At 46.6% G+C, this 288,358-nt stretch overlaps 5 protein-coding genes and 2 long non-coding RNA genes across 9 annotated transcripts; 4 read left to right on the top strand and 3 right to left on the bottom strand.

Annotated features, from left to right (window-relative positions):
• Positions 1 to 46,655: 46,655 nt before the first annotated feature.
• Positions 46,656 to 61,373, bottom strand: LOC144134820 (uncharacterized). The gene is made up of 4 exons (XR_013315265.1): positions 61,276 to 61,373; positions 58,719 to 58,907; positions 49,916 to 50,149; positions 46,656 to 47,100 (listed from the first exon to the last, which is right to left on the bottom strand). It is a non-coding gene; the product is annotated as an uncharacterized LOC144134820 (long non-coding RNA).
• LOC144134819 (uncharacterized) lies at positions 54,258 to 55,995 on the top strand. The gene is made up of 3 exons (XR_013315264.1): positions 54,258 to 54,547; positions 55,310 to 55,403; positions 55,936 to 55,995. It is a non-coding gene; the product is annotated as an uncharacterized LOC144134819 (long non-coding RNA).
• Positions 61,374 to 118,716: 57,343 nt separating the features above from the next.
• LOC144134817 (uncharacterized) lies at positions 118,717 to 146,955 on the top strand. 2 transcript variants are annotated; one of them, XM_077667651.1, is made up of 5 exons: positions 118,717 to 118,790; positions 123,825 to 123,886; positions 130,827 to 130,934; positions 136,330 to 136,356; positions 146,872 to 146,955. In XM_077667651.1, the coding sequence occupies exons 1-5, from the start codon at positions 118,745 to 118,747 to the stop codon at positions 146,953 to 146,955; spliced, it is 327 nt and encodes a 108-aa protein (XP_077523777.1). In that variant the 5' UTR covers positions 118,717 to 118,744. The 2 variants fall into 2 exon arrangements, with proteins under 2 accessions (XP_077523777.1, XP_077523776.1); XM_077667650.1 differs by lacking the exon at positions 118,717 to 118,790 and adding an exon at positions 120,563 to 120,727.
• Positions 146,956 to 153,904: 6,949 nt separating this feature from the next.
• On the bottom strand, positions 153,905 to 162,440 carry LOC144134816 (nucleoredoxin-like protein 2). 2 transcript variants are annotated; one of them, XM_077667648.1, is made up of 4 exons: positions 162,283 to 162,440; positions 161,394 to 161,562; positions 156,240 to 156,343; positions 153,905 to 154,066 (listed from the first exon to the last, which is right to left on the bottom strand). In XM_077667648.1, the coding sequence occupies exons 1-4, from the start codon at positions 162,402 to 162,404 to the stop codon at positions 153,922 to 153,924; spliced, it is 540 nt and encodes a 179-aa protein (XP_077523774.1). In that variant the 5' UTR covers positions 162,405 to 162,440; the 3' UTR covers positions 153,905 to 153,921. The 2 variants fall into 2 exon arrangements, with proteins under 2 accessions (XP_077523774.1, XP_077523775.1); XM_077667649.1 differs by having other exon boundaries at positions 161,315 to 161,562; positions 162,283 to 162,367.
• A 21,080-nt stretch (positions 162,441 to 183,520) lies between these two features.
• LOC144133968 (uncharacterized) lies at positions 183,521 to 228,672 on the top strand. The gene is made up of 7 exons (XM_077667008.1): positions 183,521 to 183,533; positions 187,557 to 187,657; positions 189,990 to 190,295; positions 194,290 to 194,515; positions 202,995 to 203,148; positions 217,307 to 217,422; positions 228,372 to 228,672. The coding sequence occupies exons 4-7, from the start codon at positions 194,301 to 194,303 to the stop codon at positions 228,670 to 228,672; spliced, it is 786 nt and encodes a 261-aa protein (XP_077523134.1). The 5' UTR covers positions 183,521 to 183,533; positions 187,557 to 187,657; positions 189,990 to 190,295; positions 194,290 to 194,300.
• A 4,128-nt stretch (positions 228,673 to 232,800) lies between these two features.
• On the top strand, positions 232,801 to 253,497 carry LOC144134815 (uncharacterized). Its single transcript, XM_077667647.1, has 4 exons — positions 232,801 to 232,941; positions 233,058 to 233,237; positions 251,837 to 251,959; positions 253,267 to 253,497. The coding sequence occupies exons 1-4, from the start codon at positions 232,825 to 232,827 to the stop codon at positions 253,477 to 253,479; spliced, it is 633 nt and encodes a 210-aa protein (XP_077523773.1). The 5' UTR covers positions 232,801 to 232,824; the 3' UTR covers positions 253,480 to 253,497.
• An 18,144-nt stretch (positions 253,498 to 271,641) lies between these two features.
• Positions 271,642 to 288,066, bottom strand: LOC144132552 (mialostatin-like). The gene is made up of 4 exons (XM_077665042.1): positions 287,902 to 288,066; positions 282,001 to 282,230; positions 275,826 to 275,930; positions 271,642 to 271,833 (listed from the first exon to the last, which is right to left on the bottom strand). The coding sequence occupies exons 2-4, from the start codon at positions 282,208 to 282,210 to the stop codon at positions 271,750 to 271,752; spliced, it is 399 nt and encodes a 132-aa protein (XP_077521168.1). The 5' UTR covers positions 282,211 to 282,230; positions 287,902 to 288,066; the 3' UTR covers positions 271,642 to 271,749.
• Positions 288,067 to 288,358: the final 292 nt, after the last annotated feature.

Below are 288,358 nucleotides of genomic sequence, written 5' to 3'. Positions count from 1 at the left end.
TTTTTCTTTTTCTTTTTCTCTGTCATTTTTTTTACCCCCCTCTCTCTTCCCTTTTTCGCAGAGGATACATTTTGGTACTCGTTCCTTCTTCGATAGTAGATATGTAATCAATTTTCCCCCTTTTTCATTTTTCTTTTTCTGTCAAGAAGCCCGGGCCAGAGCCGCCCTAGTGTCATGTGCGCATGCGATGTATGTATTCACATCTGTTACGGAAAATAAAGCCAGTTGTTAGTAGCGCTCATCCTTGTGTCTCCCACCCGTGCTCGTCTCTTTTGCGCTACATCTTGTTTCAAGAATATTAACCCCCTCGATGCCTTTCTAGAATGCCTGAAATCATACCTGGACCATAGTACACCAATATAATATTTCTGCCTCAGCACACGCGTTTTCTTATCTACTGTTTCATTTTTCCTTTATGTATTTTGTGTCGATGTCGTCGTTGTGAGATGTTCCTCGCTTTGAATGTGTATTTATTACATTTCCTCTCCTGTAATATCCTGAGAAAGGCAGACAGTATGAATGAATGAATGAATGAATGAATGAATGAATGAATGAATGAATGAATGAATGAATGAATGATGAAACTGATGACACATGCTTTCGTTATCATAGCACGTAAGCGGACTGTTGTCTTCTGTAAATTATCTATTGCTGAAAAACTACTTCCAATTTCCACTGAAGAAAGCATTGATTGACACAAGAGAAATGAGCACCTAGCACAGTGCGGGTAACATGTCCACCGCTTGTGATTCAAAAGCCTGCACCCTCTAGCAAAACACTGCACCCTTGAGAACACCATTTAGTGTGCCGGTGGTGCAGAAATTCACAGCACATATTTTCCTTCCTGTGACAGCCAGCGAAAAGCAAACCAGGAATTTTCAAGTTAGCTGCCGCTTCTATACATGGTTTTTATTGCGAAAGCACTTCTATTCGCGCTCCCCGGGTATCAGCGGTGTGTGCCTGTGTGAATCCTCTGGGTGGCAAGTGTGACAGGCTAACTGGGTCAGTGGACACCTCAATCTCGCGGTGAGTAGAGGGTGGTGGTGGTGGAAAATTGGTTTTTGGGGAAAGGATATAACGGCGCAGTATCTGTCTCGCATATCGGCTGACACCTGAACCGCGCCGTAAGGGAAGGGATAAAGGATTGAGTGAAAGAAGAAATGAAGAAAGAGGTGCCGTAGTGGAGGGCTCCGGAATAATTTCGACCACCTGGGGATATTTAACCTGCCCTGACATCGCACAGCACAGGGGCGGTGGTAGTGGTTGTTTATTAAAATAATAGTAAAAACGAAGGAAAAGATTTATGCTAGCCCCGGCATCTGCCATCGATACTGAAGCACCTGAGCTGGGGCAGCGGAAATAAAGGCAGGCAGAATGAAGAAATGAAATGAAAGAGGTGAGGGGAGGTAATACACTAAATAGTAAAACAAAAAAATGTGTCCAGGATGTGCGCGTGATTAGTTTATGATGGAGCAATAAAAAAAGGCTGTGGCTTAGCTCGGCTATGCCAGGATATAAGTAGCGAAAGCAAGTGCGAAACTCCACGGTTGGCATTGTTCACATATTGCACAACGTATGAAGCACAGGCATAAACATCCAGTATGACCTGTAGTAATAATATTAATTGGTTTTTGTGGAAAGAAAATGGCGCAGTACCTGTCTCATATATCATTGGACACCTGAACCGCGCCGTATGGGAAGGGATAAGAGAGGGAGTGAAAAAAGAAAGGAAGAATTAGGTGCCGTAGTGGAGGGCTCCGGAATAATTTCGACCACCTGGGGATCTTTAACGTGCACTGACATCGCACAGCACACGGGCGCATTAGCGTTTTTCCTCCATAAAAACGCAGCCGCCGCAGTCGGGTTCGAACCCGGGAACTCCGGATCAGTAGTCGAGCGCCCTAACCACTGAGCCACCGCGGCGGGTGACATTGACCTGTAGGTCAATGTTTGATTTCAGCACCGAGGCTATCCAAGGGTTGAAGGGGTGCGCGTCACTCTTACGTCTATTCTCTAGGCTAACGGCACGTTTTTCTTCGGTTTCTTGGGCCCGCCGATGAAGTCTCTTGGTCGTATTCCATCGTTCATCACGGGCCGTCTTCCGCGAAGCAGGACTCAGGTCTCTCCTCCTACTGCTCTCGCTGCTGCTAGCGGTCGAGTCACCGGACGTTAAACTTGCCTGTCTCGCTGCGGCATATTCACGGCGCCGTTTAGCCAGTCGTTCGGCGCGCTATTCGCCTGTTTCCTGGGCGATTCGTTTCCTCTTCATCTCGTTCCGCTGTCGATTCCAGGTCTCCTCCAGCTTATCAAAATTGTCGCCGTCCATTCGCCTCGACTGTGGCTGCGGCGCCCGCCAGCTCTCCTTTTCAATCTTGTGACTTCTTATCACGCATGCGACGCAGCTGTCGAAGCGAGCGGAGGCGAGCGCATCAACGAGGAACGCGGTTTCACGCCCTACCAAACGGTGGTGGCTGTGAGCGGCTTGGTGTGACGTCATGCCAGATGGCGCGGCGAAGCGCACGTTGTGACGTCACGTGCCTCGATGGAGTATACCGCCACGGCGAAATCGCGAGTTTGCGGCCAATAAACCTTTCGCTTTAAAAACACACGCGCACCGCACTATGTTCACTACAACTGGAGTAGAGCGTCCAGTTGTTAATCGTCCAAGGCAGAACTCGCGGAACGCTCGGTCACTGTGTGTAAATACCTGGCCGAAAACAGACGGGACGTCAAGCCCGTCTCACCAAGGTTGGCTCGCGGGTGCGCGCACTACCCTGCGGCAACTTATGTTGAAAACTGGTTTTCAGTAAATGAATGGCACCCGCCGCGGTGGCTCAGTGGTTAGGGCGCTCGACTACTGATCCGGAGTTCCCGGGTTCGAACCCGACCGCGGCAGCTGCGTTTTTATGGAGGAAAAACGCTAAAGCGCCCGTGTGCTGTGCGATGTCAGTGCACGTTAAAGATCCCCAGGTGGTCGAAATTATTCCGGAGCCCTCCACTACGGCACACCTCCTTCTTCCTTTCTTCTTTAACTCCCTCCCATATCCATTCCCTAACGGCGCGGTTCAGGTGTCCAACGATATATGAGACAGATACTGCGCCATTTCCTTTCCCCAAAAAACCAATTATTATTATTATTATTAAATGAATGGTACCCGCGGCGGTGGCTCAGTGGTTAGGGCGCTCGGCTATTGATCCGTAGTTCCCTGGTTCGAACCCGACCGCGGCGGCTGCGTTTTTACAGCGAATGCTTTATTGGTCGTGAACTCCCGATTTCGCCGTGGGGGTACTCCATCGAGGCACGTGACGTCACAGCACGCGCCTCGCCGCGCCATCTAGCATGACGTCACACTGCACCGCTCGCCGCCGTTTGGTAGGACGTGACACCGCGTTCCTCGTCGTTGCACTCGACTCCGCTCGCCTCGACAGCTGCGTCGCATGCGTGATAAGAAGTCACAAGATTGAAAAGGAGAACTGGCGTGCGCTGCAACCACAGTTGAGGCGACAGTACAGACGGCGACAATTTTGAGAAGATAGAGGGGGCCTGGAATCGACAGCGGAACGAGATGAAGAGGAAACGAATCGCCTAGGAAACAGTCGAACAGCGCGCCGAACGACTGGCTAAACACCGCCGCGAGCCAGGCATGCTTAACATCCGGTGTCTCGACCGCTAGCAACAGTTACAGCAGCTGGAGGAGAGACCGGAGTCCTGCTTCACTGAAGTCGGCACGTGATGAACGATGGAATGCGACCAAGAGACTGCAGCGCCGGGCCCAAGAAACCAAAGAAAAACGTGCCGTTAGCCTTAGCGCTGAAATCAAACATGGACCTACAGGTCATACTGGACGTTTATGCCTGTGCTTCAAACGTTGTGGAATATGTGAACAAGGCCATCCGGGGAGTTTCACACTTGCTTTCGCTACATATATCCTGGCATAGTGGAGCTAAGCCCCTGCCATTGCTTATGGGGGCAAAACGCTAAGGCTCCCGTGTGCTGTTTGATATCAGAGCACGTTAAAGATCCCCAGGTGGTCTAAATTGTTCCGGAGCCCTCCATTACGGCACCTTTTTCTTCCTTTCTTCTTTCACTCCCTCCTTTGTGCGTTCCCTTACGGCGCGGTCCAGGCGTCCAACGATATATGAGACAGATACTGCGCCATTTCCTTCCCCCAAAACCAGTTATTATTAGTAGTAAATGAATGGCGCAGTAAATGTTTCCCATATCTCTTGACACAACGTCTTGATGGAAAAGATGTAGTGGGTTTGAAAGAGCGAATAGACAATGAACCTCTCCATATAGGAGAGAACCCTGCACAGATTTAGACCGCCTGAGATACTGACATACACTGACTTTGCCCATTACACAGACGTCTTTAATATCGCCACCATCGAAGCGTGGCTGCAGCGGCCGGGATTGTCACGCCCTCGGGCTCAGCAGCCGAATGCAATAATAACTGACACTAGGCGGCTAGCGTATAGCTTACTCCTTGGCTGGGCGTGAGCCGTCGACGGAGCCGCCACCCGCCAAAGCTCGGATAAAGGATGGACGCCATGCTCGCAAGATCAACGTTTGACGGAAACGCCGCCGCGGGGAGAGCTTTACGCTAAGTTGTTTCTGCTAAGCAGTGCGGTAGCCTGTTGTGCAATCTGCCTCCATCGAAAAGCGCACACCATAGCCCGGATTCGATCCACGACCTCGTAGCCAATGTTCGCAACGCATTCACTAGGTCCACTTCTTATACGGTGCGAACCGGCGAGCCTTCGTAGCGTCTTGTCTGCGTGCTCGTCTGGCAATCTGAAAGACACTGGTTTGATATCCCATATCTTCCAAATTACTTTCCTTTGGAGATTCTCGTCTTTTGTGTTACAGCGCCAACAACGGCCCAGAACGCCGACAACTGCTTTCCTGCGACGCGAGCTCCTTAAAGCTATCGTGTTAAAATTTGGACGCAACAGTTCGTCGTACAGTGCTCCGGGTGGTGGCATATGATTTCTTGCTGCACACTGGACACGTCTCTTAGTCAATTTGCAAGTAACCTCGCGACAGGGATTACAACTGATGACATGTATAGCTTTAAATGATATGCCGTTCCCAGACTTTTTCACAATTGTGACGCAACCGTTCGCCGTACAGCAACCCGGGCCGGTGTTATATGACTTTTTATCGTATCTCACATAAAGCTCCTAGACAAATTAGAGGCTAGCTTTCGAAATTGATTCCAACTTGATTCTTCCTACCTCTTCTCTCGTGAACAGTTTGTAAACCTCGAAGGTTATCAATCGTCTTCTTCCCCGGCGGCTTCAGGTGTTCCAAAGCGAAGTGTCTTGGGCCACCTCGTGGGACTGGGGATGGCGAACACTTTCAGGGAGCTTCGGGAGGCCCAGCTCACCAACCAATACACTCGTCTCACAAAGACAGGGTCGGATCGCCGCCTTCTAGCCCGACTTCACATCCAGTACACCCAATTCACAAAGGAGAGATGCCGCCTTCCCGTACACTGGAGACGCGCCCTCCACGTGCGGCCTCTCCCCACCAACATGTCCAAAGGGGACCATAATGGCAGGCGCCAGGCGCGGGCGGAAGCCTTGGACCGCCAATTTGGGAATAAACCAGGAGTCTTCTACGTGGACGCCTCCGGCCCGGACCCCAAGGCATGGTACACGGCCGCGGTCGTCCACGAGGGCAAAACAGTAGACGCCCTTACTTTCAAGGCCCAGTCAGCAATTCACGCAGAAGAGGTCGCCATCGCCCTGGCAGCCTCCGACTCCTCCTCCAAATACATAATCACCGACTCGCGAGGGGCTTGTCGAAACGTCGAGCAAGGGTGGGCTACTCCCCTGGCTTATCGCATCTATCAAAATTGTAGCCGAGACTCCGATCCTGCGCACCGATCTATTATTTGGGCTCCAGGTCACCAAGGCCTCCACGGAAACGAAGCAGCCGACGCCGCCGCCCGCGCGCTCTCTCTCCGGGCGTTTCCCTCGGGACCCGACGATGACCAGGACTCCGATTTCAATCCGGTTTACACTTTTAAGGAAATATGCGATTACTACAACTCCACCCACCAAACTCTTCCCACTCCTTGCAAAGGGCTGGGGAAGGCCAACGAGCGGGTACTCCTGCGCCTGCTCACTAACACGATGCTGTGCCCGGCAACTCTAAAGCATTTCAATCCTCAATTCGACGGGTGGTGCTCACACTGTGGGGAGGTGTCGGACACCTACCACATGGTGTGGGCCAGCCAGCAGAACCCATCCCTTCCCCCTATCCCAAACCCCACCCGAGAGGACTGGGAGGCGACCCTGTCCGGCTGCTGTACCCTCCAGGCCCAAAGGGCCTTAACGCAGCGTGCCCGGGCTGCGGCAACCGCCAATGGGGTTCCTGACTAGGCATCCCCACCTAGTGGTTGTAAGGGCGTGACCCTTCAGGTCACGGACCCCAACACCTCTCTCTATAATTAATAAATGTCTTTACCACCACCCCAGGTGTTACACAGGGAAGTGTCATGAGCCCCCCCCCCTTTTTTTTTCTTCTTTTAATAAATGACCTCCCAAAAGCTATCACAGTTTCAATCAGACGGTTCGATGATGATTGTGAAAGCATGAAAGGAATGTAGTTTTTTCTTTGGCTGACAAGAGCCTAAATTTTTTCTCATCTTCCACCCTTGTGATAAGATAGTCGAGCATAAGTTCTCTTACATGTGACCCCCTGACTCCATTGCCTGCGTTAAGTTCCAGTACTTGTCTGAGAGGTCATCTTTTATATTACAGATGCAAGTTTCCGTTCTCGTGAAGCAGTACGGTCCCGGACAAGGGTGAGGACCGGTTTGTGTCGTCTCCATGTATAACCAAGTATTTCGTCGGTATCAAGTACCTGTTTGTGAGAAGAGAAGCATAAAAATTTTAAGAAATGTCCGAGAAAGTAAAATTGTAACGCACTTCGCTCAAAACTGTAAAAAGTAAGCGCATTCCTCTCAGCATCTTTAATTTCTAACACTTAAATTCCTTGATATGATGTCAACGTTCCAGATGCAAACAACGAGATGGTGAATTTCGCAGTGGAACCTCTGTATCGTATGGCTTGAGATGGTGGATGTAAAAATCATCTTCGATTTCAGAGTGCTTGGCTTTCCACAAAAAAGTGGCAAATATCACTGGCGGTTTAATACGCACCACTGTAACGACATAACCCTCTTTTCTTGCAATATATGTCTGAATAACCGCTAAAACATCAAGATAGAATTAGAATTTGACCAACCTTGCCTCTTTTGAACAGCGGCAGCATTTGCATAAGACAGCCTCGTGAACTTGGTCACTGACTGCGTTTCTCATATCCGTGCATAAAACGCTTTGGCTTTGGTTGAGCGGCGCGGATACTGTTGGCTGCTAAGCGCATGATGTTCCACAGAAAATTCGTCTTACAGACAAATTCATCTCGTAAGGGCATGTAAGGTACGTAGGTACCTTCGTGAGCAGGGACGAAAAAAAAGGCTTTTAAAAGGTATAGTGTAATCAAGAGCACAGTCGTCATCAAGAGGGGTTTACGTGACTGGAACAGGAATTGCCCAGAGTACAACGCATTAACCCAAGAGCAACATCTTATTTATTGATGTCTTGCAGCGCAACTCCGATCGCTGGTGAATGAGCGGCGAAGAAGCACGGTAGATTTCAGGCACAAGAACGGCAATACTGTAAAGCTTAAATAAATAATTGGTTCTTGGGGAAAGGAAATGGCGCAGTATCTTTCTCATATATCTTTGGAGACCTAAACCGCGTTGTAAGGGAAGGGATAAAGGAGGGAGTGAGAGAAAGGAAGAATAGGTGCCGTAGTGGAGGGCTCCGGAATAATTTCGACCACCTGGGTATCTTTAACGTGCACTCACATCGCACAGCACACGGGCGCCTTAGCGTTTTTTCTCCATAAAAACGCAGCAGCCGAGGTCGGGCTTGAACCCGGGAACTCCGGATCAGTAGTCGAGCGCCCTAACCACTAAGCCACCGCGCGGGGTGTGTAAACCTTGCGTGACTTGAAATCTATGGAGAGCTTGAGAGTGCACTCTGCACATATAGACATTTTAGACCGCAGGGTAAGCCGCTGAAAATCATGGCGCTGTTCTGAATCTCGTGACACGTTTGTCCGTTACCCTTGGAACTCAGCCGTACGCACACACCGAGCTACGAAAGATACCTGCAGCTGGATTGCTGCGAGTCAAAGGCCGGCGATTTGACGAACTGAAAATGACTTGTGGGCTTCACCTGCTAAGATCACACAGTTTCGCCAACACTTTTTTCGCTAACAAATTTAGTCTACTGCGGCAGTTTCATACCGGGATCCTTACAAAAAAAGTCGTTTAAGTGCGTCCGCAGGCGCCTGAATAGCAGACAAGCTATGCAGGAACGCAGAGCATGTGTATCTGAGATGAAGCATGCGCTATGTAGAGAGGAGGAGTGATGAATGGTTTCGTTCAGGACGTTGTACTTTGGATGGGAGAGCATGTCATACCGTGAGGGCCTTGAGAGTCTCTCAGAGCGAAAGCGACGAATACTAGCTTCAAAAGTCATCTCTTGAAATGTTACGTTGTGTTCCGCGTCCGCGCAGCGTGCTCTGGCGCTGACTTCGTCTTCGACTGCCCCGAGTTCTGGGCAGCGGCAAGAGCGAGGTGCGGTACAAGTCCTTTCATGCTAAGGCCTCGATGCTGATATTCACACCACTGCAGACAAGCTTACCGAAATATCGGTACGAGTCTAAGGGTAACTTAATTAGTTTATTTTTTTGAGCCATTCGCTCGTTGCAGAGTTTCGTGAAAATGATGCATAAAGCTAGAACAAAAAGATGCCAGTTACTAAAATTCCCATTCTATGTCAAACAGAAGCGTCAGCGTTTTAGCCTAATCCAGTTCCGAAGAAATCCTCATTGAATTATCGAGTACGAGAGATGCCGCTTGAAAGAAGCTACTAATGCCCCGATGAACTGCACGGTTGAGATATATATTCATAAACCCGGATACGTACGCGGTCCTCTAAAATTTCGCCTCCATCGAAATTCAATCGCCGGGATCTAACCCAGGTCTTTCGGGTCAGCAGCTCGGCGCACTGAACCACCGAATTGGCCAAACGGAAATGTATGTTCACATTCTCAGTTCTGATTGTCTACCACGAAGTCGCGACGTATTTTCTGCTCCTTCGTTTCCTCTCCTTCATTAGGATCGACAGCAGCGCAGTAGCCGAAGGGCAGGGTAGAAATGTAACAAGCATGATAAACAGCCAAGCGAGGGCAAGGGCTACATCTGTCGTTACTCAGACCACTCTCGCAGCGGGCATGCGGAGCGATATATGAGCTCCGCGGTGCGGTTCCGCTGCCGCTCCTGCGACCGGAGCCGTGGTCTCTCCCCTTTAATGTAAAAGAAGCTTTCGGTAGCGTGAAGCAAGTTAACTGATTAGGCGTTGTTACGCTCTGGACCGTTACAACAGGGTTGCTCAAACCGCACTTTCCGTTACGCTTCTGTGAGATGGTAAACAGGGTAAACAACGGACATTGTGCAATGACGTCGCGCAGCCATCACACTAACCTAGATGCCTTTCACTGAGGACCTTTTTCGGAGCTTTTTCTCCACGTTGATTATGCAAGAAATTTAAAAGCGTTGAGAAAATTAGGTATAGCATTAAAAAAGAGCGTCTATAGACTGACTCTGTTCTCTTAGGAAGGCACAAGCAAAGGGCACCACGTATGCGTTCGAGAAAAGGAGGTCAATAGAGGTTGGCGCTCTTTACTTTCTCAGGCAGCTGAGTAGAGTGCGTTGAAGTGTAAATAAAGGCAAATTTATTCGTGCGATTTTAACTCGAAAGTGTTATGCGGCTCATGTGGCAAAAAGGCGTCGTCGTCGTCAGCGCCGTCTTCAACCTGGCGTCCTTGAACGTGAGCGAAAAATCGACACAAAAGCTTCGAGGTCAGTAAGCCTCCTTGGAACAAACCGTGCTTGAGATTCGCGCCAAGACTGCAAGCCAGAAAACGAAGCGACGAGACTACCTTGATCCACCTGCAACATGTGCAAGCGGAAAACTAGACACTGCAGTGTCTGGAGGTGATGCTGCAGTACAGCCCTAGTCCCAAAATCCTCGCTTAGCCCTCCGCGCCCACAAAAATTTGCTCGCTATTCATGTCGATGGAGTCCCTGTGAGAGCCCTGATCGATACGGGCGCGCACGTGTCCGTGATGAGTTCAATCCTCCGACGCCGCCTCAGAAAAGTACTGACCCCTGCACCCACAGCCGTTCACCGCGTTGCCGACGGCGGAACGCCTCCTGTGGCTGGACTATGCACAGCCCTTGTGACCATTTCCGGCCACCATACATCCGTCCTATTCTCTCTTCTGAACCAGTGCCCTCATGACGTCATTCTTGGCGTTGACTTCCTGTCTGAGCATTCAGCCCTCATCAACTGCGCCACCAGTGTTGTCGAGCTTGACCTTCCCCATTCTGCTGAGTCACCGTCCCCAGCTGTACCTCCCCTTTGTGCTGTCGACTTTGTCCGTCTAACGCCTAAAGCCGCCACTTACGTTTCTTTCTCATCTGTTCCTCGTGTCCCTGATAGTCCCTACGTAGTCCGGACATTGACGTTGCCCTCTCGCGAAGTATTGCGCTTGCGCACTCTGTACAATGCTGGCCAACCGAGCGTACCTTCCGGTTCTGAACTTTGGCTCGTCTATCCAACCTTTCCCGCAAGGCATCTCACTCGCCACGCTCTGCCCGGCTGCCGAATGTGTCATATCAGTGGTGGACACCTGCTTACCTTCCACTCATCACAGCCTGTTGCCAGCGGCCACATAAACCGAGAAACCAACGGACGACTACGCCGACATGATCTCTTTGACCTACCGCCAATGCAAGCTCACGATCTTAGGTGCCTTTTATCATCTTTTCGCGACATCTTCGACTTTGATGCCCGTGTTTTGGCTCGTACCTCTGTAGGGACGCATCGCATAAACACTGGTGATGCCGCTCCTATCCACAGACGCCCGTACCGCGTCTCCAGCGCTGAACGCACCGTCATCAATCAAGAGGTGGACAAGATGCTCGCAAAAGACATCATCGAGCCCTCGTGAAGCCCTTGGGCTTCACCAGTTGTCCTGGTAAAAAAGAAGGACGACAGCTGGCACTTCTGCGTTGATTACCGGCACCTAAACCGCATCACAAAAAAGGACGTATATCCTCCCCCGAGGATCGATGATGCATTAGAGTGCCTCCACGGCGCCAAATATTTCTCTTCAATTGATCTTCGATCGGGGTACTGGCAAATTGCCGTTGATGAAAAGGACCGCGAAAAGACCGCCTTCGTGACGCCTGATCGCTTATACCAATTTCAAGTCATGCCATTCGGACTCTGTAACGCGCCGGCTACCTTTGAACGAATAATGGACTCCCTTCTTCGCGGCATTAAGTGGCCGACCTGCCTCTGCTACCTTGACGATGTTGTGGTTTTCTCGCCTACTTTTACCCCGCACCTCCACCAAATATGTTGCGGGAAAGAAAATATTTACAGCTATGTACACCAGCGAAGGAACAGCTACGAGCGGCACTCAGAACACAGTCAGAGCTTCATTGTCCATTTTCGCTCTCAGCGCAACACGAACGGGATACAAGACGAAGGACTAGCACAAACAGGCGCTGACTATCAGGACCTTTATTATTCCTTGCCACATTGTGAACTCATGGAAGCTATGAAGATGTGCATAACACAGGACAATGATGAAAGTGCTTTTATCGATAGAAGCGGTGTCTCGGTTGACCGTTTTTTTCAGAAATCTTGTCATTTTATCTATCTGCGCACAGTGGTTGATTGGGAGGGAAAGGCTTTTGTACAAGCGTCGGGGATTTGCATAGGCTTCAGGGTGGCACATGTGTTAGCCGACATCTTTTTAAGTAGGGTTGATAGGGAAATTGAAAAGGCATAGGATGGGGTAGTTGTCAGAATTTTTCGGTATGTCGACGATTACTTGGTGCTCACCCAGAGCAGGCAGTTTGCATAGAAGCCTGGTCGACGTTCTGAGGACTTTTAAGGAATGCGGACGTGGGCTGGAGTTTACAACTGAGGTTCCCAGCAACAAAGAACTGCAGTTTTTTAATTTGTCACTGTGTGGTGGGGGGGGGGGGGACACTTGTGTTGGTGGTATCGCCCGAGGACTGCCAAATCATTGCTAAACTTCCGGTCTGGCCATTCTAAGCTCATAAAGGAGGGCATTGCCGTATCTTGCCTGCAATCAGCTCTCAGGAAATCTTGGCATGAATGGACGCGAGAGAGCATTTTGGCCCAAACAGGAAGGTTACGTGTGAACGGGTACCCAGATCAACTCATTTCCAGGGCAGCGGAGAACCTTCTTAGGCAGCTCAAGAATGGGGCTCAGCCGAAAGAAGCCAAAAAGAAGAAAAAGCTGGCTGTGGTCCCGAATGCACACTGCTTGTCACATGTGCTGAAAAAAGTTGCGGGCAGATACGACGTTGATGTCGTCTTTTCTGCACCTAGAAAACTTAGCGCAAAGTGCAAACAGGTCAATCAGAGGCACTACGGCAAGAGCAAGAGGAATGCTTGTCAGGTGCGTCATGTGTCGCCATCTATACCTTCTGAGGTAGGGGTGGTATACCTGTCCCTTCTCCTGCGGTGCCATGTACATTGGCCAGACTGGCAGGTGCGTTAACAAACGCTTGATGGAGCATGAAAACACCAGGAAAAATGACCCCCTGTCTCACACAGGCTCCCACAGCAGGCAATGCCAATGCAGGCATGAATAGGATAATGCAGAAAGGAGAACTAAAGGGGACCCCCTTTCCAGTGCAAAAAGTGCCAATGTGTTCCCGATTACAAGAACACGTGCATCCTGTTCCGACATAACAATAAATTAACACGCGAGGTAATGGAAGCGTTTTATATTCACCACAACGGCACAAAATGTATCAGCAGCCATTCCTTAATGTTATCCGAGAGGGAATTGAGCTAACTGACCTCCCACGTGCCTTCCAGATAACGTTTGTTGATTGATAAGTAGTTCACTGTTTGTATTTATACGCTTTTCGTTCTTCAATAAAAAACCAGTTGATAGTCAGCGCCTGTTTGTGTAGTCCCTCATCTTGTGTTCCGTTCTTGTTGCGCTGAGAGCGAAAATGAACACTTACCAACTCGCCCAAATTTCCGCCTTGCTGAACAGAACTTCGTTGTCGCCTTCGTCTTCGTCCACCCGTTCACTCGCTCAGTCTCGTCGTCGTCTTCCCGCTTCAATATTTTTGCCTCTCGGCAACAGTAACTCGGAAGTTAAGTGGCTTAGTTCTCGTCAAGGACAACTATCAAGCAAGTGGACATCGAGCTTCGGTGTCACAACAGGCGATAGAATGCTCAATGCTCTTTTTTAGCAAGATAAAGATAAGATAGAAAGGTAAACAACATGGTTTATATAAGTAGCTGATAAAGCCGGCGATGGCAAATATTGGTAGGATGACTAAAACACCATAATTGGGGACCCATACCGGGCAGTAACATTCGGAATATGGGGCGCCCATGATGAACATATCGTTGGAGCAGTCAACGAGAAAGAGGTTTTTTTAATGTTGCTGGGACTTCTCAACCGAGACTGCTCTGCGTCGAAACTTCGCTGCGCCGACTTCCCTTCACGTGAACCTTTTGCTTGGGGCTGAAGCTTCGCCTTGCTGCGCGGTTGTGTGCCGGTGCTCTTGGGGCTGCTATAGGGATTCCCAGCTGTATAAGTTGTAAGCCATGGGAAATAAGTACAATTGACTAATGAGCCCTTGGAGCGCACAAAATGCGATCATTAACGACTCACACTCAATGCTACCAACGTCGTCAGAACAAAGCAGGATCATCCCCTAGAATCCTATTCGGAAACAAAAGAAGTGTTTCTGCCGTCACAACAGATTTGTCGTAATATTTTTGCCATGTAGTTGGTGTAACAGGAAAAACTTTTGTCGCTACGACCGGATTTTGTTTAATATTCTGCCGTCCTTCCCAGAGAAAAATACTGCAGTAGGCCAGAAAAACACTACAATGCTAAAGAAAAACCTGTCGTTACGACAAAATCATTAATCACTTTCTCGTATTTTGGGCACAATTCAGTCGTTATTTTTTCTTAGTCCTCAGAGCGCGCACCATTAGACGACAAAAGACTTGCCTCACAAAAACCAGCGGCGTCACAACTTAGCGGGGCAACCCCTTTACGGTTCTACAAAAAAGAAAAATTAAAACCAGCATGAAGAGTTAGAGTGGAATATCTGTACTATACTGAACATTTTGAGACGAAACTGGAGAGAAAAAAAAACATGCAGGTGTCTGCACACAAGTATTCAGTTCGAAGAAAAGCCAGTCGGTAGAACGCCAATGTAGTCGACAGACTCACCGCTTAAAAATAGGTGCATCTGTGTAGGGGATGGCAGTGCAGTTTGGAATATCCCCGACCGTCGAAGACTTCGAAGCTGCTGCCGCTCTGGTTGTTTCTTCGCTTACCGCACCAACAGAACAACTGCAATAGGAAGAAGATAACGGGAAGCCAGGGCGTCGTTCAAGGCGAGCCAAGTGTACGATGCATTAGTGCTATGCATTGTACCCACTTAAGCTTTTCCAGTGCTGCTGATGGAGTTGGCGTGAAATGCGTTTACAGATAACAAGAGCCTGGATCCCATCGGTGAGTTCAAACTGACAGACTAGAGTATGGCGGACTCGGTGCAACGTATTCAGTGGTTTTTTAGGAAAGTAGCTGGCACAGTAACTGTCTCGCATCTCGGGAGACAGCTCAACTGCGCCGTAATGAAAGGCTTGAAGAAGGGAGTGAAAGAATAAATAGAAGAAAGAGGTGCCGTAGTCGAGGGCTCCGGAATAATTGTGGCCACCTGAGAATCTTCTGCGTGTACTGATATCACACAGCACATCATCGCCTATTTGCGCTTCGCCTCCGTCGAAACGCGACCGTCGCACCATGATTCGAACCCGGGTACTCCCGCTCAGTAGTCGAGCTCGCTGACCGCTGAACCACTGAGATGGGGAAGTACATTGTTTCTCCTCTCATTAAGGTGCACGTATTCCAGACCTCTTGAATGATGCACGAATTGGTGCTCTACCCCCAACACAAGCTCATTGCAGTGTTCACCCAACCTATGTTGACCTTGAAAGAAAGGAACATTTTAAGAATCCTGCGGAGAGGAAGACGAGTACGAAAGAAGACAGCAAAACAAATGAAGTGCTCAGCCAACCGCGAGATTGACGCCTTTCCACGCACATTAGAACGGACGCTGAAGCAGCCAGCAGAGCAAAGAGCCACCACTTCCCCACCGATCATGCGCTGCGAGTGTCCTCCGCTCCACAAACCAGAGAAGACCTCATCATCTATGTTCTCGGAAGCAGCTAGGACGAGGGTGAGCCTGGCTCCGTCAGAAAGCTTCCATGTGAAGCAGGGCCCCGGCAAGCCGCGAGACATCACATGGACCAGGACCCGTCTAGGCCTCGCTCTATCGGAGGCCATCAAAGGACACGTCGCCTCGCTGCCAGTCATGAAGCCTTGGCGGGGAGCTGCTTCAGTGCGATCGGTATCACATCCCATTTTAATACTGTTAAAAACGACTCTTTCCAAACCAGCTGGAGGAAGACCTGCGAGCATGTCCCGGGACGCCATGCTCCGGGCCCTACGTACGTCACCGACATCGATGAACCGTAAGCTCCTCACCTACACCGTTCATGGAGGACAACTGAGGAAGATACTTTTTGCCCGGGATCTTGCGTGCCGGCCGCTTGCCAGTCTCAAAGGACTCGACCTACATCTCCGGTTGTTCCGAAAGTACCTGTCGGCACGGTCGCCAACGGAGCCGTGGTCGCTGTTCAAGCACCTGACGCAGTCCACTCGCAGGGGGTTGCCATCGAGATGCTTGTTCCAGGTGATCTGGATGCGACGCATGGCCTCGGGGATCGCCTTCTCCTTGTCATGCCTAAAGGAGCACCCTGCCATCAGGAGACCCTAGCAAGGTACCCCACGACGGGACATCCAAGTCAGCGCCCTGAAAAATCTAAGGACGAAGACATAGAAGGCGCTGATTCTGACATTTACCACGCTTTCGTCTACCCTGCGTACGACATGACTGCAGCCGTTGCATCTGTAACAGTCGACAGGGGTGCCTTCAGAAGGCTTCTAATGGGGCGTGCTGGTGCCTGCGTCACTCGAAGCCCATTTGCGTCTGGCAGATGGGGCACCAACGACAGGAGATGTTGATGCCACGCCCATGACTTTAGAGTAGTTATGTTAATGCCACGCCCATGTCTCCCAGAAGGATGTGTTGATGCCACGCCCATGGCTTCGGCATGGGCGTTGATGTCACGCTGGCGAAATTGGCAAGGAGATGTTGATGCCACGCCTATGCCAATGGCGTGGTTATGGTGATGCCATGCCCATGTCCTCCGGGAACATGTGTTGATACCACAACCATGTTTTTGGTAGTGAAAGTTTGGTGCCACGCCAATATCTTTGGTGTGTAAATGTTCGTGCCACGCCGATGCCTGCCGCGCGGACATTGTGATGTTCCGCACATCTCTTCGGCGTGGAGATTTTGAGGCCACGCCCGTGACCCGTGACTTTGGCGTCAAATCCGCAAAGTGCTTTCGATAATAAGCTCAAAGCATTTAACTTCTTTTCGGAAGTATTTATGAAAACTAAAAGATTGCAAAAGAAAGTAGAAAGCAAATAAGTTGGTTCTACTTTGGGAAAAGCCGTCGTTCATTGTTTAGACGCGTAGTCAAGCACAGGATGAAAGAAAATGAGGAATGGGGCAAGCAGGCGTCATTGCAGTCAGTGCTGCAGCTTCAATGCACGCGTGCAGCCACTGCTGCGATGGGCTAAATGTTTGCGTACTGCTGAAAAGGAGCTGCATGCAGGCGGTGCCGTTTGAAGCGATTGGTAATCAAGAAAGGAAAGACAAACTCTCTTAGACTGGACGCCCCGACCGCGCCGTGAGAGTAAGGATAACACACGGAGTAAACGGCGGTGGAGACTCCGTAATGGGGTATTCTAGATTAATAAAGGATATTGTTTGGCGAGTTGGTCCTGCATACAATAAAATTTAAAGTAACCAGGAAGGAGATTGCGAGACCAAAGAAGAAGTAGAGAACATCGTCTCTTTTCATCCTTGTCGAGACCCTGTTGCGGTAAAAAACTTGTAAATGTGGCTCTAGAATTTTTTATGTTGTTCTGCGTTATTTTAGGTTGCTATGTAGCAGCGGCGCATCAAAAATATGTGATCCCAGCATCCAACCTACCCAAACGAATGTTCAACTTTGTCCCCTTTGATAAATAATCATAACAGTGATCATTATGAACGTAAATTACAGCGGCATGCGGCTTCATCCAACGAGTGCATAATAACAGTTTAGACCAACTGCGCTCGTTTTACGTGTGTTGACACCTCACAAAACACGAGCGTGTCCTGCAATATTTGCTGAGCTTTACGACCACATCGTAAGACAAAGCACGACATGGACACCTGATGGCATTAGTATTTTTTTTCGAGGTGCGCTCATGAACTGCAACAAAAAGAAAGAAACACTGAAATGCTTTTTCCCGAACGGACAAAATTTTTGAGCCCTTGCAATCGAAGGCAAGCTCAAGTCCTTGCACGCATTTTGTTATGATATCGTAACTGCACAACGCGAGGTGAAACTCAATGAAGAACCTATGTTGTAAGGGTATGCTAATGACGCGGTTCTTCGCGCATAAGTTATGTCGATTTTACAACATGCATGCTTTGCGTTTTTAATCTTGCCGCGTACTGCAAGAAATGCTTGAATATACGCAGTGTTGACGGCAGTCCGACCGTGAGGAAGGCACTTAAAGGCTTTCAAATAGAGCTCTTTATTGGGCTGTCTGGCCTCCACAAAGTAGTGAACAAATTTGCGGTTATATCTGCAGGGCACCTATCCATAAAGAAATGTCGAGAAGCAATGTTGTTTGCCACACGTTTATTTCGGATGCAGAGCTCAGTGATTTCTTTTCCTTGTCGAGATCATCATCATCATAATGCCCATGTCCTTTAAGCGAGAAACATGCAACAAGTAATGTACTTTGGCCCCTTTATTTTCTAGACAAAAAAAGGTCGAGATATGCGCTACGAAAATCTCCTTCCCTGGACCCCTATAATGTCCTCATCAAGAGTTGCTCATAAATTCGCACTTCAGTATTTTACCCCGAATACATGATTCACAGCTAACTGCTTGAATGGCAAATGTTTTATCCGCTATAGGCCGCGCGACACTGGTTAACTGTTGAGACGGTGTCTCGTCTTGGCATGCGTCGTATTTGGAACCAGAGTTCGAACTTTGCGGGGTTAGTGACACTAACGGGAGGCTGATGGGCACAGAATGTGATTCTATGCGCAGACGTATGACGTTAACCTTAAGGTGCTTGGGACAAGTGATGCACTATATATAAAAGGTCACTTTGAGTCAAATGACATATGTGTTCACGCCAAGAGAGAACACTGTCGAGGAATGATGTCATATATATAGCACGCTTTCGTCTCGGAAAAACTTCTTTCACCGGGTTTGAAAGACGAATCTCCAAGCATTTCTTGCAGTACGCGGCTAGATTAAAAACGCAAAGCTTGCATGTTGTAAAATTGACATAACTTATGCCCGAAGAAAACGCGTCATTAGAATACTCTTACAGCATAGGTTCTTTATTGAGTTTCACCTCGCGTTGTGCAGTTACGATATACTATTACGTTCAGCTTATTATAAACCATTCCATATGGTTACTTGACACTATGGAAAACACGCGCTGATGCAGACGGACCCCGTAGGATGTCATTTGAAGCATGTGATGCGTGAGGGATGGGTCCATGTGCGGAGATTGTTTTTTTATTAATTTTTATTCTCATTTCAGTTACATCTACAATGCACAAACCTGAGCGGATCCACAGCCAAAGGCTAGTAACGGATCCAAACACATGAATATGAAAGAGTGAGGCGGAAGATAATTTAGTGTATGGGGGTTTAAAGTCCCAAAGCGTCTAAGGCTATGAGAGACGCCGGAGTGAAGGGCTCCGGAAATTTCGACCACCTGGGGTTCTTTAACATGAACTGACATCGCACAATACACGGGCCTCTAGAATTTCGCCTTCATCGAAATTCGACCGCCGCGGCCGGGATCAAACCCGCGTCTTTCGGGCCAGCAGCCGAGCGCCATAACCACTCAGCCACCGCGGCGGCTGAGACGGAAGAGTGCGCGCACGAACACGAGACCACACACTAAAAATGGAAAACAAATGATTGCATGTCTCATCCAACTGTATTATAAAACTAAACCAATCACTTGTTCCCAGCAGCATTGTATAATTAACACTTCTATGCAGGCAAACAGATACATGAATATAAAAGTAATATGCATGTTCACGCACCACCAACAAAATACACTGTATAATCCACATTGCGCACACGTTAACCAATACGGTTAAAGCGCATAACCTATGAATAAATGCCCTTTACTTATTGTTTGCATAATAAGAGCATGATTAAAATAAATGCAGCGCCAGAAAATATTTTTTCAATGTTACTGTATCAGAAATATAGAAAGCAGGAAGAATGCCAAGGGGAAGATCACTAAGCTACCCTAGGCTGAGCGCAGCCGATGAAAACTTCCCTCAGTATTGAAAGCAGGAAGAATGCCAAGGGGAAGATCACTAAGCTACCCTAGGCTGAGCGCAGCCGATGAAAACTTCCCTCAGTAGGCCGCAAGCTCACATCAGTTGTTCGTGGGCCGAAAAGAAGCCGCATTCAAAATAGGGTAAAACAACACAAAAAGATATGCGGCACCCTTACAATTAAACTTTACTACAAATTGCAGCTACATATTAGCCCCTTTAGCGCTGCAGACTTGCAGGCAGAGCGAAAATCCGCAACTATGAATACTTTCAAGGGAATGTTTGGCACTGAGATCACTGCAGAAAAACAGCATCGAACGGAATTGTTTGCGATAGCACCAAAAAAGTGATAAATCCTACTGACACTTGAAATAATGATATAAGGAATTTGTTACTGCGCACCAGTGAGCATTCTGTGTCCTTTTTATTAGATCACGATCAGGAACGTCTATGCTAGCGACATCCATAATGCAATCGATGAAGGCAAAGACACCATAGAATTATTGATGTTTATTTTATATTTTTTTGAATCGTGCTCAATTTTTTGTCTCCTCTCCCCATGTCTGGTGTTTTACTGCACCTGAAGCGGAAATGGTCTGGTTCTATATTGTTTGTTTTTAGCAATAACTTTTCTCAACACGGTTATATATATATATATATATATATATATATATATATATATATATATATATATATATATATATATATATATATATATATATATATATATATATATATATATATATATATATATATATATATTCTCCAATTACTTGAACTTTTCGTTCAACACAACAACTAACACATTCTGGAACACGTCAGCTCAGCGTCACTCTATTAAATGCAAGGGGTGCAAGCCTTGTGAAGCCCTTGTTAGGCTTTTTGCTTGCCCCATCAACACCAAAGCTGTTAGTGGATGTAACTTGCGGAAAATAAAATTTCATTTTGACTTTCTAGCGTGGAGTACTGTTTCGGCACGAAAAAAAATTTTCACGAGCAAGACAAGAAGGCAACATTTAACGTCACAGAGAGTGTCTACCAAACCACTACCGAACCGAACGTGGGCAAGTGAAGCTAAGAAAAACAAAAAAAAATATCGAGCATTAGTTTGCGAACTTAACGAGAGGAAGAAAAAAGCTAACATAACCGCTTGAATTTACGAGCAACAGGAACTGCATCAACATGTCTGTATCTTTCTCCGGAAGCCTACGCGCCTTCTGGGCTCTCACGCCTAGCGCACAGACAACATCACGCAGATTCAAAACGTGTGCTATGTGCAAGAAGAAATGAAGCGCATGCAGGCGCGGGCAAATGTTTTATCCGCTATAGGCCGCGCGACACTGGTTAACTGTTGAGACGGTGTCTCGTCTTGGCATGCGTCGAATTTGGAACCAGAGTTCGAACTTTGCGGGGTTAGTGACACTAACGGGAGGCTGATGGGCACAGAATGTGATTCTATGCGCAGACGTATGACGTTAACCTTAAGGTGCTTGGGACAAGTGATGCACTATATATAAAAGGTCACTTTGAGTCAAATGACATATGTGTTCACGCCAAGAGAGAACACTGTCGAGGAATGATGTCATATATATAGCACGCTTTCGTCTCGGAAAAACTTCTTTCACCGGGTTTGAAAGACGAATCTCCAAGCATTTCTTGCAGTACGCGGCTAGATTAAAAACGCAAAGCTTGCATGTTGTAAAATTGACATAACTTATGCCCGAAGAAAACGCGTCATTACAATACTCTTACAGCATAGGTTCTTTATTGAGTTTCACCTCGCGTTGTGCAGTTACGATATACTATTACGTTCAGCTTATTATAAACCATTCCATATGGTTACTTGACACTATGGAAAACACGCGCTGATGCAGACGGACCCCGTAGATTGTCATTTGAAGCATGTGGTGCGTGAGGGATGGGTCCATGTGCGGAGATTGTTTTTTTATTAATTTTTATTCTCATTTCAGTTACATCTACAATGCACAAACCTGAGCGGATCCACAGCCAAAGGCTAGTAACGGATCCAAACACATGAATATGAAAGAGTGAGGCGGAAGATAATTTAGTGTATGGGGGTTTAAAGTCCCAAAGCGTCTAAGGCTATGAGAGACGCCGGAGTGAAGAGCTCCGGAAATTTCGACCACCTGGGGTTCTTTAACGTGAACTGACATCGCACAATACACGGGCCTCTAGAATTTCGCCTTCATCGAAATTCGACCGCCGCGGCCGGGATCAAACCCGCGTCTTTCGGGCCAGCAGCCGAGCGCCATAACCACTCAGCCACCGCGGCGGCTGAGGCGGAAGAGTGCGCGCACGAACACGAGACCACACACTAAAAATGGAAAACAAATGATTACATGTCTCATCCAACTGTATTATAAAACTAAACCAATCACTTGTTCCCAGCAGCATTGTATAATTAAAACTTCTATGCAGGCAAACAGATACATGAATATAAAAGTAATATGCATGTTCACGCACCACCAACAAAATACACTGTATAATCCACATTGCGCACACGTTAACCAATACGGTTAAAGCGCATAACCTATGAATAAATGCCCTTTACTTATTGTTTGCATAATAAGAGCATGGTTAAAATAAATGCAGCGCCAGAAAATATTTTTTCAATGTTACTGTATCAGAAATATAGAAAGCAGGAAGAATGCCAAGGGGAAGATCACTAAGCTACCCTAGGCTGAGCGCAGCCGATGAAAACTTCCCTCAGTATTGAAAGCAGGAAGAATGCCAAGGGGAAGATCACTAAGCTACCCTAGGCTGAGCGCAGCCGATGAAAACTTCCCTCAGTAGGCCGCAAGCTCACATCAGTTGTTCGTGGGCCGAAAAGAAGCCGCATTCAAAATAGGGTAAAACAACACAAAAAGATATGCGGCACCCTTACAATTAAACTTTACTACAAATTGCAGCTACATATTAGCCCCTTTAGCGCTGCAGACTTGCAGGCAGAGAGAAAATCCGCAACTATGAATACTTTCAAGGGAATGTTTGGCACTGAGATCACTGCAGAAAAACAGCATCGAACGGAATTGTTTGCGATAGCACCAAAAAAGTGATAAATCCTACTGACACTTGAAATAATGATATAAGGAATTAACAAACTGCGCACCAGTGAGCATTCTGTGTCCTTTTTATTAGATCACGATCAGGAACGTCTATGCTAGCGACATCCATAATGCAATCGATGAAGGCAAAGACACCATAGAATTATTGATGTTTATTTTATATTTTTTTGAATCGTGCTCAATTTTTTGTCTCTTCTCCCCATGTCTGGTGTTTTACTGCACCTGAAGCGGAAATGGTCTGGTTCTATATTGTTTGTTTTTAGCAATAACTTTTCTCAACACGGTTATATATATATATATATATATATATATATATATATATATATATATATATATATATATATATATATATATATATATATATATATATATATATATATATATATATATATATTCTCCAATTACTTGAACTTTTCGTTCAACACAACAACTAACACATTCTGGAACACGTCAGCTCAGCGTCACTCTATTAAATGCAAGGGGTGCAAGCCTTGTGAAGCCCTTGTTAGGCTTTTTGCTTGCCCCATCAACACCAAAGCTGTTAGTGGATGTAACTTGCGGAAAATAAAATTTCATTTTGACTTTCTAGCGTGGAGTACTGTTTCGGCACGAAAAAAAATTTTCACGAGCAAGACAAGAAGGCAACATTTAACGTCACAGAGAGTGTCTACCAAACCACTACCGAACCGAACGTGGGCAAGTGAAGCTAAGAAAAACAAAAAAAATATCGAGCATTAGTTTGCGAACTTAACGAGAGGAAGAAAAAAGCTAACATAACCGCTTGAATTTACGAGCAACAGGAACTGCATCAACATGTCTGTATCTTTCTCCGGAAGCCTACGCGCCTTCTGGGCTCTCACGCCTAGCGCACAGACAACATCACGCAGATTCAAAACGTGTGCTATGTGCAAGAAGAAATGAAGCGCATGCAGGCGCGGGTGCCTAAAAAACTTGTTTATTTGCGCGATTTTATTTATTCATTCATTTACATATAGAAAAAAATTATATCAATGATTGTAACATTACTTTGTCAAGCTTTCTCGCCGAGAAAACTTCGCTAAAAACCCAAACTACTTAAGTAGGGTGCCGAAAATCTTGTACATAACATTTTACCGGCTATATTCGTCTCTCTAGGCTGGTCATGGAGTAATCACTTCCGATGTAAAAAAAAGACCTAAAGTAAGGAGACATCGTGAGTAACATCTGACGTCACAAAAGTGGAAGCACCCCGAAAACAATAAAAAAGCTAGGCAGCGCTATCTGACGGCGCCTTCCTGGTTCGAGGTATGTGCAGACACAAAGTGCAACCTACGACTATAAGCGACAGTTACTCTTCCAGAGCTGCGACTGCCGCGAGAATTTCGGCCTGTGGGGAAAATACGTCCTGCTATTATGCTCTGTTTACAAGATGATACGCAGAGCGAATATTTATCGCCACAGAGGTCGGCCACGAATTGCTCCGTCAGAAACCCTAGCAAAGCAGGCGTACAAAGCTGTTCCATGTTAATGACTTTCAGTATTTATGCATGCTGATAAAACGGCTCGTCCGTGCCGTAGACAAAGCATAAGTGAAAAGTGGTGTATGCGGATGAATTCAGGAAAACGCGGAACCGAACAGAATTGCGCCTATCCACACGACGTATCTCGGTAGCACAGTGCGTATCTCGCTAACGGGCGCGATCCGTCAGATAGCGCTGCTGCAACAGTTTCTATGCTCTCTCCGTATTTCTTCACGCCTATAGCCGCTGCTTGCCCAGAGCGTGCATACTGCTTTCAACCGACCGGGGCTTCGAAATGCTGTCCACACTCGTCCGAAATTACTCCGGTACCATAGAAGGAAATAGCAGGCCTTAACTCTACTGTAGATTTTTATTTATCTCTGTCAGTCATGAGGGTCATGCAACTAACGCTATTCTTATCTGCCTTTTATGAGTGTCTGTAGACCTGCGTCATCGTTGCTAGTCGTTCTAGAGGAGATGTGGTGAAAGCGCACATGTATGGCGCCTCGGATCCTTGAAGCTACAAATTCCCATCCCAGAGTGTGCCCTGATATGAGGGTGCCGGCGGATGCGCTCCCCACTCCCGTACGTCTGGACCTAAAGGAACAGCAATGACGCCTATTTTCTGTCCGAGCTGTGTGGGCTCGACGCAGTACACACCGTCTCAGGGAAATAGAAAGTGAATCTCCTCCACTGGATGTGAAGGAGGAGGAACAACTTTACTTAACAAAAAAACAAAACATCCTCAAAGGTGGGCTTTCACGCAGAGCTCTGTCCACTCGTCACGTTTGGCCAGTTGGTTGAGCAGCCTCCCACGAGGAGAGAGATGGGTAGGGTATGGGGAATACTTCCGTATTTTGCAGGCACTCCAGCAGGTAGTGCATGAGGGTGGCCGTGGCCGCCACTTACGTCGAGCAAAGTGTGAGAGTCAAGGCAGGGTGGTAGAAATGAAGGAGGCAACGTGAAACGCAGCACTTTGTCTGCAGTTGCCGCCGGACCGCGCTGTATTTAGAATCTAATGTGCGACGAGATCAAAGGGGTGCGAAGCTGCTGTTTTTGTATTGAGTGGTTATCTGGTGGCATGTGAGTAGAGCCCGTGAGGTTTCCTGCGTGGATTTGCGGACTCGATCTTCAGGGGCCCGGAGAGATAGTTCTCGACATAGAGCATGAACGCGTCGATTACCGGAGATCGAGACATGCCCAGAAACCGACGTGAGGGTTATCTTTTGGGTAAGCCTGTGATCCTAATGGCAGAATGCGTCTTGGCGGTTGGTGTGATAATGTTTTGCTGATAGTTACACTACGCAGCTTGACAGTCGGTGCAGATTTCAGTGACGTCTTGATATTGTGTAACGTGTATGAGCCCCAAAGCGACCGCCGCGCCCTCAGCCTCCGAAGGGTTGTTGGTTGGCGTTGAGGGTAGCTGCAGCCCTCAAAGCGCCATCCTCGCAGGCAGTGACAGTGGTATAAGAGCTTGGGAGGGTGGTTTGGTTTGGTTTATGGGGATTTAACATCAAAAGCGACTGACGCTAAGAGGGACACCGTAGTAAGGGGCTCGGGAAATTTTGACCACCTGGGATTCCATAACGTGCACACATCGCATCTCTACAAGGGCCTCTAGAATTTCGCCTCCATGGAAATTCGGCAGACGGGGCCGGGATCGAAACCGCGTCTTGAGGGTCAGCAACCGAGCGCGCTAACCACAGAGCCACCGCGGCGGCGGCCTGGTAGGGTGTGCTGAGCCCCGCCCAAGTAGAGGATGTCAGATATGCCTGTGTAGTGTATGGTGTAATATGAAGCTCAGGCAGGGTTTTTGTCGCTGTGTAGCTCGGTGTTCATATTTCTGGGTAGAGGTTTGATGCGCATTTGGTTCTAGATGTTACTTGGAATGATTTGATAAGTAGATGCAGGCGAGCATGTGGTGGTGGCGAGGTGCAGAAGCCGTAGGAGGTGTTGGCCGGTTTCTGTGCGAGGTAGTCGGAGCATCTAGTTGCTTCGTTGGGCCTCGAGTGACTCCGAGATCGTGTTTCATGTGCGCGTTGCGAGTAAGACATTTGGGGTAACGGATTGTTGTAGGCGGAGAGCTGAGGTGGTCGATTTTCTCATGAGCACTTCAGCTTTGTCTTGGTCCGTTTTGAGGAGCAAGTGATAAGGAAGGTGATATGTCAAGCAGCTGATGATGATGGCGTCTCTCATATCAAGGGTTTTTCTCTCCGACAGGCTGTGGTTGGGTGTGATCACTCTGCGGATATGACCCGCAATTTGTTTGGTTTGCTTGTCAAGAAGTTGTTGAGTGAAGACTGCATCTAAAGTGCCTTGTATATAGATTGCAAGAACGTCGTGAGTGTTATGACATACCTGTTGCCTGTACTCACGTTATCGGCATGAGACGCCTTACTGCCTCAAATCGATCCAGATGATCACGCTTGCTTCAATTCCATCGCGTGGATACAACCTTACCGGCGATTTGACTCGTCGTGAGGAGGAAAGGTTGCGGAAACTCTGGGTGGGTGCTGCGCACACTGCTTTTCTGACCTGCCCCTTCTGCCCCTATACCGCTGCAGAGGCTACATTAGTTCACTTTTTGCTAGGTTGCCTCGAAAGCCAGGGTTCGCACCCTAACCGACCAACAGACCCAACAACTTGGACCCATGGGCCCCAGCATCGGGCCTTGCTACCACCTATACGCTACACAGGCCTGCATGTGCCCATATGACACTCCTTATGCACGGGGGAAAATTTGTGCAGTAAAAAGATTGTATTCAAAGCCGCAGTAGGAATGAAGCTTAATAGGGTAGAAAGTTGAGCCAGTTGATGTAGCGACATATTTAAATAAACTTTGCGCCGAATAACACAGGACGGGAGGGAGAAACACGCACGCACACAGTGCAAACTTGCAACTGTATTTTCAGAAATGATACACCGCTTCAAGAAGCAGAAAGGGCGCGAACGTTTTGGATTCAAAGACGCAGTAGGAAAGCCAGCTGTCTTCAAAAAGAATCACCCATCGCCAATCTCGGCATGCTTTCCCACATAATTATCACCCTTCATAATCGCCACCCAAGTACTCTCCTCTCCATCTTCATCCTCCGGAAAATTTTTGCCGTGCGTGGGAAGTCTCGCCTTAGAGAAGCTATCACAGTGGTCATTTGCAGTGAACCAACTCCTGTCGCAGTTGCTGCGGTGTTGCCTTTCTCTACAGCTAGTTGCACACTGCAGATCAGACGTGGGCAAATTTCATAGCCAGACTTTTATGCGCTCCACCTTCTCGGCGCAGTACACTAAAAAAAATGGCGATGGTTTAGTTCTGGTTGAACCTGTAGTTACGCGATAGCTACTCTGGCCGAGTGGAACTCGCTCAGTTGAATTGCAAAGTCAGTCTCTCGCTCCCCGTTTAGCTGGACGTTCATTCTTCATCTTCGTCCCACATGACACGGCGCATGCTCACAACTGTGGCAGCTCGGTATCGCCGGCGCGCCTCGCCGCCGGCAGCAGCAGCTGCTCTGAACCACGTGCTGGTCACGTGACCAGCCACGTGCTCAGCCACGGCGCCACGTCACCGGCAGCTGCTCTGCACCATGTGACCAACCACGTGACAGCGTGGTGGTGCAGCCACGGCGTGGCGGCGCGGGCACCGCCTCGGCGCCCCCACGTTGAAGGCTTGAAATGCTACCGTAATGTAGATAACGCTACAAAAAGAATGTTTTTAAATCGAATGCACGAGATACACATATTTTATTGTCAAACTGTACGCCAATGCTGGAAACAAAAAAAAAATCTAAAATGCGGGGTTTAAAATCATGAAGCGGCTCATGACCTTTGAGGGGGTGCTGTAGAGGACTGCTGCCGATTGATGTATACCACCTGGGGCTTTTTTCTGTATTTCGCCACCACCAACGTACGGCGCGTGGCTCGGATCGAACCCGCGTAGTGAAGGGCTCCGGAAATTTCGACCACCTGGCGTTCTTTAACGTGGAATTTCATCCTTATCAAGGTCTTCTAGAATTTCGCCTCCATCCTGATTTGAACTCCACGGAAATTCATTTGTAGGTGGCGATTTCTGCACAGCTTGGAGACAAAAACAAAATAGATTCCTTGCATATATCGACGCCAAATATTATGGCGCCCTTCTTAGCAAGTCGACACAAGTGCAATAAACAAATTTAATGTGATCTTGCTCGAGGATATTCTGTTAAAACCCTCAAAGATTAGTGCAGTCTATGAAAGGCCTAAGCTTTGCAAAGTAAGATTAGTGGTTAATTTCTTCCTTTGGTATTTGTCCTAAACTGGCGATCAGAAAATATAGATACGTAACGCATTAATAAAGTGCGCATAAAGCCTATAGCACACATTGTGGACGTATCGAATAACCGATAATATACTATCCTTTAGATCCCAGAATCTTAATTCCACATTACCTGGTTCTAATTCTGACTGCTTGCTTCGAAGTCTTCAGATCGCAGGGTTTTACTACCGTCATTATTGTTTACAACGTTTCCTACTTGCCTGGAACTGAGGGTGATTATTCCTGATTATGTTAGGGCGTACGTGGCTAACCTGGCACATATAAACAGCAAGCCGCCTTGTTCGCCTAAATGACTTCACATAGTCATTCTTCAGTGTTCCTGAGCGTTTCGTGTTCATTCTGCCGACTTCACTTATTTATTATTGGAAGAGGATGTTCACTAATTTTTTATTGAATATGATGTTTACCTTTAGTCTTTTTGTCTGTCCGTGTTCTGTTGCTGCCGGTTTTTGTGTACGGCGTTGCCCCCCTGTGTCAAGCCAGTCCCAGGCTTTTTGGGTGCACCCCTAACGTCCCTGATGTTGAAATAAAGGTATTTGTAATAAAAAATTATGTATGCCGGTAAAAGATCAAGCTTTGCGCTAGCATCATTTCTATGATATTCCTAAAGCATCATTTCACATACTAATTATAAAATTGATATGCGAAGATGAAAGGTGAAGTCATATGTACTAGCAGCATTTCTATGATTTTAGTTTTTCTTACACTGTACTTTGGAGCGCCGAGCCAAGGGCTGATAACGTATCACATCGGAGCAGTTCACTTTGGGGAAAATTTTTTAAGGTCAAATTGACAGAGAAGACAGTGACAAGCAAAAACAACAGATATAATAAAGCAATCTGGGACACGTGTCCGGTTGTGGTAGTACCTGATACAGGCAACAGCAGGGAGTATAAAAACAGTAACGAGGCGGATGCAATTGCCTGCCTTTTCATGTACATCCTGTGTTGTGTCTTTGATGACCGACGGTTGAAAGTGCAGGCTGCGATGGTGCAGCCCTTACCTGTTTTTAGTGCGGAAGAAGTTGATTCGGTGCTAAACGCCGCAGAACGAAACGAACCGCCCGCTTTACCCATGGTCTTCTCTTGCGACAAATGCGGCTACCGTTGTGATACGCGAAATCTTTTGGAAGTGCACTGGCGGAGACAGCATCCCGAGAGGCTAAGGTACCCGTGCCGCTACTTCGACTACTCTAGTAATCAAAGGTAAGCACGAGGTTTGACCGTGCTATACGCTTTCCAGTTGTGTTTAATATCGGTCGACAGCTGTGGTTGCGTTAGACCGAAGCGAACAACAAGCAATTCTTGGCCCCTATAGATCAAACATAAACTGCCGTCAGGACGCTGAACACGAACGCTCGAGCTCGTGTCTTTCACTGAATTTAGCGTTACAATGGCCGTCGGCTGCTGCGTCGGCGCAGCGCAGACTGGAAGCATGGCACGAGCTGTCTCCAACAGCCGCAAAACACATCGTGCAGCATATATTCGGAATCAGCGCCCAGCTCTCTGGAGATGTAAAATCAGGGCAGGACGCGCAATCGAGCGTCCCTGTTAAGCGTGCTGAAGGCGGTACATATAAATAAACACCCAAAACGACGCATTTTCAATCATTTCGTTTCTCTAATGTTCGTCAAAGTACAATAACTATGTATTCTGGTCATTCAACTGGCAAACCTGCAGTTAGAACAAGATCCATTTCACCTCTCATGTATGCCGTCTTCCTTCAGAAGGAAGAATTGACAGCCGCGGCGTTGACATTTCAAAGTTGAAGTAGCACCGATTCGGGTTTTGCTGAAGTCGGCGTGATGTAAACGGTATACATTCGGTTAAGGACACTCATTGAGTAGCGTGAACAGGCAAAGCCAGGGATGAACCTAAAAGCGCGGCGCCCAGTGGCGAACCTATGTGAAGCAGCGGCCTAAGGTCCATCGGCGACACAGATGGGGACCACCAACTTCGTTGAGCATGGAAATGAATAGGAGAATTCTGCGACGAGAGTGCCAATACTCGTTTGCTGTGGATACGAAGTCCTGTGTTTGACAAAGAACGTATAATCGTGGCCTATCTCGGTGGTGTAACACAACACATGTATGAAGAGCACAATATGTCTGCCTAATTTTGTCCCTCTTGTCTCAGATCTCGTGTAAACAATATAAAATGCTTCTATATGCTGGCTCAACGCAATATGTGCGATTGGTTGGTGAATGGCCGCTTGTGTTTGTTTATATTACTGAATGGTTATTTCACTCTTACACCGGCATTAAGGCTGTGATGCTTAGCGTGCCACCCTCCCTCCTGTTTTCCTCTATTCTCATGCAGATACCATATCACCACACACGAACGGATCCACACGGGCGAGCGCCCCTTCGTGTGCAAGGTGTGCAAAAGAACCTACTCACGCCTGGATCATTTCACCCGACACCTGCTTCTCCACACGGGGCAGAAGCCGTACGAGTGCCTCGACTGCGGACGGTGCTTCGCCGATGCTTCGAGCTGGACGCGTCACCGCAAATACCTGCGAACTCCTTGCGACACGTGTCCGCCATTTCTTTGTCTCCTCTGCCCGCAGGAGTTTTTGCACGTAAAGGACCTCGATGCGCACTTCTTGATGCACCGCGAGGAAGGACTCCAGGCCAGCTATCATGCAGCAGCGCAAGTGGTTCCCGATGCATATCCAGGGCCAGACGTACGAGAGTGGGGAGCGCATCCGCCGGCACCCTCTTCTCAGAGCGCACTCTGGGATGGGAATTCGTAGCTTCAAGGATCTGAGACGCCGTACATGTGCGCTTTCACCACGTTTCCTTTGGAACGACTAGCAAGGATGACGCAGGTCTACGGGCACTCACGAAAGAGGTTGATAAGAACAGCGTTAGTTGCATGGCCCTCATGACTGACAGAGATAAATAAAACCTGCAGTAGAGTGAAGGCTTGCTATTTCTTTCTATGGTACGGGAGTAATTCCGGACAAGTGTGGACAGCATTTCGAATCCCCGGTCGGTTGAAAGCAGTATGCAAGCTCTAGGCGAAGAGCGGCTGTATGCGTGAGGAAATACGGAGAGGCCATAGAAATTGTTGCAGAAGCGCAATCATCGCGCATCGCACCTGTTTGTGTGATAAGCTGAGTGTTAACGAGATACGTCGTCGAGATACGCCCATTTGTGTTGGGCGCGGTGTTTTCGAGAATTGAGCCGCTCGCACCGCTTTTCAGTTATGCGATGTCTTCGGCACGGGCGAGCCATTTTATCTGAATGCATAAATACTGCCAGTTATTAGCATGGCACAACATTGCACGCTTGTTGAACCACAGTCTCTGTGGGAGCAATCCGTGCCCTGCATATGTGGCGAAAATTATTCGCGCTGTGTATCATTTTTCAAGCAGAGCTCAACGGCAGGACGTATTTACTGCACAGGCCGAAATTATCGCAGGAGTCACAGCTGTAACAAGGAATCTGGCGCATATGCTCGAAGCTTTCACTTCGTACCTTGAACGAGGGATGCACCGTCATATTGCGCTGCCAAGCAGTTTTGCCATTGTTTTCGTGGCAACTCCAGTTTTGCTACGCCAGATATTACACAAGTTGACGGCGAACGAACATGCCAGCGTTGTTCGTTTCTTAACTTTGGAAATGCATATTTTATGACCAGGCTAGACAGACCCATAGAGGCGCTAATATAAAATATAAATGGTTTCCGGCCGCCTACTGGGGCAGTTGTTATTTTGAAGGAAAGTTTGCGTGGTGCGAAAGCTTGGAAAAGTATTGTTGCTCAAGAGTATATATAATTATTTATACATGTAAATACACACAAAAAGGGACGAATAAAGAAGTGTTTAGACACGCATGACTGCATGCGCCTCATTTCTTCTTGGCGTTGGTACAAGTTTTTAATCAGCGTGATGGCGTATAAGCTCTGCAGCCCAGAGCCGACAAGGCCCGTAGACGTCCGGAGAGGACAGAGAGACACGGAGGTCTAGTAGACAGAGAAACGCTAATTTTAATTCGGTATAAGTAGCCAGATCAGCACAAGCAAAAAGAGCAGAAGGGACTTCAATTATCATGTCTTCCTTCTATCCTGAAAAAAGCACTTCGTATTACGAAAAAGCACCGGTAGTCTGGTTCACGTACTCCGTTCCTTTCTCGGTCCCTTTCTCTTTTCACAAATGTAATTCACTACTTACATTTGTGAGCGGTTACGGATAATTAAAGGATATACATTTTCTTAAACTCCGCATCTTCATGACTTATAAAACAATGCCTTACGCATCGCTCTTGAGCAGACACTTCTACGACCTCCGGAGTGAAACATCTTTATCGGGTGCGTTGTGTTCAGTGGTGAGCGAGGGATTTACTGCCAATGCGGAAAATAAATCCAGCGGCCGAAAGGCTCCGGTGACGTGACAGTGTAGGTAAAATAAAGCGTTGGCAGTGTAGGCGAACTGGCCACGGAGAACGTCCTGAATGTGCAGCACGTACTCCGGCGCATGGCTCGCACAAAGGGGTCGCTTGACGTTGACATCTGGAGCACCATGCACTCTTCCTGGTTGCACTGGTAGAAGGGCTTGTACTCGGTGCGCCCCGAGGACCGCTCCAGGGCTTTACGAGACACCTTCGAGTACAGGTGTGCCACACCGCGCAACTCTCTTCCTTCGGCGCAGAAGCGAAGCACACTGAGCTGGAACAATGCGTGTGTCCCTTGCTTGTTCTGGGGCATAGACTCAAGGTTTCAGGACCTTGGCCTTAACTTACGCTAGGACAGCCGTAAAGGCGCTGCTTGAAGTGAGCGTCTGACTGTGGTCAATGAACTGTTTTTATAGACCTGAGGACCAGAAGAGAACAATCAGAACTTTATTTATCTATTCCTTTTTCGCCGCTTTCACGCCTTTAATTCCCACGTGAAGGGGTACCAACAGCAGGCTGCCTGGTTAACTTCAGTGCATTTCCTTTATCCTATATTTCTCTGTTTTTCTCTCTCTCTGAGCATGAACGCCACACTACTGCTGCAGAAAGTTTGAAGACGAACCCATTTATTTTCCACAAGCTCAGGAAACACCAGGTGTTTGCCATCACCTAATCGTTTCGAATGCAAAACCTGTGGTACAGGTTGAAGCAGCTGCGGCATCCTAGAGGCTTGTTCTGTCATATAGTGAAATGCTGCGATATAAGGATGTTGAAAAATGCGCTCCCAATCTCACTGCTCTGAGAAATATTTATTGCTGTCGCTAACGAAAGAAGAGGAGCTCGACTGCGATAATAAAGCGCAATTTTTCTATAATGCTACAACATCACGGACAGCTGCATCACATTTTCTGAAATCCTGAGTGTTCGCCATGCCCGCGGTGGTAAGTGCCATCAGCGTGAGACGAAAAGACGAATAGAAAAGCGCTGCCGTCAAAACAAGAGCCGGAGAATATTACCTGCAGGACAGTAAGTACAAGCAGCATCTATCAACTCTTCCACGCACCTCTTCGCGCCATCGAAATGACAATTTAATGAAAAACAGTTGAGTCGATTTCATCAAGTAAACAGGATTCACATCCATTTCCTGTCCGTGTTGTGTGAGTGCGACGAAGTACACACACTCTCAGTGAAACGGAAACGAGTCCCATTCACTGAAAGTGAAGAAGGAGGAAGAGAGTTTTGTAAGAAAAAAACAAAACTCCTTCAAAGTTGGGCTCCTCCTTGCTCATAGTAAACGGGCCTGGCCTCCACGCAGAGCTCTCTCCACTAGCAATATTTAGCCTGTTGGTTGAGCAGCTCGCAGAGCGGTCTCCCATGAAGAGAGGGATTGGTAGGGTATGAAATAAACTGCCGTGGTTCGGAGGCATTCCCTCAGGTACTGCATTATGGAGGCCCTGGCCTCCCCATATGTTGAGAAAAACGGGGCGGGGGGGGGGAGGTGAAAGTAGCGTGGTAGCAATGAAAGAGGTATGGCAAAATGTAGCAGTTTGTCCGCAGTTGATGCCAGACCACACTTTTTTGAATTCGAATCTTGCCTGTGGTGAGGTGGAGGGAGGGTGAAGCGGCCGTTTTACAATGAGTATATTTTCGGCGGTATGTGAGGAGAGCACGCGAAGTTTCCTGCGTGGGTTTGGGTGTGCGATCTTCAGGGGCCCGGAAGCATATATAGTTCACGACAGCGCATAACCCTCTGGTTAGCTGGGTCGAGGTATGCCCAGCAACGCAAGTGAGGTTTTCTCTTAGGTATGCCTGGGTCCTAATGGCAGAATGTGTCAGCCGGTTGGAGTAATAATGCGTTGTAGACAGTGACGGTACGCAGCTTAGGAGTCGGTGCAGATTTCAGTGACGTCGGAATCTTGTTCAGCCTCTAGAATTTCGCTTCCATCGAAATTCGAGCGCCGTGGGCGGGATTGAACCTGCGACTTTCGGGTCTGCAGCCGTGCGCCATAAGCACTGAGCCACCGTGGCGGCTGCATGCCAGGGTTTGCTCGCAGACGATGTGGGATCTGCTTGTGTAGTGTTCGTCGTAATTTTAATTTCAGGCCTGGCGTCCGCCCCTGTGTAGCTCAGAGTTCATACTTCTGGGTGGATGTTTGATGCGCAATTTGCCCTACAGGTCAGTTGGGATGTTCTGATAATTGGGTGCAGAGGACCATGTGGTGGTAGCCAGTGGCAGATGCCGTAGGAGGTGCTGGCAGGTTTGTGTACATATTATTTGAAATACGTGGTTGCTTCGTTGCGCCTCGAGTAACTCCGAGGTTGTGTTGACGGTCCCCGTTTTGAGTAAGCCATTTGGGGTAACGGATTGTGGTAGGCGGAGATCTGGAGTGGTCGCTTTCCTATTATGCACTTGAGCTTTGTGTTGTTGCGTTTTGGTGAGCGAGTGATAAGGATGGTGATAAGTCAGGCGCCTGGTGACGAGATCGTCGGTCTTATTAAGGAGTTCCCTCTCTGACAAGCCGTGTTTTCGTGTGGCAAGTCTGCGGATAAGGGCCGCGATTTTATTTCGTTTGCTTGTCTACGACTTGCAGAATGAAAGTTACCTCTAAAGTGTCTTGTACATAGAGTCTAAAGACTTTGAGTGTATTTACCAGTGGTATGACTTGCCCGTTGCCTGTAATACAGTTATCTGCATGAGACGCTTTACTGCCTTAAGTTGAAATCGAGGCAGTGAAGCATCCACGCGTGCTCCACGCGTGCTTCTATTCCATCGCGTGGTTACAACCTTCCCGGCGATTTAACTCGTAGTGAGGAGGAGGCGTTGCGGATAATCCGGGTCAGCGCCTCCTAGACCTCGCAGACTCCTCCTCTGACCGGCTCCTTCTGGGTCGCTATCACTACAGCGGCGACGTTAGATCACTTGTTGCTAACTCGCCCCGGCCTTCGAGCGGCACGCACGTGACACCGCGACAGCCACGTTGCCACCCGAATCGAGCACCAGACACGCGAATCTACACCCATAATCGCCAACACCTAGCCTTGTTAGCATTTATAGGCGACACATGCCTGCATATGCACATATGACTCTGCTTATGCAGAACTGCACATTTGCGCAATAAAAAAATCGTAATCATAGTCGCATAGGAAAGCCAGCTGTCCTCAAAAAGCCTCACTCATCGGCACTCTCGGCCTGCTTTCCCATATTATCTCCACCTTCCATAATCGCTACCCTACTATCCACCTCACAACGTTCATCCTCCGGAAGAATTGCGTCGTGCATGGGAAGCCTCGCCTCAGAGTAGAACTATCACAGTGGTCATGTAGGGTAAATCCAACTGCCGCTGCACTTGCTCTGCGCTTATTTTTCTCCTCAGCCTGCCGCACACTGCAGGTAAGACAAGGACAAATTTCAAAGCCAGACTTTTATGCGCTCGGAGATTCTCTGCTCGGTGCACTCAAAATAAAAACAGGATGTTTTAATATTACCAAAACGAGAGACGCACATTTGATGGTAAAAATGTACGCCAATGCAGGATATTAATCAAAACGGTCTATAAAATAAGAGACATGATATTTGGCAAAGGGGGAGGGGAGGGGGTGCTGTAGTGAACGCCATCGGATAGATATATACCACCTGGGGTTCTTTTCTGTATTTCGCCTCCACTTTCAAACGGCCACGTGGCAGGGATCGTAGTGAAGGGCTCCGGAAATTTCGACCACATTGTGTTCTTTAACCAGCACTGACATCGCGAAGTACACAGACATACAGAATTTCGCCTCCGTCCAAATTTGACCGCCGGAGAAATTCATTTGTTGGCGATTCCGGTTCAATTTCGAGATAAAAACAAAATACATTCCTTGGATATCGACGTCATATATTATGGCGCACTTTTTAGCAAGCCGACAGAAGGGTGTTTAAACAAACTTATAGTGATGTTGCATGAGGTTATTCTATTAAAACTATAAAAAATTCTGTCGAATCTTTTACAGATCTAAGCTTTGGAATATAAGTGGATAATTTTTTACTTCGGTGTGTGTCCGAAAGCTGTGATGAGAAAATTATAGATAGTTCATGCATTTATAAACTGCGCATTTATACTATGGCGTGCTTTGGGTATCTGTCGATCAACATATAATATCCTATATACTATCCGACATTATTCCAGAGGTATGTGGGGTCTAACAAGTATTTGTACTGGCGCTTCTTTTATTTTTGCTATTTATTAATGACACAACAAACAAAAACGAAGCACAAATGAAACTCTTTGCAGACGATTGCGTCCTTTATCAGGAAGTTAAACATCTCTCTGAACTAGATAAAACTTAGTAGCGGTTTCACTTAAGTATTGAATGGCGCCACGATAGGCGCATGATCATTAACAATGAAATGGCTGTTTCTATGTCTGTCAAAAAAAAAAAAATCCGCTTAAGTAAACTGATGGTTCTGATAGGATTCCGCTACGAAAATTTACGGACTACCGATACTGTTTTTCTTCAAGCGTGCCTCGAATGACTCACCCCCCGGAATAAAGCTTCTGGCATACGTTTCGCTTATACGCTTGATATTAGAATACGGTAACATATCATGGTTCTCTACTACAGGTTCCAGCGTAGCCGTGCTCGAAATTGTGCAGCGAAAAGCCATGCGTTTTTCCTATAACAGGTAGAGACGCACAGATTCACCTACTGAACTTTAGGATCGCGCAAGGCTGACCTTTTATCTATCCGACCGAAACTGCACCGCTTGAAATTCCTGCAGTTACTCCTGCACAATTCATTTAAGATTAACTCCGAAGACTTCATAAATATAAACCGCTCCAAAAGCACCCGCCAGAAGTACTCTCTCACACTTTAAGAACTTTTTTGTTGCAATAACACTTTTTAATTTTTGTTTTTTTTTTTTCCGCGAGAAGTGCCACAATAGAATGCACTTGACGCTTCAGTTGTAATGCAAGCGATAGTCTTCAATTTTTTTGAGCTTGCCGAGCTGAGTATATTGCCTTAATACTAAGTTTTGTTAAAATGTTGGTAATGTATACTTCTCATTGTATAACTGTTGACCTCGAATTTGACTGTTCTTCTCTTTGCATCAACTAGACTGATGCTTTTCATTGTATCATTGCATACCGTTATATAACGGTTTTATCTAGAAGTTGTGTTTTTTAAGGGCACCCACCATTGTAGAAACCCCGGCTGGGATTGACAGTATATCGAAATAAAATAATGAATACTATCGTTTAGGTCCCCAAGCCTCACTTCTAAATCATCAGCTTGTAAATCTGCCTGCTTCCAGCTTGAAACGTTACCTGCTTGCTTGGAAGCTGAGGGCAAGTATTCCTGAGAGTTTTTAGGCCCCTTATGTTGATATTCTGGCACATCAAAACAGCCAGTCGTCTTGTTCGCTGAAATCACTTCACATAGTCATTATAAAATTGATAAGCTCAGGTAAAAGATCAAGCATTGTGCTAGTAGCATTTCTCTGATTTTCTTAAACTGTACCTAGGAGCGCCGAGCCGTGAGAGGATACCGAACACAAAAACAGTTCATGCGGGGAAAGAAATTTGGAACTCATTGACAAACATAACAGTGACAAACAGGACACTACAGATATGGCAGGAAATCTCGAATATGTGCTGTTCTTTTTGTTCTTGCACACGTGCCCAGTTGTGGTAGTACCTGATAAGAGAAACAGCATAAACTATAAAAACAGAAACGAGTCGGCAAACATTGCCAGCTTTTCGCGTACATCCTGTACCTTCGATCATTGTCGGTTAAGAGTGCAGGCTGCGATGGAGCAGCCCTTACCTGTTTTTACTGTCGAAGATGTTTCTTTCTTCGGTACTGAAGATGGAAACAGATTGCCCGCTTCAACCAAGGTTTTCACCTGCGTCAAATGCGCCTACCAGTCACCTACGCAAGATCTCTTGAAACTGCACCAGAAGAGCAAGCATCCCCACAGGCGAAGGTACCAGTGCTCTAATTGCAATTACTCCAGCTATTACAGGTAAGCGCGAAGTTCGACCACGCTACACTGTGTGCGCTTACTTTTCATATCGGTCGCCAGTAGTAGTAGCGTTAGGCCGAAGCGAGCTTGACACATTGTTTGGCAGCATGCTGTGAAAAGAAAATTAGTGGGTGTAACATTAATAGACCAGACGCGGGCGGAGTGGGTGAGGGAACAGAAGCCGGTTAATGACATCCTGGTCGAAATCAAGAGCAAGAAATGGGCTTGGGCAGGGCATGTAATGCGAAGGCAAGTTAACCGCTGGTCCTTAAGGGTAACGGAGTGGATGCCAACAGAAGGCAAGCGTAAAGGAGGCGGCAGAAAGTAAGGTGGGCGGATGAGGTTAAGAAAGTTGCGGGTATATGATGGCCGCAGCAGGCAAAAGACTAGGGTAATTGGAGACACACGGGATAGGCCTTTGTCCTGCAGTGAGCGAAGTCGGGCTGATGCTGATGATGCTGGTCCAACAGATACACATAAATACACCCACAAAAGAAAAATTTTCAATCTGTTCGTTTCTTTAAAGATGGAGAGTGTGCTCGCGGTGTATTCTGATGACTCAATTGGCAGTTGCGAAGTTACTACCGGATGCACGTCGTTGCCTTTCATGGCGAAACTGTCATGCTAGTGGTCTTCCTTCAGACGAAAGAATTGATAGCCGAGGCATTTATATGGCATTGACTTAGGAGCACGGAGGCAAGTTTTGCTCGCACAGGCGTGATGTGCATAGTACAGCTCGTTACGGAGACTCATCGAGCAGCATGGACAGGCAATGCCAGGGATGAGCCTAAAATCCCTGTACCCAGAGGCAGATCTGATCGAGCAACGGCGTAAGGTCTAGCTGCGACACAGATGGGTACCACCACTGTCTTTGCGCATAGACGTCAATTGGCGAATTTGGCGGCGAGAGCGCAAATGCTCTCGTTTTCTGTCGGTACAAAGTCTCGTTTCTGACAAAGTACAGGCGCCCAAATTTTTAACCGGCGTGCTGGAGCGGCAACGGATGGATGGATGGATGGATGGATGGATGGACGGATGGACGGATGGATGGATACAGCTGAACCCTTCAAAACGGGTGGTGGCTTAAGCCACCTAGCCATGCCTTATGAAATTTTACTCTTCTCTTGATTTTAGCCACCAAACAGATAACCTTCGCTTGGTTATTTCTACCCGGTTAAAATCTACTTTCCCTTCGCTGTCCTTAAACCCCAATGCCTTGGATAAATCAGCCCCGCTGCTTTCCACAGTAGGGTGAAGCCCTTTAAAGAAAAGCATCATGTGCTCAGCCGTTTCCTCCTCCTCTCCGCACGCAACGCAAAACGTGTCTATTTCGTGGTACCTGACTCAATATGTCTTAGTCCGCAAAACTCCCGCCCTGGCCTATAACAACAAAGATCTCCCCCTACAATTATCATAGATATTTTCTTTGGCAATTTCCTGTTTAAGAATCCTGCATGTTCCCGTGCGTCAGCGCCGTATGAGGGGGCGAGGCTGGAAACAGTCTAATGCTAAGCGCATGCGGACAAAGCCCGCTAAACTGGGCCCGTCGTCTGCTAGGTTGTTCCTTCTTAAGGACGTCATCCCCCATTATCGCACTTGAGACGAATAGGCAGCGTTAGTAGGCGAATGGTTTTGCTTGCATTTTAAATTTCGAAGATGAGCTTCGTGGCAACCTAGGAAGGAATAAATAAATAAAGATAGACGGAACACGATCAATCACGCGAAAAACAGAACATGGTTCGTTCGTTTGTTCCCTGCTGACATGAACGCTTTTTTCATGTCTGGAAAAAAGAAAGGACAGTTGTCAACACACTGCAATCTTTATGCTTCCGAGTAAAGGTGAAGCCATAGAGAAAAAAATTGGGAAGCTATAAGACCGCTGTGGGGAAACTAAAGTGATGCTGCTCTGCACGACGTGTTCACGGCAGTTTGCGACAGTTATCAAAATGCTCCCCGTATACCTCAAGGGGAAATACAAACAAAATGTGATGTCATCGCAAAGAGAAGCTGCTAAAAACTCGGCCTGTCTCGCGCATTATTTGTGAGGATCTTAAGAAATATTCTGTGTTAGCCTTAAAAATATTGCAGCATTTTGCCTGCATCTCAGTGGAACCTCAAATATTGAGGTCGTAAACCATTTTACTCTGCGCTTCATTCTTGTTGAAATGCTAAGAGACAAAAACAATGGTATGACCAATAATGGGCGCACACAGGTCGTTCAGTAGCGGTTGAAGTCACCGTCATTCCCGACCACGGCAGACATGCGTCGTGGCAGGGAGTCGTAGAGCGCCGGCACAAGCTCGCTGTCGGCCTTCAGCTCTTCACACAGTCTGCTGCTGGCCTCCCACAAGTCATCCGGAGTAGATTTATGGAGGCCCATTTTTAACATGTTGGCTTTTAAAATGCCCCAAAAATTTTCAATATTCATATCTGCGCACTTGGGCGGACAATTTAGCGTAATCACTCCAAGGTTTTCGAGGTGCCAGGTCACTGCGCGCGCCGTGTGGATCGGTGAAAGATCATGCTGTAGCAGGAAATCTCCATCTCTGTAGCGTCTATCCAGCACGTGAGGAAACGCTGGTAGTCAGTGATGGCAATATATGTTGTGCAGCACAGCCGACCATCAGTGCGGTGATGAGGCCAGAGGCCATCCTTCGTGATGACCCCCCACACGTTCCCAGATGTTCGGCCACTTGCCTTGACGTCGTGGAAGTAACTTTCATTTCATTTCATTTATTTACCTTAAAGGCCCCTTTCGGGGTATTACATAAGGGGTGGGGTAATCAAAAATTGGTACATTTTTTCACGATGACATATGAAGTTCAATATTGGCGTTGAAGAGTGACGGGCAGGTGATAGCAGCAGCGGAGTGGGAGAGGCCGTTCCAGTCTGACGCGGCTCGTGGAAAGAAAGAGGTGGAGAAGGTTACAGTACGGGCACGTGGACGAGTAACTTGAAGGGGGTGACCAGTGCGATGTGATATGCGCGGCGGAGGTGCGCAGATGTATGGTTCATGGCCGAGTGAGCTGTAATAAAATTTATGAAAAAGAGATAGGGTTGCGACGCGACGACGGCAAGAAAGACTTCGTAAGTTGGACAGTGATTTCAGGGATGTCACACTGACTTCGTATGAATATTGGGAGTGAATGAAACGGGTGGCGCGATTTTGCACGGCTTCAAGTGCATCGATTAGATATGCTTGATGGGGGCTCCAAATGGGGGTTGCGTATTCTAGTTTTAGTCTTACCAATGATGTGTAAGCGAGTAATTTGACCTCTTTTGTTGGGTGACGTAAATGGCGCTTCAGATAGCCAAGGGTTCTGTTTGCAGATGAAATAACATTAGTAACATGTTCCCGCCAAGTTAGATCATGACACACAGTGATACCTAAGTATTTGTATGAATGAACGTGCTCTATTGGATTGTTAGAAATTCTATAGGAAAAGGACAACGGATTAAGTCTGCGGTGAAACGAAATAAGCTTGCATTTGTTAGGGTTAAGTGTCATTAGCCAATCATCGCACCATTTTTCAATGCGGTTAAGATCATCCTGAAGGGCTTTTTGGTCGGAAGTGTTAGTTATTGAGTGGTAGATAACGCAGTCGTCGGCGAATAAACGAATATTGCATGATAGGCGTTCTGGCAAGTCATTTATGTATATTAAGAAGAAAAGAGGACCTAGGACCGAGCCCTGAGGTACGCCTGAGGTTACGGGGGCAGAAGGGGATGACTGGTTGTTAACAGCAACTGACTGAAAGCGACACGTTAGAAATGCTTCAATCCATTTTAAGATGTTAGGATGCAAGTTCAGCTGCGAAAGTTTTAGCATCAAACGTAGGTGGGAAACCTTGTCGAAGGCTTTAGCAAAGTCTAAAAAAATTGCGGCAGTCTGGATATTTAAGTCGAGGTTCGCATGCAGATCGTGAAGAAAGAGTGCTAATTGTGTGTTACAGGAATAGTTTTTGCGAAATCCATGTTGTGCTGGATGAAAGAAGTTGTTACCATCCAGGAACTGCATGATTTCTGAGTAGATGATATGCTCCATGATTTTACACGGTACACTTGTGAGCGAGATAGGACGGTAATTTAATGGTGAATTTTTGTTACCGGATTTGTAGACTGGAACGACCTTTCCCTTCTTCCAATCATCAGGTATGGTGCCTGTGGAAAGTGACTGAGCAAACAGTAACAATAAACATTCGGCAGAAATGCACTTTGTGTATTTTAAAAGGGTATCATACCTTAAAAAACGCAGTCTTTAATGCGAATTAATGACTGTGGGTAGCAAAATAGTAATATCGTGTATATAAAACAAGCCACGAGACAAAAGACAAAATTTATTGATTTACCTTTTTGCTACTGGCCGGTACACTTTTTGTTTCTGGTCCCAATGAGTGCAGAATGTGCTCTGATCTGTAAACGCAACGTTTCGCCAATCGTCGGCGGTCCATTGGAGATGGTCTTGAGCAAAGGCTAGCTTTTTTGCCCTGGCACTGTCGGCAAGTAGGGGCTTCTGCGCAGCTGTCCTGTTTCTGATTCCTGCTTCGCTTAGCCTTTGCCTAATTAATTCCTCTGACACATGAAGGCCGAGGGCGGCCTTTATTTCCCCCGCTGTGATGAACGGGTTGTCGTTGGCGCAGGCAACAATCTGCAAGTCTCCTTCTTCGCTTCTTTTCTGGTGAGACAGCGAGGAGCATCTCCAAGCCGTTCTTCGTCCCGGTAGGCACGTATTATTTTGCCCACAGAAGCTGGAGCCATTCCACTTCTTTAGCAATTTATATCAGCGATTCTCGCCTATTCACATTCCTATATTTCGAACTCTCTTCGTTTGAGGTATACGAGGTGGCATTTGAGCAGCTCCCAGTAGAAGCTCCCGCGAGTAGGACCTGTAAACCAGCTTCACTGTAGTCTCACAGCTGTCTTACAGCTTCGCCGCCGCGCTGAAGCCTAACTAACGCAGTGTGTTGACAACTTCCCCCCCTTTTTTTTTCTAGACGTGAAAAAAGCATTTACGTCAGCAGGTAGCAAAGGAACGAACCATGTTCTTTGGTTTTTCGCGTGATTGGTCGTGTTCTGTCTATCTTTATATTTTATTTCTTTGCTTCGTTGCTACGACGCTGATCTTCGAAATTTAAAATGCGAGCAAAACCATTCGCCTACTCACGCTGCCTATTCGTCTCAAGTGCGATAATGTGGGGTGACGTCCTCAAAAAAGGAACAGCCTAGCAGACGATGGGCCTAGCTAAGTGCGCTTTGTCCGCATGGGCTTAGCCTGAGACTGTTTCCAGCCTCGCCCCGTCATACGGCACTGACGCACGGAAAGGTCGCCGCTCCCGCACGCCAGTTAAAGATTTGGGCGCTTGTACGTATGCTTGTGGTGTAGTTTGGTGCAATCCAACAACCAATATATGTATGTAGAGCACAATCCGCCTGCCTTGTTCTGTGTTCTAATGCAAATAAAAAGATGTGGGATTTAATCGCTCATGAAAGCTTCCTAAAGCTGATTCATCGCACTGGATGCCATAACTGCATGACGGCCGCATGTATCTTTTTATGTCGCAATGGTTATTTAACTCTTCCTCCTCATAGCTAGCATTAAGGCTGCCTTGCTTAACACGCCACCTCGTCCATATGTTTTATCTTTTCTAACACAGATCCAATGTCATCAGACACGAGCGGATCCACACGGGCGAGCGCCCCTTCGTGTGCAGTGTGTGCCAAAAGAGGTTCTCACGGTTTTATCATCTCTCCCAACACCTACCGGTCCACACGGGGGAGAAGCCGTACAAGTGCCTTGACTGCGGACGGTCCTACACCCAAAGTTCCAGCTTGTCGCGTCACCGCAATTGCCGGCGAGCTCCTGCCGCCACTTGTCCGCCACTTCAGTGTCTCGTCTGCCTACTTATGTTTTCGCACGTGAACGACCTCGAGGCGCACTTCATGACGCACCGCGAGGAAGGACCCCAGGCCAGCTTCCATGCCACTGCGCAAGTGGTTCCCGATGCATGGCCAATCCCACACGTACGAGAGTGGGGAATGAATCAGCCGCCACCTTCTCAGGGCGCACTCTGGGATGGGCATTCGTAGCTTCAAGGATCTGAGGCGCCTTGCATGTGTGCTTTTACCATATTTCCTCTGGAACGTCTAGCAAGGATGACGGAGGTCTACGGGCACTCACGAAAAAGGCAGATAAGAATTGCATTAGTTGCATGGCCCTCCTGACCAAGATAAATAAAAATCTACAGTAGAATGAAGGCTGCTATTTCCTTCTATGGTACGGGAGTAATTCCGGACGAGTGTGGACAGCACTTCGAAGCACCGGTCGGGTAAGGGCAATATCCGAAACAGCACACGCAATTGGCCTGAAGTTGCAATCATTTTGGCACAGGCCGGCCCAACAAAGAAGCAGGATTGAACCACCCTGTTGCAATATTACGCCAATTCCCTGTGCTGCTTTGGATGCATTCCGTAGATAAGCATCGGCAATAGACGTGAGGAAATACGGAGGGGCTACGGAAACCGTTGCAGAAGCCCTATCTGAGGGACCGCGCCTGTTAGCGAGATAGGCGCAGTGTTACCGAGATACGTCGTCGAGATACGAGCATTTCTGTTGTGCGCGGCGTTTTCCAGAATTTATCCGCGTACACGGCTTTTCATTTATGCGGTGGCAGGCTTTCTGGTTGGGCGCGTTAGCACGCATGAGCCTTTTTACTAGTATGCATTAAGGTTGCAAATCCTTAGCATGGCACAACTTTGTACGCTCGCTTTGCAATGGTTTCCGAGGGATCAATCTGTGGCCTGTCTCTGTGGCGAAAAATATGCGCGCTGTGTTTCATCTTGCAAACAGAGCTAAACAGTGGGACGTATTTACTGCACGGCGCGAAATTTTTTCGCGAGTCACGGCTCTGAACTGAATCAGTCTCTTATACTCGTATACCCCTCATTTCGTGACTTCACATACCTCGATCTAGGAACATAGCGTCCGATAGTGCTGCCAGGCAGTTTTGCTGTTCTTTTCGTGGTTCTTCCACTTTGGCTACGTCAGATGTTACGCATGCATGACTGCGAACAATCTTATGCCTCGTAGGATGTTTTTTAAACATCTGAAATGCATATTTCATGACCAGGCTAGAGAGATCCATAGAGTGGTTAAAAAATTATATGCATGGTTTCCGGTGGCCTACTTGGGTAGCTGCATTTTTAAGGAAAGTTGTCTTAGTGCGATAGCTAGGAAGAGTATTGTTACTCAAGCATATATACATATAATCATTTATAATTGTAAATTGACGCAAAAATAAGGACGAATAAAGAAGTTTTCAGACACCCATGGCTACATACGCCTAATTTCTTCTTGCTGGTTGTAAAAGTTGTGAATCGGCGTGATGGCGGCTTAGCTCTGCAGATTGGAACCCACAAGGCTTGTAAGACAGACGCACTCGGAGGTGTAGTACACAGACAAGCGCTCAATATAACTCGGCAGGACGCGCCAACTATATAAAGTGGCCGGGGAAGAACAAGCAAAAAGAGCTGAAGAATCTTCGATGGTACTTTCGGGACGTCCATAAAAAAGAACTCGAGCTCCATGTTGCGAAAAGCCCCCGTGGTATGGTTCACGTAAACGGTTCCTTTCTCGATCCTTTTTATTTTCACAAATATCATTCACTACTTACTTTTGTGTGCGGTTACGGATAATTACAGTATATTGCTTTTCTTGACAAGAGTCAACATCCTCACGACTTGTAAAATAATGCCTTGCATTTTGCTCTGAAACAGACACTTGTACAGCTACCAGAGTAAAACGTCTTTATCGGGTGCTTTGTGCTCTGAGCTGAGGCACGCTATTTACGTTCAATGGGGAAATAAATTCGGCGGCCAAACGGCTCCGGTGTCGTTTAAGCTCAGCGTTGGCAGCGTAGTCGAACCGGTCACTTAGAACATCCTGAATATGCAGCACGTCCTCCAGCGCATGACTCGCACTCAGGCGTTGCTAGTCGTCGACATCTGGAGCAGCAGCATGCACACTTTCTGATTGCGTTTGTAGCAGGGCTTGTACTCGGTGCGCCCCGGGAACTGCTCCAGGGCCTTGCGGGACATCAGCGAGTACAGGTGCCACAACGAGCAACTCTGTTCCTTCTGCGCCGAAGCGAAGCACACAGGAGTTGGAACAATGCGTGAGATAATCTGGCGACCGCAGCATTTGTTTTCCACAAGCTCTTTGGAAATCAAGTAACATGCCATCAGCTAATGCTCTCGAGTGCAAAACCTCGTGTACAGTTTAACTCGGCTGCGGCCTCTATGAGGCTTGGTGCTGCCATCTAGTGATGTTCTGCAACATAAGAATGCCGAAAAATGCGCTCACAATCTCACCGTTCAGAGAATTATTTGCTGTCCTCGCTAACGAAAGAAGAGGAGCTCGACTGCGATATGGAAGTGGAAATTTTCCATAAAAAAAGCAGCACTGCCAGCTGCAGCCCCTTTTCAGACATCCTGACGGCTCACCACGCACGTGGTGTGTGTACAATCAGCGTGAGGGCAAAACGCTAACAGAAAAACATTGCCTTCAGAACAAGAAGAAAAAAATATTTGCTGCTCGCGGCAAAGTACCAGCAACACCTATATTAACTCTTCCACGGATCTCTTCGCACAATAAAAAAGGCAGTTTAATGCAACAGAGTCAAAACTCGATTTAATCAACTGAAGAGCAGCCGCGTTCGTTTAATCGAGAAATTCGTAAAATCAAGAAAAACATTTTTTCGTCCTATGGAAGTTAACATCATAATGTAGCGGCACATAAAAGCTATCGCGGCGCCCTGTTTGCCGTTAACCCGCGCCTGCGCGTATGGATGGATGGGTGGATAAGGCTGATCCCTTTAAATGGGGCCGTGGTTCAAGCCACCTAGCCATGACTTGTGAAATTTTACTCTTGTCTTGATTTTAGCCACCAATCAGATAACCTTCGCTTGGTTACTTCTACCCGCTTAAAATCTACGTTCCCTTCACTGTCCTTAAACCCCAATGCTTTGGATAAATCAGGCCCACTGCTTTCCACTCTAGGGTGAAGCACTTTACAGAAAAGTATCAAGTGTTCAGCCGTTTCCTCCTCCATTCCGCACGCAACGCACAACGTGTCTATCTCGTGGTACCTGACTCTATATGTCTTAGTAAAACTCCCGCCCTGGCCTCAAACAACAAAGAGCTTCCCGTACAATTATCATAGATATTTTCTTTGGCAATTTCCTGCTTAAAGGTTCTGCATGGTCGCAGTGCCGATTTCGTCAGCATCCCCGTTTTCCACAGGGTATGAAATGTGATGAAAGCGCCATCTGGAAAACGTTTTCGAAACCAAAGGTGAGAAGCGTTGCCGACTGCTGAGTCCGTTGTTCTGCGCAGCGGTGGAGGTTAAAGCCCTCTCGAAACAAAAAGAGGACCTTGGCTTGGGCTCGTAGATGTTGCTGCTGGCACGCTGCCAGCAGACTTCCATACATCATGGGCGAAATAAGGAAGAAATCACCTCTTTATTTATCCATTTCTTCTCGAAAAAACTTCGTTAAATCGGGTTTATAGTCGTTTGTTTATTTCGTGTTCATTAGAACATTTATCCATGTGGGTACTTTCCAGGGATTCACATTTTGTTCGTTACATCAATAACGTCCTAAAAGAGGGTTTCGTTAAATCGAGGTGTAACTGTATTAGCCTTCCTTATGTGGAATCTTTTTGTTTTGATGCTCCCATCTCAACTGTTTTCTTTCTCGTTTTCAACGATGCTGTTATTACATAGCGTCCTAATTGGTTAAAGGGACACCCAAACCGAAGTGAACTTTGCTTGTTTAGATAAATTGCGGTGTTCTAATGACACTGGGGCAAACTGCACTGAAAATGGAGATCGTATAAGCTAAGAAAGATGAACAACATAAATACATGCATCGGTATAGCGACGACTTTACCCGCAAGGAAAAGAGGTGGCTTTTGTGAGCATTCGAGTCCCGCTTAATAGCTTTGCGTCAACCGTATAGGGTACGCTTTTTTTAATTTCTACTCGCAACCGATTAGGGTGACACCTTGCCGCGGGTTCTTAGCCGCCCTTACCCCGATAACGAAAGTTGGGGAATCTGGCCGAGCCTTCTCAATGGGCGTGCCTAAGTGACTTCTACCGAATGGACTGCGGCGTATTTCAGTCCCAACCTGTTTTCTTTCTTTTTCCTGGCGTGTCGGCGTTTATTTGTGTATTTATTTTATTTATTTACAGCATACCCTGCAGCGCCTAAACATTAAGCCAGGAGAGTGGACACAAATAATGAAAACAATGCAAAGAAACAGTCAAAGAGTCAATATATAAAAGATGAAAGAGACATTAGCAATTTTAGAACCTGTTATACAATCCGCAAGAACAACGCAGTGCATGGAATATGCAAATATTTACAAATTATGGAGAAGTTGAGCGAAGTGGACACCGTCAGCTGTGACAACCTCTTCTGGTAAAGTGTTCCATTCAAATATCGTTTTTGCGAAGAAAGAGAATTTCATGTATTTTGTGTGACATTTATTTATCTGATTTTACAGCCTTGATCCCTCCTGCTTGAGAGGTAGTGAGGGCGGGGGGGCTAGATATATTTAAATTTGTCGATACGAGTTATTACAGATTGCATGAATTGGATGCAGCCGGTTTTCCTTCCGCCTTCTGACAAGATCTCGAGGTTCGATTCCAATGCTAGACTTCATTCGTGTGACACTATAGCTTCCCGAGATTACTGTTTTACTATGACTTTATAGGAGAGAAAAGTAGAATCATTCATATACGGTGATATCTTCGGGGTTAATGCAGCTCGCTTAAACAGTATTGCGGGGCAGTGAGTAGCAATGGAATACCGATCAATCATGCGCTTTTTCTAGTAATCATAGTTTCGCAGCCGCTTTAAGACAGGAAGTGCATGTATATGAAGCGGCGTACTGGCACAGGTAGGTGAGGAATCCGACCAGGGCGTCGATGGACACCATCCTCCGGACTGCCAGCGCCACCGTGTCGTCCAGGAAGAGCGCCCTGGTGGTCTCGGGCAGGACGGAATTGTTGTGCAGCAGCTGACTCGTCAACAGCGCAATGTTTTCCGTGTCGTACTGGACGCGGAAGTAGGAGTCCGTGCCCATGTTCAGCAGCAGCCATAACGATGTCAGGTCTGGAGGCAGCCTGCAAAACGCGAACGTCGGAAGATTTGCTGCGCCATTGGTTCGTTTCCCCTGCTCTGCGAGTTGTAGCAGTGATCGATGCGCGTGTAGTCGGCCACAACACGTTCCTTGGTTCTCTCTTTTCTACATTGCGTCACTCTACTCCCGACACGCTCTTAACACTAACACTGCTGCGGTGCCTCTGTCGTTCTGAAAGAGTTTGCTTCAGAATCTTTGCAATGGTCGGTCCATCTCCCGAAAGAGTTTGCTTCAGAATCTTTGCAATGGTCGGTCCATCTCCCGTTTTTATCGGACTGGTAGAGGCACTTGTAGGTATCCGCTATGTTGTGGCGGTGCCGACATTTGTATGTATTCCAATTTTATCTGAATTTTTACTTCGATTTGCTATCTAGCCCGATCAAAACGGATGACAGAATTTTTTGTCGCGCATCTGTCGCGCGACACAATTTTGTGTCGCAAGACAAGCTGTCTTGTCGTGCCATGTGTCGTGCGACAAGCTTCGTGTCGTGGGTTCTTTCGCGCGACAAAGTTGTTTGTAGTGGGTTCTGCCGCACGACAGACATCTTTCCTGCATTTTGTCGTGCGAAGAAGGTCCCTGTCGCAGCATTTGTCGCGCGACAGGTTTCTGTCGCAGGTACTGTCGCGCGACAGAGGGACTAGTGCCGCGCAACAGAGATTGCGTGCCTCAGCAAAGTTGCCTGTCGTGGGTTCAGTCGCGCGACAGACTTCTATCGCGCCTCTTTTCACGCGACAAAAGTACCTGTCGTGGGATATGCCGCGCGACAGATACCTGTCGTGGGATATGCCGCGCGACAGATACCTGTCGTGGGATGAGTCGCGCGACAGATACCTGTCGTGGATTGTGCCGCGCGATAGATACCTATCGTGGGATGTGTCATACGACAGATTCCTGGTGAGGGTAATTATTTTACTGCAGAATTCTAGAAATACTGTCATGCGTTCGTGTGACAGCGATAGGATCAAATTGACAAAAGATGCTTCAAAGCGCGTTCACTGTGGCGAGTCGCGAAGAGGATGCGAGGTGCTCTGGTCTGTTGGTGACGGGCACCGAGCGAAATGAAGTGCTCATTCACATTGGCGAATCGAGTATTCAACTCGCTTCCCGCGACCTGGCTCTCTCACCGAACGAGAATTGGCTTAGAGGAGAGGCACTGCTCGAGCACTCACCTAATTCCCTTCTGTTCCCACAAGACAATGTGATGAAAGTAGTGCATGCTCAAGAGTATAATGCGGCTTTGAAAGCCCAAAAAGCTGTATACACAAGCGACGAAGCCAGCGGTGCCTGCGTATCCGCACGCGCTTGCGGTGGCGGCATGTAGCTGCAGCCACGACAGCGCCTGCACACCAATCGGTGTGCGCAAGTCGAATGGCGCTACTGAAAGTCAGTGTCCTCATGGCTTCTGTGACATGTTCAAGCCATGTAACATAATGTACCGCTACTACTACATGCGCAGAAAAAACCAAGGACACTTCTATGCGTCGCGGAAACGAATGTCGTTAGTCGTCAATTAGGGAAAATTACTCGCCATAACCATCCGGCTACACAAAGGCAGCATGTGTGTACATGCACGCAGTACTCTGTATAAATGTTCAAAGCAACCCCGATATCATTTTTCCGCGCGTTTCAGTTTTAAGAGCGTCAGCTCTTACTACTTACGTTTGTCAAGGACACGTCTGTCTGCAGGGAAGGTCAAATTAGCCAAGGCAGTTACCACACTATATCACATAGCAACAGCGGGCGCGTAGAGCCTCAGTTGTCACAGATACCTTCGATCCGTTTTACATATGCCAGTATAGCGGCTATCGAAGTGGAACCCCGGGGACCCCCATTTGCATCAAATTTGGGGGCCGCCCGTTTGACGCATAACGATCGAAGTGGTGTCATTTGACTTGTCATGTTCCTGAGGATAAAATAAATAAATATTTAGATGAAGCCCAAAATATGTGTGGGATTCGCACCGACGACCTTTTCGCCCCCAAACTGTGCATTCCGGGGACTTCCAGACAGCCATAAGGCCTAATCGTTTGTCGCAGAGGGTTCCGGATGCGGTCAAACAATTCATCTTGTTGTAATGCACACGTTTATAAAATTCGTTAAGTGATATATAAGGAGGAAACATACCGGATTTAGCGAAGGTGGCTGTAAATCGCAATAGTAGTGCAAAATCTTTTATGTAGATGACGCTGCTTGTATCTTAGAACGAATGTTTCCGAAACGAAATGCCCTCAGATGTTTGTATTTTGTCTTCTCCACGTTTGCTGAGCACCCCGATCTAGGACCCCGATCTAAACACTTGAAGCTCTCGTAGCTAACGCTCTTAAGTCCAACGCTGATGCAGTGTTGGCGGAGAATTTTTTTTAGCGGCAGTGACGTGGTGCTTATCATAAAATAGCAAAGCAAAAAAAAAATACTTTACGATATCGTTCATTGCCTTCACTGAACATTTCATGACGGTGACACGAAAATGTCGCTAAATATAGACAGCAGCGTATGCAGCCGAAGGTGAAATGTGGCGGCCGGCGAGTATGAACCGATTTGATTCTCGGTCGAAATGAGAATAAAGTCTTGGGACTGACATCAACCGCGCGCTTTAAAGAGTTTCACCTGCTTTGACACAGTCTAGCTCCTGTGCACCCGCGCTCGGTCCTCTAAACTACTCTGGTCCCAGTGTGACTGTGTGCTATGACAATCTGAGCGAAAAGGAGGATGTCTGGAGGTTTTGATGTGCACCACGGCCATACAGTTGAGCGACATGATAACGTACGGGCGCGGCATGCCAGCCTGAATACCGGCCGCCAGCGTCAGAAAAATGCGACAGTAATGTTTGTTCAAGTCCATACTAAGCCGTCGGATGGAGTATCGTTGGCCAATATCGAGTCGTTGGTAGAAGCGATAACAGGAATACAAACAAATGTCTCCCCACGGCGCCTTTAATTGCTGCTGCTCAATCGCGGCTTTCCTGGCCTCAGCTGGCTCCGCTCCTGAAGGTGTCGCGGAAACCGAGCATATCTTTGTTTTACTATGAGACGAGGTTCACAGTAAAACGATGACGAGAGCAGCACCTCAGCGCTAGCCAGTTTCGAAGTGCACTCAGCTGCTGCATCGACGCGAAACCGGCTAGGCTTAGCGACGACTAGGGCAGCCAGGGGTTAGCGCGTAGTTCATTGCCCGGCGCGCCCGCGGGCGGCGTCGTTCCCGAAAGCTCGCCTCGCTCACTCCCGCTGGCTCACTGATTGGCTCAACAGCTTGCGGCCTTCACTCGGAAGGCTGGAAAATCGAGAAGCGAGCGACTGGCGCTGCGACTGAGCGATACTTGATGCCCACGTTTGCACTACTGGTGAACAACCTTTAACGCACATATGGTTGGGTTATCGGCTGCGTTGCGGCGAGTCTTAGTTAAGATCGTCCGCGACGCCATCGTCACCGTCCGTGACGCACAGGCTGAGAACTTCAATTCCAGTACGTGCCGAAACAACACGCCTTCTTCGATGCGCTTGTGGGCTCTTGCTTGTTAAACTACACGCGATCAGGATGCGGCGAGTGCTAGCCGCTGTTGCATATTAGCTAAAGTGAGACGCAAGTATCGACGTAGTTTCGTAACGCAGTTGATATCAAAGCACTCCGCTTGTACTGGTCGCCGATAAGCTGTAAAGTTTCATGATCTCCGGTGAGCGTGCCAGTGTCGCTCGCGCAAATTAATGCATAGCAGCTACTCTCCATCGTGCCAATTGCGTTGAACTTATCCACGATATTCGCCAGCTTGAGATACGGCGCTTTTATTCGCTGTTTTTGTCGCAACTTAGTGATTTTACCTGGCATAAAACGAAATTGCCTTCTGTCAACACCGTCGTCTGCTCCGTCGTCTGCTCCGTCGTCTGCTAGGCATCCGGGTCACTTCAGGGGATCACAGGATCGCAGCTTCTACAAACCACATACCAGAAAAAGTAACTGAAAGCGCTTTAGTCTTCTTAAATAATATAAAAATAATTTAAAATAAATGCAATGTCTTTGTTGTGAAGATAATATAAGTATTCATGGTTTAAAAAACTAATCTTTTTGTCGGTTGCAAATTTTCACCGACACGAAAGCGCAGCCGTCGGCGGCATTGCAGCGCAACCGATACGTTGTGTTTTGTATTATTTGCCTCTTTGAGGCATTGCTTGAATACTTGTACGGTGGACAAGTGTGAAGAACTCATTCAATAGGAAGGTGAGCAGGAGTGTGTTTTGGAAGCCAACGACCAGGATTTCGGCCTGTCAACATTGGCGAGTTTCAACGGGTAAGCCATGAAGAAAGAGTGCTGCGACGTCTTTTCATCTGTTAGGGGAACGAAGACTCCTGCGCCGTTTTACTAAGCCTGGATGAATCGCATGGCCGGTGAGTCCCGCTCTGCGTTTCTTTGCTAATGATCTGTATTCACACGCGCTATTTGTATGCGGCTATATAGGGATGTGAGTGGAGGCAGTCTGCCTGCGGTTGCCGCAGCTACAATGCGGCGCCAAAAAAGCAGGGCTTATATCCTGCATGACAAGTGTTGTTCTCATTGTCTATATGTGCATTTATTACTCGCTTGCCGTGGTAAATAAAAATGGCACCAGATATCACAACAGAGTTACGCTTTCGCTTGCTAGCGCTTCGACACTCGGTGCAAAAGCATGGATTTGCACTGCGTAGAAGACGATGAGCGAGAAGTGCCGCGTGGCGGAGCGCTCGCGCTTGGCCAGCTGCGATCAGACACCGCACTATTTTGCTCAGGGTTAGTACTCATCGGATTAGTGCTTGTGCCTTAATATGCGTCATACTAAATTATGATACAGTGATCGCATGCGAAAGGCTAGTTCATATTCATCGCCTTGTAATTTGTAAACTTGTCTGTGCTTCCCCAGTGGAACAGGATTTGAGGCAGTGTTATGTCAAAGTTAGATCAATCTTGTTTCTCCTGAGCTGTAAACTTTGATGCTTCCTCTCCTTCTGAGCACTGCGAGCTGTCGGAGATGCAACTGCACAATTATTTAGGATTTCTACCTTTTTGCTATAGCCCTCGCTTTTGCGGCCCGCATTCAAGTCGTTCGCCATTGTCGATGGTTTTTTTGTTACTTATTTTCGCTTTGTTATTTATTCTTGGTTGCGTGCCATCAGCTGTGGTGCCGGCGATTCTCCGAGCTCGGAACTCTTCCCAGGCACGGGATCCTACCCACAGACCTCCCTTCGCCGCACTCACGAGTGTTCTTTGGTATTTTTTGTTTCTCTTGCCTTTACTTGCATTGCCAGTCGACAAATTTGTGCAGCTTTTAATTGTATGCAGATTTGTTAAATGCGCTAGCAATTTTTCTATGATGCCAAGCTGTGCTGTGAGGTATCAAGCTTCCTGCTAGTGAAGGCATGCTTTTTTCAATTCTCTCTTCTCATTTAACCAAGGCAGACTGGTTGTAACTTTCAATTTAATACCTAGACATTGGTGCAAGACACCATGATAGGAATTAATGAAAACCTGCACATCCTATATTCAAATTGGTGTGCGGTATTTCAGCCAGCTCATCTTTCAGTGTGGTTATAACAGTCATTGTGAGTCTTCTCAAAGAATGTATATGGGTGCATTACATAAAATCTGTTCATTTGTTTTGTAATGGGCTAGCTCATTGGTTTTTATTTACTTACATTACGTCTAAGTTTAGTTTTTAAAGCAGTAGATGATTTCCTCTCTTGTCATTCATGACATGGCTACAGCCACTGACAGCTGTTGCTCTTGATGTATTTATTTGCAGTTGCCAGCGGCCAGCATCTATTGGGACATGCGTGCTTCCTGCCTTTGGCTGTGTCATCCCTCCAGATCCGTTCATGGTAGTTATTCTTTTTCAGTGATGCATATCTTAGCTGCCTATTTAGAAAAATATTTTCAATATAGGCTTGCAGCTAGGTTTAGAAATGCATGAAACTCTACATGCACTTCACAGCAGTGCCTCAGCTTATAATTACCGGAACTGTGGACTTGTACAAAATATAGTCGCTGATGTAGCTCTTGACGCAGCTGCTGTTAACATAAACGTGCTTTGACATTGCACACCTGTTGCCTGGTATGCATATGTGTCCTCGAAAAGGACCTATATGTTCATTTATCCCTTTAAAAACATTGTGCTCTACAATGATGGTTTACCAGTATTTCTGATACAGAGACCAAATTGTCAGTCAGTAATGTAACATTGCACGATGACACCAATCCTTGTATGATATAGCATCCTTGCAATGCACTGGGCAAGCTGCTGTCAGCACAGATTTATTGCTGGTTTATTGCCATAGCATATGGTTATATTGCACAGTTTGTACCTCTACCTTCTTAAAGCTTTATACTTTAAAAATTTAAAATTAGTTGAAGGAAAATTCAAGGAAATGTAACAGTAACTGTCTCACATTTTGGTGGACACTTGAACCGTGATATACGGGAGGGATATAGAAGGGAAGTAATGAAGAGCTGATGACCATGTTAGATGCCCCTCTTTAGTTAAACATACCTCGCAATTAACACATTTGGTCCAAAACAAACATGGGACTTGCACGTTCACAAGCACCCTCATGTCAGTAAAACAAAGTGCCAATGTTGCCGTACTTTAGAGCTTTGCTCCTAAAAGCGCAGCTGACTGCTGCTCAAAGTTGAGAGCAAATGTATGTCTAATTTTCCTCATGTGCAGTCTGCGGTGCTGGTGCCATTTGCAATGGTGATTGACATTGAGTTGCATGATGCTCAGTCTGTTCCTGGAGTTAGTGATTTTGTCTGTCATGTGAATGTGCTGTTAAAATTAGTGCAAAACAATGGTTCTCTAGTTCATTTTAGGTAACTGTGTCCTGTGCCACATGCTACCACCCATTTTCCTCAAATTTCCTAATCTCATTTAGCCATCTGATTGCCACCCATTCATGCATTCACCTACTCTTGGAATCCTCCCAGTGTTTTAGTCTGGTATTGCTTATATCTTCTCTGCATTACACATGCATTGCACTTCCTCTTTTTTGATTTAGTCAAGAGATCTCTGTTCCTGTTTCTTGCATAAGCATGAGAGGTGACTCAAGTGCACCATCTAGGCTTGTGATGCAATGTGTAGGGCGCTTCGTTTTTGGGTGAAACCTGGTTACTCCCTACTGTTGCATCAAAAAAGATTCTTAAAGATCAGGTTCAACCCAATTTCTGTGCAAATGTGCCTGTAAGAAAGTGTGGTTTGAAGGTGCACAAAGGCAAAGAACTGCTGTAGTGTAGTTTAAGGGAGGAAACAGCGCAATGAAACACGGACACACGAAGAACGGAAACACACGAGCGCTGACTCACAACTGAAATTTATTTTGAAGAAAAGATGCTTAAATAGGAGACATGCGAGGGTGCTTAACAGGGCTGCTGCAGCGATAACCGCCAATCAGTGTGGTCGCGTCACAAAATTTCAAAAACAGCAACGAAAGAAGTAAGTGATAAAAAACGGTGTAAAGGGCCGCAAAAAGGTGGTCAGGTGACAGTAACAATAACAAGACCAATGCGGCCAGGACAACGCTGGACAGCATGCATCAGCAAGCTCGAAAAAAAAGCACGAAACAGTAAATAAATATTGATCATTTTCATTTCAATTCTAGTGGTTTTGTGCACGAATTACTCTGGAATGCACAAAGCTTGTGTTGACAGGCGACCATTAACAAGCTGTGCATTTTCGTGCATAGCGTACTCCAGAACACAAATCCTGCGTTAATCGACAGGTGACAGTAACGACTGTTACACAGTGTACTCGCACTACAAAAGACACACTACAGAAGACAAGGCAAACTACAGAAGACAAGACAGACTACAGAAGACAAGACAGACTCCAGAAGACAAGACAGACTACAGAAGTCAAGACAGACTACAAAAGAGAGGACAAACTACAAAAGACAGACTATAAAAGACAAGACAGACTACAGAAGACAGGACTACAAAAGACAAGACAGACTACAGAAGACAAGACAGACTACACAAGACATGCCCAAAATACGACAAGACTACAGAAATTTTTTGTCTTAGAATCCTGTAGAGCGTTTTGACTGGGAGGGTACCGGGAAAGCTGTGGGCTGGTTGTGATGGCGTCACAAGTTCACGTGACTTCCCCCTAGAAGTTAGGGTGGCCCATGAGGGCAGTTTACGATACCTCACAAGGCCACGTGCCCTCTTTTCACCAATATGCGAATAGCGCCGCGGATATCGGCTGGATTTTGGTGCAAAGACAACTGTATTGCTATCTCATTAATTAATAAAGCTACATTGGCAGCTTATCATAGTGTGACAGCAAAATATGTAAATTTTACTGGAAAGAGAGCGCTGATGAGCCAACATATAGCGTAAACGTGAAGTGCGAGTGGCAACATTGTTCACAAATTCCTGCAAGTGCACCTGGCTGCCGAAGCACCTCGACCGCAAGGAAAGTCTGTCGACTTAGTTCTGGCACTAAAATGGCACTAACATCATGACATTTTTGCGTCTAGGTCGCTTTTCGGCCCTCCTGGAGACTTGTGTTCCTGGCAGAGACGCAGCGTGTACCTGCGATTTTGCTCCAGTCGCTGACATTGGTTCTGCCGTTGGCTCCCTCCAGCAGCGCCTCGAGGCCCGATGTCCGCACCTCGAGCCTCAGTATCTGCACCACGCCCATGACGGTGGCGCCGACGAGTGATACGCACGTCAGCAGGGCCACGAAGACGATCAGCTTCTCCTGGAAATCGTCCGTCATCTCTGCGCCAAGGAAACGTTAGATGGAGCTTACGTGTCACGTAGACTCGTAAAGAACAGGATTCTTAGATGCTGTCTATCACTGGTGTAAAAAGCGTCTGTCAGTTCCGACATCATCCAAGACTATCAGCAGCTGCTTCTACTTCAAGCCCTATTCATGTTAACTATTCAATTCCAGGACTGTCGCGGTGACTAAAACAGCGGTGCAAATGGTAGCACCATCGAGGTAGTCTTGCTATAGTAATCCCGATTAACGTTTTGAAAAATTTCATGCTCTGCGTGCCGGAAAAAATGTTTACACTCAACTAAAATGCATCAGTCGCTGTAAAAGGCTGAGAACAAGATCGGCCAATTGTTATATGCGCATGCATAAGCGCGAAACATTTATCCTGTCCCATACTTAGAGCCAGCTCCTGTCTTTGTCCCCATAAAGCATCTCTTTTCTCACTTCCTAATCATCTGCGCGTTTCCTACAAACATCTTATTCATTTACGGACACACTGCTGTCCATGGTTAAGTCCAAGCAGGAAAACCATTTAAACGGCAATTTATAAAGCAAACAAAATGCAGCAAAATATAGAGCAATTCATAACATAAACGGCACTTACAACACAGAGTTTTCAGCGTAATAAAGCCTAGAAACTTACGAGGAGTTTTGAGGTGTAATGCAAAAAGTACAGAAAAATTGCAGGGCAGCTGTCAACATAGAAGGCACTTTGAACAAGCGAGAAGCTGAAGTCCAACTAAAACTTGCAATTCATAAGGGGCAGCGAGGCGTAGCACAATGCAGGAACTCAAGCCCTAGTTCATGGACGTATAGTTAGACTTGAAGAAACAGTTCCATTCAGCGGCGGCAATGCGCCTACGTTTGCAGCGATTGCAGATTTATGGCCACATAACACACTTACCGCTATCCGTTTTACACCAATAATGTGGCACAGTTTCTTTGGAGCCTTAAGTACAAAGGACCTCCTCATGCGTCCCATGTGTAGGTAATGTCAAACAAAAAGCGGAAAGGACACCTGCGAACTGAGAACAGTCGTGCAAAAATAATAGGTGTTGAACAGTATATACAGGCCTTGCCCAATAGAACTGGCGGCATTGCGGTATCGCTGACATAGAAGTGAATCTCAACGGTGCAAGTATATAGTCTCCGTAAATCGATTCATTTCGTTTTAGTGAAAATTCATTAAAGGTCCTGTTCGCGGGAAAAATCCCGGGATATGTAAAGAAAAGTAGCTGACCAACCTACCACCTACCTCACGTGACCTTGGAACATCACAACCGGGCCAGCAGATTGTGAGCTCCCCACTGTGGTAGGTGGCAGTTATATTATTGATTGGCCGCGAGAGGTCGCTCGGGAAGAGCTACCTGGTTTTTACAAGCACACCGGGTTACTGCATTTGAAGCAGCCACCTGCTTCGGTACTCATCATCATCATCATTAACATCATCATCGCCCACTACAGGACCAAGGCCTCTACACTTAACCCGGTCCTTTGCCAGCTGCACCCGCCGTATCCTCGCACATTTAATCTCATCGCCACTGCGGCAGGATTGCGGACTCCCTGCGACCTGTTAATGTGAAGTAGAAAATGATCAAATCCTGATATATGGACATGTGAGCACAACCTCGTCGACAAGAGAGTACATGTGCGGTGGGGATATCGAATGCTATCGCATTGTAGACCTCAGGGTGGTTTAAACTTTGTGTGATGATGAAAGAAAGAACAGTGTCCGTGCCTGCTAAATGATACGCAAAGAGATCCCCATGCCACTGAAATGACCCGTTAACATTGTCGCGTCATACATTTGAGGCGTAGCTGAAGTATACAGCGGCATTGTTCGTGGTTCTTTTGACGCCGATAGTACAGTCATCCACACGCTCGACCGCACGTCGTAGCGCTCGAGCGGAGCACCGGGGTACGGCTCGAAACAAGACCTTATTGAGCATGCACATTGCCATAAATCGCGTTTAAAACTCATCATGTGTTTAAAAGCAATATGGGGCTCGCCAGGCTGAGGTCACTGTCATAAATGGACACGAGGACTAGCCGTTCGAGTGTTCTAGACAGGTGTGTGGACGGCTGCACATTGAATGCTGGGCGAGTGGATTACCGTACTACCGATTAGTTCTGCGCGTTTCGTTGGTGCCTACGGTAGAGAAGGAAGGAAGGAAGGAAGGCCTCAGACGTTGCTGGCACATACCCACTACGGGGGAGTGGCCAAGACACAGGCGGTTAATTACTGGATACAGGAAAGTTTTGACGGGAAAAGGAGTGGTAATAGTATGTAGTCTGAGAGATTGGAAGAGGGAAGGAAAGGGGTCCATTTAACTGCCCCCCTGCAGAGAAACTGCCTCGGGTCAATACCTTTCTCGCTGATCTCGTCCTCGTCGACGTCAGCGTGAACCATCCCGGATCCTGGTCTGCAGCACTCCGCATTGAGACAGTGCGCAGACGGCTGCTTTTCTTCCTCCACCGCTGCGTGTCAGTTTCTCGTGCACCGCAGTTGTTGTTGATAATGGTGATGATTAAAACAATCTTAATCTGACCGAAAACTGGTGGTCCGTCGCCCTATTCCCCCAATCCGCTGTATCTTGCAGCCAATGGCCGGCGATATGGATGGAAACGCTGGAAAAAGACACGTTTACTGTGTTGTTATTGAATTAAAGGAGTACAGACATCAAAATTATGCTTGCGTGGTTTCTTCTTTCAAATGATGCGCTAGACATTAGTATACATAGACAGAGACATAAACACACACATAGACAGGCAGTGTAGAACGGCAAGTCTGAAAATTATCCACTGAAAAAACAAAACCAATGTTCAACAGTCTCGCAAGGGAACAGCAATTCCCAATTGGTAGCGATGTGCTGGAAGCAGTAGGGGAACACGTCTACTTATAGGGGAGGTAGTCGCCGCCGATCCGGATCATGAGAAGGAAATAACTGGAATAATAAGGATGGGAACACGTCTACTTATAGGGGAGGTAGTCGCCGCCGATCCGGATCATGAGAAGGAAATAACTGGAATAATAAGGATGGGGTGGAGCGCACGTGTCAGGTTGTCTCAGATCATGCATGGCAGTTTACCAATATCCCTCAAGAGAAATGTATAAAACAGCTGCATTTTACCGGTACTCACCTATGGTGGAGGTAGTTGGAGGCTAACTAAAAGGGTTCAGCTCAAGGACACAGCAGTGAGCTACGGAAAGAAAAAATGATAGGAGAAACGGTAAGAGACCGGAAGCGGGCAGAGTGGTTGAGGAAACAAACGCCAGTTAATGACATCCTAGTCGAAATCAAGGAGAAATCGGCTCCCATTTGCTTCACATACAAAAACTGGAGGTAAGATCGAAGGATGACTCGATTTTATGCAGTGTCGGACATTTTTTAGTTGCTAAAATAGTTCTCGATACGGGATCGCAAACTTGTGAGGCCTTGTGGAAGCGATGCTGACAGCGGAATTGATATCCCATGTTAGCTCCCATGTTAGCATCGAGTTTTCAACTCTGATTTCAGCCAGTCGAACGGAAATTTCTCATCCACGACACCCGTGTTAGTTTTTCTTAATGACAGCGTCGGAGCACCCTTTCCCATATGGTCGTCTAGGTACCTGTTGGCGTCAGTCTGTTGGCTTCCCGCAGATGCCCTGGCCCCGCTGACCAGTAACTCGATGGCTGAGCCGCTTGCACCTTCGACAGTTTTCTTCCCGTGCTCAGGGGAGTACAGAGTCTCTTCGGCCAGAATGTTCTTGGCCGGCCATAGGAAGGCCACATTAGCGACGTGAAGTGATTGAAGTGCACGGTGATGACCCCAGCCGCCAGCAGCTCAAAGGCTGTTCCCCAAACCCCATAGACACCCATGTACTCTGGTTGTCTACGGGAGCGGGGGAGGTCAGCTTGCGGGCACCGACGTCTCCGGACGGTCAGGCTGTCCACTGTCGATGGCGGCGGCCAGGCACAGTAGCTGATGGCAGGCGACCGCGGCGATTACCGGGGACGGGGCTCGTGGATTTCCGTGGGCCTCCAATTGCAGCCCAGCCCTGGAAGTCGCAGTCCCGGAGCGAGGCTGAGAGGACGTGACCGTTCTCTGCCAAGGATCCTTCTTCTGTGTCCCGTGCTTCCGCGTGTCTTCCGGGTTTCTGTTTCCTTCTTTTGGGCCCCAGCGCTGGCACGTTCCACGCGATGCGTTAGCGAACCTTTCGTGGCCATTTCAGATAGTTATAATTCTGCTATTTGCACAATCGGGTGCACCCTGCTTGTGTTTACTAACATTTTTCTTGCCACGCGCATTAACGTGTTCCCACGTAGTTTTGACGTGTGCAGTTTGAGGGTGTTTACTCTAGATATACTTGTTCGTTTTTTTCATTAAACTTCAGTTGTTGTTGTTGTTGCTCTAGTGACACGCCACATTCCCACGTCGAGGGAGAGGCCAGGTTTCCGTGAGGAGAGCCAAAAGAAGAGGGCAAACTGGTTCCAAGCTGATGGTTGCGAGTCAGCTCTGGTGGCGTCTACCGTCTTGTTTTTTGTGCTCTCGTGACGTCCTGAAGCACATACATTCCTCGACGAGTGCGGTTAATAAGTTGCAATTGTCCAAGTACTTTGTTCCTTTGAAAGAGAAGTGTCTCCGGGACTGCTACGACAATTTTTGGGAGGGTCCACAGTAGCACAGTGTTGAGTAATAAATTCCCATGAAACTTGGTTCCCTTCTTTAATCGTTCAATACTCAGGTAGCACAGGTTTCTGCCGAGCAAACTTACATTCCTTCAGATTCAGCTGCTCCTATTGCCTACAAACACTCGGAACAGCTGTGTGCACTAAGACGGCACCAAACTATACCAACACATTTATGCATAACACTGAATCCAATTATATTCCCACATATACGCGAAAACCGGCTTTGTACAAAAGCTTTCCTTACATATTCATGACATGAACAGAAACCTAAAAACAACTCGCAGAGTTTATTGGCCCATTAAAAAATGTAGATCGAAATCTATGTTTCACGCATACCTTCTTTATCAATCAAATTAACATAATGACTATTTAATTTGAGTAGAAGAGGGCAGCGTAAAAACAAGTCTACCAAAACCGACTGAGAGGTAACAGAGCCTCTACTTCCATAGTTGTCACAGACGTGAGCGTGAAATTGCACATTCATACTGCAAGGCCCTCAAATTTAAACACGCCTGCTTCCGTTCCAAAGATTTTGATGAAAATGATAATCGCAGGCGCGGTGATACTTTGAAAACTAAATCCAACCCCTCCCCACCCGATCAGGTTTTCAGAGTGTAGTGGAATTTGTATAAAATTGGCCGCTAGAATTCTGCTTCTTAAGAGGCGAGGATTTCAGATTGTTCGCCACCTACCCGCTGAGTTGTCGAAGCAGCACTACACATCTCATCTGAATTCACCTTGTACATCTCTTACAGCGGATGAGAGCAAAAGTAAGTTCGTTTCATTTATACTCTTAGCGGTTCACTAAATTTACAAGGTCACTTGTAAGGTGTTTGCACTATATGGCAATGAGATTCAAAACGAAAATAAATGTCATGTTAACATGGTGCATTAATAATTGTGCTCATTAAATTCGGAGAATTTTTTTCGTTGTTGAAACTACTGCACAGAAGACCGCAAAGCCTACATTAAAGAATAAATTTTCTAGCGGAATTGTCAGCACAGGCACGGTTCGCCATATTTTTGGTAAAATAAAGAAGTTGCCCAGTGGGTTTGCATTGCTACGTAATGCGTCAAGCTCAGTGAAAGCGGTCGCAGTTTTGCTGGTTCTCCATGTCTAATGCATAATACGCGCACGCAAATCTAATATATCTAGGAACTTCTGTGGCAATTTAGCCTGCAACAACTATCTCAACGGGCACACTGTCACGTCCCTGGAGCTGGTAACGTGAGCGTGAATCCATGACTGTCACATGACCGGATATTGACCTATAAGCCGCGGAGAACTTACTAACACAATTTTCACTGCAAAAAAAAAAAACAACAACAAATCTTCGAGACTTTAGCGCACAGAAACTATAAAACACAACGTGAATTTTTTCCTTGTCCTTATTTACCAAGAAAGAGACACAAGTCGAAAGCCTGCAAACGGAAGTACTCGGTACATTGTTTTTATAGTTGCATCAGAGAATTAAAATGATCTGTAAAGTTCCTTCTCTAAATGGGCGCATATTGACAACTGACAGCAGCGTACGTATCAACGTGTACGAGTTGATCATTTTCGCAGCTTCCGCGAATGGTATGTGCTGTTCGCCAAGAACTATTTCCGCTCGAAGCGCACTTTATGCACGCAAAACAAATTCGGGTATTCAAGAGCCCACAGTGGCAAAGACACTTACTTTAGAATTGCTGTTCTCGTGACAACGGTGCCTGAACAGTCACCGCGCGTGAAATAACGAAAAATTTAGGCTTAATAGATGCCTGAAGTGATTCAGCAACGCCTCAATTAATGAGGCACTAAGGTAAAATTGAATGCCGTTTGTACCGATACACAACCACGTTTCAATCACAAAGAGGCCGCTTTCACTAAAAATGCCGCCTTTGTAAACTTTAGAAGCAACGTGATAAAAAAAAAGCAGGCATCATAACCACGAGGTGTTTTCGCAATCACATTGCTGTGACGTCCTGACAGTGTAATAAGGAATCCCTGAGGCTACGCGACACCGTCATTGACTTCAAAACAGTGATCACTGAGGCCCTTTTATCTTGACGTAATGAGGTTGACTCCAATAACGGGGAAAGTTTTAACGCGACATCGTTAATGGCCCCGTCCAGTGGAGAACCCGCCGTAAGCGTCGGCGTGTCCAGAAAAGCAGGTGGCAATGAAATTAATTAAAATAAACTCAACGTAACTGTCACCTGCCTAACTTGGCACTGCGCACGAGATTAGCAGAAGCTCTGGAAGGATGACCTGGGTCTCACAAGTACCACCGGTGGTTTTGTTTAAAACAGCCACCTCCTGGGGCAGTGGTGCACCGCTTAAACGCTGTACCACTTGATATATAAGGCCATGTGTAGCGTCAGTATTCACCGCGATATATGAATGCATTGTAGAAAATGACTAAATCCACACATTTGAGCATATAGACAGAATATTGCGACAGTGAAGGAGTACCTGCGTGGAAGGGAGCAGTAAAGCATTATGTGACGGTGAAATAAAGAATATTGCCGGTATCTGCGAAGCGAAGGGGACCCTGCAGGTCGCCAATGAGGCCCATTAATGCTACCGCGTCATACCCATAAGGCAGAGCATAACTGACTCCGCAGGTTTTTGAAGTCCATATATTTTTCTCGGCGAGAAATGCGCCTTTCGCAGCGGGGTAAACAAGAAAACAGGAGTAAGAGTCAGAAAATCAGTTTTTCAAATAAACAAAAAATTGATGGAGCTGTCCTGAGTGTCTCGTTGGATGCCCACCGCTAATAATTAATTAATCTCTTCGTTCGAGCAAGCTCGCGAAATTCTGTCGCCGAATTGTGTTTCATTTCCGCATGAAAGAAAATATCAGCAAAGTTTAGCTCATGCAAAGAGCCGTGTTTGAAGCACGTAATTACTGTCGGCATTCTGGAGAATAATCGCGCTAGCGCCAGTCATCCGGCGTACTGCTTAGCTCTCGAAAGGGCTGTGTGGCGCATTCATTATATCAGACGCATGCAGCGAAAAACATCTAGCCATGCACACTAATCCTGACAAGTCTTGGCAAATTTCTGTGGGCTTCTAAAAGGCGAGAGGATAGGGTTTGATAGATGGAGATTAGCGGCTGCGTTCGTTTTGCATAAAAGGCACATGATGCCATGAATTCTCACGCCGCCTGTTGGGTTTCAATTCGGAGCGCATTTATAAGGCGCACCCCCATATATCCTCTCCGGGTTTCGATGCGATATTTTTTCAAGAAGGGTAAGCACTTTGAACTCGCAAATGGAATGCAAGGAATGCACTCGTAGCAAGCAGCGGCTGCTCTCTTCTTAACTTGACAGAGGAGTAACGGAGTAGCGTTTTCTCATCACAAAGAAACCAATCTCGCCGAGAGCGGAGCAGACCAGGTGTCATGGACATGTGCAGCGGAAGGGGAACAAGGACGACAGAGACACAAAGGAAACAGGACGAGCGCTCGTCCTATTTCTTTTGTGTCTCTGTCCTTGTTTTCTTTGCGCTGCACTCCCCGACTGGCGCACATGAAGGTCCAGACCAGGTGGCTTGAAGACGTGTTTGAAGTTTAGTATGAAGTTTAGTTTGATGTTTAGTTTATTTCTTAAAATACATGAGAAATGCATGCACACACCTATTGATCATACTGTGGGAGGTATCAGAGAAATATGCTGTAATGGACCTCTTGTAATAAAGTGTATAAACTAATGGCAATTTTTACCAATATCAACCGCGAACAGTAATGAGTTAAAGCACATCAGGTAAACACTATGACATATTAGATAGAAGCACGTACTGAAACACAAAATGTAGAGATACCACCGATAGGGGAACCACAACAATAAAAAACAAAACAATTAGCCTAGCAGTTACAAAGAAACATATGAAGCTGGCGTTTAGTCGACGACAAAGGGGAAGGTATTTTAATATCACAGGGCAATGAATTCCAAGGTCTGATGAATGAAAATCCAACTGCTTTAATTTTGAGGTTAGTGCGAACTTTCGGAAGCAAAAAATTATTCCGATGTGAAAAGCGTGTAACATTTGAGTTCGTGATATCCTTTAAGAGCATGAATTGCAGAACACTATGATCATTAAATACTCTAAAACGAAATACACCATCATTGATTGTAATGAAAATATTAACATTGGGAATGTTCAGCTCGCTATATAAATGGGATGTAGGAAAATACCGGTTATTCCCTGTTAGAATTCTGACAGCTTGATTCTGAACAAGTCGAAAAGACGATAAGTGGGAAAGGTATGTCAGCCCCCAAGAAGTAATGGAGTAATTTAGATGGCTATGAATGAACGCATAGTAGAGAGTGACTGATGTACGCAAGACTGGAAATGCAGGTTCAGTGGAGACTTCTCTTGCAGGGAAGTATCACGATCATCAAGCCACCGCAGCTTCGGAGCCGAACCAGGAAAACGCTGTAGGAGATAGTATAAGTTTCTCAATTTGATTTTTAGTGGCCTGCGGTCAAAACACCATTAAAAAGGCGCTTAGCCTTTAGCCGCGGCATTCAAGCTTGTCAGCTAGCCGCACGGTCAATACCGCTTTAGTTGATTTACAGATTTACGCAGACTTAAGATTACTGTGGCAATCAATGCCGTTCCGTTTCAGGCGACAGGGTATACAGATCGTTCGGACGATAAGCCGTCGGCGTATTCGGCGCCGCGGGTCGGAAATCATCGGGGGCAACGTAAAGAAATCTTATCACGAAAATTTGTGGGCCTAGTGATTGATGATTGATTGGTGTGTGATAGGCGATGACGATTTAATGAAAAAATGGTTATTTACTGGTTAAAGAAATCAAGAAATTGGAAAAAAGGGGGTAAAGGTGTCAAAATGCTCGGAATGAAAAGCCAATACTTATTGATGCTAAGTAATAAAATTTACAGTGTGTAATTGATCAATTGCAACAATTGAAAAACATTGGCAGTGGCTTAGCTCGGCTATGCCAGGATATACACAGCGAAAGCTAAGGCATAGCTTAGTTAGCGTTGGTTAATCTTGATTGCCAGGTCAGTCTGGTTGTCTGGCTAGTTGTTGTCACGTGGTTTGCCACGTAGTTGGTCACGTGGTTGGTCACGTGGTGCGGTGCGACCACGGTGGGACTGCGAGCACGGCGAAATTGCGAGTTCGTGACCAATGTAGCTTTCGCTACAAAATTAAAATGTGTTCAAAACTGTCAAAATGCTGAGAATTGAAAGTCTAACAGACTGCGCTCTCGCGTCATACCCTTCAGTAAGGCGGAGCTTAAGTGTCCTCCCCAATTTTCTATTTGCAGCTGGAGAGTAGGACTGAACCTGAAGCTTTGTATCTGGAGGACGGGAATGGGACAAATTTGCTTTGAAGCGCTGGCAACTTTGCTGTGGGAGAGCAACCACAATGACACAAAATGAATAGAGGGGCCAAAAAGCAACCACAACTGCATCAACAATTGGATAGTAAGGAAATGAATCGATCGTCAGAACATATCGATAGGAACAAATATTTGGGACATAAGATATCAGAAACGGGCGCGTATTTGGTTCAAACCGAATTCTCATTCAAGTACAGAAAGTAGGCTTTTGAAAAGGCCATCACAGCCTATTTTCACGCATACCCTCCTTATCGCCTTTAATTCCCAAAAGGGTTAAATTCAACTTTCCCCTATTTTCAGTTGATTCTGTGCGGTAAATATTTTTGAAACAAATCTTTTTCGTTTCTTCTGCGAACTGCTTGCTGGTCTGGCAACCTCTGATCGCTGACGTCACGAGCGCATACACGCCACGCGCCGTCTGCTGCGAGCGGTTGAGGTGCTTGCATGCACACCGTAGACAGCGGTTGCTCGAATAGTTTTTTTATTTTAGCCTAGCGAAATAAAATGCATTTTCCGTGTTCTCTTTTGGGAAGCCTTCAACTGAGTGCGCGAGCTGAGTGACCCTTGGGAACGCGGACTTGCGCATGGCGCCCTCTTTCCGATTGTTGAGGAAACAGAGATCAATGGACCCCTGCTTTATTATTTACTCTTAGAAGCATGCTGTTCGTATTTTATGAGTGTGGTCTCTTTTGAGCAGTCAAGTGCTCCCGTATGTGAAAAGCGACATATGCCGTGCACGCCTTCGGCCATGTGCGCCGTGAAAGGCGCGGCGTTTCGCAGCTAGCTATCAAGTTATTGTCCGCTATTCATCGCTCGATAATTAAACTCAAACTATCAAAAGGTGCACTACAGTCACCTTGCGGCACGAAAGGAGCAGAGAAAAGTGCCGAGTGCGACGACTTCCGCGCTGCACGCACGCGTTTGTAAGTCGAACATACATTTCCTTCGACTCATAGAACCTTTTTGCAGGAACCAAGCCGCTTGCAAAATACAACGTGATTCGAATGCTTTCATTGTCATGAATAGTCGCCGCCGTCTAAATGAGTGCTTCGAAATAACAGTACAGCATTTTGCTTTTCGTGCGCAATGTGCCCCAGGAGTGCGACGATTACGACAACTGCAGCCCCGCGCTGAGAATGTTTACATGACTGTGCGCAAACAGTACAGCTCGTTTGCGTGGCATAAAACGCCAGGTGGGTTATTCTTATCTTAACTAGTGCGTACTCTTGCTCACAAATTGCACTTTTACTCAATTACACACCATGATAACACAGCAATAAGCGCCGATGATGCTATGTCGCCTGCTTGGGAAACGCTTTGCTTAGGATACCGGCGCTTTCCGCTAATTGTGTCTGCTTCCTCTTATGTTGCCAAAATTTATTTTAGATCGGTCTAGCTAAAAATACGTTCGAACATTACTTGAATTAATGAAAACAACCAGATTTGTTGTCCACACTCGACGCTGACGGCTGCTGCCGGCGGCCTTCTGCACATGCTATGCAGACCGGGTCACATATATCGGCACTTCCCCCTTCTTGTACTCGCGTCCTGCGATGTAGGCAGTCGTCGTTTTGGGGGCACTGTAGCCAAAACTACGCTCTACAGCTATTTGCAGTTGCTAAAACTTGCGAATTCGCTCTCCGCAACCGCCGAAATCGCGCACACGAATCCGGCGTATTTGCCAGGCCTCGTCACGAAAGGGACCGGTGGTCCAACGTCAACCTAAATTTAAGAATATGGCAAAAGTTCCTCATTGACTAGTAACAAAGTGTGAAGATATGATATGTAGCCGCTCGTTTCGCTTTTCTCGATACGGATAAGGTACACAAGCGCAGCTTTTTCCGGCCGTCGGCTCACCGGGCATGAAGCTTTCGCTCGGCCGCACAAGCCCAGGCGACGGCGGCGGGCGGCACCGCCGTGCGGTGTTTTCTGTCCGTTTCGCTTGCCTCGCCGATCGGTCCTATGCGCAGGCAGCGAATGAAAGCACATCTTCGATGGTGCACGCACATCGCGTATGTCGCCGTGGCTAGCGTGAGGTCCAATAAGTTTTAAAATGCTTAAGTTTATAGAATGTCATACCAACTGTTCCCCTACCACTCTCTGGTTCCCACTAAGCTGACTCTCTAACATTATTACCATACGCGATCGTTGATCGTGCTGGCGTCGTCGTCGGTTTAGCGTGACAGACCAGTGCGCCAGCGACAGCATTTGCGTACCGATCAGCCCACCGACCGTCGATCACCGTCGCATCGGCCTATAGTGTGACCGGACCCTACCTATACCGAAGAAAAACAGCGTTACTGTTATTATCGCTTTTGCGGTAGCAGTCTATCATATATGGGGAACGACTGCTACTTGGATCGCCCGCGAAAGTACAGGGGGAATGAGACCTCGCTGAGCATATTGCAGCAACGAGAGCAGACGACCTTGCTCCGTGCATATACTAGTGACGTCACGAGAGCTTTCAATATGGCGGTCGTTGCCGGTGGGAGGAGCCTCCCGGTCTCAATTTCGATCGTATTTTTTAGAAAATACAGCGCGTCCAATGCAGCCAAGTTTCAGAAATTGAATCATGAGCTCTCGCATTAGTTACTGAAGCAGAAAACAGAAATATGAAATCTTAATGTCTACTGGTTGTTTGTGCCCAAGAAGGTAAGGAAGGTAGAAATGTGAATGATAGCAGCGGAGTAAGCTGACACTTCAAAACCTTGACGATGCCTAACTGAACTGCAAGAGTGCAAAGCGAGAGGATTAGAGATCCCTCCCTCAAAAGGGCTCTTTCTTTTTCAAAGATTCATTGATCGCTGGCAGTCTTCATATCATTCTTACCGCCATGAAGCACGTGTTAACCGATGCACCACTTCCCTGTTGGTGGCTGCTTAAAACATCCACCAGTTCGGCATGTGAGACCCTAGTTGCTTTTCCGCCACTGAAAAAAGTTCTATGATTCAATATTCTCATGCAGGTTTCGTCGTACAAATATTATATAATTTGTATGATGTATGCGCATCTGTATGACATGTATGATTTTGCAGAAATGAAAGACATTTGTATGGCTTTGATAACTATGACATTTGTATGAAAAACTGTGCGATTTTATTGCATCATAGAACTTTTTTCAGCATGGACCGCTCCAGTAAGGCTCATTTTTTGCAGATACTACTTCGGGAGGACGTCTATCTCTTGACCAATTACCGGATGCACGCGGTGCAATTGTGGGAAGGTGCCAGTTACACTGAATGTATTTGAATAAATTTCATTGCCACCTTTCATGGTGGGCCGGTTGCAACCTGCCCCTGTGACAGATGGGTCGCCTGCTTTCTCGTGACACGGACAGAGGGCGCTGGCTTTTCTCGTGAACGCAACCTCTAATGCTATCGCGTTATTAACTCTCTTCACAATGTCACCTATGGGTCAGGAAGAGACCCGAGAAACGCAGGTGGGAGGCGTGGTCAGCACACCCCATCAGCCTCCGGATGACAACAAGCCAAGTGTACCAGAAACGACGGATCCGCACGCAGAGCAGGAACTGCCAGAGCAGGAAGCCCAGCAGCAGCGACCTTGCCAACAGGAACCTCAGAAGAGAACACAGGACGAACAACAGAAAGAACAGCTACAGGAAAAAAGTCAGCTGAAGCAACCAGAGGCAGTTGGTCGTCCTGGTAAGTGGCAGAGGCTTGGCACGTACATAGAACGACATTCAAAGTAAAAGAAATGATATGAAGAACTGATTTACTAAGAATGTCATTTTTTCCAAAAACAGTATATGGATGGAATAAGTGCCCCCCGGAAGTCGTTTCAACAAAATGTAATGAAATGAATCGTTGGCCGCGTTGCTGTAATGTTATGCTTATGTTTGTATCAAAATAAGCTGCATTTTTTGTGAGTATTTTTTCTTCTTTTTCTGCCACTGTGATGTATGATTATGTTGTAACCACCCTGTAATGCTACACAGACGCTTTGGCTAATGTGATAAGTAATTAAATGAATAAAGGAATAAATAAGCAAATAAAATGCGTAAGAGGGGCAAATATTAAAGCGGGGCTTCGCGTACAGAGAAAGAAATGAGATGCCTAGGTGAGGATGTTGCAGAAGTCCTGAAAAAGAAAAAAAAGTGGCATTCAACTTCTCCGGCCACACTCTGAGCACCATAGAGATTTGAAAAAAAGGAAACTCCGCGGAAAAGGCAGCACCGCAGTGACGACAGAAGACCAACACACAGCGCACCGTCGTCGAGTTTTTGCGCTGCGTTTTAAAATTCATGAAGTGAACCAACTAGGCCGACAGAAATCACAGTCGTTCTTCAAAGAAGCGGTGTGGATTAAGCGAGAACCCTTCAAACGGTAATCTTATTGACCAATCAATTATTATTCAGTTATCTATCGGTAAATTTCTTTACTGCTTGTAAGTGGGTCAACTGCAAAAAACTTTGCGTAACTACTGGACCTCTGAACTCAGTGTCAGTTTAAGCGCCAAAAGTTTGCTGTTCTCAGATTAAGGAAGCACAGAGCTGAGAGTCCACTTTACTTCAGATAACATAATAATATGTCTCCTGAAAGCAGGATTTACGTTTGGGTTCGAGATAACATTGTTTCGATTCCATCCGCACTGCAGATATCGACTGAGGGATTAGAGAAGATGCATCTTTTACGAGTGCCGTTGTGATGTCTCTTTATTCTTAATCCCGCTGCTTGTTCTATAGCTTCGGTGCAATTAGTAATCGTGACACTGAAAAACGTGTTCAACGACACTGTTAAAATGGCCAGAACTTGCTGTGATCGCAAAAGCGATTTCTTATAACGTTATAACTAAAGGTACTTTGAAGAGTACGTTCGCCACCAGCTTATAATCCCCTCGTAACTTGCCAAATATTCTAGCCCCTATGAACATGATAGATTTAACTAGTGTATAATAAAGGTACTGATTTTCTTTTTATTCATCATGTTTCAGATGGAAAAGTCAAATCCAAAGAGTCTGAAAGTTTGTCTGCTTCCGAGAAAAGAGCTTGTCCATGTAAGCATGTATTTCCTCAATATCTCCTGCAGATAGCACTCAGTGGTTTTCAGCACCAGCGTTCAGCGTCAGATGAACATGAATATCTTATTTTTCTACATTTATTTCGTCTCTATGACTGTGGCAGGCGTTTTGCAAGGGTTTTAACGTCTGGAAGGTACTCGTCTGTCGTACGATTACGTTTAGGCCATTAGTCAAACTAAATAAAAGCCTTCCATACTTCATACATTGCTGTACGTATATGTTAGTATATTTTCATATATGAAAGTGTTCGGTGGACGAAAATAGGAAGCGTAATTTCTGCGCATTGAGTCTTCCCAGCACTCACTTATGCGTTCGAAACCTGGTAAATGACGAAGAAGCATGAGAAAAATACTGTGAGCGAGGAAAAGAAAATTATAAGGTAGCTTAAGGAGAGCTTAGAGCAGTGCGGATTACAGAAAAACTGGTATTAGTTGTATTCTAGCAGAAATCAACTGCCGGTGTTGGTGTGATGGTTAAGCGTCCGAAAGAAACTCAGGCTATGAAGGACGCTGTCGTGAAGTTCTCCGGAAATATCGACCACCTGGGGTTTTTTAACGTGCAGTGACATCGCACAGTACACGGCCCTCTAGAATTTCGCCTCCATAGAAATTCGACTTCCGCGGCCATGATCGAACCCGCGTCTTTCGGGTCAGAAGCCGAGCGCCATAACCACTGAGCCAACGCGGTGGCCCCGAAATCAACTGCAAGAAGCGTACTTGACCGGGGCATGTGATGCTGTGAACATAGAACTGGCGTCCTTTTAGGTCAAAACAACCATATACTGCACCACGCCATATACCACACCATACCTTACTCTGCCACAGCACTACATTACATACGGTAAGGAGGGGACAAGCTCATCTTACAAAATATGTCAAGCGAGCCAACAGCCATTGATAGCGAGAAACGCGTACTGGAATGGTTTATGGTTATGCTCATAAGAATGCAAAATGATTAGCATAATATTTTTATAGATATAAACTAACTTCCATAAAGTAAAAGAAAAACCACCCCGTGCGACAGGAAGAGATCCGAATTCACGATCTCCGTACGTCGTACAAGGTGCTCTACCAACTGATCTTCGGCGGCGGCTTTCTTACTTTGTTATATCTAGGCTATTTGTGTTAAGTGTTCCCCAATTTTGAGCGAATTCGCAAGTGCCGCCCCAGTCAAAGCGGCGGATTTGGAACGTCTTGTCATACCAATATTGTCATCTGTACTTCCTAATAAATTACTTTCGCTTCGAAAATGATCACTCTATTAGTTTGCCGCTCAGATCAACACTACTATTTAAAAAAATTTCCTTATATTTTCTCTGGTTTCAATCACTGCAGGTTTCTTTCATATGTCCATCATACCAGGCACTATATACTCGTTTTCCCTCAGTGAAGAACTTGCCCCACACGAAGGCGATCTCTCTCTATTCCGCGGACCCGCGGCGTTATTGGCAGTTTGTCTCTTCTCAGTCTTGGGCATCCCTCTCAGCGTTCTGATCTTCAAGATGTTCCCCAAGCCTGGCTACCGCTGCCTTAACCCAGCCTGTAGCGAAGTGAGTGCACTCTAAATAGTTAATTTTATTTTACTCCTGTGCTGGTTATTTTCTGCTATAAATATAAGGCACCACCGACGGTGTCTTCACATGTTATCACTGCGAAACCGTTGGCAAGCGCTGATGTAATCACATAAACCGCCAACGTTTTTTCCCGCCTGAACAGCGCCGTAAGGGAAGGGATAAAGGAGGGACTGAGAGAAGAAAGGAAGAGAGAGGTGTCGTAGTGGAGGGCTCCGGAATAACATCGACCACCTGGGGATCTTTAACGTGCGACGACATCGCACAGCACATGGGCGCCTTTGCGTTTCGCCTCCATCGAAACGCAACCGCCGCAGTCGGGTTCGAACTCGGGTACTCTGGATCAGTAGCCGTTCGCCCAGTTGTTTGGGGCGCTTAGCCACTGATCCGGAGTACCGTGCCACAACTTCTACCGGCACGCCTGCGGGTACTGGCTTACAAAAACGTCGCACACCCCAACCACGTTGTCTTCGTCTTTTATGGCCGACGTACTGCGCAACTATACCGCCAGGAGACACCGCGAGATGATAGCAAAAACTGAGCTGGCAGAGCTTGCCGATGCCGTGTCCCGGTACTACAGCCACTGTGTCAACTTCCTGAGTGTCCCGAGGCGTATCCAGGACGTTGTAAACAAGGTCTTCGAGGTCACAGTAACACTCTGTGTACTATCGCCCAGAACACCTTGTCCTGTTGTTTGCGAAAGCAGTCTTCCAGTTAACACCATGCTTTGCAATGCCCCATCAAGTACTTACGGTTTTACTGCGAAGTTTTAAAATAGTACAGACACAAAATTTTGAACTCAGAGAAACTTTACTATTCGTATCATGGGTTTAAGAAGATTCCTTCTAGCGAATTTCAGTCGCAGGCTTTGAGTAGACCATAACATTCCGAGGAGCCGCTCGGGATTCCCATCTGCATCGAGTAAAGTCAAGATGCAGTGGCCCTAATTACTCTAGCGTCACCGAATCCAGTGCTTGTTCTCAGGAACTCCCAGTTCTTGTCGGCGACGTCCTCGTGACCAGTATTTTAGTAGACCAGCCTCGCCAGTCGACTGTTGCGTAAAGGAGCACATCAACGCTGGAGCCGACCAAGACTGAAACTGCCTGCTTGAAAAAAATTGTTAACACTGCGAACAGGTGTTTTGAGCTCATATTCAAGATTGCTATGGCCATGAGCCTCTTTTGAGGCAAAAAAATGGGACACACAAAAGCTTTGTGTCTGTACCCCCTTAACAATGCACTAACGAACATCCTTCGCGCCATGTCCGTAACAGCCTTTATGCAGATGACACTGGGTAAGCCCTGTAGTGTGAGAAGGAAGGCGTGATGGTGAAGTCATTCACAGGAGACAGGAATCAGTGAGCCAGCTGGAAAGAAGCGAGGAAAAAAGTGAGGTAGACAGTCAAGAGGTAGATAGCCGCGAGCGAAGAGGCTAAGTAATCTGCACGGGCAGCTGCTTTATAGTAGCAGTTTTTAATTCCATGTTCTGCTGCGGAGTGCGCGCTCCGCAGCAGTATGAAGGAGTTAATATCCTCACTTGTGTCCCTCAATGCCTAGTTTACAGTTTTCTTTAGGGGCGTTACGTAAGAACCATAACCACAAGCGCTATGCATTTTAACCCATTTTAGTCTAGTCAGCATTCCCCTTTACTACAGTTTTCATTTTTAGATATGACGGATGTGAGAACTCTCCAATAGCCTGGAATCTCTTCTTGAATGTTTACCACTATCAGCAAGAAAAGCCCTATCTAGATTCCCGTAAAACTCTAAAGGCATGAAAAGCTTTGAGGAAGTTATAGTGCTATGCTAAGTAGCGTGACAATTGTCCCAGTTCCTGGAAGGTAGGCAGTGCATACTGGTTATACTGTTTTGTTTTGCTGTTTCCCGTTTGTGGAAGCAGCATTTAAGTCTGCATATCTCAGCTCACAGAAGCGTCCGTTTACACATAGCGCCCTGTCATTCCGTCTTACTGCGTTCCTTCTTTTGGCGCTGTTTTCGTGTCCTTGACGTGAAGTAGCTATTCTTAAGTCGTACGGGTCGAACCGCACGCCGGCGACGGGGTTTCTGTGCAGTAGCCGTAACATCAAAACATTTTTTTCAGTGGTTGGTGTTTCGCCTTCGCATTCTGAGTAAGTTATGTATGCACATGATAAAACCGAGACCCAAAGACATATGGGATTAGGACTGTTGATAATCAGAGTTTCTCCCAGATGTGTGACTGGCAGCCGAAACCAGTATATCGGCTGTTAGGCGATGGTTCCATGCAACACTTTTGAAGGTCAAAGTAGCATTAGAATGCTCTGGTGTATGGTATTCAAATAAAGTATGGCTACCAGAGGTTGCGCCTTTGCGCCTAATGCCCTTTTTGCGAGTATTGGAGACTTCGGTCCACAAGAATACGTGTCACAGTTACTTAGAAAGAACTTGTTCTATGTGTACTGGGCATACATGGTTAAAATAGAGCGCACGCCAGCAGCGCATATCAATTCAAGCTTTCTTCGTTGCATTCAACTCAAGCTTGAATTCTCCGCAGGTCTCAGATACAAAGGCACTAACGTGGCACGGGATGTCCTCAGACCAGATATTCTCTCAGCTGCTTCGACTGTCTTTCGTGTACAGGCTGCACGTGCTCTTCAAGGTCACTACCGGAAAAATCGAGAATAAGGTATACAGAGGAGTAGACAGGTGTGCTTCATTCCAACAACGACTGCCGAAGAAGGCCAACAAAGATCACAGTTACCTTGAGACCGTACTCAAAGCCGTCGGAGGCAAGAACTTCAGTGAAGCTGTAATCGCATCTTGCTCGTTTCTCGGCGATAGTATAGGGCGTAATGACACACACCGATCAGGCTCCAGTACTCCCCTGGCACCGGCATCAAGCACCGACTGCGCCGAGTTTCCGCCCGGGAAATGGGTTCAGGGTACGTGCTCCCAAAACGAACTGAAGCTGCTCAATGGCACAGATGTCTTGGCTAGGGATTTCGATGGTACATGCAGCGACCTCCGATCAGTCCTACTGCACAAGGCGCCACCAGTGAAAGCCCTGTACCCTCTCGCGTTGCTAGTTGTCAACTTTCTGAAGCTAGACTTTATGCATACCTCAGAATCAAAAGTCGACATCGAGTTGGTCCAAAAGCTCTGCCACCAAGACACCACGGCTACATTCAAGCACCTCTGGCTGCCATCTATAACAAAGGTGCTGTCCATCTTACCGACTACTGCCCAAACGGTGGACGACTACTACACTGCAATCCTTAATACTACCCAGCAAAAGGCTTCTATTTTCTTGAAGTGGATGAACGACGCGGCTCGGATCATCGCCCTGTCTAAGGTAAAGGAACTGCACATTGCTAGGTTCAGTAACGGTAGTCTCAATGTTGTGAAGGTCGAAAACAGCAGGTACAATCCAAGCTTCGTCATGCGGGCGAATGACTGGATCTACAACAAGCTGAACGTGCTGAGAGGAACGAAGCTAATCGACGACGTCGACGAAGACTCCACGACACCCAAAGACGAGCGGTTCTCTGAGAGTGCGGAGGTCCAGCTCTTGGGAGACATCGAGATGAACACCCTGGTCGTCCCCCACATGTTCGTTGTACCTCCGCTCTTTTTCGACGTCATATCGTGAGACGGCTATGCCAACCTCGCGACGCTGGGCCTCCAGATGGCACGGAAGGTGATGTCGCTGCTCTTCGGGACCTCTGCTGGGCCCGGCTGGTCGGCCGAGGCAGCCAGCAGCTACAAAGCGGTGCCTACGTGTTACGCCAACTACTCCGGCCCTTTCCACGGGTCACTCAGGGACGCAGGGTTTGACGAGTCATTCGAAGCGGCAGTGGCGATGAAAGTTGTCTTTGAAGCCAAGTCCTTGCTCGCAGAGGCAACGCCGAATAGCGAAGCTCCTTTCTCTTCGGGGACGCTGTTCTTCAAACAGGCGTGCCTTTCCCTCTATGCTGGCGCGAACCCGAGCCAGGACAATAATTCTCTCGGTAATGACACAGCTTCGGCCGCTTGCACTATCGCCGTCTCCAGCCTGGCAGAATTTCACAAGGCATTCGCCTGTGGCGGTACTGATCAAATGACGGAGCCACTGCGGTGCAAAATTTAGATTTACTTTGATCTCAGCGGAGTGACAGAAAGGACTGGTCCGCGTGACTTTACGGGCTGAAATTATATTTAGCATCTGGTGTGCACCCCACATTTTATGACCCCAACCATTGACAATAAGGGCATGGAGTGAGTTTTTTAACTTGTTGCTATGTTTTGTGACACAAAGAAAAATTATCGTACTGGGGACTTGCTGACGCACTTCTATGTCGTGCCATGCGTCTGTTCTGTTGCCTGCAAACATCCTATATCAGCGTAAGGAAAATACATTATGTCGATATCAAGATTACATAGCGTTCAAATTCTCAATGATCTACATTGTGGAGCTTGCAACGTCCGCATACATAGGCCGTGATATGACGCTCGATACAGCCTGTGTTCTAATTTCGTTTATGACAAGGTTCGAGCAAATTCGCCGACTGCTTTTATCCGGCCAATGACTGCTTGTGGTTACCGCTAATGCTCCTCGCTTTCTTTCGCCCGGAGTTGACGCTTCCCTCTTGAGAAAAAACGCGAAAATAAACAAGACTTACGCGCTAACGCTTCCATGTTGTGGGTTGAAATTTTACTTGGTTTTCCAGCGTGATTGCTCTGCGCGAAGACAGCGCCTGCAGAGTGTTCTCAGACATGTCCTGGTGAGACGCAAGTGGCATATGCAGATAACCCTTGTGGAAACAGGCTATAGATTTCCTACTGAATTCTTACTTTTGCCTTTCTCTAGATATTTCCTTTTGTGTACTCACAGCTCATAGACAGTCTACTTAAAGTGTTTGGCCATAAATCTACAGATTGTGTAAATACTTTCTATAAAATTTGCATTGTCATAAACTAGTCAAGGATTTGGCTGTTGTTTGTACAGTTTATAGACAAACGCCTGTGAACAGTCTAAAGGCTGTCTGAAAGAACGACGGGCGATTTAGCGTGAGCGAGGCCAAATTCGAATTACGTGCACTAGCACCTCGGTTTTTGCTTAGCTTCAAAACGCTGTAGCGCAAACAAAGACATCCCGGCCCAGGCGATCCAGGCGGACATCCCGGTCTGCCTGGACAGGGACTGAAGCCATGAGCTGGCGGTCACCACTCGAACACTATAGCCATTGACTCAGCACGGCTTCTTCTAATGAAAAGGTGTAGTGCCCATATGAAGAAATAGATTATAGCTTTGTTAACGTTGATTAAAACAAGCCATTCATCATCATCGTCCTCATCATCATCATCATCATCATCATCATCAACCTGACTGCGCCCACTGCTGGGTAAAGTCCTCTCCCATGTCTCTTCAATCAATCCTGTCCTTTGGCAGCTGCGCCAACCTTATGCCCGAAAACTTACTAACCTCATCCGTCCACCTACCTTTCTGCCGCCCCCTGCTATGCTTGCCTTCTCTTGGAATCCAAATCCACTCCGTTACCCTTAAGGACCAGCGGTTATCTTGCCTTCGCATTGCATGCCCTGCCAAGCCCATTTCTTCCTCTTCATTTCGAATAGGACGTCATTATCCCGCGTTTGTTACCTCACCCACTCTGCTATCTTCCGGTCCGTTAACGTTACACCTATCATTTTTCTTTCCATAGCTTGCTGCGTTGTCCTTAGCTTAAGCGGAACCGTTTTCATTAGCCTCCATTTTCTACCCATAAGTACACACGACCTCTCCAGGTTGTGTGTATCCCGGGAAAGAAAGCTTGCTCTCTTCATCCAGGTCCGCGACATACTGAACGCTTAATCTGAGCCCTGTTTATAAAGTAATCCTCTTTCCCTCTCCTATAGATTGATCATGCGACCACTCCGCTTGGACCCTGGCAAACTCACACAATGAAAGGAAAACGATTAGTACAGACGTGCAGGTGCGGACATAAGTAAACGGAGCAGGCTATTCCGTCCTAATTGCAAACACACCTTAGTCTATCGGACACGAAGAACCATTATTTGTTTCACGACAAAGCGCCCTCGAGTCTGCTAGCGGCCTGCCTATGCCATACATGCCAGTTTCAAGTAGACAACTCCTGAAAAACGTTGGAAGGCAGTAGTGTGCTCTCTGACCTCTTGTCCGAACCTTTACAACGTACCCTTGCTTTAAAACCGCGCACGTGGATTAAACCAAACAGCCATGTTGTGGCATCAGTGGTTGTTGTTCTTGTTGTTGAGCAGCGTTTTCTTGGGAGCTAGTTGGTTCATGTTTCCTGCAAGGGAAATTCATTTTTTAGCGCGGCACATAAACGAGACAAGACAGGCTCTAACTCACAACTGTTTTTTCGGAAAGAACGCGCGTACATATATATATACTCATAGTCATTCATTATATCAGAATCTTCCCAACCTTACGCACGTGTCACCAAGAAATGCTATTTTTGTTTAAAGCGCATCGAAGTGTCGACAATACACATATCAGCCTTTTTTCTCATAAAAAACGCTTCAAGCAGCTCATGTGCCACAGTGTCACGACTTCTGCCTAAGATCTTTATGCTGGTAAACTTTGGTTCGAATTTAAAATTTTTTCAGTGCTTTGGCAGGTGTTGGTTTGCATCGTTTAGCACTGACCGCTCGTGCTGCCGTGCCCTATCATTTACACATATTCTTGTTTGTCCGATGTATACTATACCGAATGACGGAGACGGTTCATACACAATGCCGCTAGCACACTTCACATATGGGTTGGCATGGCGTTTCCCGCAACCAACTCCAACTTTTCTTTTGCATCCATTATGCGGGGGCACAACTTCGGAAGTTTCACGACGGCTGAGAAAACAACAGAACTTTGTGCTTGTTCGCCACTTTTTTTTCAGGTTGTGGTGCATTCTATGAATGCATGACACCACTGTCGGTGTCACTTCATTTCTTCCCTACTGTTTTCTTCCACCCTTTCAGTTTCTGCAGCAATGTCTCAGCGATTGACAAGATAACATCCTGCTTTTTTGCCCCGTTAATCTGCTCAGAGAAACTATGTTCATTCATATGAACGCAGGACTTCTTTAGTGCTGAATCAAGGCATAAATTTGCTATTGCTCTCTTTACTGTTATTTAGTGAGCATAATCATAATGTAGCAGTTCCTTTTTGGATCGTGGGTTATACATCCAGCAGATATGTTTCTTTTTAACTGTCAGTTTAACGTATAAGAACTGTAGAATGTGGTCGACAGGGAGTTCATGGGTGAAAACTAGAGATTTTTCATGCTATTTATATATGTTTTAAACAAGTGGCATCTTGTTCAGGTAGGTCAAAGCAGGTTGCTCCTTTATTAGCACCAGGTAGTCGTCAGGATATCTAAAGACTCTCAGAACACATTCGTCGTTACAGGTATTATTAATTTCATGATATGAGAGGAAGATGTTAGACAAGAACAGGTGCCACGTCACATAAACTTTATGAGTTAGCGCCTGTCGTTTCCTGTTTATGTGTCACGCTAAAAAAGGAATTTCCCTTCTTGTTATTGGCATTAGGTGGAAGAGCACATACCCCCATGGGGATTAGCCAGGATGACTTGCACGTTCAAACAACAGCGACATATTGACGCAAGTCCTCATGGCCCGGCGCGTGCTTTCTTGTCATCTTTTTCGTTGGACTGCGCTTTTGGGCGAAGTTCAAGGAGGGCGCTACAGTAGTCAATATGCTCGTCGTATGTAGGAACTATACGCTTTTTAGATGAAGAGGAAGATGGAGCAGCGTTTTACGGGCCGAGGAAGAAAGGTGCAGAGTATCAGCAATGCACCCTGGCCAATCGCCCGCCGCGGGTATGTGCCATTAAGCCTGAGGACATCATCATCATCATCATCATAATCAAGGGGCAGAGCGAGCGTTCGGAGCCTTCATACACTGCAACGACAAAAACACTTTCGTCCCGCCGAAACCTAAGAATGAGTGGCGAGGTGCCTGCAAGCTACTACTCCTGGTATCCACTGGAATGCGACCACAAGTAGTCGCCGCAAACCATGCCTAGGGTCAAGAAAGATATCACCGAGTTCCGCGCCAGTCCGCCCGTGGGAATCTTCATCTCGCCCGAAGAGAGCAACGTCGCAAGAATCCACGTACTCATAGTGGGCTCAACTGGAACGCAGTACGAGGGTGGATTCTTCCAGTTCCTGCTCCAATGTCCCCCGGACTACCCGCTCAGCCCGCCCCGCATGCGCCTCATGACCACGGACGCCGGCCGCGTCCGCTTCAACGTGAACCTTTACAACAGCAGCAAGGTATGCACGAGCACCATTAAAACGGCGCCCGGACCTGGATGAAGTCCGGACCTCGGAATCGTCAACTTGTTTGTCAGCATCCAGTCGCTGATGAGCGAGCACCAGTTCTTCAGTGGGTTTCAGCAGGAAAAGGAACCAGGTGACTCCGACAAGAACGACGAGTTTATCCGCCACGAGACGCAAAGGGTGGCCGTGTGCGACCAGGTGGAAGCCGCCTTGAATGACGACCCTAACTGCCCACCTGCCTTCAGGAACTTGATCCTGGACTCTTTCCTTGAATCGTACAGCAGGTACGAAGATGTCGCGAGTCGCGCTTTCAGCTGCGGGTACAGAAATGAAGGACGCTTACAGCTTTACTTCACCCAGCACGTTCCAGATGAACGCACTACTCACACGGCTGAAGATTCTCCTGGAACAAGTTGAGAAGAAGAACCAAGCGGCGGCCGCAGAAGCTGCTGCGCAAGCTGCTACACGAGATGCAGCAGAAGTTACAACTCATGGAGACGACGACAGGATGTACACCTAAGCAGCAACTAGCCTCTGCAACACTGACTTCTCGAGGACTCGTGATGCGGTTGGGGACAAGCTTCGGCAGCGGCTCATGACGCTTCTGCGAAGTGAATGGTACGGCGCCTATCTCTTCCGCGCAGAAATGAGAACTCCGGACGACAGTTTCGGCCATTTGTCAGCATAAATGTTTGGTGGAGAGGCGCCACTATCAATGTGTTGTGTCGGAAACGTAAGAAATTAAACTGTGCGCCAAATGTTGTCTCTAATTCAGACTTACCCAAACTGACAACAGCATGGTAACACACAGTGAAGCGACAAGCATAGCTTCGACCGGCGCCTGCCATCGCCTAATTCATAGTCCCAAGCGTCCGCGTGTGTGACACACGGTCACACGGGTACTCAGTCATGAGCAGTTGTAAAAATCCGGCGTCAACATCAGCCATTGCGACCCATGTGGTGACCATCAGTATCATTTGGCAGTAAACCTTTGGAGAATCGCGCTGTCCGGTCAGCAATAGAAGCGTACCGAGAACACGTGTACCATTACTATTTACAAAGTCGTTCCTTTCTACTTGAATGATTTGTAAACGGGGGCAGGTTAACTGAGCGATTGGTGTACATGGTACAGGCTATGACAGAAAGTCGCAGACCAAGGAGTTTTCTGGTAAGCGGTGCTTCTAGGAGGGTGGCTGTTTGGAACCTTCAGAAATCCATGCTTCCCTTGAAATTTGCCGCGTTCCAGTGCCTCGAAAAGCTGGCGATGCTAAATGAGTCATACTGCACGGCCTGGAATCAATACCCATGGGCTGAATATTTCTTTAAAAACGGTGCACAGTATGAAGTACACGGACATGGTGCGTATCTAGGAAAGTTCAAATGAAACTGGTTGCAAAATTTAGTCGAAGTGCCAAACGGTTAAATAATTCACGGGAAAATGAAATGGAGGTTGGCTCAAAGATGTTTGTTGCGCTGTTCAAAATTTCTTGCTGCGGTTTCATTGTCTGCCTTGGTAATCCTTCCAATATTTTCTTCTCTTTTTATTATTAAATTTTGACTTATTCCATCAATTCATTTTTCTTTTTTCCTTTCCCTCCAAACTCTTCTCTCTCTTCAGTCCATGGCCTACTTGAGTTAGAACCCACCGGTGTCGTTCTCCTGCGCGCTGCTTCTGTTTCCTTTACTGAGTACAGTTGTCTAGCAATCTACGCCTCCCGACTCTTGGCCGATCCAACAGTGTGGGTATGTGTCTCCCCATCAGCAACAACAACGACTAGCAGGCTTGGCTGCCATCTGTCACAAATAAGGGTTAGTCAAGTTAAGCCACTGCCAATTTTTTTTCGCCAAAAGATCAGTCCACTGCTAACGCGATAAAACAGCTTCACGAGAACATAATTCGTTGCTGTTTTTCGTCTTTGTCAAGTATTTCTTGTATAACTTGTATTCGACCATAATTTCCTTTCGCCCCGGTTATTTGCAGGTAGTATAGAATTCAATCGCGCCACGAGCTGCGTGAAACGCGCCAGCTCGAGAAATAAAGAAGAAGAAGAGCAAAAGGACGGATGCCCAAAGCGAGCTCTACGAAGGTGCCCTTTTTGTGCCGAACCTGAGACAATAGATCACTTCCTGCTGTTCTGCTGCCGCTTTTCTCATTTGAGGAAGAGTATTTTGCAGATTCCATTTCATCAACTGGGCTTGCCTGTGTCTTCCGCGGTTGTTCTTTCCATTGGCGCTTCTTTGCTTGGACGAAGCGACAGGAGTGTGCGCTCTGCTGTGCAAAATTTTCTTCAAGAAACGCAGCGACTCCCGTTCTAATTTCTTTTTCCCGCCCTCAATCAGTGCGACATTGCAACATTACAGGCATTGTGTACTATTATGCACATTAAGCAATTGTCCCGTCTTTGATCTCCAAGTTAACTGGACCCCTTTCCTTCCCTTTTCCAATCTCTCAGACTACATACTATTACCACTCCTTTTCCCGTCAAAACTTTCCTGTATCCAGTAATTAACCGCCTGTGTCTTGGCCACTCCCCCGTAGTGGGTATGTGCCAGCAACGTCTGAGGTCTTCCTTCCTTCCTTCCTTCTACGAAGGTAGCATTCCAGCGGCGACAACTCCTGCCGCGTGGTCTGCGCCATGCTAAACATGCTGAATTTTCTCCGGTTCCGCTTAGGCGCGGTCGCATCACAGCCGGGCGAGGCCTTCGACTGCGCCGATGCCTTCCGCTACGGCATCTTCCAGAAGGGTACACTCTTCTTCGCCATACTCTCCGTGTGGGCCATGCATTCGAACACGCTCGCCTTCCCGCTCATCGCCAGCGAGCTAGACCACTGTTGTGTGAAGCCGGCGGACGTCAATCTCTCGATCGCGGCCTGCAAGGAGACTGCCATCCCCGTCGAAGACCACGGGCGCCGAAGCCATTGCATCGTCTACGCGAATCCGAGCGACACCAACAACACCGACGTCGTCTGGTGCGACCAATGAGACTGCGACGAAGAGGTCGCCCACACTACTATCTTGAGCCTCTGGAACCTGGTGTACCACCGACGTTGGCTCATTGCCATAGCCAACGCCGACTACATGGCCGGCGCCTTGGGGATACTGGTCGCGTCCGGCTTTGCCACGGACGTCGTCGGCCGCAGACCAATCATCCTGAGCGCGGCGTGCGTGCTGATGGTGGCGGCCCTCAGAGGCTGCTTCGCCAATACGTACCTCTTATACCTGTTCAGCTGGTTCCTCATCTCTGGCAACTCGAGTGTGCTCACCATGGTGGCCTGCGCCCTGGTGACCGAGGTGTCAACGAGCCTGCACCGGGCCGTACATGTGAGCCTCACTGGAATAGCGGGTCTTTTGCTCGGCGAGGCCTGTTTCGCAGCTCTTCACCAGGTGCGCCTCAACTGGATCCTGCTGCAGCTCCTGATGGTGGCGCCGACACTGTTCATCCCCATAGGCTGCACACTACTCACAGAGTCACCGCGCTGGCTGATAGCGCGTCGGGACCTTAAGGGTGCTTAAGCAGTGATCCAAGAGGCTGCCAAGATGAACGGCTTCTCAACAGAAGACGCCTCGGCGTTCGTCCAGCGTCTGATGGCCATTATGCTCGAACACGCCAAACTGAAGATGGCCCTCACAACGAACACTGAGAGCCGCGTCCCCAGCAACGTGCTACGTCGTGCCGCGGTCATCCTCTCGGCGTCCTTCGCCGTCATGAGCACGTACTACGCTGTGCTCCTGGCGTTCGCGGCCCGCAAGAAGCTCTGGATGACCTGGAAGTCCGTGGCCAACCGACGCTACGTTTTTCGCGCTATACCTCCGCTTGGTGAACACAATCGACAGAGTGACCATCGCCACCACCGTCTACCTCCTGGCCGGAACCAACTGCTGCTTTCTGGCCGCCACGATGGTCTGCAGCATCCCGAAGGTGTTCTCCACGGTCCTGTTAATTCTGGCCAAGGCCGTCAGTGCTATGGCCTTGGTAATCACATCGCTGTGCCCCTTAGAGGCATTGCCAACACTCGGCCGCGGCTTGTGCATCGGTCTGTACCTAGCCAGTGGTCTCCTGGGCGGCGTTTTCGCTGCAGCCGCGTCTAACCTACGCCCATCCGGATGGGGGGACGTAATGGCGGTTATGGCGGGAGCCGTGCTCTACCTGTCATCCCGCATAATTCAGAGGCTGCCGCAAAAGGGCGGATCGTTCGAACAGGACGTATCGCGTACAAGCGTAGCAAGCGCAGGCGATGTCATGGAAGCAATGAAAGTGACACTGGAACCACGACCCAAAGCAAAGGTTCTCAGGAAGCGACGCTCAACCTCCTCCACCAGTCAGCGCAGTGTTTCTAGAAAGCGATCACTGAGCCAGCACCATCCACCTAGCGGAGCGAGCCTTAACTAAGCACGATTTCTTAACGCACTCGCTACATGTACTTGTTCGGGGCTCTCTCACCGTTTCTATCTTATATTGATCTTGTCTTACTATTAGCTGAAAAGGCTTTTATACCTGTGCAGAAAAACTCTCGGCTTGAAAATTCTTAAATATCGCGAGAAGTTTACTTGTTTAATCATTTCAATCACGTTTCTTCTCTCGTCTTCTCTCTCTCTTTCTTTTTCTGACAAGCTATTCGTTTTATTCTTCGCATCGCCAAAGCTTACTACATGCACCTTAGACCACTACAGCAGCCCTGCTCGACAAAATGTTTCCATTCCGTGCCTCATGCCGCTATTTTAATTGCGTATACTTTAGTATTTATTCTGATTTAAGAGTTTATAAATGAACCAACTATGGTAAGAAGAAAATATTGCTCCATTTCATTGAGAGCCGACAAGGGTACGAAGATGGGGTCCATTTGTTGATTATATTTAGTGTTCTTAGTACGAACTTAGTGTTACTAAAACGGCTTTTGGGTCGCAAATTGCACTTCGCGAACTGTTTTCAGAAATAATTATTTTTCTGTCGTGCAGCCACCTTTCGTTACTTTAACACAAATTTTTTCTGTTACTGTGTGAGTTCCGTGCTGTTTTTCGCAACCATCTTACATCAACAAACGTCGTGTATCTTGAAGTCTTCTAAAGATCGAGATAATGGTTTCACAAGTTACATGCCTCGGCTGGTAATGAATGCAGACCTGATTTTCATTTATAGACATCGTGGAATCGAAATGTTTTCTTAACGTGTTCATAGTGCACCCCATCAAGCAAGCCCGTATTTTCAGTTGAGCCGAGACCATGTTGATTTTACTCTATTATACGTAATGATCGTAGCTGATGCAAGTGTCTAACCCTGTGGGGATATCCAATAACAATTAGGCAATTTAAAACAATGATTTCCTGCACCCCATCCGCTTTTTACGTAGTCCAGCACCGTGGGAGTATTTTCTTTGGTTGCTGCTAGGCAGAATTGCTCGAGCTTGCTGCCTATTGAGAGACTTTTTCATCGCCTGTGTTCAGCCTTTTGTAGAAACACTGAATCTACGTTCATGGAACTATCCTTCACTCATCACATGCTCCAAGGACATCCTACGGGCTCCACCTGCATCAAACTGTGCTTGCCAAAGTTCCAAGTTACCATGTAGACCCGTTGTATAATGCGATGAGCGTAACTCCGCAACACACTGTGAAACTCTATGGAAGTCTGCGGAATAACTTATGCTATGAGAGCATGTAATTGAAACGGTTCCTCGGCGCACTAGTTATGCCAATTTTACAATATGTATGCTTTGTAACATATGCATTGAATATTTTGGCGTGCTGCATGGAATGCTTGAAGATTTTTCGTTCGCAACATTGGATGTTTTCCTATTCGAAAGCAAGCCATACCTAAGACATACCTTGTCGTCGTCTATTGACATAGGTGTAGGATCGTGTCACTAAATACACACCACATCATGTGAGTCACCAGTGACCGGTTATAGTGTATCAATTCTCGCACGAACCCTAAAGGTTAGCGCCAGACAAATGCGAACAGAGTGAAAGTCTGTGTCTACGAGCCGCTTGATAAGTGTTGCGAACCCACAACGCTGGAGCATTGGTTCCAATTCCGACGCATGTCAACGCCTGATGCACTCTCAAAAGATAAGCAGTGTCGCACGGCGTATCGTATGTAAAGCCTTTGCGATTCAACCAGTTTAGTTCTGACACTTTAATTCGAGGTAAAATACACAGGTGCGAATTTACGAGCAACTCTTGAAGAGGACGTTTCGCGAGTGCGGGGAGGGAGAGTGTTTTCGTAGTGAATATCTTGAGCTTTTCTTTGTCGTGAGAATAAAGGTGCCAAAGTATTTTTCCTGTTGAAAGTTTTTTGGTTTTAAGGGCATGTACATTATAATGATCTCGACAAGGGGGAACAAGTGACAGAGCTTGGGGTCCGGAATAAACTTGTGCCGAAGAACATACTTGCTGGACATTTCTTTATACATAGGTAATCGCACTGAGCATCTTGAATCCATCAGTAAGGCGTTCAGCCTCCCTACCGTCACTAGAGCAATATACTGAGAGGGAACTTGAAATTTAGCGGCGCGAATGTTGGTAATGTTTGTATCATGATTCTCAAAGCCAACGGCTGGCGGCATCATCACTTTTTAAAGTGAGACGCGACCAGATTTATCTGGAATGAACACAGCTATGCGCCGATGATTTTACGATGTTCGAAATTGTACTGGTTGCTTTGGGTGCCGTATGTCGAAATTTCTGTGCCAGCTTTAAATTGACGTCGGCCGAGAGCGGCTGGGATTCTCTCCGGTGACAACTGCCGAGCACGCTTGTAGCTATAGCCGCCGATTTGTTCAGTACTTCGTGGTCCCTAGACAGCCCATTAAATAGTTATTTTAAAAGCCTTTCGGTGCCCTCCACACTGCCGCACTGCCATCACCACTACGTGACAATAACGATAGACCTAAAGAGGGAAAATATTAAAATAGCCCTTAATATCAGAACAAAAGCCGTACAAAAACTTGAGCTCGGATCTAAACGGAATTTGTCCGCTCGGAAAATAGTGTTTGAATTTGGCATTTCTTTTTCTTGCCGTCAATAAGCCCACCTCGGAAAAGATACCAAAGCCATCGTGTGTCAATATCGTGCTACTTCTTGAGATGCGGTCCTAAAGCGGGCAGAAACCCCAAAATATACCTGTGTGTTGGGAAGTGTCAGCGCACGCTAAAGAACCCCAAGTGGTCTAAATTGCTATTATGCATTCCTTTGATGACGTCACATCCTGCTATAATCAACAGCTCATACTGATCACTATTATGATATGCCTTCGAAAAAGAAAATGATAATTGGTTTGGCAAGGCTCGGTGGCTGGAATCACTTATTTGTGAACCGTCGTAACTACCTAGCGAACTCTAGATGACGCGGAGCAATATCAATGATTCTAGAGCCACATTTACAAATTCTTTAGCGCAACATGGTCTAGACAAAAATGCAATACACGCTCCCTACCTCTTCTTAGTAGTCTCTGGTCTCGGTGAATGGTTCCTTGTTTCACTAAATTTTTCGTATACAGGGCCAATTTCACAAGCAACATCCATTACTAATGTAGTGCACTCCATTACGTAGTCTCCCTCTGTTTACTCCCTATTTTATCCTTACGGCGCAGTCAGGGCGCCCACTCTAAGAGAGCTTAATTGTGTCTTTTCTTTCTTCATAGCCAATCGCGTCAAACGACAGCGCCTGCATGCTATTGCTATTGAAATGTTCGCGGACAAATAGCCCCGTTGAGCAGTGGCTGCATGCGTGCATTGAAACTGCTGCACTGATGTCTATGAGGCCTGCTTGCCCCCTTCCTCATTTTCTTGTAGTATGTGCTTGACTAAGCGCTTAAACAATCACGAACGACGGCTTTTCCAAGTTAGAACCAATTTATTATGTGCGACGGTTTTCGTAAATACCTCGGAAGAGAAGTTCAGTGTTTTGCGCTCTCTTATCGAAATCACTGTGTGGATTTGACGCAAAGATCAACGGTGTGGTACCAACATCTTCTCGCCGAAGACGTGGGCGCTACATCAAAATGTCCAAACGGCAGGTATGGGCGTGGCTTCAACATTTCGGTGCCAAGAGCATGGGCATGGCACCAACATATTCTCGCCATTGACGTAAACGTGACCGCGCCACCAATGCCGAAGGCATGGGCGTGGCTTCAACACATCCGCCCGGGAGACATGAGCGTGGCATCAACATATCTTCTCCGAAGGCATGGGCGTGGCATCAACATCTTCTGTTGCTGGTGTACCATCTGCCAGCCCCAACTGCGCTTCGGGTGGTGCATGCACCAGCACGTCCCGGTAGAAGGCTTCCAGAGGAATCACTTTCGATTAGCCGGTTGCCTTCGTTATGCTGTTACAGATGCAACGGCCGCAGTCATGTCGTACGCAGCGTGAACGCAAGCGTAAGAAACTTCAGAATGAGCGTCTTCTCCATCTCTGCCCTTAATTTTTTCAGGCCACTGACTCGGATGTCCCGTCGCGAGGTATCCTGGTTGGATGTCCTGATGGCAGAGTGCCTTTTTAGGTATGACAAGGAGATGGCGATCCCCGAGTCCATGCGTCGCCCCCACAACTGCAGCCGGAACAAGCGTGTTGGTGCCAACCCCTTGCGAGTGAACTGTGTCAGGATGTTGAAAATCGAGCACAGCTCTGTTGGCGACAGCGCCGACAGGTACTTTTTGTCCAACCGGAGATGGTAGGTCGAGTCCTTTGAGACTGGCAAGCGGCCGGCAAGCAAGATCCCGGGCAAAAAATATCTTAACATTGCTGAAAAGGAAACAGCGCGAACACAGGACGAAGTGAGGAACGTACGACACACCGCCTGTGTCGTACGTTCCTCTCTTCGTCCTGTGTTCACGCTGTTTCCTTTTTGAGCAATGTTATGCCAACTAGCCCGCAACAACACCCTCGAAAAAGTATCTTCCACAATCGTCCTCCATGAACGGTGTAGGTGCCGAGCTTACGGTTCGTCGATGTCGGTGACGCACGTGTGGCCCGGAGCATGGTGTCCCGGGACAAGCTCGCAGGTTTTGCTCCAGCTGGTTTGGAAAGAGTTGCTTTAACAGTATTAAAATGAGATGTGATACCGATCGCACTGAAGCAGCTCCTCGCCAAGGCTTCATGACATGCAGCGAGGCGAGGTGTCCTTTGATGGCCTCCGATAGAGCGAGTTCTAGACGGGTGCTGTCGCGCGTGATGTCTCGCGGCTTGCCGGGGCCCTGCTTCGCGTGGAAGCGTTCTGACAGAGCCGAGCCAGGCTCACCCTCGTCCTAGCTGCTTCCGAGAACTTGGACAAGGAGGTCTTTGATTTGTGGACCGGTGGACACTCGCAGCGCATGACCGGTGGGGAAGTGGCAGCTCTTTGCTCTGCTGGCTGCTTCAGCGTCGGTTCTACTTCACGTGGAATGGCTTCAATCTCGCGATTGGCTGTGCACTTCGTTTCTTTTGCTCTCCTCTTTCATCCTCGTCTTCCTTTCCGCAGCATACTGTTTCATTGTGGTCGCCGATCACATTTTTTTGCAGGGACTTGTCTTACCATCTATGAGTACATACGCATACTGCGCGAGATTCGTCCAGGCGCCCAGTCTTAATCTTTTACGTTCCACATCGACCACTGGGCAAACAGTGCAGCCCTCGTGAGAAATGTACAGACCAAGAGGTTCGTTTTTAAATCGCTCAGCAGGCCTGTCTAGTCTCTAACATATTTCGCAATCCTAAGCTTGCGAGGTTTCAAAACGCGGTTTTCTTCCGACTCCGAGAGATTAGGGTTGCTGAGAATGCAAAACCAACCATGCTGCAAGGCTCAGAATCAAAAACACTTGGGCTTTATGTATTTAAAGAAATGACTTTGCTTGCCAAATCCAACTGAAGCAGCTACGGAAGGTTCTTGTGGCTGCTAAAATTATTGTACTAATTCATGAACAAAGCTGACCTATATCGAAGGCTCAGACGCTTCGGCTGCTGAACGAAAGGTCCCAGAATCTCAGCTATGGCCGCCACATTTCTACAGAGGCGAAATGCAAAACCGGTTGAGTGCTGTACAACATCCATGAGCGTTCGAAGAACCCGTTTTTTATTTTTGATTTCTTTCTTTTTGCAAATAATGTTGGCCGTGGGGCTGTTACAGTGGTGGGGCGTAAATGGTTTGCTTTTCATTATTCAGAAATACAAAAATGCATAGTCATCGCCATCTACACAATCATATTTCTTGCAGCGTAATGTTTCCCTTTTTTCCTTTTTTTTTACAGAAGTAGTGGTAATAAACATTCACTTTAAAAACGTACAGTTATCTCACATCTAAAAGGAAAAAGGACACCTTTTCTACGTTTCCGGCCTTCATCTTAGGCGAGAAATAATTCATGTGCCCCCCCACTGCTCCGTCTTCAAAGCCTCCATGCAGCTTCGGGATATTAAAGCCGACGTACCGTATAATGAAGATATATATACTGGAAGATATATATAGAAACTGCACAGCTACTATAGTCTTCCATAAAGTCAGCAATAAAATTCCTGTAAGGAAGGGCGTCAGGCAAGGAGACACGATCTCGTCAATGCTATTCACAGCCGGTTTACAGGAGGTATTCCGAGGCCTGAGTTGGGAACAGTCGGGAATAAGAGTAAATGGAGAATACCCAAATAATCTGCTATTCACTGATGACATTGCCTTGCTGAGTCACTCAGGAGGTGAACTGCAAATCATGATCAATGAGTTAGACAGGCAGAGCAAAGCGCTGGGTTTAAAAATTAACATGCAGAGAACCAGGGTAATGTTCAACAGTCTAGCAAGGGAACAGCAGTTCACAATTGGAAGCGAGGTGTTGGAAGTGGTAAAGGAATACGTCCTTAGGACAGGTAGTGACAGCTGATCGGGATCATGAGAGGGAAATAACTAAAAGGATAAGATTGGGGTGGAGCGCGTACGGCAGGTTCTCGCCGATCATGAACAGCAGATTATCAATATCCCTTAAAGGGACCCAGAAAGAGGGTCTCAATAAAGGTGCGATGTGTCTGGGATGTTAAAAGACGGCGGTTTATAATTATCCCCCAGCAAGAATTATTTCAATGCGTTTTGTGGAAGCTGAGTTGTATGCACACAAAATTTGGACTTCCGACTCTTCGCACCTTTCCCTCTCCTCTCGCACGGCAAAACTGCGGCGCGCCTCCGCCGGCCGCACTCACTCGACCCCTCCCCTGCCTCCGCCGGCTGCGGCGCGCGCGGAGTGGCCGCGGGCGCGGTAGCGCGTGGCGTCTGCAAGAATTTGGCGCTGTGAACCAATGATTACGCCCGGCTGCTGACGTCATTAGCAAGACGTGACGTCGTCTGCCGGGTTTTCGTGCGAAAGTCCGGCACCGCGCGTCGCCGCGAGATGCGAAAGCGGGTATATTTAAAAACGTATTGTAAATTTCCCGCTCGCTTTTGAGGTCTCGTACGCAGCATGGACGCTCGGTGGCCTGTACTCTACATAGTGCAACCATTTTAAAGACAAGTTCAAACACCCCTTTCTGTGGCCGTTTAAGAGAAAGGTGTACAACAGCGGTGTCTTACCGGTGCTCACCTACGGGGCAGAAACGTGAAGGCTAACAGAAAGAGTTCAACTTAAGTTAAGGGCAAAGCAGCGAGCCACGGAAAGAAAAATGATAGGTGTAACGTTAAGAGACCGGAAGCGGGCAGAGTGAGTGAGGGAATATCGCGGGTTAATGATATCCTAGTCGAAATAAAGAGGAAGAAATGGGCTTGGGCAGGGCATGTAAGGCGAAGGCAAGATAACCGGTAGTCCTTGAGGGTAACGGAGTGTATTCCAAGAGAAAGTAAGTGTATCAGGGGGCGGCAGAAGGTTAGGTGAGCGGATGAGATTAAGAAGATTGCAGGCAAAATGTGGATGCAGCTGGCAAAGGACAGGGCTAATTGGAGAGACATGAGAGAGGCGTTTGCCCTGCAGTGGGTGTAGTAAGGCTGATGATAATGATGATGACCGTATCATGTAGAGCTCTCGAGTTTTGATATCCACTCAAATGAAAGTGAAAGAAGAGATGTGCACTGTTTATCACATACAGTTCAAGAACGAAGATGCAAATGCCCATCGAAGAACGTCCTCCAGAGAGTGGTATCAACCGATTGTCACCATGCGCACATGATGACGTGGCATATAGTAGGGGCCCGCGGTTGCAAGAGGGTCAACCATGGACTAGCCGTATTAACCACGACGTAGTGATGATCACTCAGCGCCGTTGGCTAGAGGACCTTCTTTGAGGAGGGTTTGCTGCCTAGTTCTTGAGTTGTACGCGACTATACATTTCCTTGTCTTGTTCGTTTCAGTGCATATCAGGGCAGGATGTTAGGTGAAAGGGGTTTAGTTCAACAAAGGCACCCTGTGTGTATTTGCGACAGTATCATTGCAATGGCAAATTCATCAATCACCGAACTTTGGTCTCCTAGTTGCAACTGCAATATATGCGCTATGCTGTGATGGTGGCCACATTTGCATATATCATATTCATTGTTGATTTTTTATTTGGACTCTCTATCCATATGCAGGTTGCTTACAACCAGTGGGCAGGTTGTGATGAAGTCACTAGGTCACGTGACCTCACAAGGCCAAGCGAAAGCGCGCACATAATACACCCACAACTATGCCACAGAATAGTGTACTACCTAATGCCTCCAACAATTCCTAATTTAAAAACACCAGCAACACCCAACAACGCCCGTATTGCGGGGCACCCCACGCACGAATAATGCTTGTCTGCCTCACGCAAGAGCCTGTTTCATTTTCAGACTCCAGCTTGTTTTAATTGAAGTGCCGATGCGCTGCTATAATGGCGCTACTTTGTGACACAAACTACTCGCCACATTGGAATTTTGTTCAGTGGCGGGGGCCGCGCAAGTGCTTAGCTTCTCAATTTTCTCATCTTCGTTTTTGCGCTCGCATCGGCGATACTGTCCTTCACAGAAATGCGTCAGTAAATTGTTTCTGTTACACCACAACACACGCTTCAAGCCGGTTCACTCGCTTGTTCGCTCTGAGATCGTCGAAGAGGATACGGCAAAGAGGCGATTTCTCTCTCGCGATCAGCCCCTCTTATGATTGTTTTAAGTACAGCTTTTATTCGTCGTGTTATTAAAGAATGAAACATGCTGCCTGATTTCATGTTAAATATTAACTCCCTCGTTGCCTTTCTAGAATGCCTGAAGTCATACCTGGACCTTAGTACACCAGTATAATAGTTCGGCCTCAGCACATGCGTTTTCCTATCTACTGTTTCATTTTTCCTTTATGTCTTTTGTGTTGATGTCGTAGTTGTGAAATGTACCTTGTTTTGAAAGTGTATTTATTATATTTTCCGCTCCTGTAATAGCCTGAGAAAGGCTGACAGTATCAATAAATGAATGAATGATGAATCTTATGACACATGCTTTCGTCTTCATAGCACGTAAGCACACTGTTGTCCTCCGTAAATTATCTATGGCTGAAAATTTATTTCCAATTTCCACTGAAGAAAGCATTGATTGACACAAGAAAAATGCAGCATCTAGCGCAGAGCGGGTAACATGTCCACTTCTTATGATTCAAAGGCCTGCGGCCTCTTGCAAAACACTGCACCCTGGAGAACACCATTTAGCGTACCGATGGTGCAGAAATTCACTGTATATTTTTTCCTTTCTATAATATCCAAGCCAAAGCAAGCCAGGAATTTTCAATATAGCTACCACCTCTGTACATGATTTTTAGTGCGAAAGCACTTCTATATATCCGCACTTCCCGTGTATCAGCGGTGTGTGCCTGCGTGAAGCCTCTGAGTGGCAAGTGTAACTGCCTGACTGGGTCAGTGGACACCTCAATCACGCTGTGATTGGAGGGTGGTGGTGGTGGAAAATTGGTTTTTGGGGAAAGGATGTTAAGACGCAGTATCTGTCTCACACATCGGCTGACACCTGAACTGCGCCATAAGGGAAGGGAAAAAGGAGAGAGTGAAAGAAGAAAGGAAGAAAGAGGTGCCGTAGTTGAGGGTTCCGGAATAATTTCGACCACCTGGAGATTTTTAACGTGCCCTAACATCGCACAGCACACGGGCGCCTTAGCGTATCGCCTCCATCGAAACGCACCCGCCGCGAACCAGGGAACTCCGGATCAGTAGCCGGTGAAAACTTGAGCAGGGTTGCCTCTCGGGAAGGGTTTGAGGGAATGGAACGATTCTTCTGACAGGCCCAAACAATGTAGAAGTTATCGGAAACTTCCCCACAGTAAGGGCAGCACCCATCAATTTTGGGGTCAAAATGTTTTGCTATTGCAGGACACAACACTTTGTTGCGTCCTGTGCGTAGGTGGTTGTGGCAGAAACGCGGCACTGGAGCGATAGGCCGCAGACGTTCATTGGCGTTGGCCACGTTGAAGACCTTTGATTTTGAGAAAAGACACAGAAATAGATCCCTGGGTGGGTGAACACCTCAGCTACGCGGTTGTAGGGGTGGAGAACATTTATTGCCAAGCGGTAAAATTAAAAATGGATCATGGGTAGAAAGTAATAAGGTACTCGGAGAACTTCAGAATTAACTTAGAAGGGGTAGGCGCTTAGATGATAGCCTGTTCGTGCTTACGCAGTGTATAGAAATAGCTGAGGCGGAAAACAGGCCTCTACATTTAGCCTTCCTGGACATAAGCGATGCATACGACAACGTGAACAGGGAACTCCTGTGGATACATATTTAAAGATGAAGTTATGGGTCATGAGGTAAGTGATGTTCTACAGGAAATATACCAAGATAATGAAGCTGAGATTATATGGAAAGGAATAAAAAGTACAACTGTCGAGGTACGCAAAGGATTAAGGCAAGGTTGTCCTCTTATCTCCGCTGCTGTTCTTGCTTTATATGATAAATATGGAAAAAGGCTGCAAGAAAGTAATCTCTCGTACAGATTAGGCGGAAAGGTCTTTGAGCAAACGCTTCAAGGTTTAATTTATGCTAAGACGCGAATTAGATGTCACAAATTGGGGACTGCAGTCAGGAGAGCAGTAAGACGGCCAAAATGTTATCTAAAATCTTTTCATTTGGGCTGACTAGCGCGCCTACAATTAATGAACTGAATCACTCAGTGGCGGCGTAGCAACAAGCGGGCTCGGCGGTCGTCGAACAGAATGCCCGCCGCTGTAGGCCGTGCTCAAGTTAAAGCTCATAGCGAACTTTCCATATAAATCAAGAATAAAGTTAATAATAATTCTGGAACTTGCATCGCATACTAAGCGATAAAGCGGCGTGCCGGCAGCTTTGAAGAATGAACAAACACTGCAAAAATTCGAGGCATTAATGCACTGTTAAAAGGTAGCGATTAAGATTTGCGAACTCTGGTTAATTCCTTTGGAAACGAAGGAGACGCTCTAGGTGTCAATTTTTGTGCGACTAAGCTTGGTGTGATAATTTTCTATGACATAACTGATCAGGCGCTTACAATACAAGGGAACGAAATACCCAGAGTGGACGAATACAAATATTAAACGAAGTGCAGATATACACGGGAAAGCACGAACAGTCTGTTAGGGCAAAAGGGCCAAGAGATGCCGGGATAAAGACACATATGGCATTATTCAATTCAATTCAATTTAAGTTTTATTTGCATCTATACATGTACAGATGACGGGAGTACAGACAAAAAGCCGAATGAATTCGGCTTGACGGGGTCTGTGCCCCCTTATATATATATATATATATATATATATATATATATATATATATATATATATATATATATATATATATATATATATATATATATATATTGTTACAGGTTCTATTTACAAATAATATTTACAAGGCAGGTCGAGAGGAGCCTGGTGCGCCGGCGGCAGGATACTTGACTTTCTCTTCTACTTCCAGCCGCCGCACGTCTTCTTTATTCCTCCGAGCCCATGCGCAGCACGTGACATTTCCCCGTTCGCAGACGAAGCCCTCTGGGCCAGTCAACCAATCGGGGTCCCGAGAGTGTAATGGCTTCAGCCGCGCGACATGCACGACCTGGGTTGTCCTTGAGCGGCGTCCTTGCGTTGATTGGGGAGAGATGACATAGTTGAGGTCATTGAGGCGAGCAACAACGATGAACGGGCCTGTGTAGTGGGATAGCAGCTTTTCTGATAAGCCACGCTTGCGTAGGGGCGTCCACAACCATACAACGTCACCGGGCAGGTAGGAGACATCCTTGCGCCGGTGGTCATAACGCTGCTTAGAGTGATGCTGTGATGCCAAGGTGCGTATCCGGGCAATCCGACGGGCTTCTTCAGCGCGACATAGAGTGTTGGCAATAGAAGGCTCGGTGTCGAGAGAGAAAGGTAAGATGCTGTCGAGGGAGCTTCTAGGCGGACGGGCATAAAGAAGGAAGAATGGGCTGTAACCAGTTATTTCATGCCTCGACGTGTTATAGGCGTATTTAATGAAGAGAAGCACGTCGTCCCAGTTCTTATGGCGGGAATCGACATACATGGCCAGCATGGTCGTGAGTGTCCGATTGGTACGTTCAACCGGTCCATTAGTCTGGGGGTGGTACGGCGTCGAGTGGCGAAAATGGCATGAACTAAGACGCAGAAGCTCTTCCACAACGTCTGCCGTAAACTGGCGACCGCGGTCACTGATAACAACTCGAGGAGGTCCATGCCGGAGGATGACAGCACGAAGAAGGAAGAGCGAGACCTCAGCAGCGGTGGCGCAAGGTAGGGTGGCGGTCTCACAGTAACGGGTGTGGGAATCAACGCACACTATAATCCAGCGGTTACCGTTGGACGAGCGGGGAAACGGGCCGAGCAGATCGAGTCCAACTTGTTCATATGGCGTGCTTGGAGGTGGCAAAGGATGCAGGCGTCCAGGCGGAGAAGTCGTGGGAGGCTTGAACCGCTGACACTGCACGCAGGTGGCCACGTAGCGCTGAACCATGTGACGCATTTTTGGCCAGTAAAAACGTTCTTTGATGCGGTTAAGGGTCCTGGCAAACCCCAAGTGCCCAGCCGTGACGTCATCGTGCATTGCCTGCAGAACAGAGGAGTACAGAGTAGCCGGAACGACGAGGAGAAAGCGCGCACATCCAGGCGAGTAATTCGTTCTGTAGAGTAAACCGTCGCGAACGCAGAAAGGGCTTGCGGATGTCGGGTCATGGGCTTCGGCAAAAAGCGGCGCCAAGTGCTGATCCTTGCGTTGTTCCATCTGGAAAGTGCCAAGATCTGGAAACTCTTGGGAAACGGCAGCGAGATAGTCATCGAAGTTTTCATCATCGGAAGTAGTAACCGTGAGCGGCAGCCGCGAGAGGCAATCTGCGTCGGCGTGTTGGCGGCCACTTTTGTAAGACACTTTGAAGTTAAACTCTTGGAGGCGTAACGCCCAGCGGGCCAACCGACCGCAGGGGTCGCGTAGATTGACCAGCCAGCACAGAGAGTGATGGTCTGTGACGACTGTAAAAGCACGTCCATAAAGGTACGAACGAAACCGTTGTACGCCGAAAACAACGGCGAGATACTCTTGCTCTGTTACAGTGTAATTGCGTTCCGACTTGCGGAGGGTGCGACTTGCATAAGCGACAACGTGTTGATTGCCCTCATGGCGTTGGATAAGCACAGCACCCACGCCGATGCCGCTGGCGTCAGTGTGGAGTTCAGTCGGTGCTGTCGGGCAGAAATGACGTAATATTGGCCGCGAGGTGAGGAGAAACTTGAGCTGCCGAAACGCGGAGTCGCATTCGGGAGTCCAGTGGAAAGGGGTGTCTTTCTGCAGGAGACTTGTAAGCGGATAGGCTAAATCAGAAAACTTGGGAACGAAACGCCGAAAATATGAGCAAAGTCCTAGGAAACTCCTGAGCTCTTTCACTGATTTGGGTTCTTTGACACTGCTTACAGCTTCAACCTTCTGCGGGTCGGGTCTGAGGCCATCCTTGTCAACGAGATGACCAAGCACAGTAATTTGGCGTTCACCGAAGCGACACTTCTTCGAGTTCAGCACGAGGCCTGCTCTCTCTATGCAGTCTAGGACAATGGCTAAGCGGCTGTTATGTTCGGCGAAGGTCCTACCAAAAATAACAACATCGTCCAGATAACACATGCAAAATTGCCACTTCAGGCCACGTAAAAGCGTATCCATAAATCATTCAAAAGTGGCAGGAGCGTTGCAAAGGCCGAAAGGCATAACATTAAATTCATACAACCCGTCAGGTGTCACGAATGCTGTCTTCTCTTTGTCTTGCGGGTGCATCGGGATCTGCCAGTACCCGGACCGTAGATCCACCGAGGAAAAGTAGGAGGCTGAGTGGAGGCAGTCAGTGGCATCATCAACGCGCGGGAGCGGGTAAACATCCTTCTTTGTGACAGTGTTAAGCCGGCGGTAGTCGACACAAAATCGCCAAGTGCCATCTTTCTTTTTGACAAGGATCACTGGAGCAGCCCACGGGCTTGAAGATTCCTGAATGATGCCGCGGTGCAACACGTCACGGACTTGTTCATCGATTATCTGACGTTCGGCAGGCGAGACGCGGTATGGCTTCTGCGAATCGGCTGTGCAGATCCAGTATTGATCATGTGATGGGTACGGGAAGCTGGAATCGGCGGTGGTTGGTCGCGACCAAAGTCAAACACGTCCGCATGCTTCATAAGAACGGCCACTAGTACCTGGCGGTCGCTAGTGGGTAGGGATTTGTTGACCATGGCTAGGAATTGAGAGTCGCTCAGATCGCGGCGTCTAGTTGGACGAGACACGTTGTCAGTGATCGCGGCAACTGGTACAGAAAAACGTTCTTCAAAGCCAGCAAGTTTTAAACCACATGGCAATACTGCAGGTTCGTTGGAATGATTGACAGTCCAAAGAGTGGCATGGCCCTTGGTCACATGGACGACGCTGCGGGGTACTAGCACACTTTTCTTTGCACAGTTAAGGGAACAAGGTTCCACCACAGCATCGAAGGCATCAGAAATCGTGCTCGAGGACACAACGGGAACGAATATGGCAGACATTGCTGGAACGACGGTATCTTCAGAGACAGAAAACACTTGGGCAACCACTGGCGAGTCTTCTATGAGAGCGGACCGAAGGCCAGGACTTAACGATATGCCACCACTGCGGAAGTCGAGAGTAGCGCCGCACTGGTGCAAAAAGTCAATACCTAGGATGATGTCATGCGTAGAACGAGGGAGCACCGTGAATTCAGTTCGGAACATGTGGCCAGCGATCACTACATTCACAAAACAAATACCAATCGGAACCAATGATTCTCCCCCTACTCCCCGGAATATAACAGCACGATCCCAAGCGAACATTATTTTACGACCCAGACGGTTCTTGAAAGTTGAACTCATCACTGACACCGTGGCACCAGTGTCCACTAAGGCCATGACGCAAATACCGTCCACTAAAACTTCAAGGCGGTTCCTTAACATAACAATGGGCAGAGGAATTGGCACTATCGATGATCCGGCGACCGCACCTCCATCGGCCGCACACGCTAGTTTCCCGGGGACGGTGGGGAACGACGTTGGGGGGAAGGCGAGCGGCGAGAGCGGTGCGGAGGTGGAGTCAGACTTCGGTCAGAGGCAGGGGAGTCGTTCCGTGGTGGCGCGTAACTGGATGGGCGCTGAGACGATGTGAAGACACGGTCATGAACAGGCGCATTGAAACTCAGGCGAGGGTTCGACCGTTGGCGCTGGGAGCGGGAAAACTGGCCCCGGCGACGGCAGAATCTAGAGATGTGACCGATCATACCACAGCGGTAACAAAGTGGTGGGTCGGGGGGGCACTCGGGATAACACTCCTCGTAGCCAGTGTCGAAACGACCATCGTAGTCCGGCTGCCGCAGGTGGCGTTGCGGATGAGCTGGCGCCCTGGGGCCGGGGCGGGTGATCCGGGGAGCGTCGCTGTAATCAATGCGAGTAGCACTGGTAGGGGCCTGGGCAGACAAACTCCAAGGGGAGGAGCGGTAGGCGGGAGCCGCCTGCAGAGAACAGCTCCCATACGGGACCTCACTGCGGCGCGCAAGATCTTGATGCCGGGAGAGTTCGTCACGCACGATTTGACGAATGACGTCAGGGAGAGTCGCCGCATTCACAGGCTCGTGGAAATCCACGCTGGCGACGGTGGTGACGTTAGGCAGGAGACCGAACTTGGGAGTAATTCGACGCAGTTTTAGAGCTTCAAAGGTGCGGCAGTGCTTGATGATATCCGTGGGCGAGTCTAAAATTTCTTTACTAATATGGAAGCTGTAGACGTCCTCTGCGATGCCCTTGAGGAGATGACCAACGCGATCTTCGTCGGACATACTGGGATTAACGACTTTGCACAGCTTCAAGACCACTTCTATGTAAGTCATGCAGGTCTCTCCAGGCACTTGCGCTCTCTGAAGCAAAGACTGCTCAGCGCATTTTCGCTTGGCAACAGTATCCCCGAAGCAGCTGCGGAGCTCTTCCATGAAGCGGTCCCAACTTGTTATTGATGCCTCATGGTTTTCGAACCAAGTTAGCGCGGTGCCATCGAGAAAGAAGACGACATTGGCCAGCTGAAGAGTGGCATCCCAGCCGTTGTATTTGCTCACCCGCTTGTAATTGGTGAGCCAATCATCCACGTCTTCGCCAGCCTTCCCGGAAAAAGTCCGCGGCTCACGGTAGTGCTGCCAAGCGGGCGGTGCGGCGCCGGTCGGACGTGCGTCGGCTTCCTTGGGCATTTGCACGGGCAACGGTGGCAATCCGGCGATTCTTCGGCTGCAGCGGTTGCGAGAGGGGTCCGTGGTGATCTACCCAGCACCTGCACCACACTGTTACAGGTTCTATTTACAAATAATATTTACAAGGCAGGTCGAGAGGAGCCTGGTGCGCCGGCGGCAGGGTACTTGACTTTCTCTTCTACTTCCAGCCGCCGCACGTCTTCTTTATTCCTCCGAGCCCATGCGCAGCACGTGACAATATATATAAATAAATAAATATATATATATATATATATATATATATATATATATATATATTCGTTTCGTTATTGAACCGAAGAAGGTATCGAAAAGGAATTCAATTATAAATTATTTAATATTCGTAGGCGAATACCACTTGGTGATTCAGATATTTTGATGGCTAATGCAAAATTTCAAAGAAAAAAACATGCTAGTAAAATTATAGTGCATGTCTATGGCCCCGAGTCAACAAGGCGGCACACTCGGCGCCTAGAACCCCCACAATTCAACGGAGGCAACGCGTGACTCGAGACACGCGCAGAATTCTGAGATCGGGCCTGTCTGCACAAAATAATAATATTAATAATAATTGGGTTTTGGTAAAAGGAAATGACGCAGTATCTGTCTCATATTTCGTTAGAAACCTGAACCGTGCCGTAAGGGAAGGGATAAAGGAGGGAGTGAAAGAAGAAAGGAAGAAAGAGGTACCGTAGTGGTGGGCTCCAAATAATTTCGACCACCTGGGCATCTTTAACGTGCACTGACATCGCACAGCACACGAGAGCCTTAGCGGTATGTCTCCATAAAAACGCAGTCGCCGCGGTCGGATTCGAACCCGGGAACTCCGGATCAGTAGCAGAGCGCCCTAACCACTAAGTCACCGCGGCAGGCCTGCACAAAATTGGAAAATTCGCTCTTAGAGAAAGGAAATGGCGCAGTATGTGTCACATCTCAGCGGACACCTAAACCGCGCCGTAACAGAAGGGATAAAGGAGAGACTGAGAGAAGAAAGGAAGAAAGAGGTGCCGTAGTAGAGGGCTCCGGACTACTTTCGGCCACGGGCGCCTTTTTGCATTTCGCCTCCATCGAAACACAGCGCTGGAGAGTTCTGCAGTTGAGAAATGCTGCATGTCTCTTTCACGCCCCCGCGTTGCGCTACCGTCGAGGCTAAAAGCTTCTTCACGTGCAAGCAACCGAGCGGATTGAATGCTTGAGCGGCGCGTCCCAGCGAGTAATTCTCAGCTGGTTGGAACCTGGTCGCTCGAGCTACCGCGACGATTCAATAAATGTTTTTGCAGATTTTGCTTCATGCATGTGAAACAGGCATGCAAGCGGAAAGACTAGCGATTCCTGCCGCCTAGGAAAAATAAAAGTTGAAAATCGGTCAAGGTGTCAAGCATAGTTCTTCCAGCCACTGCCAGAAATCTCTACGCTGCTCACAAATAACTTCTGCCCGCAGGAGACTCCTCGTCGACATAGTAAAGTGCTTTTGATTTGCAGGTGAAGCTTACTTCTGCATTTCTGCAACCACCTATAGCCCTCGACTTCAGCTGACGTCTTGTTCCTGTGGCCCGCCCTTGTGTATATGCTTTTACCCTCAGGCAGTACCTTGCCCCTTTCTCCAGCCCGATCTTCTATTCTTCGTTCCCGTTGCCTGTACGAAACCCAGTTGCGGTTAACCTTGCCAGAGAAGGCAGTTACCGCGCTGCGCCTCCCCTGATAATTTTTGTCTCTCCCGCACGTCCTCCTAAACGTATCTTCGATTTGGCTGCACTAGTTGCGTCACGAGCGTGCAGCACGAGTTCAAGTGCAGCTTGCCACTGGCTGCTACCAAGAGGAATAGTCGAGTGGAGGCCTTCACGTCGCCACCGAATTACGGTCAGCTGCGTGCTGTCGACATCGATGGCCACTAAAATATTGAACAACGTTAAGAATTTTGAAGCAGCAAATCGCAATTAGTTTTGCCTTGAGCCAGCCCCAGGAAATCGTCGCTTTACTGAAAAAAATGTCGTTGCATATGTGATTTACAAATATGCCCTGAAATGCTGACGATGGCATTTGACTTGACCATTTTGGTTAAAGGAGTATAGACACCAAATTTGGTGGCAAGTTTTCTTTTCTACAACTATGGGGAAGACATTATTACGCATGAATCAAACGTGATATTCTCCTACAACGACTAAATCATTTGTAATCGTATTTATCCTGTCATTTTGTTTCGGTTTCAATAGCCGAACGATGACTGTGATGTCATAGAGTGGTTCTGCCACGTCAGGCATGGAAAAACGTCTATATAGCCGCTGCTTCAACGTTTGATTCACCACAGGGCTGAAGGTAGCCTTCCTCAAGAGCCAAAAATGATAAGGAATGCAGAAGCAGCTATTATATGGCAGTTTTTTTCATGTCTCCCGTTAAATAAAACCGCTTCTTGGCGTCATAGCATCGTTCGGCTGTTCAAACTGAAACCAAAACAGCACGACACAGAAATTCTATAATAAATTATTTAGTGGTCGTAGATAAACACTCGACATCATCATTTCATTTAAACTGCGGTCAAATCTTCTCTGACCTGCACGGGGGTCGCCATATTGATGCACTACAGCTGCACTTCTAATTCCGAGAGTGCAAGCCAGCCAAGAACTAGTGCTGCACTATAGGCTGCGACTTTTGCGAAACGAAGACGGAAGTGCAGCAGGCGTGCGCTGAACGGACAAAATAAAGGCGAATGTACTGCACTCCTTGAATTGGTGCAGCCAAATCGAAGAGACCTTAAATCACTCCTCATCGTAGCTTTAAATGGGTCCTGAAACACCTTCCGAGGAGAGGACATAAACTTTCTCAATCACTGCATTGCGTTGTCATGAACACCTGAGCAATATTATACACTTCTACAAGCAGCAGAGGACCCACAATCACGCTCTAAAGTTGGCGAGCCCTTCCCGCCGACTTTTTCATGCTCGCACCCTCCGTCGCTCGCATCTAGGTATACATGTTGAGAGATTGCTATTGGTTAGAATATTTCAGACGCCGGGCAGCTACCGTGGCCGCGGCCAATAAGCCGCGTAGCTCCGGCGGGTAATCAAGCTCTCCCCCGGAGGTGGGGCCGGCGGAGGAGCGCTGACCTTCCACCATGCAAAATGTGACGAGAGTAGAGGGAAATGCGCGAAGACGCTGAAATTCAAATTTTGACCACAGATAACTCTGTTTCTACAAAGCGCGTTAAAAAAAATCTCTCTTGGACAGTAGCAGTGAAGCTCCGTGCTTTAATGTCCCAGGCATCCTGCAACTTTATTATAGCCCCTTTAAGTGCAAACGCACTATTCCAGATGTACCAACCCAGAGCTAGAATCTTGTCTTGTGCTCTGAACTAAACCGAGCTTCCGGGGTCAGTTCGTATGAGCGTCGCGCAAGCTGCAGCCAATAGAAGGCAGGTAGCAGTCAAATTAATGATTGGTCGCGAGAGATCGCTCGGGAAGAAAAACACGGACCCCACGTACAATCCCTACCGGTGGCGGTGATAGAAACAGCCACCTGTCAGTGCAGTGGCGCATCGCTTAACCGCTGCGCCGTCTATGAATGTTAAGTAGTGAATTACGAATTCTGCACATATGGGCATTAACCTTCTAAAGCTATCGCATCATACTATTAAGGTAGAGCTTAAGTGTCCCCTTCAAACGAAGATTGAACGCAAGCTTTTGCACGTCTACTCGGTTTCACTACGTTAAACCCCTACCACATTTTTTCCAGAGATTTCTCGAGGAGTGAATCTAATGCCACTCTTGTTCTTACCGCTGTTGCTCGTCACTGTCTCGTATACAAGAACAGTGCTCTCTGAAAGGCAGAAATAGTTTTCGGCTGTTAATATTGAGGCTAATTATAACTACCTGTTTAAATAACTTCTGTGCTGGATGCTTGTAAACAAGCTTCGTCCTTTCATGTTGTCGCACTGGATATTTTAAAGCCATAACGGAGCACGGGCAAAGCGAACAAGACTGCGATGTCCACGCCGTGTGACGTTATATGGATGCTCTCACTGCGTCTGGCAACAAAGCGTGCATCGCCGTGAGACCGCATCTGATCACTCACAGGACGTTCTATTGGGTCACAGATGCCAGAATTAGCAAAAAGTTAGGAGAAAAGCGCTCAATGAGCCTCGAAACATTAAAGAAGGCAGTTCTCCATGAGCTCTAAAGCTGGCCTGGTGGGTTGCACGAGAACCCAAGCTCGCAATACAATTTACACGGTGTTTTCATTAACATGATCACTAGGCCACCTCGGTGGCCTAGTGGTTTGAGCACCTGCCTCGCATGCGGGAGATGCGAGGCTCGATCCCCAGTGCCGACGGGTACCCACCGGTGATACAATGGGTACAATCATTCCCCTGCCTGGTGCTCGGCTTCTTTGGGGTGATTGCTTGGGAAATGGGTCTTTAACCCCCCACCTCGTTTGAGAACAAGAAAATACCTTGTTGCATGGCGCTGTTTAGCCTCAGATACTCTCGCGCCATATAAAGATCGCAATGAGCACCAAAATTTCCCTGTCGACGAATTGCTGGCAATCACAATGCTGGCCGTAACTTACACCGCATGCGTCCTGACCCTGAGTGCTCCGTACAACCTTACCTGACACAAGCGGTAGCTTCTACTGTTTTGTGAGCAGCACCTGAATACCAAGACCACGAACCACTCGAGCAATAATTCCATCCGATTTCCGCTCAGAAGCAGACGCCCAACGGTGCGTCTTCGGTCGCTTGGAAGACATGAACGGCGCCGGTCGCTGTGGCCAGCACAGCTAGAATACTTTATCCAGTCACCCTGCGGAAGGTGTGACGTGCTCAGTGACGCGTCGACAATGTGAACGGACAGCCCCGTAATCGTTACTGCCACATGTATAGCGCGTGCTCTAGACCCAAATGTAACCGCCAAGTTTATGGTGCAGTGATTAAAAGCATGTATAGCGCGTGCTCTAGACCCAAATGTAACCGCCAAGTTTATGGTGCAGTGATTAAAAGCTGTGTGTTACGTGTCCTGTACTATCGATAATACTGGATAGTTAATTTTTTTTGCCATTGGTAGTGAAGATCGAAGTACTATTGAGTTTTGCGTCTTTACTAAGTACCCACCTGATTGTCTTCTGGTCGTCGCCTGTGCCTCCGAAGAATTGCTGCTTTAGAAGACCGCGCTCTCGCATGATAAACTCAACACTATTGCAAGAACATAAGCTTAAGCGCTTCATTATCTGCATGCGAACTAGCCATGTTTGTTTGTACAAACGAAAAGGCCTGCTCAGGGTGGAACGAGCAAAAGCCCAGGCTTATATGGTGCATATGCGTCAGCGCTTCAGTGAGCTGTGATCCACCAAACTGCTCCAGAATATCTCTGAAATGGGCTGCAGTATTCAAATAACGTCTTAACTAAACGCTTCGGATAACAGGTCTAATGGCCCAAAATGACACAAGCGCTTAGTTACAGAAAGAAGCACGGACCATGCGGCGTTCCTCGCACAACAGAAAATACGCAATACATGAACAGAAACGCTAGAGCAACAGTAACTTTGAATCTTGAATCGCATTTATTTCAGCGATCAGGTGCGCCCGAGATGCAACGCGGCGTGACTATAGAGCTTCACTGGTCTTCACAGGGTATCAGTCGCGCTTGTGAGGCTTCGCCAGGCCGATGAACGTACTCCGTGAGCAGCCAATGCAAGGTCGACGGTGCAGGAAGACGCCTGCGGACGGCTGCTGTTCCCCGTTTCCCAGCCAGCCCCAGCCGCAGTCCCGTTGCCGGATCCAGGTGACCGCCCGCATCGCCGGCCAGGCAGTCATGTAGTGAAGGTGAAGCATCTCCAGCAGCGGAAGCATGGCCTCCATCTTCTTCACGAAGGCCTCAGCCACGTCCACTGTGGCCGTCGCGCCCGAGAGAACGCAGAGCTTACGCAGCGTGGTGAGATCCGCGAGTGCAGAAGCGAGGAATCTGTGATCGAGTGGCACAGTGCGGGCCTCCAGCGTGAGCGAGCGGAGCCTTGTGTTGCTGTGCAGGAGGTGGCGCAGAGTGCCGCAGAAAACGGGTGCTTCTGACATCTCCGTGGTGAAGCTGTCTAGGCTCAGTCGAAGTTCGACGACTCGACACTCTTGCAAAAGAGTGAGCGACGATAGCTTCATCATTTCGTCTAAGACGAGCCGTCGGAGCTTGGTTCTTCTGTGTAGCCTCAAAAAGTCGGCGGGAAAGAAAGAAAGCGGCGTCTCGCAGGATTCACACGGACACTCGCCGTTAGAGTCGCGCTCCGACCGGATGTCTAGCTCCTCCAGGTCTTCGCATCCTCGAGCCAGGAACTTGAGCGCCTCGATGTTGGCCACGCCGCACGGGGCGAGTGCCATCGCTCTCAGCTTTGGCAGTGCCGAGCCCACGATGAAGGAACCGTCGACATCGGCGTTGAAATGAAATGACGTCAGGTTGAGTTCGGTAATGTTAGAGACGCAGGTCTTAAAGAACAGATGCATGGGGTACCTGTAGCACCGAAGGGTGACCACACCTCGGGGGAACAGCAGACCATTTGGGGGATGCAAGACTAGCGAGAGGGATCGGACGTCTTTCCAGTACTCGGGCCTCGATGTGGCTCCGTGGAGGCGAGACGGCGCCTGCGAGTCAGCTTCGACGACTACAATGGCTTGCTGAACACCACGGAGCGATACCTTCTGCTGCAGTACGTCGTCGAAGGAGACAAAACTGCAAGACTACAACTTTATGTTGTAGGAGATGTTGCCCCATATTATACCCTCCGCTCGGAAGATGGGACGTGGCTTCCACCGCCCGGGCGTCACCGGTGGTGCTGGCGGTCCGGGCGCCGGAACCCACTCGGAGGTGTAGGTGAAGGTTGTCAGGCCAGCTGGCCGGTGTCGCATGAGCTCCTTGCATACTGCGTTGCTGTGCTCGTCTTCGGTTTCTTTGCGGACTGCGTGCACGTGCAGGTGTTGAAGCTTGGGACAGCGTTCCAGGATGAGCTCTAAGAGGTAGGCGTGCGCTGTCGTAGCGACAAGATCGACATACATGGCCTTTATCTTCAGCTCCAGAGACCCCGTGCAGGTAGCGATCTCCGCAACGGATTCCCCATTCGGCGAGGCATAGAAATGGGCCTCGTGTATAGACCACTCTAGCTTCCGCAATCTTTTGAGCTTCATTGCCACGAGCCCAAACAGTTCGCATGGCTCAACGACGCAGTTGACACAGTGAAGTTCCTGCAGGTACTCACAAGTCTCCGCGAAGCCGAGCTAGATATTGGACGGTAGGACCAGGCAGCTGGTAAAGCGCAGCTGACGAACGCGGTGGGAGCGCTTTGCTCGAAGAAATCTTTGCAGGGTGAGTTCGTCAGTGTCGGGAGAGAAAGTCAGATTCGCGGACAAGTTCTGCTTGGAGGGCAATCTTCTTCAGGCTCCGGGAAGCCATAGCGACTGCGACCAGGGAGCCTCCGTCCAGGTGTCGAAGAATATTCTTCCATAGCGCGGTCGGAAAAGGGCCTGTACTTGTAGAGGCGCCGGGCGATTGCGTCATGCTGAAAAACTTCACTCGGTGACCAAAGTTCTTCACAGATAAGACCACATAAGCACAAGGAATGCGAACAGAACGGAGTGAAGCAGCTGCAAGTTGGTTCAAGACTTTGCTTACGCGGAGATCGACTCTTGCACGGCCAATGCTTGAAGGCGGGTGTAGATCACGAGTCACGAAGCGAACGTCTGCAGTGCGGACAGGAAATGATCTCTCGTCGCGTGAAATCGCACCTTTCGCCACTTATGTGCAATGGGTACACGTGACCGACTTCGGTCGAAAGTACATGCAGATAAAGGACAAAAGAGTATCCTGAGCTTTACGCAGCTGAATTTTTAGGTTGCCTCGAAAAAGCGTTCCCTCAGAAGGGATAGTAGCTGCATGGAGACATTCTTTGCATATGAGTCATCCCCATATCTTTCCCCAGTCTGACCACTTTCCAGGAACATCCCGCCTTGCAGTGGGACACAAGAAAAAAACGAAGCGGCTTTCCCGCGTCAAAGGACCTACTACCTGCCAGTGGCTTCGGCTGATTCGCATGACCCTGCTAGGGGGACAATGCAGGGAGCGGCACCACAATGCAGAAAGGGGTGCTATCCCGGTCCATAGCCAATGAGATTATCCCCTTTATCTACCACTCCCTGCTTTGTCCCACTAGCAGGGTCATGAGAATCGGCCAGCACCATTGGCCATGGAAGGGAGTGCTGCGAGAGGGAAAAGCGGGTGCGTTCTTAAGAGGGTTAACCAGTGATAGTGTCCATAGGAAATACAGGGGAACTTTCAGAAACTGTAGTGTGTCTAAAAATAGCTTTGTGACAGTCTTTTCTTCTTTAGTGAGTGGAGGAAATGTTGGGGGCAGAGATTATTTTTTAAGTTTCATTTTTTTTACAAGTCAGAGGTAAATATCCAGAAAAATTGCACCTTTAGATATGCCACTCTTTCATGTCATGTGGTGAAAAAACTAAGCCAAATATAAGAAATTCGTCGGCAACATTTCCTCCCTTTTTTTTCTTGATTGCCAAGCCGCAATGTTCATCCATATCGAGCTCAGTGTTTTCTTTTTACAGGCTCTGAAATGTGACTATGTATTTTCTGCTGGGATTTGAAGTTCGCGCCAAGTTAAGCTAGCGCGACATGGCTCCGTCTGACGTGAGAATATTTTGTCGCTACTACACTCTATCTCCAACCTCTTGGTTGCCTGTGTTCGTGCGCGCAGGTTTTTACTCAGAACTTGGACCGACTTGAGTCCTTTCCTTTTTTCTTGCTCTTGCTGTATTCCGAACGGATCTCTGCTTTTCTTTTTTGCTCGAGCTCATGCTGGGGAAAGGAAGTGGAATGCAAGGCCACACCCAAAAGTTCCCCCTTTTCCCCTCCCGGCAGCCACCCAATAAGGCATTGTTAGTGCCAAAACACAGGAAGGGGCTCCATATTAAGGACAGTTTGGGAGAACAAGTGACGCTATCGGGTTCATGTAAACAGGGCTAAAGGCATAGACTAATTTTCATGACGTAGAGATTAACATCCTTTTACTGAGGCACTTGCAAATAAACTGCGATCTCACGCTATACTTGTGGACAACTACCTGTGGCAGTGTAACAGCTCACGTCAAGGGAAGAAAGTACTGTCTACTTCCTTTTGCTGCACTACAACTGCGGTATCATGAGAACCGGCGGAAGCCAACGTTCGCCTCTGGCTCCAAGCTAGTGAAACCAGAATGTGTCGGATCAGCATCGAAACATCGGTTCTGGTAACGTGTCTTTGGTCGAGTGTCGCTTTTTTTTCCCAATTCTCCTCCCGAACAGGCATATCTCTGCCAGAATGTTCGCGTTATCAGTGCAGGTGCTGTCCACTGTACCGGGTAAGCGTGGGTGCACCTTGTCTACATAAAGGAGCTCGCGGATGTCCGAGCACCCTACTCCAGAATAGACATCTCCGTGGTGTAAATAACGTTTGTCAAACGTTCATGGCCTGTGTGGCAAAATCATGCAGTTTTTCTTTTGAACCGGCTGCGCATGTATCAAGCGTTTCCCAGCAGTACTCCAGCGTTCTCATTCTCCCAATTAGATACGCCTCAGTATGCGCCACACCTAGTCACACCTACTGCACTACGCTTAGCCTGGCTCACGGTGTAAGAGTATTCTCGCACAGTGACCGGGCTGCAGCGCCAATCTTTTCGTCTATTCAATTGAAATTTTTATTATTTTTAAAAATAAACCGCTATTAGCAACTTTGTCCACAACAGTTGGAAGTTGCTTGTACAATGACGAAATTTGCGTTCAAAGTCACCACGAATAGCAACAGGACGATCTCAGTGCTTTCGCAAACTACACATCTCACCCCTTTACCCAAGTTTGATTTGTTCCGTTGTGTGGGGTTGACATGGGGAGATAAGTACTTTCTCCCCACTCAATCGCGGCTGACACGGTTCAAAGCCGCCCGGACCCCACCCCGTGATCGCGTACGCTACCGAGCGCTCGCCGACCACGGCGGGCCTTGCTCTGGGGGAACAAAGGAACGACACATTGGCTGACACAAACAGGCATTTATTGCTACAGAAACAATAACGCCAGCTAGCAACAAGGTACGCTAATGAATCAAGGTCGTCCGACTCACCAGCAAGGTTCCGAGCGAATGTTCGCCCGCGCTAGGGCAAGGGATATAAACTCCGCAGGCCGGACGGGACGAGTACGGGAGCCTGTCTCCCCGTCGCTTCTTCGCCCCGCCGGCGAAGAGCGGAGCCGCGAGCGACGCGTCCGATCGCGGCGATTATCCCGGCCGAAGAGAGCCCATCTCCCGCGGGCAGGCTTCAGCAGTCTCCCGCGCAGCGACGCTTGCGCCCTCTCTTGCCAGTTAATGTAACTGACAAGGGAATCCGCTCAGCCTCGAGGTGAGACCGCCGCTGCACGGTGCCTCGCGGGAAAGCAAACTCAGGGGGCTGCAGGGCAGGTCCCCACATCCCCCCAACCTTAAATAGACCCACGCGCCTGAAAGTACATGCTATGGGGGAGTCTCCTGGTCTTCATGTCTTTGAGGCACGTCTTGCAGCGGAGGTCACGCCGACTTCCGCGGTATTCCGAAGGCGGCGTGAAGGTCTCCGCTGGGACGACTCGTATGGCCCGCGCACTACCGTGTCCGCAGGCCCGCGAATCGAAGGCCGGTGGGAAAACTGCAGGCCAGGATCCTGCAGTAGTCGCCAGGGCAGCAGCAGCCGGAGGTGACTGCTGACTGGTCTCGCCACAGCTGCCCCGGATGGATGCGGCGAACAGGATACAGGCCGCTCCGTCGCAGCAGGTGGCAGCGAGACGATGTGCACCGGTCAGCAAGCCTGGGTGGCTCCACCGGATCTGCAAAATTGTCGAAACGCTCTCAGCGTGCCTTTAACGTAGGTCACGGGAGGGGAAACGGCATCCGCAAGGGCCTCGTGGCACAATGCCTAACTGGCTAGCAAAACGTGTCGGCGGCTGTGCAAACGCAAAGTTCGAGTGAACAATGCCCTTTCTTGAGTTGAACGAGACTGCTCAGTTCGTGCGAGGTTACAAAAAAAACGGACGGGCAGCAAAGTGCGCCCCCTCTCAACGTCACGGTCCGGTGGTCATGTCTCTTTTGATGTGGTGCAGGCAGCTCCGAAAAGCCTCAGGCCTAACGACCACTCCGACAACGACCGTGACCACAACAAAGACCCGAAACGGGTTTTGTGCGCGCAGCCGCGAGGAGACATCAGCTTTGTGGGGTGGTCCTACCCCGCTCACTGCACAAAGCAGCTTCTGAGCGGTCGGCGCCCACCGTATCGGACGGTGTCGGAGCGCCCGGTGCCGAGCTGCAATACCAGCGAGCTCGAAGCGGTACCCGTGGCCCCAGGCCACCCGGCTCCCGGAGCCGCGACTCCCAGAGTCGAAAAAGAGATAGTAGAGAAAATATATACAGAAACTCGGACCACCCACGCGGCTTCCGTACTCGCTCGCTTCGGGCTCGGCGACTCCGCGGGCGCTAGGCCTCGAACTCCCTCGATGCGGACCAAGTCATTCTCACGAAGAAACTGCAGGGAAAAAAAAATGTGCTGAGCATGTCGAGAAGTTCAAACATGCTGCAGCGCAATACACCTCGCACTCAAGAAAGCATGCCGCAGGTCCTAGCGATCAAAATTCACTCTAGGCCTAGCACTTGTCAAGTCCGGACAAAGAGCGTTCCTCGAACCGAACCGACAGTCGTCCAATGTTCCAAGAGCAGGCCCCACGTTGGGCTGCCAGATGTGGGGTTGACATGGGGAGATAAGTACTTTCTCCCCACTCAATCGCGGCTGACACGGTTCAAAGCCGCCCGGACCCCACCCCGTGATCGCGTACGCTACCGAGCGCTCGCCGACCACGGCGGGCCTTGCTCTGGGGGAACAAAGGAACGACACATTGGCTGACACAAACAGGCACTTATTGCTACAGAAACAATAACGCCAGCTAGCAACAAGGTACGCTAATGAATCAAGGTCGTCCGACTCACCAGCAAGGTTCCGAGCGAATGTTCGCCCGCGCTAGGGCAAGGGATATAAACTCCGCAGGCCGGACGGGACGAGTACGGGAGCCTGTCTCCCCGTCGCTTCTTCGCCCCGCCGGCGAAGAGCGGAGCCGCGAGCGACGCGTCCGATCGCGGCGATTATCCCGGCCGAAGAGAGCCCATCTCCCGCGGGCAGGCTTCAGCAGTCTCCCGCGCAGCGACGCTGGCGCCCTCTCTTGCCAGTTAATGTAACTGACAAGGGAATCCGCTCAGCCTCGAGGTGAGACCGCCGCTGCACGGTGCCTCGCGGGAAAGCAAACTCAGGGGGCTGCAGGGCAGGTCCCCACAGTTGTGAAATTATAAGCACTGAAGATGACATGAAGCCAAGTATTTCAGCAGTAATTTCCTTACTGAAGTGACTATCGCTCATAAATAAAGTGAAGAATTCGGCGACGCCAATAGCAACAAACGTGCTCGGTGATCATCGAAGAGGAACGTTCAACATAAGGCTCTAAAAAAAACTACTACCCAGAATAATGTCGAAATAGTTGCGCCTGGCTGCAATCCTTCCAGATAACGCTGATTGAATCTCGCATAACAAAATGTTAATCCCGCACGCCCACGGTTTTTAACTGGAACAAACAAATGGTACAACATTTTCACGGCATTACTTCTGTCAAATAAGCATCGGCCGGATGCTTAAACGAAAAATAAGGTCAACAACAGCAAAGAAAATGCAAAATAAAAACTGGAAGCGCAAACAATGAGAAGGCAAAAAGCTTTTCACTGAGGCCGCTTCGTCGAATCAGCGTCCACACTCGTACATGGTCACCAGGATTGAATTGCGTGTGCCGACGGAGGAATACGCGGAATACAGAATAGCTGGCCAAAGGGGAGGTGTTCGCAAGGTGTGTCAAAAGATGCCTCACACTTATCTGTTCTGGCTAGGCGAATCTAACACTACTTTTAACTACAGGCTGTAAACCCCAACCTACCGAATGTGTGTACTTAGGGCAGGTAGTGACAGCTGATCCGAACTATGAGAGAGAAATAACTATATGAATAAGAATGGGGTGGAGCGCATTTGGCAGGCTCTCTCGGATCATGAATGGCAGTTCACCAATAATAACATTAATAATTGTTTTTTTTTGGAGGGGGGAAGGAAATGGCGCAGTATCTGTCTCATATATCGTTGGACACCTGAACCACGCCGCAAGGGAAGGAATAAAGGAGGGAGTGAAAGAAGAAAGGAAGGAAAGGTGCCGTAGTGGATGGCTACGGAATAATTTCGACCACCTGGGGATCTTTAACGTGCACTGACATCGCACAGCGCACGGGCGCATTAGCGTTTTTCCTCCATAAAAACGCAGCCGCCGCGGTCGGGTTCGAACCCGGTTACCAATATCCCACAAGGAAAAAGTGTACAACAGCTATATCTTACCGATACTCATCTATGGGGCAGAAGCGTGCAGGCTAACGAGAATGGTTCAGGTTTAAGTTAAGGACAGCACAGCGAGCCATGGAAAGAAAAACGATTGTGGTAACGTTAACAGACCGGAAGAGGGCAGGGTGGGGGAGAGAAGAAACGCGCGTTAATGACATCCTAGTCGAAATTAAGAGGACGAAATGGGCTTGAGCAGGGCATGAAATGCGAAAGCAAAATGGCCGCTGCTCCTTAAGGGTAACGGAGTGGATTCCAAGAGAAGGCAAGCGTATAAAGAGGCGGCAGAAGGTTAGGCGGCCGGATCAGATTAAGAAATTTGCGGGCATACGGTGGGCGCAGCTGGCAAATGGCAGGGTTAATTGGAGAGGCATGGGAGAGGTCTTTACCCTGCAGTGGGTGTAGTCAGGCTGCTGCTGCTGAAGATGAATATATTCATCAATAGCAAAAAAGGTCTTTTATGTCCGTTGGATTTTGGATTTTGAAAAATTTTAGATGTATTCTGAAAAATTAGAATTTTCGTATCCTTTGTTCACTACTATATATATATATATATATATATATATATATATATATATATATATATATATATATATATATATATATATATGTATATATATATATATATATATATATATATATATATATATATATATATATATATATATATATATATATATATATATATAGCCGAAGAGATAGCATGAGCAACGGCGGTCTATCTACACTGGCCATCCATCATGTTCTAGGTAACCGGGAGACCACCAGCAGCAGAAGCACAGATGGTGGTAGCGAAAGGAGGCCATCCATGCCGAGCAGAGCCCGAAAGTAAGGCAAAGCTTACTGAAGGAGCATGGAGACGGCGACTTCGGCCTCGTGCTCTTTTTAGCACTTTCGCTATGACGAAGGGTTCGTCTGCACAGCTTGTACCGCTCCCCCCGAAGACGCGCTGGGCACGTCGTCACTGCCGCTAGTTCCTACCCCCTAGTGAAGACGAGCTTCGTTTTCGCGATGTTTGCAGTTCACGCTGCCTCAACATACGGCGCTTAGGGAACAAAGAACGCTTAATACGTCTAGAAATGTGGCGGAAAATAATTTGCATGCTAAAACAGGCAAGTAGGCATAAATGAATGCACTGGTGACGGTTACTTGTGGACAAGTTTGTTGAAAAAAAATTGACAGGACGGTTACGTCTAGGTAACGCGCGGTTCAGCGATAGCAGTGAAGGCATTTAGTTTTGGCAGGCAGCTGTTCCGAACAGGCTTATGCGACCCCAGTTAACCGTGACATAAGGTGATATCAGACGACGAGGCACAAATAGACGCACTCAATTTATAAAGGCCTTAACAAATCTCACGTCGTGTTATGCGGGATGATAACCATACCCGGGTTGCTGTAAAAAAGGGCCGAAAATGAGAGCGCATCAATATGTATCGAGTGTACCGATTGAAAAGGATGTCAATAAGTTGCTTTGCTTCTCTTCGGAGCGGACGGATTCCAGCGACGACGACAATTCGGCGTGCGGCCAGGGGACGACGGACAACGTACGCCGACAATCCCCCAACCTACTTGGCCTCCACGTTTTCCCTTAAGAAGCGGGAAGACGACGCATTTGGCCTTCAGACTGAGCGTAGTGGAGATTGTGATTGCAAAGTGTGAAAGTGTCCGACAAATTCGCACCACGTCTCACTGGGCATGGGATTCCACGCTACCTATACGAAGCTCCTTTATTTGCTCTGTGCGGTGACAGAGTGACAAAATGAAAAGTACGCGATAAAAAACCATGCGCGGTGCAAGAACTGCGGTGTGGCGCTATGCGCGGCAACCTGTTTTGAAATGTGCTATACAAATGCAGCCCTTCAGCAGCCAGAGCCGCTCTTTCACAGAAGCTAATGTACCTCCATCCGCTTTTCATGAAATCATCGAGTGGTGAAAGTGAACTGTCAGAGCGAACCCATTAGGCACAACCACAAAATCCGGAAAAGAATATGCAGCAAAGACAAACTGCTGTAAAAGCTTTATAGTGAAGCCGAACTTCTTCATTCTTATTCAATAATTTTTCAGTGTCTACGCTGGACAGAAGTTGGGTTTTTGCGGCTTGCGGTATTTTAATTACTTTGCGGAAAAAATAAATGCGGAGATAGATACTTACGTAAAAAATATAACGTACTCTCCTCAGACTGAGCAACCCTGGAAAGGCAGGCCGACTGTGCACATGAAGACAATGATGCTTAATGTGGTGCTGTATTCACTTGTGCGCACAGAAGGTTCATGCATGGTAATGATTAGAGCGGCGCGAATGTATCAACTGCGCATGAGCGAGAAGCCTGGGAATTAGCTTCTGCTGGACCGTTTTGGTTGAAATATTTAAAACACTACTGCTGGCGGTCAAGATAAGTAAACATTCACCTAGAGCTAGTAGATGCGCCGTCATTACTTCCATGCCGCTCTAATCACTGGCAAATGTGTGCTTTGTGTTCGTATATAAAAGTTATTGAGCATCGCATTTAGCCTTGTCGTCTCCATTTAGTCAGTAGGCCGCTTCTGTGTGTGCCCAGCCTTGGTAAACAGAATATATTTTACATTTTAAAGAGAGCGGGGCGAAGGTCGCTTCTTCCGTAATGCTGCGGTGAGGTTTTGTTGGGCGCCATTCGACATGGACGGCCCCATAGCGCTACCGTCGGCTGTGCTTCTGCTCCTGGCACTGTTCTGGCGGCCTGGAGAACCGTGGATGGCCGATGCAGCCGGACCGCCTTTGATCTGCGGTAATGCACGCCTCGTCGCCCAGGCTAGATACTTGACCAAAATGGGTAGCGGACTCGCACGCCAAGTCCGTAAACCAGTGTCGCTTTTCTCAAGACCTGAATGTGGACGGTCGTCGCCACGCTTACTCTAAGTGCACGCTATAATGTTTAGTGGAGTCTTAAGCTGCAAAAGTAAAGTTGTTCGATACTTGTCCTGGTCATGAAACTTCGCGGCTAGCTTGATGAAGAGACAGCAGCTGCTGCTAGGGGTACCCTAATCATCTAATGTCATGACCGTGGCGGCAGCGTTGAGGTTTATCCTGCACATCTAACCGCATGTTTCCGACATTTTTGTAGTCAGAATGCGTGCAAGCGACTGGCTTGGAACATATTTCATGGGACACAGAAGAAAAACGAAAAGACGAGGAAAGTGTCGCAGAAACAAACATATGCTGCCAATTAGTGACGCCATACATGCCGGTGGCATAAAATATTTTTTCGGCTTTCATTGCCTCATATTTAATATATCACTACGTCGCCTTCTCGGTATCGGCAGTTGACTGCCGTATATCAACGTCCTAAAATTGAAGGGGCAGCAGTTACGCCCAAATTCGGCGCCCAACAGCTGCATCACGGCTCTGCGGCATACGCGCAATATATAGAGCAAAAAGGGGAAGCGTTCTGAGTAAATAGCGTAACAGTGAAGCTGCTGTAGGAACACCGCAGGCGAACATGTCCCTCCAGCTATTCATTGCCATGAGAGATTACGCCACAATGAGTATGCAAACCTCACGATTTTTCTCTCTGAACGCGGGAATTTTCGAACGTATACTCGTGCGGCACGAGTGACTGAGTACGGTCCGTCGCGGTCGAGGCGAGGCACCACGAAAATACTTTCTGTTCTGTGCATCCCGTGTAGGCAATGGTGCGTATGGCATTTTAAAGGAACAAAAAAAAACTGCTATTTACCGGCGTTTTAATGCAACGCTGGTGCTATTTAGCTTCACCTTGTAGGCAGTTAATAAAAAGTTATGGCATAGCGCGATCCGCATCCGCAAGGTGCCACTGCGCGTGCGCAGAACGGCCTGAAGGCGCTAGTTGGCGCCATGTGCCTGTCATCTGTAGTGTTTCTCTATATGCTCCCGCAGGGAGCAGAGTTGCGCGAAGGTCCGCCATCATGTTCCAAACTGTGCGGGAAAGCCACCGCTCGTGCGTACAGGGGCGGCGTTCATGGGGTCCCTGTGTAGAGCGCTTGGGCTTGTTTTTTTATTTGCGTACAAATTGCACTCGATCGCATTTTTTTAAACGTAACGCCAAAAACTAATCTGTAATTTGCCGAGGATGTGCATAATGCATGAAAAAAAAACGCATAGGTTAACAGCAAATTGTAGTCTTACCAAATCCACGAAAAATACCAGAAATGGCCTACGAGTTTGTTTTTCTGGAACAAATAATTTCAGATGAACAAGCAGTCCCGCTCCGGGTGGTACAGTGTCTGCTATTTTCCTTTGTGCGCGTATTAAGAAGAAAAAAAGTGTATTGCGATGCATTACTTTTTTCACAACTAGCACCGCCGCGTGTTTTTTGCCAGTTAAGCACAGAAAATATGAAAGCGCACCTTCCTAGAATCACATTAAAATTATTCGGCCGCTTTTTACAGGCACGAAGACAAAAGCAACACCAATGCATTGAACAGGCTAGTCTAACCTAACGAAAATATTTCAAACTCAATTGCTTGCGTATAACATTTTACAAAATGTACCCCATTGCAAAATGCAGTGAATTGACGAATCTTTAAAAGACCTTGGAAGTACTCTTTCTCTTTCAAAATATTAGCTTACCTAAATTTTATTAAAAGCATTATTTTTTCGTCTGTTTATTATATTATATTTCGTCGCGCTTAACGTGGCCATTCTGAAAAGCCACTTCAATCGCCGACGCACTTCGGCAGCCGCCGAACTTCCAAATTGCACTTCGTAAAACGCTTTGCCGTCTAGTTGCTGCAGTTTGGCGCGCAGCACGCAGTCATAGCTGACCACTGCGTGGCTCACTGCCAGAGCAGAACTCAGAACCTGACGCCACAGATGTGCACGGGAAATGTGTGAAATGTAGCGACAGCGTGGGCTCACGCGAGGTGTCGAGCTTACGAGGGTTCGCTCGGCACTGAGCCTGTGAAGTCGGCTTCTCCGCGGAAAGTTTAACGCCTGACGTCCCGAAAATCATGTGACCACCTCTAGGCGAATGGCGTTCGGAGCGGCTAGGGAAAGCAGACGTGCAACTCTGCTCCCTGCAGGAGCATATACAGGAACACTAGCGCCTCCTGCTCGTATCGTTCGGGCGCAGTGGGGCCATGCGGGGACGCAAGGAATCACTCGGTGAGCGGCGAACAACGGAGCGCACTTCCAATGCGCGTTCTCCACGAAGCTTGGGGCTTGCTGCCCATTCGTTCGGCACGGAAGCTATGCTGGCGCTCGTGGCATGGGGTTTGTTGAGAACGATGTGCCGACGAACTACGACTGCAACTTGAGTCTCGCGCGTTTCGGCAAAGCGCCTGGCAACGCTTCTAAGTGGTTTTTTTCCGCTCTGCGCGTACGTTCTACCGTTCGTATCGTCAGCAGCATCAGGTTCAGAAGCATCGAAGGCGTTGACCGTGAGCGGAAAATCCCGGAAGGATTAATAAATAAAAAATAGTAGCAAGTTGGTCTAGGTACGGAATTGAATGCAGGGATCTATAAATGTAGAGAATGACCTTCTGTATACATGGAAATTAACCCATTACGCTGTCGCGTTATACGCTCAAGGTGGAGCTTGAGTGTCCCCTCCAATTCTTTTTCACCTTTGCCTAGCGATGGCCATTTTGATCAAATTCACCATATTTTAGTTTAACATATGCCATGCGGCGCTGGATTAGCGTGAGTTTTTTTTTGGTATACCACGCCATTGTATGAGCAGGCAGCCTCGAAACAGCAGTTGAACAGTTCTGAGCACGATATAGATTTATTTAGATTTCTGGCAGCATTGGAAAGTACAGCACACAATAATACAAAAAGGAGTATGCTTAATTGTATGTACTTTAGGTTTTGTGCTAATTAATCCTCGAATGAATTCACCCCTGCAGATATGCCGAGGGATATGAAGGTACATATGTTCGAGTGCGCTAAGATGCTCCTTCAGCCGCATGTAAGTAGTCATGTCAACTCAGTTTTCAATGCCCTTACGAAGCCGAAATAGAGTTCTCATAGCTGTTAATTTTGCCTACATTGCGGGGCAGGTGCTCTCAAATATTAAAACCGAGCCTACATACAGCTTTGCATAAAATAGCATTTAAATTGTTAACTTTTCATCGTCACGTCTTGACTCAGATTTGTATCACTTCTCTGGCTTGGGAACTTCTTTAAGGGCACAGGGTAAGCCCTATACTTCCCATGCATTTTAGGCCATGTTGAGGTCCATGTTTCTCACTAACTAATAACAGTAGCCTAATAATAAATATATCATTGTTTGCCACGTTTTGTGCTCTTTTTACTGAACTAGAATATTTGAAATGTGTTGAAAATTCGATTTTTAATAACATTTTTTCCGGTAGTACACAACTGGCCTTTCTTTGCGCATTTCAAAATTCATAACAAAATAACTGCTCAGTGAAATTGCTTAATTCTAGTTCAGTAGTTGGCAACACTTATGTAGATGATTGCAAAAAAAAATATCAGCCGTCTGTCTTGAAAGGCATTGGAAATAATGGTACCTTTGTAAGAAAAAACACTGTTTTGAGATAATAGAGCGTAAAGAGAATAAAGATGCGAAAAACCACTTTTTATTCGCAGAAACGCCTCCATAGTAATTAGTTTAATAGCCCCCTGCTTCGTAGTCACTGTCGCCGTCATTTTTTCGCTTTTCGGTTTGTCGTTTTGACTGTCGGGCCTCTTTTGTAAGCTGTCGTGTTGCTCGGTCCGCAAAGTACATGCGCTTATGGTCAGCTTCCCTCAGCCACTTGATGGTGTTGCTCCCTGGGTTCAATCCACACGCCTTCAAAACGTTGGCCCGTGCGATGCTACCATCATTAAATGAAAGAACAGCATCCAGTGTTGCCATCCGTAGGGTCCGAAGCCTAACAAACACATTCTTTGGCGCGCGTTCCCAAACAACATGGTTGAACGACTCATTTGCATTTTGAGTTCGCCCATGCAGGCACTTCTCTAGGAGCTCAGCCTTCCATAGCTCCCTATAAATGGGTTTGATAGCCTCCAAGACAGATGCAGGCAAACTCTCCTTGTGGAAAAATGGCTTGCCCTCTGACTGACTTCTGTTGAAGGCACACCACGTATCAGGTCCCTTTGGGCAAAGTCCATGGCATGGGTCATCGTCTGTGGCCGATAAGTGGAAGAAGGTTGCCCAAACGGCCTTTCGCATTTCATCCAGGTTTCCTACATTTCTTCTGATGGCCAAACCATAGTACGTCTGGAGCTTGTCTATTACTGCATCAGTCAGTCGGCCTCGGCCCGAGAGGCTCTTTCCATAAGAGAGTTTTCCTGCTTTGTTTCCTTTTTTTAGCCTTCGTAACCTTGTGCCCATCCTTTTTTGCACGTGCCCTATGCACTCAACCTTGGATATTTCAACGGAATCACCATAATGGCATTTGTGCCTTCACAGCCATAAAAGCCTTGCTGTCACCATCCCCAAGGTATTTGACGTATCGAACGCCGTGAAGCTCCTCACTCCTGCCGAAAATTTTCAGTGCTCCTGCGACTTCCATTCCACCGCTGGTGCCTTGGTAGTTGCTTTGGCACACCTCTCTCTGAAGGGGGTCACTGTTTGTACCCTTGATGCTGCACTTTGGACAACGTTTAGACAAAACCTCCACATCCAGCACTTTCCCAGAGTCTACACTGGTCGCAGAGAATATGCCGTTATTGGAAGTATGGCCTCGCTTCTACCAGCTTCCATCAAGAGCAACTGCGATGTCTTTATCCCCCTCATTCAGCTGCACAGCTTCGTCAGCTGCCCTTTTCATCGACTCCTGAGCAGCAGCTTCGATGTGACCTAGAAGCTCTTGATTGTATTTCGCAAACTTTGTCGGCGGCTTAGGAAGGTTTAGCATAGCACAGAGTATATTTCCTGCAGCCATTCCCTTACCAATGGACCTCAAGGCATACACTAACCTGAGGTTGGCTTCATAGAGGCCAGAAGTAGTTTTCTTCGACGTCTCAAATCGTTGTGCGGCACAGTACACTTCACAGTTCAAACTGTAAACGCTTGCAACACCTACCCGTTTTGTCACAATTTCGATGAGCTCAACACTTCCACCGCACTCTCTGCACACACAAATCTGTGTAATTGCGGCACAAATGCTGTCCATGTCCATTAAGGCATATTGGCTGCTGCTCTGTAGCACATCCTCTTCCTGGAAGCACACAGAAAATCTTGAAAGCTTCGATGTCGAGGAGCTGGCGCGTTCGGCGTTCGGGATCTCATTCGGTCGTGGACATCCTTTTGCTTTTTCACGATGAGCGTAGCGGTTGCCGTGAAATTCACGCCTGACGAAGGCCTTCTTTGCCCTGGGCATCTCAACTTATCAGCAGCAACCAACACCGGCACAATTTACAATACTGATCGAAAGGGATAGCACTCGGACGCAGCTGCATGAAGGTTGAAGAAACGTGGAAAAAACGTGCAAAGCGTCTCAGGATTGTCTTGGCTAAAAAAGAGGAGCTGTACAATAGTTGCCAGACAATTTTTTATATGTAGCTGATTTTATACAAGTTTTGAAATCAGGTGGTGGACTTTTTGGTTGAAATAATTGACGTTAATCCTGAAAGGGGGCGTGGCCGCTCACTACTTGGTTTCGGAAAAAGCGTTTTTCAGCCGTAAATATGGCTTTCTGAGGAAAGTGCGATCATGAAACATGTGTAGAAAGAATTGAACTTCTAAAATTCTAAAAGAAAAAAAACGATTTTTTTCTAATTTTACCTTACCCTATGCCCTTAAGTCTCCACGGTTCCTGTTATATTCACCAGTGCCACCGGGTACCGACCGGTGATACAATTAGTATAAGTTTCGCCGGACCTGGTGTTTGGCTCATTCAGAAGGAAATGCTTCGGAAATCGGTCTTTGACCCCACCTTGAGCAAGTGAAAACACTTTGTGCCTTGGCGCTCTTTGGTCGCAGATGCCCTTGTGCCATAAAAATTCACTACCATCATTATCCTGATATATTAAGGAAGACGTATAAGCAAAAAGGCATGCCAACAGCCTGAATTTTTTTAACGCATCGAATGACATTGAGTTCGGCAGGACCCTTTGACGACGAGCTTTCGTCGGTCTTGAGATGAGCCATTACTCATGCCCACGTTGAACCAGAATGGGCCCATTGCTTTTGCTTGCCTAAAATCTGGAACGTCATGGTTTACTATTCTTGAACAAGAGAAAGGGCGATTGAGCCAGGTATAAAGCGAATATTGTCATCATGACCACCGAAAGGAAGAATGTGGCGAAAACCATTGAAAATTGAAAAAAAGCTGAGATTTTTTAGGTATCAACACGGCTTCTGTGGCCCAATAATGGAAGTGTTAGTGGACATAGAAAAATAGCTACATAATAATACGTAGTATGCTGGCAAACTAATTCCTGATTATGTAATTCTTAACTAAAACCACTGGGCTCCTGATTTCAATTAGGTATTTGCCGCCAGCTGTTACAAATTGGCGTATTTAATTTAAAATTTCGAAAACGCGATTATTCTTGCCGCTGTGGCTCAACAAATTCTGAATATGTCGCGCCAGAAGACGCTCGCTTTCGAAAAGACCACGCGTAAAGCAACGCCCTAAAGCTCCTGTCACTCGATGTTCAAAGTGTCACGGGGCTATTTCTCTTGTCGGCTGGAGCAGCGAACAGCGGCGATGCCTTCTTGAACACTGTAGGGTGTGGTTCCACGGCCGCCATCTTGCGAGTAGTTCAGATTCTGCCACTGGACTACGCCACTGATCCACGGCTGAGGTGATATGGGATGGGCGTCGTTCGAGACCAGAGAAGCTAGCAGTAAGATAGCATTTGAAGGGCGATTGAGAAAAATGGGGGAAAAGCAGTAGGCTAGGAAAGCTTTCAGATACCTGTATATTAGAAATGTTGATACGGAATGGAGAAAGCGAACTAGAAAATTGAGAAGGAAATATCTGGACACCTGTAGGGGGGCAAATCAGCAATTTTCGGTTAAGAAAAAGGTTGAAGAAACAGAATGGGCTCTGTGGAAAACAGGGATGCTGACGAAATCAGCGCTGGGAACATACATGATTTTAAAGCAGGAAATTGCCAACGAAAATAACCTTGATAATTGTAGGGGAAACTCTTTGTTGTTTGAGGCCAGGACGGGAGTTTTGCGGACTAAGACATATAGAGTCAGGTACCACGATATAGACACGTTGTGCGTTGCGTGTAGAGAGTAGGAGGAAACGGCTGAACACTTGATACTTTTCTGTAACGGGCTTCACCCTACAGTGGAAAGCAGCGGGGCTGATTTATCCAATGCATTGGTGTTTAAGGACAGTGAAGAGAAAGTAGATTTTAAGCGCGTAGAAGTAACCAAGCGAAGGTTATCTGATTGGTGGCTAAAATCAAGAGAAGATTAAAATTGCATAAGTCATGGCTAGGTGGCTTGAGCCACCGCGTGATTTAAAGGGTCAGCCGTATCCATCCATCCATCCATCCATCCATCCATCCATCCATCCATCCATCCATCCATCCATCCATCCATCCATCCATCCATCCATCCATCCATCCATCCATCCATCCATCCATCCATCCATCCATCTATCCATCCATCCATCCGTCCGTCCGTCCGTCCGTCCGTCCGTCCGTCCGTCCGTCCGTACGTACGTACGTACATAAATACATAGATACATACATACATACATACATACATACATACATACATACATACATACATACATACATACATACATACATACATACATACATACATACATACATACATACATACATACATACATACATACATACATACATACATACATACATACATACATACAGCCAGCCAGCCAGCCAGCCAGCCATCCATCCATCCATCCATCCATCCATCCATCCATCCATCCATCCATCCATCCATCCATCCATCCATCCATCCATCCATCCATCCAAAAGAAAGCTTCTACCCGTCTAGCCCAAAGCAACCCGACATTGTTTGGGTTGAGATGTTGAATTAAGTGCCGGATCCTTTCTCGACACGAGGTGTCTGAGGACTTTTCTTTTGGTACTCTGCGGGCTTTCACAGAGGATTGTAAAAGCCAGTTTCTTCTCACCGTCGTACGTGGGGTCCCGGAAGCCTTCATCGGGGTGGTTCCGCCGCTTTCTCTGCCTCCTCCTTGCCTGTTCTTCAAAACCACTCTCGATAGCTGGTCTGCACTAGGCTAGCTTGCCTAACGCGCGTCACACAAATAAATAAAAAACGACGTCGATCGTCAATTATTCTTATCCGCATTCCACTTTGAAGAGAAAGCTTGAGTGAGTTGGTGATAAACTCTCCACATGATTTCACAGTGCAAATTTAGCATAAGCGAAAAGAGAAAGGGGATGCCAAAAAAGTTAAAGGTGCAATATTATGCAAATTATCTATGTTATATTGTCTGTAAAATGTAATACAATGCATAGAGTAGAAGAAAAACAGTATTGAAAGTGGTAGTGCTAAAACAGATGGCTTCCAGTGATGAAATGTTTAATGCGCACTTGAAACGCATGTTAACAACACTAGTCGCAGTTGATGTGCGAAGATGATTCCACTAAGGGGATGTGCGTAAAAGGAACAACTGAAAGAAGGTATTTGGAATCCCGAATTTGTTAGGGTGTAATGGGGGGGGGGGACACAGATGTGTCACGACGGGAGGACATGCCAACATATTTACCCGTCATCATTACCGCGCGAGGCTGAACTTATGGCTGTGTGCTGTAGAACGTCCGATATTGTGAAAATTACTACATTTCCGGACTCTAGATAAGAATGTCCTTCAACAGTGAAATCTGTGATTGTGAGGTTGATGGCACCGTAACAATTGATAGGTGTTTAAGGTGCTTTACCTCCTGTTCAAATGGAGGTGGATCCGGTCCTTTTTTGTGTGATTCGGCCGCCACCGTCAAATGTGCATGCTAGCCCTAGCTCATTTTCTCCCGGAAGTTCCTGAAAAGAAAAGACCCGATGCCGCTTTGACTATACTTTCCTGCAAATGTAATGTAATGACTATACTTTCCTGTAAAGCTGTAAATGTAGCCAAGAGAATGCTTTTTCTGTCACTGAACTCCTTTCCATAGCTACCGTGCCTGCGATTTTTTTGTACAATGTATTCGACAAAGCTTGCACCTGCGGCTGCGTATATATATTTCTCTGTGTTTATACAGCTGCAAGTCTTATGCACATTAGAAATGGCTTTGTTATTTTTTTGAGTATTTTTATATCTTCTCACCGCTTCTGCGATCGAACCACCGATGTCGTGCTCAATAAAATATTTCAAGATTGAGGCACCGCGGCGGGTATTGTCTAGGTATTTCCATCTACGCCTTCGAGAAAGAGGTTTCCATCATCATTAGGGAAGGCTAATCCGGACACCTAAAGCAAATTTTTATGGCTATATAAATTGCTTTATATAAATATATAAATTTGCTTTAGGTGTCCGGATTAGCCTTCCCTAATGATGATGGAAACCTCTTTCTCGAAGATATATATATATATATATATATATATATATATATATATATATATATATATATATATATATATATATATATATATATAAATTTGCTTTAGGTGTCCGGATTAGCCTTTCCTAATGATGATGGAAACCTCTTTCTCGAAGGCGTAGATGGAAATACCTAGACAATACCCGCCTCGGTGCCTCAATATATATATATATATATATATATATATATATATATGCGCTTTCGCTTCGTATTCAGTACATTATGAGTGCGTTTAATGGATTCTTCTTTCATTAGAATAGACTCTCAATACTTGGTCAATGAATAGAATTAGTTCAAAACGATTTGTGAGGTATGACTTGAATGGGGATAGGTAAGCTTGAACATTTGTTGATTGGCCTACATTTGTCGCTTGTGTGCAGGTTATGGAGCTGCTCGAAAAGAGAGGAAAGCGTTTTTTCAAGGGACGCAACATTGTGGATGCCATCACAGACATGTGCGTCGAGGGGTCAAAGATGATCAACAACAATGTGAGTGTATATGCTCCTGAAGAAAGATCTTAGTTGCTGCACCAAAGTAAATAGGTTGAAGAACTGGTGCACTATCTGTCTCACATATTGGCGGACACCTGAGCCGCGCCGTGAGGAAGGGAATAAAGGAGCGAGTGAAAAAAGAAGGGAAGAAAGAGGTGCAGTAGTGGAGGGCTCCGGAACAATTTCTACCACCTGGGGATCTTTAACGTGCACTGACATCGCACAACACACGGGCGCCTTTTGCGTTTCACCTCCATCGAAGCGCAGCCACCGCGGTCGGTTTCGAACCCGGGAACTCCGGATCAGCAGCCGAGCGCCCTAACCACTGAGCCATCGCGGCGGGTTAATAGGTTCTCCCTACGCTGTGTTCTGGACAACAACGTCGGTGCGAACGCGAGCACTAGCGACGAATGCGCTAAAATTCGAAGCGGAGCGCACGTAGAGAGCAGCGAACGTGCCAATGGCAAATATTATCCTTTGTTCCAGCCCCTGGTTTCCAATATTTGAGAAAATGATGCTATGATTGAAGGGGGCGCGCCAGCAAAGCCAAGGACACCATATTCACGAGGTATCTAACCTCGAAGTTACCATTTGGGTGTTTTAGAGTGAGCTCAAAGCCAACCCCTTTGCCTTTGTTGATGTTTGAAAAGCGTAAAATTTAAAGGATGCTGCGAATTTCTGTTCCAACGAGGGGCTTAACCCACCTTGTGAAGGCAAGGCAAGGGAAAAGAAAAGCTCGTTATTGCATTATGGAAAGCCTGTTTCCCCACCTCCGTTTCGACGCGGTCGAACATGTTCATTATCGTGGGTCAGGACCGATCCGGCTGTGCGAGGACGGAGGACTTCCTAATGGCGGAAGCGCTAGCAGCGACGGGAGCACCACCTCAAAGGTAGCACGGAACGCCGCGGAGCCGGTGAGGGGCTCTTCGGGGTCCGGCCAGCGTCATGAGTGGTTGTAGTCGCACGCTCTCGTCACCTTCCGCGGCAGGCGCACGGAGATCCGTTGTGCCTCGCCGCTGGACTTCTGGTTCCAGGCAGCGAAGTGAGCGCAGCAGACGCGCGCTCTCGGCACCTTTCCTAGCAAGTAATCGGGGATGGCTTTGCCCCAAGAACGTGGAGCGCACGGGAAGGCCTGGCCGCCATTGTCTGCGCATACAATCATTCGCCGCCGATACCTCCGAAGTCGTGCCCCTGCCCCAGCCACTACGCCGGAAGCCCTTCTTACGCAGCCTCCTACTTCCGAAGAATGCCTCGTCGATGTTTTATAGGTAGCTGGCCCGCTCTGTGCATTATTTGCGTGTGCAATAAATAGCATATGAGTGTTCACGGTTTGCCGTTTTCATTTTTGTTCTCTCTAGCACGAACACCTCCGCGGTTAGCGAGCGGAAAAGCTAACCCGCAGCTATGGACGAGGGTGGCGCTTGTGAACACTCTCAAGGTTCGGTTACACTTGAGGAGCGGAAGGCTGTCCCCCATATTTCCAAAACATAAATGACGGAAGCGAACAGACACAGAAAGCAAGGAACATAGGGGATTTTTTTTCATTTGTTGTCTCTTTATCACTGGGATATGAATAGTGTTATTATTATTATTATTTTTAAGATAACTGATTAGAAAGCAGAAGAAAACATCCACATGGTGGCAACTCGATTCTGGCAGGCACTCTTGATGCCATATGTATCATAAGAGGGTACTCGCACAGCTTCTGCCCTGCCGTTCGATCACGTTCGATCACTTACGGTAATTCAGGACGTACTACGTCCGCCGCTATGAACGAGAGCGGCGCTTGTGAACACTCTCAAGGTTAGCTTGCACTAAACATAAATACCCCTGAAAGGAGCACATTGGACAGCCGTCACCGATGCTTAGTTGCTAGAGCACCGGGCGCAAAATTCGGAGGTCGTGGGTTCGGATGCCTCCGAGGGTATGTGGTTGCTTTTCTTCTAGATTCTAATCAGTTATATTTAAGAACAATAATAATCACCCTATTCTGTTCCCCTTGATGAACAGAAAAAAGGGAAAACAATCTTCTACGCTCCTCGCTTTCTGTGGCTGTTGGCTTCCGTCATGTGTGTCTCCCTTTAATGCTAACAAATGATGAGATTCCAGAGAATGCTTGTAAAGGTGAAAAGTTGCTCTATTTGTAAATATTACTTTGCATTTCAAATGCCTGGCTCCTGAAAAAAAATGGAACGCACAAAACAGCACACAAATGAAGGGTCCCGCCTCCATGTGTTGTTTTGTTCTTTGAATTTTTTTAAAACCTCGGGTTTATGAGGTCAAACGTTAGACATAGAGCTTAGATTGAAAATCGTAGCGTCTTCGGTGGCCGCGTGGTGTACTTAATCCGTCAATATTAGTTCTTCGATCCTCGAAAAAAGTGACCGCTGGCCAGTGAGGGCTTGGGGTACGAGTGTTGAAAATTGAAAGGAAAGAAAAGGTGGAGTTACTGTCTCTCTTCCCGCTGGACACCCGGTGGACAGGTGAGAAAAGTGGAGAGGAGGATAGACTTTAGAAGTGCTAGCACTAGAGGGTTCATCATGGGGGATAAAACCGGACATCATTGGCGGTTTGAAGACTGGCTCTAAGAAAGTGAAATGCTCAGAACCGCCACCGAAGAGGAGATTTGACGGATAGTGAAATCGGATATGAACTGAATGAAAAGCATGCAAAGAAAGGAATTGACAAACAGAAGCTTAATTCTCGCGGCTTTATGTGAATTAAGTTTCCTAACACAAATCAGTCGTATAAGCGGAGTCGGAATGCAAACGTATTTCCGTCACTTTTTTCTCCCTTTATTTACCTTTTTGTCCTTTTTAGATTAATCGTCATTCCGCCTGGAAAGGGCTAGGATTTTCAAAGCGAACACTACAGTTTCTCGCCTGAGATTACGGCCCAATTCCCGATTACTAAACTAACGAACACGACTGTTATGTTTATTTTCGTGCGAAAATATGCTGCCTTTAAGACTCTAATCTGCACATGGGTATTTAAGGCCGCGAGCTGGAAGGCCTCGCCAGGCGACATCTTTCCTCCAAGCTAAGAAAAGACGGAAAGTAACTAGAAGGAAAGGAAAGTGTACTCAAGCGATTCTATGCCGAGATGAAAGCTGTCAATTATAAATTGAACCGAAGAATACCTGCAAAAACATATTGAGGCAAAAATAGAAATAGAACCGCAAGGCGCCATGCTTCGCAGGCCAGCGTGGGGCGCAAAGATGCTGAAAAAATGCTATATGTTGAAAAAAGGAAAAACGTCAGAAATCTCTTGCAGCCGTTACGCCTTGCCAAACAGAATCAAACGAAAGCGGAGCCCCACAATACTAAGGAAAGGCTTCAGTCTGAAAAAAGAGAATTAAGAGAGACAAATCCTAGTAAAGAAAAAAAGCTCGCTATATCATCGTCGACAGTAGTTTTAAGCATTAACTGCACTGCAGGAAATGTGCAGCACGTTCTATAACTGCTCATAATTGGGTGCAGCCGCTCTAGGATACTGGTCATGTCCTTTGGCTACTGGACGGGCCGCAGCTCTCACCCACTTCGTCTGCCTGGACAGCGGACACGGTTTGCTTGGCTGCTTTAGCGGCTTGAGGGGCGGCCGCCATAAGCAACTTCTCTAGCAGCTGGACAGCGCATTCGGCGCCCCTCGCCACTTTTGATGCTTATTTAATATACCCTGAGGATTAGAGGCATTACAAACGGGAACGATTACGAAAATAATTACGAAAACGTACAGTCCAGCAGAAGTAACTGGAACATAAATATATATGGCTCCTAATCATGTAATATAATCTAATGCGTTCTTGAACTGCTACTTATACAAAAATTAAATACAGCGCATACAGTGCAACAAACTGGGTATAGCTAGTGATAGTACAAAAATAGCTGGCTGCCAGTTTTGAAATGTTTTCTAAAGCTGCCTATAATGGTCGGCTATCAATAGTAGCGTTGATGCGGGAAAGTGATTCCACTCAGAGGATGTGCGTGGAAGGAACGAGTGAAAGAAGCCATTTGTTTTTCATGATGGGAATTATCGGTACTTTTCAGTACTGTGTGACGCGTCAGAACAATCACTGTCTCTTTGCTTGTCTTAACAACACGCCAGGAAGCCGTACCCGTTTTCTCAGCTTTTATTATAAAGATAGGCAATCTGCTCTTTCTCCTCAGTAATTCACCGTTAATGAAAGGCTGCTGCTGCAGCACGGCGGCTGTTGATTATTTTGAAGCGCTGATTCTAACTGATCAAAGGTGAAGAACAGATTTTTAAAAAAGCTTACCACGAGAGAGTACCCATTCGAAAACGTAGGACCAAGCCTTCGGCGATTGCGGAGTTTTATGAGATATTGGAAAATGATATCAGAATTGACATTTGGAAAAGAAGCTGTTTTCTTTAATTAAATGCTGGTTCGAAGCCCAATTAGGGCTAATATGACTCCGATGCAAAATGTCGGAATGATTGAGAAATGCTCAATTACATGTGAGGACTGAAGTTTGCCGAGGTTTGCGGACAATTTTTACCTGAATTATGAGACACTTAGCGCTACAATTGCTTCTTGCTAAAAAAAGCACAATGAATAGGTGTCACAGTGAAATCATAGCTGAGAATACAAACCATCTATTCACAACACTCCATTTGCCCTCACTCTTTCAATAAATATAAGGACTATGTCTTCGCTACGAAACTTCCTTTAAATTAGCATGTTCTATGGTGTTTTGTGGGCTGATTTCTCGGTAGACAAAAATCATGACTGTTCTTAGCTCTTCATTAGAATTGTCATTCTTCACAGACATCTGTTGGAAAACCATGTTCTCTGCTAGTAAAAGCAATACGTTTCTGTTTTGTTCACGTTGCTTATTTCATCGCAGCTCCAGGCCGAGATGAATTATTCTGCACAAAGCAGAGAAGCCATAAAAGTAGACGAATGCCCCATTGAAGGATATTGAAAGCAAACCCCTTTATGCCTTTTACCAGAAAAATAGTTTCTTCACCAAAATGCAGGATCACACACCGCTTGAGTTTCTGAATTGAAATTTATGATGACCGCAGTAAACATAACTATACTGTATCTGACACTGCGTCGGTGATCTTCACAAAGTTATCTCATTATGTAGGATGCGTTGGTTGCTTCCACTCATTTCTACCTCGTCATTGTAAACAATGGAAACACGTTCTAAAAAGTTATAGGCGTTTCAAATAACACTATTTGTAAAGTCGTACGTAGCATTGCTTTAGAGCGAAAAATTTTTCATGTGTACTTTTCTCGTACATGCTCGTATCTGCAATATCTGTACGGCCCTAGGGTAGATTAAATAAACAAAATGTGCATGGAAATAGTAAAGGAAGTAAATATGTGTGGTCTCAAATTATGTGTGCTATACTTTTTACTTTTTAGGTTGCTCTCACTGTGATGCAAGTAAAGGTACGTAAGCTAGGATCAGGAGCACCTAAATAGGATTCTACTAAGCATATCTGCAGTTTGTTTTTTCTGTCCTTTGAGGGCACTGCACGCCAAATACGTACAAACGAAAAGTCGACCACGCGAAACGAGCTGCTTTGAAAGAAATATTTTAAGGGAGAAGATTATATGCATTACACAAATGTCAAACAGACATTGACGCGATGACTGTTGGCACGAAATATATCTATACATCATAATAATACATCTATAAGCCATTTACTTCAGTTTTTGCGCTAAACAGTAAACAGGACTGAAAGATTTTTTGCGCTGAGCACACACACTCTTTATTAGATCTGAACCGCTTTCTCTTCTAGAGAAACATTTTTACAGCTTGATGCAGCAGAGCTGCAGAACACGACGCGAAGTTGCATCACAGCTCAATTTACTTCATGCCTTTATTACATACAGGGGGTTTCAGCTAAGACATTAAACAATTTTTAAAACTAGGCTCTGAGTATGAAGAGCGCTGTTTTCAGCGGTGCTGTACATCAGAACACAACTGGACGTGCCAGCAGCAGGCTAATTAACTAAAATTGAATAGTCAACTTTCTAACTATTACTGTAAGGCTTGTGGACGTTGTCCAGGAAGGCGACCGCGGCCACATTTATTGAGGGTTGCCGGAGAGGATATAGGTGTCGAGCGGCGGTGGCAGCGTATGGCCCTGGCGAAGCTCCCGTGAGTTCTATGAAGCGCGTTCTGGGAGCACTTCGTTTTTTTTGCCATTTCGCCACTGCCAGCCGCGCGGTTCACTACATGGTGCTCCGCCCTCCCTCTCCTCCCTAGACGATCCGTCGGTAAGTATCAAGAGTCGTGCAGGCAAATCGGTGTCCGTAGGCGAGGCTCAAGCGGGCGACTCTGGCTGTGGCGGTTCGGTTCGGGGGGCGTCGAGGGACGCGGAGTGGGAGGCGAAGAAGCCGGGTCAGCCTGCGTAGTGGACACAGTGCCGGTGGTTCAGCTGCAGCAGCTGATGGGCGACGCAGGAGAGGAAGCTAGGTGTGCTGTGAGTCGCGAGATTAGCGCAACCGGTGCCGGGCCGAGCTGCCCGCTACCAAGAGAGGCGACTACAGAAGGTGCACAGAGATTAGAGGCCGGGGATTGGCTGTGGGGGACTGCATGTGACTGCTGAGACACGTTGACAGCCAGCCCTGGAGTGACTGGCTTGAACGTGACGGGTGGCCGCAGGAGTGGCGGCCTTATTGCCACTGGCGCCGAGCCGTGCACGAAGGAGGACGCTGGCGAGGTAGCGGCAATCGGAGGCGGCCTCTGTACCGTGACAGCAACCGGGGCACGTCCGCGGGCCTGGTCAGCCTAGGCATTGTGCTAGACGGCAGATGATTAAGCTGCAGCATGTGTGTAACCGAAATCTGCCGGGGACGAGAGGTTGTGAAAAGCAGTCTCCCGTCGATCTTTCGCTTGGCGGCGGCCGAGCCCGTGGTATCAGGCGCCTTTGAAGATTCGAACATCGGTGGAAAGCAAAAAGGGCCCGCATCAGTGGCCTGGTTTGGCTTGAGGAGAAGCGCTGGCACTGGTTCAGGGTCCTTGTCAGGCAAAGTAGAGCGAGTGACAATCGCCGTGATTGGTACTGTTGTCACCGGGTTGGAATTCTCAACCTGCACCGTGGGACATTTAGTGTGTTACGGACTTTTCCAGGAACTAGGGGTGTGGCTGGCGGTCTTTGGCTTTACCAAGAGCGTGTTAGGAACAGCTGGTCGCGGCTTAAACAGCGCTGAAGAGGCCTGCTGAGCAGTTGGCTGGTGTAGCGAGGTGGACGGAGATGCCGAAAAACACGACACGCATACGGCCACAGAGCATTTCTCTTCAGGAGGCTGTAGTGACAATGGCAGGGGTGGGCGAGGTGGTGGGAACTGTGGCACTGAGGCGTAGCAGAGGCATCATTCGACATGGTAGAGGGCGCACACAAAGAAGTGCAAGGACGCAGGTCCAAAGAAGCTTAGAGGGCACACGTGGGAGCAGGCCGTGCTGCCAAGCTCGTGTTGAGCCTACATGGCGTGTCGTGGAAAGGAACGACTAGGGCGGAGACGCTTTGCAGGAGTGACGGCGAGGCGGCCAGGCGGGCATGGTTCTGACGAAGGCTGCATGGGCGAGAGTGAGTCTGGTGCTGGGCCAGACGCTGGCGGCGGCGAAAATCGTCGCAGAGCGGCAGCGTGACTTGGCAGGCGCCGAAGTACGCCAAGACGGCGGCTCGCGGCTCGAAATGTGGCCGGCTGCCCAAGGCAGAGCAGGCATGTCGACGCCGCAGGCCGGGCGGGAGGATTTCGCAGAGGGTTGCGTGTTTGAACGGCTGGATGGTGATTCCGTTCAGGTACAGCGCAGCCTCGAACTAAGCGAACCACCCGCCGACGCCTTGAGGCTGGAACGCCAGAAATGGCGGGTGCAAGGCAGGCTCCTGCTAGCCCGCAATCCAGGAACGCAGCTGCGGGAGAAGGTGCGGCTCGACGGGTCACCACGATGTGGAGGTCGCCGAGGGAGGCGACCGCGGACACATTTATTGAGGGCTGCGCGAGAGGAAATAGCTATGGAGCGGTGGCGGCAGCGTCGAGGCCTGGCGAAGGTTGTTGTTGTTGTTATTGTTAGCCTTTAAAAAGATGGCACATACCCACATTGAGTGATCGGCCAAGAATCGGGAGGCAGAGGTGGCTATTAACCGGTACTCAGCGAAAAAAACAGCACGCAGGAACGCAACGGCGGTGGATTCTACCTCATGAACAGAAAAGGGGTACTAGGTGTGATTTTTTGAAACAAATAAGCATAATAATAATAATAATAATAATAATAATAATAATAATAATAATAATAATAATAATAATAATAATAATAATAATAATAATAATAATAATCAATCAATCTTTATTTTTCGGTGCCCAGGAACAACCCAAAGGTCTTGGTGCTGGTACACCATTCACACGCACAAAATGTAAATTTATTTCACTGCAAAGGAAGACACTCAGGGGAGGTAATGCAGCAGTCAAGGCGATAGAAAAAAAAAGACATATAAACTAGGCGTGACAGCAAGCATGAAGCAAAAAAGCGAAAACAAGAAAACAGCGAGAACAGCGGTAAATGAAAACAGCTGGAACAGGCAACAGACATATAAATAACTAATGAAACAATAAACAAAGAGAATGAACGACCGATAACAGCCAAGTACAGCATATAGCAAAATACAAACAAGAATAAAGCCAATACTAATATGAACGAATATGAAACCTCTGAAATACAAGCTAGAAATACAATCATACACAATAAGAAACGTAATTAGTGAACGCGTTACAGACAATCAGGCGTGAGTATACAGTATTAAAGAAATAATATTAATGAAAACAAGTACACGTGATGGACAATTAAGGAGAGAAAAAACAATATAATACCGGTGCAAACGCACAAGTGTAGTAAAGACAAAATGCATGAAAGGGGAAGTTATGTATGAGAAAAAGAGTGCTCAAAGTGGAACGTCACGGACATCCAATATAAAGGAAGGGAGAGAATTTTCGAATATATCTAGGTAAGGACAAAGAGAATTAAACAACTGCATTCTGTCCAGAGGGGAGAGGGAGTGCAGGAGCGCAGAAACTTGGAATGGTCTGAATTCCCTTATGCTCTTTCGCGGTACACGCAAAAGGATACGCGCTAGGAGCTGAGGGCATAGAATGTGACCATGAAGAAGTTTATACAAGAAAATTATATCTGCCCTCACGCGACGGCAGCTAAGAGAAGGAAGCTGCAGTGAGTTACTCCGTCTGGGACGAGAGCTGGAAGTTTTGCAAGAAAACCGATGTTGAAATATGCGTAAAAACTTTAGCTGAACTCTGTCGATTTTTTCACAGTTCGACTGGCAAGTGCCGTTCCAAACAACAGACGCATATTCCAAAAGCGGCAAGCATATGGAGAGGTAGAGCTTTAAGAAAGGAAGTGGGGATCGAAACTCTCTCGAAAGCCTGCAGATGAAGCCGAGTGTACGCATAGCCCGTAGAGCAATGCGTTTTGTATAAGAGGAGAAGCTGAGGCTACGGTCGAAAAGTACGCCGAGGTCATTAATTTCATCAACCCTGGGCAGCGGCCTACCATGAAACAACCTTGGTTTTAGATGAATTGAGAGTGAGCCCATTCTTCAAGCACCAATCAGAGAAGGCGGATATGTCAGATTGCAATGACAAGCAATCGTGAAGAGTATGTATTGCCTTGAACATTTTTATATCGTCCGCATAAAGCAGAAATGAGGAGTTTTTGACCACGGAGGAAACGTCATTGATAAAAACAGAGAACAGAAGCGGGCCTAATACCGAGCCCTGAGGAACTCCGCTGGTTGGAGTGTAAACAAATGAGGTCTGTCCATTTACACTGATAAAGCAGGACCGATCAAGAAGATAGTTGCGTAGGAGGGCTACAATTGAAACGTCGATCTCAAACAGCAGAAGCTTTTGAAGAAGTAATGAGTGAGTAACAACGTCGAAAGCTTTGCTCAAATCACAGTACACAGCGTCTACCTGACTCCTCTGAAGGACTTCAGCTGATGTATACGTCATAAAAGTCACAAGGTTAGTTGTAGTAGAACGACCTTTTATGAAACCATGCTGATTATGAATGATTACATTTTTGAGGTGGAAGGAAAGTACTTTGTGCAAAGCTAATTCAAAAAGCTTAGAGGTTGCACAAAGAAGAGAAATGGGGCGGTAGTTCGAAACATCAGATTTGTTTCCTGATTTGAAGACAGGGAAAACACGCGCCGTTTTCCACACGCGGGGAAAGGCAGAATTTTTCAAACAGTTATTAAATATCGTGGTTAAAACAGGGACGAAGGTACTATTGAAGGCTTTTATTATGGCGGCTGGAATGCCATCAGGTCCAGGGGATAAAGATGGTTTCAAACACTTAAGACTCTCACTTACTAACTTCTCGTCGAGAAGAACGGAATTATGTGCGCCAGCTGGAAGGCACACGGAGTCGAAAAGTGGAGATTTGTACACGGAGGAAAAGTGTTGAGCAAAGCCGTCAGCGACATTCCGAATTTCATTCCCATGAGAGTCAACTAAGTGAATATGACTATCAGATTTATTCGAACGCTTGCGAACGTATCGCCAGAATTCAGTAGGACGATTAGAGGCACTATTCTCTAAATAATCAAGATAGGACTCGTGATCCCGCTTGTACAGGCGTTTGCAAAGGGAACGCAAGCGGCGAAATTCATCTGCCCATGTATCCAGCCCAGGGCCTTTCGCTTTATGGTGGGCCCGCTCCTTAAGTTTCAGCGCTGTTCTAAGTTCCTTGGAAAACCAGAACGGAAACTTGCTGCGAGTAGGAGTGTGCATAGGTATGTACTGGCGCATACCATTGAGAACTATTTCAGTGAAGCGACTGACTTGTTCGTCAACATCGCTGATTTCGCTTAAAAGAAACCAGTCGACAGAAGAGAAGAAACCGAAGAGACCAACATAGTCGCCAAGTGCGTAAGCAAAACGGGGGGAATTCCCCGCACGATTTGAATTAGCAGAAGGTGGGACAGAAACCGAAGCCGTTATTAGAATTGGAGGATGAAATTTGTCACAGCGAGTAAGTGAGATGTCAGATGACGAGACTCGAACATTTTCAAAATTAGATAAACAAATGTCAAGAACATTACCACAACAGTTTTCAATTAAATTGTGTTGCTGCAAGGTGTTAAAAGCTATGAAATCTAAAATCCGGTTGCACTTACTAACTACATAATGATTGTTGTGTGAATATGTAAAGGTATTCCAGTTAATACCTGGAGTATTAAAATCCCCTAAAATGAGCAGTTTGTGCTTGCTATGAGAAGTGATAACATATTCAATAGAATGTAGTACATCATCGTAGGCAGGAGGAGGCAGATTAGGGGAAATATAGAAAGCTGCCAATAAGAGTTTTTGATGTCGAGTTAAAGTGAGCTCTAACCAGACAGATTCTTCGATGGTTTCCAGGTCGGAACGCCGAGCGCACTGCACGGAACTGTCAATAGCAATGAGCACTCCCCCTCCCTTTTGTTTAGAAGCTGATTCAGGGCGGTCACTTCGAAAAACAGAATAGTTATTAGGAAAGAAGTCACCTGAGTTAACTTCGCTAGACAGCCAGGTCTCAGTAATTACAACAGCCGAGTAACAAGAGGCTAATGCATTAGAAAAAAATACTAATATAATAATAATAATAATAATAATAATAATAATAATAATAATAATAATAATAATAATAATAATAATAATAATAATAATAATAATAATAATAATAATAATAAAGAGAGGGAATAAAAATGAATTATGAAGTCAAAATCCCGACCGTTCTCTCTAGCGCGTGCTGGGACACATTGTCATTTTTGGCATTTCGCCTGTCAGCCGCGTGCGTCTGTACAGGCTCCTTAACTTTTGAAAAGCCCACCGTAGGGAATAGGCATATAAGCTTTTATAATTTTGAAAACGCCCAACAAATTTTGACTATTTCGACGAGCTACTTGTACTGGAGAGGTTGCTGTGCTTACAAACGTCTGGAAAGCGCGTCAATTTTTGGCGCGATGTAGACAATATTTGTTGCCCACAGTGCTGAGAGTAACCGCGCTTTTGAAATTCTAAACACTGATATAGATATCACTCACATTGGGCTACACGCCTCATATTATTTAAGGAGCCCAGCAGTAATAGTTACATAGTTAACTATTCACTATTAGTCAACCAGCCTGCTAGTTACCACGCCGTAGCTGTATTCTGATGTACTAGACCACTGACAATCATTTGACAAAAAAGGCGCTATTCTAACTCCAAAATCCTGTTTTTAATATTTGTGTAAATCCTTGGGTGAAACTTCCTGCATAGTCATCTATTGTGATAAATACGTAGGACATCTGGCCGAAGCATTTTTATTTTAGCTAGCTTAATCGCATGACTTTCAAGCAGTATGTTCACTAGTATTCGTTAAACAAGTATTTGCTCAGAACCACTCGGTTTCTAAAATGAATACAACGTCTAACAGTGCATCACCCTGTGGCTTCAAAAATGGCCCTCTCATTTTTTCAATACCTATTTTTGTGTATTGCGCCTAGGCCTCGCTTTTCATTAAGTCATGACTCAGCCTACTAATACAAAGAAAGGCCTATTTATACAGCGACTGTCGTGTTGTTCATTTCCATAACCAATTTTTTTACTACGTCAATGACATACTATTTCTATGCTCAAAGGTGACTCAGTAATTACTAAATTAAATTTTTTGCCATCATATTTTAGGTCTCGAGTCTTGATATACCTATTTACACTTTTCACCTTATGATTGGCGTATCATGGCTTTATTTCATGCTGCATCGCCGAACCATAATTAGACTTAGCCGTTTCGTGCCGTCCGGACCGCTGTCCGGTCAAAGAAAAAGCGGCCGTTTGGAGTAGGAAAGCTGATAACTCGACAACGGCCCATTTATTGTTCGCTACGGTACCATATGCAGTCGTGGAATGACTGACTGATATTGCGAGCTTGGAGCACTGAAAGAGAAAGTCGAAGAATACTGACCGCAAAGTTAGACAAAACAAATATAACCAGCACTGTTTTTACAACTGGTCAGCGGCTTGAACAGTAGGTCCAGTAGTAAATGGGGTTTATTGCACAGCTGCAGTGCCGGCTATTATAGGCTAACAAACACCTAATTTTATAATGGCAAGGATTGTATCAGAAGATGTGCTAAGTAATGGAATTAAAGTGAATCACATTTATGTAAATAATCACTCACATAATGACTGCACTAGCCTTTAGTAAACCTAACATGAAAAAACAGTAAATTCATTGCATATGCTTAATCTTTATGCATGCATCGGGGGCTACCGTTACCAATTGGACGCCAACAGGTTTACTTTCCTGCGCCCACCGTGGGCTGTGGCAGTCCAGCTCGGTTGAGAGATTTTAGTTTCCACAATGGATCTTCCCAAAAGTGTCCGCTACATAGAAAGCACAACAGGAAAAAAGGACAAATGACATAAGCGCAGACACAGAATTGTTTATTACTTATCGAAGGGGCATTTTTATGCGAAAACGGTATCATAATGACAAAAAATTCTGTCATGAATGCACGTGATCATTCCTATCATCATTTCAGTTATCAAGCTCATACCAGTGTTTTGGTATACTAACGATATGTAGATGATTTTTCGCTTTTCTTCAGTGGCAGAACAGTTGGCGCGTTTCACGCGAATTAGATGGTCATACTTAATAAACGCGTGGTCAAAGGCTTTAATTTTACCTGTGAACTACCTCAAAGTGCGACGATAATATTGATAGTGCTGGAGATATAGGCAAACCTACTATACGCATGCTGGTTGTTTACTAAAAGCGAGAAAAGATTAATGAGGTACGATTTTAGACAGCGCGAAATCGTTAAAAGGAGCGTTGCCAACTTGTGCATGTTGCAGAGCATATGAAAATGCTTAAAATACAAAATAACAGTCTTAGCGTGTAAATCAGTAGACTGATTGACAGCGGTTTTCCCGAAAGCATGATCGCCTCCGTGGCAGAAAAACTGCTAAAAAACAATGTCAAGGAGAAAAGAGGAGTTGAGGGAACCGGTCAAAAGAGAACGGTGTTATCCGACATCTTCATAAAGTGCGGCACGGACTGAAGGACGTAAAAAACAAACACGAGGTGAAGACTGATTGACAGCGGTTTTCCCGAAAGCATGATCGCCTCCGTGGCAGAAAAACTGCTAAAAAACAATGTCAAGGAGAAAAGAGGAGTTGAGGGAACCGGTCAAAAGAGAACGGTGTTATCCGACATCTTCATAAAGTGCGGCACGGACTGAAGGACGTAAAAAACAAACACGAGGTGAAGATTACATTTCAGGCACCAAAACACTACTAAGCCTTTGCAACGAAGTAAACGAAAAAGGGAAGCATGGCAAGCGCAAAGAATGTGAAGTTTCTCATAAGGAAAGACTCACACCAAGCCATAAAGCCATCATATATAAGATCACAATATTATTCGGGAAACGACATGGTTGAAACTCAGGAAAATGTGTCAACACGAGGCTGCCCAGGAAATTTATCGCAGCATTGTAGAAACTCAGAGAAAATTGGAAACCATTGCAGACAAAAGAGTAATATTAGGCACTGATAAGGAATGCACTGAGATAGACATTGTGGAATCTTTTTTGACAGAAACAGCGGACAGAACTAGTGTAAGTTTTTCTTCCGTGGCACTCACGAAAACCCCGAATTTACAAGATAGATATTATGAAAGTGCATATGAGGAGTAGTGGGCCACAGGGAAATGATCGCGTATATTGCATGAAGGTACGTTTTGCGCGATTATGTTACAGTATATACATAAATGCGCGCTTTGTAGCTTGTAGTAGTTTATAAGTTTGCGCTTCTTTCGAACCTCAGTTGATCGTCTTGTGTTTCAAAGCAGTGCAGACATTTGGGAAGTTGCAGCAAACTGCTCTCTTGTCAGCACTGTTATCCACGGCGGAAACAGTTGATACGCGGGCTCTCTTTCAGGACACACTAGGTTCACCGGACGAAGATAAACACATCAAAAATGAAGCAACTCTTTAATTGGTAACGGTAGTTTTGCGGCCCTGAGCTTAGTTACTCTTTATTCTCACCATGGTGTTCACATGAAATATTGGGCGCCTATCTAATGAGTTATCAAAGGCTTATAGTGTTTTGATTGATGTCGTTCTGTCGTTCTATTGCAGATAACAGAGTAGCTTCTATCTACTTGATTGAAAATCATACAGGGTCGCCATAGTGTGCATTGAATGCAACAATTTTCGGAGCGAACTGTAATTTACCGCAACTTTTTTCGGCTCGACCCGTTCTATTAGGTAAAATGAAGCGACGTATAAAGCTTCAACAAATGCGCAAAATACTATTGCATGTTCCATCAATAACCGCATCGATGTTTAGCCATACTGGTCCGCCACTTTATTTATTCCACTTATGACCCGGAGAGCATACAGGTACTTATTATTAGGAAATATTTGTGAGACGGCTACAAAATTCAGTAACAGATCGGAATGAAGACCTAAGCAAACGCAAAGATCTAGCGGAGAGTGATCGAAAAAAGGTCCGTCAGTTTCATGAAGTTTTAAACTGTTTTGATTACTCTCGTGGGTGACGCTACGGTCCGCGAGCGTGCAAGGCGTCGCAACAAGCTGCGGCAAGCACACCCCCTTCAAAAGTTAGTGTGATCAGAGAATAAAAAATTGGATATGTGCAACCACTGTGTTCTATTTATTTTGTTAGACTTTTTTTCAGTCATGCTAAACAGTTTTTTTAATATGCACATTGTGATCGTTTCTCGTGTAGGAGTCAAAGTTTTAGGTTCGGCTATTAATAGCGCATGTAAAACACAGCCCAAGTGTACTTGTTTGTTCTCAAGTAATCAGGCGCATACTGAAGGTTTACAAATTTGTTGAAACTAAACATGAAGATGGTGATCAAGCGATTATCGTCTTTTTCTGCTTGCAGGACGAAGACAAAAGCTTCACAGAGTACGCTCTGTGGAACTGCATGAACAGCACTCGCTATATGATGGCTCACAGAAGGTCATAATGACTTGTGCTCCTGTGAATATATCGAAGATTGCAGCTGCAATAAAATTTGACATCAGTGTGATCTCTCCATGGCATCAGCAGCGATACCTCTCACTTGACGAGCAACATTTAAAGCGTTTGACGCGCAGGTCGGATAGAAAAACGATGTTGGGGATATTTTGAATCACTGGAAAGAGAATCGACACGGGAAGAATATGTATTGCGGCGATCTTTGACTCGGCGGTCAATTTCAGATCAAAATGCATACTAAGCAAAAAACAAAACTGTAATAGAGAATGGCCGCAAGCCAGAGTTGTTGACAAGCCTGAGAAATTTGCCCCAGTAACGTGGGCTTGGTTGGCATAAATGTTGGCAAAAGAGTATTATGAAGGCCAGTCTTGGTGCCAGCCGAGTCCACTTTTTTTTTTGGCGGAAATTTGCAACTACTTCTACTGAAGAGCAGTAATCTTGGATGGCGATGGTGATGTCAAAGGCACTTCGTGTTTAACTGGTGAATCTCGCTGGCAGAACTGGAGCAGGCGCAAGGCAGGATCCTAAGGAGTCGCAGCGCGGCTAGTGTGCTTTTATCGTAGACTGCAATGCCAACGTGTTCAAATAGTATATGAAGGAACACCAAGCGAGAGTTGTCTATACGATTTGCCACACCACTGCAGTCTCTGCAGCTTGCCCTCTCCTTCACTGCATTGCCTACCGGGATACAATGCAGGATTGAACATTGATCACAAAATCAAATGGATGTTCACTGGAAAAGTGCAGCTCTCACCATAATATCTGCATGTAGCTAAGCGCCTACTCGTAGCCAAAACTAGCCCCTGAAATCAGCTTCGTGATGAACTATTGTCTACACCTGATTTTAAATATTCTACGACGAATTCATTGAGATTTGCGCGTTTTTTAGACGACGTTGATTCGGCGATGAATCCGCACTGCGGAACGCACTGTTTGATATGTGTTTCCAATTTTATTTTTCCATACGTTATTATAGACTTCGGTTTGCTGTTTTTTGCATTCATTTTTTAGTCTTTGGTGCATTAACTGATGTGTTAAGGTCATTTACCTTGAATGTGTCACCATAATAATGTTTCGTCGCAATAATGCTTCATCGTTAACAAAGGCATAAAAACAAATATAAACATCCAATGTAGCCCAGCCCCTAATGTACCTGTATGAGAAGCGGAAACAGAGGGCGAGAGAGACAAGAAGGAAAGGCGGGGAGAGTAATCAGCAGAATGTGCTGGTTCGCTACATTGTCCTGGAAGAGAGGGATATGGGGGTATCAAGGTGAAAAGATAAGAGGCAGGTACGGACTTTGCGCCTGGCAGGATCATTGCCCACCGCGCTTGCACAGAGCCCTCATGGAGTGGCGTGGGATCTATATTAGAGGATGGGGACTGGTAACGACAGTAGGCAGCCTTGAAAAGGAATCCACCATAATGCCACGTACTGGTGACGGCAGTCGAAGCAGCGATGAAGACGGACAAAAGGGTCTTCTAAAAGAAAACTGTTTATTGTGCTGACTTGCACCCAAAATGGACTGAATCACTCGGCAGCGGCGAAGCGACAAGCGTGCTCGGCGGTCGTCGAACAGAATGCCCGCCGCTGTCGGCTGTGCTCAATTTAAAGCTGATAGCGAACTTTTGAGTTAAAGCGTGTAAAGTTACTAGAACATTCCAGATCAACGTAGAATCAGCTCTGCCTGGCTGCGATCAGTCGAGATAAAACTAGTCCCGTCTTGCGTCGCAAACAAAGCGATAAAGTGGTGTGGCGGCAGTTTTGGAAAAGGAACAAATACTGCAAATATTCCCAGCATTACCCCCTCTCAACGAAGCATCGACCCAATGCATTAAAACAAATGATGCGACTAGTAAGAGAAAAGCGCATCTTGCGATAATAGAGCATAAAAATGCAGCGGCCTTTAGCGCGCATAATACGGCTTCAGACGGACTACATGGACAACCTCTGGTCGTACGCGGCGTCGCTGGGATACAGTCATTGCGTCAGAGATGACTTCATAATCCAGTTCTCCCAGCTGACGAAGAACCTTGTACGGGCCGAAATAGCGGCGCAAAAGCTTTTCACTCAAACCACGCCGGCCAATAGGCGTCTACACCCAGACTTGGTCTCCTGGCTCGTATTCCGCGTTGCGTCTTCGTGGGTTGTAGCGTCTGGCGTCGGACCGCTGCTGATCTTTGATCCGTAATCGGGCAAGCCTTCGAGCTTCTGAGCGTTGAAGGTAGGCGGCAACGTCGACGTTCTCTTCTTCTGTAACGTTGGGCAGCATGACGTCTAGCGTGGTTGTGGCCTCCCTGCCATGGACGAGCCTAAAAAGGCGTCATCTGGGTGGTCTCCTGCACTGCGGTCTTGTAGGCGAAGACGACGTAAGGCAGGATGACATCCCAGGTTTTGTGTTTGCCATCGATATACATGGCGAGCATATCGGCGATGGCTTTGTTCAGGCGCTCGGTCAGACCATTGGTCTGCGGATGGTATACAGTTGTCCTGCGGTAGCCGGTTTGGCTGTAACGCAGGATGGCTTGCGTTAGTTCCGCCGTGAATGCTGTTCCTCTGTCCGTGATGAGCACATCGGGGGCGCCGTGTCGAAGGAGAATGCACTCCACGAAAAATTTGGCGACTTCTGCTGCTGTTCCATTCGGTAGGGCTTTCGCCTCGCCGTAGCGGGTCAGGCAGTCGGTCGCTATGATGATCCACTTATTTTCAGATGTTGACGTTGGAAAAGAGCCAAGCAAGTCCATGCCGATCTGCTGAAAGGGCCTTGGGGGAGGTTCAATGGAGTTCAGAAATCCTGCTGGCCGTGTGGGAGGGGTCTTTCGTCGCTGCTTATCGGCAGGTTTTAACATAATGTACGACATCGGCAGAGAGTAGGGGCCAGTTATACTGGTCTTGAATGCGGCGGAGGGTGCGAGTAAACCCGAGATGTCCAGCTGTCGGCTCGTCGTGTGAAGCCTGTAGAATTTCTTCGCGGTGACAAGCAGGTACAACAAGGAGGTAGTCTGTTTCGACGCTGTAAAGTTCTTCTTCACAAGGACCTCATTCTGCACACAGAAGGAAGACAGTCCTCGTTTGAATGAAGCGGGGGGTGAAGAAACCTTGGATTCCAGGTACTCGATGAGGCTTTTTAGGTTGGGGTCCGAGCGTTGCTGCTGAGCAAAAGAGCTGGGGCTGATGGGTCCCAGGAAGGCGTCCTCATCGTCGTCCGGCTGCGGTGTATCTACAGGGGCTCGTGAGAGGCAGTCGGCGTCAGAGTGCTTGCGTCCGGACTTGTAAACGACGGTGACGTCAAACTCTTGGAGACGCAGACTCCATCGAGCGAGTCGGCCAGAGGGGTCCTTCAAATTGGCAAGCCAGCACAGCGCATGGTGGTCGCTAACCACCTTGAACGGTCGTCTGTAGAAGTAGGGGCGGAATTTCGACGTAGCCCAGATGATGGCAAGGCACTGCTTCTAAGTTGTCGAATCGTTAGCCTCGGCCTTGTAAAGGGAACGGCTAGCGTATGCGATGACTTTCTCTAGCCTGTCGCTTTTTTGTACGCGGACGGCGCCTAGGCCCACGCTCCTTGCGTCGGTATGTACTTCAGTATCGGCGTTTTCATCAAAATGCGCAAGGATCGGTGGGGACTGTAAACGACGCTGATGTTCCTTGCAGGCTTCTGCTTGCGGCGCTTCCCATTTAAACGGCACATCTGTCTTCGTCAGTTGCGTCAGGGGCTCGGCGATGCGCGAAAAGTTTTTCACAAGTCGTCGGTAATATGCGCACAGTCCGAGAAATCTGCGCACTGCTTTTTTATCGGCCGGCGGTGCAACTGCTATATACCAGATGTTTTCTGCGGGCCTGGGCGTACTCCCTCCTTGCTAACGATGTGGCCAAGAAACAGCAGCTCTTCGTAGGCAAAGGGGCATTTCTCTGCTTTCAAGGTTCATCCAAACAACTTGATTGCGTCTAGTACTGTTCGAAGTCTTTTCAGGTGCTCTTCAATGTTCGAGGGGAAGACAACGACGTCATCTAAATATACGAGAAACATTTGCCACTACAGGCCTGCCAGCACTGTATCTATTACGTGTTGAAACGTCGCTGGTGCTGAACAGAGACCAAATGGCATCACCTTGAACTCAAACAGCCCTTCCGGAGTGATGAATGCTGCCTTCTCGCGATCTCTTTCGTCGACCTTAATTTGACATTAGCCGCTCTTGAGGTCCATCGATGAGAAATATTTGGCGTTGCAGAGGCAGTCCAGTGTTTCGTCGGTGCGGGGGAGGGGGTAGACGTCCTTCTTTGTTATGTTGTTCAAGCGGCGGTAATCCACGCAGAATCGAAGTGCGCCGTCTCTCTTTCTAACTAGAACAACCGGTGCCGATCAAGGGCTGTTTGAAGGCTGGATGACGTCGTCGCGAAGCATTTCTTCGACTTGGCGTGGTCGAAGCTTTTCTGGATGGCGTCGTAGTTATGAAGGCAGTTTGCGTCGTGGTCGGGGTTCATTCTGTGCGGCGTCGGTGCAGCGAGAGTAGGTTCTTCATGCGACGTCGCGGGTGCAGCGTCTTCATGGGGCGTGGTCGGTGGAGGATCTTCGGCGTTTCGCTCGTGAGCAACCTCACCTCCAGAGGTTGCTGCCTTTAGTTTCCCCTACGTGGGCTGGGAGACCTTCCTCGTACCGCGGCTCCTTAGCTGCGGCGTGGCGACGCAAAGCGCGAGGTTGACGGCGATGGTGAGCGCGAAAAGCGGTTCGGCGTGCACTCTTCTCGACGCAGGTACTCGTCGATTTCGTGCGGACGTTGTCCGAAGCGTGGTCGTGGGGCGTTAACGGCAAATCCTCGAAGACCGATACGTCGGTACGGGCAGTGACGAAGAATATGGCGGGCCTCACCGCAATGGAAGCACAACGACCGGTTGTCGGAAGTCCTCCAGGCGTCGCATTTCCTGGGGATTGAGCGTCGGTCATAGGCTGGGCGGGCGGGGGCTGCGAGGCGGCGTTGTGGAACAAGTGGCTCATCTCGGGAAGGACTTAGGGGTTGTCGTTGGGGCTGAGCAGTCCTTACTGAAGCGGCGTAGATTATGGCCTGATGTTCTGTGACCGTCGGGGTGCCAAGTGCCTGTTGCACTTCTTCCCGTACCACATCCATCAGAGTCGCAGCTTGTGGCTGTGGGGAGGATGGCAGTAATCGGCGTAGCTACTCTCGGACAATTTCGCGGATAACTTCCCGCAAGCTGTCGCTGGTGGTGGCCGTCGTATCCAAACGAATTGCACAGGCAGAGGAAGGGCGATTGTACGGCCGCGATCGGACGTCGAGGGTCTTCTCAATCGTGCAGGCTTCTTGCATGAATTCTTCGACTGTTTTTGTTGGCTGGCGGACGAGAGTTGTTCTTTTAAGCCGCGCATTAAAAACTGAACTTTAATTTTCTCGGTCATCTCGGGGTCGGCGCGGCCAAATAGCGTTTCATCTCCTCGACGTAAACGCGGGCGGGCTCATTCGGAAGCTGGATCCTGAACTCGAGGAGTCGTTCGGCTGTTTCTTTCCTCACGACACTGGTGAATACATTCAATAGTTCTCTCTTGAATAGCTCCCATGTCGTAAGGGACGACTCGTAGTTTTTGTACCACGTGCGTACGGAGCCATCCAATGAGAAAAACACATGTCCAATTTTGGCCGCATCTTCCCACTTGTTGAATAACGCCACGCGCTCAAATTGGTCCAACCGTCTTCAGGGTCTTCGCCTAGGGATCCATTGAATGTTGGCGGCACCCGCGGGTGCTCCAGTATGATCGGTGTCGACATCTTCGGCGAGGTTGCGGTGAGCGTCTATTCGCTGTCTTGTGCGGTCCGGCAGTTTCCCGAACTCAGGCTCCTCTCCTAGGAGACGTCGGCTGGCTCGCTGAGCTGCTGGCTCGCTCTCGGGTGCGATGCGCTGAGGGCTGGCTTCACGACTTGAAGGGGGCGTCCGGAACATGGAAGGCTACCCGCACCTGCACCAGTTGTCATGTAGTGGTGACGGCAGTCGAAGCAGCGATGAAGACGGACAAAAGGGTCTTCTAGAAGAGAACTGCTTATTGGGCTGACTTGCACCCAAAATGGACTGAATCACTTGGCGGTGGCGAAGCGACAAGCGTGTCGGCGGTCGTCGAACAGAATTCCCGCCGCTGTCGGCCGTTCTAAATTTAAAGCTGATAACGAACTTTCGAGATAAAGCGTGCAAAATTACTAGAACATTCTGAAACAAAGTAGAATCAGCTCTGCCTGGATGTGATCAATCTAGATAAATCTAGTGGCGTCTTGCATCAAACAAAGCGATAAAGCTCCGTGCCGGCAGCTTTGAAGAATGAACAAAAAAAACGGTGCAAAGATTCTCGGCAATATATTCCTTTTACATGCGGGAAGGATTATATAGGCCAAACGGGGAAGTGAATAAACACGTCCTTGCGCCAACGTAAAAAGTCTGTGAAAGGTGCTCCGTCATCAAATTTGGTCCTACATTACATAGACTGTAATGTTAATGGTCCCAATGTGTCGAAAGTGTCGGATAATAAGCACGCAATCTACTTCTTAATAAGGCTAGGATTACGTTCGGGCATCAAGATAAACTGACTACAGAATTGAGTGAAACATATTATATTAAAAAAAAACAGCTACACGTGCGAAAGCACACCGCCAGTAACCATCCATGATGCTAGAGTGTCATATCTGGATTTTAGCTGTCTCTTTTATGTTTTTCGCTGGAAGTGTGGCGCGTGCGCTTCAGGTTGTCATGAGAGAGTATATTAACCTTGTATGTTTTAATAAACATTCAGTTGTTACTTGCGCTGGTCCTTCCGTCTCTTCTTTTTCCCTGTCCCGTGTCGCAGCGCTGGTAAAAGCTTCCAACCAACTAGCTAACATTTCTGTGTTACCGAACGAACCGTGCGAATTATTGCATTTATTGGACGAGACTCTCCCGCTCCGTTATAATTCATGGTTCATATAGAAGTAAGCCAGTCCTTAAACGCCTGGCATCCTTTCGTCTGGACATCCGCCCTGCCGTTGGCGCAGATGAGTGCGCCGTCCCCCTTGAGCACCACAAGCGTCGGTATGCCTGCGACCTTGTAGCGAGCCTTGAGCGTCCTGGGAAGGAGTAACAGTCGAATCTAATCAATCCAAAACCTTTACTAGGCCACCTCTAACAGACAGTGTGCTGTTTTAAATGTCAAGACCACATATTGCACCGCCATAAAAACATCGAATGACGTGGCATATGGCACGATGCAATACTTTGTCTATTCACACGTCATACCATACAGCACTTCACCACACAACCCCAACACCGAACTGTCTTGACGCTATTCTTAATACACGCCCACAACGGGAGAAACTGCAGGATATACGCTACACAAGCTAGCAAGAGGTTTGCAAATTTGCAGCACCACCACTGTGTTCTTGGGTCAACTACACTTTACATTTTGCTTGCAATGGAGTGGAGCCTACAAGAGCGGTTCGACGGTTTCCGAAAGATTGCTGTTGGCAATACGTTCACTTGAGTGTATCTGGTGGAGCCCAAACACACATGTCAGAAAGCTGTCGCATTGCAGCTTTGAGCTTCCACTTCAAGACAAGAAGTTGTGAGATAAGGCTTGCGTCTAGGAATATTTTCTGGTGGCACAGTACAATATATGAGCGTGGGTCGACGCTGCCTGGCCTTAGCTGGTTGACTGGCGAGCGCGCGGGACACAGGGCACTTTTTGAAAGCTGTAGCATATAAAGCAGCCCTCACTAAAAGGACGTCAGTAAACAAGGGGCACGCCAAAACAAAAACACAAGCCATTGTCCCAGGCTCAAATTGTTCCCTCCACCGAAAATAAGTGTCGGAACGGATGATTTTGCCGTCAAAATTATTTTGCATGCGCAGCACAAACTAGCATTCGTAGCTTTGACTCCACAACGTCAGGATGTTTAACTGATCCTCAGAGCCTAACAGGTTGGAAAGAGACTAGCTCTTACGAAAAAGGCGAGAAAGAAAACGGTCGCTCTTAAACGGGCAATGTAGATGATGTTTATGTAACTATATTAATTTTCTTCAAAGAATTGATAGTGCGAGTCCTTGCTTTTCTCGTTCTTGAGGCCAACATCGGAATTAAAATGGAGGAGAAATGACCGTGAGAGAGGTTGGGAGACTATCCTCAGGGCGTCCCGGCAAAACAGAATTGAGGCAGTTAAGAAGCGCATGGGATGGATAATAGTCGAAGTACGGAAACTTGAATGTAAAATTTTGTAAAAATGTTTAAATATGGGTTGCAGTCATACGGACGCATTAAGTCAGAGCACCACATGACGAAACAAAGAAGTGAAATCTCACACAAAAACGGCTGCGGAAGATGGGTGCAATCATATGAGCATCTAAGCTATTTAAAAGAAATATTGTCTACTGTAACACTGACCTCGTACTCTACTAACCGTAGTGAAGGACGAGAACTAGGAAACTAACCACTAATTAGTCAGCATAATCGAAAGGAAAAATAAAGAATGTTAGCACAATTTTCACAGTTTTTTTACTGACATTTTGCTCCATTCTCTCCACCTTACCACATGAGACAGAAAAAAAACCACCTTGGTTTAGATCATTGTAGTAATAATATACATAATCTGCCTAAATGCGTCTGTGTCTAAAAGTGAACACTGTAATTAGCTTCTCTTTGAATCCCGAAGGTTCTCCATATTAATTAAATATAGAATGCGCATAAGTCAGTAGTTGTCCATAACGAATAATCATCATATTGTCCGTAATATTTAAACACATTTCTCACAGAAAAATCATAGCGTCACCTGCCACAAGGGTAGTGGTCAAGATGTACGGTCATATACCACGAAAGCTAACTCTACCGGCATCACAGTTGAAATTTCACTGAGCGTACTGTTGCACGAGTGACGCCATCAACTTTGTCAGACTGTTATCTTTATTCAATCTAACAAAATATGCGTGCGGAGATTGATCCTATGCAGGCTTTAAGGAATTAGATCAATTCTGTCATTCAAATATATCCGCAACAACGCGATGCTGGAAGTTCAGAACTTTATTCTACATTTCCATTCCGTGGTCATTTCCGGGGCTTCACATGACAGGAACAAAAGGACAGGACAAGGAAGGCTGTCCACCTGTCAGCTAACTCAATCATTGCGCCGGCACTTCGCATAAGTCTCCAATGCCAACTTGAGAGAGATTTCATGAGGACAGGATAATTACGGTGTTCGCTTTTAGTTCACCAATATCTGGGGAGAGAAAAGTGGTTAGCCTGTTACTCACCCCTGCAGATTATCGCCGTAAGGAACCCTAAGCCATCCTCCGTGGTGGGCATTGTAGTCGTCCTGCATTTCAGCCTCAGTTCGGTCCTGCGACACGAACACGATCTGCGTTGCGCAAGGGCTCAGATTGGCTGTCTGCCGCGTCGCAACGACACGTCATGTCAAAGACCCGGCGCCAGTCATTTTTTTCTACTGAGTTAGCCATTTGCCATCAGAATTTATGAATTAATAAAAACAATTATACCCTCCACACCTTGCCAGCTAAAGCGGCCACTTTCAACAGCCAATGTCAAAAAATTATTTAGCAACAGAGCTGAAACCGCACAGGTCGCTAGCAGGCGCCAAGAGTGCATTTCGTCCACTTTGTGCAAGTAGTCTGAATAGTGCGAAAAGCCAATTCGAAGTCCTGTACCCATAACGAAACTCGTGCAAACACTTGACCTTGCTAAGAAGAGCACATCGCATTTGTAGCAAAAGGAACATAGCCACGGCAGAATCGTCGCTTTCTGCCTGGTACTTGCCAATGATACGTATTCGCTACAGTCACGTCGCGCGTGTTTCGAATGAGCTGTTTCAGTATTGCCAAGACCAAACGCCAACTGTTCTGGGCATTTTTCATTGTCCCCTTCATCTTCATAGATGGAGCCCAAGTTGAACGACTGATGCTTGTCTAAAACGCACAGGAAGTATGGATCATTACTGTCGCAGTCATTCGTATAGCAGTGCACATAAAACAGCTAGAGGGAGCAATATAGCCCCTAAACTACACATCCGAACAATAAGGTGGTGGGAGTAAGTCTCGATTCATTGAGCAATGTTCCGACAAAAGAGGGGTCTTGTTCTGTGTACTTGCGGTCATCCTTGTTGAGGACTATGCTCGTGCCTCGAAGTGAGGCAGGAAAGCTAAGAGTGGAGCCACCTATTGATCCGGAGTTCCCGGGTTCGAACCCGACCGCGGCGGCTGCGTTTTTATGGAGGAAAAACGCTAAGGCGCCCGTGTGCTGTGCGATGTCAGTGCACGTTAAAGATCCCCAGGTGGTCGAAATTATTCCGGAGCACTCCACTATGGCACCTCATTCTTCCTTTCTTCTTTCACTCCCTCCTTTATCCCTTACCTTACGGCGCGGTTCAGGTGTCCAACGATATATGAGACAGATACTGCGCCATTTTCTTTCCCCAAAAACCAATTATTATTATTATTATTATTCACCCATTGGGAGGAGTTCGATTGAGGAAGAGGGTAGCAGGTTGCTGTAGACGGTCTAGAAAAATCCTTTGTTGCAAAGCAGGCCGTGCTTTATTAAGCGAATCGCGGCCTATTTCCTTCGTTTCAAAATTCAAGCTTTTGCATCATATAGCAGTTAGAACAATAGACGCCATGGCGCACTGCCGCACGTTTTGGAAACAAAAAAGTTGACTTGAGCGTACCAATCATGCACAGCACACGAGAAGTGCATGGCACTTTGTCGCCATCTATTGGTTGCAAGTCAAAACTCCTCCTGCGTTTGCAGACAAAATGTTTTTTTCTGCATTATTAAGGCCAGTAGTGGGTCATTTCAAAACCTGCCTTTTTTAGAGACCGACCTATTAAATTATACATAAATGGAATTGCTGACTAAATGCTAGAAAACATCTTCGCCAGGTGGCGCGTTACTATTAAGATAAAGCATAACATACAAAGCTTGAACTAATGAGAAAAATCTTAAGTTTATGTGAAAAACTACTATAATTTCTCTCTTTACAAGTATGTGTAGGTGAAAATGAACCAGAACAAAGCGAAAGCAACCATTTGAACCGGGCACGTCATACAATGCAGCTGCGACGCAGTATCTGATCTGAAATTGGCGGGCAGGGCGCAGCCTTGATCTCAACATTAACCACGCAAGCGCTGCAAAGGCCGCCATGAAGTGCTGTGCTTGCTAGGAAACGCACCAAAGACGCTTGACTGACGATTGTGTTCCGCGCATGCGCAGTACAGTGCTCGAAAAGACCTTGCCAACGTAGAGCTTTTGTGGGCGCACAACTTACACTATCTAATACTTTCTGAGAAAGCATGCCCACTTTACCTTAGCGGATTCGTGACAACGTATGATAGACATTATGTGAAGAGAAACTTGGGAGTTATCGAGCGGATTTAAATAAATGTATAAATTATAGCACGTACAGCACATACAAAGTTACCCAAATTCACTACCTACCCGACATCAAAATATTCGTGCCCAAAAAAGTCGTGCCCGCATCAGTTGCAGGCTAGCTTCCAGAATCAGGTGAGCCGGCTTCCCCTGCGCAGTGTTGACTGCTGTCTGCGAGACCCTTCTAAAAAAAACTTAAGCAAGGAACACGAAGAAACTCCGGAGAGGTTCGTTGCAGGTCACAGAAGCCGTTGGTAGTGCTTTACTTGCACAAACCTGCTCACAACTTGAAGAAAGTGGCCAACAGGCATGGGGTGAGTGTCGTTTTTTCCGCCCCCAACAAGCTGAAAAAGCTGTGCCCCCGTATTTGCAGCCCAAGAAAGCGGGGTTGACAGATAAGGCACGACTCTCCATTCATCATGTGTTCCCCAGGAGTGGTCTATGCTATCCCCTTAACGTGTGGGAAGACCTATGTTGGCCAGACTGGGCGCTGCATCAACGAGCGCTTGGGGGAACATGCCCGAAATTTATCAGATTTAAAGGATAAATATGCACATTTGGTAGCGCATATCATGGGTTGCGACGGATGCGAGGCACGATTGAGTCAGACTAAGATTCATGGCAAAAGCACACATAAGAAATCACGTGAATGTCTGGAGGCTTTTTACATAAGGAAACTTGGCAATAGGTGTGTCAGCACCCCATCTGTTTCACTTTTTTCGTCCGAGTTCGAATTTTTAGATGCCGATTTTAAATAATCTTTAACTTTTTTGTTTTTGTTTTGGTTACCGCTTGCTCATGTGTGTTCGCTGTGATGGTCGCTTAGATTTCTTTACCTTTCCTGCCCTCCTCCTTCTTTTTTCAGTGAAACGTCGCCATATAAATGCGCTGCCTGGTTTCAATAAAATTAGTTGTGAGTTAGCGCTTTGTGTCTCGTCCTTGTCTTTTCGTGGTTTGCAGGCTCTGGCGCTATTTTCTTTAAATCAAGTATGCACCAACTCCCCAAGAAGAAGTGTTAATGAAGTGTTAATCAAAATATTACTTGGAAAAATTTACCATCTCAAGCGATTGATCTGGTGAAAGGTTATCTTGAAAGCCACGGGGAGTTTGAACAGTCCTTTAGGCAACAAATGTTTTCCTGATTCTTCCCGCAACAGTGCTCATAAAACATGAGCCTAGGAGTTGTGGAACACTGTCTGGAAGTCAAACATTCGCGCCTGATGCGATTTTTACGGCGAAAGTTTGCATAAAAATCATTTGCACAATTTATTTTAAAAATCAGCACGCGGCGTGTCAGCACACAACGAACTCGCGACATTGCGGTTAAGCGCCTTCATTAACTTGAATGCACGCGGTTTATGATGACCCAACGCTACCAAGCCGTGATTCCGAAAGCAAAGATTTGTGGTCTGCTAAGTCCTCAGCACCCTTGAGTTTTCACCTCTAAATAGAATGCGTGTGTGGCATGTTGGGTTCCTATTTTTGAATCCCACAGTGAATTATGGGTCGCTATAGATGCCACAAACGGCAACAGCTCAGCCCATCGCTTTCTTGTTGATTCGATCAGAAGTGAATTAGTTCGGTTGAAACGAGATGTTGCACAGGGCCTAGGCGGAAGCAACGACCACCTATTACACTTGTCGGTTTCAATTTTGTAGATATGCCGCGAAATTTGGTGGGAGCTAGAGTAAATATTGTCAGCTTTTAAAATCACTCGACCTTTAACCTATCCTTCATCCCTTCGATCGTGCCAAAAGCCAGGTATTCACCCAGTCGAACTGTTAACGGCAATTGCTCTACAAATACTTAATACCTATCCGCAGACGCGCTGCCCATGGCTTCAGCAGGCGGAGGACGCTCATGCCCCGAGCTGCACTACGAACGAGTCTTGAAACAACAACAGTGCGAACAGGCGATCCCTCTCTCTTCTTTCCTCTATTACGCAGCATCACAGAAATGAAACGTTGTCACTTTTTTAAATAATAATTGGCTTCTAGAGAAAGGAAATGGCGCAGTATCTGTCTCATATATCGTTGGACACCTGAACTGCGCCGTAAGGGAAGGGATAAAGGAGGCAGTGAACAAAGAAAGGAAGAGAGAGGTGGCGTATTGGAGGGCTCCGGAATAATTTCGACCACCTGGGGATCTTTAACGTGCGCTGACATCGTGCAGCACACGGGCGCCTTTGCGTTCTTCCTCCATTATTTTTCTTTCAGAAATATGTGCGCACAGACTTCCGGATGGTTTCGGGCAGCGCCCATAACGAGTGCTCGCTGCATGTAACGTACCGCTCGTGAACCTGTTTTTTGTGTCCCTTACTCTGTTCGTCGTCCGGTATTTTGCGCTTCCTAGTTTACAACATGCATCACCAACTAGCCCGGCAGCTTGCTGTCGTGAACGTACCGCCTGTGCGCTAACTCCTACCCCCGGCTACATGTGCGCGTCCGTCCAAGAAAAGTCCCATGCACACGATGCCAGCAAGGTTGTACGAGGATCAAGGCTCAGGTTGCGTACAGGGGTGATCACATGAGCACTTTTGAGCGCGGGTCCCATTTGTGTACGACGGACGTACCAAGAAGCGTACGCGTGCAGGGCCAGTCGCCTGATCTTAGATTCGAGCCGCTCTTGGCTCCCTTTATGCGCCGTTCGCCCCGGCACAATGGTTGTGGCTATTGGTGTTCATCGGGTCCAAGCCCAGGTCTTGCTAGACTTTGCAGCGGGGCATGCAAACGCGGTCATAAGTTGACTAAAAGCGACTAGTAGATAAACTATTCAATTTCTTTGTAAGAAAAATCTACCGGTTCAGATATATGTGTGTGCTCGCTCACTATTACAGTTGCAATTAGGCTCCATATATTGGTTCCTAGATGCGTGGAGAGGTGCGGAGTAGATTAATATTTTCTCCTATTGCACTTTCCAGAAGCCTTTTGCTATACAGGCGCACCTCGATAGGGAGTCCGAGTTGCTTGGCTTCCCGGTAGGCCTCGGCCAGCATGGGCGTGAAGGTGCGGCAGGGTACGCACCACTGGGCCGAGAAGTAGATGCAGATGATGCGCTTGTTGCGCAAAGCCGCGCCGGCCGGGGTTGTGGTGCCCTCCTTGGTCAGCAGCACTTTGTCCCGCCATAGTTCCATCGACGACCCCATAGTGGGCGTGAACGAGTGGAGCATGTCGGCAGTCAGGGCCGACTGAGCTGCACAGAACGCAAGCGGGAAGCAAACTAAGTGACCAAATTCATAGAACTGGACTTGTGAACGGCGTCACGGATTATGCGACCAGCCGTGACGCGACGCATGTCTGATTGTGATGGCCACGATCAGATCGGTGAGTCATGGTAGCCAAGAAGGAAAGCGCCTGATAAAGTGAGGCCCGCTTTCGTACGGCATCGTTACATAAAGCTGCACATTCCTTCCTAACAAAGGGAAAATTTAGGCCTGTTGGCTTTTGCAGTACAGAGCACCATAGAGAACATAGGTACAAGTATGTCGATTACAACTGTGGTAATGCGGATGATTAGCCTCAGCTGGTCGGCATTGACTATAACTTATGCATTTCCTTTCAATACTTCTTCGTTCGTAGCCAGCGCAAATACTCGGAACCACCATTACGTGGAGGTCGGGAACCTTGGCCTTAGAACTAGCGCTGCAAAAAGATGATAAGAACAGAGGGCTGGTTTTTCAGAACAGACGTATAAGACAATGACCTGAAGAATAAGCAGTAAAATTTATTAAGCGAAATAAGCTGGAAACATTCAGAAATCAGTGCAAGTGCAGTGAGCGAGCGCAAAAGAGTACGACCCTTAGGGAACTCGTTTATAACGTCAATACTGAAAGCTCGGATATCATGACCTTCACGACGCGCAAGCATCAGTTGTGTAGCGAAATCCTGCTCTCAAGAACATAAGTGGACTGACCTGGCCAAGCGCCGGGTCGTGGCAAGATCGCAGCCCAGTCCACTGCCTGCTTCAAAGAGCGTGCTTCCGCAGAGTGGCGTTTTCTTCACTGGCAGGCCGAAACTCTCGTGCCCCAGGACCATGAGGCAGAACCGGCGACGGAAAAGACCGAAGACATGACGAACGATCGCAGGTTGCTTCTTCCTTCTCTACTTTTGCCTTCACACATCCTCTTCCGCAGTCGTGGTAGAGCCATAGCCATGTGTAATTTCTGCTAGGAAATAAAAGCAATGAAACAATATTATATGAACTACACCTCAATACCCCGAGCAGATGATGCACTACATCACTCAGGACTGGAAAGGCATTATTTTAGTTAAAGTGAAAAATACAACTTAAAGTTTTGAAAACGGGAGCACGCATCCTGTTTTTTGTCTCAACTTTACACCTGTCATTTACATTTCCATAGCTCGCTGAGATGCCCGCAACGTATGTAGAGCCCTTTTCGTTAGCCTCCACATTTTTACCCACACACGAGTACCGGTAAGATCTGTCATATACGTACTTTCCTCTTGATGTGTGAAAGAAGGCGAAGTTGTTCCAGACCAGAACACTATCTCTTTGCCTCTGAAGTTTTATCGTTTTTTTCGACACTCAGGAAGGGGCCGCTCGCTATATGTGACGGCGATGGAAATGGAGGACGTCAGGACTCCTCTGGAACCCGGTGGGTCGGCGGCAGCCGCCCAGAGGAAGCGCTTTCACCAATCGAGCGAGGCAAGCAGCAAGGCCACCGTGCTGCACTCAGCCACAAGCGAGGACTCTTCGGCGGACGACGGATTCGTCCCAGTGATGAACAAGAAAGCCAAGAGAAGACTTTGTAAGAGTGAGGACTCATCCTCATCAAGCGCATCTACCGTCATCAAGACGCGTGGTACATCAGCGCATACAGTCCTGTTTACGCCTGAATCGCCCACCGACAACCTCAACCTGCTGAACAGACAGGCTACGCCGGTGTTCCTTGAGGCTCGCGTCCCGGGGGTGTTCAAGGACGTCAGGATCAACAGCCGAAGGAACCTCCTTGCCATCGATGTAACGGAGCGGAGCGCCTTGGAAAGTCTAGCCACAATCAAGAACATCGGAGACATCCCCGTCTGCTCTCTTGTTCTTGAAGACAATGGCACAACCACTGGCGTCATTTTCGACATCGATGCGAACATCCCTGACTCCGACGTGCCGATACTCATTAAACCAGCGGCGAACAGCATCGAAATATGAAAGGTTCAGCGCCACGGCAAGTCAAGGTGCGTCAAGCTCACTTTTAAGGGCGATTGTTTTTCATCGCACGTGAAGGTTTGCCACTTTCGACATGCAGTTCGCCCATCCGTCCTGAAGCCGCTTCTGTGTCGGAAGTGCATGAAAATTGGGCATGTAAGTGGTGTTTGTAATAACACCATAGCTTGCCCCCGCTGCTCTGAAGCACATAGCGGTCACAGTTGCCGCGCTACTGTCTTAAAATGCGCCAACTGCCGTGACCCTCATGACGCCTCTTCGCAAGTCTTTCCCCGCCTGAAGAAAGAACGAGCGGTGTTGAAGCAAATGGTGCGAGACCATTCAACGCACAGAGAGGCCGCAGCTACGGTGCGTCGGCGTTGTTCGCGTCGTAGACGATCTGCTAGACGAAAGGCCGACAGCAGCAGGGAAGCCCTCGTCGCTCCTGCTACTGGTCCTTCCCCTCCACTGAGTAATGTAAGCTCGGTGACTAGAAAAGCCGGAACGAGTGCTTCAGAGGTGACATGGCCACCATTGCCGAAGCCACGCTCGACCTTGGTGTCTGAGCAGGTACCACGTCCCCACTGTCCCACGCCTACAGCTGAGCGAGCCCAAGGCAGAGATCCAGCCCTAGGTGAGGAAGTGCAGGTGTTCGCCATCTTGATCTCTCTTATGAACGACACGCGTGTGATGCTGTCTAGCTTTCACTCGCCAGCAGCACGGAATGCATTGCAGGTATTGGACGCGCTAAATCCAATTCTTTCAGCTTTCTAGTAGCAGACACATTGGCTCTCGCAGCGTTACTATTTGAAAGCCAAGTCAGAGAACCGTCAATTTTCCAGTGTAATGCCCGTGGAGTCAATTGCCGCATTTCGGACATTCGCGAATACGTCTATAAACACAGATTTCCAATCTTTGTAATTTGTGAGCCCAATTTACAAAATCTCATCCGAATTTCAGGCTATGAAGCGTTTGCATCCTCCACGCAGAGGGGAAATAGCAAGGTCATCCTCTACATTCGAAGGGAGCTTACTTACGTGCACCATACGGTTCCCCCTCACGACCATGACCAGTACGTCTGTGTAACGGTGAAAAGGCGCACCCTGACGTTTACGCTTGTGGGCGCGTACTTATCTCCAACAACAAGGTTTGACGCCCGCAGACTGACGGACTTGTTGGCTGCAACACCTGGGCTTTGGATTGTCACTGGTGACTTCAATTCGCATTACGCCATGTGGGGAAGTATCCGGAAGAATTCGAAGGGATGAAGTCTTGTCTGTTTCGCATTTGACCACGACCAACAATGCCTCAACGACGGTTCTCTAACGTACATTCGCGGGCTGTCTTACAGCAGTTGTCTTGACTTGGCGTTTGTGTCTCGGTGCCTTGCGAGACGCGTCCGGTGGTTTGTCGACGTGGAAACGCATGGAAGTGAAAACATCCCCACATATATTATTGTTCCTGGTCTCGATGGATGCAGATCTGCAAAACGTTTGCAACGAATACACTGGTCTATTTTTAAAACCTTTATGAAAGAAGCCTGCAGAGAAGACATTACAACATGCATTTAAGAGCGCATCAAGGAGGCTATGAAATACGCTAGATGCTTCTTCACTCCAATGCCAAAGTTCAGAGACTTCGATGCGGAGCTGCAGCGCCTCCGATCAGTTCGACGAAGAGCAGAGAGAAGATACAGGCACAAAAAATCGCTGGACAACTTAAGGGATGCAATGCGCACGCAAAAGAAAATTCAGCGCAGAATTCAAATCTTGCAGGCTTACCGTTGGAAAGAATTTTGTGAATCACTGGATCCTCGAAAGCCACTCTCACGCATCTGGAGTGTGGTGCGTGGTTTGCGAACATCTCCTCAGCAGCTCCAACCATTCAGGTCTCTCGCACTGCACGAAAGACGTAGTGAAGCGGAGATTAATGAAGATTTTTGAGCAAGAATAGCAGGTCCCAGGAACCAATCCACAACTCTGAATTGCTGCGAAGTGCCTAGCTCTAGGGATTCTCGAATGGACCTTCTTTTCTCTATTGAAGAACTAGACGCCGCCATGGCCGGTTGCAGACGGTTTTCAGCTCCGGGGCCCGATGAAGTAACATACTCTGCACTTGCAAACCTTGGTCAGGAGGCTCGACGTGTTCTTTTAGACCACTTCAACTCATCATGGTGTGCGGGTACAGTTCCGGACGTGTGGAAATCAATCGTCTGATTCCAGTCCTTAAACCTGGAAAATCGCCGCTTGACCTAGCATCGTACCGCCCAGTCGCATTGGCTAGTTGCGCGGGCAAACTCATGGAAAGGATGGTGCTTACGCGAATTGAGTGGTATCTGGAGCGCTATCAAATATACCCGGATGTAATGTCCGGGTTTCGGCAGGCACGTTCTGCTATTCATAGCGTGATTTACCTGGTTTCGTCAGTTCCACATCAGAAGCATCTGAAGCGCTTGACCGCGGCGTTGTTTCTGGATGTTAAAAGGGAGTATGATAACGTTACTCATCAAGCTATTTTGTACTTTCTGGAAGCTGCACAACTTGGTGGTCGCATGTTCCTTGGATACGCAGTTATCTATCAAACCGATCACTATTTATGCAGACTGAGGACGGACCAACATCTTCACATTACACTTCCCGTGGTGTCCCAAAAGATGGAGCACTCAGCCCAACGCTTTTCAGTCTTGCGCTTGTCGGCGTTGTCGATGTACTACCACAGTCGGCCAGAGTCTCAGTCTATGCAGGCGATATTTGTATATGGGCATCAGGAGTTACGCGGCCACAAGTTCGAGCAAGGCTTCAAAAGGTAGCAAGCATTCTTGCGGCCTACCTCCGCCTGCAAGGCCTGGAGATTTCTACTGAAAAATGTTCTGTTGTTGCCTTTACACGCAAGAGCATGTCCCATTACCCCGTACGCATAAATGGGTCAACAATACCTTATGAAAGAAGCCATCGCTTCCTCGGAGTAATCATCGATCGTAATCTAACATAGAGCCCACATGTCTCGTACATGAAAAGGCGACTGACATCGATCGTTCACGTTCTATCCGTTCTCGGAGGGAAGTCGTGGGGAGCATCAGTGCACTCGATGCTTCAGCTGTATACCGCATTATTCATGGGATTCCTTCGGTACAGTATCCCTGCTAGGAAACTTGAGGAAAACGAACATACGGTGTCTGCAAAGTGTTCAGGCTCCAGCTCTGCGGACGTGCCTAGGACTGCCAAAATGCGCGTCTGCAGCCGCAACAGCACTCATCGCTCAGGAGAATCCAGTGACTGCCTATGTCACAATCGAAGCCTTGAGAGCGCATATTCGTCACCTCTCTCCGATTCCCACGCACCATCTTGCCAGTCTTCCTGCTAACCGACCGAGTACATCATTTGCGATAATTATTGATGCCCATCGCGACTTCCTACCAACCCAATTTACACCAGCCTCTGGACCGTCTTCTCCAGTATGGAGTCTGCACCAACCTTAGGTGCTTCTTTCCATACCGGGCATCAAAAAGAAGGCTGACTTCTCGACTTCAGCACTAAAACAGACAAGCTTAGAATATTTGCATGAGAAACATGGACACCGACTTCACGTATACACCGATGGCTCAGTGACCCCTTCCAGTTCCTCGGGCTCCGTAGTCATCCTCGTAAGGACGATAGTCAAGAAAGAGAAAAAATCACACCGGACTTCATCGACTGGCGCAGAACTTACTGTTATTCGTGTCGCCATTGAGCATATCAGTGAAGAAACACCCCAGCAATGGTCTATTCTTCAAAGGCAGCCCTCCAAGCGTTACAATCTCCTCTTCGTCATGGGTCCCATGAACAACTTGTCGCCGAAATCCGAGAGTTCCACCACACAGCCATCACAAAATGGCACGATATTGTTTATCAATGGCTGCCAGGACACAGCGGCATCGCAAGCAACCACCACGCGGACGAGGCCGCGCGAATTGCTCACCATGAGAGTGATTGCGTGCCCATCCCCATCTCGAGAGCCGACGCTACGCATAGGCTTAGACCACTGTCGCGGGACATCGCGCTTGCCGCGTGGCTTTCAGGAAAATTCTCGCATTCGCGTTTAAAAACCTTAAACCCAGATCTGAAGCTTCGGCTTCCATCCGGCCTACCACGACGTGAAGCAACTTTGTTGTGTCGCCTTTGGCTTGGTGTAGCTTTCACCAAGCACTACTTCTTCTTAATAGGTATGGCTGACAGCCCTGCATGTGCCATCTGCGGGTGTGATGAGACAATAGCCCACATTCTTTGTGGATGACCTGCCTACAGCGCCGAAAGACAGTCTCTCTCTTGTGCACTGGAGCGTCTAGACCTGCGCCCACTGACGGAAACGAAGATTCTCGGCCACTGGCCGCGGTGGTTGTCGGCGGTGACTTTACATACTAAATTTAATTTCCTGCAACTGTCTTTTTTTGGTCATCCTTTTCTCCCCTCACCCCTTTCCCCCCGTGCAGGATAGCAAATCGGCTATTCGTCTGGTTAACCTCCTGCCTTTCCTCCCCCTCCTCCTCTTGATGTGTATTACTAAACGGCCATTCATGATCTGCGCGAATTCCAGCCTGGCCTGCCCCTTCCAGGGCCCTGCACATCAGCGACCGTATCGAGCACGAAGTTGAAATCGCCCAACATCACAACGTTACGTCCTCCAAGAAAAAACACACCTAGATCTTTTAACAATGAGTTTACCAAATTAGAATGCGCAGGTGCATAGATGCAAAGACTTCCCTGGTGAAGTGCGGTAAACGTGCAGTCGAACGCCAGCACGTGCCCAAGCGCATCGTAGATAACATGATTGTCAAGCAGGAGTAAGCTGTTCAAAACAAGAACGACATGCCGCTAGAACTCGTGCCGGCGTGCGCAAAGAAAGTGGGATATTCCTCGAATTATAAAAAAAAAATTACACAGCATTTCGCGTGGATGCAATACATGTCTGCCTCTTACTCACCGAAAACGGTCGGTAAACATCTCAGTGGTTGTTTGAAACAGGGAAGAGCCCTACAGATGAACATCGCTAGCGTGGATTAAACTGCATGCTACAATGATGTCAATGAGAAGTCCTGTCAATACCGGTGCGTTGGCCTCTCGTTTCTAAAAATTGTTTTCCAACTTAACCTCAAATTAAGACACGTCATAAATAATTTTAGTGCGGAGTCTTCAGCATCGTTCATGAAAGCGTACGTTATCTGTTCGCTTCCATACGTGTATCACAACGAGCCCCTGTACTCTACACTGAAATTTTCGGGGCGAAATCAGATTTCACCCGACTTAAAAAAAATGCGTTCGGTGATCGAGTGCAAAATAAGAGCCCTAATTATACAGCGAAAATTTTACTAAATAATCTTAATCTTTCCAATCGTAGTAGTTTGCAAAACTCAATGTTGCATAACACATAAAATAACATATAACGTTCTAATTTCGCCTGCTCTTCATAAGAACCCTTCAAAAATAATTAAAACCTTTTCTACTCAATTAATCCTAGTGTATATTTCGCAGTGCTTTGATTTGCGCTTTTAGTTTGAAAATAACATGTGTCTGCTTGAAGTTTTCTCTGCGGTTCAGTGCCTACTGCTCTGGTATATCTATTGTTAAATAGGTTGGTTATTTTTACTGTGAGCTACGTCATATGTGTTAGATAACAGCCATTAAGATCCTTAAACAATTTTATGTGGGTCCCTGAAATTTTGTGTTCGTACCTAATGTTTTATGCTAAATAAACAAAGCCTTCAAACTTTCAAAAATTAGCCCTCTCTGTTTCTAGAGTGACTTGTTTTGCTGTTTTATTCTGCATTGGTACCGCGTGTATTGAACCTAAAAATGGAAGTTCTGTGTCAATAAAGTGGACAGTGATGCATTTTGTTTTAATATTGTCTGCGTAGAAACGGTTGTTTTTCCGTAATGCTTCAGGGATTTATTAACTTCACTTCATTTTTTATTTGGAGAGGTTTTTCTCCTCCAGTGGCCGTAGTTGGCTGCTAATGAGGACCAGCGCTTTTGTGAGCTATTGTGTGCAGAACGTTGCTCTCTTGAGCATTTCATTATCAGCAAAGGAGCAACTTTGAAGCTTTGAGGGCAGCGATAAGAGTTTTTCGCTGTCCTTTTTAACAGGTTTTGTAATTCAGAAACAATTATCATCATGTGCGAATATTAGCTTGAGCGATCTTTCTTGAAATGCGTGTGTACAGGCTATAACTTTGACGTATACCTAAGCATCAACACGCCAAAAGTTTTGGCTTTGTGCCGGGAAGACAGCGTCCGGGCCCGTAATGCATTTTGTGTAGGTAGCATGCTCCTCAAGAAATGATTAATTTCAGAGTCTCTGCTGCATGTCTACCGTGCGTTATTCTCGCATATGTTCTTTCAAAAATGGGAACGATCATCCGAACCGCTTTTATTTCTGGGGTGCTTTACTGGCGCCCATATGTCTGTTCATGTCATTTCAAGAGGCTTCAAAATACTCTGACTATTTATAAAAAAGAACTCCGGAATATTGTCGCCTTTCAGAAGCAAATTTCTACCTCCTATCTCGGCGTTGTCTTTTTTTGTCCCTCCATGAAATATGTCTGAATGTATTCGTTTATTTAAACTAAGAGCAGGCCACTTCCTCTAATCTATACTTTAATAGATGAGGACGAAGATGACGTCTGCCAGTGCTGCCCAATGGCTCTATTCTGTCTTACAGATTCATCGCCATTGATGTCGCCATGGGTAAGCCGAAACATTAGTCGCATGACATACTTTTCTCTCTTGGATTTGTTCTTTTCGTTGTGAAATGAGCAAGGTGTTCTGGACAAAACTACGTACCCATTTGGGCGGCTAAAATGGGGTAGAAACGAACCACTTCCTTTACGAATACACCCAATAACGTCTGGACAGTGTATAGGGTATATGCACGAAAGGCGGCGGCGCGGTGCATTGTGGGTGAGCGGCCATCTTGTAGCACTCCTTAGCAGACGCCCACTACAGTCGCCGCGGTCGCTACGGCAGCATGCTCCGCCGATACACGCACGAGTGTGATAATTGCTCGTAAGGGACGGCCAACAAGTATCCTCGCCGTTTGTAAAGAGTATGGCTCCGGTCCCTGGAGATTATGCAGCGACGTTACCAGAATGCGATAGACGATGTTCTTAGGAGAAAACAATCGTATGGACCCTTTTGACGCTGCGGGCAAGCCACTGCGTCGAGCACATGGCTTGTGGCCATGCGTGGATGCTTCGGACGTCCACGGATTCTTGGTGTTGAGGTCAAGCTTCACCACTTGTAAGTAACTTAAGTCACGGAAGGAGCTGGATGACTCTGACATTGAAACGGCGGTTGGGAGCACGAGCCGTCAGTGAAGGAAGCGTCGGCCGGCACTGTAGTCATGATAACAAAGGTAAGGCGGCTACTTTAGCACCTTCACATGTCCTGATTGCGCATTTTGTCCTCAGGCAAATTAATCCTCAAACCTAACCAGGTTCAGCTAAGAGCGTGGGTGCTGACCGAAAGCGACGGTGACATAATCGCTGCTTACTTCGCACCTGAACGGCGAAGCCTGTTCCCACGTTGCTGCCGTCCTTTTCTTCGCCGAGTATGACGTTCGTGCGCGGCAAACTCTTTCTTGCACCATGGACCTGAACGTCTGGCTTAAGTAAGCTCACGTACGAAAACTGGAAGTCACAATCAGCACACAAACTGAGGTGCCTTCTCTGTCAAATCGACGTTTCGTCAGCGCACAGGACGCAAACTTCCTTCCACTTCCACTCTTCGTACGTGGGCTGGCGCATGTTCATGCTGTCGGTGCACGAACACTCTTGCCGTGCACTCCCGCGATAATCTGCGAAGAAAACGACGGCAGCAACGTGAGAACAGTATTCGCCGTTCGCGATTATGTCGCCGTCGCTTTTAGTCAGCCCCTACACTGTTAGCCGAGCCTGGTTAGAGCTTTGCGAATGATTTACCTGGGAACAAAACGTGCAGTCAGCACGTGCAGTCAGCACAGTGCATTTAAAATGCAAAAGTAGCCACCTCACCTTTGTTTTCATGACTACAGTGCCGGCGGACGCTTCCTTCATCAACGGCTCGCGCACCCAGCCGCCGTTTCAAAGTCAACATCCTCCAGCTTCTTCCGTGACTTAGGTTGCTTACGAGTGGTGAAGCTTGTCCAAACACCAAGAATTCATGGACGTCCGAAGCATCCACGCATGGCCACAAGCCATGTGCTCGATGCGCACACACACACACACACACACACACACACACACACACACACACACACACACACACACACACACACACACACACACACACACACACACACACACACACACACACACACACACACACACACACACACACACACACACACACACACACACACACACACACACACACACACACACACACACACACACACACACACACACACACACACACACACACACACACACACACACACACACACACACACACACACACACACACACACACACACACACACACACACACACACACACACACACACACACACACACACACACACACACACACACACACACACACACACACACACACACACACACACACACACACACACACACACACACACACACACACACACACACACACACACACACACACACACACACACACACACACACACACACACACACACACACACACACACACACACACACACACACACACACACACACACACACACACACACACACACACACACACACACACACACACACACACACACACACACACACACACACACACACACACACACACACACACACACACACACACACACACACACACACACACACACACACACACACACACACACACACACACACACACACACACACACACACACACACACACACACACACACACACACACACACACACACACACACACACACACACACACACACACACACACACACACACACACACACACACACACACACACACACACACACACACACACACACACACACACACACACACACACACACACACACACACACACACACACACACACACACACACACACACACACACACACACACACACACACACACACACACACACACACACACACACACACACACACACACACACACACACACACACACACACACACACACACACACACACACACACACACACACACACACACACACACACACACACACACACACACACACACACACACACACACACACACACACACACACACACACACACACACACACACACACACACACACACACACACACACACACACACACACACACACACTAAAAGCCTACCTACCAAAAGACCTGTAATTACAGTCCTTAGTTTCGATGAGATACCGTCAATAACACTTTCCAATGTTCACTGCTGTTTGTCGCATTCTGTGGGTAGCAGTAAACTTTGCCCTGTAGGCCTAGCTCTCGACTAGTGCACAGTAGTAAATGCAAAACCGTCTTTACCACACTTCATTGGCGTGCATTATGCTGCTACTCCAGCGTGTAGGCTTAATACTGATCTGGAATCTACGCTGTGTTCTTCGTGTGATGTATGCAGAGGTGTAGAACATTATCTTGCGTCCTGCGCAGATTACAATGACGACAGGTGTACCCTTATCGCTTCCCTCAAAAGGGAGGAGCGCTACGCTGTTCACTTCAAGGCACGGTATACCTGCGTGGAAACAAATCAAATAACAGGAGGCTGCCCGCGTCCTAAAATTTCTTCTAAAGTATGATCTGGATTCCAGATATTGACAGCAGCAATCGCTCGCTATTGCGAGTGATTGTTCACGTGGTGACACAGATCGGCAGGTGACAGATCAGTGCCCCAGGTTCTCGGACTTAATTATAATCCAAGTGTTTGCAGGGTGCCGCGATTTCTCTGCAGAATAATCGCAAGCCTCGCCCCGCCAGTAGCTTGCAATAACTTCAACATCATCTCCCAAACAATTTCTGCTTTCGCTCCACGTGCAGTCAGCTTTGATGTCAAGGGCCACATAGTTATCTTTGTTTTGTTGTACTTGGCTACAACACGAAAACCAGGAAAACGCTTGGATGTGGTACAAGGTCGTGTGTGCAGTTTAAACTGCGAAACCACCTGTATTTCTTTCTTTTTTTCTTACTTTGAGGTCAAATTAAGGTAAGAACGAAGGTCGCTTGTCGTTATCTGGTTACACAAGCGACGTTATGTGGCAGAAAAGTCAACTGCTGCGTTTTTTTTCCCAAGGCTGCAGATTTTACATGAAAATTATTTTTACGCTTGGAACAAAGTCTTCAGGTACGTATTCAGATTATCGGCCTTGTTTTTTGGTGCCTAATTAGCTGTTTTATTCTAGGCATTTATGTTTTGTCTAGCTTACATATTTAACTTGCAGCAGGTTTCAGTATACAGTCTCTAACGCGGTGTACGGTACGCGAGCCTCAAGTGTGGAGGGGAAAAATTTTATTTTCTTCAGGATTTTTCGCATCCGATGCTTACGTCGTCTGTGCCAAATATAATATACGAACCCGTTACCGAGATTCGCATTGGTATCCATGCTATATGAGGCGATATAGAAAATTAACATACTGCATATTGCGCACACACAGATATTCTACAAATATCAAACTTTCAAATTTTAAACACGTTTTGACGTCGACCTGTATAGCACAACATACGGCATTCGTCGGTTTTACATTACACGGGATGACAAAGCGTCATGGAGTGCAAGGGCCTAAAGATGGATGTCATAGCTGCCAACTATCTCTGTGTGTTCTTCGAAACCAAGGCTCTCATGAAGGAAGCAACGCACTGCGATTCGCCTCTTGTCAGAGCTTCCATAGTGGACGCCACTTGAGAAATTTCTTCATTTCCTTCAGACCTTCACTACGCGCTCTTAATGAAGGACTCCTAATCTGAAAAAACCCAACTGGACACCCTGTCTAGCCCACTGTCCTATCTAAGGATGTATATGATAAAATTGGCAGTGGTCCTTCGGTCGACGAAGCACAATGACATCAAGGTCGGGTAGTCAAGTTAATTCAGGACACGTCTGCGCATAGAACATTTATGTGCGTGTTATCCTTCCTCCTTTCACACATTATGTTTCTCCACACTCTCTGGAATGAGCACACACTTTGGTTTCCATATTTTGATTTCCAGACTGAATACTCTACACACACGGTGGTATAGACCGGAACGGGCAATTTTTCTTGAGAATTTTTTTTTCTGGATTATCCGCACCTGACACACAGGCCACAGTGCGCACCTATACGTATGCGTTACATCGCAAAAAATTCAGGAAAAAAGCATTTTTGAACGAGAAATAGTTCATGAACGCAATTTTTTTCACGTATTGTAACATTTCACTATAACAATCAATATATCCACATATCTCCCGGCGGACGTGGCTCTGTGAGGTGGCGGTGGTGTGGGTGTCCGCATAAAACTGAGGCAGTTATGTTCTTTAAGGTCCGGTCCAAGCATCCAATGACTCCTTCCATTGATGCAACGATGTTCAGTTGTTTCTGGAACAACAGTGAGACAGCAATTCACCTATTCTATCGGGACGCCGGACTATCCGGTTAGCGCTGCCCACGCTAGAGGCCGTTTTAGCATACCGTGTTCCCGTAACAATTTACCGTAAGGTGATAGCGAGTGATAATTGATTGCAGACGGCCCTTTATTTATTGCAATTTATACATGAGATGCTACATTTACTTTTTTTTCTGCGTGCTATATAAAGACGTACATATTACTCTCCAGCTTACAACCGGATCAGGGGCTTTACAATTATGCGCCCGAGAAGCTTGCCGCCCTGTCAACCCTGGCCAGTAGACAGTTTCACTACGCAGAACGCAGGAAGCTGCCTACGCAGCGCTAATTGCGTTGCGAACACTGTAAAAAGCGCATCTCCGACACTTCCAGTTTGCCATGGCGCACCGCAGCGTTGCTTCTTCGGATGTTTGGATCATAGAGTTTCTTTCTATTAACTAGAGGGAAAGCTGGCGGCGCTGCACATCAGTCACCATGGGCGCTCTAAGCATCATGGGGCGATGAGCTACTTGGTGCTGGACAGTCGGTTTTTTTTTTTTTCACGAACACAGAGTGACGATATTCAGAAATCTCATTCCGTCCACTGCGCAGACAACTTTGGAGCAAACGTAGTGCGCAAAAGCCATAGTAGCGAAAACACAACAGCACACGACGCAAAAAAAAAAAAAAACTTTTGGTTTTCGATGTGCCATTAAAAAACCTTTTACAGCGTTCAGACAAATATTTTTTGAAAACATATTTATTTTTAAACGTACGCGTCTTAAGCACGAAAAATTGGCTTTTGTGGTCTGCAATATTTGAGTTAAAGGAGAGCAAGCCATCGCTTATTTTGGGCAAACTCTACGTTTACATGCTTTTCGGCTCGTTTGTTGCAATTTATAGACAGTGTATTGATTTTTAACACATTCTTGATTATCATACAACGTTTATTTTTCCATTATTTCTTTGGCCAAAAGTTGTGGTTCTGCAGTCGGTCGCTCTCCGCCCCATGATGCTTAGAGCACCCATGGTGGCTGAGGCGGTCTCGAGGAAGCTTCATGCAAACTCCCATACTCGGGGCGCCAGCTTTCCCTCTAGGTATAATTAGTAAGAAACTCAATGGTTTGGATTCATGGTTTGGATGTATACAGCTTTGCGCCATCTAGTGACAGTAAGTTAAAGCGCTTCAAATTTGGGTAGGGGAAAGTTTTATTTTTTTTCGCACTTGCTCGCGGTTATGGTAAGTGCATTACAAGTTTGTTTTTCCAAGAAAAAAAAACTGTGAAAATAGAAGAAAATGCTAAAGCTAGCTCAAAGATGAACTGCAGTGCTAACCCAGCTATTTAGGCTGTATACATGGCACAGCACTATACTGTCTTTTGCTCTGCAATTAAATAGGCGCCGTAGAATGCTTCTCAGAGCTAAACAGTTAATTGTTCAACATATAATATTGTACAGAAGTGGCATTTGATATACAGCATTGTTTGATGCTACATTTGCTTGGGGTACTTGCCTGAAATAATAAAAAAATGTTGCATATTCCCTACATATGTTGCGACTTGGAAAAAAAGCCGTTATTCCAGTCATTGCGCCGGTTTCGCCAAAGTAAGGAACTATTTCGCGGGAGCTTTGAAGAGGCATTTTCAAATAATATATAGGTTGGTGGTTGTTCCAGCTTTATTGCCACAACATAATTAGTTGGTGATTAGTCGGGGCGTGGGCATGTCCAGCGCGGCCTGCAGTCGGGGGCGACCTCTTGAGCTGGCGTGACGAGAGCCAGCTGCGTTGTTTTAACGCGGCAGCGTTAAGGGCCCTGTATCGCAGAAAAGCCGGTGTCGTTGGCGTCGGCGGCGTTGGCCGCGAGCGAAAAATCCCTCCTCTCCCTTCTCCTGCTCGCAATGTACGGCACTGCCCCAACAGATAGCGCGCGACGGCAGCGCCTCCCGCTCGTGTTGTTCGGGCGCAGTGGGGCCGTGCGGGCACGCAGGAATCACGCAGTGAGCGGCGAACAACGCAGCGCACATCCAAAACGCGTTCACCACGAAGCTTGCGGCTTGCTGCCCGTTCGTTCGGCGCAGAAGCTATGCTGTCGTTCGTGGTATCGGGTTTGTGGAGAACGATGTACCGACGAACTACGACTGCAACTTGCGCCCCACGCGTTTCGGCAAGGCACCTGGCAGCGGTTCTACGTGGTTTGCCGCTGCGCGCGTCCGTTTCGACGTACGTAGCAGAGCGAGGTGTCTAACGGCACGGCTGATAGCGTTCCGTGGACTCCCTGGTGTATCGTTCTCGAGCGGGACGACAGGAATGGACAGCCAGTGTTTCTGGATAACAAAGAACGTGCTTGTTTATTCAGCGCTGATACTTATAGCCGAAGGTGGAAAGGGGTTAGTGAAAACAGAGGGCGAGGGATAAGCACGTGGTAAGGAAGCCTACAGAGATAGCTTGCGTGCTTTCATCTGATATGATACACCTGGCAGTGCTGCAACACGCTGCCGCGTTCCACTCATAAAGACGAAGCTTACGCGTCCTTAATTTTTTCTTGAACTGCACATAGAAAACCGTCGACTGATATCGGTTTCGCATGCCTGAGAAAACTATACGAGCGAGTGGTAACGCATAGACTTCAACACTACACGGAAGACAACGAACTATTCCCTCACAGCATGTTCGGGTTTAGAGCAAAATTATCAACTCAATACGTACTCCTTCAATTATATGAAGAAGTACTTCAGAACGTTCCTAGGGACAGAGAAAACGCAATAATGGCCTAGAAATCAAAGGGGCTTTTGGCAATGTGAGCCACGAAGCAATCCTTACGGGCCTGGGCGACCTGAACTGCGGGCGGATTCACAGCTACGTCAAAACTTTCGTATCAAACAGAACTTCAACCATCGGTATAAGAAAACTTCGGTCAGCGAAGCTTCGAACGCCTAACAAGGGAACACCTCAAGGGTCGGTCATCTCGCCCACGCTATTCAACGTGGCCATAATAGGACTTGCGAAGCAACTAAAAGAAAACGACGGCATACACCATGCCATTTGTGCCGACGACATCACCATGTGGGCTAATACTGGCTCACTCTGAGAGAAAGAGGATAGGCTACAAGAAGCGGCCACCTGCGTGGAAAACTACATAAAAGCAAGAGGGCGAGCGGGCTTGAACGAAAAATCTGAGCTTCTACGGGTGGGGAGAAGAAAACAGAGCTGAACAGTCTGTACCAGTAAAGAACTTCGACTAAAAGTCTACCTCGAAGGTGAACAGAGAAGGGACTGATGCGAGTCCTAGGAACGTGGATACACACTCATACCCTTGCGCTATTAAAAGCATCTACACTACAAGTGACCCGCATGATTACGCGCATTTCACATAGACGTCATGGCATGCGCGAAGAAGACACACTCAAGCTGGTCAGGAGCCTAGTGGTCAGCCGCGCGACATACAGTCATCCGTACTACAACCATATCAAGGGCGAAATACAACTGGCGGACGCGATTTTACGCAAAGCGTATAAAATCGCCCTTCGACTACCCCATAACACCTCAACTGAAAAACTCTTAGAATTGGGACTGCACAACACGTTCGAAGAACTACAGGAAGCGCAGCAGCTCTCCCAAATGCGCAGACGGCAGCAGACCCCCACCGGCAGAGTTTTCGTAAAGAAACTAGGCTACACCGAGGAAATTCGGGAAATATTGAGAATCGAAACGATCCCCGATGAGTACCGCAGTGCGCTCGGGGTGGCACCTATACCAAGACATACGGACCCCATCCTTACAAAGACAGCAGAGAGGCAAGGGCTGACACCTTAAAGAAAACACACGCATTCGAGGATACAACAGTGTACGTGGACGCTGCCACATACGCCATGACCAGGGTACAAGACACCAACAATACAAAAATTATGGTGGGGCAGCCAAAAAAGAATGTAATCCAATAGGCCCCTGCCTGTGCCACTACGTATAACAGGCTTACACCAACAATACAGTGGCAACTGTAGTCAACTCGGAATTACACGAGATTACCAGTGCCTCATTGCAAGACTGCACGATAGCCGAGGTTGAAGAGACGGCCGTCGCTCTAGCGGCCGCGGAGGGCTATCGGTTTGGGTGGTCACTAGCAATTCTTACTGACTCACAAGCAGCCTGCCGCAACAATCTTTGCGGCAGAGTCGGTCACAAAGCGCTCCGCATAATCCGCTCTGTAGACATAAGATCATCGTGGTACCGGAGCACACGGGGGTGGCAGGAAACCAAGAGGCGGACAGGATAGCTCGAGGATATACTAACTACCGAGCATCGAACGTCAACGACCTTGAGGAGTCCCTGCCAGTACCTAAGGAATACTCGGCCATACTAAACAACAACAAAGGCAGCAGGATGCGGTACCCACCACCGCACAACTCCTTGAACAAGGAAGAGGATGTCACATAGAGACAACTAGAAACGGGGTCATATCAAACCTAAACACATTAAGTAAATTTCACGCTCGACTTTACGAAAATAAGTGTCCGTGGTGCCATGAAAAACCTACACTATATCACATGACATGAGCATGTGAAAAATTCGACGTCTTTCCAATTATACCAAACCCAAGTGCGGAGTAATGGGAGGGTATGCTCTCCAGCGACTGCCGCCATGACCAGATGGGTCTGATACGGCGAGCTCAGATGATGGCAGCATCCATCGGAGCCCTGGAATAAGAGCAATTGACCGCTGCGGAGATATACTCATCTGAACCGCATAAAAACACTTGAGCTAGAGCTCAATAAAGTTATCCTATCCTATCCTATCCCATCCTATCTTGAACTGTCCAAGAGCTTGTCCCATTCCTCCGCCGAGGGAGCTGTCAAGAGTGTCGTCAGAGGGGGTTTTCTAGCGCATTCCTATAAAATACGGTCTTGGGTGGCTTGCGTCCCGTCACCGCATTGCGGGCATGTAAGGTCATATTCACCGTTTGTGAGGAAACATAATCGGTAGGTGCCAAGAATAGCCTTTGTTTGTTGGTGTCTGAGTGTCGTGGTGTGCGATGATTAAAAAAAAACTTAGTGTGGCCAAAATGGCACTAAATTTCAAGCCTTTGTTGAAGAAACGTCTTCAAAACCCCGGAAAACATTTCTCTCTTTTGGCGAAACTCCACGGCCGACAAACAAGATGGCCCTACCGGCGCAATCTTTGGAATAACGGCTTGTTTTGTTTCCGAGTCGCTACATTCTGCGGGGCGCGCCGACCAAGAATGCTTTCGTTCTCTGAGGGTTCCACAAAAAAAGGGCAGAACATTGATTACTGCACTCTTTTCGTAGTTCAGACAACGCAGTTACCTTTAAGTGCGTTGGCGCGATTGACGATCGCCAAGAGGCGCTATTTTAAACAATGCAACGCAAAATGTGCTCCGCTCTCCTCTTCTGACGTGACGGACTGTTCGCGAAAAGGTCGCCGGGACACAGGTACCGCTCGGCAACTTAACCGGTAACTGTTCGTGTAATTTCATTCGTGCCCCCACGGCCCATACTCAATCACCTTGGCGGCTAAAAGATGGTGGAACGCTTCCACACAAACCGGTTTAAAGATAAAAAAAAGCTAGGGATGTCCAAAACTGAGGCGCTCCTTACAGATACCATGAACGAATATCGTTTAGAATATGGCACACCGAATATGAAGACAAGGCTCCTGACATTTCATCTGCTCTCAGTGTGAGCATAACAGCCAAACCAGCCTCAGGAGGTGCGTATCCCTGTCTTCTTGAAGTCCACAACCGTAGACGTTGACACTAAAAATAAAACGTAATCAGCTTGGACTATAGCTTCTGAGCTAGGGCAGAGATAGCGTTTATTAAACTTGTTTTAAAGATTTTAACCTCGCTGCAAAGATTTTTATTGTTTTGTGCATCAATTTATCACAATTTTTAATTTCTTTTTCCTGTGTTTCCTGCCCCCTCAGATAAAATATGAAGCACCAGGCCCTCTAGAGGTATTAAAATTAATAAATATCGGAGCTCCTCTTAGCGCAAGTCCTTTCGAGTCTTTTCACACCTGAGCAATCTCTGCTCAAGCTTTAATGGATGTAAATTCGTTAACTGGTGATTTTTTCCTGAATATCTGGTCACGGCAGCGCTTTAAATGATAAGGTTGCCCTCATATTATCTAATAATAATAATAGTAATAATAATAATAATAATAATAATAGGTTTTGGGGGAAAGGAAATGGCGCAGTATATGTCTCGTACATCGTTGGACACCTGAACCGCGCCGTATGGGAAGGGATAGAGGGAGTGAATGACGAAAGGAAGAAAGAGGTGCCGTAGTGGAGAGCTCCGGAATAATTTCGACCACCTGGGGATCTTTAACGTGCACGGACATCGCACAGCACACGGGCGCCTTAGCGTTTTGCCTCCATGAAAACGCAGCCGCCGCGGTTCATATTATCGAACGAATGAAGAAACATGTGCGTCTGTTTCGGTTTTGATTTCGTAAAAAGGCGACGAAAGTAATTGTTTTTTTTTTGCGCGCACTAAATCGTTCGTATCTATCGAAAGTAGTATCGGCAATTCCTAGTGACTTGCTGGCAAAAACTCTGTACTCCTACCTGCTCCATTTTTCTAAAGCGCAAGAAAAAAAAAATTAAGCTGAAATTTTAGGAAAAGATCTCTAGATGTCGAAACAAAAGTCTCATGGTCACACTTTCCACTCAGAGAGTTGCTTTTATAGATAACACAAACGAATATTTTATGAGAGTTATTGGTGATGGAGGGAATATTCGTAACAAAAAGGACACCAAGGAAGGGGCATATATTTAAATTGTACTCTATACATAACTATTTCTGTTTTTAGACGAGCAGTATGACTCTCAACAACTGACAGGTAAGTGGATTTTTATCTCTGCAAGTCATTTTATTTGCATAGCATTTCCTCAGTTCCTTCAAGGCATTTAGCGTTTACCACGTTGAAGCGTCACTTGATCCAGTTTTAATTAAGTCCAGGCAGTCTCTTCACCGGTGGTTCGGGAACCTATTTAATTTCGATGGCAGGGCTGCGTATAAAGCAAACGTAAGCAGTGAGTTGTCCAAAGGTGCTTTTTACAATTGAAGAACTATTTACCTTTTTTAGTAGAGCCTCTATAAAAAAAAACAACCATTCAGAGCCTCCTCCTTGGCCACACAGGACATACCAGTTAAATAAACGGTTCCAGGTGTCACGAACAACCCAAGATGAGCATGACAAACTCCTAATAACCTCATGTGAAGAGGCGAGAACAAACAGCTTCGAGAACTGAATTTTGTTGGCACAGCCTATGATGAAACCTCGCAGGCAAAAAAATTTAATGAGTACTTACTAAATACAGGAGCACTTAATATCGCGAGCAACACGAATAGTTCTTCCTTTGACTGCGAATAACACATGAGGTCGGCTATTGCAGGCACAGTTTATTTGTATTCTGCAACACAGGCAGAAATCTATGCTATCACGCAGTTAAATGCCACTGGTGCTTGATGGGAGCATAATTTGAAAGGTCAACACATAATTCTAATTGCGTATGACATTAACCGGTAATTATCCTATACAGAGTGAGTTGTTTTAACTTTTACAGATGTTTATGTCAAAAACTGTGAGAGATATTTCTGTGCACTGTATCGAGCTGAATTGTGCAGCAAGGCGGATTTATATAGCTCATATCGATCAATAATTAGTTGATTACTAGGTTAAAATATAAATTTACATTAGATATCTATATTTCAGAAAGCCAGTTATTATTGTAGATTTGCTCGCCGTCAGCATCGAAGGTGAGCCCTGTTTTTAAATTTTCTTAATCCCATGGTGGTTATAGAAGTGCCGACTGCCCGAAATATGTATTTGAAATTTTGTTCAGTTGACTGTCTCGTATTACATATTTATAAAATGGCACCGCGGCGCTTCGTAGCATCATAGCTTCTTTTACATCATCGAATACACCAAATGCGCCTACATTTTATCAACAAGAGAGGCACTATTTATTGATACGTATTTTGATAAAGCCAAGTGACGAGCTTTAAAATGCGTGGTTTTGATCTTCAGTCTTTAAAAACATGTCAAGAACTGCCAATTAAGAAAACTATAAAAACACAGCTCACCTTCGATGTTGACGGCGATATATATAGCCATAACCCTTAATGCTTAAAATTGAAAATGAAATGAATTTTTTTCCTTCGTGTCGGCACCGGTTGCTACACTCATGTCAAACCAACTCGTTCAACAGCAAGTTATGTTCCATATTGCGGTAGCGTACTTTGCGCGGTAATTACCTTCCTCATGCCTTTGCAGCTGAACTATGTTTGTATGAGCTCAGGGTTAAAGCTCACTCAGAAAATCATTACCATTCAGAATATGCCACAGGTCCGTTTGTGCTGATTTCATTTGGCAACAAAAGGTCTAATTTTTTGTTCCATCTTGAATCCCGTTTAGCGTTATTACATCATTTCAGCTGAACAGACCTTAAGGTAAGGATTTTTACGCCCGAAAAACTCTCTTAGTGACCGCTTATATACCCTACTTTTTCTATGCTGCCACCAGGGAGAATTGACGGAACATTCACTAAATCAAAATTTTTTGTTCACTTCTAAAGAAATTCCCAGTTAACGCCGGTTCTGACGCAATATAACCAGCAACACCTTAGAGAACTTTTTCAGCTCATTATAGAATATACGTAGGGCTTAAGGGATGTAGTTTTTTTGTTGCTACTGTATGGAGTTTGTATATAACGCTTATAAACACTATAAAATGGTTTCTTGAACGATATGTTTCCATGTCTCACAAAATAATTTTTGTTTCACCTAAATATGCGCCATAACCGCTTGTCAAAAGACGATTATTTACAAATCTCAACGGAAAAAGTTTGGCCGGTATTAAATTTCACTCACGGGATATAGGCAAGCTTTGGACGCAAGGGTATACTTCAAGGGTTCATGACATGGCATAAGAACAAGCTGAGCTTTTACGTTGCAGCTACTAGCCCCAAATTTATTATGCGTAGCTTAAAAAAGAAGTATGGCTTAACGTTCGCATTTCAGTTTAAAATATCAATTTGAATTCATTGGCTGTAAGCCGCTCCTCTTGGATGCGACGGTGATATTGAAGCAGCCTGAGTGACGACATAACCAGACAGCGTCATCGTCCGCTGCAAAACTTCAGACCGACCGTGGCACATTTTGGCGAAGTCGGCGAGACCAAGCAGAGCCTAGAAAGTAAAGGGAAAGACACAGACCTTTGTTGCCGTTGTCCCCCTTCAACTTTCTCCTTCACCATTCCTAACCCCATGCCTGAACAACAGGCCACCTGATTCTCTATGCTCTAAAGCCCCTCGAACTTCTGTTTACGCTTATGATTATGGAGGTTTAACGTCCCAAAGTGACTCAGGCTATAAGGGAAGCCGTAGTGAAGGGCTCTATAATTATCGACCACCTGGGGTTCTTTAACGTGCACTGACATCGCACAGTATACACGGCTCTCTAGCATATTGCCTCCATATAAATTCAACCACTGCGGCCGGGATCGAACCCACGTCTTTCGGGTCAACAGCTAGCGCCGTAACGAGTGAGCCAGCGCGGAGGCCCCTCAAACTTCCAAAGTTCTCTTCTCTTAATCTCCTGTTCCCACCTACGCTTTCTCTTCTCATTTTGGTGCAGAGACATCTATTCATGCACCAAAAATGACTTCCAGGGCATGCCTGGAGAGACGCATGACAGCCGCGTCCAGCGTCTAGGGGAGTAAAAGACGGAAGGCTCATTGCAGGGCGGCATTGCTGAAAGGTTGGCATTACTTGAGCAAGTTTGAGGGCCTTTACTGTGCTCAGAATTGGCAGTTCAGTCGTTCAGTGGAAGCACGTGACCGTCGGCTTAGGTCATCAGGAGTCGCGAGCGCACCAGTGCTGCCTGACTGCCATAGGTTTAGGAGCGCTTTTAAAAATTCAGGTAAGTTATTCCCTTCACGTTATGAGCTCAAAATTCGTCTAGTTGTTCCGATATGTGCAGCGAACAACATGCAATAAATAGCGTGAGATTGAAAATGGTGCCAGGATCTTCTTAGCGCTGTAGCGTTAAGGACCTCGTGTCGAAAGAAAGCCGGTGTCGTCGTAGGTGTCGGCAGCGCTGGCGGTGAGCGCAAAGTCCCAAAAGCGTTAATAAATAAAACCGAGTAGGAGATCGGTCGAGGTGGGTAATCGAACCAGGGCCCCCAGTGTGTGATACGAGCACGATAACCGCTCCACCACGCCAGCTCGACGGTTTGGAATGAACAAAGGCACGTCTAGTTAATACGGCGCTATCTTAGAAGGGTGATTTAGAGACATGTACTGTGGTGTATATTATTAAATATGAGCGTGGAAATTACAGAATTCGCAGTTAAGCGAGTAATAATAATAATAATAATAATAATAATAATAATAATAATAATAATAATAATAATAATAATAATAATAATAATAATAATAATAATAATAATAATAATAATAACAATAATAATAATAATAATAATAACAATAAATCTACGTTTCTGCTACTTTTCCTCTTCGCTTGGGGCGCACGTAGCGCCATCAAGCGGCGCCCACTAAAACCACTCCCTCCTGCTCGCAATGTACCCAACTGCCCCAACAGATAGCGCGCGACGGCAGCGCCTCCCGCTCGTCTTGTTCGGGCGCAGTGGGGCCGTGCGGGGACGCAGGAACCACGCGGTAGGCGGCGACCAACGCAACGCACATACAAGGCGCGTTCACCACGAAGCTAGCGGCTGGCTGCCCGTTCGTTCGGCGCGGAATCTGTTCTGGCGTTCGTGGAATCGGGTGTGTCGAGATTGATGTGCCGACGAACTACGACTGCAACTTGAGTCAGGCGCGTTTCGGCGGTATGAGGACTCCCAAGGACCTATGAGTGTAGAGAATGACTTTCTGCATATGTGGACATTAACCCATTACGCTATCGCGTCATACCCTCAACGCGGAGCTTGAGTGTTGCTTGAAATCTAGGTTGTGGAAGGATGAAGCAATCTCGCTATACATACTTATTCAGTATGCATAACATGTTCCCGGTCGCTGCGGTGGAGTTTGTATGCAGGCGAAATTCTAGAGGCCCGTGTACGGTGCGATATCAGCGCACGTTAAAAAACCCCAGGTGGTTGAAATTTCTGGAGCCCTTCACTCCGGCGTCCCTCACAGCCTGAGTCGCTTTGTGATGTTAAACCCCTGTAAACCAAACCAAACCAAATCAAACCATAATGACATGTATTCACGCAAGTATTACGAAAACAAGCACAGCCCTTCTTTGTCTTGCCCTTTCCTGCTCAAAGGCCTGAATATTTACAGCACGTCAAATGAGTGGAAGACGCTTTCACTTTGCTTGATATCACAAACTGTTTCAAAGCGCATCACATGAAAGTTATAGACGCGTGATCGGTATAGTAAACCCAATCGCGCTGTATTGTAGGCAGGATTAATGATTAGTGCATGAAATATAACTATATATGATTTTTTATTTTGTGGAGGTTCATCCAGGAAGCGTTGCGGAGCGGGAATATTTCAGAAGAGACTGTCAGCTTAAAAATGTTAGAATGTCCTACTTATGCGAGCTGCTGATCTCGCTAAAGTATTTCTTAAGGCTGCTTGCTATATTTTCAAAACAGCGACATAAGACAGCTTTGCAAGAACAATGCAGCAAAACAACATTGCAATAGAGCTACGGTATATTTCCAGCTGCAGTTTACTCGTTTTTACAAATTTACAGCAAATTTGAAGGGTTTTAGCTATAATTATTGCGTAGGGAAACTATACTACAGTTCGTGTGGAGCATAAAAATGTCACAAGTTGAAGCCTTTCGCAACTACGCCTGCGACCAATATGGTCTAACGCACCTGTGCAAATTACTTATACCAGCAGGTTCATGCAGTACGGCAGGAGAGACAAAATTATAGCAGTAATTATAGTGCCTTACACCAACATTAACATTAAGGGCTTGTGTAGGTTTTGGCTGTAACGTGTAGTTCTGAGATATGGGCAATCTTTAAATTTTCCTCGAAGAAGCGTAACGTCTTGAATAACTAAGAACTATAAACGCTGAGCGGTGCAGAAACACACATTATTCAAAAGAATACTCCTTAAAAATATGCGAAGCAGCTTATAGAGAACAGCTTTGACCACTGTCCCTACTCCCAGATCCACTGAAGCAGGGAGGAACTTCCATTGTGCTCCTCAAAAAATTTTCGTCACACCGGCTATGATAGAGGCATCTCTGTTTTTAGTAAGATAGTCCTGCGCATGCAAATGTTACGGAAAGTGAAGTACGGAAAGTGAAATTTTTTATTTTGCTGCACACCTTTCAAAATGCTAAGTACCTATTCGAGATCGATCAAACTTCGCGGAATTCGACAACTGCATGTAACTGACTAGACAAAACACGTTGATCATACGTCTTGATGTGTTATTATGAGAGGTAGAACTTCCCGATGGTTACCGCTTGATAAAAAATTGCCTGCAGTGACACGCGGCAGCAGGAATTTTGCGCCATCGCCTGTTGCTTTGCACTCGCAATTGGCTTCCTCATCTCTCTAGCCGTCGCAGTTTCCCTGCTCTCAACAGGTGAGACGGATTTTATTTTCGCTGCATTTATGATTACTAAACTCTCATAAGCGATTAATTACTTATTTGCATCCACGCCAGCCCCTCCATACGGCTACAAAAGATAGCTATACAGTTTTCTCAGAAACTTCGTAGATAAAGAAAAATTGGTTGGATCTCGGGACCACCGCTTCACAAGAGAAGTCGATCTACCAGCTGAGGTACGCGGGACGGTATGCTTATGGTAGGGCGAGAGCGAACTGATCAGTAACTCGAAGAGGGGACTCTATTTGCCAAAAGATAAAGAGAATCCTCCAAGCTGGAGCAGCTTTGCAATAAGGGAGCATGGCGGCGCTTGGGTAGGTAACAGTGAGTAATAACTCCTTTATTACAAACCTATTCCGCATGCGTGGATTCCCCTCCACAGTTAACCAAAACACAACTTAATTGCCATGCAATTCTCCTCACTCATCACCCCACTCGATGCGTTCTACACATTTTATAGATCTCCTTCAGTAAAAAGCACCTTGGTTTGAGTAAAGATAATTCGTCCCGGGAAATGACTAAGAGAAGAAAACATAATCTGCGCGATTATCACAAAAATTACCCAGAACCTTAACTCAGAGGGTATGAAAGAATAATCAGAATTGTACAAGTCTGAACGCATTATTATATATAGCACGGCGCTCTTGTGCTTCATACCTTCCTCAGGTGAGCAGAGAACCCCGAACGGTTCATCTGCGCAACGACAAATTGATATATGCCAATTTTCAAACCATTCAGGTTAGAAAGTTGTGTTTCTTGTACTGGCTGCTCTGGACATTTGGCTTCCTCCCATCGCGTAAAAATCTACTTCCAAGAATTTAAAATCGGTTCGTCAAAGACATCTTTCAACGTCTCTTCTCACTAAGTGTTATTAGACTACGACATTAATTGCTGCATGCATAGTATAATTTCCAACTCATATACTTTTAAACGTCCCTTCTACAGCGCATGACGGCGGCACCAAGCGCGGCACCTCAGAAACCATGACTACGTTTTACAAATGTCCCAACACTTTTGCTGCTAGTGCTCCTTAAATAGGTAATGTTTGCCGTCATTGGATGATGGGAAAGTGTGAGCGAAAAGTGTGCTGTACCCTTAAGTCTCCGCTCTTTCATACAGGGTATAAAAATCTTTCCACACGGTGGGCAAGATACCCAACCGATAGTTTCCAATTTTCCATTTCTTACAAAAAGTTAGGGCTATGGATCATGTACTACTGTGAAGCCCTGGAGACGTGTAGTAAATAGAGACGTGCTCTCTTGCTCCTATTCACTCTAAGAGCCTTTGTCGTATGGACAGTGGTAGCTTTAAGTCAAATAAGCTGGAGTTGGGGTGTCGAGTCTCTGGAATACATGGGAGGCAATCAAATACCGAGGGACGGGATCGCAGAGCTGACTAACTTTCTGGTCTTTCTTTAAAACAAAAAGAGCAGAAGCTACGCCCCTCCACCAACAGTTCAAGGAGGCAGGTAACCGTAGCCCAGGATCGCTGCAGCCAAGGCAGACGTTTCCCGTGGTGACATAGTACGGGCGCATTAGGCGTCCTAGACGCATGTTCCGCTATCACGTGCTGGGAAGTTGGAACAAGATTTTTTTGGTTTTATGGGGGTTTAGCGTCCCAAAGCGACTCAGGCTATGAAAGGCGCCGTAGTGAAGGTTTTAGGAGATTTCGACCACCTGGGGTTCTTTAATATGCACTGACATCGCACAGTACACGGGCCTCTAGAATTTCGCCTCAATCGAAATTCGACCGCCGCGGCCGGGATCGAGCCCGCGTCTTTCGGGCCAGCAGCCGGGCGCCGTAACCACTCAGCCACTGCGGCGGAAGCAAACAGGCGTCTATATACCTGTATCTGCTGTGCGGCGCAAAGTCTAAATGCCTTTTCCCACGACTTCATAGTAGAGCATTCTTTATTTTCAGCAGTGTAGTCGCTTCGGCATGATCGGCTCTGGACCGTTATGTGTGGATGCTTATCTTTTCATACAGGTTTTGGTGGCGATCATAGCAATGCACGTATTTCTAAACTAAAAATATATGAAGATACACAGAATTCACGATTGGCCAATACGCTTACAATTCGTTCGGACACACGCTGGCGCTGCCATAAGCACGCAATCTTGCCCATTGCAATGCCTTATTTTGTGCGCATAAACAAAAAAAACTTGAAATCGCCATTTATTTCTAGAGAGGTGTGTCTTGAGGAGCATTTAAAAAGTCTCACGTATATTAAATAATAGTAAGAGGACCAAATATAAATATATAGTTGTGTTCAATTGCGGCTTAGACAGTTTTTTTTATTTTCTCCTAGGCGTGTTTGATGACGACTATACAAGTACATCGTTGAATGGTAGAAAAGAAAACAGCTCCAGCAGAGGACGTACCCCACATACATCGGAGCGTACAACGGGCGGGGCATCCACTCGAACTGCGTCGGAAACAAGCTTGAAAACCGTTGCTACAACTCCACTTGAGACCCATCTTCCGAGAACGGCGATAACGACTACTTTTCCTGCAACCTGGGGTACGCCCACAGAGTCCACAACTCGCAGCACGGCGGCGCCCATTACAACCACGACGACAACGAGCACCACGACGACTACAGGACTACCAAAACGTAAGCAGTGTACCTCAAGTGTAAAAGTGCCGTGAATGCGCAGTTGTAGCGGTTGGGAAATATATTAGTGTATAGCCACTAACATCCTCTATTTGGTCCTTAGAAAAATCAGCAGTGGCCGCAAACTTAACGAAACAGCAGTCATAAGCATGAACATGCCTCATTAAAATAATGCAACTAAATGGAGAATTCACTATGAACTATAAATTAGCAACGATATACCCGAAGTGTAGAGCGGATGCAAAATGTAAACTAAAAGAAAAAAAGAGAACTCGATAAAAGAAAACGCATAGAAAGAAAAACCGAAAACAGAACAAAACAAAACAAACAAGAGACAACGGCTAGTAGCTGAGGGTTATTCTGTATAATTATGCGAATTTTAAAATTACTCCACATGCTTCTAATTTCTGCTCTACTGCTCTATTCTTCAGCGATAGTTGGCTTTTTTAATGCTTCCAGAAGGACACTGAAAATGAGGGTCCTCATTTTATCTCAGTGATGCGCCTTTATAATGTGCGTAGAGGTCACCACATTGTGTGAGTACTCGTACTCGTCTTGAGGCTCAGTGGTCAGGGAACTTAACTGCTGAGGCCGACGACGCTGGTTCAATCCCGGCGTCAGTGGCCGCGTTTCAATAGCGTCTAAATGCAAGGCGCCCGTATTCTGCGCGATGTCAGTGGAAGTTCAAAGAACGGCGGGCGGTCGAGATTCCTGCGTCCTTCGAAACCCATGTAACCGGAGCTAATATTCGATAACGCTTGGGAACGTTAAGCCACGTACACCCCACGCCCATATGTTGTGTTAACCGTTTGCTGTCCATATTTGTTGACAGTCAAGATGAAAATCCTAGAAGCCGAGCACTGGTAAAATTAACGCAATGACAAAGCAGATTTGGCTCTTGTTCCGCAGAAAGGCATTTCGTGCTGAGTGGCTAATATATTCAAGACATATCTCCTGTCTATACAACTCGCCACTCAGAAGTAGTCAACGCATCACGCGGCTACTACCTGCCCGATATTGTGACGTAGTGGTGACGGCAGTCTGACAAGCAGGAATACTGGCAGGAGGGTTCTATACAAAACACTTTATTGGGGCTGGCTTGCGCCCACAAAGCACTGAGTGACTCAGCGGTGGTTTAGCAACAAACGTGGTTCGTGGTCTTCGGACAAAATGCCTGCCGCTCTTAGCCGCGTTTATATAAAGTTTGCAAGGGACCTTCGAGATAAGGAACCCAAAGCAACTACCGCAACACGGAAAAATAGGAAGCAGCTGCACATGGACGCGCGTGGTTAAGGAAGCGCCTTCCATAAAGTGAGAAACCAGCGGGAGGAGGCGCTGAAGAAACATTATAAATATTCGCGGTATTACTTGGCTCTCAAAAAAGCATCGGTTCGATGCTTTACAGCAAAAAGAATGCAAACATGAGCACTGAGATTGAAAACACAAGCGTCTATTATCGTCCTTAATAACGCTTTAGGTGCTCTACATGCAAGACTTCCGGGAGTGAACGGCGCAGAGCTGAGATGCTCTAATTCTATGGGGGATTTGTCAAGTTCTCTGATTTGACGAATAATCTTGTAAGGGCTGAAATAGCGGTGCAAAACCTTTTCGCTGAGACCGCGGCAGTAGATGTGCGTCCATACACACACGCTGATCGGGCTTGTATTTCGTGGGGCGTAGGCGTAGATTGACTCTTAGGCCATCGGAGCGCTGTTCATCAGGATCGATCGGCAGCAGGTCGTCTCCGGGCTTCTTCTGTGCGCTGAAGGTAGGCAGCAACGTCGATGTTGTCTTCATCGGTGCCGTTTTAGAGCATGGCATCAAGTGTGGTGGTTGCCTCTCTCCCGCGGACGAGCCTAAATGGTATATACTTTGTTTAAACAGTGCAAAAGACGCGGACGTAGAAAGGACACACAAGACACACACGGCGCTGTGTGTGTCTTGTGTGTCCGTTCTACGTCCGCGTCTTCTGCGCTGTTTAAACCAAGTATGAACCAACAACTAGCCCGCACGTCTACCCTCGTAGCCTAAATGGTATCACCTGGGTGGTCTCCTGCACAGCGGATTTATATCCAAAGACTGCTTAAGGAAGGATATTATCCCGGTTGTTTTGTTTGGCGGCCTGTCAGGCAAGCATGTCAGCGATGTTTTTCTTTGAGGCGCTTCGTATGTCCGTTAGCATGCGGACGGTATGCTGTAAGTTGTCGGTGTCTGGTGCAGCTGCAGTTCAGAATGGCTTGGCAAAGCTCAGCTGTAAATTATACTCCCCTATTCTTGATGAAAACTTCAGGGCCGCAGTGGCGGAAAAAGATCTGCTCGAATAAGTTTTTCGACTTTTGTAGCAGCTTCATTAGGCAGAGCTTTGCTCCGGTGTAGCTTGTAAGCCTGTTGTAACGATGAAGCACTTGTTGCCGATGTTGGCGTTGGGAAGTGGCCGAGGAGATCCATTGCAACCGGTTGAAAGTGCAAGTGCAAATGCATTTTAGGTGTTGGTATGGGGTGGCGTCTTTTGGCATTGACACTCACAGCATGGTTTGACCTTCCATGCGACGTTGGCCGACAATCTAAGCTAAATCCCCTCAATGTTTTTGCGCATGAGATTTTATTAGGCGGTGATTTATTAAAGAATTATGTGATTCCCTTTATGAACCGGCACTATTATTGCAGCTATTAGCTGCCCGAAAAATAGCCGTAATAAACAAATTTTTTCCGATAGTGTGACAAACGTTCTACCACAATCCTTAAATATATTTAACTTGTGATCAAGAATCTGCGTTAAGATAGCGAACACGTTTGCACGCTGCCGTCATCTTATTGCAAGATCCAGAGCCAATGCAGTCTACTATCCTGTAGTCATACCTGCTTACGGGCCAAATATGGAGCTGTAGTCTGCTATGCGTAATACTGGGACGCTTCGTACCGGGCGGTACTGGTTGTAAGGTACCATGCAGGTCTGGAATAAAAGCATTCAAGAACTACTGAATAGCTGATATACATGGAAAAAAAAGTTATGAATCAAAAAACACTAAAATGTAGTTTGTGCCAGAATTTCAATCAGTAACCTTTCGACTGAGACTAGGACACTATCCACTATACGAAGGAGACGACTTGGAAGGCAGTTTGTAATTTTTACAAGTATATGTGAAAATTTCAGCGCCGCGGGTCCGTGTTATTGAAGCAGAGAAGAAGTCCCGCATGGCTTGTATGGTTACCGCTGAAAAACTGCTGATCTTCTTTAGGCTCACAGAATTTTACACTGAGGTTTGCGATCTGCATGCGCAGAGTAGTATGCGTGGAAACACCTCACGTCATTTTTATTAACGCCGGCTCTTTCGTTGTGCTCGTATACTGCGCATAGAATTGTCGCTACCAGCAAATTTTCCCAGCAAAAAATCCCACATAATGCTTGAAGCAGCTTTACAGCCGGCCCACGGAGCAGCGCGGGCCTCATTTAATTTCCAGTCAAGCGTTGTGCTTGCGTAGACACATACGGAAGCACTGTATTATATATGGCTTGGCTTGTTGGTAAGCAGATGAAGAAAGAGCGAAAAATAAAAGAAATACACTGAATAGTGTGCAGTAGAAGAACTTTATGCTTGGTGCATCACTTCGGCATCTAAAGTTTTCTTCATTTATTTATTTTCGCACTGTAGTTTCTAATTTGCTAACGCAGAAAGATAGCGGGCGTAAGCTCGCTATTTCGTAGTCCTCGTTTAAAGCCTGCCATGAAGCTTGTTGCGCATATTTCTGTAGTAACCACCCCGTTTCAGCGTCGTAAAGCACAATTTTAAAGTTTCTGACGATCGTTAACATTATTCCCTTGATGCGTGCTTCCAGGAGGCCGTAATGAGTCCTTGACTCATTACGCCTTATAGTCACGGTGCTGGTGCCAGCACGGAAAATCCAGTAAACACTCTCAGTGCCTTAAGTGCACTAAGCTATGTTTCCGCTTACAATGCAGAAACTAGCTTTGTACTGTCTCTCTCCCTCGCAGGCTCAGATGTAATGAAGATCAGCCCAATGCTCTGCACAGTGAGCAGCAAGTTCACCGCACACAGCGTGGTACCAGAGGACGGCTTGTGCGACTTCCTGTTCTTCGAGTCGCTCTACGACGACCAGAAGAACGTCGTAAGGGAGCCCTACAAGGCCGGCTTCGACTACTTTCTGAAGCAGAAAACGGAGATGGCGAAAACAACTCTTGGCGTTTCATTCTCTCCCATGTAAGTGAAATCTTCGATTAAACGTACTGGCAAGTGCCATCCAGTAATCTAAAGTCATTTTTCCTGCGGTCTAACACAGTAACACGTGATCAAAATTTGTGACGAGCACGTATATTACAATTGGAAGCTCTTATGCTTCCTGCTGAAAACGTGATCAAAATTTGTTACCGGCAGGCATATTGCAAAGTGTCGTGGACGCAGGGGCCCACTTGAACTCGGGCTCCTTTCGGCAGCGTGTCCGAGTCTTCGAACTGAGGAAAGGCGGAACTTGAAATTTCGGAAAACGAAAACAGGCCGGATTAATGACACTATGAGGAAACTTGTTTACGTTATGAATAAAAGAAAGCAGTCAATAGTCAAGAGTTCATGCTCCAAGCGACTGGATGAGTTTTGTCACCATGGCCCAGAGCGTCCGTTCTCAGGCAGCACGCTCTTTAACTCCCCTTCATGCGGCAGTGGTCCATGCAACACGTGGCACATTTCTCCAAGATGGAAAAAGTTGCCCAGCACCTAGCAAGGGGACGCACTCGTTGTTGAGTCCACCCATGGGAACTGCCGAGGTGGAATTGCTGTTGCGCTGCTATTTCGCACAAAGGTGCAACAGTCTTGCAGGCGGCACGCAGGTGATTCGTGCGGCACCGCTAGCCACAACACGGCAAGCTCTCTCCGATTCGGGCGGGCTCCTGTCGGACACGGTTAATTAATTGAAGGCACCGTTCCCCTCTACCCCTGTCGTCTGTCCATATTCGGTCGCTGCCCCAGGCGTTCTTCTTGCTGGGAACGAGTCAAAAGGAAGGCTATTACGCTCTTCCCCCCCCCCCCCTTCGCCTCCCCGAGCCAAGCGTGGGAAAATCTCCGCAGGTGCTTTCACCTGGCATCCTTTTTTTTTGTGGGGTCATCGGATGATGAAATGTGTCGCCAGCAGGGTTGTAATAGCTTCCTCCCCCGCCAGACGAGGCTCGGTGGGTAGCAGTCACTGCTGCTGCACGAAGAGACGACTTAAATGCTTGCACAAGAACGAAAGCTTCTTTGTCGCTCTCAACATTGTCTTCTCTGACGTTGAACAAATTTTTTAAGGTGTCAACCACGTGTCAAAGCAAGCACTCAACTCCGCTCTAAGAAATCCAGTTTAAAAGACGGATTGTTACAATCTGGTTACTATAGCTGTTAAAGAAAAGCCCACACTGAAAACTCCCAGGACCCACGTATGCAGCGGAAACCAAGTATGCTACTACACACATTCACACACATCAACGCACGAAATAAAAAAAAAAAAAACTTACCTGAAGAGTACACCGGACTGCTTATAAAGAACGGCTTAGTGCGTCCTCGTTTCCATTCAAAGTCTACCTCAGAAGGCGATTGTTCTTTCATGTCGTGGTTTGCAGCCATAAAAGGAGGCAATGGTTCTTCTCTGCAATGAATATGCCGCCTCCGAGATAGCATCCTAGATTCTAAATAGCCCAAACAATGAAAGCGCACTCTTTTTCCGACACGCAGTACACCATCTCTCGAGAGCTCAGTTTTCGGCTCAGGTAGAGCACGGGATGTTCGTTGTCATCGTCATGCCTCTTGCAGAGAACAGCCCCTAGCCCTGGACCACTTGGATCACACTGGGCCGTAAATTCCGTGTTGTATTCCGGAGCGCGCAAAACCGGGTGGCTAATCAGTACCTTCTATAGGTTTAAAAAGGACGCTTCTACATTTCTTGGCTCTGTTGTGCGGAGGGCATCGGTCAGGGGGCTTGCCAAAGCTGCATAATCGTGGATGTAGTGATTGTAATATCCCGTGTGCCCTAAAATGCCCTAATGTCCGTATTTGTTCTAGGCCGCGGGTAGTCTGCTACCGCCGATATCTTGACCTCACTGAGTTTCCTGAAACCTTGGCTTATGTTGTGACCCAAATAGTCGACGTTTTCCCACGCAATGAAACACTTCTTGGCCTTCACAGTGAGCCCAGCTTGACGCAAACGGCTCAGCACTGCTCTCAAATGCAATAAATGGTCCGCCCGTGAATCTGAGAAGACAGCAATTTCGTTCAAGTAGGGCACAGCAAATGCTACACAGCCCTTTAGAACCCTCTCCAATAGACGGGAAAAACAAAATGGATCATTTTTGAGCCCGAAGCTCATCATTGTTGGTTAATAGCTTCCCGTTGGGGTAACGAAAGCTGCGTATCTACTCACATGCTCAGTGAGCGCTATTTACTAGTATCTTCGAGTAAGGTATAGCGTAGTTACATAGGCTCCTAGACTTACCTGTTCCACTCTCTGTTCAATATTACTAGAGGGTACACTTGATTCTTTGTGACAGCATTTAACTTCCGGTAATCTGGTAATGTACTACTACAGGCATTCGGTCATGACCCGGAGCTTCCACCAAGATCACAGGCGAAGCGTATTCGCTTTAGGAGTTCTTAATTACTTCTAATTCCAGCACGCGTTTTACCTCGCTATCAAGGATATCTCTGCCTTCGAGAGAGTCGATAGCACCTTGACCACACTGGCTCCACGGAAGTTAGCTAAAGATCATGCTCAATCAAACCAGTTCTGTCTGTCCTGTCTACGAAGCAATAATCAAACTCTGCTATCAGTTCGCCGAGATCAGACAACTGAAATTCTTTTAGTTCTCCTCTCCGCTCAGTCCTCGTTAGGTGTCCCTGCGCGCTGCTTTTCTCTCCGCTTAGACAGATAAGGGACCATATTCGGAGTTTGTGTCATAATAAAAAGCGCCATAATCTGCCGCAGCGGTCATATCTGATTGTTCAAACAAACGGAAGCGGATGTCGGTTTGGTTGCGACTGTGAGCGGTGGCGGGATGTCAATGCGTTGCGGTTGCCGCAGCGAAACTTGCAGCGGTGCTCTTGCTCTTATCCGAGAAAAAGAACGCGACCAGTGCGACAGAAGAAACATTCAGCCGCAGGTTTGGTTGCGCATCGGATTCCATTGTAAAAAAGTACTACCAAAACTGCTTTAATTACCCAATCGACTTCAGCAAATACAATCAATATAGTTCAGGCACTCTTTTCTGTGCCGTAAAGGCCGGAGGTGTACTTAAAGAAGAAAATATTGTGCGCAACCACGCATGGCTTTGCATTGACAGAAGGCGGCCTCTGCAGCCGTCAATCGCCGATGGTAAATAGAAGGCAGCTATCTTGTTCGCACAACACGGCGTGTTACATTTATGTTACGGAAAAGGAAACGGAGAGGAAAATTTGTTGCGTGTACTCGCTGCACAATGCCCGTTTCGTGCCGTGCTGAACCAAGATGCCGTGACGAATTTCCGTCTGCAACGTCGGTGAATGTAAATTGGTGCTGTGATCGGACGGTTGTGCAGACGGTAATTTACTTTTTTTTTCATTCATTTTATCCAGGCATTGCAAATAAGTAAAACCGATGAACTAAAATGTCTTCTTACTGCGTTTCTCTTGATATATGCGTTGGGAGACTTAGCAGACGAAGTTTTAATAGGTTCGCCATGTTACAAAGCGCACGTATGGCCATTGACGCCTTAAAACTAACTTGCCAGCCAACTCGCGAGCTCAATGATGCAGAGCCACACCACCGCAGCTATCGAGAACCGTAAGGGACACCAAAAAACCACCTCTGGCATGTCTAAGGCTTCGGTGTAGCAGCGCGTCGCTGGCGACTGACCTTCCGTGCACGTGAGTAGTTTCACGCTGGTAGATATTGCACACGATCATGATGCCGGATGCTTCTACAGCTAATAGAGAGCTCTAGAATAGGGAATGTACTTTTGCGCGCAGTAAACGCAAGTATTTTGGTGGTCATTTTGTTTCATGTTACACCATTCAACAAACCCAGACGAGATAACTTGGTGAAAGTGACGCCATCTAGTTGGAATTAAGAGAACAATTTCTGCAATAAACCGGTGCTCGCTAGGCATTAGAGTTACCGAGTCGTCGAACAAAATAAAAAAAAAACAGGCCGAATTTTTCGTCTATCCAATTTGTTACAGGCAATACAAGACGAAGCGAAAGTACCGTATCCAGTTTATAGGCAGTTCACGGGTCGAAAAACGCAGTAACACCGACGAGTTCACTTCGAAGCGAGAGGCTCCACATCAGAACGCGCCGCCATTTTGGCTGTCGAGCATATGTTGCCTGCGCTATGTGTTTGACGTCACCGTCGATTCCTTCGACCCTTTTCGCTGCATCCGAACCACCCACATTTGCTTCCGGCATTTCGACCAATCAGGAGGGTCCACTGCGGCAGATTATTACTTTTTATTATGACACAAACTCGGAATGCGGACCAAAGTCGTCTTCCTTCTCCTCAGGAAGGTTCAGCGTTAGATTTACCGCGGCTTCTCTCTGCACGTAAGGCATCATTAAGATGCAATAGTAAATGCGCACTTCTTTACGCCTTCCCGGGGTTTTCACCACGTAGTTGGTGTTAGAGAGCTTGACAACTACTTCAGCGGGCCCTTCCCGTCGTACTTCCAGCCTATTCTGCCTTGAAGCTCTCAGCAACATTACCTTATCACCGATACAAAACGTCAATTTGCGGGCTGTTCGATCGTAGTAGACCTTAGAATGAGCCTGGGATGAATTCATTCTGGCTTTCACGAGTTCTTTAGTGTTATGTAGACAATCCAGCAGAGTCAACACGAACTCTACTACCGTCGTGTCCTCTCCGCGGCTTTCCCAGGCTTCGTGTACCATTCACGTACCATTCCTGACCTTCCGAACACTCACTCGGCGAGGCTAAGTCCAAGTAATGTACTATGCAAGTAACGGTAATGTGATGCAAGTAATGGTAATGGTAATGTAATCCAAGTAAGTCTTCTCTCTGTCAGGGGTAGTAATCGGTACTTGCAAGTAGTTGGAACGTAGGTCAAGAAACGAAAAGTACTCAGGGCCTTGGAGGCCGTCAAGAGCGCCTTCAAAACGGGAAAGAGGGTAATTATGCTTGTGGGTAATTTTGCTGAGGCGAGGGTAACCAACACAAAATCAGATCGAGCCGTCTTTCTTCTTTGCAAGTACCACCAGCGAAGACCAAGGGCTCTGAGACAGACGGATGACACCACATTGCAGCATGTCCTCAATTTGTTCGCTAATCACGCGGCGCTCTGACGCCGACAAACGATACGGCCATTGTCAAAAAGGCGGGTGAGAGCTGGTCTCAAAGCGATAAGCAACAGAGAAAGGCCGGTCGAGAGGAGTAGGGGCGGCGTGGAAATCTGAGTGAAACGTGTGTGAAATTTCTGACAGCGGCGTCCGGTGGGCGTAAGTAAAAGCGTTGTCGATGGTGGCTCGGAAGAAGGCGTCGGGCATCAGAGCAGGTGCCGAATTGGAAACAAGTGCGCTGCTGGAGGAGCTGCAGGAGGCCTCGGGAGCATCGGCGTCCGGTGGGCGTAAGTAAAAGCGTTGTCGATGGTGGCTCGGAAGAAGGCGTCGGGCATCAGAGCAGGTGCCGAATTGGAAACAAGTGCGCTGCTGGAGGAGCTGCAGGAGGCCTCGGGAGCATCGACGTTTGAGAGAAGGTGGGCAGGTTGAGCTGAGCCAGGAGACTCAGCACGTAGCAGGGTAAGTGGGCAGAAAGACGCATTGTAGTTCAGCATCTTCGTGAGACCTCTGTGAACATTGAGGACAGCGGACGGCAGTGGCAGATTTGCGGCAGACAAAGGAAGAAGACTACGTAAATAAAACGGTGGCGGCTGGCATGACAGGACACGAGAGGTAAATAAGCGCTGAAGCCTTTGGAACGACGTCGACGTCTGCAGTCACGGTGAGCTTCTGCGGGCACACGAATTGGAGGTCGTTGGCCAGTTCATCTCACAATGCAGAAAATTCTACCTCAGCGCGGGCTCAATCGATAATTATAATGGCGCTATTTTTTGACAAGAAGTCCCACCCGAGGATCCCATCGTGGAAACAAGGAGGCAGGACCAAGCTCTCGACACTGTACAAATTATCTTCAATAGCCTGCGTTGTGCATGCGGCCACAGGTGCGATCCTCTCTTCTGTAGCAATGCGAAGCGAGAAATCAAAAAATGACGTCGTCACTTCTGGTAAACACCGGCACAGTCTTTCATGAATCCGTGACTCAGCAACTTGCCTTTCTTCAAGCTCGTATATAGAGAGATCGTCGACAGACGGTATTAGGGTGTTCGTGGGGGAAAGATGAGGCCTTGAGCTATTCGAAGAGCACGCAGTTCTTTCCCCAGGAACTGCGCACTTAGTTTCGGTCGTCAGCGGATGTAGGGTGACAGCGCATAGGTGGCAGTAAACGGTGACGTGGGGATGGGGAATGATTGGTCGTATTTGGACGCTGGTCATTGACGTACGCATCGGGAGGTGGATCAGAACGAATCAGCTTAAGTGAGCAGGCATAAGGCGGAACCGCTGGAGGGGCGACCATGCGGCGATGACAGAGGTGGGCCACATGTCTCAGTAAACAACACGAAAAGCACATAGGGCGATTTTGCGGTGTGCGCCACGAGTTCTAATGTTAGGGAAATGGGAGAATGATGCGGGTACCATGGTGGAAACGGTGCCTGACTCAAGACAGGCAGCCTTGGTGGAAACATCGCTGGCCGAGGCCGCGCAGTCACTGCGACGTTCGTCCAGGTTGCTGTCACAGGAGCGGTCGTAACGTGCCGCTGCTCCGGCGTACGTCAAAGGAGGGACGGAAGGGACTTTAGGGAGGGCAGGAAGAGCTTCGGCGACTTGTTCTCGGATGACACACTGCAGCGAAGGCAAAAGAGGAGAGGAAGCGTCAAAGTTTGACCCAAGCAGCACAGGTAATTGGCCCAATACTGGAACCGTATCGGACCCGCCGCGGTGGCTCAGTGGTTAGAACGTTCGGCTACTGAGCCGGAGTAAACGGGTCCGAACCCGAACGCGGCGGCTGCGTTTTTATGGAGGCAAAACGCTAAGGCTTCCGTGTGCTGTGCGATGTCAGTGAACATTAAATATTGCCAGGTGGTCGAAAATATTGCGTAGACCTCCATTACGGCACCTCTTTCTTCATTTCTTCTTTCACTCTCTCCTTTATCTCTTCCCTTACGGCGCGATTCAGGTGTCCATCGATATATGACAAAAATACTGTGCCATTTCTTTTCCCCAAAAACCAATTATTATTATTAACCGTATTGCCAAAGGCCGACCCTACAAAGGGCCAGGATGGGACCATCTTTTTTCAATATTGGGCTGGTTACCTGTGGTGCTTGGGGAGTGCACGAGACAGAGAGCTGACGTGCAACTTCTTCCCGAACAAACTGCTTGATCTCGGGCATCAACGGCGACTGCTCGGAGTTAGACGTCAAAGCCGCCAGAGGCTCCCGGTGTGAGAGTGGAGAGCGAGTGAGAATACTGCGCTGGCGTAGTTCGTCATAGCTTTGGCACCGGGCAATGGTGTCGATAACGATTGCTGGAATTTTTGCCAGAAGCGTCTGGAAAGCGTCGTCGTCAATGCAATTAAGAATGTGGCCGATATGATGCGCTCGGGTATCGAAGCATCCACATGCTTTCCCAGTTCCACAACATCTTCGATATAACTGGTGAAATTATCACCAGGCAGCTGTGCCCGAGCACGCAGGCGTTGCTCAGCGTGTAGCTTTGCGGCGCTTCGTCTTTCTCAGTCATCTTCCTAGGCGGCGTCAGGTGCAGCCATCATGGTTCGCTACACTTCCGCCATAGAGGAGTATGGTTGCTGTGTAGCCACTGAAGATATCTTGCAGTTCTTTCCAATATACCTCTCTTAGACCATGGTTGAATTACGCGGTATGACTGTCAGCCGAGTCAAATGATTTCTCGTAAACTGTGAAGGCTGCTAAGTATATAAGAATTGCTGAGAGGAGGGTTGGTCAAAACGCTACGCAAATTGATAAAAAACGCTTAATTCTAATTTTTATAAATACAAGTTTCAACAAACTACGTGATCATACGGTACCAACTTGGCATTGCGCTCAGAAGAGTGCTCCGGGCGGGCAGGTTTTTAGTAAACTCTCTCGACAGCACCTCAAGCAGCAGGTGACTGATCCTCACCAGCTGCTTTCCTCCTTTGTCTTAGTCGCAACAGTTTTTTACTTCCTCTTTTTTACCGGCTTGGTTGACCAATTAATCTTCATTCAAACATCTGTCGTTCTCATTCAGTGTACCATTTGAGAGATACCATTTTCAGTGCAGGACTAGGTATACTCGTCGTTTCAGAATATCCAAGATAGCGATGTGCTCTCTAGTGCTCGTAACATGAACAAGCAGCAAAACTCCGTGTACGCGTAACTTTTGGAGTGCAAAGACGTATATAGCGAAATGGATAAATTGTTAGCTTCGATGGCGAATGTAACATATATATTTGCATATTGCTAGCGTACTGCGCTGTGCTTTCTATTTTTTTACCATTGCTTCTCTAGGAAAACGTCGTAATGATTAAAACAAGCTGCAACAATTTTTTTCCTTCCTCGAAATTTGCATGCATATACGTTCGCCTTTTCTCGTTTCATTGATTTTACAGAAATGACACTGTTTTCATCGAGGCCGAGAGCGCAGACTTTCTGGGGGCGGTCGGTCAAATGTGGCAACGCGGAGTGTCGCACTTCGGGGCACTTAACCTGCAAGGAGCATATACTTCGCTTGGAATCCAGCAAAAGTTCCTGAAGCTTCTCCAGGTTAGTGAAAAATCACATCGTTGTATAAACCTTTGAAATATGCGTTTGTTCTTGCTATATGCTGTCGGAACGCGTCCTCTTCGCTTTGTATGAGATAGAAGGAGCGACAATTTCTCCTGTTCTGATTGTGGCTGCGGCTCGCCACTTCTTAGGTGTTGAAGATTACAGTAGGTTTCTTCCGCGCCTGTGCTAGACAGTGCTTCGCTACTTTTAGAGTACGTCCTAAAGCGGCTCTTAACCAACCACCGAGCACCCTATCTGAAACTGCTGCCGCTAAATTTTCTCCTTTTGAGGGCACAGACTAGTAGCCTTTGAAAGCGTTCAGCTTTCGTCTGGCTGGCAGACTAGTGTCAAATGATTGTTACATTTGGCAAAGATACTGGGTTCTAGTCACGTAATCGACACTCACTCCAAAGCCATGTTACCAGCACTCTTCGTTTAGCGCCGGAGGACGAATCGCAAGCCACGTAGCCAGCAGCCGACTTCCAACGCTACCACCGGTAGACGGACCACTCTCCCGTCCATAAGGATACCGACAGCAGAAAGGCTACACTTTGGTACATGCGGTAGCAGTGTGCGGCGCCATCAGCGAGTCCTGCGATGAGCCATATATTAGAAGCCGTGACAGCATAGGACGGCCCGCATGTCCATGCACTGGAGACCAATTTATCGCCCCACTGGGGCGACGCACTGCTAGGATAGCCATCGACGAGGTAATTTCCCCTGCAGTCTTCGTAGGGCAGAGCAGTTCTTCGACGAAGAAAGCTTAAGCTTGAAGTTTCTGTAGAGGGCCGACAAAAGCAGGGCCCTAAAAAGTCGTCTGCTGGACGCAAGAAGAGTTTTTTTCATTCTAATCTCCAAGGGCCGACACGGAAGACGAGCGTTTTAGTCGCGCGGGTCGCGTCGACTCGTCTTCGCCGCACGCTACCGTCGTTCAGGAATGGCACTGCAACAGGACTTCACTGTCCTAAAGAGAGGAGCATGGCGACGAGTAGCAGCAAGGTCCGGGATCCCGTTGAACCGGTCGATATCCAATGACGACTGCGTAAAAACGAGCAGAGTTGGAATGAGAGGCATCATCTTTGAGAATGTAGGCGGGCTTCAGCCGCTCCAAGGCTACCTTATCGGCGGAACCGTAGATATCGGTGGTGTACGATGCTCGACGGCGGTCCAGGACACGAAACGGCTCGAGGTAGTGCGGCCGAACTAGGCTGTGGTGGGAGTCTTACCGGAGAAAAACATGGAAAGCAGTACGGAGGTCTGGGGAGATGTACACTTGACCAAATGGCCCAGATGGCGGAAGTTTAGGTGAATCGTTGCGTAACACATTGCGAAGTGGCTGTGTATAGGTAGTCGGGTGGGGGGATGTTGGTGAAACCTCAGAATAACCAAAAGGAAGCCTGAGGAAGGTGTCACAAACAACTTCAGTCGTGAAACAGCAGATGTATTGCTTGAAGGCACAGTGTATTACTGGGTCCGTATTCTGAGTTTGTGTTGTAATAAAAAGCGTCATAATCTGGCGCGGCGGCCCCACCTGATTAGTCGAAACGCCGGAAGCGAATGTGGTGGTTCGGATGCGGCGAAAAGAGTAGAAGAAACACGGCGGGTGACGTAGAACACTTAGCAGACCATGTGTTGCGGCAACCACAACGGAGTGACATTATGCAACCGAACCGACATACGCTTCCGGCGTTTCGACGAGTCAGGTGTGGCCACTGCGGCAGATTAAGACACTCTTTCTTATGACACAAACTAGGAATACGGCCCCAGTTAAGATTAAATGCAGGCCCTGAACCCAGTCCGTGAGTGATGCGCGACCGGTCAATGCATCCTGGAAGTGGCGGTAGTGCTGGGCCATGCCATCGGTCTCAAATGGTACACGGAGTGTGCAAGTGAGCCCTGCCGGGAAGGCGAAGGAGCTCAGGGAATAGATACGACTCAAAGAGGCGGCCGGGGTCCGTGATAATGGCAGATGGACTGCCAAAGCGGGCCACCCTGGTGGAGATAACAATACTAGACGGTAGAGGCCAGAACATCACAGAGCGGTGCGTATTATATTCAGTGAGTAGCAGTCGGTACAAGTAAGTAAGTAGAAGTGACCCTGACAAGACTGGAGGGGTCCTACCAGGTGGGTGGGGGCCTTACCAAGGCGGGCGTGAAGTAAAAGAAAAAAAGTGGCAGGCGAAGCGGACTGGGGACAGATCGTGCCTTGTCGACAATAAGCGCAGACAAGCACTCAGTCACGAACATTGGCGTTCATTCGAGGCCACACCTAGCGTGCCGTTATGGAATTTTGCGTTGCGTGAAAACCAGGACGGGCTAAGTTGTAGAGGGTGTCGAAGACCTGCTTGCAAAAACGAGTTGGCGCATATGGTCGGGGAACTCTAGTGGAGCTGTCGCAAATGAGTGACACCGTCTAGTTGGAATTTCACAACTACAGGGATGATGTAGGCGCATGCGACCGCATGAACGCTAGTTCAGTAGCCTGGATGGCGGTAAGGTGCTGCGGGGGAATCGGGTGACGCACATGACGGTAACTTGGTTAAATGCGTTAGCAGTAATATTGGAAGTTCCGTTGCCGCGTTGACTGTCCACGGTGCATTCCATTAGAAGGAAACCAACAGTCACAAGCGGGCCGAGGGCGCGATAAAAACGACTTACACCACACGTCATGATAACATTGCCGCTCTATACTTGTACTTAGTTTTAGATGTGTTTAGAAAATCTACAGAGCCTGTACTGCAGCCAAATCATGGCGAGATAACAAAATGCAAGAAATATTATCGCTCACGGAAACGATCATCGGCAAGGACGTATTTAACATCATGATGCGATTACGCGTTTTCGGCGCACAAGCCTTGTATTCCCAAGTCTCCTAAAAATAACCTTTGTAACGTATCCAAGGTTCAACATTGGACGCAGGTTCCAATTCGTTGGTTTGCCTTCACATCTCCAACAACTTCCCCTACGTCCTCTCCGAGAGGAGCCACTTGTTCCAGAACGTCGCCTCCCTGGCCCCGCTTGTCCAGCCTACGAACTACGCTCAAGCCCCAGGTAATGCGACGCCTGGAGGACTTCCGACATCCGACCGACCGTTGTGCTTTCATTTCAGTGAGGCCGGCCATATTGTTCGTCACTGCCGGTACTGACGTATCGGTCTTCGAGGATTTGCCGTTTACCCACCACGACCACGCTTCGGCCAACGTCCGCGGGAAATAGACGATTACCTGCGCCGAGAGGAATACTCTCGGAACCGCTTTTCGCGCTCACCATCGCCGTCAACCTCGCGCTTTGCGTCGCCACGCCGCAGCTACGCAGCCACAGTACGAGGAAGGTCTCCCAGCCGACGTATACGAGAAACTAAAGACAGCAACCTCTGGAGGTGAGGTTGCTCCCGAGCGAAACACCGAACATCCTCCACCGACCACGCCCCATGAAGACGCTGCACCCGCGATGCCGCATGAAGAACCGACACTCGCTGCACCGACGCCGCACACAATGAGAACCCCGACCACGACGCAGGCTGCCTTCAAAACGACCCCACCACCCAGAAAAGCTTCGACGACACGCCACACCCATGATTCACATAAGCAACGAAGCCGTGACCCGACGCCGAGGGCGACGTGCAATGCAAGAGGCAGGGCATCCGACTTAGAAGTGACTATCGACGGCCGGAAAGTTACTGCTCTTGTTGACACGGACGCCGACTATTCGGTGATGAATGAAACATTCGCAGCGCATTTGAGGAAAGTTACGTCCGCCTGGGACGGGCCACAAATTCGCACTGCCGGAGGCCACCTCATTAGAACATCGGGGTGATCCACAGCGCGAGGGACCGTCAAGGAACACACCTATCCTGCGACGTTCGTTGTGCAACGGCAATGTTCCCGTGAAGTGATCTTGGGCATGGATTTCCTAAATCGGCATCAGGCGATCATCGACCTGCGATCCAAGCTGATCACGCTTTCGACGCACGAAGCCATCGCTTCGATGAAAACGCGAGAAAATAACGTTGCCCTGAGTGTCCTGGAGGAAGAAGTGAGCGTCCCACCCCGTTAAAGCGTTATCGTGACCGTAGGCGCCACGAAAGCCATTAATGCTGAAGCCATCATTGAGGGGAACATGCAGTTGCTTCTAGACGGAGTAATCAGCATCGCAAAAAGTATCGCACATTTCCGCAATGGCCAGGCCAAAGTACTGTTTACTAACTTCAGCGAAGAATACCGGCACATTAACTCCTTCGCCCTCTGCTACCCCTCCGCAGAAGATTCGCCTGACCAAGAGAACTCGCCCACTTTCGACATCAACCTAGACCTGCACCGGAACAGACAAGACCAGATCCGCAATCTCCTCCGAAGCTACAGCGAGTGCTTTTCGTCATCGCCGAAGGTCAGACAAATGCCAATTGCCAAGCTTCGCATTATAACCGACCAGCACGCCCGACCTCTCCGTCAAAGCCCCTACCGTATGTCGCCGTGAGAACGGCAAGCCATTCGGGACCAAGTGGAAGAAATGCTTCATGAAGACGTCAACCAGGCTTCAAACAGCGCATGGGCGGCACCGGTTGTTCTAGTGAGAGAGACGGCGCCCTTCGATTCTAGGTTGATTGCCATCGCTTGAACAATATTACAAAGAAAGGCGTTTATCGCTTTCCACGAATCAGCGACACTCCGGACCGGCTCTGCAACGGCAAGTATTTTTCATCAATGGGCCTCGAGAGCGGCTACTGGCAAATTGAGGTCGACGAAAGAGATCGCGAGAAGACCGATCCATCACTCCGAATGGCCTCTGAATTCAAGACGATGCCATTTGGTCTGTGTTCCGCACAAGCGACGTTTCAGCGAGTAATGAATACAGTGCTGGCAGGCCTGAAGTGGAAAATTTGTCTGGCATATCTAGATGACGTTGTTGGCTTCGCCTCGAACTTTGAAGAGCACGTCAAATGATTTCGAACAGTACTAGACACCATCAAGTCATCTGGCCTAACCTTGAAAGCAGGGAAGCGCCACTTTGCCTATGAAGAGCTGCTGTTTCTAGGCCACATCTTTATCAAGGAGGGAGTAGTCTTAGACTCGCAGAAAACAGCTGCTATTGCAGTTTCCACACCCGGCCGATAAGAAAGCAGTGCGCAGATTCCTTGGACTGTGCACATATTGCCGATGATTTCGTGAAAAACTTTTCGAGCTTCGCTGAGCCCCTGACCCAACTGTCGAAGGCAAACGTGTCATTTGAATGGGAAGCGCCGCAAGCAGAAGGCTTCAAATAACTTCAGCGTCGTTCACAGGCCCCAACGATCCTCGTGCATTTTGATATAAACGCCGATACTGAAGTTTATACCGACACAAGCAGCGCGAGCCTAGACCCCGTCCTCGTTCAAAAAAGCGACGGGCTGTAGAAAGCCATCGTATACGCAAGTCGTTCTCTTTCCAAGGCCGAAGCTAACTATTCGACAAGTGAGAAGGTGTGCCTGGCCATCATCTCGGCTATGTCGAAATTCCGCCCCTAGCTCTACGGACGACCGTTCAAGGTGGTCAGCGATCAGTACGCATTCACTGTGCTGGCTTGCCAATTTGAAGGACCTCTCTGGCCGCCTCGCTCGATGGAGTGTGCGCCTCAGGAGGTTGACGTCACCGTCGTTTACAAGTCCGGACGCAAGCACTCTGACGCCTATTACCTCTGAAGGGCCCCTGTAGATGAACCGCTGCCGGACGACGATGAGGACGCCTTCTTGGGACCCATAGGCCCCGGCTCTTTTGCACAGCAACAACGCTGGGACCCCAAACTAAAATGCTTCATCGAGTACTTGGAAGGATAGGTTTCTTCATCCCCCGCCTCATTCAATCGAGGACGGTCTTCCTTCGGTGTACAGAACGATGTCCTCGTGAAGAACTTGACAGCGAGCAAAAAACCCTACCTCCTTGTTGTACCTGCTTGTCTCAGCGAAAAAGTTCTACACGCTTCACACGACGAGCCGACAGATGGACGTCTCGGGTTTTCTCGAACCTTCCGCCACATTCAAGACAAGTATTTCTGGCCCCGACTGTCTGCCGAAGTTGCATATTATGTGAAAACCTACCGAGATTGTCAGCGACGAAAAACCCCTCCCGCCCGACCGGCAAGATTTCTGAACCCCATTGAACCCCCCCCCCCCCCCCCTCCCTCAGGCCCTTTAAGCAGATCGGCATAGACCTGCTTGGTCCTTTCCCAAAGTGAACGTCGGGAAATAAGTGGATCATCCTTGCGACTGACTACCTGACCCGCTACGCCGAGGCAAAAGCCCTACCGAACGGAGCAGCAGCAGTCGCCAAATTTTTATTCTCCTGCGACAAGGCGCTCCGATGTGGTCATGACGGACAGAGGAACAGCATTCACGGCAGAACTAACGCAATCCATCCTGCGTTACAGCGAAACCAGCCAGCAGAGAAGAACTGCATACCATCCGCAGGCCAACGGCCTGACCGAACGCCTGAACAAAACCGTCGCCGATATGCTCGCCATGTATGTCGATGCCGAACACAAAACTTGGGACGTCATCCTGCTTTACGTCGTCTTAGCCTATAACACCGCAGAGCAGGAGACCACCCAGATGACGCCTTTTTAGGCTCGTCCATGGCAGGGAGGCAACGACCACGCTAGACACCATGCTGCCCATCGTTTCCGAAGTAAAGAACGTCGACGTCGTCGCCGCCTGCCTTCAACGCGCAGAAGCCCGAAGACTTGCCTGATTACGGATCAAAGACCAGCAGCGGACCGACGCCAGACGCTACAACCTAAGAAGACACAACGCGGAATACAATCCAGGACACCAAGTATGTGCTTGGACGCCCATTCGCCGCAGTGGATTGAGTGAAAAACTTTTGCGCCGCTAATTCGGCCCGTGCAAGGTTGTTCGTCGGCTAAGTGAACTGGATGATGAAGTCATCCCTGACGCAATGACTGCATCTCAGCGACGCCGTGTACGACCAGAAGTTGTCTATGTTGTCCATCTAAAGCCAAACTATGCGCGCTAAATCACGCTGTGTTTCCATGTCCTGTGTTTACTTTTGCACGGTTCGTTTTATTTGTTGCTAGTCCTCCTATTTGTTTTAATGCATCGGGTGGATGCTGCTTTGAGAGGGGAGTAATGCCGCCAATCTTTGCAGGGTTTGTTCATTCTTCGGCATTCGGCACACCGCTTTATAGCTTTGTTTACGATGCAAGACACGACCAGATTACTCTCGAATGATCGCCTCAAGGCAGAGCTAATTCGACAATGTACCATAATGTTCTAGTAACTTTGCACAATTTATTTGGAAAGTTCGCTATTAGTTTTAAATTGAGCACGGCTGACTTTGGCGGGCATTCGGTTCGACGACCGCCGAGCACACTTGTTGCTACGCCGCTGCCGAGTGATTCAGTCCATTTTGGGTCCAAGTCAGTCCAAATAAAGAGCTCTGGTTAGACAGCAATTGTGCAGCCTTTGTGCTTTCCAGACTGCAGTCACCACTTCGTAACAATATGCACGTTACAATGAGCGGCTCATATATATATATATATATATATATATATATATATATATATATATATATATATATATATATATTATTTAGTTTACTGTGTTTAAAGTCCCAAAGCGCCTGAGGCTGAGAGACGCCGTAGTGAAGGGCTCCGGAAATTTCGACCACCTGGGTGTTCTTTAACCGGCACAGACATCGCACAGCGCAGGGGCCCCTAGAATTTCGCCTCCATCGAAATTCCACCGCGTTTATATATATATATATATATATATATATATATATATATATATATATATATCGAAGAATACACTTAGTTTGAGAAAACATTTTTATTTTACTCGACGTTTCGATCGGAGGACCGATCGGTCCTCCGATCGAAACGTCGAGTAAAATAAAAATGTTTCTTTAAACGAAGCATATACTTCGATGTATATTATTTTAAGCAATCAAGTACTTCATGTTTCCGGCACTATATATATATATATATATATATATATATATAAGCAGACAAAGCAAATGAAATGAGGGGCTCGTTTGACAAACATATGAAGGAAGCCAACAGTCACTGAAACCAAGGTGCCCAGAGAAATGTTTCTATTTTTTAAAAATTTGTAGTGCCAACGAATTCTTTTAAAGAAAGTTACTAATAAAGCAGCAGAAAAAACAACCATGCCCCCGGTGGGATTCGAACCCGCGACCTCCGAATATCGCGAATGTCGCGACCGACTATTAACAAGGTGGGTAGAAACCAAGCCGATGCAGCGTGGCACATCATCTGCAATCGCCCAGTTTTTTATGCAGCAAATCGTGTTGCGTCATGATGCGTCGTCATAAGTAATCACCGATCGAGGCACGGCGTAAAAGGCACAGCACATGCACGACGTGTTTGAGCTGTCATTTCAGACATTGCAAAACCACTGCCTATCAGCCACAGATGAGCGGGCTCGCAGAGGAACTCAACAGAACAACCGCCAACATGATCGCAATGAGTGCAATTGTAGCACAAAATAAGTCTCATACACCTACCACACGACCATCGAAGAGACGACCGTATTTCGTCTGGCCTATGAACGTACCGTTGAGACAATGTTGGATGCCATGCTTCCATGTGGCTTTGATGATCACCCGCTCGCGCGAGACGTTGAACAGTTTGCTCAGCGTGCCGAGAGAGCACGTCAACTCGCCCGAAATCACAGTCAACTGCAGTAGGGCCCAGATGCGTGCCGCTACAACATCTGTCATCGACACGTCGCATACCATCTCGGTGACCAAGTTAGGGTGCGGACTCCCTCCCTAGCGCCCTCCAGTGTCTCCAGCATTTAAGATTCACAAACTGCGTACTTAATATCTCAACCACACATCAGTCACCCAAGCAGCAAAACCGCGCTAAAGGCTTTCACCTCACCGCACTTTTGGTCAACAAAGTCCCCCCCTGAACTTTTCATTCTTTTCTTGTCTTTATCTGTCTCTGTTCTTCTCTTCCGTTCATCTGTTAGCACTGTTCTGTCATTTCTATCATCAAAATCAAGCGAAAGCCAAACACTTTTATCCAACGGAGAACTCAAAGTGAGGCATGCCAGAGCACGTCAACAAGAGGGAGGCGACCTAGCTTGAAGTATATTAGAATACACTATTCGTGAACAATTATTTGGCTAAAATGAACTTCTCTGAAACAACATATACACAATACCGGCCAATCAGATGAACTTTTCATAGGCTCTGCGGTCCAATTAAAACAATGATGCCTTAGGGGATATCAACATATTGCTGGAGTAAATGTACTCTAGATTATGAGAAGTCCAAATGACTTTCTTCTACAAGGTTTAGTGTAGGCTATCCCAAACTAACAATGAGAAAGCAATAGTGAATTTTGTAGGAAATCATAGCAACGCCAATTATCTGATTTCACAAAAATGTCTTTGTCGGGCGCTATGTATTCACTGCCAAGGTCTGAATGTGCAGTGTGTAACACAAGGCCTTGGTGCATTTTCAGAGTACACTGAACGGTAAAGGAGGCAAGGGGAAGTCATTGAAACTATTTACATTGACAAGCGTTTTTAATACATCTAAAATAAAATATCTACAAAAGGAGCAACTCCTAGTAAGCTTTCTACAAACCGCACGTCAAACAAAGACCCCACTAAAGAAAGATGGACAGAAAAGTCCGAAGAAACGATCACAGTGTCGCAGAATGAACCTTTTTTTTTCTGTAGGAACGCATGAGGCATTTAGTCTAAGGCCTTTAAGGCAAATGCATAGTGAGAAACAACCCGTCGCACGTTAAGTACTTCTAAACAAAGCGCACCAGCGATGACTGGTCTGAAAATATATTTTGGTGTTATGGCCCTAGATTTCGAACGCCGCTCTGAAGGGACAAGGGGTAAATGTCACCGGTGAATGAAATCCTGTTGTACCACTGCTGGCATAGTGGTATGAGGACTCCCAAGGATTTATTAGTGGTAACTGGACAATTACCAATTTCGCGTATTTGGCATTTACTCATTAACGCAATCGTGTCAAATATTTAATACGGAGCATTAGTGACACCTCCAGTTTCTTCTGTTTAGAATAAATTGAACAAGTATACTGTTCGTAAGATACTGAAGCTGGAGTGAGAACTAATACTGTAGACGAAACATTCTCGCATCACAACTTTCCATGAAAAAAGAACCAGGGGATAGAGCAGTAGCCTTAGGATGTTGGTGGGAATAAGGGGGTGGTGTGGGGTAAAAAGATGGAAAAAATGCATATCCGCGTAATTCTGGAGTGAAAGCCTGGCAGTGTCTTCAGTTTAAGTACAATAAAAGAGCACATATCTGGGAGAAGGACCCAAACAGTAAAGCTCGAAAAAGGCAGCGGAGTATTATCCACGCAAGAGCAGCATGGCTGCAGCGAATCGTAAAACAAACGGACGCGAAGAAATATTGTGGGTGCAAAGGAAAGCGACATGGTAAAAAGCTTCCAGAAGGTTAAAATATAATGGTTATTTGCACGCAGCCCTAAAAAGCCGTATTGACTTTACCACGAATAAAAACGATAAATGACATAATAAACTGTAGAAACCCATTAAAGGCAACTCTAGTATTCAGAAACTATGTTCAGAATTTGGCATTGCAAGCGTTAAACTATAGGTGCCCGCAAGGACAGAATGTGATATGGCTTTTAGACAACTCACATTTTAGAAGACATTATAGGTCCGCAGCCTGCAGGCGCTTACCTTGTGGTTCTTAACGAATGCAGTGAGGGAATGGCAGACAAGGGGACTGATTTTTTTCCATTAGCGATAAGCAAGTACCACTAGAAGTGACCTATGAAACGTACTCCAAAGAGAACGTGTGAGTGAAGAACGTGTCAGCGACAAATTCATTATCCAGGTTCGTTTCACAGTTAGAGCTCATCACAAAAGATTATTAAGGTCTCCTAATGTTTGTTCCCTATTCTGTTTTAAGTAGCACTCACAATAAGTAGAATTGAAATAAAGTTGCTTCTTTAAAATTTCCGGTTTGCCTTATGTCTATGACGTGCACCGCCTGTCATTATATTCTACGTTGTTTTCTATTGCATTTTTGTAATACCTTCGCGCTTGTAATTTAATGAATTGTTTCGTTTCTCAGTTATTTCTGTTATTCACAGGTATAATTGTACACAAACAAGAAATCATTGTTCATGCCTTTCTGCTAGACTGTCGGCTGAGAGCGGCAGTATTGTAAAATAAATAAATAAATTCAATAAATTTTCTCAGCAGTTACAAGAACCCATAGCTGCCTAATAAACTTCAAAATGCATGAGAAAGCGTAACAGGCCGAGCATCCAAGTTCACGAAGGATTAAGACCGCCTTCACCATTATCCTTATTGGTCTTCACCACTGCTGCGACATCGGCAAAGTTAAGGAAAAAGTTTTTGTATAATCGCTGAGATAAACAGAAGAGAATGGCTTTGCAATAGCGGCTGGCGCTTTTTAATGTACGCAGACAACAATGTACGCGTAGGAGAACACCAAAGAATTCTGCAGGTCTTCCTGAATATCTATAGCCGAAGTACACGCCCTACGCCTAGCTTGGCCATGGAGTTGTGTCTACCATTAGTGAGTAGATAATTAAGGTTATTGCTCCTGAAACGAGGATGCCTCCCTAAATGGAATTAAGCCCAAGCACAAGTCTAGGGCAAATTTAGAAATCACGCACTAAAAGGTGTGTTGGCGTTGCATTGCACCAGGATAAATTATACGACGTTCTCCAGCTGTGTGCCCAAATTGCCACAAGGTCCATTAGCACTTTAATCTTCCGAATATTTTTGTTTTAATTTTTGAAGTGCGTTTTTATTGTGGGAGTGTTATTGGCATTTGGTTAGAAGGAGCGGTGTACACCGTGAAGTGATACGTGTAAGAAGTGGTTGCGGCTGCACTGAATCTGCAGCACGCTTAGTTTGCACCACACAACAAAGGTTCAGTTAAGGTTAGGGCACCAGGGTTGTAGAGAAGGCAGGAATGACAATAGTTTCAGCGACCAGCATCTTTTAGGTATGAGCATGGGTGTCGCACGGTAGGTCGATATAAAGCGGAGACAGTTAAATGCTGGCACGGGCACAGTCTATGATCGCAATCTGACGGGTGAAAGTCACAGCCCAGAATTATATTAGACTAACAGCGGGAGCACGAGGGTCTTTGCCACTTACAAAAAGTCCTGGATAGCAAGGCGAGCTATGCATGCTGCCATAGTTTGAATGCCATGCGAGCTGGCAGTGCGGAGGCAAAATTTTAGAACAGGCGTCGTCACTTTACGTAATTTTCGGCAAAGGGCGGCGCAAATAACAGAGAGCATTGCCCGTGTCCACAACGGCGAGTACGGCGATACCACCGTCAAAAATTTAGACCACATTCGCGGGAGAAGACGGAGGACTTGGGCAGTTCGATAGGAGCGCAGTTCTTGGCTACACAACCGCGGCAATTAGTTTTCCTCCGGGCGGGAAAGAGAGCGACGGCGCATGGGAGAGAGATCGGGGACGAGGAGAGCGCGATTGCCGTGAAGAGTATGAAGAACGGCCACTAGGGAAGGAGTCCACAGAGAGGCCGGATTAAATTCGCAGCGAAGCAGGCGCATTGTTGCAGCTGTACGGGAAGGCACCGACTCGAAAACTCGCGACTGTTGTCGCCAAAACCATGCAACGTGGCCCGGCAAGCCCCAAGCATAACAGATGGGGCGGTTGTCCAGGGTTCGCCATGGGTTCGTGACTGCGCGGCGAGGTGGCGGGTAACGACCGGGAGGTGCCCTGGGGGGAGACGTAGGCGTCACGGCACCGGTGTCTAGAGGGAGCAGCAGCGTAGGGGAGTGGGGCCGACACAGGCGGAAGCCGAGGGCCGGAGGGCAAAGCATCTGTGACCTGCTCCGGAATGGCGCGTTGAAGCGTGGGGTCAAGGGATGGCGCAGAATCTCCAGACACAGGCACGAGGGACAGCTGGCAGGCCACTTCTGCCCGTATAAAGGCGTTGATCCCGAATAAGTAGTGAGGTCTGGTCAGAAGCGAGACTGCAAATTTTTAGCAAAGGAGGCGACTTGTAGGGCACGCCAAAGCTGCGAGAAGCCTGCTGCTCCTTGAGGACGTGATAGCTTAGACAAAGTTTGATGACATTGACGACTTCATGTAGATTATTGGCGAGCAACATTTGGAATGCGTCTTCGGACATACCTTTCAGGATGTTGTTAATTTTGTAGGCCTCTGGCATTGAGCGCGGAGGCGTTTCTCGGCGCGTAGTGTAGCTGGACGGCTGAATACATGCAAGAAACTGGTCTTGAAGGAAGACCAGGTAGGCAAACCGGCCTCATGATTTTGGAAGTGCAATTTAGCCACATTGTTGAGACAGAATAAAACGCTACCGTGCTTGGTGGTATCGTCCTATTTTTTTTTTTTGGGGGGGGGGGGGGGGCTGACACGCTCGTACGCCGACAACCCGTCGTCGACATCGTGGTCTTCGGCGCTGCTAAAGAGGCTGGGATCGCGCTGCCGGAGCCCGCCGGAAGATAGGCTGGTAGGCGAAGGGAAGGGGGCTGTCTGGCTGGTGACTTCGGGCATAATGGACGTCGGCGCTAAGGTGCGGCCATGTTGTCCAGGATTAGAGGGGGAACGTATAGCAGCCTCCACCAAATGTAAGTGGTCGTTGTGGCTAAGCTGAATCTGGAACAGGCTTAGTTTGCACCACGTGAGAACGGTTGAGCCAAGGTTCGGGCTGCGAACGAGCTCCGCACTACAGGGCCGATCGTCTTCTTTTCTTCCCCCGTTCACACCATCGCTTTTGAGTCAAAAACAACCACCACAGTCAGTGAGCTTGGCTGCTACGCAGCATACGGAACTTCTTTGCGGTTGTTGAAAACCCAATGTTATGACTGGTGCGATCCCTTTGGGCGTTCATTTCAGGCGGCCGTGATCGCTGCAACATAGTGGTGGAAAAAAGCGGTGACGGCGAAAGCGTTTTCAAATTTACTTTTTTTCTAAGCACAGATTAGCAGAATAATTTGTGTGCGCAGGCTTTTTCTTGTATTATGGATTACGGATGCAGCACTCTAGATAAATACATTTGTCTTCAAATCATTATAAAGGGGGGGGGGGGGGGGGCTTTTGAGCAGGCCACGTTTTCAGCATATTTCTATGTAATATTTTTTTTCAGAAAATCTACCACCTAGTCACACACAAAGGAAGTGCGGAGCGTCCCTGCTACACTGTCATCGCTTCATTCTGCCACAGCGCGACGGAGGCCTGCACATACTTTGAAAAACACACAAGGCAAGCTAATCATTCCTCTTCTTGAGCGCGAATCACAGCCTCTCTTGACAGCTTTGCTTTTTTGCTAGTCTTTTCCATTGACCAATAGGTGCTGAAAAGAGGCGCATTCGTGGCTGAGAGCACCATTACTGCCTTCATAAAGGAACAAAATGCAATGTTTACTTGTGGTTAATTATATTGATTTTCAATGCAATCTCAAAAGGGAATAAGTTCTCGGGAAGACAAGGGTTAACGTTGATTCATATTGTGCACATCTGCCGCTTTTTCAGTTTTATGTGAAATGATTTTAGTTTTCTCCCAGCTTCCCTTTTAAATTGTTTCTTGAGAAAGAGCCACTCGAGAAGTCTAATGTTTGCGGACATAAAACCGGAATCGACCTACTTCAAGAGGCATCTTAGCGAAAAGAAACTGGAAAATTAATTCGCGTCATATCCCGAAATGCACTGCTAATTGGTAGGAAGCAGTGAAAAAAGAAGTTCTTTTCCTCATTGTTCGTAGCCGCGGGATATTTATCAACACCGCTATGCCCTCACACGCTGTGTCGGCTAGCAAAAATTCGCTGTTTTACATAGCCTCTTAAAGAGCGTGTATTTCTCCTGCAGCTATCGCAACAAGGATATCCTACGAAATTGATCACAAGCATTTATAGGTTTTATCACTAATATATTCCATTTGTTGATCTTAGAGGCTTTGTTCGTTTTCCGAGATGTGGGCTGCATATTTCTTGCCCATCGGCCTGTTAACCCATCCGCCTATTAAGTTTTACACGGATGGCAAATGATAATTGAAAGAACTGACATTTTTACGGAGATTAGGAGCGCATAAATATGAATTACATCATTACGGCAGTGCTAGTTCTGAACACAACATGATACATAAACGTAGCGCTTTAACGACATATTAATTCAGAGTACAGGAGGGCGCTTGACAGAAGCAAACGCACAGCGAGAAATATTTAACCAAAATAATTGTACTAGAAAAGATCTATTAGTGAAACTGCATTTAAAAGAAACATTTAATTAAACTTGCAGCCCATGTCAAACCTTCTATTCAAGACAGCCGATTTCAGTTATTTTTTTTCCACAGGAACAGATGCTGCGTTCATACAGCCATCTTTGCTTCCCATGTTTCAAGAACTGTCTAAGATTTTGCATTCGACTCTGACTTCTACCTCGTAATAGAAATTTATTGCTAAAGCCTCATCATGCATCCGCACCAGTTATAATGTTTCGCATAACCTCACCTGTTAAATTCAGTCCTTTACTGGCCAAGAATAAGGTTGCCTTCGTGTTCTCAAGGTAGACGCTGAACTACGCTAAGGCGAGTGAAGCTACAAATGAAAACTAGTGCCAACTCTGGACACTTCGAAACACCACTGGAGCGGCGGCGTGGAAAAATCACTTAGTATTTCATGTTACTGCAAAACACTTAACGACCATGCTCCCGTGAGAGTAACTGTTGCGCAAAAAATCTGACAGGGATCATTTTCTCGAATTTCCGAGACACCGCTCCTCCTCCAGTATTATACAAACTCCACCATATTGCTCCAGTTCCAAAGAGTTTTCGACTGCATCCATTAGTCGAGAAACGCTCTTGGGGTTTTTTTTTTAAAGTGAAAGGTTACTCTGAAATAATTTTGCAGGGCATAGCTTATTTATTTATTTCAAAGGTAGTGCAAGCCTTAATTTAAGCTCTTCGGGAGGAGTGTGCAATACAACAAGATTTCAACAGAATATAATGCAAGTGCACATTAAGACATTATCAACAGAAGTTGCGCATACAAATATATAGAAAAGAATGCCACTTATACACCAGGGCTGTAAAAGAAAAGAGCACAACAAGGTAACAACAGAAAAATAGTAATGCGGGTACTGTTTTACCATGCCGCAAGGATATTTTAGATATTTGGGTTTTGCTCGAGTACGCCGCAAAATGAATCGACCTAGGAGCTTTCCACACTCTGGATTTAGCGAGTTCGAATCGTGGATCGTTCGTTGGAAATACGAATTTTATACGGCATCTGTTCTGCATTTATAACCATTTAATTATTTTGAATGGTGCGATCGTGTTGGACGTCTGATGACAAGTTCATTGTACTACTGGGGGCAAAAGTTTTTGGGACGCGAGTTCTAGGAAAAATGCTTATTGTAGCTCCCCCTTGCTACTCAGTCGCCTGATATTCTATAAAGGTATTAAAGAGCTTAATGTTCCATCCTGTCTTCATAGTATCAGGCGACTTGGTAGCAAGGTGAAGCTGCAATAACCGTTTGTCCTCGAACTCACGTCCCGGAAACTCTTGTCTTCAGTAGTACATATTCTTATCTGTTCCTGATTTATTGTAGAGTAAATACATGAACTTCAGCCTCTCTCTATAGCGCCTGACTTGCAATGGTTCTAAGGTGACTTGTTTGACAAGTACGATTATTGATGTGTACCAGCTTTAGGGATTAAGTACGGATCTTATCGATTTTTTCTGAATGCTTTCTAAATTGTTGATGTTGCACTGGGGGTATGTATCCCATGTAATAGATAATGAATGTCTTATATGCTAAATGTTTAATTTCTTGAGTTGAATAGCGCAAAGATCTCAAATAACCGAGATTATGCGTGGCCCTTTTTTGTTATGAAAGTTATGTGTCTATTCCATTTGAAGGCGGATGTTATATTACTCCAGAGTATTTGTAGCTCCTTACAGTGGAGAGCACCTGTCTGTTGATACAGTATTGAAAATTTAAAGGTTGCCGTTTTCTAGTGATTGTAATTACTACTGTTTTATTTGTGTTTATATTCATTTGCCATGTCCAACACCATGTTTCTATAGCGATGAGCGAAGAATTTAAAAGAGCCTGATCATTCAGACTATTTATTTCATAAAAGAGTATACAGTGGTTTGCAGTCTCACTTTTACAGGTATATTTGTGACTATATCTTTAATGACGATAAGCAAGAAAATTCACTGGGGCACTTTGCTGACCTAAATTGCGGTGAGGCGAAAGCCTTAAGCGCTGTGTTGCGGCTTGTGTCACTGATGTCTGGCGAAGATGTTAATTAAGTACACAATTGTTTGTGAATCGTAAATGCTGTAGACACTGCAGGGCGCTTGGGAGGCATCCGTCTGATTCGACGCCTTTCTGCAAACACTCTCCAGCATCCAAGACAAGAAGAACTACATGTGCGTGGGCAGAAAGTAGCGTAGTCCTTAGCACGCTTGGCTGCGGAACGGAACGATAGTGGTTCGAATGTAATCGTGCACAAAGCGTTCTTTTCTTATCGAGCTGAAGATCGTAACGGACGGACGGACGCGAGCATGAGCCATTGAAGGCTTTCGCCTTAATATTTTGGCAGCTGCTCTCGTCGATGAGTCACCCCAGGCGCTGGATGTAACGCCGGACGGACGGGAGTATGAGCCATTAAATGCTTCTGCCTTAAAATAACGGTCCGAGGGCAGATCCCTGTGGGCTACCAGAACGAACAAGTACAAAGCTTGAACACAGCACATCGATGAAAACGTCCTGTTTCCTGAAAGAAAGATATGCCTGTATCCATGGGATTGGAGTGACTTTTTTGCAATAGTGGTCTTAGCTTGAGAAGCAATTTTTGGTGACTCAAGTGGTCAAACGCCTTTTGAAAATCTAAGAATATTCACTCTACTTGTTCTTGTCTATCTATAACTGCCGTGAGGCCATGCCGTGAACAGTTTCCACTAGCTGTGTTCCAGTAGATAACCCTGTACGTAACCCGTGCTGCGGATAATCTATGATGCTGTTTATTTCGATAAATCTCGAAATGCGCTTGGAGACAAAGCGCACGAGTGTCTTCGCGCATGCGCACAGTAACGAGATGGGCCTGTATGAAGTAACTAGTGAACTGTTTACAGTTTTTGGTATTTGTGTAATTTTTGCTTATTTGAAATCACTGGGTACGTCGGCTCCTGATATTGATTTGCTGTATAATATAAAGAAGCACTTTGAACACCACTCGTACCTTATGAGGAATGTGTTTGGTATGGCATCTACCACAGGAGACTTTTTAACATCTAAGTTGAGCAATAAGGCCACAATGCCTTCTTCTGAAACGGAGATGTTAATAATGGGCATATAATTAGCGCCCAGTTTAAAACTTGGTCTTATACCATCGTCATATGTGAGCAAGGAACAAACGAATTCGTTGAAAGGCATTGCCATTGATGCTTTATCGGTCATGGTTTCGTCATTTGTGCAAAAATTGGACAAGGGCTCCTTTATTGAACAGAAGTAGCGCCAGAACTTTACCGGGGAAGAGAGGAGAAAATTTTTCACACAAACAGTATGGAAGTACGTTTTGGTTTTACTGATACTGTTTTTTAACTGTGCACCCAATGTGAAAAGAATGCGTGCATAAGTTTTCGAAGGGCACCTGAGTTGCTGTTTTCTAATTTTTTGTGCCTTTCTTCCCAGGCGTACAATTTCCTTCGTTTTCGAATGGTTCGATTTATACTGTATTTTAAGCAGTACAGGAATGTTGTGCTTGACGCATATTAAAACAAGTTCGTGCTTGACGCATGTTAAAACCCTGTCCTTTGCCAGCTGCGCCCACCTTATCCCTGCAAGCTTCTCAATCTCATCCGCTCACCTTTAGCTTTCTGCCGTCTCCTGCTACGCCAACCTTCCATTGGAATCCACTCCATTACCCTTAAGGACCATCGTCTATCTTGCAATCACATTACATGCCCTGCGGTTCATAATGGTACTGCGATCTGGCGCATCGTCGCTCAAAAAGGTTTCCGATTTTTTTTTTACTATTGACACGGTGCATTCCGCATGTTCGCTTAGCGCTGACCTGAAGCACGCGCCACCTCAAAAAGAAGAAGAAGAAGAAGAAGAAGAAGAAGAAGAAGAAGAAGAAGAAGAAGAAGAAGAAGAAGAAGAAGAAGAAGAAGAAGAAGAGGAAGAAGAAGAAGAAGAAGAAGAAGAAGAAGAAGAAGAAGAAGAAGAAGAAGAAGAAGAAGAAGAAGAAGAAGAAGAAGAAGAAGAAGAAGAAGAAGAAGCGATCTGGAGCTTGAGCAAGACGTTCGTCGAATCCTGCCGCTGTCTCTTGTGATCAGTGATCTCCCGCATTCACGCGTGACAATATCAAACATTTTATCGCCCAGCATATTAAAGGTGGCTCCTGGAAGCTGGTTGCGTCTGCCGATGCTCACAGGGATACTTATGCGTTACAATACCGCCGCGGTGTCTCAGCGGCTATGGCACTCGCCTGCTGACCCGAGCGACGCGGTTCGATCCCAGCCGCAGCGGTCGAATTTCAATGGAGGCGCAATTCTAGGGGCCCGTGTTCTGTGCGATGTTAGTCCACGTTAATGAGCCCCGGATAGCCTAATTTTTGAAGGCCTTCACTACGGCGTCCCTCACAGCCTGAGTCTCTTTGGCACGTTAAACAACCATAAACTGAACTTCTTTTGCGTTAAAACTGGTGCCATCATATTTGATGACTTCTTTGGAAGTACTTTGGAAGTACTATTTGATGACTTCTCCCTAAGCTCGAAATGTGCATGTGAGAGTTCTCAACCTAGAGTTTAAACCAATGTATTAAATACAAACACAAATGCCTGAAAATTTGCGCTGTTACAAATGTACTCGCAGGACTACATGTGCGTTTTGTGCGAAACATTGATTGCATCACATACCTTTACTATTATTGAAAGCCGTCACTGCGTATTTAGCCATGATATAATGGGACCTATGGAGCTCGTTTGAATGTCGGTGGCATTACTTCAGAAGAGTGCCTCGACATTACACGGGACGAGCCACAAGGGAATCTCAGGATGAAGGTTTGATGCAACTGTGCTAGGAAACAAAAATATGAATGGCTGCTTTACCAAGAGGTATGCCGTAGTATAGAACCTGAAAGAATTCGTGGAGTATGCTGCACCTCTCGCAGAGGTGTCGAGATTTCTGCGTAAATCAATACACCCAAATGCGCATATTTGTTTTCCACAATTTCATTTAAAACCTTTTCATTAAAGTCCAAGTTTATCATCGATGTGTGCCAGGGTATAGCTTTTTTATATATTTGTTGTCAGGAATATCGTTCAGATGGTTGTGAAAGCTTTAGAGTGCCTATCAAATGCACTTTAGCTCCCACATTCATATTCTCCGATTTCACTCCTGTGGCCCGTATACCTGCTGTCATGCATTTCCATATAATTTCTAGCACCTAGTTGCTTATTCGCAAACTGTTGTACCCTTCTTGGCCAGTTAGAAATGGCCTTTCTTCTCATAAGATTTTACTCCCAACCTTCCGTTCTGAGCGTTTATAGGCATGTGTCCTGCAAGTCAGAGGTTAATCAAGCGATGACGATTTAACTTTATCTCCTTCTCTCATTTTAATCCAACCCTAATCAAACATCTCGAAAACACGATGAACAGCAGCGAAAAAAATAGTGTCGCGTCACTGTACACTTAATTCGCGTGTCACCACTTCTATTACGAGAAAGCAATTTTTGTGTCCCAATACCACATATGAGCAGAGGGCAACTACTGTTGAACTACGTCTGAACAATTTTGATACGCTTGAGCAGCGTCTGGATGCGTTGGTGATGTTTTCGTGATGCAGTTACCCGTAAAGTGGGCTATCTGACGACAGGTGGGGCGAGATAATGAGAAGTAAGGAAATATGATTGAATACGAGAAGAAATAATCATTGCAAGAATGCAGGTGTTGTGGAAACGGAATACGGTTAATTACATTTGCGAAAAGACCGTCAGTTTGTTTTTTTTTTTATGAAGACGACGTCACGGGCGCCATATTCAGTCGCACAGGCCAGCTTCCTCAATGTACGCGGCCCTCTCCCTTTCCCTTTCACCCTCGCCGGCTGCAGCTCGTGTGCTTAAGATATTAGATAGCAATTGTCGCGGCCCGCAACATTCTTTTCCTTTACTTTTTTTTTCATTTTTGAATAAACCACTACTACTACGCCTAGGCTTTCACCGCCCTTTCTTTAGCCAAAGATGGCGGCCGCTACGACGTCAGTGAGTGGCAGGACTGCACATTCTTTGTGAAAGCAGGTGAAAGATGCGAGACGCGGGACGAAGTCCCTGTGTGCGTACCAATTTGTCGGCTAGCTCTGCAGAGGGGAGTGCACAGCCTCGTATACACGAGCCCAACGTTGCCGACCGGGTTGAGCAAGGTAAACACAATTCGCGGAGCGCCCTGCGAGACGCGACCGCGCGAGTAGTATATACACCGGCGCCCACTTCTGTTCTCCCCTGCAGAAGAAGCTTTCCCCAAGCGTGAAAGAGGATTAAGTGTAATTTGCTGAGAGGGCTGCCAGTCAACCCACCCTATGCAGTCGGCCTGACTCGACGGTCGCTTAGCTTGACCCCCTAACCGATACTTGAGCCCGACAGCCGGTTTTGAGCACAACAGCCAACTCGAGCCGACTTTTGTCCAGCTCATGTAAATGCCCTAACATATAAGTGCCTTTTTCTAGCTCCAACTTGGGAGGCAGTAAATGGCTAAAGCGAGCGAGCGGTAGACTCAAGGTCATGGCAGAACATGGTAACAGTATTCTTAAATATGCCGGCAAACATTCCTTCCATTTTTTTCAACTTATGCCTCATGGCACGTTATGAAATAACAAATAAAAAACTAAGCCAATATGGCTAGTATGGCCCGCCAGTTTTAGTACCTACCCTCTCTTAGCTGACAAGGCCTCCCCCGCCTTCCCCCAGGATGCTGAAGACCAAATGTGGCCCAAAAATAGCCACATAGTAAAAAAAAATTCACCCAGACCAGAATAAAAAGTGCCGCGCTTTGGCAATTTATCTGCGCGCTGCACATTAAAATGGCGAGCGTGACGTCACGTGAACATGCCTAGGGGGCGGGGCCAAGCATGCGAGGTGTATAAAAAGGCGCCGTTATTTCACTTGTCAGTGCAGCCCTTAACCACGACAGAAATATTGAAAACCCAGAAAGGAGAGGGAAAACTAGTCTACGAGGGCTACTCCTACCGCGTAGTGCGATGAAACCAAGGCGGATTTAAAGTGGTGGCGAAGGCTGGGCCGAAAAGTGGTTTAGCGCGACTGCAGCACAACCAGAGGATGGGGGGCAAAACACTCATATAAAGAAATGATAAAGCTACAAAATTGGAATGTAATCTGCCAATAGAAAAGAAAAAATATATTAGCACCTTGTTTTATGAAAGAGGTAAGTCATTTTATTAAAACCTGGCAAATTTTGTATTTTTGCAACACTCTTGACCTGCCCCCTATTCATGAGTGTGCGGTGCATTACAGCGCGTCTTTGCAGGCCTTGTTTCGATACCCGGCTAACCCGGCCACAGTGGCGGGAGCTTATCGCCAGTTTCTGGAAGTATTGCTGCCTTTCTATGCTGCCCCTCCTTTACCAGTCACTTTCATTGCGTTCCCAATTGCACATTAACAAGGCCATAACTAGCAGGAACTCGAGCACATTTGACTGGCAAAGGTTGGGGCGCGCTGAAAGGCAGCAACCTTCGAGAGGTACGGGCTCGAAAACGCGGATTCTACAGAAAGACCGCTTTATAATTCGCGCCAAAAGCATACGTATGCGTGACGTCATTCTACGTCACGTTTGCGTAGTTTGCCCCCCAAAATCCAGGGGGCGCTGGAGTGCCCACGAGCCGCCATTTTTTGGACCAATGGGCGTCTGTGGAGCCTTCGCTACCAGTGTACATCTACCTTGATGAAACCATAATCGAACTTCATGGCGCTGCTGCACTGCCGGGTATCGAGGGTCCACCACTACTATCACGCTGGAAGGTGCACTTCATTTTGAAAAGGTAAGAGCCACATTCTTTATTTCTAGGGTGCCACTAAACACATTTGGTTTTATGATTATGTGAAAATGTGAAAGTAAACTCAACTAACCTTAAATACACTTGAAATATTCTTGTTTACTTCATTAAGCGCGAAAAGACTTGATGAACAAGTAAGGAATAACCGACCGAATATCTAGAATCCACCTCGAAGAGCTACATTCCGTTTGTTTGTTTTCCGCAGGCAACGCCCCTGTACCTAGACAACCCTCCCAACCCTGAGCGATGCATCGCGGTTTCAACAATGAAGAAAATCATGCAGCAAGCGACAAGATATCGAGACCGGGCCAGAAAACTCAACTTCATACGTTAACTTCAAATGATAACTTCATGTTTGCCATAGCCGGAAAAAATTCAAAAACTAGCTTCACACGACGTGCACCCAAAAAAATAAGTTTAGTTCCTTCACTTGTGGAGTTGGACTCTATCTCTGTTCACCATGTAGAAAGCCGTCGCAAAGCTCTGGAAATATTTTAATTTGTATCGGCGTAGATATCAGGTGAGATGAGCAATTGTGAAAAGGTCATATAGCACTAATAAGGATAGTGTTTGCCTTCTATTTAAATTCTTCTAAGGGGCTATTGAAGATAATTATGTGATACGCTCCTCCGGCCTGACCTATACGGCATATTTGCAGTTCCTAGGCAGAGTATTTACTTCACCTAGCTGTTCATAACGCCCTTTAAACGTATAGGATACCACCTTCACCTGAACATGCCCAATGATTGCTAGCGTAAAAGTCCTTCAACAAGACCGCGGTTTCAAGAAGTGTGGATTCTAAAAACGTTTGAGAGAAAACCCGTAACAGCAGCTGCGACACTGTGCTAATTAGAAGTTGTGTTTAAACTGTAAGGAGAGGGAAAACTATAGCACCGAGGATCTACCTGACTGACCTTTTTTTAATTACCATTTTATGCCCTGCAAAAAACGGCTGACTTGTATCTTTAATTGCCCTTCTCTTAATTTTATGCGGTACTTTTATGTTCTTGAGCCGACAGCGAATTATTTTTGGAGGCGGGGTTTTTGGAATATCAGGAATGTGGGGCTTTAATTCGCAATCTTCCTTAGCCACGAGGATAATGCAATGCTGTTTTTCTGTTCGACTTATGAATGCAGGCAAAAATAAATACAACGTTGCTTGTCCACCATTTCCGCCATCCATTTTTATGCGCTGCAGAATTTCAAAGGTCAGCACTGCCTTCAATAGCATCGATGACGAGGACGATTCAAAGTGAACGGACGATTTTCAAGGCGCTGCCGTCCACGCCTCGGTCCATCGCAGACATCGTATTCGATAGAGAGCTCGAGCAGTTGGCCACAGGTGACGATTTTCTGCTGTTCGATGCTGAACCGGGAGACCCGGAGAGACTCATTCTGCTTGGAACGAAGGCAAGCCTCCACAACCTCTCCTCCTGTCGACACTGATTCGCCGATGGAACATTTTCAGTGGCACCAGCTGTGTTTTATCAGCTGTACGCCATTCACGCTCTGCAGTCTGGCAGGGTGGTGCCAATGGTGTATTGTCTGCTAAAGAGGAAAACGACAGCAACCTATACACGGGTGTTCAGGAAAATTCTGGAACTCGAGCCGGCTCTGTCCCCAATGAGTTTACTCACAGGTTTCGAGCAGGCGGCCATCGAAGCATTTCGGGTGGTGTTCCTAGCCGCAGCCCCTGCCGCATGTTTTTTTCATTTTAAGCAGTCTGTCCGAAGGAAGTTCCAAGAGATCGGTCTTATCAGAAAGTACGCTACCGACTCCTACTTCCGTGAAGCAGTGCAGCTACTTTCGGCGTTGAGTTTTCTGCGACCGGAAGATGTTGCCAACGGTAAGTTGAGCTCTTGCAGCCCATGTTTCTTTCAACTATTTGCGATGAAGTTGGGGTAATTACCTCCAAGCTCTAATGCACACGCGTTAGACTCACGAATATTTCCGCTATAACGCCGACTCCGCCTATGTGAAAGAATGCAGTTCGGCCTTCATACGCTTAAAAATGTGCCTAAGGAGTAGCATTTAAAACAATGGGAGTAACGGAAGGGAATGTCTTCTGTAAGTGCAGTTGTAGTGAGTGCATTTGTTTTCTTTTTATTAATAATGGGCTTCCGATTTTTTTCAAGCTACGAAGAGCTACAGGACCATGTGCAAGTCCTGGACCACCAAGAGTCAGAAGTTTTTGACTATTTTGAGCGGGCATACATATGTGTCCCATCTGGACGAAATCGAACGCGGATGGACACCCCGTTTCCGCCCACGCTTTGGAGATGTCACGATCGCTTGCTGGATGGTCTGCCGAAGAACAACAAGAGCGTCGAATCATGGCACAACAGCCTGCAGCAATCGCTATTTTTCCGCCACCCAGACCACTTCCGCCTCATCGCGGCAATGAAGCATACGCAGTCACTAACCGAACAGAAGTAGGCTTAGGCTGGACGTGGGGTTGCAGTAGCCCAAAAGGCAGCCTCTGCTAATATTGCTGATCGCCTGCAAGGCGTCTTGGCAAACAACTCAAAGGCGCCTTTAATAGATGTTATGCTAGGTTGCCGGTTTGCTTATGAGTTGTAAACCTCGACAGTGTGAGCTTCTCGCGAAATACGTGGTTTCTACATGCTACTACTTCTAGTAGCCGTCGTGTTGGTTTCCCGCCGCAGTCCTGAAGCACGCGGTGGGTTTGACAAGCATTTATTCTTTACATCATCATTTTTCTCGATTCTGCTTTCTCTCTCTCTTTGATCTGCACGCCTTCAAGATAGTGGCCGAGTTGGTGCCGGTTGACAGGCCCATGCCCATTCTTTTTTATAAACCCGCTTACTAGTACCACTAGTCTATTTGCGCAACCCGTCTTGCCTTTCCCGACACAGCTGCCCGCTAGCTCACACTACAGCTACAAATGAAGACAAACAACTAATTAATAATTAGAGCCCTCGTCTGGCGTGTCTTGTAGCCCACAATGTCGCTTTGGCACGTATTGAAATTCACCAGTAAATCAGAAGCGTACGTAGACGGATATATTAGTAAAGCATTGTGCAAAGTTTTGTCATAGGTGTCGGTCTTGAATTGCGCGTGTATTATTGATATTTTATAATTATAATTCATAATAATTAGTAATAAAGGTATTCTTGAGTACTTCAAAGTCAGTGCGATATATAGTACTTAGAGAATTGCAGAAAATCAGGATGCCACTTTTGATTCCTGCGAAAAAGATCATGCTTTATTGCGTTTTTGTGACAATGTCCCAGCTTGTTTTTAGCGAGCCGTGCATTAAGGCACACAACAAAGGGATTTTGAAATATTTAGAACGATTTATCGTGTCACAGTAGTAAATCCAAGTATTTTCTCAGGTTGTCCCAATAGGCAAAGGAGCCGAAAAAATTTCCAAAGATCACGAAACGTAAGCCGCGTCAGATAAGAAATTCGAAATTTAAGAAAATTTGTTCTTTGCGTCATATTCAGCCCCAGTTTTCGCAGTGAGTTGTTCGTCAAGATATGAAAGTTAGTAGATAGAACCGCACCATTTAATGCATTTATTTCCGGAACACTTTTATTTTAAGGGAGGAAATAATTTTAATGCTGCGTCTCCGCTTCCAATTCTGGCGTTGCCCTGTACTCAGGGGCGTAGCCAGAGGGCTTATGGGGCTTCAGCTTCCCCAGAAATTTTTTCGATCAGTCACGCACCGCTTACCAAAACAACTACCGGCGCCGAAAGTCATTCTGAATTTTGTCACCTACAGTGTATTTTTTAGACTAGAAGGCATTTTGGCGCGAACATAGCTAACTCGGGTTAGATTTCTCGGCAACGCCCATGCACCTGGAGACATGTAACGCAAGGGACCCTACCCTAGCACAAACTCTCAAGGGCCAATCGATGGCTTGCTGTTGCGACTAAAATTTCTGTGCAATTACTCGCAATACATGACCGGTGACAGCTGCTGCTGCGCAGTACACTGGAGCGAACGATAGCGTCATTGAGATTTTTCCCTTGCCTTTGCATATGCACAAATATGCAAAAGTTCTTGAACGACAAAAATTCATCAAAATATATGTCCTCTACTTGCTAATTTCATGGCCTTTAAGTTTTTCATATCAGCGGCATGCACTGTTTTGCAGGTTCCGGACAGACATAGTTCTAGATTGCATGTGATATTTTCTTTACTTATTAAATACGCAGAAACATGGAACCATTGGTATCAGTTATGTCTGCCACGAGTGAACAATAAGGGGACAGATGGTATGACATGATTACAAGGCATAAAACTGAGCAGGGGACAAGACTCAGAGGGAAGCAAACAGGACGATCCCGTTCTGTTACCTTCTCTCCTGTGTCTTGCCACCTGCTCAGTTTTATGTTGGGTATTCATGTCTGCCACGATTTTATACAAATACGTCCTTTTATTTTTAAAAATACATATTTCGCTTGTCTAGACAGTGTGTAGCGTTATCGGCATTGCCAATGGCAATGACAGTGCAGTTATTATTGTTGCGTTTTATCCTTCCACAAATTATATGAGGAGGCCGCGCTGCAACGTGAGCCCCCCCCCCCCCCCCCCCCACCGAACAAAATTTCTGGCTGCGGTACTGCCTGTACCTGCGCTTCATTGCCGTAAACTTCGCCGCTGGCTGCAAACATACAAACAACCACCTCCCCACTACTCGGATGAGATGGTGCACTGGGCTTGGACACAGCAAGTTTCGGCAATACAGAAATCTTCTCAAGGACACGGATAGAGAAAAATGAAAATGAAGTGGCCACGTAGCAGGAGCATCACGATAACCCGCGTAGTAACTGGAGATGCGGACTAAAGAGCGCTGCAGCCACTCTCCCCACCCTGCAGCTGCGAGAAGCGCTGGGGAATGCCAGTGCCGCTTTAGGTCCGAGCACAAGCAGACAGGCTAGTGTTCCACCAGGCTAACAGTACTGCTCTTCCCTCCTACCAGGAAGCACACTTTGCGTTCTCTTAACAAGACGAGTGAAAGCCGCCCCAACAGATCGTGTCACATTCTGTGAGCGAATCGGAGTTGTGTTTTTCGTGAGTTTGGCCGCGGGAGATCCAGCGCCGTGGTTTGGTTGTGCCCATGGGAGGAAAAAAAGAAAAACCGAACGAGATGGGCATTTTACATCTACTTTTGCAGCAGACGAAAGTGTTGCGCAGCAAGAACCAGTCTTCAGAGGCCATAGAAAGGACAGATACTGACCCCTTATGAGCTATATACAGGACGAAGAAAATGATCAAGCGCATCGGAGTCCCTTGGATACCCGAATAGTTTATTCAAGACGTTTGGCTGACTCGACGGTTAAAAAGCGCACTGCCTTTGAACGAAACACAGGCATTTCATCACATTAAGCCTTCACCTGTCTTAAAGGGATCATGACACTATTTTTTAGGCTCAAGCTATTAATTACATGTTGTTCGCTATGCATTTCGAAACAAGTGGAGAAAATATGAGCTCATTTGGTGGCTGTTTAAATATGGCCGTCGCGGCAGGGAGAGGGGCTTAGAGCCGATATCGTCTAATTGCAATTTACAGCTGAATGTGCGCGTAGAACCTGGGTTCTTTCTGATTCTGCTGATTTCACTGCCTGTATTTTAAACATTCCGCGTATTCCACTGTATGCCTTGTGAGGGGCACGGACCTCGTCAAGCCACCTTTGGTTTTTTGTCCGTGCCCCTAAGCATCTCAGGATGTTTTAATAAATTAATTTGATTTGATTTCATGTCGTGGCTACAGTGGGATACAACTCGAGAATGAAGCGCCAGATGCCCCCCAGAGGAAGCCTTCAATTTGAAAAATAATTTTCTCGCTTAAAACAAAAAGTTGCGTGGGTAGCCTTAAAGAACTGCCGTATGACACATGACATGTGCTCAACTTTGATGCTCTGAACTTTTGCGTCCGAACAGTATAAAGTTGAAAAAATGCTGAAATCGAAACAGAGAAGCGCAAAACACCTACGCTTCCCGCTGCCTGCGAGCCCTCGACCACTGCAGCAGCCTCTGCAGCGCTGCACCGTACTGCGCTGCTCTGTTTTGTCGTCGTGCTATTTTTCCCGTGTGCTCTTCTGTCAATGCGCTGGTTTTTCGCTGCGCTGTTTTGTCGCTTTGCTATTTTGTCCGGCGTGCTTTTTGGCGCTTTTTTTTCTTGTGCTATTTTGTCGCCGTGCTGTTTTTTTCCCTGTGCTGTACTGTTATTTCTTTGTGCTGTTTTATCGCTGTGCTGTTTTTTGTGCGCTGTTTTCTCGCATGCTGTTTTGTCGCGTGCTGTCCTTTCGTGTCCCCGAAAAGGCTATATTTCTACCTAAAGAACAAGCTCTTTTTTAAAATTAGCAACCTGCTGCCCCGAAACCCGTAACACATTGTGGTAGTTTTTGAGAAATATTTTACATGTCTTTAAATAAAGTATTATTGACCTTTCCCATTATAGAACTATCGACACTGTCTTCTTCTGGCCCTGATGTACACTACTTAAGAACAAAGGTCTTAATTTTGAAAAGAAACAGTCAGCGACGGGTGAAACGTGTTAACGTATTTTGTTTATTGTGCTTACAGTGAGATCTTCCAGCCATCCCTCTACATATACATGTCCCACCTGACTCGGCTGGGCGAGATGAGACTGGGTTGCCGCATCTGGCCTTTGACAACCGGTGACGATCCGAATAACGTTACGGTTAACAATTTTGGTTGGACGCCTACTATCGTAAGCATTTTCATGAGCAGAGTAATAGTGTTGTACTTTCCATCTCACCATGGCGAGCTTTTAAAGCAGGAGGTATTGTCTCTTGCAACTTTCCTCCTCTTTGTTTTGCTACCAAGGGCACCTCGGACTTTCGACTTGTGATTCACGCCTATGGGCTCAATATAAGTTCGGCTGGATCTCTTACAATGAGATCACATCTTTATAGGCCTACACATTTGACTCTAGGAGAGGAGGAGGAATTTTCATTCTACCAGCCTTGCGAAGATACCGAAGCTTCCGACTTTCCACCGAGTTTGGTAAGTGAAGACATTTTAATGCGATAGCGATAAGGGCTCCGTGTCGCAGAAAAGGCGGTGTCGTCTTCGGCGTCGGCGGCGTTGGCCGTGAACGAAAACCCCAGAGGCATTAATAGATAAAACGGAGTAGGAAATTGGTCGTGTTGGGGAATCAAAGCAGCGCCTCCGGAGTGCGAGACGAGCACGTCAACCAATCCGCCACGCCACGCCAACTCGATGGTTTGGAATGAAAAAAGGCGCGTCTAGTGATTACGGTGTTCTCCTAAAAGGGTGCTTTAGAGACATGTACTTTGGTGTATATTAGTAATTGTGAGCATAGAAATCACAGAGGATGCAGTTAAGCGACTAACAAGGTACGTTTCCTCTACTTTTCCTCATCGCTTGGCGAGCACGTAGCGCCATCAGGCGGCGCCCAATACAACCACTCCCTCCTCTTCCTGCAATGTACGCCACTGCTCCAACACAACTCGCGACGGCAGCGCCTGCCGATTGTGTCGTTCGGGCGCAGGGGGGCCGTGCGGGAACGCAGGTATCGCGCGGTGAGCGGCGATGAAGGCAGCGCACATCCAACGCGCATTCGCCACGAAGCTTGAGGCTTGCTACCCGTTCGTTCGGCGCAGAAGCTATGCTGGCGTTCGTGGCATCGGGTTCGTCGAGAACGATGTGCCAACGAACTACGACTGTAACTTGAGTTCCGCGCGTTTTGGCAAGGCGCCTGGCAGCGCTTCTTCGTGGTTTGCCGCTCCGCGCGTCCGTTTTACCGTACGTAGCATCAGCAGCATCAGGTTCACGCGGCAGCTAATGCATATATGGGAATTAACGCTTTACGCTATCGTGACATACCCTGAAGGCGGAGCTTGAGTGTCCCCTACAATTTTTTCACATGAATAATTCTACCTTCGCTAAAAAATTTTGCGATTTTCTGTCGCATTTCACTGCATCTAATTGCGAATTAGTATAACCGCTGGCATGGACGCACAAAATCCGCTGCAGGCTTCCATCGTATCTTTAATCGTATCCGCATAGCGGTCAGTATGCTGCGGAACTATGTTGTCTTGACTGAAAACCCCCAAATGACACCCATGGCACCAGACCACAAAGGCGAGGGAAGAGTGCTGGCTGACAAACAAAATTCACCATTCCATAATGGGGCATTCCGTAACACTGTAATATTTCACGCCAGATTTTTAAGAACTCGTCTTAATATTTCTGTATCTCTCTTTAAAATATCAAAAACAATGGTGCAATTAGTCGGCCTTTTTTAACTAAAGCGCATCGCGCGAGAAAAGCTTTCTTCCTTTGGGATCGGTGTACAAGAAGAACCCACTTGTGAACCTCAGAGGAAACCAGGGTTCATCTTTACGTTTACTGACCCTAATATTTCACCGCAGGTTTGAGACTGGACGTATTACGTTTCAGCTCGCATTGATCATCGCCATAAAGTTGGCTTTCCTTCATTCCAAACAAAATATTTCTGCAAATGTTTTATCTCCAGTACGTCCGCATACTGGAACCACCTTCCTCTTTCTTCCGCCGAAATGTGTGACCATTTTGATTTTAAATATGCGTTATCCGTCTTGCTGTTGAGGTAAGCCCATAAAGGTTTGTTAAGCTAAGCAGCATTTGGCTCGGTCAGTATTTGGGAGTGACACCGCCTGGGAACACTGAGTGCTGATGGCTCTTCTTTTGCATTTTCTTGTCTCTAACGCTTTTTTTTCTATTTGCGCATACTGGAATTTTTTTGTTTCCGTTCAATTGCTGGTTGAGCCCAGACTTTTAAGATTCTGGCAACTTTTTCTTTTCCTAGCGCGTGGAACTTAATTGATTTCTATGTATCAGTCCATTTCCCTCGCAGTTTTGTTTTCAACTCCTCGCAAATTTTACGTTATGCTTTGGCATTTGTTAAATTTAGCTAGTTTACTCGTTGCACTTGTAATTTATTATTGTTTTGACTTATTCGCTGGCGTCGCTCGCTTTAATCGTCGTTACAGTCAACTATAATTGTACTTGCATTTTTTGTTTTGTTCTGCCTTCTCTAAAGTAACCTATTTCCCTCTGCAATGCATTCGGGCAATAAGGCCAACGGAATAAATAAGAGATACTCAACCTATCGGCTTTACTGTGCTTCTATAGCCATGCGAACAGTGCTGGAACACGCTGTTTGTGGGGAAATCCACAGATGAGATTTTAATAATGTATTTTAGAACGAGATTACCTGCAAGTGAGTTGCGTAGAAGAGAGAGAAACAGAGTTACATATATAGAAGAGACATTTCGGGGGAATAGGCAGCAAAACCTAAACACGGAGAGAAACTTTTTGCGACAACAGATGCTGTCTCTTGGGTGCGATGTAGTGGCAATGTGAAGAGATGTTTCCTCCATTTGCTATTAGCCCATTTTCATAATTTCAACTTCAGATTATTGTACATTCAATTTGATCTGTATGCTACAGCGGCAGAGAATAATTTATCGGTACATCTTTTAGGGCGCTGCTTTGAGATGGACTCGTATTTATTCATTTATTCTGTATACCCCTAAAAGGCCCTCCTTCGAGGGTTTTAAAAAGGGGGGGGGTGAGTGTAAAAACATGTACAAGGAACATCATTAACAAGCAAAGGAACAATAAACAGGCTATGTATAGCATGGAAAATGTAATTAAGCACATGAGAGTAAATAGAAAAGCAGGCGATAAAAAAAATCATACAAATGATAGGCTTAAAAAAAGATTAGGGATAACAGAAACGAAATATGCTACAGTCTATGTATTAGGCAAGAAAATAACAGAAGTAATCTCAAAAGTAAAGCAACTGAAAAAAGAAAACGTTCTAAAAGTTCGAACATTTCAAACATTTCAAATGCCAACGTCGCTGCGGATGAGAGCAAGAATTGTGGAGCCGTTAGATTCAATGGCTATGTGCACTGGTAAATTGCACCGTTAAATGATAGTGCGCGGTTTGAATTACTTCGCAAATGCAGATAAACGACACGCGATGCGTTTAACTCTGTGCGGATGGTCGAGCCGCGGAAAGAAGGCTGATGGTGATTAAAAAAATTGTCGTGAAGCGAAGGATGGTGATGCAGTTTATGAAAAAGTGCTAGTCAAGATAGTTTACGGCGGTTAGACAAGTCTTCTAATTCGGCACAATTCTTTAAGGAAGGGATGCTGGTAGTATGTGAGTGGTCCGAAAAAATAAAACGCCCCGCATGGTTCTGCAAGGACTCAGCTAGTTTCTCGAAGTTCTTTATAGCGCTAACAAAAAAGAAGGACACAGGAAGACGTACACAGAACGGGCGCTGAGTCCAACTAACTTCAGTGAGGCTTCCACTACCTGAATTTATACACAACGAAGGACCAGAGCGCATGCGGGTGAAGTATTTCTGGTAGATTAGGGAGCGCAGACTGCATGCTATCGTCTATTTAATAATCTGTATTCGCTATCTCGCAGGGAAACTGATTTGGTGCTGACGCTCGTGCTGCCCCTTTGTTTTATAAAAAATGCTTCGGCCAATTCGCCTGCTAATCTATTCTTACTTCTGCTTAGAATTTTGATACGCTCAAGTCGTGTCTCACAGTTTTGGTCGTTCTCACCTTTGCACGAGTGGCAGTGGGCGGGTGATTTTCAAACGATTCGGAAACGTTACTCAGTGAACGTTCATGTTCCCTGGCACGTTCGTTGAAACAGCGGCCGGTCTGCCCGACATATACTTTGCCACATTTAAGGGGTATTTCATATACCACACCCGTGGCACACTGCACGTACGGCTTTGCGTGCTTCATGCCGCAGCTGTAAATGTTAGGGCTGTTGCTGCTGACCTTAGGACACATCTTGGCCAATTTATTTGACGCAGAGAAGACCAGCGGCACGCCGTACTTGTTGCCAACCCTTCTCAGGTTGTAGGACACCGTATGTATATAGGGCATATCCACTGGCTGGACGCTGCTATGTTGTCGTCTTCTTGATTTCTTTGGTCTCCCTTTGACTTTCTGCAATAGTGTCTCAGTGGCCGCCGTCAATACGTGGCCAAGGAACCATGCTTTTGCGCAGTCTAGCTACCTCGCCCTGAAAGCTCGGCTGCATCATATGAGGGCACGACTTGAGGAGAGCGGATTTCAGGGAAAGGGTCGCAATAGCCCTCTTGATCGTTTTAGACGGTGCCGAATCAAAAGGTAAGACATCTTTTCTGGCTATAGGGCGGTAACACCAGCAAACACGTCTGTCTCCAAGCTTGATGTTGGGGTCTAAAAATTGAAGGTTACTTTGCTCAGGCACCTCGTACGTGAAATAGAGCCCTTTGCCGTGTTGTCGGAAGGTATCAAAAATCTCATTTGCAGCTTCCTGGTAACCACCTGTATTACGTCTCTTTAATATCACTAAAAAGTCATCAACATATCTAAAAATCTTTAGGGCTGTTCCGTCGTCAATAAGTAGAGCCAAAATGTCGTCAATTGATGAAAGAAAAATGTTGCACAAAACAGGAGCGACACATAATCCTATGCACATGCCCTAGCTTACATTGTAAAAATCGTCGGTTGTCAAACTGGATAAAAGTGGCATTAATATAAAACTCTGAAAGTGACATAAATTATCGACACTTAGGCCAGCTGCATTCTGAAAGGAAATTACGCCGTTTCTCTCAATACAATCACTAACAGCAGTAAACAGGTGATTATGTCGTACTGAATAAAATAATCCCTCAACATCTATAGAGAAAGCGTTTCCAATTTTCTGCACCCCTTCCAAACAGCTCACAATATCTAATTTTCGATACCGAAAGGTATCAACTGCAAAGCGTTTACTTCTGTTTGTGATTGCATTGAGAGAAACGGCGTAATTGCATTTCAGAATACAGCTGGCCTGAGTGTCGATAATTTTATATCACTTTTATAGTTTTATATTAATGCCACTTTTATCCAGTTTGACAACCCACGGTTTTTAAAACGTCAGGGCATCTGCATATGATCATGTGTCGCTCCTGTTTTGTGCAACGTTTTTCTTTCATCAATTGACAACATTTTGGCTTCACTTATTGACGATGGAACAGCCCTAAAGATTTTTACATATGTTGATGACTTTTTAGTGATTTTAAAGAGACGTAATACAGGTGGTTACCAGGAAGTTGCAAATGAGATTTTTGATACGTTCCGACAACGCGGCAAAGGGCTCTCTTTCACGTACGAGGTTCCTGAACAAAGTAACCTGCAATTTTTAGACCTCAACATCAAGCTCGGAGACAGATGTGTTTGCTGGTGTTACCTCCCTATTGCCAGAAAAGATTTCTTACCTTTTGATTCCGCACAGTCTAAAACTGTCAAGAGGGCTATCGCGACCCTTTCCCTGGAATCCGCTCTCCTCAAGTCGTACCCTCACATGATGCAGCCCAGCTTTCATTGCGAGGTAGCTAGACTGCGTAAAGCAGGGTTCCTTGGCCACGTATTGACGGCGGTCACTGAGACACTATTGCAGAAAGTCAAAGGGAGACCAAAGAAAGCAAAGAGACACCAACGTAGCAGCGTCCAGCTAGTGGTTATCCCCTATATACATAGGGTGTCCCACAACCTGAAAAAGGTTGACAACAAGTACGGCGTGCCGCTGGTCTTCTCTGCGCCTAATTGGCCAAGATGTGTCCCAAGGTCAGCTGCAACAGCCCTGGCAGTTCCGGCTGCGGCACGAAGCACGCAAAGCCGTACGTGCAGTGTTCCACGGGTGTGGTGTATGAAATCCCCCCTAAATGTGGCAAAGTATATGTCGGGCAGACCGGCCGCTGTTTCAACGAATGTGCCAGGGAACATGAACGTTCACTTAGTAACTTTTCCGAATCGTTTGAAAATCTCCCGCCCACTGCCACTAGTGCAAAAATGAGAACGACCAAAACTGTGAGCCCCGACTTGAGCGTATCAAAATTCTAAGCAGAAGCAAGAATAGATTAGCACGCGAATTGGCCGAAGCATTTTTAATAAAACAAAGGGGCGACGCGTGCGTCAGCACCACATCAGCACATCAGTTTCTCTGCGAGATAGCGAATACAGATTATTAAATAGACGATAGCATGCAGTCTGCACTTCCTTATCTACCAAAAATATATTCACCCGCATGCGCTCTGGTCCTTCGTTGTGTATAAATGCAGGTTGTGGGAGCCTCACTAAAGTTAGTTGGAGTCAGCGCCCGTCCTGTGTACTTCTTCCTGTGTCCTTGTTTTTTGTAGCGCTATAAAGAACTTCGAGAAACTATGCTTCATCAACTAGCCCCACAACGTGTTTTGTTAACTCAATGTCAGCTATGATATAGGCTTGATCAGGATCCCAGATGAGTGATGCATATTCAGTCTTCGGGAAGAATGAGTGTGATGAGCGCGAGTTTTTCAGGTGCGGAGCAGCCAGTCTGAGTTTATGCTTTAGTAGGCCGAGGGAGCGGTTGACGGATGCTAAAGTTAGATTAATGTGGTCAAGCCATAATAAGTATGATTGCAGGTGAACTACGAGGTACTTGTAAGTAGTTGTAATTTCGACAGATTCGTTATTTAGGAAATAAGCTGTCGGAATGCGAGAAATACGAATGAAAGACAAAAGCTTAGTTTTAGAGGTATTAAGTGGCATAAGCCAAGATGTGCATCATGCGGTTACTGCATTCAGGTCAGTTTGCATACATTGTTGGTGAGTGATAGAAACAATATTACGTATATTGCGCAGCCATTGGCAAAGAGCCTGTCTCGAGAAGACGTAGCGTTAGGTAAATCATTAATATTAAAAAGAAGAGGGAACCAAGAACGCTCTCCTGTGGTACCCAAGAAGTGACATTAGAATAAGTGGTGTTGTAGTTGTTAATGGAGGTAAACTGAAGTCTAGCATTGAGAAAGTTCGCAATCCAAGCAATAACAGAGGGGTGACTATTCAATTGGGTTAGATTGAGCATAAGCCTATGATAAGGAACATGATCAAATGCTTTCGAAAAAGCGAGAAAAAATGCATGAGCTTGACCGCCAGCAATCATGCTCGAATCCGGCAAGTTGTGTGTCACAGGAGAAGCCCTTGCGAGAACCGTGCTGCATTGAAAAATAATATTGTGGTTTTCCAGGTACTGAAAAATTTGACTGTGAATAACATGTTCGAGAAGTTTGCAGAAAGTATTTGTCAGTAAAATAGGGCGATAATTGAGCGGAGATGAACGATTACCTGATTTGAAAATGGGTATCACTTTAGCAACAAGCCAGTCATGAGGTATGAAACCAGATGATAGTGATTTAAAGAACAGGTTATTATTGAACTAATGAATTGTGATGTGCTTTTAAGTATCTTATTATTGAAGCCATGCTGGCCACAACTGTAAAAAGCTTAAGGTTATTTAGTAAGCACAATATACAAGTTTGACTAATATTTCGGACATTATTATGATAGGAAGATTATTTAAGCCGGGCGCTGCCGAGACGTCCTCATTAGTGAATACAGAATAGAAAGCATCGTTAACTAGCTGGGCACACTGGCTTTCAGGAACTGCGATCCCATCATTATCAGTAATAATTATATATGGATTGTTATTAGGGTTCATCACTTTCAAGAATCTGCGACGGTTATTTGCTAGCATAGATGGTAAGTCATCCTTGAAAAAGTGGCGTCTGGTTGACTTGAGGGACGTTTGGTCCAGCTTCTTGCATTCTTTGTACTTTGTCCACGCTCTTAAAAAAATCCTTCTTAACAGCTTCTCTGTAAAGGCGCTTCTTTTTTATTATTCAGTTGACGAAGCTGATTATTGAACCAAGGTGCAGATTTATTCTCTTGGATTGAAACTACTTGAATAAAGGCATTGATAAAATTAGTGAGGGTATGTTTGAAAAGTGTCCAGTTATCTTCGACAGAAGGAGATAAATAAGCATCCAGGAACTCTAGAGAAAAGACCTCTAGTTTGTTACTAATATTTACAAAGTCGCCTTTGTTGTAGCATCGCATTTGTTTGGTTCCACCTCATTCCACAGTAACCCTCCTCCTTCCCTAGCAAGTATCTTCTGTGTGGCTCCCGTGGCAACCACACTCCGACTGCGCCTTACATTCTCGGCACAACCTCCTCCTACCATGGTAACCATCCTTCGGTTAGCAACTGTGGTCAAATCAATTGATATCAATTTTATGTTACACAAATTGGATGCCCACCTAGGCTAAAAGCTGCAGAAACAGATTCACAAAGTCTCATGACACCGTTACATATCGGCGTAGCAGCAAACAGAACGAAATAACAATTTAAGACCATTACAGGAGTACGCATCAGTAAAAAGTTATGCTACACATACGTGTTTAACACAGCATAAAAAAGCAAACAAAACCACTAATAAAGAAAAAAACAGTTCAGCATTAAGACGTGACTTAGTAAAGACTTGGACAATAAATGAAGTAACTACCGATGGGAGGACAATTGAATTTCCATATTGTAGGTTCTCAGTTATTTCGAGATAAGTCCAGTCGTGTTTTAATATTTGTTAAAAAAAATTGAAAGATTATCAGCGAAGGATTGTAGTTTGTCACTTATTTGAAACTCTGGTAGGTACTAAGTGCAAGCGCATCTATTGTTGACACTTGTACTGTGGTATTCAAGACATGCAAGTTGTAGAAGAACGGCAGACTGAGCGAGTTGGTGCTTCATAACAAAAATAAATTGTCAACAGCGTAAAACAACTGGACAAGGCAAGAAGAGACATAAGCTCGGCGCTGAAGTTACAACTTGTGAGTTCAAGTTGTAAGTCAAGTGTCGTGTTTGTCGCTTCGTATGTTTGATCCTGATGTCTAGCGCTGCTAAAAATTAATTCTCTCATGCACGTTGTGCCAAGATATTACTCATGTATGCAGAAGGAATGCACTTAATTTGTTACAAATGAAATTCATAGATTGTATCTTCATTGAATTTACCCGACGATGATTCTAGGTTAAAGATTAGTAGAATAATTTTTCTTTTCAAGGCTGGATGCTTATTCACAATTGCTTGGTTCTTGCCAATACCAATGTACAACATTTAATTCTGGGATAAAATAGTGGATAATATAGTTTTATTTTAGCTCTTAAGAGAAGTAATGTGTCGCAACTCAAGATCACGCCAGTAAAAGAAGAGGGATTTTTAGGGATAGACGATATGTCAGCGTCCTACTCAATCAAGGCAGAAAGAAAAGTATCCGCCGAAAACATTTTGTTCGGTAACTATATATGTACTGGCCTTGAGAAATGAATAAATGCAGCGGAGGATCTACTTTATTCTTAGCGTGAAGGGTAATGACTTTGAATTTTATTTAGTTTACCTTGAATTGTTTATTCTAGTTCATTCTGACAGGCATGATAACTATCGTCAGGGCCGTTCGTATGAATATTCCTCAGCTCTTGCCACACAGCCCTATTTCCATGGTAACCAAATTTTGAACGGCTCCGCTAATAGCCACCCTCTGGCCGTGCCTTCCTACGCTCTCCCAATAGCCTGCTCCTTCCGCCGTAACCATCATCTGGTTTCCTGCACTTGTGCCACACCCTAATGCTTCAGTGATAACCACGTTCCTTATTGATCCCGCGATAACCACCCTCCGTTACGTATTGCTACACTCTCGCCATTTTCTCATGTTTCACGGTAACCACTTTCCGATTTCCTTCGCTCTTACCACACTCTCCTCTTACCATGGTAACTACCACCCTCCTACTTTGCCTTCCTACATGCTCGCCATACCCGCAACTTTCACGGTAATCCCCTTCCCGTGGATTCCCGCAATAACCGCGCCCGGTACGCCTTCCTATCTCCACTTACCCTTCTTTCATGGTAGCAATCCTCCGCGGCTGCAATGCCCTCCTCCTACCGCCGTAACCACCGTGCGGGTGGTTCCGGTTGTAAGCACTCACCGGTTATGCATTCCGCTACTCACATCATATCCTTCTACTTCCACGGTGACTGCCCTCCAAGTGGTTCCTATGGCAAGGTACCCACATCTTGAGCCTTCGGTACAGACCAGCCCAAATGGGACGGTCGCAGATACAAAGAACGCTGGCGTATAGCGAACAAGAGCGGTGCCACAAAAATTGGATAGGGGCAATGCGAAATCTGACAGAGTGATAAACTCTGGTCGCACCATTCGGTTGCAGCGAACGAAGAGGCACCGTAAACTCACCCCCGAGATGAACTCGCGTATCCAGCAAGTGCAAAAGCACCGAAGTTTGGGCCAGTTGGTATTGATCCATCTTGAGAACATGAAGCAGCACGAAAAAATGGGGGCAAAAAAGACACACATACGGCAGGATAGGCAGCATTCGTCCTGTCGTATGTGTGCCTTTTTTGTCCCCGTCTTTTCGAGCTCCTTCGTGTTCTCAAGATGTTCCAGCAAGTGCAAAGACGTAATAGCGTCTCTCAGCCATCGGACACGACCGCAGAAAGAAAATTATGAGGTGCACTTAGAGGTCTCCTTACGTGCGGAAATGCAAAAACTGTGCTATCCGCCACCTGCGCCATATGCTTGGCCAGCGCGGGAAATTGCAAGGCGGGTTTTCAGTGGGCGCTGCATGATGGCGCTACGACTGCACGCAAAACACTGAGGAAATATACCGGAAAAGGAGGAATTTTCTGACTCGCATGACTGCGACATCTGTAATTAACATGCTCATAATTACTGATGCAGGCTTCAGTACCTATATCGAAGATACGTTTTTAAAAACTGTGCATTCACTAGACGCGCCTTTATTCAGCTTCAAACGTCGAACTGTCCCCGCTGCTCGCATATGCGGATGATGTCGCGGCGGTTGCTGTGAATTTGGGGGGTGTAACTGAGGCCGTTGCGTGCGTAACAAAATTCACCAGAGTCACCGGCACTAAAGTGCTCGTAGTCCTGCGGCTTTGTCACGGTGAATGGCCATCGATGCCCGACAATTGCGCAAATGTGTGTTGGGTGATGTCCACTTTACTACACTTTGGTATCCCAATAGATGGTTATCGCGATAGCGAACCATGCTCGGGAGCACATACACAAGCCAAGCGCGATAAGAGGGAGAGAGGGAAAGGGGTGCATCTATCAACATTCTCTGGAGCCAGGGTATATATTCTGTTTTTGTTTTATTTCAAAGCTGTGGTATGCAGTGCAACTGTTGCGTTGTGCAAGGCTCAACTGAATGCGACTGCACCGGATCTTTGCCGTTTTTGTGCGGGCCGCGAACTGGGAAGGATGCAGCCGGACTAATTTGTTTCGATGGGTGAAAGACGGTGAACTGTGCTTGGGGTATTTATTTCTGAGGAAGATTGTGAGCTGGTTTGTTTGTTCGTCGTCCTGGAAACGACCAATTTTTGCGCACTGTGTGCCAATTAAGGCTCGGCCATGCACTGCCGGACTTTATTATCACAACCGAACACATCCCGAGATGAATTTTCTGGGATCCATCCCAGGATCTGTTCGGTCTCTGTCCGGTTTTCGTTTGGTATTTATCTTCTTTTAAGAGGAGGAAGCTCTACAAGGATTTGTGCGATGCAGTTCTTCCGCAACCTATGTGCAGAGCCTTACGCAGCGGCTGCCCAGGCAGCGACGTGCCTAAGCGGGTTAAGGCGATGCAGGTGCCGTCAAGTGCAAAAAGAATTTTCCTTATGCTACATACTGAAATACTACAAGTTAAGAAGTTTTTGGAACGGAAAAAGTTATTTATACCCTGGGGATCACATTGTATAATCTCAATGCAGGCAGAAGCCATAGACCACGTTTTTTTGCATTGTTGGGAGGGGGATACTTTTGGGATAGCTCGGAAAGAACACTAAAGAAAATTTTCGCTGGACTCGCATGGTGTTAGGTAAATCTCTGTAAAATGTGAGGATGGGGCACCATTCGACGTAATTATGATAACGGACCTCCACAGCATTTGGTGCCCTGTAATGACAGGGTGCTATTCCAATCCTGATGCACGACCCACACCAATTTACTTCCAGGAGTGTATGCATCGGTTTACTGAATTACAGAGATGTTCACCTGAATCTCCCGAGTGGCTCGTAAGAGTGTAGATTTTAGTGGAGTTAAGAGAATTTTTAACATCACGAAGCCATCTCGCCAGGCAGGTATTTTTGTAAATTCTTAGTTTTTATGATCTGCAAGCTTTTGCTTTGTATAGTGTAGTGCTCGCCGAAGTAAGGCAATAAAGAAAAAAAGAAGTTTTGTGGTGGAGTGTCAGCGTCGTCATCTCGCATGCCGGTGGCCCCGGTTCGATTTCCACTTGAACCCCATTTTTTTCTTACTAGACACTTTTGCCGACAGCCTTTGTCTACAACTTTCGTCCACGCCACACTTGCGGACAACTTCCGTCCACGCCGCTAATGACCCAAAAAAGGCGTCGGCCTTAATACAAACGGGGTATTGCAACCAAAGGAAACAGCCAGGCGAGCATGCGCCGTTGGCCTACTAAGTCAGTCAATCCTTTCGTGTGCACCGGCTCGGCCGCGTAAAACATACAAAACGGAAGATGAGGCTACTGTGCATGGTAGTGGATAAAGTAACAACAGCGATTAGAGAAGCTTGAATTCCTTGCTGGCTACGCTGTGGTATGCGCCGTCTGCCCAGTCGGCTGCATCTTTTGTGCGGCTACCACGTGAAAGCACAACCGCATAGCAGACAGTGCAGCTTGTACATTCTGTGGGCACAAACGCTGCGCTACTTTCTTCGCTGCATGGGCGCAGGAATGAAATACGACGCTGTCGAGAACACACTTTACTCAAGATGTAAGTAGATTGCTCGGATGTTGCCTTGGATGACCGTTGATGCAGAAAAAAATCGCAAAGCCGTGCACGGACAGAGCAGTTGTATACAAAGTGCGAGCACATCCTTACTTATAGGAACCTAGCCAATCTTCCACCAGATGCCGTGGGCGCTTCAACCTTATTAGTTAAATCCCGTGCTAAACGGAAAATTTTTGGCGCCGAAGATATCAGTCGTCAAAGCAGGGCCGCCCTTGAAAGCTTAGGAATCGCCGCGGTAGGGTCTGCTCTGAAGAAGTAGACGCGCATGGTGCAGTTTTTAAGCAATAGAGCTGCTTTTGGCAGACCAAGCAACTTCGTTTGTAACACAGGGGGTCCGCTTACAGCACACAACATTAACTGGTGGGCGAGTTGGTCAGACATGGTTCTTGTAAACCAGCGCAACGGCCAGAAGCCAAACAGAAAGGAACAAAACAAAGCGCTGAACTAACAACTAAATTGTTTTATTCAGGGCACCCTGCAGTGGTTAAATGCACGCTGGTATCGCAGAATAACGGAAAAACAGAGAAAATCAAGAAAAAATAGAAAAAATATCGTTTCACAGCCTAATCATTGCGGTTGTGCGAAAGCTTTGCCGAAGCACGTAATCTATGACAATAGGTATCCGTGTTCTTTTTCCGAGATAGCAACAGAATGGGTGCTGATGCATTGCGTACCTATCCTCATGATTTCTGATGCCACAATTATCTCCCTGGTGAGCTGGTCTTTGCTTTTTGCTACAATTTTACTGCTCTTGAACATTGGGCGGCATGAGCAATCACGACAGCCATATCGTCAGCCATATCGGGATTCACTGTCGTGATTGCTCATGCCGCCCAATGTTCAAGAGCAGTAAAATTGTAGCAAAAAGCAAAGACCAGCTCACCAGGGAGATAATTGTGGCATCAGAAATCATGAGGATGGGTACGCAATGCATAAGCAGCCCATCTGTTGCTATGTCGAAAAAAGAACACGGATACCTATTGTCATAGATTACGTGCTTCGGCAAAGCTTTCGCACAACCGCAATGATTAGGCTGTGAAACGATATTTTTTCTTATTTTTTCTTGATTTTCTGTTTTTTCGTTATTCTGCGATACTAGCGTGCATTTAACCACTGCAGGGTGCCCTGAATAAAACAATTCAGTTGTTAGTTCAGCGCTGTGTTTTGTTCCTTTCTGTTTGGCTTCGAGCCGTTGCTCTGGTTTACAAGAACCGCTTGCAGCAAACACCTGATACAAAGAGCGCGACTTGCTTGACCGCTGCACCGTACCACGACTAACTACTACTACTGCTACTACGACGCGAAACTTAGGAATGGTCGCGTAATTACTGTCGCTGTAAAATTGATTGTAAACTGAACTGAACAACTTGGAGTCATGGGTCGGACAGAATCACGTCTGGTTGGGATGGTGCATGACATCTGACGACATTGACCTAAAGAATGTAGATAGAAAGACGTTTCCATCTCCATGCTTTTGGTCAGTGTTTTCCGATTTCGTCCAACTAAAGAACAGTCTCGATGTCGTCTATGTGATATGAAAAGACTACTCCTGGCCGCTGAAGTTACCCGCTAACTGTGTCGCTCCACACTGTTTAGGCGGAGTTTGAGTGTCCACCGAAGTTATAATACAACAAGCTCTTTTGAAGAGAGCAGATAGCAAAGTGAATTTTGATTATTTAACGGCGATTTCTTAGCATGCACTTAAAAAAGAAGGGTTCTTTTCTTCATACTTCTCGGAACGGTTAAGTTTCATAACCGTTGCAATGTTAGTTTTTTTGAGATTATGAAATACAGATATCAACTACATTTTTAGACCGATAACCAGCGGTTAATTCGGGTGCAAACACTGAGAATGCATAATGACAAATGCAACAAGTAAGAACTTTAGCAGAAATGTGGTAATACTCTATTAGCATGAGTAGAGTCGTTAACAGCGCTAGTATACAGTACTCGGAAATGATACAGATACAGAAAAGTAACATAATTAGAATTCTCGGGCATCGAGTATAAAAACAAACTTTTCTGCAACCCGGGAAATATATAACAGGAGTGAGTACAATGTGAGACAGGACGCAGCGAGCTTCATTTCCACCCGGCAGTATGGCGGCAACTTCTCCGAAGACAAAGATAAGCGATGATGATGAATATTTACAGATGGAGACAAAGGTCGCGTGATGGTGATGAATATGTACACATGAAGACGAACCTCGCGCACTGGTCTTACAATAGTAATACAAAATGTCAGGTTACATTAACTTTTCCTCTCATGAAGGTCATAAATGATTAATACACGAAATCAGCGCTGGCGTCTACCTATGCTGTGAACCCGCACATATCTTAGAAGCCACCAATATATCAAATGCAACAATCATTGACTTCTGAAGGAACGACTTGCTGCATTTATTATTCTTAATGCTCAGCTTTTATATTCGAAAAATGGGGTCTATATACTAATTGTGTAACGAATACCATGTTTTGACTTATTATGATAGGTTGCTTTCAGTGACAGTGACATAACAGTGTCAGTTTCAGCCACAAAATCAGCAGTGAAATTTTTTTAAACTTCTTTATTTGCTTTCACGTCTAGTTGCATGCCAATGGCGCCTGTTATTAGACGTGTCATCACAGCAGATGAGGATATTTCAGCAGCAGGTAAATGATGGTAAATCATTACTTTAATAAGAAAACAGGAGTGGATGGAGTACGAAACTTTGAGGAGCTGCAGGGTAGACCTTGTGCGATTAAGATGAGATGGTATTCATCAGCACCGCTTGATGCTGGTCATTAACGTCACTAGCAAGTTTATCAGAATTCGGGGTCTTAAGCAGTAGTGGCTTATTTTGTTATTACGATCGCATGTTCAACTGCGCCGAATGTATTTAAGTCTAGAATTATAACTCCTTTTAGCATAATGCTGTGTACCGCTGCATCAATTATCTAAGTCATAAAACTGCAGTGGACTTTGAATAGTGTGGCCTAAATCCATGTTACCATCTACTAGGTTACGGGATTTATCTCTTGACTTGTACTATCTGCTTGTTAGAATTTTAAAATTATTTGGTATTCATGCTATGAGATAATGACCTGCATCCATTCGTTTCTTTACGGTCACCATCCTTGTATGTCGTTATTACCTTCGCTGTTTTTACACACACGTATATTTACAAACATTGACAGAATGGTTTATAAAGAAACATAAAATGTGCAATTTTTTGAAAGTTACCATTAGGCTTCAAATAAGGGAGTGTTTACTCATTGGCATTCGCCGAAGCCAGGCCATACGGCTACAAAGAAATGCAAGCTTTAAGAAAAAATTCGTCTTGGCCAAGGGTAACCTATACACCAGTGCAGTCGGTCTTCAAACTGAGCTCATCGCGACGGCTAGGATATGGTAGGGTGACACCAAATCAATTTATTTATTTGTTTACGCATACCTTACAGAACTCGAGAGAGGCATTGTGTAAGGGTGATCATGTAAAATTTTGTGTAAATTAGGTTAGAAATCAAAAGCATAGTAGAAGTCCAGCAAGACAGAACAAAAACAAGTGAGTTCGGATAATAAGGTATAAAGAATCTCAAAATGCGATACAAAGTACAAGACAACTATGCGGCATAGAATCAAAGTAAGGGAAGTCCACCATGTAGTATACAAAAGCAAATCAAAACATTTCAGGTACACATGAGAATAACTGGGCATAAACAGAACCGACGAGGCAATAGTCTCAAGTAGCTGAAAACAAAGTTGTATGAATCTTAGGTATAAAAATGATGTGCTAAGCCTTACCGACGAGGTTCTTGAGTAGACGTCTGCGAAAGGTGTCATGATTGCGCTGCAGGGCGATGCCGTGCGGAAGATCGTCCCAGAGGCAAATGGCGCACGGGAGTGACGAGAAGTTGAAAGCATGTGTGCTGCCACTCGAAGTGCGAGCAGTGTTGGTAAAATCTTCGGGGTGTTGACGCGCTGTATTTAAACACGAGGGCTTATAACAAAAAACGGGGAGACGCGCTAGTTAAACTGCGCGATGACGAAGATGAAAAAAGAACTAGCTTTGAGGATGAAAAACTAACTAGTCAACAGTGCGGCATTGCTTAATTTGGAAAAATTTTCAGAGGGATCTCCCAATCGTTGAGTAGATTTCTAAAAAGGGAGTATTTACTCACTGGCATCCAGCCAAGCAGAGCTGTACGGCTACAGAGCAAAGCTACACAGTTTTCTCAGAAACTCTGCAGTTAGTGCAGACAAGCCCAGCCGCACAGCTGCGATTTTGTCTATGTGAAAGAGTGATTACTCCCTCATCAGAAATGCACTCCGCCATGGAAGATTACCTTCATCATTTGACCTTGACGCTTATACCATTAAAATCTGTTGTTTTAATCGTGAGAAACTTCAAACAAGCGACTGTTTTCCTTCAAGTTTAAATCATAACACACGAAAACTAAGACAAGCTAGGCGCGAGATTGATTGCATTAACTTTAGGTTGGTTTTGAGGATGGAGAGGAAGATGAATCGAAAATTTGAACTTGTTTTTTACTACTTATTCAGGAAGTGCATGTCGTCTTCGCTGGCTGCCCGCAGTATCTTTGAAAATGCTCCAATGTTTTTTGGTGTTTTGTTCGGAGAGTAAATTCTGTTTTTTGAGCTGTCATGATGTCATGATGGCCAAGAACTTGTTCCGCATGTTATTAAATTGACGACAGCAAAACTTTTTCTCTTTCTCGTGCCTCCATTTATTCTACCACTCATACTTAATTTTTGAAGCCTAAAGATTGGCTGGTTCATACAGCATAAAAAAGGGGAATATTGTTAGCGTGAGCTGCGCTCGTTTAATGCTATGTGATGTCGCACGTGTCTGAACAGAAATTAATATAGAATTCAGTGCGGCAGCAATTTCGTGATAAACCTACACGAAATCATCTGGTAAAAGACTATATGAGGTCGTGATTTATTTTATTTAGGAGCATCAGAAAATTAGTTCTTTATTTGCGAAATTTATCTCTAGCAACAAAATGAGGTGTTCTTTTACTCTTAAAGTTTGATCAAGAGCACCGGCCGTTATCTCTGTTAAAATTAGCGAGCGCATGCGCACTAAATAATGCTGGTGAACTACTGAGAGATGTATGTTCGTTGACCATGTTTTGAAACCAGAATGACTTCAGAAAATTTAACTTTGCATTGTGTATTGAAATGGACATATCATTTATGGTCTACAACAATAAGAATTCGTTGCCTTCGTTTTTGTGACAGGAAGGATAAGATCGCTTCCAGGTTATTGATAAAGGGCGCTTAGCGAGAATCGGCGGGTCGATAAATGACATAAACTATGAGCGAGGGCTCTAAATCCACAAATTGTGCGTGCATAAAAGAAGAGCTACATGTAAATTCATCCAAGATACAGAACTGCTGTCCTTTACAAAAGAAACGCAACAGCAGCTCAACCAGCGCAAGACAGACGTAGATCCCATATCATTGCGTTTGCTGGAACGCCTACAAAGTCCTTTTTGCAGTTACTGTTTAACTCTTGCGGTTGAACGTGAAGTGGTTGAATCCAGTCTCTAAATGAGCCCTCCCAGTGCGGCTGCAACGAGAATCCCATTGGCGTAAGTGTCACATTTCGCACATTGGGCTATCAGATGGTTCAGAGGCTGTAGGGGCATATTCTAATTTGGCGCCTTGTTAGACGAAGGCAGTATGTACGAGAGATTTTTTACCGGCTCAGAGTACAATATTCTGTCCCTTATGATAGGTTCACAACATTCTAAGATATTTCATGCTCTTTTCGGAGAAAAAACGCCTACGCTCAATGTGCTGACTGCACGAGTTTTAAAATTTAGGGCTCTTATTTTACCAACCCTTTTTATCTACTGCTTTTCTCTGCAGCTATGCAACACCGGATTTGTTCCAGCAATATACAAGGGAGAAGAAGTGGTCTCTGTCTACTCATACAGCCCTTTTGTGAACGTCACTGTCACGTTCGAATCCATGGCAACAATAGCAGAAAAGGTGAACTTTCCCCAGCATCTCAACTCTTGTAATCAAAGCGCGCATTTACTTATTGAAGGTGTAGTTAGGAGCAAAAGCAACTATAGAACTCATTTAGTTTCTGCGGCAGCCATTAAGAGGTGCCTAAAGATGACCGATAAAGCCCTGGTGGAATTTTAACGTAGTTTAACCAAGCACACGTGCGAAATACACGTGTTCAGCCTTGTGGGGTTATGGTTTTGCTTTGCTTGGTCTTCAGCACGTCTGGAGGGGATACTGTTTAAAAGGTACCATTAGGTGATGAAGACGACGATTTGCAATGCACAGCGCGACAGTGTGCCGGTTTAACAGGAGGCGTGATCGGCTGCCGCAGTAGCAAAGTGATGTCGTGCAGTGGCCTGCGAAGCTGGTCCGTTCGCGACGAAGCGGCGATATTTATTTCATACCTGCATGATCTATTGCTGTGCTGGGTTTGGCTAAGGTAACCCTGAAGGTTAAGCTAAGCTTCACAGAAACTCGGCAAGCCGGTTACGCCTCATGAAGTAGTGCTTCGTAACTTGAATATAGCGCTGAATTTATAACGATTGTGCACACCTCGAAGATTTTTCACGGCAGTCAAAAATATAGTGAGCACGGGGGCCACGTTTCAGGTGTGATTTAGCGTCGCGCCGGAAGAGGACACCAACGTTAAAAACATAGTTTCTTCACAATGAGACGAGACCCCATCCCGCAGCAGCCTCTCTGCCTGTGCTAGTTGGCGAGTATGGAGCGGGAGTGTACTAACAGGTTATGGACAAAGATTTTTTTTGCTGTTAGCGCGGAATATCGATCTCTGCACGGTACATAGTCCTAGCTACCCGTTTCTCCTCAAAGCTTGTCCGAGAGAATTTTGAAAGGCTTTTTCTGCTCAAAAGGTCCTCTATATTAGGCCGAACAGGCTTATTGAAAGCTTATTGAACGCGCACGTCGTTTCTTCCTTCGCTTCTTGCCTTGAAAGTTGATTTTTATAGCAAAAAGCGCAGTTATCTTTGAGATGTTTTGGAGACGTGTCTGAAACTTTGGATATGTTTATATTTCTCTAGTTCTTTCAGGCTGACATCTGGCGCTGTCAGCTAATTTCGATACTGCCGCAAAGTCAAACGAATACACAGCACAAACAGCACTGATAATGATAGTACCGCGAAGTCCTTCCTGGTCTTTCCTTCCTGCTGCATTTACTTCTATGCCACTGCCCCCATTATACGTGTAATATATAACCACTCACGGCAATGGTCCTAAAGTTCGCAAAATAATGTTTCTGATTTTTTCCTTATTCTACCTGCGTGCAGCTCTGCCAGTTCTGGAGGAGGTTTGGGGAACCAGGCTACAGTATCGCCGTCTACGATGTCGAGTACGACGCCGAGACCGCTGCTTGTCCCCAGTTCAACCTCAGCGGCGGTGCTTTCAGCCGTGTAAAGCTGATCAAGAAAATCAACGAGCATTACCTAAATGTTGAGAAAGGCGAGAGAGTGTATAATGAGTGTATGGCGTCAGCCTATTAGTAGTCTTATTTAGAGATCGCCGGTTCATGTCATGATGGTAGCGACGTTTGTGTTTTGAATATAAATATAGGGAAAGAAAAATAAATCTTTGGATGCGTTGAAATGCTATTACTCTAAGGTATTCTTCATGCAAGTGTCAATGCGAACCTGCGAACCCTCTGACTGGTGTGCATGCGCCGTCAGTACCATTAGAAACACTCATTAGCGTGTGGAAAACACGAATACGAATAGAGAACGGGACTCGTTGCTGCTCATTCATTTATCTCTAGACCTGCTCAAAAACGCCATTTCAGAACATAGAGTATACCTACAGCAGTGCGCGTTAAAGACCGGCAAGTGGTCCGAAATAACTATGTGCACGATGACGTCCCTCTTAACTAAAGCGCAGCATTGGGAGGTTAATTAGCGCATCACATACTGCACTACGCACTCACAGCGAGCATGCGTAAACCCCTGTTATTTTTCAGCAGCAACTCCTTGCACTTGCCATGTGATTATACGATTTAGATGCGAGCGACAATGCCGTAAGCGATTCGGCCTCTAAGTTCGGAGAGTTTGTTGAGCAATGAACACAAAGGATAATGTTCATGTCCTGGCGGCGGCATCTCCCTTTTAATAAAGCAAGCCGAAATATCGTCCAGAGGAACGAACTTGAATGAAAGCCTTGGGGGGAAGAATGATTGAAAGATGACAACTTAATTCCTAAGCTACTGTCCAACAACTCACGTGATAGTATTTTGAGCAGGAAATGGAGCATTGCGGAAATAGCACTTTATATCTATTGAACCCGTATTTTTCCTGAAGTACCACTGGAAAGCGTGTTTTCGAATTTTACTACATCATAACTTCATAGCGTAGAAAAATTTTCCCCAGATTTTTCAACTTCTTAGAATTTTTTTTTAAAGAAAAAAAACGTTATGTAGCCGGCGACTCTTTTCAAAAGACACAACATCCCACTTTCGAGCTTACTGGCGCAGCAGAGAACTCCTTAAACAGCGTCTGGAGTAAAGCAAGTCAAACTGCATCGGGAGTTCTATGAGCTGACTGTCGAGTCATAGTATTTTGAGTTCGTTCGAAAATTGCTCACTTTATGACGGAGACCGCATGCAGTGTTGCGTAATTTAAAAGAGACAACACAGCCTGCCCAAGCGGGATGCCACAGATTCATGTTATTTCGGTGTGTATTATCACTAAGTGGCGACGGCAGTCCTGCACTCGGGAAGATAGCGAAAAGGGCTTCTTAAAGAAATTGCCTTGTTGGCTGGTCTCGGCGCACAAAGAACTGAGCGACTGGGCAGCGGCGATAGCAACAAGCATCCTCGGCAGTCGTCGAACAGAATGCTCGCTGCTCTGAGCGGTGCTCAACTTGAAGCTGAGAACAACTGTCGGGACACGGTATGCGAAGTAACTATAACGCTCTGGAACAACGGGTAGTCTGTTCCGCCTAGGGGCGACCATTCTAGATGAATCTGGTCACGCATTCTATCAAAAACAAAAGCGATAAAGCGACGTGCCAGCAGCTTAAAGGAATGAGCAAACGACCGCTACAAAGCTTTGCGTCATTACCCTCTCCTAAAGAGGCATCGACGAAATGATTTGCAATGAATAAAAGTGTGGGCAAATGCAAACACAGAGTGCATGAACAATCACTGGGAATGCAAACACAGTGTCCAATGGCACGCATAATAAGGGTTCAGGCGTAACATGCGCAACTTCTCGGCGTGCGCCACGCTGCTGTGGTGCAGCCGTTCCATCGGCGCCGCTTCGTAGTCAAGCTTCCCAAGCCAACGAATAATCTTGCACTAGCCAAAGGAGCGGCGCAGAAGCCTGTCACTCGGTGCATCAACCATACACGGTCACCCAGCTTGTATTCCGCGTGGTGTCTGCGTAGGTTGCAGCGTCGAGCGTCGGTGCGCTGTGGGTCTTTAATGCGATGCCGGGCAGGGTGTAGTGGTTCTTCGGCGTGCTGTAGGTAGGCGGCGTCGTCGAAGTTACGTTCTTCTGCAACGTTGGGCAGCATGGCGTCAAGCGTGGTGCAGGGCTCTCCTCCATAGACGAGCATACAAAGCGTCATTTCAGTGGTCTCTTGCACGGGTTGTTGTGTACGAAGACGTGGTAAGGCAGGATGACATCTCAAGTCGTGTGTTCAACGTCGACATGCATGAAAACCATGGCTGCTGTGGCATTGTACAAGCGCTCCGTATAAGGCACTTCTGCGGATGGTGCACAGTTGTCTTACAGTGGCTTGTTTACTGTAGCGCAAAAGGACAAGACTGTAGAAAGGGCAAAAGGGTCAGCCCCGCAGTAAACGCTGCTCCTCTGCCCTTGATGAGCACTTCGAGAGCGCCGTATCGGAGAAGGATGCATTGCACGAAAACAAAAGTGCGACTTAGGTTCACGCAGCTCAGCTTTTTGTTTCCAGAAATGTGAAAAAGGTGAAGATACATGCAAAAAAGCCCCGCACGCGGCTTAACAACGCTTCCGTTTCCCGCAGCAGTTGGACCGGGCGCCGGCAAAGCACACTAAAAATAAACAAAAAGATGAGAAGACATGAATAAGTAGTTTTCGTTCGCAGCTGCAGGACAGCTTCGCCATGCAGTTCCGAGAACTGCCAAGCAGTTACTTCGGTTAGTCTTCCCGAGCAGCATATTTCAAACTTTGAATCGTTCATCGCGTGCCTCTAGCATCACATTGGGAGTAAAGAGCCACAAGTGGGCTTTTACCGCATGAGGCGCATCCAGGGTTGTTTGACGGCAGAATGCACCAGTGAGCCGTCATCAGAGCTCTTTGGTCCAAGACCTTTTTCCTCAGTATTTTACCACAGAAGTCTGAGCATCAGGCCAGGGGAAATCTTGTACCCATTAGAAAACCGGTGGGTACCCGGGGGCACGAGGGATCGAGCCCCGCATCTCCTGAAAGCGAGGCGGATGCTCTGCCACGAGGCCACCACTTCATCACACGTTCGCCGCCCATCCCAACAGGTCGATTTCCCAGACCTAGCTGGGTCCACATTCCGAGGGTTGAGGTCTCATGTTCGTTGAGCACAAGACCAGGAGTGCGTCTCGTACCTATTTTACTGGTAGGTGATACGGCTTTCGTGGATGCTCAATCATAAGGCCCACCATGGTTTTGAAGGGGAGCCCGACTACCCCGTTCTGACATTTAGACTCTTCGAGTGTGTTTCATTTGGAAGACCATTGTTTCGTGAGTCGTAGAGAATAAAGTCGTATATCGCAACTGGAAGTAAAGCAGCTGAATGGGCTAGTTGGTTTTGCATCTTGGTGAAAAAACAGCGCACAAGCAGACACAGACACAGAATGTGTTGTTAACACGTCTGGACGGCTGCCAAGTTTTAAACGTGGCACGATATGTTGACGACTTTCTGATTACAATAGAAAGGACAGACCGACCTCTTGACGAAACATTCGGGAGCATTCTAAGAATATTCGAGGAGTGTTTAAACCCCCTAACTTTGACCAATGAACTGCCTCTGGATGAAAGCATCCGTTTCTTGGACTTAAGCCTCCGGTTTACGAACAACCATGCCTGTTGGATTTATGATCCTAGGGGAAAAAAGCCGATACTACCGTACGATTCGGCACACTCGAAATTGGTGAAAAGGGGTATAGCTAAGCTTTGCTTTCGTAATGCATTAAACAAGTCGTGTTTTCACACAGTTGAGGAAAGCCTACTGAAACAAACTGCCCGTCTAGGTGCGGCTGGCTACCCCAGTGAATTGCTAGTGTCAGTGGCGGAAGGTGTTCTAAAAGAGAAAAAAGCGGAAGGGCAGACGGGATGCAATCAACAAAAGGGACAAAGAGATGATAAACAAAAAGTTGTGGTCATCCCTTATATGCATAAGATCTCGCACAACCTTAAGAAAATAGCGAAGAAGGCCGATGTTAAGGTTGTGTTTTCTGCCCCAGAAAAACTAATAAAACTGTGTAAAGCGACAAATCCAATGAAAAAGCCTCGTCCTGGATGCAAAATCAACCACCAGAATCCTTTTGTTGCATGTGATCAGGGTGTTGTTTATGAAATTAAGTTACCGTGTGGAAGCAGATACATCGGCCAGACCGGTCGGTGTCTTAACGAAAGATTACTGGAGCATAACAACAATGTAAGATCCATTGCTTCATCAGGTTTTCTGGCTAAGCACTGTCACCGTTGCAATCATAAACCTGCCTGCATACCCGACCTTCACGGCTGCAAAATCCTGGCACGAAACAAGTGCACAATAACACGGGAAATTATCGAGGCTAGGGCGATAGCAAAAGCGGAGGACTCATGTGTCAGCACCCCGTCTATCCTTCTTTCAACAAAAGAGATGGAATTCTTGGATATGCAACGTTAAGCGATGATTTTGGATGCTGGCCTTTTATGTGCTGTTTATATGTTTTTTGAATGCTGTATGCTGTGCTGTATATATTTCGCCATGCTTCTCAATAAAACCTCAGTTGCTAGTTCAGCGCTTGTCCCCTTCTTTCTGTCTGTGTCTGCTTGTGCGCTGTTTTTTCACCAAGACGCAACTGGAACTGTGCCTATTTTCGCGGGAAGCTTGTGGACGACATCTGCATCACTTTCACACAGCTGTGGAGGCTCAGCTGGTGGGACGATGTTGTTGATATACTCAAGCAAGTTCTTATATGATTCAGACGTACCTTGGAAAAGCAAATCATACCGTTTACGCCTAAACTCTAAATCTTTAACAGTGATCTTGTGCTGTTGCACTTATTATTGGTTTATGGGTGCTTGACGTCCCAAAGTGATAGCTGTGGCTATGAGGGACGTCGTAGTGAAGGGCTACGAAAATTTCGACCACCTGGGGTTCTTAAACGTGTACAGAAATCGTACAGTACACGGGCCTCTAGAATTTTGGCCTCCATCGAAATTCGACCGTCGCGGACGGGATCTAACCCGCGTGTTTCCGGTGAGCAGCTGAGCGCCATAACTACCGAGCCACTGCGGCGGCGCTTCACTTTTTTTACTGGTGTTCCGGCCCTCTGGGAGGACGGACCTCCCTCTTTCAGTGTTCGTTTATCTCTGCGTCCTGTCTACCCATCGTTTTCAGAACCTCTCTGAATTTCTCTGACAACATAAGGATGGACTGGTTAATGCACTCTATACTTTTTATAGCACATTTTGAGAGAATACTAATATCCGCACTTACCTTGCTGCTTTCCGTTCCTGTCAGGCTCGACAACTTGCATGTACTACATATCTGGGCGTCGAAAATGCTAAACCTTTCCTTCAGCTGCCGACTCAGTCACATCTGAACCTTCTCCCGTGTGCTAAAAGTAGCCACATTCACAGCATTCCATTATGGAGCCTTTTGCATGAATTGCTTTTGAAAACGTCCGGCGGATGGTACCGGGGTAAGCCATGCCTGGTTACTAACCGGCCTACAGTGTTAAAAGATTGAAAGTAAAACACAATGCGCGGCACTTTCGGCAGCGTCGGCAACTGCGGAAGCATGGTATGAGCCTTAGTTAGGATGACATATGCAAAACAAGTAACCTGCATTCAGCTGTAAGGAGCTGTTAGTGTGCGCTCTGGTCTCTACCAGCAGCGCTGCCGAAGTGGCGTGCAGTGGGCGTAACAGGAACGGCTTGATTAGTTATGATGATAGCAGCCTGGTGATGCTAGCAGCTGCTCATGCTTGTGGAAAGCCAGGCAGTGCGGCGAATTTTCAAGTTACTGAACTATAAGAACATTTATGGATTTGAAACTTAGGTGTTGTTTTCTCATAACCGGGAGAGTACTAATTTGGCAGGTTATCAGTCAACTTAGGAATGCCATGCACGTCGACTATCATCATCATCAGCCTGAATACGCCCACTGCAGGGCAATGGCCTCTCCCATGTCTCTACAAATAACCCTGTACACTGTCTGCTGCGCCCACCCATGCCTGCAAACTTCTTAATCTCATCCGCCCACCTAATCGTTGTCAATAATTCTGGGCATCTGAGTGAAGTTGTAATGATGCATAGGAGGCGAAAGAAATTTTGTAGTGGAAGAAACGAGTTTCATGTAGGAATTGTTAAAGAGGGTCGCGAACTAATTCGATTGAATAGGGTTACGGGTTGAATCTTCAAGATCAATAGGATCATAGGTCGACGGGTTGAGTGTGCGCCAAACTGTACTAGGATTTGTTTACAGCATAGAAGGGACAGTGTTGGAAGGAAAATTTAATTGGCGTCTTTTAATGCTGTCACGTAATCTTCAGATGATATTTTGTATGCGGACCTGCAGGTTAAAATTCAGCTATGCGATAAAGCCGTGTCTTTTTAATAGACACGCATTTGACGTGTGCATTATGTCAAGGTGCTTTGGCGTTAGCAGTAATACTGATGCGAGGATTGTGTTTTTCGATAATTTCATGAATTTTCGGTGCAAAAATTTCCCAACTAGTTTCCACACAGCAGTGCTCAAAAGTATCAAGCGGGAAGTCGGTAAACGCAGTGAGTTCATTTATGGCGTCAAAGCTAGCTCGCTTGTAATCTCGCAATATATCGACTTTTTGAGATGTCTTTGGCCCGTAGGAATTCAAAAATGAGAGCTTGCAATGATCCCTTATGCAAGGAAGATATGAAACAGAAGATGCGCAGTACAGATGGCTGCTGAGTGCTCGAACTGTCATATCTTACTCTAGTCGGCTGTAATACTAATTAAGAGAGCGAGAATGTAGACAATAGGCCTAAAAATTCGTTGACCCTGGAAGTAAAGGATGTCAGGTTAGGTGGCTGTGAGTTTCATGTAATATTGTAGAAATTAAAATAGCCGAGAAGAAACAAAGGTGCAGAGGAAAAATTGTGTACGAGCTATATTTATTGCTTCATGAAGGTCGCTGGAGGAGGTAGCTAGAGATGAAGGTGCATGATAACAAACCCTCAAGAATATTTTTTTATTCCCTGAAACTGACATCATTTCCAAATAGCTTTTAATGTGGACACAGGAGGATTATATGTCTTCAGGCGGGAGCAAGAGCAGATATATTTACTTCGGTATCTTTCCATGTTTGATAGTGCAAGGGAGCCCATAAAAATCAAGGTATTGAGAGGCGATAAATATTAAAATTCATCCAAAGGAAATATCATTTCGCTATTAGAGCTATCAGTCCCAAACAGGCGCCCTCATTCTGTTGTTTAGTTAGTTCTTGTTTCTTTTTCAACGTGAACCCGGACAGGGGGCTACAGTTTTGCATATACCAGGTTTTACAGGGAAGAATTTAAGTAATTTTCATAAACAGGGTTTTGGGGGCAAAATTATTGCTTTTGCGATATGAGTGTTGGCGAACTGAATAAACGGGGATCATTCTATGAGTTAGCTGTCATGGTTCACGCATGCACTACATGGGCGACGAGGGTCAAATGAAGAGCGGGCTTAACAGCCTGTTCGTTTCTCCGTCGTGAGTTTTTTTAGACTCGCACCACGCGCCTCCATTCCTACCTGTTCGCGGTCGCCGGGTGGTCCTTTGGGCCCGATGGGCGCGATTATTCGAGAACTGCATGCTGACTTCGGAAACGCCTCTCATGTTATGCCCCATATCCGCGAATGATACATATGCCTTCGTCAGTCGGCTCAGAGGGTCAGCAGTGCGCGCAACATTCTTCAAAATTGTTATATGCACAATTCGATGCATCCGATAAAACAGCTGTTTTATCAGCCGCGGGCGTAAACTGTGCAACAGCGGCCAGTTCCTGCGGGTGTGGGCCTACTCGGTCCTTCCTTATGATGCAGCCTCCAAAAAGCAGCTGTTCATAGGCGAAGTGGTACTTCTCGACATTTTATGGTTAGCCCTGACGACGTGGTTTCTTCCAGCACTGAAGACTTTTCCCGTAATCATCAGGTTAGGGACAAAGATAACAGTGTCGTCAAAGTGTACTAGACAAATCTGCTACTTCAGACCACCAAGTACTGTACGTATTACCCAGCGGAACGTTGCTGGCTCGACCAGAGCCGAAACTGCATCACCTTCAACCCGGGAAGGATGTCCGGCGTGACTAACGCCTTCTTGTCTCGGTTGCTTCAGTCGACTTCAATTGGCCAGTAGCCGCTCTTGAGGTCCGTCGTAGAGAAATACTTCGCGTAGCACAGCCTGTCCAGTGTGTTGCCGATGCGAGGGAGTAGGCAGACACAATGCTTCATTATTTTGTTCAAGGGGTGCTAATCGGCGCAGAATAAGAGTATGCCGTCTGTGTTTCATACCAGAAAAACTGGAGCCGACCAGTGACCCTTCAGCGGCTGGATGATGTCCTTGGGAAGCATTGCGAAGCCGACACCTAAAGAAAGTCCAACGTGTACTGTGCTTAATCACTGGTAACGTACGTAAATGGAGCCGACTTGAGGTTACGCTGATGTCTCTAGCTAACAGCGCGGTTCTTCTCCGACGACTTCCCGTATATTTCTCCCAATTCGCAGCTGCTACTAGGTGTATTCTAGGTGGACTACGGAGGGCAAAGTTGGGGGGCTGTATCGCCAGCCCAGAGAGTGCAGGGCCTTCTCCACAGTACTTGCTTCCCTGAAGAAATCAACGAGTTGCACTTTGACACCCCGCAATAAAAGGTTAACACTCTTTTCTGCTGTCATTTCGGGGTCTGCACGGCCGAAAAGGTGCTCAACTGCTACGACGTAGGCGGTCTCTGTCTTGTTAATGTGCTGGATTTGAGCCTGGAGCAGTAGTTCAGCCCTTTCCTTGCGCAACAGGCTTGAAAAAAATCCTAAAGAACTCATTGCTAAATGCATTGACCAAGATTTCGTGGTTCTCGAACCATATCGAGCCTCCACATCAAGTGCAAAAAATATCTGCTGCTTCATAGCATCGTCCCAGTTATAATTTGTCTGCTTTTCGCCCGTACTGGTCCAAACATTTCTCTGCATCTCCGCCTGGGGTGCCGTTGGAAATGGATGGCATTCGGGGATGTGGGAGGATAACCGGAGCGGACGCTGCTGGCTGGGTCATTGTGGCTGAGGAGCCTTCCATCCGGGCTCCAGTACGGTTCGGCAAAAGTGCAAGTCCAGGTTGGAGCATTTGCAGACGACGGCGGCTTCGCAGGTGGTCTTCAGTCGGAAGGCTTAGGTGGCTTCACCGGTGTAAATTTCTTGCGCATCCTTTTCACACAGCCCGCCCTGTGTCCTGTACTGCAACTTTTTCATGCTCATTTTTTCCCCGAAATGTTGTGGACTGAAATGCCCTCCCCACCGACATCGCTGCCATCGCGCACCCATCTCTATTTTCAGATGCTGTAAACATATATTTGAAGGGAATGACTTGTGCTTGGAGTTAAATATGTTAACCCTCCCCTTATCCTCCCTGAAGGTGGTCTTTAAGGTGAATAATGTGAAGACGACTACTACGGAATTAGGGCACCAAAGACACCCGTATCGTATATCAGGAAGCGTTGAAGGTAGTCCAGCAGTTAGGAAACTGTGATAAAGCCTTCCTAACGAAAATGTTTGTTGGGCTGGCCTGCGGCCACAAAACAACTGAATGACTTGACAAAGGCACAGCAAGCGTGCACGGCGGTTGTTAAACGAAATACCCGCTTTTCTAACAGGCGCTGAATTTAAAGCTGACATTGAACCTTCGGCGTACGCCATCCAAAGTAACCACAACCGTCTGAAACAATGTAGAATTGATTGTGCCTCGGCGCGATCGTTTCAAATACATCTGGTCGCGTCTTCCATCAGAAACAATAGATAAGCCCGTTCCGGCAGCTCAGAGGAACGAACGCGTCTCTCATAACCTGAGTCGCTTTGGGGCATTAAACCCCCATAAAGCATAAACTGTAGCGGAAAGAACAAGCAGTCGTCACAAAACTTTGTGTCAATGTCTTCATATTTCAAAAAAAGTGAATCGAATGCATTGCGGAATAAAGGTGCAATATATTTTCATAAGTGGGCTAAAGTGAACCATGCGGGCGATAGGCTGCAATGATATGCCCTTATAAAGCTTAAAGCTTGCTGCCGAGAAACAGTAAGCACGACATACAAATTCGCCTAGCTGAAAATTGTAAAAGCAGGCCCGAGGCAACACCTTGATACTGTACAGCACGTTGCCGCTTCGGTGGTCACTAATGGTCACTAAAAAATTGCTAGCCTTAGTCGTCACGATGGTCCAGTGCTCGGCTGCTGACCCGAAAGACGCTGGTTCCATCCCGACCACTGCGTTCGCATATTGATGGAGGCGAAATGCTAGAGGCCTCTGTACTGTGAATGTCAGTGCACGTTGAAGGACCCCAGGGCGTACATATTATCTGAAGCCGTCCACGACGAAGTCCGTGATAGCCTTAGTCGCTTTGTGAAGTTAAACGCCACAAATGAAATTGCTAACTGAGCCATCGACCCGGTGTATTAAATGAATTTCCCGCTCCAGACACTGGCGCCTTGCGTTTCATCTTGCTGTAGGGGACATAAGTACAGTCGCCGTTAAAACATCATCTCATGTATCTGGCCACTAGAGCGGCGGAGCCGCAACGCGCAGCGGAGCCACCCACATAGCCAGATATTTATTTTTGTTAGGTGACGAACACAATGCTTTGAATTGGCCGGTAGAAAGGGGGGATGCATTCTCAGCATGAAGATTTCAGATCCCTGGGGGGGGGGGGGGGGGTGAGCTCGGTTGGCCCGCCACCTCCACCTTTGGATTTCCGCCAGTACAGCTCAGGAAACACAACAATACAGGAAGCCATGAGTCACTCACGAATTATACATAAGGATTAGAGATAGAGATAAATTATATAACAATTTATTCGCTCTAGAGACCTAGACAAACTATTGGAGTACAAGAAATGTCGAAACAGGTTGAACAAAGTCCTTAAGAACGCCAAGACTGATTATTAAAAAAAAATTCACGTCAATATCTAATAATCCTCAAAAAATATGAGATGAATCTCGAGCCATATGGGAAGCCCCGAAAATACGATCCCTAGCACACTAATGCTTAATGGTACTGAATGTTGCAATACTTTGCGAGCGGAAAAATTTAATGACCATTTTTTGAACGTTGGTACACACTCACACTCTAGTAGCACTGAAGAGGAAATAGAAAACTAGATGTGCGCTGAAAGACTAAATTCTATTTTCCTGAACCCCTGCACAGAAATTGAAATTTTCTCCTTCTTTGCGTCCTTAAAAGAGAGGAACAGCCGTTGGGGTTAATTCCTCAAAGTCGAGCCGATCATAGCCGTCGCTGATATTTTATGTGCTCCTTTACGTCATATTTGTAATGAAGCTTTAACTAGCGGTGACCTTCCCTTATAGCATGAAGATAGCCAAAGTCGTAGTTTTACATAAAGGAGCTCGGCGTGATGACATAAACAATTACCGTCCTACCTCAGTCTTGCCGGTGCTCTCAAAAATTTTTGACCGTCTCCTGAAAATACGATTAACTAGCTTTCTTGAAGAGAAGAAAGTCTTCGATGAATATGAATTCGGTTTTCGTGAAAATAAGTCTACGGAAATAGCATTACTGAATGCAAAAGAAAAACTGTTGAGAAGTTTCGAGAATAAACTATTTATCATTGAACTGTTATTAGATTTCAGAGAGGCTTTTGACTCAGTTAATCTTAATATTCTGTACCGAAAAGTGCCGTTTTACGGCAGTCGAGGCGTACCGCTGAGTTTTGTTCGCACGTATTTTTCGGGCAGATTGCAATACACGTACCTTAATGGTTTTCGTTCCGAGTTAAAAGAAATAACATATGGTGTTCCGCAGGGCTCTGTACTGGGGCCTTGTCGATTATTATGTACATTAATGACTTTTCACGCATTCCACATACCCGTCACACAATTATCTACGCTAATGACACTACCTTGTTTTTCTCTAGCAATAACTTGGGCCATCTTGCATGCCGAACTAACACATGCCTAAATGAATTATACACTTGGCTGAGGGTAAATCAACTGCAATTGAATGCTAGTAAATCAAAATAGGTCATACTGAAACCAAGAAATAAATCTTATGACGAAAGCATCATTGTCAAATTTTATGACTCTGTAATAGAAAGGGTTTCTAGTTTTAAAATTTTGGGCGTTTAAGTTCAAGAGCACTAGAAATCGACGTCTCAAGTAGACAAGATACATGAAAGTGCATCCAGATCTGTTGACATGCTGTACAAAATTAGGTAGCTGCTTCCTGCCTGGCTAAAGTGCTGGTTATACTACGCCCTTGTTCAATCACATTTTCATTACAGCTTGCTAACCTGGGGCTCTACTACCAAGTCTAACTTGGCAAAGTGATCGTTCTTCAAAAACGAGCTATGCAATGCGTCCTAAATCTACACACCGCCCCTGTTTTTCTAATACATAATGTGCTAAAAATAAACCGGTTATTAGCTGAAACTAGCTACTCATATTAGGAAAAAAAATCTTGCGAAATCCGTCATTCTTAACGAACATACACCAGCCCAGAACAACACGGCATATCTTTCGAAACAAGTTATTTCCATTACCCGCCATAAGAACGAGCTATGGTACACAAACACTGGAGTATTCAATCGTTACTTTTCTAAATGCACACCAAATTTTTCCTGACATACCGCAGAATGTAGATGAATTAAAAGGTTCAAAATGCCTTCAGAACGTACATGCTGTCCCATTCAAAGCATTAAGCATATGTGTTTTGAAACCAACTAAACACTGTATTGGATGTTATTTTTTTTTGTTATTCCATTATCAATTGTATAACGTTGTAATCCTTTGTACATGTCTGAGCACTGTATGGGTGACAGGGCCCTCCTCAGGCAGAGAGCATCTGCCTTTTGTCTTTCACCCAAGACCGTTTGTGTCTGAAAGAATGTTGCAATTCAAACAAATAAAAAATAACGTGTCGTGTATCGCATTTTTTATTGGAAAGTTTCTTAACTGCTTCAAACGGAACAATTTTATCGTACCCAGGGTTGCTTTTTGGAGCGTAATAGGAATATTAAAACATCTTTCAAAGAATTGATACGGGATGCTGGGGAATGTTTTTCATGGCTGAGTTAAAAGAGATAACATATGGTGTTCCGCAGGGCTCTGTACGGGGGCCTTGTTGTTTATTATGTACATTAATGACTTTTTACGCATTCCACACACCCCTCACACAATTATCTACGCTGATTACACTACCTTGTTTTTGTCTGGCAATAACTTGGGCCATCTTGCATGCCGAACTAACACATGGTTAAATGAATTATACACTTGGCTGAGGGTAAATCAACTGCAATTGAATGCTGGTAAATCAGAATACGTCATACTGAAACCAAGAAATAAACCTGATGACGAAAGCGTCATTGTTACATTTGACTCTGTAATAGACAGGGTTTCTAGTTTTAAAATTTTGGGCGTTTACTTTCAAGAGCACTTGAACTCGATGCCTCAAATAGACAAGATACATGCAAGTGCATGCCTATCTGGTGGCATGCTCTACAAAATTAGGTACCTGCTTCCTGCCTGGCTAAAGTGCTGGTTATACTACGCCCTTGTTCAATCATATTTCCATTACTCAGCTTTTCAGTTGGCTTAGGAAAATGCAAAAAGCAAAATTTGGACCTAATGCAGGCAGACAAGGTGACCGAAGAAGAAGCCGATGGGTCATGCAAAACAGTTCTAGAAAGGAAAGAACGTGATGAGAAAAAGGAGCGGCTTGTAGAGCTTGAGCGGAAAGCTCTGAGAGAGGAGCTCAGCAGAAAAAAGGGAAGTGAACAAAAAGAGCATCAACTGCAGATAAAGAAACTCGAGATAAAAGCTCTTCGAATTTCTACGGGCGCTCTGGTTCTTCAGGTAGGCAGCTCAAAATGCAGCACCTTCTGCAGCGATTTAAATTGGGTGAAGAGAGAACCATGTTTTATCGTCAACTTTGAACTCATATGTGAAAAAGTTGGCTTCGAAAAGGACTAATGGGCACAAAAATTGTCGACCGTACTTTCATGCGAGACTACCGCGGTAGTCACACGCTTGAAAAGAAGATACACAGGACTACGATAAGTTGAAGGCTGCGCTGTTGCGGAAAATCGTTTTCGACTGAAGCGTTTCGCCAGCTGTTTACACATGCAAGGAAAAGTGCAGAGTCGCAACAAGAATTTGCTTACTAGATTAACGCTAACATAAAAGAATAGCTGAAGAGCGCTGGCGCATATAAAGATCACGAAAAAGTGGTGGAGTGGATTTCGCTGCAGAAATTTAATTCAAGATTTTTGGAGAAGACGAGACTGGGTGCAGGACAGAATAACTTAATTAAATCGAGACAAGGCAGCCGAACTGGCTGAATATTACTAGATTCCCAAGGATTTGCGCTAAAAACGACAAGACAGGAAAAAAGCAACACAACAGATTTGGTTCCCGCTAACTTGAAGGAAGGAGATTTCCCCCTTCTCCTGAAACTTTGAGAGGAAAAGGCTGCAGGAGCGGGAGGTATTAATTGAGGGCTAAAATAGTTTTCCAAATCACCAAAATTACCTGGTTTAAGCGGTGACAACGCACACGCTTTACAGTCGCGAAGACGGTCTTTTGTTTCATCTACAAGGAACCAAGCCATTTGGCTGGAAACTGTAAAAAGAAAGTCGTCTTCGCGAGTATTGAGGATTGTGACGAGAACCTGCGGATTTTTCAGCCGTACGTGCAGGAGATGCTAGTCAACGGGAAAAAATGCAGAGTTCTCAGAGATACTGCGGCCACCATGAATGTGGCTGATCCACATTGCTTTCTCCTGAGCACTTTACTGGGAAATGTGCGTGTATCCGGCAGGTGGCAGAAGAGCATAGTGTCTGCCTGCCACTTGCAAATGTAGTCATTATTTTGCTCAAAACGCAACAAGATCGGGGCGCGAGTCGAAACATGAACAAGCGCGTTCCTGTTGCTTTCTGATCAAAATGATGAATATTTACCAACTCGCCCCAATTTCAGCCTTGTTGCGTCGATAGTCGTCTAAGGCCCTTTCGGGAAATTGTACACTGAGACGGCAGTCTACACTAGGCTACCTGACCATTAGAGAGAAGTGGACATCAACAGAAAGCACGAAAGCTTCGACTGAAAGCTGCACCAACCTCAAGCTCGAGGCTTCGAGCCAACGCATTGAGTCTGCCGAGCAATGCCGAACAGCTCGTCCTCCGGCTGCAGTGTCAAGAGGCGCGGGTGCAGCAGTATCCGGAAAGCAATTTCAACGTGACTTATGGCTCAAAGTGTTTCGCCCAAGGCTGCTGTAAATAGCTCTTGAACAGTGAATCCACTCCAGCCAACATTTCATGACTTAATGTCCTGAGCGCGATCTCAACGGGGAAGAGAGATTGAGCAGTGAGTGACGGCCGCACAAGAACTTTGCTTACACCGTGCATTCGGCCTGCTGTGCTCCGTTCTGTTCACGCCACGGCCGAGACGTGACTCTGGGGCCGTCTTCCCAGCGGCTAAAACACGGCGACCGCCGCCACGATCTATTCCTAGAACCTTGGATTCAACCTTCGAAGAGCAGCCCTGCTTGCGCGTTCATAAAAAAACTCGCGTCAACTTGCACCTGGACCCTGGGCGGACCTCCTGACTTTTACCCACGGTTACGTAATGGGACGTGAAAACACAGGGTCAATGTGTGGGGACCTGGGGACCTTTACCTCTACTTATACAGAGCACCACCATGTGTCAGCTCTCTCTCTTGTCCACAACCTGCAATATGTAACATTTTGTGTAAAGCTCTTCGTCTTCCGTGCTACTTAGCATCTCTGATGGCTCGGGCCCGACACCACGCAGGAAGTGCCGATGTTCCTAATCAAGTCCCAACAGCATGAAGCAATGTAGAGTAACTATACATACGTACTGCAGCAACACAGTACAAGAACACATTTTGTGACGCGGTGGGGTTGATGGGAAGAATAAAGCCCTGGTGGAGACGTCACCTGTGGTGCGAGGTAGCATAATCTAAAGAGGTAGGTCCGCAGAGGACGAGGACACTACGCGCTGTGGCCAGATCGACGCGATGATGCCGAGCTGGTTCACAAGGTTTGTCCATTGGGACGTAGCGACAGCACCTTGGGGCATCTGAGGTGTCGGGCTGCTGGACACGTTGGCCGACAATGCAGCCGACGTGTCACTTCCCTCCTAGAAATTGAAAACCGTAACTGCGGCTAGCCCTGAATGAACAACCTTCCCAAGCTCGGACTTGCGCCGCCGCACCACACAGCCGCAGCGCTTGGAACCGCCGCTCTGTCTTGGGGCTTTAGAGGGATTCAGGCGTTTCATGAAACGAGTGCTCTGAGGTGCGTGGGAAACGGAGAGCGCGTACACAACCCAATGGTCCTTCAGTCATGTAGGCTAAGCAGCACGGCAGGACGAGCGATGCAGGTTGCAGCTGAGCGGGAACACAGAGGTACGGGAAAAATTAGAGCGCGAGGCGGTCATCGTGTCCGCCGCGCAATGAGGTAGCAACGCGGCTGCACGGAGATGAGCCGCTAAAGCAGCAGCTGCCACAGTGCACAGTGAAGGTATGCCTAAGGGCGATCGCCCACGAAAACGACTGCGCGGAACTGAACTTGCGCGGGAAACGATGTGATCCTACGAGAGCGGGCGTATATTCGTTGCAAGTCATCATGTCACTCCTTTAATTTTATGTCCCAATACTGCAATGGCGTCACGGCCGGCAGTTTTTACAAAAATAAACAAACTATCCAGTGTTATTTTTTGAAAAATATCGATTGGTTTCACCTCGTATGCCGAGTAGGGAAGGGCTGCATTGTTTGTCCGCATCCATGATGTCACTTTGTTTTCGGAAATTTTTGTAAACGTAGGAAATATTTATAACTAAATTTGCTTTTCTACCGCTCTAATTTCCCACCGTTTTTGAATCAATCAAACGAAGAAAGCCTGTCAAACGGAAGCGCTTCGGGCCTATCAAGCCTTCCAAAAATTTCTAATCACATTTTCGTGCCAATAAAGTGCGATGCATACGTTCATAGGAAAATAATTATGCATTTCATGCAGCTATATTTATAAAAAAATTATCACTAGAAAACATGTAACTTATAACGGGTGTAAGTCCTTTATATTGTGTATTAATTTAAATAGTAGTTAAAGACTTACAAATGAAAATCAACAGCTACATTTCTGGAAACGGCTCGTGGGCATAGAAGGTATGAATGTTAATGCTAAAGCAGTTCACAGAAGGACATTTTATCCCTGCACAGGGATATATTTTTCTGTTACATCTGGCAATTATCCTAAGTGGAGATGTGGTATTACTTTCTGTAACTTGTCAAAAGAGCATCGCATAAACATGAGATTTTTTTTGCCTTAAATGGCCATTTGGCAGCATATAACACTCTCTGTCCTTCTTAAACGGTCCTTGCTTTCCTGTCCGTGTGAAGACGCCATCAATTGATCCTGAGAGTGAGTACTCCAACATCTTGAAAACCGACATAAACGGAAAATTCAGCTAAGTTAGGTGAAAAAGCACGGCTCTATTTGGTTGTCTTTATTTTCTGGGCTCATTCCTATTGTTCCGTGTTAGCGGAAGTGCCCGCATGAGGCGCCAGTGATGATAATGTGGGAGCAAGTTGAGTCACACTCAAACATTTTGCCGGCCACTGTAAAAGCGGAAAAGTAATATTTACAGGGAAAGTAATATTTACAGTATAAAGACCTAGATACCTGAAGGCAATAATACATGCGGAGAGCAAACAAACAGTGCTGTTACTCTTATTTTGCTCTCTGAACATAGTGCACAGCCGCGGTGAACAAAACGTGGAAACTACATAGCATCGTAGAAGAAAGCGATGGGGTATCACCATCTCGGAGAGCAGTTTCTTCATGGCAGACTGCGCTTTTATACGCGATAGCCTGAAAAACAGCACGTGTTCGCGCTGTGTACCGGAAGTTAACGTGACTGCTATGGAGCGGTAAGCTGTGCAAAGCGATAATGCGCGAAACGGGAAGTCAAGGATAATTATTTTTAACTAAGGCCTCACCACAAAGCAGTGTGACAAGTGTATTTTCCATACGTAATTTCTCGAGATAAACTTGCTCTGATAAGTCGTTGGGATAAAATCCGTAAGTGGCTTCATAGAAAGCCTTTTGCGAAGTCCTCTGGCGTAATGTGGGTCGCATGATTGACCTTTAGAGCTACTCATGGTATCTAAACACGATGTAGAAGAAAAACGAATTCAATGTGACCATTGGGGGACCCTACGAAAACCTGTGTGCAATTGCTACGACTTTTATTGACAGTGATATGAAAAAACAATCAGTAAAAAGAAGCTTTACAGCAAAAATACATGCCCGATATATAAACGAATTCTGTTGTAGTGTTCACGCGGAGTCACACGTGAACGAAGAGATGGCACGCGGCTCTGCCAGTGGGACGTAGATGACCGCAGTGCAGATGTCTTTGACCTGCGGAAGAACAATAAAGGACTTTTTTTACCGTATGATTACTTCTTCTACCAGCACACAAAAATCCACTGCTAAATTTCAGAAATAGATATTTAATTCCCCAGTTTCTGGGGTAGAGAAAGAGTGAACTTGTGACAATGCAATACAGAGCTGTGAAAGACCTGTGACTAGGAAAACCTGCTCTATTTAATTTACATGCTATATTTCTTCCTATGCGAATGAACGACGACCTACAGATGGATGCGCACTCGGCTGATATGATTTCTAATAACTTCATCTGAGAGAGCTGCATATGAGATGTGGTGTAGATGAAGCAAACAAACTTGCTTTTTCCTTTATGCAACGCGGTCAGTAAAAACACTGATCATCGAGATGATGTTTCTGATGTATCATACATTCACGAAATTTCAAAGTAATTGCTGCCAAGGCTTCAATTTTTGTCCGCAAATAGCTGCTCACTTCACATTAACGCGCATTCATCGTCATCATCATCATCATCATCATCAGTCTGAGTACGCCCACTGCAGGACAAAAGCATTTCCCACAGCTCTCCAATCACGCTGTCCTTTGCCAGCTGCGCCCACCGTTTTGCCCGCAAACTTCTTAATCTCATCCACCCAACTTTCTGTCGCCTCCTGCTACGCTTGCCTTCTCCTGGAATCCACTCCGTTACCCTTAAGCACCAGCGGTTATCTCGTCTTCGCATTACATGCCATGTCCCAGCTCATTGCTTCTTCTTGATCTCGACTAGGATGTCATTAACACGCGTTTGTTTCCTCACCCACTCTGTCTGCTTCCGGTGTCTTAACGTTACAGGGAAAATTTTTTCCCATGGCTCGCTGCGTTGTCTTAAACTTAAGCTGAACTCTTTTCGTTAGCGTCTACGTTTCTTCCCCGTAGGTGAGTACCGGTAAGATACAGCTGTTGTATACTTTTATCTTGAGGGATATTGGTAAACTGCCATGCCCGATTTCAGAGAACCTGCAATGCGCTCCACCCCATTCTTATTCTTCAAGTTATTTCCCTCTCATGATCAGCGGATCATGAGACGCAGCGATGAGGCAATAGCGTGGAGTTAGAGCATCCGTATCGCGTGCAAGAGGATCGGGGTTCAAATCGCGGGCCACGCAGTTCTCCACCAGGTTTAAAAAGAAAGCAAACTCCGCGTGTCGATGGAAATGCATATCCAGGCCTGGGCTGCGCCCTGACCTCGGTGACCATAACCGACAACGCGCCCCATAACCAGAACACGTTTTGTCCACCCTGGTGTAGTACTTGGCCACAACCTTCAATGATCAAACCAATTGGCGCGTATTACTGACTGGCAAAACTTGATTCTTAGAAACCGCAGTTGTTTACATGGGCAGATATGTACCAGACATTTTTTACCTTTTAGTATCTGCAGAATTTCTTTCACAAGCGACCACAAATGCGCTCGTACGATATGTGTAAGTGCTCTTGACATGAAGGTAGAAATTATGCATGGGATGAGTTCCACTTAAATACCTTGAGCTGGTAAAAAAAAAACTAGGTAACTCTTGTATTCCTAGTTTTGTGAGCTAGATTAGATTCCCAATTTGATTCCGTGAAAGTAGAAGGAGAACACTATTACTGAATTTCTGAATGGGCAACGCAGCTGAATATAACCAATGATAAAAACGTCTTTGAAGGGTCTATAGATTGAATTTACCGCGTGCACGTTCATTTAATGGCGTCGCAGAGCGTGGTATTACCACGGGAATCAGGTCGACATCTGCTACAAACTAAAACATTTAAATTGTATCTGTACTTGCTGCATTAAAAATTCTAGGTGCACTTTTTCTTTGTGCAACAAGGAAAAAATCTTAATGAGCTTTTTGCACCTTATGTTTTACCTATGACGTCTAGAACCACGATACCAATTGAGATATTTTAAAAACTTCCCGTGATTCTAAATTTTAAACCTTTCAATATCGCAATGCCATGCAGTGCGGAGCTACAACAATTCTGGTTAGTTATATTAGCTATCATTTATGCCCGTTATCATTTAACCTTTAGCACCTACATAATGTGCGCCCAGCCGCACAACGCACCTGCACCGGCCACACCTTCATACTATTGTAGTTTTTAAAACATACACCCTTTTATAGAATAAATGGCTCGAATAATTGCCACTCTGAGATAGCGAGTCTGGCACAAAAATTGGAGCGCTGTTTGAAAGCTATGTTGGAAAAGATCATGAGATGCACTTCACTTCACCTTCTTTGACGTGTTTAAGCGTTGGCGCTTTCAGTCCACACATCAAAGCTGCCATGGAAAACTTATTAAATCCAAAGCAATTAAACCTGAGAGATTCTTGAGATAGGGTGACTCGGAAAACGAGAAAAAGTTGGCCAAATGAACTGCTGGCACGCGTTACTTGGCGCTCTCAAATACAGAAAAGAGCTGACCTAAAAGAACACAGGCAAATCGCTTTTGCCATTCACAGTGCGACAACAAATTATTGAAAAGTATTCAACAAAGGGCAGCTTTTAAATTGGAGTTTTTACCCTAAGGACTTTATAATGCAGTAGAACACAAAAACATGCGCCAAAGTTGTCACTACGCAAATTTAGTGAGTTAGTTCTATGTCAGGTACTACAAAACAGTCGTCTTTTGGCGCTTACATGTTTTTCAACATATTTGTATTTAATCCAATGAATATTTTGTGTTACGAGATATGGAATTCAAGAAGGTATGTGAATGCAAATATAATGCGAAAAACCTAGGTTTTCTGCAGCCACCACAAATGGTCCAAAACATAGATCGGAGTGCAGAAGCTGGGGAGATATTTGTCACGCGACCGTTACCACGGCTGCTGCCATGTTTCGGATGTTTCTTTTACGTTTTGGTGAGATGCCTTGATAAAAAAAAACAAATGAAAATTAGTACAAACATGTGCGATTGTTGACGACAGGCCAAGGGGTATTTCAGACGAAGGACATAAAAAAGAAAAAAAAACGCTTTCATCTTAAATTTAAGCGACCATGCGAGGCGATTACCTTGACTGTAACTTTGGTGCCATAGAGTCAGTTTAACAAATATTTCTCAGTAAATATATTTTGAGGAACGCCAGGCCATCGTATTCTATAGGCGTGGTGGACGCGCAAAGGAGGGCTGATCTCCATTATTTAAAGTTAAAATGTTTTGGTACAGATTTTTCTTTCTCAGCTCCTTGGCTCTGTGCATCTTTACGTCGGCGCATAAACGGCCGTGACGGCGCCAAGGTCATTTCTGCAGGCAGATGTAGTGGGCATTGTACTCTGCTGACATCGTACCAAGAATTTACTTTTATGAAAGATGCAACGTATAGAATTCAAAAAGCAAAAATTAGAGGCAACACGCTTATATGTGTGGAAAAAAAATAGAGGAACGCGGTTTTAGGGTAAAAAGAACCAACACCCCACGCACGATAAAGTTGTCATCAGCGTAGAAACGCTGATGGTAGAACAAACTTCCTTCTAAGAAAAGGTTTGTATGACCGCGATGATACCATTTTGGAGACTAGATAACATACTTTGAGTCTGCTTGAGAGAGCAGTGTGAACGATATAAATTATTAGTTTTGTGGTTTTCGAAAGTCTTCAGGCGCTTACCGAAGTCAGAGGGGTAGTTTGGCCCAGGGTCCCCAAGCGTGAGGCAATGCAAGCGCGGGAACTTGGTGCGCGTCCAGCACCCAGAGCAAAGCGGAACACTAAGTTATGTGTTCTGCTATGTTAAATGCCTCTTTTTTAGGACATTACTGCCCATTCCAAGGTAATTATTGGGTCTTTTGTTCTTACTTGATCAAATAAGCTGCAGTTATTGTTCTTCCTTTCGAACAGCAACGACTTGTGCTTATGAGTTAGAGTTCAAATGTCGGAAAAGGATTTGACTTTGAGAACAGTGTGCGCAGTTAGGAATTAGTTTGATAGCCCAATGTTAAGGCCACGATGGCTGCAGCTAGTAGAGTGAGCTGTTAATTGCATTCCTTACATTTCCCGTCTTGGGAAGGCACCGTTCCTTGGTGTACGTCTCGGTCACCCGGCACGTGGATTCGGCAGTCTTGAAAGTGAGCCGGTAGGTCGCACCGGTCACAACCTGCGTGAAGCGGAAACACAAAACAATGAAATGATTCGCGAATGCGATATGAAATGAAGAGCGTCAGCCAAGCTCTTTTCCCCTATACTTCCAACATATTCGGACAACAACGTGTTCTTCACGAAACGACGATTTGTTTGGTACCACCCGCATTCCTCTGCGACCATTGCTTCGCCCGCCACGACCCTCTGAACGTCGTCCCCAAGTACGGTATTGAGGACCAAAGGTCGTCGGTACGAATCCCTCCGACATAACAGGGTTCAACTCGGCCAAAAACTTTGTTCACCGAACAAGCCGATTCGTTTGCTACCACTCCGAACCTTCTGCGACAAACGGGTGGGCCACAATTTTTCTCACCATTGGCGACCTCAAGTCGCACCAGCCTCGGCGCTCGTTCAGACATATACAGCGTAACGGCATAACAGACGATAAACCGGCCGCTGTGGCGGCCCGGCGATTGCGCGCGCGCGGTCATGTGATGGGGGCTTACATTTTCTTGATCTGAAATTGCCGGCGGCCATCTTGAAATCTCGGACGAACAAGAAACGTTCGAATGCGAGTAGTGGGAACTAACGCTCTTAAAAAGTTTATGAATCGATCACGGCTCCTGTATTCGGGAAAAGTTTGTAAAAAATGAAGCTTGAAAGGACACACGATTCAAGCGTGACAACAGGCACACAATCTGGCTCAACACCGATTAGTGTTTAAACTGAAATGACTACGTACAGCATCACAGCGCATGCAGACGTATTTTTACACGCGTAGGGCACTCGGTTAGAGAAAATTCACATGATTCTACACCATCTCGCTGATATACGCGACGTAAGTAATTCACTGCATCACTGTCTTTATCGCCATTTTGGGGTTGTCCAAGGATAGAATAAGTATCGACTGTAAATAAAAAAGTTGAAGTGGGATGCGACATCCCAGAAACTGAACATCTTAAGATAGCAGACACGATGCAAAAATGCATGTGCAGGTTAAATGGTATAGCATCTAACTTCACAGCAACTAACACACCTGGAGCTCTTGAGAAAGTGAAGATAGTTTTCAAAAACATACCTGAAGCGTTTGCTTTCGAAAGGTGAATATAATCTACCGACGCGGGAACAGTTTGGATGCGAATGATTGCCGCGGTCGTGTTTATAGAAGTCTAGGGTAGTGGAAAACAAGGCAGGTGGAATATGCAATGCAAAATGCCTTGACTTTGTCACCAATTCCCAGCAGCTGTCCACGAGATGAATATTAGCCACTCACGGCCTACAAAGCAGTGGTGCCACCATTTGTTTTGGCGCCATAGCGTTAATGCTGCCGTCCTGCAGAAATTCCGGCGTCGGCGTTGTCGACGTTTTGAGGCAAATAGCAGATTGCCCACCTACCATCTCCTAGATCACGTGACCATGTGAGATCACCACAAATTGAACGAATTTTGAGGAAACTACCTGCTGTGGCAGGTGTCAGCTGAATTAATGATCGGTCGCTAGAGGCTGCTCCGAGGAAGCAACCTTGGTCTCACAAGCACCAAAGGTGGCGGTGTTTGAAACAGCCACCAGCCAAAGCAATGGCTCAGTAGTCAAGCCGGAGTACCAGGGTTCGAACACGACTGCGGCGGCAACGTTCCGATTGAGGCAAATCGCAAAAGACGCCCGTGTGCTATGGGATGTCAGTACGCGTTAAACGACCCCAGGTGGCTGAAATTAATCCTGAGCTCTCCACTACGTCACCTCTCTTTTTCTTATTCTGTCAGTTCCTTCTTCATCCCTTCACTTACGGTGCGGTTTGGGTGTCCACCGAGATATGTGAGACTGTTACTGCGTCATATACTTTCTTCAAAACCAATTTTTCATGGCAGTGCGGATCGCTTAACCGCTGCATTATTGCGTCAGGAGTGGTGTGAAAACTCCCCGCGATCAATGACCGTATTTAGAGAATGACCATGTCTAAGAAGTGATACGCAAAGAGGACCACTGGCCGCTGAAGGGACCGATTAACACTAGCGCGTCCTATCCTTAAGACGTCCCCTCAAATCTTTTGCCGTACCCTTCGGTATGAAATTTCAGCCTACAGACTGATATAGATTTTTCTGAGGAGGTACTTGAAGCGCTACCTATAAGGTTCTAACGTAAGCTTCTACCTTTAAAGAGTGCTGTTTGAGAGGGAACGACTCTTGTACAGTTTCGGCCCATCCAAGCCCACGATAATCGTAACTCACATCACGGGCAAAGGAATCGTACAATGGGAAGTGCCGGCATTGAATCTCAAATCGCCCGGGTCCAGGTTAACAAACGATTTCTTCATTCTTGATTATACAACTATTTATTCCAATCTAGTTTTTTGCCGTGCCAAGTGCAGACATCCTACGACGCAGAGCCTGTAATATCGGGTCTGTGAATATCAGAGAGGAAAAAAATTGATTTAAAGGGGATACCTTGGCAAGCCTTTTTTTTCGTCATCTGACGCGGCACACTAAACAACCGAAATGGTATTCAATCCCTCAAATTCATACAGCTCTATGTCACCCGCAGTGATCTCCCGCGTTCATTGTTCCGACACCCAGAAGCTTCCTAGAGGTAAAACTACGCGCCATTAACAATTATTTATATAATGCAGCTGGCTGCTGCAAATCTCTTCCAATTTTGTTTGCATCAGGAAAATTTTTCTCAATTTTAAAAGCACTTTCGAGCTAAGCTATAAAAAAGTACATACATGACGGTCACCACCGGCTTTCATAGTTAAGCACACGTACCAAAAAAAAAAAACCTTCGCTTTCCACTTCCATAATATAAAGAAGCGTTTCTACATATGCGCCTTTCACTCACAACAAGGAAGTGTGTAATTAAAGCATAATTGATGGGCTTCACTTGACATTCGTTTTACACTGAACAATTTGCTTTTATGCTCGGCTTCACGATACCATTTTAAACAGTTACTTCAAAATGACAAAGTGGAGAAAAACGCAGGCTGTTTTTCTAAACCCCCTGCATGCTGCCAAAAAGCAAGCGGAAAACAGTACGTTCCCTTCGCCTTAGCTTTGCACACTCGAGACCCTATCGCGGCAGAAACTTGACACTAGGCAAACACGGCACGCCTACTAAGGCGTCGTCTGTGGCCTCGGCTAGAAGCGCGCGCGTGGAGTATTGCAGGCGCTTTTTCATCCGAACGGCACGCACATCCTCTACATGCAAGCCTTTATACTCTCACTCTCCGCACTCCCGCTGACTGAAGAAAGGTTCAATGTCACATGGCTGCTCTCATCATTCGCGTTAACTTTCAACAAGAAAGCGACGAGCAGGCTGAAAGCAGCGCAAGCACGAATTATTCAGAAACACGCGAGGGCGACTACTTCGGCCCGAAGGGTGGAAGGGGGATACATTCGATCGGAAGACCATCGAACAAAAGAAAAGTACTTTCAATGATCTGGGGATCAAATGTGCGCAGTTCTCACCTATCAGATGGAGGCATATCTCCCTTCTGTATTTTTCACTGCCAGATCGTCGTGTTACAAAAATTACAGAGCAAGTACGAACAACATAAGCGTTCAATGTGTCGTCTCTATTTCAAAACATGAAGTAAATATCATATATGCGACAATAAAAAAAGCCTCCAGGGTATCGTGCAATTCGCGACCATAGCAATAAGCCCTTTCGGTCAGTATTTCTTCTGTGAGTGAAAGCAAAGGAAGCACTTCCAAACATGGCGGAACAATAAAATACTGATAAAGGGACGGGCATAAGGATATCACGCTGTGGTTCTGATGCCCGATGCTGTGAAGGGTGCCCATCTGCGATAACGCTATAACACACGTGGTCATTTCCACTTTCTCTGCGTCCAGGGCAATTGCTTTAGAAGCTGCACATTGCGCTAATATTGAAAAGGTTTAATTGTACAAACCTTCCACACTTAGAAGTTTTCACTTTAGAATTTTATTGTTAATATAAAAACTTCAGGCATGACGCAAAGAAGAAACAAGCGGGCATTTTATCTGAACACAAGACACATTATAAAGGATTCAAATAAGAAGTCGTTGCCATCATAATATGCTCACGAATGTGCTAGCGTTAAAAAAATATAAAAATATGGCGACCACAACTGAAGTTTTGGGAATCGGAATATCGCCAATTAAGAAGATGAAAAGAAAAATAGAGTAAACAAAATAATATCTCCCGACTAGTTGATGACAGCGACTATAGAAACGACCATTGCCCGAAATGTAAAGCCGCAAGGCAACCTTGGCCAAAATTGACATCATTCACGCTGCCCAGAACTTCACCCCTGATTTTATAGCAGCAGCAGCAGCAGCAGCAGCAGCCGCATGTAGAACGCCGCTCTACACTGTGCAAACGGATTAAATATTTCGATTGTTTTCAGGTTGCTTATAAAAAAAAACACAATCTGTCTGAAAGTCCCGTGCTTACAACCGATGTATTCTAAGAAACATTTTTATGGCAAAGCCTATTTTTAGCGTAACACTTAAAAATTTTGCCAATAGAAATTTGTTATGCTATCTCTTCGAAAGACGCGGGTTCGATCCCGGCCGCGGCGATCGCATTTTGATGGAAGCGAAATGCAAGAGGCCCGTTACCTATGCGATGTCAGTGCACGTTAAAGAACACAAGGTGGTGGAAACTTTCGGAGTCCCCCACTACGGCGACCCTTCTAACCTGAGTTGCTTTGGGACGTTAAACCAAGTAAACCCACACCTAAAGTACTTATATTCAGAAGAAAATTTCGAAATTTTGAGAGCGCTTTTATATTATGAGAAATAGGTTTTTGCTCATTAGGAACACTCAGCATATGGTTCAATTTATGCCGTCAGGCCGATTTGCATGCAAGCCATAAGAAAAGCCTCAAACCAAGTACAATACCCAGAGGGTAAGCAATTTATGTGCAACAAAAGATCTGCCTTATTTTTCCGGGAACATTGGTGAGAAAATGACGGAGGAAGAAATCTTAGATGTTAGTTGGATGCCTGACATTCACGCCCCATTTTTCATCGGAAAGCTCTTCAAAGGGTCATCAAACATCTTATTAGAAAGCACTAGGTGCTGAGAACATGATAATATAAAATCATTGCGTGTAAGTTTTGTGCAGCAATGAATACGCCGTACAAACAGTGCGTCTTGATTGTGCGACAATGGGCAAAAAAGACGAAGAAATTATAAATAAAGCCTGTTTCAAGCAATCAAGTGACGAGTGCTTCGATGTTTTCTCCTCACTCAAATCTCATGCATAACCAGAAATTAGCTGAATAAAAAATTTCTGCTGTTCGATGCTGTTCATCCTCCCGTGGCCCTGAAAATCTGCAATGGTTCTAATTTCTCTGTGCAAAAATTGCATTGCTTCTCTCTTGAGTTCTTTGGAGGAAAAACACTCACAAAATAATGTATAAAAATAATGCGCATTATTTCACCTGATACATGGTACGCTTCTTGGAAGCGGTTCTCTATACATACGTTAAGTGGAATATTGTTCGCAGCGCAATAACTGCTACATACGCTGCTCTGTTAACCATGCACTCCAGCATGCATGTCGTAACGATCCTTTCCATTTCCTTCCACTCTGTCCTCAATAACTACAAGGGCCTCGATTCTGGCAGTCTTGATGCCATGGGTAACATAAAAGGGCAATCGCGCAGCTTCTTCCCTCACCGTGCGATCACGTTTCACGTGGCTCTCGCGGTAATAAAGGACGTACTACGTCCGCCATTACGCACGAAGGAGGCACTTGTGAAACCTTCCAAGTTAGGTTACACCACACAAAAATACCCCCGAGAGCACAAGATTGCACAGCCGTCGCCGTAGCTCAGTTGAGTGGACGCGAAATTTGGAGGTCGTGAGTTCGGAACCCACTGGCGGCATGTGGTTGCGTTTTCTTCTGCTTTCTAATCAGTTCCTCTAAAGAAAGAGCACAAATTGAAGAAAAGAAAAAACATCCCCTATGCCCCTCGGTGGCGGTGACTGCTGCTTTCTGTAAAAATTTTAAATGGATAATTTATTCCAGACTTCATCCTTCCTCATGTGTAAAAGATCGCGGTATCAATTAATAAATGTGTCCGCTCAGGGAAACATACCTGAGATTCTACGGCGGTGAGCTCGAGCACCGTGTCGAAGAAATCTCTGTTGGTCTTCTGCTTGCTAATGGCGAAATGCGCTAATTCCGCGTAGAGCGGGTCTCCGTCCACGCTGTGCTTCACCCAGCCGCCAACAAGGCGCTCCTCCTCTGCTCCGCCACACGCGAAGGCAGCCATGAGGATCACCGCAAGTACGAACGAAGACGCCATGGCTTGGTTCTCACAGGCAGCTGCAATTCACCGCCAGGGTCACGGTTAGCGTTTGCAGTTGCTGTTCACTGCAGTATTGCCTTGTGTTGAGCTTCTGTCAAATACTAAGGATTTGAAGCTGCTCTCAAGTTCAATTGCTGACAGCGGCGGCCGCGTTGTCATGAACTGGCTGAGCTTTCTCTTGCCACTTGCATACGAACAATACGTGCTACCATGTAAGTACAACGTATGAAAACCTGGCTGCCAACTATATCAGTTAGCTTTTGAGAAGTCCATGATTTGTCCAGGGCAAGCGAGGTGCCTACCCAACACCTTCAGGTGGCCTTTCAGCTCCGAGGACGCTACACTCCCCTAGAATATGACAAAATCTCTAAGACACCCCACCGCTGGCACACGGTGTTGGCATCCATGTATGCTGTCAGGACGACTTTCCTCGCTTTCACACTGCATTGTCGTAGCTTATTCAGAGCAAACGTGCATGAGTTCATGTAGCCTGTTATGCCGTCATTGTGTTCATGTGCGATCTGCTTTGGTGTTAATAACAGCACCAGAAAAACCACGCAGTTGTTAGAATTACCGGTGCCCGAAAGTTCCACGCGTGACGCACGCTGCAGCTATGTTTCGGACTACCAACGAACTTGCGTTTAAACGGCAGGTACTTTACAAAATCCAGGTGTCTTGTGGAGGATTGCGGTTAAAATTACGTTGCTTCTGAAAAGATCAGCCGACACTTGTGAGAAAAGTCACGAAGAATTATGGATATTACCAGATGCTAAAGACATAATGGTGTTCTATTTCTGATATATATGTTTTTGCATGGAGGCATGTAAACAATAAAAGACAGCTGAAGAACTTCGAAAATCATATAATTTGAAGCAGGATTATGATGCTATGGATGAACCTGAATATTGATAGACGAAGCGCATTGCGACAACGCTTACATAGACCCGATTTAGTTGTCTTAATCATAGAGTCGATCCCTGGCGTGAAGGAAATAAAGCAGCGATGTTTTTGGCGCAACTGTGTCAGAGCGCCAATAGATCACAGGCTGTTATCCGTGCAAGGAGCCACCTCTTCGGTTACGGAAGTAGATAACATACTGAGAAACGACAGCTGCACACGACTGACACGTAATCATTCGTTCCGTCACCTTACGACTCTATGTTCTATTCCCTAAAGGACTGATTTTTTTGTATGTTTTTTCACTCTCATATTACAGGATTTCTTAGACTTCACTGCAAGCATGCCGGGTGCCTTGATGAGCTGCTGACGAGCAGCGCATGGCAGAAAAAAAAAAAAACGTCTGGAAGCACCGCTATGATTTCAGTATTGGATTTCCGGGAAAATTTAAAGTGCGCATATTGAAAGCTCCGTTCCCCAGCGAGCCGTCCCCCGCCCATATTGCCAGGCTAGCTTAGATCAGGACGTGCCGATAAAACGCCTACACCTCTGTCAGAATACTAAAGCTTTTGCGACCATCCGTGAAGCAAAACATTACAGAGCTTGTTCCGTGCAGCGCTCTGCAGCGAGCCGTGGAACTTCAAAATAGCACTGCTTATGCATTTTTACATTACACTGCTTTTCTTTAAATTCAAATCAAGAGGCCAATAGCGTTTTTTACTGCGTCCGCAGAATAGTCACTGTTTCCTCAAAGGCTCAGGTTGTGTGCGTTTCGACCGAACGGGAGGAGACTATGAGGAAATTCGAGAGGAAGAGAAGAAAGCAAAAGGGACGCGCGCAGCAGGATAACAACAACAAGAAAAACAACAACTCCCTCGGCTATGCATGCGCCGGATATTCATTCCCTGTATGGTCTGTTGCAGTCATATTTGAGTATGCTTCAGCACTTGTTGAGCAGCTTACACCCGAAGTTAAATGTTAGCAAGTGCGCCACCCTTGTTTTCCCTCTGCAGAATCCTGTAGTGGTCTCTATCTCTTGGCAGTTACGAGCAATACCGCAGGTTCAAACCCTAGAATACCTAGGGGTCATTTATAACAATGAACTTAAATGGCGACCCCACATTGACCATGTCGCGGTGAATGGAGTTTGTGCCGTGGGCATGTTACGTAGTCACCGGTACGGCATGCGAAGAGATACGCTATTAATGATTTACGCAATGTATGTCAGGCCAGTTTTATAACTTGAATCTGTGTTGTTTTCAGGCTCGGCTACATACAAACTTCGTCCTCTCGTCCTTTTGGAGAGGGAACTACTTCGGATGTGCCTCGGCCTCAGAAAATTTGTGGGTACCAATGTGCTGTACCTTGAAGCACGCAATCTCCCTCTCTTATCACGACCTCAATTTTTAACTGTGCAAACGTACCTCAGGATCTATGAATCTCATTTCCACCGTTCGCAAAGCATATTCTGCTGCCAGCCGACCTCCGTTCTTGGTGCCCTCTGGTCTCGTTTCCATACCCCACACGTAGTGTTTGTGGAGACATTACTTGAGCCTTTAGATGTGAAAATTTATGACATCCTTCCTTCGCTATGCAAAGGGCCCGCTGTGCGCATTGTTTTCGACGATATTTTCCCCCAAAAGGCAAAACTTTTCCCACCCTGTATTCTAAATGGTCTACTAGAAGATCATCTGAGGACCCTATCTACAGATATAGCAATAGCAACCGACGCATCGCAATGCAATGAAAAGCAGGTGTGGGAATATTCTGTTCCCATTTAGACTGGACCTTTTCCCTGCGCCTTCCAGATTTCACCCCTAATTTTCAAGCAGAGTTTCTGGCAGTAGTACTTGCTGTACGCAAGCTAGACCCCTCTATTGCCGCAGTGGCAGTAGTTACCAATTATTTATCTCTGTGTTCGTCCCTCGCCGCGCACGTTGACGGTACCTTTTTCAACACATTCTTGAACCCTGCTTCATCGGCATTTGAGTCTTGTTCATTTAGTATGGGTTCCCGGTCACAGCAGTGTGACAGTAAATGAGATTGCTGATAACCTCGCAAAAGCTTCCCTTAGCGGCCCCGTGTCGCCTATAATCCCGGCTGCAGCATATATTACAGCATCTAGCTTTCGGCGACGTGTGTTTTTAAGCTCAAAAGAGGCAACGGTTTTAACATCGGCGGATTATCAGCACCTCAGATATTCTGAACAGGAAAGTTTGCCCATCTCGGCAGCTTGAAGTATATCTGACGAGGCTGCGCTGCCGTATCTCTCCTCTAAATTTCGGTCTACACACGTGGGGTTTGGCGCTCTTTTCCCTTTATGCATTTCGCAGTGAGCCTACATCTATTGAGTAGTTTTGACTCTGTTGTCGCCGATACACCTCTTTGAGAAGAAGGTTGCTGGAGGAGCCCTTGCGGCCTCTTGGACTTAGTTTAAGCAGCCTGCTCTTGCTATCATTTGGTGCCACTACGTTTGGGTTCAGCCACAAACTTGTTTGTACTGCTTTTCTAAATTTCCTGCCAGAACATCACCGACTGCCATGCTAACTGTTAGAAAATATTCTTTTCTACCAGTTATTACAGTTTGACTCAATAATTCTTTTAAATCCCGCTCTTTGTTATTATTAATTATCTTGAAATCAAAACTCTTACCCTTTTCCTGTTCATGAGGAGGAATCCACCGGTGTTGCGTTCCCTCATTCTTTTCTTTTTTATTCACTGAGCACAGGTGAATAGCCACCCGATTCTTGACCGATCTCCCAGTGTAGGTATGCGCGACCTTTTGATAGGCTAACAACAACAACATAACTCCCTTAGCCCCCCAGCCTGCGAACCGTAGCCGTTGAAGCTAGCGAAGGATTGGGAGCGGAAAGAGAGAGCGGAGGCACGCAGCAAACGTGCGCTCACAGTAAGGCAACAAGTTCGACTTCATAAAAGAAGCTTCTTCCATGGCCTCACTTGTAGCTCGTGTGCCACGCACATGAAATAGTTCGTACAAAGCTATAAAATACATTAAAAGCACTTTCGGGATCCGTTCAGAGTAACACAACTACGAAAAACTTCAAGAATAGTGTCAGCGATGCCTCTTTGTCACGACGTATGAGACAAACCTCGGGCGTGTGTCCAAGCATATAAAGCGCCAACCACCAGAGAGAAATTAGTACCTTGTCGTAGCCAAACGCGGAGGCAATATCTAATGTTGTGTGGCTCTACACGCTAGAAAAAAAAAAGAACTTCAGGGACGTTTGGAACATTTCAGTTAGTGCAGAGGCACGTATTTCTGCTTCGTAGATGACGACGATCAGCCGGCAGTGCAGATGAACGGAGCGCTCGCGTTAGGCCAAATGCGGGTTTTTCTTTTGCTTTTTTTATGTGCATGTTTATAGCAACCTCTCCCTCCCAATTCTTGGCCGTTCCCTTAGGGTTGGAATGTACCATCTTTTGAAAGGCCAACAAGAACACCAACAACGACTGCGCGAATAGAAAACGAGCGATTTTGCTTGGGGCTGGTACCCATCGGATTAGTGCTGATACATTAAAAGAAAAAAATAGTAATCGATTGTTGAATGGATGCAACAAATCTGTTATCAGGGTTTCAGTCATTTCTTTTCCGCTTGCACTTCCGGTTTCTGAAGTAGGGTTATAGATGGGCTGCACGAGCCGCTGGACTTTTGCATAATTTTAGCTGCGCTTCAGCTTCAGCCGCAAACACCGCCCTGTCCAAGCGCCTAGCCCTTCCCGAAGCCGCTGCCGCCTTAGACGACGGAATCCGGCACGCCGAGCACGCCGGGCTGCCGCAATGCTTTCGCTACTCCAGGAACCGAGATCACACATCTCAAACAGAAGTTCGAGCACGACTGAGCGCTGCGCTGTGCATGGCGCGCTGATGTAGCACTGCCGTTGAGAGGTCCAATGATACGACTGCTCTTCCTTCATTCCTCCCCGCCTAGTACTTCGCTTCCTGCGGTGGAACACCTGTGCAAGCGCAAGCAATGTTTGTCCTGCTAGGGACGCTAAGGTGATGGATTTACACAAAAGCCTCCTCACCGTGTCATTGGGGAAGTGGGTCCATATTGCTGTCTCATCCAAATAGCATTTTTAAACGCACATAAACTGTGTAGGGACAGAATTAACGTTTTTTAAGAATAAATCTTCGTATGAAACCATCTCTGCCTCGTTTCTATAATGGGCGCTCGCGAGAGGTTCGCGGACGTAGTAGCCTATGCGATCATAATTGCTGTGCTTCGCGCTGTGATTGCGCCAGACTGCAAAGGTATCCTTGCCGCGGAACACTAGTGTAGAGCGGTAAGGTTCAGGTAGCTTAATTATGAAAACAAGACGTTACTAGCGTTCAAGCAGTGATCACTCCATAAATATAAGAGAAATACACTCTTCTTAAAGCCGAGTGCGTTAAGTGCTCAATATCAAAGAAGTAACCCATCAAGCACTGCATTCGACACATATTTTTTAGTACCAGTGTTTGCTTTGGATTTCCCGAGTCTAGAGAAACTTTAGGAAGCTTGTGCTTAGCGTCGAGGACTACATTGGTTGTCACGAGGGGCTTTCCAGGCGGGTGCATATTATGAAGTTTAGAGGAGCAGTAAAAGTTGGGTAAAGATGGACCGAACCTGAACACAGTATAAAACAAGTCTTACAGCGGTTTAGCGGCCAAGTTCTGGCATAACAGCTCCAATATACAACATAAAATCAAACCATGCAGCCTGGTTTCAAAAAACGGTAGGTGCTTTGGGTTATATCTATTTAGATATGATAGGCTCTTTTTAGACTAACCCTTGGCTGTTTGGAGGCGATGCGTCAGCGCTGTCAGCCGGATTGAGTCAACGGCAGGCGAATAGTGGGCGTCCGTGCAAAGGCTGCTGCTTCTCCGACCGCGGCTGCCGATAGAAGACAACGCAGGAGCGGAGCGAGGACTGAAGCGTACGGCCAATAGAGAGTGCTAGATATACCCCCTAACGAGCGGTGCGGCCTTCAAGTGCGAGATCGAATTGCACTTGGCCAAGCTTTCTCTTTTCTTACCTTCTTTCTTGTCACCGGCTTGAGAGGGAAAACAGGCCCGTCGGCAAAGGAGAGAAAGGGGGAATCACGCGGGCAAGGCTTTGAAGCCACTAGACATCACCTGAGAGCATCGTTGGAAGAAATACCGTGCAAAACCAAAAGTCTCGCCCTCAGGGGATCTGTAAGTCGTAAAGGGAGAGTGAGTAATGATCCATTGTGAGTAATCATCCAG

The sequence above is a fragment of the Amblyomma americanum genome, chromosome 5 (genome assembly GCF_052857255.1).
Source record: "Amblyomma americanum isolate KBUSLIRL-KWMA chromosome 5, ASM5285725v1, whole genome shotgun sequence".
Lineage (NCBI taxonomy): Eukaryota > Metazoa > Arthropoda > Arachnida > Ixodida > Ixodidae > Amblyomma > Amblyomma americanum.
This window is presented reverse-complemented; position numbering and strand designations above follow the sequence as displayed.

Excerpts from the sequence above, each read along its gene's own strand:
- LOC144132552 (XM_077665042.1), bottom strand. The coding sequence starts at position 282,210 with ATGGCGTCTTCGTTCGTACTTGCGGTGATCCTCATGGCTGCCTTCGCG. Across the intron at positions 275,931-282,000 it reads TCACCGCCGTAGAATCTCAG|GTTGTGACCGGTGCGACCTA; the intron begins GTATGTTTCCCT and ends CGCTTCACGCAG. Across the intron at positions 271,834-275,825 it reads GCCTTCCCAAGACGGGAAAT|GTCAAAGACATCTGCACTGC; the intron begins GTAAGGAATGCA and ends GTTCTTCCGCAG.
- LOC144133968 (XM_077667008.1), top strand. The coding sequence starts at position 194,301 with ATGAAGATCAGCCCAATGCTCTGCACAGTGAGCAGCAAGTTCACCGCA. Across the intron at positions 194,516-202,994 it reads GGCGTTTCATTCTCTCCCAT|AAATGACACTGTTTTCATCG; the intron begins GTAAGTGAAATC and ends TTGATTTTACAG. Across the intron at positions 203,149-217,306 it reads AGTTCCTGAAGCTTCTCCAG|AAAATCTACCACCTAGTCAC; the intron begins GTTAGTGAAAAA and ends ATTTTTTTTCAG.
- LOC144134815 (XM_077667647.1), top strand. The coding sequence starts at position 232,825 with ATGTCCCACCTGACTCGGCTGGGCGAGATGAGACTGGGTTGCCGCATC. Across the intron at positions 232,942-233,057 it reads TTGGTTGGACGCCTACTATC|GGCACCTCGGACTTTCGACT; the intron begins GTAAGCATTTTC and ends TTTGCTACCAAG. Across the intron at positions 251,960-253,266 it reads TGGCAACAATAGCAGAAAAG|CTCTGCCAGTTCTGGAGGAG; the intron begins GTGAACTTTCCC and ends ACCTGCGTGCAG.
- LOC144134816 (XM_077667648.1), bottom strand. The coding sequence starts at position 162,404 with ATGGTCCTGGGGCACGAGAGTTTCGGCCTGCCAGTGAAGAAAACGCCA. Across the intron at positions 156,344-161,393 it reads ATCTACTTCTCGGCCCAGTG|ATCGTGTTCGTGTCGCAGGA; the intron begins GTGCGTACCCTG and ends TGCGCAACGCAG. Across the intron at positions 154,067-156,239 it reads TACGGCGATAATCTGCAGGG|GACGCTCAAGGCTCGCTACA; the intron begins GTGAGTAACAGG and ends ACTCCTTCCCAG.
- LOC144134817 (XM_077667650.1), top strand. The coding sequence starts at position 120,619 with ATGGACGGCCCCATAGCGCTACCGTCGGCTGTGCTTCTGCTCCTGGCA. Across the intron at positions 123,887-130,826 it reads AGATGCTCCTTCAGCCGCAT|GTTATGGAGCTGCTCGAAAA; the intron begins GTAAGTAGTCAT and ends GCTTGTGTGCAG. Across the intron at positions 136,357-146,871 it reads TCACTGTGATGCAAGTAAAG|GACGAAGACAAAAGCTTCAC; the intron begins GTACGTAAGCTA and ends TTCTGCTTGCAG.